Source organism: Mus musculus, chromosome 3 (genome assembly GCF_000001635.26).
Source record: "Mus musculus strain C57BL/6J chromosome 3, GRCm38.p6 C57BL/6J".
Lineage (NCBI taxonomy): Eukaryota > Metazoa > Chordata > Mammalia > Rodentia > Muridae > Mus > Mus musculus.
Window position 1 is genome coordinate 88,498,726 of NC_000069.6, and position 241,904 is coordinate 88,740,629.

The 241,904-nt window shown below is 47.7% G+C and overlaps 10 protein-coding genes, 3 long non-coding RNA genes, 2 other non-coding genes and 2 pseudogenes across 57 annotated transcripts in view; 8 read left to right on the forward strand and 9 right to left on the reverse strand.

Annotated features, from left to right (window-relative positions):
* Lmna (lamin A) overlaps positions 1–11,207 on the reverse strand; it is a 28,785-nt gene extending 17,578 nt beyond the window's left edge. For 2 of the 3 annotated variants that reach the window (NM_001002011.3, NM_001111102.2), the window contains exon 1: positions 4,023–4,627. In NM_001002011.3, coding sequence (NP_001002011.2) covers positions 4,023–4,378 — 356 coding nt within the window. In that variant the 5' untranslated portion in view covers positions 4,379–4,627. Of the gene's footprint in view, positions 1–4,022; positions 4,662–5,443; positions 5,519–11,155 lie in introns of those variants that run through there. The other variant, XM_006501073.1, reaches the window with a different exon arrangement.
* A 19,333-nt stretch (positions 11,208–30,540) lies between these two features.
* Gm38618 lies at positions 30,541–33,155 on the reverse strand. The gene is made up of 2 exons (XR_867447.3): positions 32,632–33,155; positions 30,541–31,668 (listed from the first exon to the last, which is right to left on the reverse strand). It is a non-coding gene; the product is annotated as a predicted gene, 38618 (long non-coding RNA).
* A 65-nt stretch (positions 33,156–33,220) lies between these two features.
* On the forward strand, positions 33,221–42,669 carry Mex3a (mex3 RNA binding family member A). Its single transcript, NM_001029890.3, has 2 exons — positions 33,221–34,123; positions 37,348–42,669. The coding sequence occupies exons 1-2, from the start codon at positions 33,670–33,672 to the stop codon at positions 38,454–38,456; spliced, it is 1,563 nt and encodes a 520-aa protein (NP_001025061.2). The 5' UTR covers positions 33,221–33,669; the 3' UTR covers positions 38,457–42,669.
* On the reverse strand, positions 37,576–37,657 carry Mir1905 (microRNA 1905). Its single transcript, NR_035434.1, has one exon. It is a non-coding gene; the product is annotated as a microRNA 1905 (primary transcript).
* A 634-nt stretch (positions 42,670–43,303) lies between the features above and the next one.
* On the reverse strand, positions 43,304–49,554 carry Rab25 (RAB25, member RAS oncogene family). Its single transcript, NM_016899.4, has 5 exons — positions 49,308–49,554; positions 46,336–46,531; positions 44,595–44,788; positions 43,976–44,056; positions 43,304–43,645 (listed from the first exon to the last, which is right to left on the reverse strand). Exons 1-5 carry the CDS (start codon positions 49,348–49,350, stop codon positions 43,518–43,520), a joined length of 642 nt encoding a protein of 213 aa, NP_058595.2. The 5' UTR covers positions 49,351–49,554; the 3' UTR covers positions 43,304–43,517.
* Positions 49,555–51,093: 1,539 nt separating this feature from the next.
* Positions 51,094–54,226, reverse strand: Lamtor2 (late endosomal/lysosomal adaptor, MAPK and MTOR activator 2). Of its 5 annotated transcripts, none has more exons than NR_155543.1 (4): positions 54,005–54,226; positions 53,630–53,792; positions 51,971–52,060; positions 51,094–51,279 (listed from the first exon to the last, which is right to left on the reverse strand). NR_155543.1 is itself a non-coding variant. In NM_031248.4 (4 exons), exons 1-4 carry the CDS (start codon positions 54,136–54,138, stop codon positions 51,223–51,225), a joined length of 378 nt encoding a protein of 125 aa, NP_112538.1. In that variant the 5' UTR covers positions 54,139–54,226; the 3' UTR covers positions 51,094–51,222. The 5 variants fall into 5 exon arrangements, 2 of the variants coding, with proteins under 2 accessions (NP_112538.1, NP_001349297.1); NM_031248.4 differs by having other exon boundaries at positions 54,071–54,226; NR_155541.1 differs by lacking the exon at positions 53,630–53,792 and having other exon boundaries at positions 54,071–54,226.
* Positions 54,227–54,951: 725 nt separating this feature from the next.
* Ubqln4 (ubiquilin 4) lies at positions 54,952–71,000 on the forward strand. Of its 3 annotated transcripts, none has more exons than NM_033526.2 (11): positions 54,991–55,187; positions 56,613–56,764; positions 57,065–57,267; positions 57,932–58,194; positions 60,893–61,051; positions 64,383–64,608; positions 65,645–65,784; positions 66,282–66,365; positions 66,488–66,603; positions 66,966–67,152; positions 69,356–71,000. In NM_033526.2, the coding sequence occupies exons 1-11, from the start codon at positions 55,080–55,082 to the stop codon at positions 69,506–69,508; spliced, it is 1,791 nt and encodes a 596-aa protein (NP_277068.1). In that variant the 5' UTR covers positions 54,991–55,079; the 3' UTR covers positions 69,509–71,000. The 3 variants fall into 3 exon arrangements, with proteins under 3 accessions (XP_006502459.1, NP_277068.1, XP_030108789.1); XM_030252929.1 differs by lacking the exon at positions 54,991–55,187 and adding an exon at positions 55,214–55,694 and having other exon boundaries at positions 69,356–70,994; XM_006502396.3 differs by lacking the exon at positions 60,893–61,051 and having other exon boundaries at positions 54,952–55,187.
* On the reverse strand, positions 77,512–78,478 carry Rtraf-ps (RNA transcription, translation and transport factor, pseudogene; annotated as a pseudogene).
* On the forward strand, positions 80,883–89,695 carry Ssr2 (signal sequence receptor, beta). Of its 5 annotated transcripts, none has more exons than NM_001356317.1 (6): positions 80,883–80,961; positions 81,155–81,309; positions 82,249–82,347; positions 85,052–85,160; positions 88,140–88,217; positions 89,156–89,695. In NM_001356317.1, exons 2-6 carry the CDS (start codon positions 81,155–81,157, stop codon positions 89,264–89,266), a joined length of 552 nt encoding a protein of 183 aa, NP_001343246.1. In that variant the 5' UTR covers positions 80,883–80,961; the 3' UTR covers positions 89,267–89,695. The 5 variants fall into 5 exon arrangements, with proteins under 5 accessions (NP_001343246.1, NP_001343247.1, NP_001343245.1 ...); NM_001356318.1 differs by having other exon boundaries at positions 85,058–85,160; NM_001356316.1 differs by having other exon boundaries at positions 82,249–82,313; positions 85,012–85,160.
* Positions 89,696–93,288: 3,593 nt separating this feature from the next.
* On the forward strand, positions 93,289–93,465 carry Gm52660 (annotated as a pseudogene).
* Positions 93,466–94,379: 914 nt separating this feature from the next.
* Positions 94,380–150,807, forward strand: Arhgef2 (rho/rac guanine nucleotide exchange factor (GEF) 2). Of its 15 annotated transcripts, none has more exons than XM_006501058.3 (27): positions 94,380–94,597; positions 107,302–107,588; positions 109,070–109,214; positions 115,782–115,899; positions 116,757–116,796; positions 117,836–117,929; positions 131,062–131,206; positions 133,186–133,253; positions 133,551–133,614; positions 134,188–134,317; positions 134,533–134,642; positions 134,775–134,921; positions 135,685–135,935; positions 136,258–136,383; positions 136,876–136,993; positions 137,130–137,378; positions 139,546–139,622; positions 140,598–140,767; positions 141,558–141,625; positions 143,701–143,901; positions 144,201–144,314; positions 144,424–144,491; positions 144,620–144,655; positions 144,837–144,887; positions 145,065–145,508; positions 147,452–147,635; positions 148,065–150,807. In XM_006501058.3, the coding sequence occupies exons 2-27, from the start codon at positions 107,323–107,325 to the stop codon at positions 148,136–148,138; spliced, it is 3,558 nt and encodes a 1,185-aa protein (XP_006501121.1). In that variant the 5' UTR covers positions 94,380–94,597; positions 107,302–107,322; the 3' UTR covers positions 148,139–150,807. The 15 variants fall into 15 exon arrangements, with proteins under 15 accessions (XP_006501121.1, XP_011238329.1, XP_006501122.1 ...); XM_006501059.3 differs by having other exon boundaries at positions 94,382–94,597; positions 133,551–133,608; XM_011240027.3 differs by lacking the exons at positions 147,452–147,635; positions 148,065–150,807 and adding an exon at positions 145,691–146,323.
* On the reverse strand, positions 96,400–108,672 carry Gm40090. 5 transcript variants are annotated; one of them, XR_003954655.1, is made up of 3 exons: positions 108,431–108,672; positions 107,283–107,421; positions 96,400–96,567 (listed from the first exon to the last, which is right to left on the reverse strand). It is a non-coding gene; the product is annotated as a predicted gene, 40090 (long non-coding RNA). The 5 variants fall into 5 exon arrangements; XR_003954657.1 differs by having other exon boundaries at positions 96,459–96,481; XR_003954654.1 differs by lacking the exon at positions 96,400–96,567 and adding an exon at positions 104,646–106,793.
* Positions 119,183–122,380, reverse strand: Gm20652. Its single transcript, XR_375820.2, has 2 exons — positions 122,306–122,380; positions 119,183–119,307 (listed from the first exon to the last, which is right to left on the reverse strand). It is a non-coding gene; the product is annotated as a predicted gene 20652 (long non-coding RNA).
* Positions 150,808–153,172: 2,365 nt separating the features above from the next.
* On the reverse strand, positions 153,173–154,417 carry Rxfp4 (relaxin family peptide receptor 4). The gene has a single exon (NM_181817.1). The coding sequence runs from the start codon at positions 154,415–154,417 to the stop codon at positions 153,173–153,175; it is 1,245 nt and encodes a 414-aa protein (NP_861538.1).
* A 32,285-nt stretch (positions 154,418–186,702) lies between these two features.
* Positions 186,703–214,208, forward strand: Khdc4 (KH domain containing 4, pre-mRNA splicing factor). 8 transcript variants are annotated; one of them, XM_017319752.2, is made up of 15 exons: positions 186,703–187,162; positions 187,619–187,841; positions 190,450–190,578; positions 190,899–190,978; positions 194,351–194,403; positions 194,696–194,859; positions 197,840–198,051; positions 200,124–200,184; positions 201,226–201,283; positions 201,536–201,789; positions 210,055–210,216; positions 211,105–211,217; positions 212,036–212,127; positions 212,905–213,082; positions 213,196–214,208. In XM_017319752.2, exons 1-15 carry the CDS (start codon positions 187,125–187,127, stop codon positions 213,263–213,265), a joined length of 1,887 nt encoding a protein of 628 aa, XP_017175241.1. In that variant the 5' UTR covers positions 186,703–187,124; the 3' UTR covers positions 213,266–214,208. The 8 variants fall into 8 exon arrangements, 2 of the variants coding, with proteins under 2 accessions (XP_017175241.1, NP_083090.2); XR_375591.2 differs by having other exon boundaries at positions 187,049–187,162; positions 201,637–201,789; positions 212,905–214,208; NR_151826.1 differs by having other exon boundaries at positions 187,062–187,162; positions 211,133–211,217; positions 212,905–214,208.
* On the forward strand, positions 195,205–195,332 carry Gm25820. The gene has a single exon (XR_003954776.1).
* Positions 214,209–218,116: 3,908 nt separating the features above from the next.
* Positions 218,117–232,323, forward strand: Rit1 (Ras-like without CAAX 1). Of its 6 annotated transcripts, none has more exons than XM_006501158.4 (6): positions 218,117–218,244; positions 218,601–218,745; positions 218,877–218,933; positions 227,270–227,343; positions 227,555–227,746; positions 230,387–231,341. In XM_006501158.4, the coding sequence occupies exons 1-6, from the start codon at positions 218,122–218,124 to the stop codon at positions 230,615–230,617; spliced, it is 822 nt and encodes a 273-aa protein (XP_006501221.1). In that variant the 5' UTR covers positions 218,117–218,121; the 3' UTR covers positions 230,618–231,341. The 6 variants fall into 6 exon arrangements, 5 of the variants coding, with proteins under 5 accessions (XP_006501221.1, NP_033095.1, NP_001156782.1 ...); NR_028056.1 differs by having other exon boundaries at positions 218,129–218,232; positions 218,848–218,933; positions 230,387–232,323; NM_009069.4 differs by having other exon boundaries at positions 218,129–218,232; positions 230,387–232,323.
* The last annotated feature ends 9,581 nt before the right edge of the window (positions 232,324–241,904 follow it).

A 241,904-nucleotide genomic window follows, 5' to 3' on the forward strand; every position in this document is an offset into this window, starting at 1 on the left:
AAAAATTTGTGTGTGTGCATGTGTGTATATGTGTGTAAAATGTATTGTGAGGTTGCCTATAGACATGTGAAAACCAAAAGAAGGTATCAGATTCCCTGGAACTGGAGTCACAGACAGTTTTAAATTGCCTGTGAGTGCTGGGAACTGAATAAAGTCCTCTGAAGAGCAGCAGTGCTCATAACTCCTGGACCATCTCTCTAGCACCAATTATCTGTTCTTAAAAGCGTAGGGTGGATCAGGCAGCAGTGCTGGCGCTCGCCTTTAAGCCCAGTATTTGGGAGGCAGAGGAAAGCGGATCTCTCTGAGTTGGAGGCCAGCCTGATCTACAGAGTGAGTTCCAAAACAGCCAACTACACAGAAAAGCCCAGTCTCAAAAGATAATAAATTAGCTAGGCAGTAGTTGCGCACACCTTTAATCCCAGCACTTGGGAGGCAGAGGCAGGCAGATTTCTGAGTTCGAGACCAGCCTGGTCTACAAAGTGAGTTCCAGGACAGCCAGAACTACAGAGAAATCCTGTCTCAAAAAACAAAAAAAAAAGTTAATTAATTAATGTATGCATAGGGATGGCATGGCATGGTGGCACGTGTCTTTATTTCCGCCACCCCTAAAGCACAGGCAGGCAGACGTTTGAGGCAAGCCTGATATACACAGTGGGTTCCAGGCCAGCCAGGGCTACAAAACAAGATCCTGTTTCAAAATAAAAAATTTGAGCCAGGCGTGGTGGCACACGCCGTTAATCCCAGCACTCAGGAGGCAAAGGCAGGCGGATTTCTGAGTTCGAGGCCAGCCTGGTCTACAAAGTGAGTTCCAGGACAGCCAGAGCTATACAGAGAAACCCTGTCTCGAAAAACAAACAAACAAACAAACAAATAAATGCAGGCAAAATACTTATACACATAAAAATGTTAAAGATCTGGAGAAAAATAAAAGATAGTTTATGGAGTGCCGGCAGATGCTTCCTTGGTGAGTAAAAGCCCTTGACACAAAGCCTGACAACTGAGTTCCACCCGTGTTGTGGAAGGAGAGGTCCGCCTCCTGCACGTTGCCCTCTGACCTCCATTTGTGTCATTCCTCACAAAGAAGAGTATTGAGTGTTCCACAAGAGTGGTGAGTTGGGTAGTAACTACAGTACTGCCTGTATCCTTTTGTTTTGTTTTGTTTTGTTTTGTTTTGTTTTGTTTTGTTTTGTTTGAGAAGAGGTCTTACTATAAATATAGCCTGGACTAACTCTGTAAGCTAGGCTAGCCTAACCAGAACTTCTGGTGATCCTCCTGCCTCTGCCTCCTGTGTGCTAGAATTACTATCAGAGGTTCCAAGGAAGAAGGTAAGAAGGTTTTATGGGTAACAGTGCGTGCTGCCAAGCCTGATGACATAGTTTGACCCCCAAGCCCCATATTAGATAGGAGAGAACCAAATTCCCCAAGTTGTGTCCTACCGTGCACACCGTGGCCCATGTGTGTGTACTCTCACACACACTTAAATAAACCTCAAGATAGGGGAGACGATAAAGGGACCCCAGGATGCTGTGGAGAGAGGATAGCCGATGCAGATATGCAGACAGTCTATACTCCCTGTCTCCTGTTGTCTCTTATAAAGCCACTAGGGTAGGAGGGGTGGCGTCTGAGTCATTCATGCAGCTGTCTAGCTGGAGGAAGGCTTGCCCAGCCCTAAGCCTGCGGTGAGCCTTCCCTCGCTTCCAACTGTCCCCTTCTCCCAGCTTAGATGTCTAAACCTCCTGAGAAGAGGAGGAAAGAGGGAAGGAGAGAGTTGTTTTGTCTCCTCCCCCCTCTTCCCCCCCCCCCAGACAGGGTTTCTCTGTGTACCCTGGAACTCACTCTGTAGACCAGGCTGGCCTCGAACTCAGAAATTCACCTGCCTCTGCCTCCCAAGTGCTGGGATTAAAGGCATGCACCACCACTGCCTGGCTTTGTCCCCCCTCTTCTCCACCTCCTCCTTGTAACTTACAATCCACCTTGAAAAGCAGAGGCCTGTGGGTGCAGTTGAGAGACCCAACTTGAGCTATGCCACAGATTGTCACAGGGTCTCACAGTTCTGTCTAACTCCAAGCCTGACCCTGAACTCTGAGCTCCAATTAAACATTAAACTGGTCACTTTTCCCTACCCGGCCCCTGGTGGGAGGGGCTACTGGACAATGCCTTTCATCCTCCCCAGACTTCCAGGGCATTTCTCCACCTCAGTCTGAGCTCAACAGCTATAGAAAGGGGTAGCAGCCGTGGTCTTCTATGATGGACACAGAAGGTCAGGCACTTAGCCTCTGCTCCACCCCACCAGCAGGGACCTAGGTGTGTATACCCACCCCCTTCCCGGAAGCCCAGCCTCCTCAGTTACCATCAGTGGAGAATAGAGGCAGGTGGCTAAATTTAAAAAGTCCACACATCACCCAGCCCCTACCCAACGTGTGTACACACCACCTGGTGTCCCAGGCTGGACAGCTGCACTGGGGGCAGGAGACTGGCATGGCTAGATGAACAAGAAGCTATAGATTCCACTGTCCCTGTCCCCACATCTACTATACAAGTTCTACACCAGGATCTGCAAGAGCTTTGGTGGCTGACTTAACTAGTTTAGATCACTAACTAGTTAACTCACTGGGACTCCTCTAACTTGCCTCATGTATTTCTTGATAAGGTGTTCATATCCCTAGTGGATGGATGAAAAGGCAGCTAATTCCTGTTAGCAGAAAGAAAAGCTGGACCCATCTGTGCACATGACCTCTGCTCACACTTGAGGCAATGGGCTTGCCATACTCACCACCTAGGGCTGGAATCTGGTAAGGAATAGAATGACCAACCACAGATACACAGTGGGTTTTGTCAGAAGATAATGCAAAAAGGAAAAAGAGGAAGAGAAGTCAAAGCTACCAGCCCCTTAGGTATCAGTGCGCACGTCCAATGTCCAAAGCTCTTTGTCTTGGGTCTACAACATAGAAGAAAAGACCACAGACACAGAGCGAAATGGAAGTACAGGGAGCAAGAGCCCAAACTTCCAGGCTTTGGAAAGCCTTTTTAGAAAGTAGGTGGAGCCAAGTAGGGTGGGGTAGGGTGGGGTAGGGATGGGTGCAATGGGAGTGGCCTGAGGCTCCCTAACGGCTGGATTTCAAAAATGTCATTGTATTCCAGAGGTTTAGTAAGATCAAGACATCAACAGTTCAGAGGATGGGCCAGAGTAAAGTCTGGCTTGACTAGAAAAATGAAAGTGGCTCGCTGGCTGAGCAAGGAAAGGACAGAGCTTCCAAAACCCTTAAGTCACCAAACAGAGAGGGCCCAGACTGGGGTGTCCCCGACTCAGGCATAACAGAATTTCCAGAGCCATTAGCTTCTGTGCCCGGTCTCCCTCCCCACCCTCCCTTGCATTCCTCGACCAGGGAGGCCAAGGGCTGTGGGAGCTGCGGGGGAGCAGATCTCCTGGTGTGCTTCTGGTGGGCCTGAGAGTCTAGGAAAAGCTCCAGACATTCTCAGCTCCTAGAAAGAACCAGGAGAAGGCCGTGCTTACACAGCCATGGGAGAAAGGGGCTATGCAGCCTTGGTAACTCCATTACAGTACCACTGGACAAATGTCAGTGTGGGCGCTATGTCTTAGTGGACATCATGTGTTCAGAGCCACGTTGGGCAAGATTGGCAAAGTGCCAAACCTACCAAGAAAGTTCTAATAAAACCCTTTCACCCATTCTGATGTGTCCCGGGCGGCGTTCGGGAGTTCCAAGACCTGGTAGAGCCTGTTCTACCTTCCTCAAGCCCATCCCCCAAGCTCCAAATGACTGAAAAATCCCACCTTGACAGCATAGGCCCTGTCACCAACGCTACTTGGTCTCAATGCCCCCACCACTCTTTATATCCCCCACCCTCTCACAGAGACCCCCTCCCTTCTATGTCCTATCATGTCTATTACCCTTGGCACTGCCAGTCACCCGCGGGAGGCAGTTCCGGGGAGGGAGGGGACTAGATGGCCAGTTACAGGCGACTGCTGCCTCCCTGGTGCCGGCCGGCCGGGCCTCACTCACCGAGCCTTCAGCTCCTTGAACTCCTCACGCACTTTGCTCAGCTCTAGCTGGAGGCGGGCGCGCTCCTTGGCCACAGAATCAAGGGTCTTGCGGGCATCCCCCAGCTCGGCCTCGTAGGCCGCCTTGATGCCGGACACCTCTCGGCTGACCACCTCTTCAGACTCAGTGATGCGAAGGCGCAGCCCCGCGTTCTCGGTCTCCAGGGAACGCACGCGATCGATGTACACGGCCAGGCGGTCATTGAGCTCCTGCAGGTCCTCCTTCTCCTGCAGCCGGGTGATCCGAGTGGGCGACAGTGGGGTAGAGCTGGCCTGCGCCCCACTGCGGGTGGCGCGCCGCTGTGACGGGGTCTCCATGGCCGGCAGGGTGACAGTGCTGCCCGCTGGGCAGGGGTCCCGAGAAGGGCGCGGGACTTGGACAGAAGGACAGAGGCTGCTCAGGGGGACAGCGAGCCGGCGAAGCTCGCTCCTGGCAGGCGTGGAGATCTGGGCTGGGCGCTGGCGCACCTCGGGATCTGGGTTGGCTGGTGTTGAGGCTGAGGCAGCGTTCCCGCGAACACTGAGTCACTGACAGCCAGGCAGAGGCTCTAATAGGCCCTCCTCTACAGGGGGTGGATCCACTGCTCTTAAAGGAGCCATCCTGTACCCAAAGGGGCGGGGGCAGGTATGGTGAGGAGGAGCCAGCATGCCAACCCTCACTCTGCAGAACACCCCTTTCTGGCCTGGGGCTTCACAATGTTGGTTCCTGCCTACTCAACTCTAAGCTTGCCTTTGGCCTTCTGGAGTAAAGAGCAGAGCCAAAGAATTTGAGTGGGTGGGCAAAGGGTAGTGGTGAGGGACCAGGGGAAGTAGGTGCAAAGTGAGGGAGAGGATCAGGCATCCCCAGAGAGCCAAGGAAGTTGGGGGGAGGGCTGAAGCTGCTGCCCATCAGTGACTCACCCCACTTCCACCACTGGCTCCCCTTTCCTCAGTAGTAATAGTGAGTCACCTCTCCCCCGCGCACAGAAGCGGCCAATCCAGGAGAGTGGAATGGCAAAGGAATGGCTGTGTTTTTAGGTAACTGAGGGATTACTTTATGCCCTCAAATTTGGGGGCAAAGATCAAGGACCTCGGGAAAAAACAAAAAACAAAACCCAAACCTATGCACTTCCCTTATATTTTTGGCTTTAAAACCAAACATTGGGTTTTAGATCTAAGAAATAAGCCTCAGTCCCCAAGAGAAGGCCAAGAATAGAAGCCAGAAGTTGGCCCCGCCCACTCCCCCCTCCCCTTTCATTTGGACCTAGACAGCTGGAAAAAGGGGCTGCTGAAATCCCTCGTTTCAGCCCCTTTCTTCAGCTCACTCCACCCAACCAAATCCAAGACTGTACTTATTTTTTTCCAGGACTGTACTTATTTTAATGGATAATTTAAAACAGATACCAGAGCTGTGCTGTGCGTGCATTCAGCACATGGCCAGGACACCAGGTTCCAGATTTTTGTGGCTTCGAGAAGGGCCTGAAAAGAGGAACGGGGTCAGAGGGTTGTTAATGCAGGGTCTCCATCCTGGTTCCATCTTAAACGGTGTGAGCAAGAACAGCAAAGCTACCCCCTCCTCAGCCACTGCATGCCTGTCTAGCCAGTTCTGGGTGGGCCCTGACTAGATGATCTCCCAATACAGTAACCTGGTCCCCTGGTTCCATGTCCCGGGGTCTCCAGCCTCCATCAAAGACTCCCGATCAGCTGTCTAATCCTCTCCTGTAACCCTAGCCTAAGCCTTACTGGCCCTGGCATCCCCTTCTGCCATGTTCCTTCCCCTTTTGCCATGTGCTTTCCCCTGTCCATTGCTGATTAGCTTGCAGTTCCTGCAGGTCCAGGCAGTGGGCTTGAGTTGGGACTCTTAAGAGATTTTGTTGTTGCTGCTGCTTTTTTTGTTTTTTTTTGTTTTTTTTTTTGTTGTTGTTGTTGGTGGTGGGGGGGGGGTTTGTTTTTTTGTTTTTTTGTTTTTTTCTTTTTTTGGTTTTTCGAGGCAGGGTTTCTCTGTATAGCTCTGGCTGTCCTGGAACTCACATTGTAGACCAGGCTGGCCTTGAACTCAGAAATCCACCTGCCTCTGCCTCCCGAGTGCTGGGATTAAAGGCGTGCGCCTGGCGCTTTGTTTTTTCAAGACAGAGTTTCTCTATGAACTTCTGGCTGTCCTAGAACTCATTTTGTACACCAGGCCAGCCTCGAACTCAAAGATCTGCCTGCCTCTGCCCCCAGAGTGCTGGAATCAAAGGCACGTGCCACTGCCACTGCGCTGGGTTCTGGGAGAGTTCTTATTTCTGTGAGGGTGACTCCAGTGTGGTGAGGACCCAGGATGCATCTAGGGGAGGGAACCTAGGACATGGCTTCCTTTCCCTGTAGTCCCTCGGGCTGTGTGGTTGCCATTCAACTTCCCAGACAAAACAACAGCAAAAACCATTTCTTCTGCTTCTCCCTCCCCTACTTCCTAACCAAGAAGCAGAGGCGGGTGGGTGAGCCAGTGGTGGAACGTGAGCAGTGGGGCTCATGCTGTTCCCTGTTCCCGCTGTCTCAGCCCTTCCTACCCACCCCCCAATCCCTCCCTGGCCTGGCTTCTCTTCCTGGCTTCAGTAGCAAAACCACATTTAACCCTTCTTATCCTACCCGCCCCCATTTTGTGGAAAAGGTACGAAGGAGGGCTTTCATCCCAAACTGTACTGAGCTCTTAGCAAAGTATCTGTGTCACCACTACAATCAAGATGGCTTTAGTCCTAAATCTGATCTTCAGAGGGAGTCCTTCCACCCTAATCCCTAATTCTGTGTCCCAAAGACCAGTGTCTGCCTTCCTCTGTGAAAGCACAAACCAATGCCAGGAGCTTCGCGAGCGAGCAGGAGAGGCCAGGCATGACAGAAGATGAGCAGCTCTCAACCATGCCTCTCCTTGTTGTGACATGAACTCTACACCTGCCTTCCCTGGTCAACTGTCACATGAGCAAAGTGGCAGACAAAGACCTGGGGACTGGGCTCCCAGGGCGTGGAGTTCTGCAAACCAAGCCACAGAGCCAGAGCCGAGCCGCACTCCCCTGCTTGGTGTCACAAGAGCCTCTTCCCACTGGCAGAGAAGGGTGGGGAGGGTCCAAACCGAGAAGAATGTATATTAAAGAGCAGCCTGGAACACAAAACTGGATAATGAGTTCCACATGGAACCCAGAAGTCTGGGGGCCGGAGCTTCTTGAAATCCAACATGGAGTCAGAGGGGTTGTTTGGTGCTTGCCGTCAGGACCAGAGGGCGCTGCTCTGTGTGCCTGGCCGCCTCTAACTCCTCCTCCTGGGAGTGCTATGAGGGAGGAACATGAGGGACTGAGCCTTGGGTATCTGTGTACACACCAAGTTCTATTCTGTGCCCTCTAAGGAAGAAATGCATCTGGCCTGTCAGTCTTGGGTGGGTTACCTCATGTCTTACGGGCTCAGTTTCCTCCACCTCTACGAGGAAGTTCTGACAGTAGGTAACACACACTGTGCAGAAAGTTCCCTGCTAAAGGCCAGCTCAGGGCTGAGACAGATGTGCCTCCAGCAGAGATGGAGAATGTACTTGTTCGAACAAATATTTATTGAGAACCTACTGTGTGCCATGTTTTTTTCTAGGCACTAGGGATACAATAATGAATAAAACACATACAAAATGAACTGGGGAGCCAAGTGTGGTGGTACATACCTTTAATCCCAGCACTTAAGAGGCAGAGGCAGGAGCTGGACTGGACTGGACTGGAAGTATAGCTCAGCAGTAGAGCACTGTGTAACATGGGAAAGGCCTGGGACTCATTCCTTAGCACCACACACATGTGCAAGACGTGTCTGCAGACACACACATATACATACATGTGCATTGACAGATACACGCACACATACATGTGCACAGACAGGTAAACAGACACGCATATACATATACATGTACATGGACTTGAACTTCTGATCCTCCTGCCTCTACTTCCCAAGTGTATGCTACCATGCCTGGCCTATACAATGTTGGAGATTGAACCCAGGGTTTGTGGTTTGTGCATGGGAGGCAAGTACTCAGCCAATGGAGCTACATCCTGGTGCCTGTTTTATAATTCTGAGATCTGCCTGCCTGCTGAGTGCTGGGATTAAAGGCATGTCCCAGCACACACAGCTCCTATAATTTGTTTTATAAGTGTGTGTGTGTGTGTGTGTGTGTGTGTGTGTGAGCACTATGCATATATGGGCACACATTTCACGCAGAAAGTCAAAGCATGACTTTGTGGAGTAGGTTCTCTTCTGCCCACATGTGTGTTCTGGGAACTGAGCTCAGGTCACCAAGCTTGTTGACCTGTGACCTTTACTTGTCATCTAGCTAGCCCCTCTATCATCTTTACACTTGTGTGTCCCAAGGCGGACCACAAACTGCATGGGTTGGAAATCTGCTCCCTATTCTTCATGTCAGTCGGCCATTGCCCTAATCAGACACCAAGGAGGCAGCAGGAAGTCAGCTCAGATACTCAGCCTTGTCTACACCCAGGACACGCTTTACCACCTCTGCCAGTGCCCGTGTGGGAGGTGCAGGGACTAGACCTGTGCCAGGGCAACTCTGTGCAGAGATCCAAACTGAGAAGCAGCAGAAGCTGTGGCCTGGCCCTGGGAAAGGTGTGAATGGAGGGGACAGGATGGGAGAAATGGGAGGTGGAGGTGAGACCTGATGCTGAGCCTAAGGGGAGGGCTCGAGCTGTTCAGCTCTGCAGGGCTTGCAGAGGAGAAGACGGAAAGCAAGTGTCAGGGCAGGAGTATGACATTCAGGAGGCAGAGGTGGGTGGTCATCTTGAGTTTGCAGCCAGCTAAGGGTATGTAGTGAAACCCTATCTCAAAACAAACAACCAACAATAATACAGAGACACTGGCCTTAGCAAGAGCTATGCCCAGATGGGTGGAATGGGCTCAGCAGAGGACCACAGGCATGCTAATAATAACTAATGTAGGGAGTGTTTATGGGTGCCTCCTACTCCTGGGTACCAGGTATTTGTGTGTCTTCAATGGCTCACAAAGCAGATACATCATTAGTTCTGTTTTGCAGTTAAGAATGAAGCTCAGGGTTCTAAGTTATCTGTGTGACATAGGACTTGCCAACCTTGGCACCATAGCTGTTTCCAGCCAGATAATTCACTCTCATGGGAGAGGCTGTGCTGAGTGAGATGTTTGCAGCATCTCAGAATCTTACTGACGGAAGCCAAGAGCACTTCTGTCCCTAGTTAGGACAATCAGAAAACATCTTCAGACACTGCCAATTATCCCTAGGGGAGGACCGCATCACCATCACCCATCTAAGAACCACTTGTCTAATGTATATGGTTAGTAGCAAAACTGGAATTCTAATACAGGTTCGTCGGGCTGTAAAGGCTGAGATGTTAGCATTTGGCTATCTATGATCCTGGGTAGGAGGAGAGAGAGGAGTCCGACCACTGGAGAGCCAGTTTTGCTCCCTCACAGGGTGGGAAGGGCTTAGGAATCCCTTCAGAGTGAGTTCCTGAGGGCTGGCCTTGAGTCATTCCTCCTTGGATCACAGGGTCTGTGACCAAACACTGCTGAGGTGAGGCCATCAGGTGTGCAGGGTCATAGTTATTGCCCCTACAGTGGGAGACCTCGCCCATTCTATTAGAGGCTGCACGTGGCAGGGACAGGGCCGGGGCCACGTGGAGGTGCATCTGATTAATCTTCACCGTGAGAAAGGCATTATTATCTATACTTGGTATGCCAGAAACCCCAAACTCTGAGAGGCTGAGAAAAATGGCCGGAAAAACAACAAAGTTCCCACTGGGTCTCAAGAGTGATGCAAACTCCTAGCCGACTGGGGTGGAGGTGGGCCGGGGCAAGGATGGTCCTTACAAGTGATTGACAACTATCTGTGAAGCCTGCAGACCTCTAATCTAAATGAAGTCTCATCAAAACTCTCCAATATACTATGCAACAGAGACAGAAACCTCACTAGTTGCCTGGACATTTGGAATCCCTTTCCAGTAATTCCTTGTACCTGTCTTAAGAGGTCCCTTAAGGAACATATCACTGAGGGATAAAGATTTTCCTGTCTTCAAAATGAGCTTCTGTCGCCCAGCACAGGTTTGAAATCCTGGTATCTGGGAGGTGAAAGCAGAAAGATCAACCCAAAGCCATCTGTGGTTGCATAAACTGAGGCCAACACAAACTAAGTACGACTATCTTTGTTGTTGTTGTTGTTGTTTTGTCTTTTCAGACAGGGTTTCTCTGTGTGTAGCCCTGGCTGTAGACCAGGCTGGCCTCGAACTCAGAGATCTGCCTGCCTCTGCCCCCCACCCCCCACCCCGAGTCGGAGTGCCAGATGCTTTTCCGACTTTTTTTTTTTTTTTTAAATACAACCTCCTGACAGGATGGTGGCTAACTCCTTTAATCCCAGTACTCTGGAGGCAGAAGCAGGCAGATCTCTGAGTTCGAGGCCAGCCTGGTCTACACAGGAAAAAAAAAAAAAAATGTCTCGAAAACAGAGAGAGAGGGGTTAGTGGGGTGGGGGAGACACAGAGACACACACACATACAAAGAAAACAACAAAAAAGTTGGCATCTGAGCGCCGAGGATCAAAAGACAGGATGGGGTGGGCCAGACCCCCAGATAGGCTCTGGTCCTATACCACAGGCTCCTAGCAGAGAGGGGCCAGCTGCTGCCCCTCCCCCAGGCTGTCTTTGCCCTTCCTATGAAATTGGAGGCAGCTGATCTCACTGCTCCAGCCAGGAGGGTAGGTGCAGCAGGAGGAGAGGGGCCAATCCATTCGCACTCATACTCACACCTGGACAGGGCTCTGGCTTGGCAACCCTTTCACAATCAAAACTTAGGAGCACAAGCAACTACCATTATCCCCATATTACAGATAAAAGAATGGGAGGCTTGGCCAGGTTAACTGATTTGCTCAAGGCCACATAGCTGACAGGTGACATAAGAAAGCCCTAAACACTAGACAGGAACCCAACCCAACAGCAAATTGTAGTGTGCGCAGGAACTGGCTCTATCTAGGAGGCGCTCTATCTCAGCGTTCTAAACCACCTTCCCCTCCCTCCACTTGGGTGCCTCGAGCTCCCTGGACTGTGTCAGCACTCACCACTCTACAATACACACCAGACTAGATCAAAATAAAGATCAGGCTCGGGGCTAAAGGCCTTCCTCAGCTCCAGCTTTCCTCTCCACCAGCTTGCGGGGAGAGAGGGGAGGGCAGGTGATGGTGGTGGAGGAGGGGTGGGCATCTGAACGGAAAGGGCAGGACGGGGGCGGGGCACGTGGTTGTCCTTCCTCCAGGGACTGGATCGGGGCGGGCATCCCGGCTGCTCCCCGACGGGCCGCTCCCTCTACAGCCTGCGGCTTCAGTACAGAAGGCGAGTGACGCACGCTATTGCGTGTGGGCGGCCGCATGTGAGCCTGTGTGTATCTGTGTGTGTGGTTGCTGGGGCCTCCCCGGCCTCCTAAATGGGGGTTTCCTTTCCCTGTTGCCAAGGCAACAAACAGAAGCGCCACAACTGCAGGATGCCAGCAAGAGAAAAGGGTCGGTTCACCGCAACCCCCAACATTTCCAGGAAGTCGAGTGGGGGCGGGGACAGGGAATCCTTGTCTAGGTGACCGAAATGTTTGTGAGGCCTGGAACGAGGGTGGACCATTGTTCTGTTCTGCTCAGGACTGAGGGGTTTCCTCTAAAAAGGAACGTTTATCACTAATCTTGGGATGGCTGATTAATTAGCTAAAGCACACAGTTTTATAGTAAGAGAGGTCCTTTTTACTTAGAAATCCAGCCCGAAGCCGTGGCATGGTGGCACATGCCGTTAATCACAGCACTTTGGAGGCAGAGTCTGATGGATTTCTGAGCTCAAGGCCAGCCTGGTCTACAGTTCCAGGACAGCCAGGGCTATACAGACAAAACTGAAAAGTAGAATTAAATAAATACAACGTGGAGCACACCCTCTAATCCAGCGCTCCCCAGGTCGAGGCCAGCCTGGACTAGTTAAACAGTGAGTCTATCTCAAAAAACAAACAAACAAAAAAACCAGACAGACAGACAACCAAAGCCTGGCATGGTGGCACATTCCAGCAGTTCGGAGGCTGAGGGAGTAAGGAAAAACTGAAGTTGAAGGCTGTACACAGCCCCATGTCCAGATGAAATCATCTTGGATTACATGTGTGAGATCCTGTTTTGTGGTTTTGATTTTAAGGTGTGTGTGCGCGTGGATGTGCATGTGTTTGGGGGTGGCTGGAGAGGTGGCTCAGCAGTTAAGAGCAATGGTCGCTCTTGCAGATGTCCTGGGTTTGATTCCCAGCACCCATGTGGTAACTCACAGCCATCCATTAGCTCTAGTTCTAGGAGATCTGAAGCCTTCATCTGGTCTCCACTTGTATCAGACACCCACGTGCAGGCAAACCACTCCTACACATAAAATACATCAATCTTTAAAAACGGAAAGACAACTGTGTGTGTGTGTGTGTGGTTTTTTTTTTTTTTTTGGTTTTTCAAAACAGGGTTTCTCTGTGTAGCCCTGGCTGTCCTGGAACTCACTTTGTAGACCAATCTGGCTTGAAACTCAGAAATCTGCCTGCCTCTGCCTCCCAAGTGCTGGGATTAAAGACGTGAGCCACCACTGCCCTGCAACTGTATATGGTCTTGAGTTTCACTCTGACAACTGACCGCATGGGCAGGCTTCTCTCAGAAGGCTAACTTAGAAGGGCCTGGGTGACCCCGAGGCTGATGTTTTACATTCTAAGTTTTGGGGTATCCTCTGCAACTGTGTCTAGCCCCCAGACTCCCTAGGTCTGCCTCCACTGCCCTCTCCTGGGGAAGTGAGAGAGGAAGTCTTTTGAGGATAAGGGAGTGCAAGGGAGATTTCATGAAGGAGTAGGGAAGAGGGGTTGCCAAGTGGGAGAGGGCACTAGGTCCCTGTGAGACCAGCTGGTGGAGTTGGGGGGATGGGGGCCGTTTGTTTGAGCAACAGTCACTCCTAGAAGCCAGCAAGCTTCAGCGTGGGAGGAGCCCAGGTGTCTTGCTGCAAATCCTTCCTTTCCTGACCTTCACTAGTGCAGTCGGCCAGATTGCCCTGTCCACCGTCCCTAAGCCAGCCCAATGCCTGCCCTGGAGGGATACCCACTGGCCATTTAAGTCTGGGAAGCTCAGAGTTCACAGGGTACCCTTAAGCACTTTGGCCTGAAGTGGCAGACAAAGAGAAAAAAGGAACTGCAGAAGTTCAGACCCTGACTGGAGAGGAGAGTCAGGTCATAGGTGAAAACAGGCCCCTCGCTAGATGTGACCCCCAGGCTCAGGGAGGTTTAGGGTGGCTTCTTTCCTGTGATTCCCTCAAGCCTACCTCAGAGGAGGTAAAATATGGCGCTGGCTTCCTAATGGGGGAATGCCTGGCTTATATGGGGCTCAGTGCCTCTTTTCTTTCCCAGGAGCTTACTGGAATGAAGGACATTTCGATGCAGGACACACACACCTCCTGTTGGAGGATAGAATCCCAAGACCCAGCAAGCACCAACACTGTCAAAGGATCCACAGTCAGAAGGAGGGAGAGAGAGAGAGAGAGAGAGAGAGAGAGAGAGAGAGAGAGAGAGAGAGAGATATGCAGGGGAAGAGAACCCTTTGACTTGGGCTAAGCCCTTACTCAGTCTCTGAGAGTGTCTGATGGGTCAGGAAGTAGAGGGTGAATCAGCGAGAGTTGAGCACAGGGAAGAGGGAAAGAATGGCCAGAGGAAGGAAAGAGAAGGCTGTGGGGAATTCTGCCGTGATGGAGGGCCTGGACCACATCTGCAGTGCAGGCCCAGACTTTGAAGTGGAGAGCTGGGTAGACAGAATTGAGGAGAGGGGCAACTACTCTGCCAGACTCCAGTACATCAGTCCCAGATCTTGGTGGGGCAAATATTTACCCGATGACAACAGTTGCTAGGCAGGCAGGAAGGAGGATGGAGGCCAATAGCTGGAGGCTCTTCCAGGCTCCGCCCCAACCCTCCTTTAAAAAAAAAAAAAAAAAAACAGGCTTGGAAGGTGAGCCTTAGACTTCGCTCTGGCCCTCACCTGAGTCCTGGAGGCTCAACTGGCCCTGTGCACCATATATCAACTGGCAACAGGCAGGAGAGCTAGCTGAACAAGGGGAAATTTTTAATTGCAGGCTTTCCCTGCGCTCCAGTTAGCTCTGGGGAACAGAAGCTGTGTAATGAGTGCCCCCTTCTCGAGGGGGGAGTGGGCTGCCAGGAGGCAGGGACTGAGTGAGGGAAGACACGCTGAGGGGAAGTCAGGATGATGTCTGGGCAGGAGGAGGGAGAGCGTGCCATTAGAGCCTTCTATGGGGTGGTGGGGGCGGGGGTCTGAGAAGTTCTGGCCCTGGGAAAGAGGGGAGAAAGAGGGGAGAAAGAGGGGAGGAAGGGTGTGTCCAATGGAGCCAGATGTAGTCCATGTGATGTGGCCTGTCGCTGGCATGGGTACAGCAGGGGCAGGATGTGCCATACAAGCTGGGAAGAATTAGTCAGATGCTGGGGGGGGGGGGCGGGCGGGCCGGGAGATGACTGACAGCTAATCTAGGAACCCCGAGGAAGCATCTAAGGACAGTCAGGCGGCTCAGGGTCTGCAGACCAGGCTGGACTAGGGGCAGGAGCCACCTTCCCGAACCTTCTTGAGAAAAGCACCATCTTCTCGCTCTCCTCAGGTGCCCCTCCCCATTTCCCCAGTTGAACTGGATGCTGAATAAATCCTCTTCCAGAGGCTGTGACACTAGGCTAGGCGCTAGCACGGGGTATGTTGAGAGCTATGGGGCCCAGGACCCAAAGGATCTGCTGCAGACTCTCTTCTCTGCATACTTCCTCAATGTGAGGCCCCTGTTCTGCAAAGCTTCTTGAAGCCACAGCCTGATCTCACCCTCCTCCGTACCTGGCCCTCTGCAGACAGGGCAGGAAGGGTTGGCAAGAAGATCTCGGGGGAAGGAAACTCCTGAGGCTAAGACATGGTTGTCTTTAAGGTTTGGAGATTTGGACAGAGTAACCCCAGGGGCAAAGTCCCCAACTCTACTTTCGATCCCCATGTGTCTACCCAGAAGCAGAGACAATATGGGTAATCTGCTGAGGAGAGACAAAAACTAGACCACAGGAGGGACTTTCCAGAAGTCCCTTTGCACAAGTCTACAAAGGGAGGGAAAAGAGAGGATCCCAGACACCAAAGCAGAACTTAGAAGTAGGTACAGACGAGTAGTTAGAATTAAGCCTGTGGAAATCCAGCATGGGTGGGGCTTGGTGGAGCGCTATGCTAAACCCAGCACCCAGAGACCGGCAGATCGCTGTAGCTCAGGGTCATGCAGCTTCAGGCCTTAAGCTCTGAGCCAGCTAAAGCTAGAGTCAGATCCTGGAGAGAGAAAGAGAAAGGGATGTGGAGAGAAGAGGAGGAGGAGGAGGAAGAGGCCGCTGAGGCAGCAACATGGCTGAAAGGCAAATCCAAGTTGGCAACCAAAAGGCCGTTGTTCTCCAAACTCCCATTGGAAAATTTGAAAAATACCCATAAAGATGTGACTCACTAACCCCTCCCCAGGGGTCCCCTTTCCTGGTTTCTATGATTTCTCTCCCAAGAGTTAAATTCACGGTTCATTTTCACAGGAACCAAAGTCTGAAGAGGGAGGGCACAGGGTTGCCTGTAGGCGTCTGAGAGGCGCCTGAAGAGGGGCTGAAGTGGAGGTGTGTCCTAGGCTGGCAGGCCAGGGTGTGGCAACGGGCCACCATGGGAGGCCTTGGGATTGCCAGGGAGTGAGTGGAACTATGGACTGGAGGGTGGACAGAGTTGAATGCCTCAGCCATACATAAGACAACTGGCTAAGCAAGCGGCCAACATGGCAAGCCCAGCACAGGACAAGCAGGAAGTCTGCACTCTTCAGTCTCCAGATAGGGTAGGGCTGGGCTGAAGCTTGGTGTCCTAATAGGTCAACAGTATATCCACAGCACCCTGCTGCCCTGTGTCTCCAGCCCAGGAGGGTCTCTCTTGCTCCTCAGAACCCACTCCCAACAGGTTGGGAGCAGAGAGTATCCCCAGACTTGCTCACCCCCAGAGAGGCTAAGGAAACGGGAGGCTTGGCCACTGCCCAGAACCCAGTGCCCTTCCCCTCTTTGAAATGCTCAGAGATCGACCCCATGGATTCTCAGGCCTCGGACTTTCCCCACCTCAGCGTCCTACATAAATTCATATTGTATTTGTGCTAGAGATGGCACTCAGGGCCTCAGGTGTGGCTTTTGTTTGGTTGCCCTGACTACCCAAGAGCTCACTATTCAGACCAGACTAGCTTTGAACTCACAGAGCTCTAGCTGACTCCACCTGCAGAATCCAGGTATCTGGGAGGTACGCGCCACCCTCCACACCTCATTTTTTTTTTTTTTTTGAGACTTAGACTCTGTTCCTCAAGATGGCCTTGAGCTTGCTCTGTAGTTAAAGACAATAGTGAACCCTGCCCTTCCTGCCCCTCCTCCCTCCTGCCTCTCCCTTTCAAGTGCTATGATCACAGTCACCATTCCTGACTTCAGATGGAGTGTATAGCCCAGGCTATTCCCAGACTTGTGGCAGTTCTTACTTCATCCTCCTAGAAGCTGGCATTACAGGCATGTGCTACTCCTCCTCCTGATCCAGCTGTCATCCTTTATGTGTCCCCATGACACCCTGACCCCACTCACTCAGCTCTCAGCCTCATCCTCACCATCTCTCTGGACCAAGGAGCCCCAAGCCATAGGTTCTTCCTCTAACCTTTTTCTCCACCTGAGTACCCCCTTTAGCTCCTTGATGCCTTTGGCCGTCCCTAGAAGATGTACCCTCCCTGCCGCGCAACCCTCGCTTCTGCCCTATTTCTTTTCCCTTGAGCGTCTGCTAAAGAAAAACTCATTCATGCTTCTACAAGACTTCAAACCAACAGTAGAGTCTCCCTGTATTTGGGATGAAGTCCAAATTCCTCGACCTGGCTTGCAAAGCCCTCTGTGATCCAAGCTCTGCCTGCACGACTAGACTCAACACTTGTGCTGTCAATGCCAACAATCCCAGCCTCTTCTGTTTTGATCTAAGCCGACATTCAGGACTGAGCACATGCTTTCCCGTAGACCGGTGGTTCTCGCCCTGTGTGTCTTGACCTCTTTGGGGGGGGGGGGTGTCAAGCAACCTTTTTACAGGGGTCAAATATCAGATATCCTGCATATCAGATATTTATATTACGATTCATAACAGCAGCAAAATTACAGGTATGGAGTAGCAATGAAAATAATTTTAAGGTTGGGGATCACCACAGCACAAGGAATGTTGAGAACTGCTGTAGCCCAACTCTTACCCATCATCCAGGTTCAGCTAAAAGTATCAGGAAGTCTAGGCTCAGAGTTTCCATTAAGCTTTGAGCACTTCTCGTCACAGGGCGGTAAGGCTACCTGTTGATGCCCCTTCCCCTATTAGGGTGCCTCCTTGAGGACTGGGGCTGGAAAGACCTGAGCCTCACTCCTGTCCCCAGAATCTGGCCTACTGTGTGTTGCATGGAAAGACCCCAACATATCTGAACTCAGCATCTTCAGGAAGCGGTCCCCTTGATGTGTCCTTTCAATGTGTCAGCATGTCCCCTTCCTTCTGCCACACACCCTGCTCTTCATCTTTTAGCTTCACCCCCATTTTGTCTGCCTTCACTGCTGCTCCCCTCCAGAGCTTTGTCTGTACACCCCACCTGGGTTTCCCTCCACACCCAATGCAGGTGTGCTCACAATAGCAGCAGTTACAAGAGCCGCTTCTGTGTCAGGGCTTGTTCTAGCTGCTTCCAATCCCCAGGAGGAGCCAAAATCCAAATCAAGCAAGAGGTTGGCCCAAGAATCTGGCTTATCTGATGACTCAGGACTGTGTTCTGTAGGCATACACCACCATTACAGCTCCATAGTCACGGTGGGTAAGGGAGATGGGATGTAATGCTAGGCCCTTAGCAAATGTTTATCCAGGGAATGAGCAATATAATTGCCTACTTTTATAGCAAGTCTTATTGCTGGCAAAACATCATCTCAGGGCAGCCTTGAGAAGTGAGCATAACACAGGGAGTATTCTCATTTTATAGAGGACTCTGAGTGAGTAGAGAGGGACCTGCTTGTGGCCAGGCAAGTAGTGATGAGCACTTGTCCCAACTGTAGGCAGGGGAGCTATGCCAGGCTTGGGGATCCTTCTAGACCATCCCATGTTTTCAACCTTCACTGATCGTCACAATTGCTTGAAGAGTGTTGGGGTGTGGGGATGAAATTCAGCTGATAGAGTAATGAAGCCCTGGCTTCAACTTCTGGCACCAAGTAAACTTTTTGTGGTGGTATATGTCTGTAACCCCAGCACTCACGAGGTGTGGGAAGATTAGGAGTTCAAAGTCATCTTCAGCTCCATAGAGGCCAACGTGGTGAGATCCTGTCTTTGGGAGGAAGAGGCTTTGAAGCGACCAAAGCAATGCTCAATGTAAAGTTCATGCTTACATGCTGGAGGCTCCATCCCTCACTGCACATGCATGCATGCATGCATGCACACACACATGCATGCACACACATACACACATACAAGCCCTCCAATGGTCAAGGGCTTGTATATTTTGGTTCAGTAATTAAGGTGAGGCTGGAGGACTTTACACAACATTCCTGTTTTTTGTTTGTTTGTTTGTTTGTTTTTAAAAAAGATTTATGCCGGACATGGTGATGCACACCTTTAATCCCAGCACTTGGGAGTCAGAGGCAGGCAGATTTCTGAGTTCCAGGCCAGCCTGGTCTACAGAGTGAGTTCCAGGACAGCCAGGGCTACACAGAGAAACCCTGTCTCAAAAAAAAAAAAAAAAAAAAAAAAAAAACAAAAGAAAAAAAAAGATTTATTTATTTTATGTATATGAGTATGCTGTCGCTGTACAGATGGTTGTGAGCCTTCATGTGGTTATTGGGAATTGAATTTAGAACCTCTGCTTGCTCTAGTCGGCCCTGCTCATCCTGGCCCAAAGATTTTATTATTACAAATATGTACACTTTTGCTGTCTTCAGACACGCCAGAAGTGGGTGTCAGATCTCATTACAGGTGGTTTTGAGCAGTCAGTCCTCTTACCCACTGAGCCATCTTGCCAGCCTGGTACACAACACTCAAGTTACCTGTCACTCTAAGATGAAAAGGTGGAGTGGGAAATTGTTAACAGCCCAGCTCCAGAACTTTCCCTGTGTGAGACCCTGTTGCAAATGATGTGCATTCACTTAGACCCCTACTCAGAAGGGACATCATCACCTCCATAGCTCAGGTGAGAAAAGGAACCACAGTAGGCTTAGTATCACACAACCAATCAAGAGCCTGGGCTTCGAATCTCACGCTCAACCTTCACCCCACAGCTATCAAACTCAAGAGACCGAGGTGGAACCGGACCAGAGCCTGGGCTCCTGAGCAGTCTGAGCCTGAGCAGTCAAGTCAGAGTGAATGTGAGTGAGTGAAATCAGAGAGTGGCCAGTCCAGGGGAAGGCCCTTGGCTCCAGCTCCAGGGCATCGTCGGTAGGACAGGCAGTGGGACCACCTCTCCTGGGGGCAGGCTTCTTCTTACCTCTATGTCTTCCTAAAGGGCCCTATCCAGGGGAGGAGGGCTGATTGTCACCTCTCACTGCTAATTGATGTAGCCTCCTAATTGCCCATCACAAGAAGTCCATTAGGCCCAATTAGGGAAGCCAGTATTAATTAGTGCTCACTTCCGCAGCCTCGGGGCACCCCTGAGGTCTGCAGGAACCTGCCACCCACTTCCCAGCCATCTCCAGGGAGGACTGACTACATAGAGCTCGGTGAAGTTCATATACCTTTGGACTCTAAAAGGATACTTGGTTCACCTTTGTACTCATGAAAGGAGTCTTCTGGCTCACTAGGGGAGACCTGCCCTCCATGACAGCCCTCCAGCTTTCAAGTACTTGCTCCCATCAAGAATCTAGTTCATAGCGGGCAGTGGTGGTGCACACCTTTAATCCTAGCACTTGGGAGGCAGAGGCAGTTGGATTTCTGAGTTTGAGGCCAGCCTGGTCTACAGAGTGAGTTCCGGGACAGCCAGGGCTACACAGAGAAACCCTGTCTTGAAAAACCAAAAAAAAAAAAAGAATCTAGTTCATTTCCCACTAACTTTCTATGACCTTGGCATTTTTGTTCTGTCTTTATAGGCCCCAGTTGCCATTAAATAAACAAACAAAAAACCAAGTAATGGGGCTGGAGAGATGGCTCAGCGGTTAAGAGCGCCAACTGCTCTTCCAAAGGTCCGGAGTTCAAATCCCAGCAGCCACATGGTGGCTCACAACCATCCATAAAGAAATCTGATGCCCTCTTCTGGAGTGTCTGAAGACAGCTACAGTGTACTTACATATAATAAATAAATAGATAGATAGATAGATAGATAGATAGATAGATAGATAGATAGATAGATAATTTTTAAAAAACAACTAATATCAAAACCATTTCAGAGGTAGAAGCAAAGGGATTGCTGTAAGTTTGAGACCAGCCTAGTCTACCTAATAGACCATCCAAGGCTATAGAGTGAGCCCCTAAACAAGGGGCCAGGTAGGATTGGTGACCTGAGATCCAACCAGAACCCATATGGGGGAAGAACAGCAACTGCACAGAGCTACCTTCTGGCATCCACACCTGCACTGGAGCATGCCCCTATCATGTACTAACACACAATAATGATAAAGTGAAACAAAGATTTAAACCAGGTTCATGCTTGTAATCCCAGCACTCAGGAGCCTGAGGCAAGAGGACCACGGGAAGGTTCACACACAGGCAGACAGACAGACAGGCACACACACACACACACACACACACACACACACACACACACACACACTGTGATGGTTTGTATGTGCTTGGCCCTGGGAGTGGCACCATTAGGGGATGTGTCCTTGGAGTAGGTGTGTCACTGTGGGTGTGGACTATAAGACCCTCACCCTAGCTGCATGGAAGTCAGCCTTCAGATGAAAGTGTAGAACTCTCAGCTCCTCCTGCACCATGCCTGCCTAGTTGCTGCCATACTGCCACCTTGATGATAATGGACTGGACCTCTGAACCTGAAAGCCAGCCGCAATTAAATGTTGTCCTTTATAAGACTTGCCTTGGTCATGGTGTCTGTTCACAGCAGTAAAACCCTAACCAAGAACCAAGACACACACACACACGGGAGACAGACAGAAAGCTCAGCAGATTAAGGCACAGGATGCCAAACCTTATGGCCTGAGTCTGACCCCTGGAACCCCCTGAGACCCACATGGTGGAAGGAGAGAACTGACTCCAACAGATTGTGCCCCGACCTCCACACATGCACTGAGGTATGTGTCCCTCCAAGCCACAGAACAAATCCAGGAGCTAATGCCACACTGTCTCCCAGCTGATATGTGTGTACCTACGGTTACCAGTTCTCCTGCAGGGGAAGAGAGACAGAGAGGCTCACCTTCTCTCCTTCAAGATCTGGGGTAGGATGGGGATACCCCATTTGTTCTGAAACAATGAGGCCTCTACTGCTGAACAAGAATGAAACTATTCTGATAACCACTCGGGGAGCCTGAGAACCCCCAGGTCCTGTTGAGTGCTGGGAGGTTGGTGAGCCTGCAGATAGGATGCCCCCTCTCCCTACCATTCACAGGGGATTTTGGATGGAGCAGAATTGATTGAGGTTTGCTGTCTTGGGATGGTTTACAGCAGTTTCTAGCCTATATCAGACCAAGAAGTTTGCCTCCATCAAGATCATTCTCATGTGTAGGCCAGAGAACAACTCTATGGGATTGATTTTCTCCTTCCAGCTCTATGTGGCTTTAGGGTTGGGACTCAGGCCTCCATTCCTGGCAAGTGCCTTTACCCTCTAAGCCGCCTTGCTGCCCCCTTTTGTTTTGTTTTAATGTGGATTGCTGTCTTGCCTGCATATGCCTATGCTACCTGTGTGAACGTTCTAAGCCATCAAATCTTGTGGGTACTGGGCATTGAACCTGGGTCTTTTGGAAGAGCTTTAGTGCTCTTAGCCGCTAAGCATCCCTCCAGCCCCTTCATTTACTTATTTCAATCTGATGTTAGAGATAGTTTGTTCAGTACATCTCCTTAAAGAAACTTTATTGACTTCGTATGTATGTTTTGCCTGCATTTATCTGTATGCACCACATTTGCCTGGCCACCTCTGAACCCTCTTGATTTTATTTGTTCTTCTTTAAGCTTTGTTTTTATGTGCATTGGAGTTCTGTCTGCGTGTCTATGTGACAATATCAGATCCTCTGGATCTAGAGTTACAAACAGTTGTGAGCTGCCATGTGGCTGCTGGGAATTGAACTACAGTTTGATTGTTTTTCAAGACAGGGTTTCTCTGTGTGGCTCTGGCTGTCCTGGAACTCACTCTGTAGACCAGGCTGGCTTGGAACTCACAAAGATCCCTCTGCCTCCTAAGTGCTGGGATCAAAGGTGTTCGCCACCGCCACCAAGCTCCTAATTTTTCTTTAAATAACAATTTCCAGTCTGGTTCTCTTATTTTGCAGGTCTGCCAAATGGGGTTCCCCAAAGGGACCCTGCCAGTGGGGCTGCGAGCTGTGGCGTCCCCTCCCTGTGCCCGTCCAGCTCTTGGCCATCCTCTCAACAGCCAAGCCTGTCCATCCTTGTCTGCTTTCTTTGGAACAATGTCCTGGACTCTAATCTTTACCATTCATGCCCCCACTGTGCAGTATGGCCAGCGTGATAGTTTCTCTCCTGTCCAGTGAGACTGTAATTCTATTTTTAATTAATTAGCTAATTAATTAGGTTTTTAAAGACAGCCCTGGCTGTCCTTGAACTTGCTCTGTAGACCAGACTGACCTCAAACTCAAGAGATCCACCTGCCTCTGTCTCCTGAGTGCTGGAATCAAAAATATTCATCGGCATGCCTGACTGGAGACAGTAATTCTTAAAGGTGGTGAACCAACCATGGGCGTGGAGTGCAGAGCGCTAGGCCTCTGCCCTGCCTCAGTTCCTCCAACCTTCAGTTCCTTTCCTAGTAACAAGCCTGGGACCAGGGTAGGGAAGGATGCAGGAGCCACAGGGTATCCGGTCCCCAGCACCAGGTCCCTCCACAGCCTTCCTTTCCTGTGGTGAGTCACTGTGCATGGGCACTAGAGACCCAGGAGTCCCCCACTTACCACAAACAATACTGCTGCCATGGAAACGGGGCCTCCCCTTTCCTCTTTCGATGACTGATTTCACCACATCATGTCCCACAAAGTGTCTGTTTCCTAGATCTCAGCTTTTGACTCACAGATTGACTTAAAGTGTCGTCTCTCATTTCATATCCCCAAGAGAGCTAACGATTCCCTTTGGGGCTCTCAAGGTCTGTGCCCTTTACTCCCCACGATGACATCTTTCTCTAGCACCACCCAGTCTCTTGGGCACCTCATTGCTGCTCTCAGGACTCCATCTTCCCAGAGCAAGCCGAGAACCTGCAGTGTGGGAAACAGCCTAAAGGAGTTGGCTGGGGAAAGACTGAGAAGCTGGCGCCATCTGCTGGCAGGGCTAGAGAAGTGCCACCTTCTTAGCCGGTCTCAGGGAGTCACCCCCAGTTGGTTCACTAGTCCATTCATTCACAGAACAGTGAGCATTCTCCTTGAAGAAGTGGGGATCTCTTCCTAAGGGGATGAGAGAAGGGAGGACAGAGACCCAGTCCCTTGCCCATTGAGGGTCTCCACCTCTCTCTCTCTCTCTCTCTGGCAGCTCATGCCTGTAGTGCCAGCGTTTAGAAAGCTGCAGCAGAAGGTTCCCTGTGAGTTTGACGCCAGCCTGGGCTACAGAATAAGATCCAGTCTCAACAAAAAAACAAAACAAATACCAACATTTATTAGGCACTTTATTTTATTTTATTTTTTGAGTCAAAGTCTTGCTATAGCCTTATCTGTCCTGGAACTCACCATGTAGACCAGATTAGATTACCCTGGAACTCACAGAGATCTGCCTGCCTCTGCCTCCTGAGTGCTAAGGTCAAAGGCGTGTGCCACCATGGCTCACTTATTAAACACTTTCTGGGCATTCAATATCATCAGTACTTTCCATGTTGCTTCTCAGTGGCCACAAAAATCCCCCATAGTAACTGCTATTATCTTTATTCCAGAGACACGGAACTCAGGCTCGGAGATCAGGGAAGGGTTCATCTGTAATGAACAGTATCCGACACCTATAAGCCTCCACTTGAACAGCCAGGCAGAGAGGAAGAAGGAAAAAAACAGTGGGCTGTGTGGACCAAGGAAGGGTAGGTGAGGAAGAAACCTTAGGAATTGAATGAGGCATTCTGAGGGAAGGGTGACTAACATCGCAGGGTCAGAGGTCAAAGGAGTCAAACGTACTTACCAGGGTAGGCAGGTAGGTAACAGAACTACAGAATCCCAAGTTGTTACTCAATACCTGCATGCCTAGCTTTGAACACCAGGACTTGAGCCAACCAACAGGTTTTAAGTAGTCTGTGAATGCTGCCAGAGATATGTACAGTCAACTACCTGGATGAGCGTCCAAGCGGTTTGACTTGGGCCAACTTCTGGAATTGTGTGCAGGAAGCAACCTGACATGTAACCCTCGGGCTTCCGGGGAAACTGCAGCTCAGGGACCAGAACAGAATGCAGGACCTAGAAATTATCCAGAGTCGGTCTCCAGCTGGAGCCACATCACTCGGGGTGCTGAGTTTGAGATTCATAGCTTGTGCGTGCTAGTGACAGCCCATTGCTCACTCTGTAGTCAGTCATGGGGAGAGGATTTATCTTGGGAACTGGCAATTGCTACAAAAGCAGGGCTCCTTTCCTTCCTGGTTGCTAAACACTTGTCCGAATACCACACTTCAGAACACCAGGGGCTGTCTCACATTCCTCTTGTCTTCGTTTCACAGAAGAGAAAACGAAGGTCCAGGGCTCCTGGCCAGCCACAGCTATGCAGTGAGGCCATCTCCAAAACAAAGAGTGCTTGCTGCTCCAACTTGAGGACCTGAGTTCAGGGTTCCAGCACACGTCAAAAGCACGCATGCCCTTAACTTCAGTGCCGTGTGAGCAGAAACAGGAAGATCACTGGCGCGTGCTGGCTGCCAGCCTAGCTCAGGGCCAGGAAGAACCCGTCTCAAGGAAATAAGGTGGTCATGGAGCAGGACAGCAGGACACTGGATGTCTTCTTCTGGCTCTCATGTTGTGCGTATGTGGACGAGAGTTCTCTCTCTCTCTCTCACACACACACACACACACACACAGCCAAAGGATAGATACTTGTTCAGGATCACACGACCTTTTATACTTCTTCTATTCCTTGACTCAACACATGTGTTAGCACCTGCTGTGTGCCAGACTTTAGAGTCACCCGGGTGATGTCCCATGACAGCTTTTACACTACTGTGCCATGGAGAGGTGCCAGAGTGCCTATATTCATTCCAGAGTAGAGGTCTGTAAGGGAAAGCCAGCCAGGCAGTTTGTTTAAGCACCTGTCAGGGCTAAGGGAAAGGGTGTGCTGAGTTCTCTTTTGAGTCATTAGCCAGAGGAGCACCATGAACGGTGAACGGCATTCGTATAGTCTCGGAGCTCCAGACTGGGTGCTGGAGAGCAGAGGAGCCTAGTGATGCTACATGCAGACAGCCCCCTCTCGGGGCTGAGGGCTGAGTGGGGGAAGGTGTGGTGGGAAGCAGCCCCTGGACAGCCAGAAGTTGGTATGTGACGGGATGTGCAAGGAAGGATGAATGCGTCCAGCTGCTGGTCAGCAAGTGTCTCACTACCAGATGCTGGGAAGGCAGAGCACGACACCCAATCCTTAAGGAGTTTTTAAGAACACTGGGGTCACAAATGGAAGCAGTTACTGTACAGAGTGGCAAAATGGTAAGGGACATCCAAAAGGGACAGGGGAGGTTTCCAGGAGCTGTCATCCAGGGCAAGTTCCATCCTGCTAAATGAACAAGCATTATCCAAGGAAATGGTGGCAAGGAGGAGAGGACCAGGTGGTCCAGCTGGACACGTGGACAGGGACCAGGCCACAAAGGACATTCTAACCACATGACAGGGAGCCGGATACATAAAAGGCCACAGAGAACATTCGAGCAGCATCTTAGGGTTTTTAAAAGATATTTTTGACAGGGTCTCATGTAGTCCAAACTGTTTTCAAGTTTGGTATATAGATGTAACTACCATGACACTCCCGATCCTCCTGCCTCCCCTTGTCAAATGCTGGGATCACAGGTTACCCTACCAGGCCTGGCAGAATTTTTTTCAATTTAAAATTATTTATTTTTGCCTGGATGTATGCCTGTGTGACACACGTGTGCCTGATGCCCACAGAGACCAGAAGAGGGCACTGGATCCTCTGAGCCAGCACCTGGGTGCTGGGAACTGAACCCAGCTCTTCTGGAAGAGCAGCCCGTCCTCCTAACCAGAGCCAGCCCTCCAGCCAGGCAGGGAGTATTGTGAGGTTTAATTGAGAGGCTTTGTTGAAGCACTGGGTGCAAGTTACAGGAAGGGCAGAAATCCCAGATGGCCCCGTTTTCAGGCTTGAGCAACCAGGTGAGTGGTGATGTCATTTACCGGAAGTAAGGGAAGCTGGGATGGTGAATCTTTTTGGAGTCAGAGCCACAATTAAAAAGCCAGGGTTCTTGAGTCCTGAGCTAGCGCCTGTTACTCCATATGTCTGCTGGAAGAAGGGTCAAGGATTTCAGACACAGAAAGGAGGATGTTGGGAAGGAAAGAACAAAAAGATAAAACAAGGTAATGGTACTCCAGCAGCTAGAGACAACTACCCTGCTGCTGCTGCTGCTGCTGCTGCTGCTGCTGCTTTCCTGGTACCCAGACACCACCCTTTCTCAGGCAGGTGTGGTGAGACACGCTAGCAATCTCAACATTTGGGAGGCCAGAACTGGAAGACCAGGATTTTGATGTCCTCTTTAGCAATATAGCAAGTTCAAGGCCAAGAATGGGGCTACAAGAGAACCTCTCAAAATAAAACAAGAGCTGGAGTGGTGGCATAGTCTCTAACCCCAGCAGTCAGATCTGAGCTGGAGGCCAGCCTGTTTGGTCTACATAGTGAGTTCCAGGCCAGCCAGGACTACACAGTAAGAGGCTGTCCCTAAAATAGGGAGCCCCCCACCCCTCCCAAAATAAAACAATCCCAACTCCTCCTGCCTCCATCCCCATTCCCCGCTTTATTGTCTTCATAGTGACTGTCACTAGCCTCAAGGACACCACCGACTTATTTATACTCCCTACCCCAATAGAACACTGGCTCCCCCCACCCCCCCCCAGTGCCTAGAGCAATGTGCACAACAAATCTTCAATCAATGGTCACCGGATGAAAACTTTTACATCTTTATTAGGTAATTATTATTTCCATGCAGACACAGCCAGCTGCACACAATGCTTGTATCCTTAACAATTTCCCTAAACAGTATCTCTAAGGGACTCAGGAAGGCACAGGACAGGAAGGCAGAGTATGCTGTTTGGGGAGGGGGGCTCTATTTTGGGTTTCCATTCTGAATCTGGAATAGACTGGTATCAAGATTTCCTGTCTTCCACGTGTTAGATGCCATGCCAAAAACCGGAGGGCCGGCTGGGTGCCTGAACTGTGCAGGGCTGAGCATGGAGCACCGGGTCCACAAGGAGTCAGACTTGAGCCCTGGCCCTCCAGACCAATGGGAGGCAAAGGAGTCCTGCGGCGCCACCTGGTGGCCACACGTACCCATTGCTCTCCAGAATGCCTAACTCGCAAGCCTCCCTAGTTACTTCCCACACAACCTCCAGAAACACTCCCAAGTCTCTCCCTTCCCACGAACCTTATTTCTTTTTTAATGATGCCAACGGACCCACCTCAGCCAGGAAGCCTCCCCAAACTACTCACCCCTTGGAAGTCTCCAAGCCCTTAATGTCACTGCCCACCTCTGGGGAACCAGGAGTGTCTCTCTCTCTCTCTCTCTCTCTCTCTCTCTCTCTCTCTCTCTCTCTCTGTGCAGTTTCCACTTAGCAGCTGTGTAACCTGGGAAAATTATTTAACATCACTGAGCCTCAGGTTTCTTATGTCAAGAACTGGTAGAAATTACATTTCCATGGAATTATGAAGATTGAATCATTCGAAAGGTCAGGTGAGATGGCTCAACAGATAAAGGTGCTTGCTGCCAAGCCGGAGGCCTTGAGTTCCCTAGAACCTTCATGATAGAGGGAGAGAACCTCTAGGCTAGACAGAGTTGGCTCAGCAGTTAAGAGCACCGACTGGACGGGCAGTGGTGGTGCACACCTTTAATCCCAGCGCTTGGGAGGCAGAGGCAGGTGGACAGCCAGGGCTATACAGAGACACCCCGTCTCAGGGAAAAATACAAAAAAAAAAAAAAAAAGAACACCAACTGTTCTTCCAGCGGACCTGGCTTCAATTCCCAGCTCCCACATGGCAGCTCACAACTGTCTTGTAATTTTAGTTCCAGAGCATCTGACAACCCTTACACAGATACACATCCCAAGTAAAATGTATGTAAAATAAACATATTATTAAAAAGGAGAATCTCAGATCTCGACTCAGGATATGGTACACACAAGCACTGAATACATGTAATGAAATAATACTGTATGGTTGGATATAAAGTCTGAAGATGTAAGAAGAGAGCCTTCAGAAATGGTAGGTCCTCCCTCACTCCCTCTCTGATATCCTCTTCCCTTTTCTGAAAAGGAAACAGGATGGTATCGAAGGCAGAAGAGTCATCGACCTGAGTCTCTGGACTGCGTGTCCCTGCGATCGAGGCTACCGGGCAGGGTTAAGCCTCACTTGGCTTCTACTCCTGCTCTGACCTCCTGCACATAATGTTCCACTTCGTGCACTCTCACACCCAATCTAGCGCTCGGCCCCAGGGAGGACCCATCCTCACAGGGACACTCTCGAGGGGCCATGCCTATTGCCTCCCTGTCCCAGGAGGGCAACGAATCCCCTCCCCCACCCAGCCAGAAACCAGAGCTGGCGCCACTGGGTGGGGAAATCTAAGGACCAACTGTCACAGCTCCAGTATCACGGCCTCCTGAATGCCTGGGCCCAGACCAGAGTCCCAGAGGGGCCTTGTTAGCCAGCTGTCCTGTGGGGCCCAGGCTCCAGCCCAGCCCCTCAGACTTGCTTCCCCTGGGGGGAGTCATGGATAGTGCAGCGGATCTGGCTGTGGGATCTGCTGTCTGTTTAGGTCTAAGCCTGGGGCTGCAAAGGGCTTGGAGGCCAGGCTGAGACACAAAGGGCCAGCCACCCACCCCTCCTGCCTTGGTGGCTCTCCAAGCCCCAAAGATGGTTTAGCCCCCACTTATTATCTTGGCCATGTGGGCCAGTACCCTGAGTCTCCATGAGAGCAGGGATCAGGTCTGGGATCCTTTCACAGGCTGCATACTCTTACCCAATATATTCTTATTAGCTGAACTAAGTTGAAGGCAGGCAAGAAGGCTCATGGATAAAGGACCTGGCCCCCAAGTCTGTGGACCCCTAGAATTTAATCCCTAGGATTGCCTCAAGTTGTCCTTTGCCTTTCACATGTGTGTTATGGCACATTTGCGTATGCATGTGCACACACACACACACACTCACTCACATGCATGTACACACAAAACACACTGAAAACTGTTCTAAACTCCAGCACACTTCAGCCTAAGAGGGAAAACTGGCTGCACATTCAGCAAGAAAAGCAGAGGCTAGACATCCAGCTGTACTTCCAACATGAGGTATTAAAAAAGGAAAATAGGCCAGGTGTGGTGGCACACACATGCAATACCAGTAGTTATGAGATGGAGACTGGAGTTCAAGGCCAGGCTCAGCTACTAGATTAATTACATAATGTGTTTCAGGCCAGCCTGGGTTATGGGAGACCCTACCAAGAAAAGAAAGAAAGAAAGAAAGAAAGAAAGAAAGAAAGAAAGGAAGAAAGAAGAAAGGAAGGAAGGAAGGAAGGAAAAAGAGAAAGAAAGAAAGAAAGAAAGAAAGAAAGAAAGAAAGAAAATGAAAAGGGAAAAAAGGCAAAAAAGGCGGCCGTCAAGATAAAGGGACTTGCTACCAAACCTGACCCTCTGAATTCAGTCCACAGGACTCACTCACGTGGTGGAAGACAGAACCTGTTCCCACAAGTTGTTCTCTGACCTTCATGTGGGAGTGCTGCAGCGGGTGCACACCCGTAATATATAAATGAAGTACAATTTAGTTAAAAAACAAAAAGGCGCCCGGCGATGGTGGCGGTGCACGCCTTTAATTCCAGTACTTGGGAGGCAGATTTCTGAGTTCGAGGTCAGCCTGGTCTATAGAGTGAGTTCCAGGACAGCCAGGGCTACACAGAGAAACTCTGTCTCGAAAAAACAAAAACAAAAACAAAAACAGAAAAAGAAAAAGAAAAAACCCAAAAAGGCCAGGGAAACCTCGTAAGCATGAGGGAGGCTGAACTGACAAGGAGAGACCGAGGCAGCCTGTGAGGGGCAGAGTAACAGGGGCAGGGGATGAAAAACCAAGGCCAACCTGCTTGATGGGACTTGGTGACAGCCTCTCATGTCTCCCTCCCTTCCCAGGGCACTGGAGTTAGGTGTATCCTTCTACTTTGGTAGTCACTGTGTGGACAGCTGAAAACAGGCACTCAAGAGTGCTTGGAGCAGACAGGGAAATGGGTCTCCCAATATGGACTTCCCCACATTCCTATCCTCAGGCCTGGGTCACCTTTCCTGCCCTGCACCCATGCATGCATAAACACACAAACACACAGAAGTATTCAGTGCCCACAGCCAATTCAACAACTCATCAGGGTCCTTGGATTCCTCAGCAGAAAACAGGAGTTGGGAGAGGAGAGGAGGGTAGGAGAGGGCAAGGAAGAGAGAGACAGGAACGAAGAGACACACACGCAGAGGCAGAGATGTACAGATAGAGAGACAGACAGACATCCTCAGAGTCCCAAGGGGACCAAAACACACCCTCCACACTCTTTGGCAGAATGGAGGGAGTGGCTTATCAGGCATCTGTCCTTAGCCCTAGGTGTGCAGGGACACCAGGGAAGGGAAGCAGAGCTGGGCCCATGTGCACAGCAGCCCAGACGGAGTGGCATTAGCCTGAACAAAGGAGGCCTGAGCCTCAGGAACAAGAGCCGTTCCCTCGCCCCCACAGCAACCGTGCATCCATCATCTCAGCACACGCCTGTTCTGTGGGTACACCTGAGTCCTTCACACACACCTTGCCCTCCAAGAGCTAGGCTCACATGGGCTCTCTTCTGCCTTGGAGGAGGTCTGGAGTCTCAGTGTGACTTTGAGTGGGGGGTGCTAAGATCCCCTGAGGACTGGTGTATCTTTGTTGTATGGGGTGGGGTGGGGGGGTGGGGGGAGATTCCAGTGGGGTGCCACCCTGCCCGCTCCACCTTCAGTCTGTCCCTTTCCCTTTCAGCAGCATCCTCTCTCCACTCATAGATTCTGCCCTTTGTTTTCCTCCCCGATCAAATCCCCAAGGCTTTTTTGGTCATTAACCTCCTGCCTTAATTGGTTTAGTGAGGAGGAAATCAGAGATGGGGCAAACTCTGGGGGGAATCTGGTTTCAGTGAGGACAGGAAAGCTGCAAACAGCTGTTAGCCCCACCGTCACCTGGTCTCCAGTAGAAACTTTCTCCAAAGAAACTCCCAGCGCCCAAGTCCAGGTTCCTGGGAGAGAGGTGAACAGGAGTCAGAAGCCTTCCTCCACTCCTGCTGGAAGGCGAGAGCATCCACTCCCATAAAGTCCTCCATGTGGGGCACCTCCTCCCCTACTCTAGCTAGCCAGGTCCCTCAGCTCAAAGTTCTCCTTCACCATCTATACCGAAGGGGGAGAGCCACAACTCTCATACCCACCGACCACTCAGCTCAGACTCCAGCCTTCCCAAATGCTGTGCAAACGCACTTTCCAAAAATCAGCTTATAAGGACCGGGCCTGAGCTCAGCCCTCCTGGCCTTTGGCCTCACTGTGCCTCCTGACATCCCCATTGTCAATCTACTGCCCTACCTTCATGCAAAACTTTTCCTCTAGACTAGCTCAGATTTCCCAAAGGAAACCCCTCGGGCAGGGGCGGGACTCCTACCCACCCAGCATACCCATCTACTGTGATCCAACTTGGGGAGGTGACTCCTTGAGCCTGACCACAAGACCTTTAGATCCCATCCCTCTCTTGAAAGAAAAACAAAAACAAAAACCAGAAGATACAGAGTAGGGGGGAAGTAAAAAAGAAAGAAAGAGAAAAGAATGCAGTACACTCTAACTCCCCTCTTAACAGTCAAATCTTAAAAGCTTATTTATGATCTCTTTCGCCATATTTCTAGGGTTAAAAGGGCTGAATTACTGGTTTATAAAGGAGGCAAAGGAAACAGCGAAATGACCGTCCTAAGGGACAAAAGATTTCCTCCACTATATTCGAGGCTCAGGTCTAAAAAAGTAAAAATAAAAAACCTGGGTTCTCAGGGGCCCCCAATCTCACTCCTGTTACTCAAGGTTCAAGGCTCCAAATTAAGCCATACGAAGCCTCTAGGACCCTTCTGGCTTCCCGGATCAGCCCCCACCCCCATCCTCTCCCTCCACGCCTCCTCATCCTCCCCGGGTCACTGCACGGACCACGGGGGCACGAACTAACTCACCTCCCAGTCGTGGCCTCTGAGATCCCGGAACTGGGGGGCTGGGGGAGGGGGAAGGGCTTGCTACCTCCGAGAAGAGAGGGAACCACATCCTCTACCGGGGGTCCCACCCCCAACCGAACGCCCCTTCCTGGCCCCCACACAGCGCAGAGACCTGCTCCTCCCACTGTAGCGGCCGCGGGCTTTGTCTGCTCCACCAGCTCTCTCCCAGAGGCCCGAGCCCGTGGACTCCGCGATCGCGCGCGGGAGGAGGGAGGGCACTGCAGCCACGAGGCCGCTCCGCCCCGGCCCTCATTACCATAAGAAAGAGGCCCGGGACCCGCGGGCAGAGGAGAAACGCCTTTCCACACCCGCTCCCTTCCCGCATACTGCCAGCTCCTAAAATTTCTCGGACCACAACTCCCAACCCACCCGAGGCTTTTCCCGTGACCAGTGGGCAGAGCCCGAGGGGCGCAATCCCCTTCTTGCCCGGGTTGAGGAATTCCTCCCCGCGCCCGAGGGCGGGAAACTACAACTCCCGGCATGCCCCGGGCGCCCCCGGCGCGCCCCCCTCCCGTCAGTTCCATGCTGCTCCATCCAGTTCATTTAAAACAAAAGAGTTTGAGCGCTGGAAGGGGCTGGGCTCTATTGGGGGCCACTGAGCGACGCTCCGGGACTGGGGCTCGGTGCGGGAACCTAAGGGGGCGTCTGCTCGGCGGAGGGTAGAGACTCTGGGTCCGAGGCGGAGGGGTGGGGGCTAGGGCCCGCAGCCCCCCACCCCACCCCGTCACCCCGGAGCGAGAGGAGATCTGCTTTCTTGGTTTTGCTTCTTTTCCCCCACCCCCACCCGGGGGCTGGGGCGAGGGGAGTCAGGTTACAGGGTGCTTGGGGAGGGGGGCTTAGGGGTGGGTCTATCTTTCTATCTCGCTTTCTTCCCCCCTCCCCAGCTCTTTGTTCCCCCTCCCCACACACCCCCTCCTCTCCTCTCCCCTCCCCTCCTCTCTCCTCTTCTCCCTTCCACCACCTCTCTCTCTCCCTCTCTCCCCCAGCTTTTGTTTCGCCATGCCTAGTCTAGTGGTATCTGGAATAATGGAAAGAAATGGGGGCTTTGGAGAACTAGGATGTTTCGGGGGAAGCGCTAAGGACCGAGGGCTGCTGGAAGACGAGCGCGCCCTTCAGCTGGCTCTTGATCAACTCTGCCTCCTGGGTTTGGGGGAGCCCCCCGCCCCCACGGCGGGCGAGGACGGGGGAGGTGGGGGGGGCGGCGCCCCCGCGCAGCCGGCCGCCCCCCCGCAGCCGGCCCCGCCGCCGCCGCCCGCGGCGGCCCCGGCCGCCCCGAGCGCGGCCCCCGCGGCGCAGACGCCCCAGCCCCCCACCGCCCCCAAAGGGGCGAACGACGCCAAGCTCTGCGCGCTCTACAAAGAGGCCGAGCTGCGACTGAAGGGCAGCAGCAACACCACGGAGTGCGTTCCCGTGCCCACCTCCGAGCACGTGGCCGAGATCGTGGGCAGGCAAGGTAAGCGGGCGTCTGGACACTGCGAGGGTTGGAGTGGGGGCTTGCTGTCCCCGGCACGGAAAGTTCATCGCTTCCTTCTTTGCGCGCCTCTGGCTCTGTCCCTTCCCGACAAAGGGGGCCCCGCCCCCTGCCCAGATTCCAAGTGCCACAAAGTTCCCTGCTACCCCTAGTCGGGACGACTCTCGGGACCCTTCCTCCCCTGGGGCTCCGCCCGTAGACAAAGAAATATCCTGGAACTGGGAGAGGAAAGGGGAGGGGGAGCTGCCTCCCAATCCCAGGGTCTGTGCGGAGGGGGTGTCGGCTCCTGGCTGGAAGGACTGACGGAATGTGCAATTACTTGGGAGCCCCTACTCTAGTTTCTGCTTGTATACTGGGGAGGGGGCACTCCTGGGACCTTCTGCTGTTGGAGTTGGGGACTCTGAGGGAGACCTAGTCCACGAAGCCCGACTGAAGAGCTGCCTCTTTGTTGGGCTGAGTGTAGGAATGAAAGGGGGTGTGGCCCAGGGGAGGGTCCCAGTCTGGGGAGAGGTGATGAGGGAGCCCTTGGCAAAGAGGGGTCCCTTGGTCGCTTACACACCGAAGTTGGAGGGCCCCTGTGTTTGGGGAGGGGAATTTCTGAGGAAGTACCAGTCTTGGCGTGGGCCTCTCCTCCTCCGTCTTGCTTTTGTTCTGGGCTGGCCACGGCCTGGAGCTAGGGGTCTGCAGAGAAGTCTCTGAGTGAATTCATGGGACAGGCCAGGAAGGGCATGTCGGTGAAGGGGGACAGGACAGAAACCTCCACTTGGAATATGGGGGGGGGGTGCGTGTCTGGGTGTGCTGGGAGGGGTGTTGAATTAAGCCAATGGAGTATGTTACCACACCCTCCCAGCCCAGCATCCCTGGATGGGTGGGAGTGTTGGTAAGGACCCAAATTGAACAACCTGGATCTTAGGGACCCTTCCCCTCCTAGCTTCTTGTGGGGGGGGGGCGGGATTTGGATATGGCAAAGGGGCTGGGCTGGGAGGTGGAGTGGGGGGAGGAGCTGTCCCACGGTGGGGAACAATGGAGGGGCTGCATTCCGCGGGAGTAAAGAAGAAGGCCAGTTCCTGGCAGTGGAGGGGAGGCAGGCTGGGGCCCCTACCACATATTCCACTTCATCCATCCCAGTGTTGGGGCTGGAGGATTTGGAGTGGAGGAGGGGAACTTGCCCCTCCCCTGCACAGCGCCCCCTCCCTCAATCTCTTGGGGGTTTCTGGTTTAGAAAGTTGGATTTCCCCTCCTTGTCAAACCCTGGAGATTCAGAGCCTGGTGTTGGGTGGGGATATTAATAACTTTACTTGGGTGAGGTCGTGGAAGGCACCAGGATTTAATGGGGTCCTTTACTCTTCTGCTTCCTTCACAAATGTGTCTAACCATCATAAAAGTAGAGCTTGTCCTAGTAGAATATTGTCAGAGAACAGAAGTTCTCCCTTCCCCATTCTGTAAGCAGATGGAAGTCCTTTCACCTCCCTCGTGCTGCTGCTCCCTCTCTGACTTTGACCTCTACTTCTACGGAAGCTTCTTCAGGGTTGCAGAACCCAAGATGCTGAGGCTGATACGTTCTGTACAGCCCGGCCTCAGGCTTTCTCCCTTGGGTTTGTCCTTCCAAACTCCAGATCTCCCAAAGACACCTAACTCCCTATGAAGTTAGTTTTTGGATTCAAAACTTAGGAGCCAGAACCTAGGTGCCCATCGGGGTGGCACATAATAAACAGAGGTGGCAGAAAGTATTGTTCTTCTATCCTCCAAGCCTCAGGAACCAAGCCACCATCCAGATATTAAAGCAGCAAGGCTGTGGGCTTGGCAACAAGTAGGACTTCTTATCTGCCAACAGGTCTGAAAAGAAATGGGGGTTACATTTTTCCTTCCTACTATATGTTAGGTACATTCCTAACCCACTGAGTCCCACCAATTCATTAGGGTTAGAAAAGACACTTTGGGAATGGAGGAAGGAGGAGAAAGAACAAGCAAGCTCACCAGAGGCCTGCAATTGGGGCAGTTACAGGAGCAGCCTTATGGCTTTGGATGGGTACATGAGGAAGGGCACGCAGCACTGAGATGTGCCTGAGGAACTCAGGGATTCTGCCTGTGAGAGTGGGGCAAAGGTGTGGGTGTGTACTAATGTACAGTCTGTGCGCTGGGCTAAAGTGAGATGGAGAGAGCCTGTGGACATGTGAAGAGGTGTTCTGCTCCACCCTACAGTATTGCTTGGATGAAGGCACTCTCATTGCCTTAGGCCCCAAGGCCCCTGAACTCTGAAGGAGGGCTAAGACACAGAGGCTCTGTAAAGCCAGGCAAGTCCACCCAGCCTGAGGTCTGCAGACTTTTCTGACGGGCATTCCTGCTTTCCCCCTCCTCTTCTCTTTGTCTCGCTTTTCTTTCTCTTCCTGCCTCTCCCAGCCTCCCAGCTCTAACCTGATCCTCCTTCAAAGCAGGAGCTGGGGTCCAGAAATGCTCAGTTCCCCTCTCCTCAACCTCCAGGACATCTCAGTCCTGCCCTGGGCGTCAGGCAGGGAGGACAAGAGGACAAGAGGACAAGAGGACAGGCCTTAGGTCCTCTGGATGATACTGTCTTCCTACTTCTCCCTGAGATTCTGACCCCTTGAGCCCCACCCCCACCCCCCACACTGAATCAGGGGCTGCTAATGCTTTATGGTGTGGAGAAGCACAGAGATTATGTGGTCTCCCCACCTCCCTCCTGCTGCCCCTGGTTTAGTGTTTCTCTGATTTTGGTCTCTACTTCTAGGGATGCTAGGAGGGCCTGGGGAGGTCGCAGCACACAGTAGCCAATGTCCCTGGGTGAGCTAGAGGACAGACTCTTTTAATGAATGGAAGTCACATGAGTAGACTGGGTTAATGAGTGCATTGGAGCTTTGAGCAAAGACCATGAGCAGTCACTGAGAGGAAGGTGAGATGGAGGGAGTGGACGTGCCGGCAGGTGCTAAGGGAAGAGTTTGTGAGGTTTTGAGTTAGCCGCTTCTTCTCTCAAAGGCTCTGAAGGAGGGGGGTCTCAGAGGAGTGTATCTGGAAGGCCCCAAATGGAACACAGGACAAACTAGTGCATTCAATTGGTCAAATTGGGGGGTAGGTTGTATTTGTGGTCTTGAAGGTGTCACTGGATCAACTGAAGGATTTTCGGGAAGCTGGGATTCTGGGGGAAGGTACAAACTCCTTTGTCCTGTAAAATTTTTCCCCACTCTGTCCAGGCTGCAAGATTAAGGCTCTGAGGGCCAAAACCAACACCTACATCAAGACACCTGTGCGAGGTGAGGAGCCAGTGTTCATGGTGACTGGGAGGCGGGAAGACGTGGCCACAGCCCGGCGGGAGATCATCTCTGCAGCTGAGCACTTCTCCATGATAAGAGCCTCACGCAACAAGTCTGGCGCCGCCTTTGGCGTGGCCCCTGCTCTGCCAGGCCAAGTGACCATCCGTGTACGAGTACCCTACCGCGTGGTGGGACTGGTGGTGGGCCCCAAGGGAGCGACCATCAAACGCATCCAGCAGCAGACCAACACGTACATCATCACTCCCAGCCGGGACCGCGACCCCGTGTTTGAGATAACCGGCGCACCGGGCAACGTGGAGCGTGCGCGGGAGGAGATCGAGACGCACATCGCTGTGCGCACCGGCAAGATTCTTGAATACAACAGCGACGGCGACTTCCTGGCTGGCAGCCCTGACGCTGCCTTGGACAGCCGCTACTCAGACGCCTGGCGGGTGCATGCTCCAGGCTGTAAGCCGCTCTCCACCTTCAGGCAGAACAGCCTGGGCTGCATAGGCGAATGCGGCGTGGACTCGGCCTTTGAGGCCCCGCGCCTAAGCGAGCAGGGCGGGGACTTTGGCTACAGCGGATATCTGTTTCCGGGCTACGGTGTGGGCAAGCAGGACGTGTACTATGGCGTGGCAGAGACAAGCCCCCCGCTGTGGGCGGGTCAGGAGAATGCCACGCCCACCTCGGTGCTCTTCTCCTCTGCCTCCTCCTCCTCCTCTTCAGCCAAGGCACGCGCGGGCCCCCCAGGCGCGCATCGCTCTCCTGCCACCTCTGCGGGGCCAGAGCAGCTGACCGGGCTCCCTCGGAGGCCACCCGGAGAGCCACTGCAGGGTTTCTCTAAACTGGGGACAGGCGGGCTGCGGAGCCCCGGCAGCGGGCGGGACTGCATGGTGTGCTTTGAGAGTGAAGTGACAGCAGCCCTGGTGCCCTGTGGACACAACCTTTTCTGCATGGAGTGTGCAGTACGCATCTGCGAGAGGACGGACCCAGAGTGTCCTGTCTGCCACATCACCGCCACACAAGCCATCCGAATATTTTCCTAAGCTCCATGTCCCTGGTCTCCTGGGCCCGCTCCCTCGGGTGCTGCCCTGGACCTGTAGGGCTTTTTGAAAAATCAGTGACTACAGGGCAAGGTGCTTGGAAATATTCACTCGCTGGGGTGGGGACAAGGAGGCCTGAGTGGCTGGGGGCGGGGCCATTTTCAGAGCCTCTGGTTACCCTTTGGGAGGGGCCATAAGTTTTACTAGAGTTACAACTCTGATACCTCAACACACCCTTAAATCTGGAAGCAGCTAAGAGAAGCTTTTGTTTAGCCAGAAGTGGCCACCAGGACACACATCCTGACCTTTCCCTTCTCCCTATCCACATGTCATTTTGCCCCTTCTCTGGAGGGGTAAGAACAGGGAGACTTGCCATCTGTAGTTAGAGGTGCTCTTCCTGATTCGCTAGCCCTCTGGTCCTGACCTCCCATCTCCTAACATGACCCTTTAGCCCACACACACACACACACACACACACACACACACACTCACTCACTCACTCATATCCTGAGTTCCCAACAGTATAGGGAGATGGGGGCCTATTAAAGATCTGCATAGATCTTCCAGGGTGATGGAGGATGTCGATAAAGGGCTCACAACTTACCCATCTTACAAAGCTGGGCTAGAGATCTGGAAAGGGGCTTCTCTTCCCCCTTCAATTGTTTGCTTGGCTTTTCCCCCAATTTTTTTTTGTTTGTTTGTTTCTGGATCTGCCCTTTGGTTTCTGTTGTTGTTGTTGTTGTTTTCCCTATTCTGTCCCCCTCTCCCTCAGCCCCCAGCCACATGTTTCTTTCCATCCTCTTACCTCTTCTAGCCCAGCTTTGGGGATATCATTTTCTTGGGAGAGAAGTCTGGAGAGTGTTTTGATAGCCCCCACCTCCAGTTCCTCTTCATGTAGAGGACAGCCCTTTTCCCCCACTCCTCCAAAGAATCAGTTTGAGACGGGAAACTAGTAATGGGGTACATGAAAGGTTGGAACCCTGCCTTTATCATCTATGGGCATTATACTTAGGGAGCATCTTATCCTGGGTCTTCTGCCCAAGGCAAGGGAAAGCCAAAAGTAGGAAAAGTCCTGGGGCAAGAGAGATGTGTCTGGACGGGCTCCCCTCCCCCTCACCTGCAGTGGCCTACCCCCGACCTCTCTCTGCACCTAGCTGAACCATTATTGAGTCCTTATTAGCCACAAATCATGAATTCTCTGTCTTACCCACTGGCTGAGGAGAGAGGCCAGATCTTTGGTGAGGGGTCAGGCCAGGGCAAAGCAGGATTGGGGTGCGGTGGAGCCTGTTACAGGAATCAGGTATTGTGATAGGTCTAGCACCCCTTCACTACTCCTCTTGCTCACTTGTGTCTGTCAGCAGCCTCCTACTCTCCCGGGTTCCGCTGGTCGGGCCAGGAGAGGATGGGTGACCAGGAGGCCCAGGAGATGCTTGTATATAATTGGGTGGGATATTCTGAGCTCTAGCTCAGGAGTCCCACTCTTCCTGGATGGGGAAAGGATGTGGGATGAGGGCAGAGGGAGGTCTCTCTCTCTCCTGCCTCTTGTGAATTAACTTGCCTCTCCTCAGCCTTCCCCTCCAGACCACCAGCCTGGGAGGGGAGAGGAAGGAGGTCACAGCCCAGAAAACTGGCCTGTGGCAGCTTCCCTCCTTTCCATCAATGTGAGCCATCTTGAGATGTCTGTACAATAGAAACCAAACCAAATGGGCACCCTGGGTTGCCCAGGGGCAGGGGATGGGAGGGGGGTGGGAAGAAGGGATGTCTGTCTGTCAGTCCCCTCCCCCTCTCCACTCCTTACCCACAAAGGCAAAAGACTGTTACACTAGGGGCTCCACAGATCCAATCCCACCCTTGCTGAGTGAGCCTTTCCTAGAAACAAGCGCAAAAGTGAGCGAGCAGCAAAACAAAGCAATGGGGGAGTGAGATGGGCGACCAACAGAGGAGAGGAAACAAAAATAGCAAAAAAAGAAAAAAAAGCAGTTCTTTATAATTTAATATTCTATTTTAATAAAGGCATTTATTACCGTATAAATGTAGCAAAGAACCTGGGCTAATATGAAAAAAAGACTTTTTATTAGGTAATTTATTATATGAAAAGGATATTTTATTTTATGATAAAGTGATCCTTAAAAAAAAAAACTTTAGAAGGTTTAGAATATATGTAGGGAGAGAAGAAAAAAAATACATTTGTATTCAGAGTTAAATCTTAAAAAAAGTTTTTAATATATGTTCGGGTTTATGTTCTTTTTTTTCCCCCACTTCTTTTTGGGGAGAAATGTCATTTGCTTTTCTTGGGGGAGCATCCTGGGGTGGATGGTGGAGAGGGGATAGGGAGTTGGTCCCTTCTGGGGCCCCCACCAGTAGATTGGATTTCATTCTGTGGGCTCCCCTCCCCCTCCCCCTCAGGGGAGCCGGCAGAGCCAAACAAAGGAAGGGATTAACCAGAAAGGAAGCAGCTTTGGGACTAAGGACTGAGGGTCCTGGAGTGTCCCTCCTTCCCCTACCCTGTGCCAGGGGCAGTCAGGAGGGAAAACCAGAACTGAGGCCTAGTTGGCCGACTGAAACCCTCAGAGGTGTGAGATTTAAGAGAAATAGATTTTTTTTAACCAAAAAATTAAAAAAAAAAATGAGAAAGAAAAACCGAGGGGTTTAAAAGAAGAGAATACTACAAAATAATTCAAATTTATTTCATATAATCCTAGAGAAAGAAAAAGAATTACTAGTTACTTAGTAGACGATACTCAAGATAGCTTAAAGTTTAGTAGCATTGTGGGCCCCTGAGCCCGGTAGAATGTATAAAAGTATGGGGGAAGAAAAAGAATAGAGGCCAGTGGCTGAGCTGCCCTATCCCTGGGGACAGGGCTAGAGCAGGCTGCTAGCTGAGATTGGGAGCTTCCAGTCTGCTGGGGTTGATTCTGAGAATCCTTGGGTTTAAGTGTGGGATAAGTACAGGAGAGGCTCTGTCCCAGGGTCTTTGCAAGGGTACACACTGGTCATCCGAAGCTCAGTGCAGCTCGGCTGAGCCTGGCCATCTGTTAGGAAGCCCCTACTCCTAATGTCCAACCCTCCCAGGCCACCCTGAGGAAGTCCTTGAAGTCACCTCGGTCCATCTTGCTACCAGTGGGTTCAAGAGCCAGGTGGAGCTATTCTGTGAATGAGCCAGCAACTGCTGATCAGCTTAGCCTCCAGCACCCATGCAGTATGAGAGCGGCATTGCAGTTTCTAGCGCTGTTTCCCTTCACATCTGTAGTGGGGATTTTGTTCATTTGTTGTTTTTTGACACAGGGTCTGTAGCTCAGTCTGGCCTTAAACTAGCAGCCATCTTGCTGCCTTTAGTTGCTGGGCCTACAAGGTTCGCACCACTACTCCTGGCTTCATGGAGTCTCAAAGAAGTTAACATTCCACGAAAGACTTCCGACTCAGGAAGTAGAGTGCAAGTATTGTCCTTATGAGCCTGGGAGAACTCCCCCACCCCATCCCACCCCCAAGAACAGATAAAAGTGCAGGAACTTGGGTGGCCTCTGTGCAACCCTTGTGTCACAGCTCCCAGCTGTGTTCAGATAAGAATCACCCATTAGGGCCACATCACATCATCTTCCCCACAGAAATCCGGAAGCCTGGCTTTGCATGTGAGAAATAGGCATTTTTAAGCACTTGCCTTCTTTCCATCAGCCCCAGCTAGCAATCAGATCGGGAATGGGAGAGGCCTCTTGGCTTTAGCTTAAGCAAGCGGGACACCAGTGATTGACATTGCCACTTCTTGACCCTAGAGCCCAAACACTTCTCCCTCTCCGCAGTTTACTCTTCTCACCCCATCTAGAGACTAGAAGTCCCCCTGCCCTTTTTGCCCTAGGACCCTCAGTAGTTGGAGATGGTAGCATCTGGGAATGGGGAGGATTTCCCTAGCATGCTCGAGGGTGAGTGCTCAGAGGGTCGAGTGGTTGGGTGGAGACAGCCCTGGGGCAGGGAAGATGGTCTCTCCACTGTAGAAAGTAGAGTAGGATCGTGGTCAGACTTAATTTGAGGCATCCAGTGACTCATACAAATCACCAAGGAAGATTTCAAATGCAAAGTAAAGGTGGGAAATAAAACAGACCCATGAATTAATCAAGTCAAAGTGATGTTGCACACAATGCAGAGAAACCAAGAAGGGGGAGGGTTAATGTATTAAATGTGCTATTGAGAAGTTAATTTTATTAAAAGTATTATTACTTAAGGCTCTTGTCTTTCACTGTGTGCCAGCTGGATCTTGGGTAGTGATTGCTGTGGGGTGGTGGTGTTCTGGGGTGGGAAGTGGATATCTCCAGGGTTGCCTGCCATCATCCCTTACTTGGATGGCTATATCTTGGCATTCTGGAAAAAGACGTTGACCCCCACCCCCTACTTTTCCAATTTCAGTTCCAACTGTTTAGGAACAGGAAAAAGACTAGATGGGATGTCTACCTCTCAGTCTTAGGAACCCCTCCTCAGTACACATACCAGGCTGGTACCTTCCCCACTGCCCCTGGCATTGGAGTGACCTCAGTTCTTGGCACCAGGGCTTTAGGTACCAGATGGAGCCGGAGGATGGTTTCTTTTGTTTTGCCTTCCAAATACCCCTCCCCTCCACACAATCTTCATCCCCCACCTGCCCAAGGGGTTGGCAGAGGGATGGGTAGGCAACTCCTGCCCCCTTGGCACCGTCCCCAGACCCCATGAAACTCCAGAAGCAGGCGGGGGGGGGGGGAGGAGTGGATATTGTAGGGGTGACAGAAAGGAGTGGAGAAGGGGATCAGGGACTCAGAGGAGGAGTCAAAGTTGGAAGGGTGGCACAGACAGCCCAACAAGAGACAGATGGAAGGCAGCAGGGTGGCCAGGCACAATACAAAACAGCTTTATTTTCCGGCCCTCGCCTGTAAGGGGTCCAGGTGATGGAGAGGAATATGGTGGGCAGATCACATGGTAGGGCATGATGACCCTGCGTGCTAGTGATCAGGGACTCCAGGGTAGGGAGAAGTCCTGCAGTAAGGGAGGTGGAGATATCTGAAAGCTGAAGGCAGGACACAGGGCTGGCCATAGCTGAAGTCAGAGGCTGATGCAACAGGCCCTCTTTTCCCCAGGGCCAGGATCCTGTCCAGCTTGGGCATTGCCCAGGGTGATGGCACTGGTCCGGGTGCTGTTCTGCTTCTGCTTGGACACCTTTGCAAAGATCTCTAAGGACAGAGGGAAATAATCAGGCCAGAAGTTTAATGTCCCGCCCCCTAGTGACACACTGTTTGGAGCACAGGTGGCCACCCTGAGGAAGTGTTTTTGCTGGAACAAAGTAGTCTTGATACCTGGGTCTTGTCTATCTTCCTGGGTAAACAAGGAACCCAGACTCAGTCCCCTAAAACATGAGGCCCTCCGGTTGCTTCCCTCAGCCCTAGGATGAGTGGAGAGATGGGAGGTGGGACCAGTGGCTCGGAGCAGGCTAGAGGCCACAGTGAGTTAGGACAGGGTCCCACCCAGAATGGAGTAAGTACCCAATGGGCAGGCTCTCTCACCTTTGAGGACAGTCTGGAAGGCTAGCTCAACATTGGTGGAGTCGAGGGCTGACGTCTCCAGGAACAGCAGGCCATTGTTTTCTGCCAGGAAGGGAAGCACATGTTAGTTATGGATCTTCAGCAACAAGCAGTAAGAACATTTATTTACTGCTTTCTAGGTCTCTTTTCTATATGCCAAACCCTTGGTAGATAGTAGCTTATTTAATCCTTCATACAATCTATAAAGTAGGTTCATTTAGGAAAGCTGAACCTAGAAATGCAGGGAGAAGGAAGAAGGAACTTGCACCAATGGCCTACATCTAGTAACTGGCCAAGAGGAGGCCAGAAGCTGTTCCCTAACCCACTGCATAGAAGTGCTTGCTCTCAAACCCAGGGGACATCTGGGGAGATGACCACCAGGAGTCTGCAAGGGTCTCTGAGTATTTCAGGGTGGGGCTATTGTAGAACCAACTGTGAACAGCTGCTAATGAAGACAGTCTCACACCAAGGAGTCTGGGGAGACACATGGGTTCCCAAAGGGGCTAGAAGCAGTGAACCACATGAGGGAAGACAGACCATCCATGGCCCTAAGTGTATGAGCAGGGGAGGGGGAGTCAGACAGAGTGGGAGGGGCCCTCACCAGCAAACATGCAGGCCTCCTCAGTAGGGACCTCTCGGGCCTGGCTGAGGTCACTTTTGTTCCCCACGAGCATGACAACAATCGTGGCTTCGGCATGGTCATACAGCTCCTTTAGCCAGCGCTCCACCACAGCGTAGGTCTGGTGCTTGGTCAGGTCAAATACCAGGAGTGCCCCCACGGCCCCACGATAGTACCTGTATGGGGTGCAGGGAGGGATGGACAGAGACTAGAGAGGGCTGTCAGGCTCAGCCCTGGAGCACAGTCACCAAGCTAAATGCCTGACATCAGTATGTACGAAATCAGGCAGGACCCCCACCGCCACCCCTTCAGGGCACTCAAGGCTCCCAAGTACGGCAGGGAAACTGGTCTCAGAGCCTTTGAAGCTTTACCTCCCTGCTCCAACCTCCCACCAGCTCCTCAAAAACACTCCTTTTTCTTGGTCCTTTGCCTGACTTCAGCCCTGCCCATCTACCAATGCCCCTGTGGATGCTGATCAGGTATGTCCCTTGCTGTCTTTCCCACATAGATCACATAGTAGCCTCATCTGCTGGCATCGTTCCAAAGGTGAGCCAAATGCCTGCCTCTTGGACCAGTACCTGGCTTAAATTCCTGCAGATATTTAGCCTCTTTCTAGAGCCTCGGAGTTCAAAGGTTTAAGACCAATGGTATCTAATGATTCTTTGTTTTGAGACAAGAACTTGATATAGCCCAGGTTGGCCTCAAAACTCAAGGCAATCCTCTGTTTCAGCTGGTATTACAGGCATGAACCACCATCCCTGGCTTATTCCTAGTTTAAGAACAAGTCAACCAAGTCTTAGAAGAGTGGAGGATGGGCATGGCCCTGTAGTGTACATAGCAATAACCCCTGCTTCCTGCTTCCTGTCTCTTGCGGTTCTATCTTCCACCAAACATGATAGACCACATTTCAGACCGCTGAACCTGATACTGGTCAGGAGTCACTTTGCATATGGCCACAAGGCCTAATTTTCTGAGGCTTTATAAACTATAAAATACTCCAAGTTAGAGATGTGCCTAGTACATGTGCCTAGTACATGAATTCAATTCCAAGTACAATACATATATATATATAACCCATCAATCAATCAATCAGCCAATACAATTTTAAAAAATAGTGACTGTGAATGGTGGAACATTCCTTTGATGTTCTCCATTAAAGTACTACCTCCAGGACTCAGGAGGCAGAGGCAGTGGATCTGTGTGAGTTCCAGGCTAGCCTGGTCTACATAGCAAGTTCCAGACCAGCCAGGACTACACACTGAATTCTAGTTCTACATGTGAGCTCAGGATAACCTGGTCTACAAAACATACTCCAAAGTCCAGCTCGCCCTGGGCACTTGTGATTAGACATGTTGCCAAGAGTAGAGCACTGTGCTGAAGTGAGGGGGCGCTCTCAGTCCACGCACCAATTTAAACAAGGATGGATAGGATTACAGCGCATCCATTCTTCCTGTATTACTCAAAGAGCTCCACAGAATGCCAGGTAGAAAGTGCTTTGTATCTTCCTGGGCACATGAGAGGCTTAGTAAGTGGGGCCATGGCTTGTGTTAGTGGTCGTTACATCCTATCTGTCCCTGTTGGTCAGTCACAGCACTTGTTTCCTCGTGATTTCCACCCCAGGGAACACACGGCAGAGTCTCCTGCCTCCCATCCTCCCACACCTAGTCCAGAGGAGAGTCCTGGTTTCCCAGGTTCCTCACAATGCCCCCAGGCCTAGGCTCACGCAGAGGTGATGGCTCTGTATCTCTCCAGGCCGGCCGTGTCCCAGATCTGTGCCTTGACAGCAGCGGTGCCCAGCATTACAGTGCGGGTGGAGAACTCAACCCCGATGGTGGTGCGACTGTCGTGGCTGAACTCATTGCGGGTGAACCGGGACAGCAGATTGGTCTTGCCCACGCCTGACTCGCCGATCAGCACCACTGAGGGAGTGGAGAGAGGAGGGCTGAGCCAGGACAGAGCAGCTCTGAGCCTACCTGAGCTCGACAGTCTGTCCCACCAGAAAGAGGAACTGAGATCAGAAAAGCAAGAAAAGAGTTGTCTCTTCTGGCAGAGACACTGAGGGGATTGGCCACAGTACATAGGACATCTGTCTAGGGCCGGGGAACAGAAGGGCCAGCAGTGTTCGAGACAGGGGCTGCTGAGGCAGCAGGGTACCGCAGTTAAGAGCAACAGCTGTGGGCTGCTGGCAGAGGACATGTGGAAAGGTTACTGAGACAGGTCACGTGAGAAAGGATAAAAGCACGGAAGGCCTGGAGTGCACATTTCTGGACTAGGGAGTATGGGAAGGATGCAGATGTCTGTAAGTGAATTGGAAGGATGAGGAAGAAGGGCTTGGGTATTTGGTGTGTTTCCATGGAAGACTGAGGTTAAGGTTGGCTGGTGACACTTCTGTGGGTGAGAGGCAGGTGCTGGAGTGCACCTTTTTGCATGCATGTGTGTTACTGCCTCTCCTTTGTGAGGAGAAGCATTCCCATTCATCCATCCGCTACCCTGTCCTCAGGCAAGGTTTTAATGCTAGGCAGGTAGCTGTCCCTACTGGCTTTGAGGCCTTTTAATTTTGTTTTAAGATTTATCTATTTTATGTAAGTGAGCATGTGGCTTCTACATGTGTTTGTATACCACATGCATGCCTGGTGGAGTGTCAGGTCACCTGGAACTGGAGTTAAAGATGAGTGTAACCACCATGTGGGTACTTACCCACAGAGCCACCTCTCCAGCCCCTTTAGTGACTTCTTTTTGGCAAACAACTTAAGTCTCTCTCTACATCTTAGTGTCCTCCTCTGTAAAATGCCAGTGGCTAACATTTACAGAGTGTTTCCATCACATCAGCCATTATCCAAAAAACTTTATGTAACCCCACAACAATGCCTGAGGTAAATGCCTTTATTGTTCCCATTTTTGTTTATATTATTATTATTAGACTTTTAAAAAGATTTATTTATTATTATATTATATGTAAGTACACTGTAGTTATCTTCAAACACACCAGAAGAGGGTACCATATCTCATTACAGATGGTTGTGAGCCACCATGTGGTTGCTGGGATTTGAACTCAGGACCTTTGGATGGAAGAGCAGTCAGTGCTCTTAACCACTGAGCCATCTCTTCAGCCCATATTATTATTATTATTATTATTATTATTATTTTGTTTTTTCAAGACAGGGTTTCTCTGTATAGTCCTGGCTGTCCCGGGACTCAGTCTGTAGACCAGGCTGGCCTCGAACTCAGAGATCCACCTGCTTCTGCCTCGTCAGTGCTGGGATTAAAGGCCTGCACTACCACCGCCCAGCCACCATGCCCATTTTTATAGACAAGGAAGGCACCCAGCTAGTAGGTCTATCACACTGCTCTAAACATAGATGTGCTGCTCACCTCTACCTTCGGGGAAGGATCTGCCCCGCCCCCTCATTGCAGGGAGGAAAGCAGTAGCAGTGACAGCTCACAGGTGAGCCCTCACGGACATGGGGATGTCAAACCTCTCTGGACAGCTCCATGTGGTACCCCAGGGACAGTGTTCCAAGGCTACTCCAAAGCTCCCTGTTCCCTGAGTAGCTCTGAGCTCTCTCTCATGGCAGGCAGGTGACTATCCTCTGCCTAGTCCTGCTTCCTCCTGCTTATCTTCACATGTGGTGGCTTATAATCATTACAGAATACCCGACACTTCTCAGAAGTGGCACTGGGACCCCATCTGAGCTAACTGGTAAGTGGCAGAGAGGCCATGCAACCACTCACGGTGATAGCTCACACCAGGGCTGTAAGATGAGTGTGTGAGAGTGGCACCCAGTAGGGCCTCAACAAACGGGAGTTACTATACCATGGCCACAGCCCCACCAGATTCCTTGGGAAAATGCCAGGAGTACAGGCTCCCCAGCTTGGGCCAGGGTGGGGCTGAGGTTGGGAGAGGCTGTGGGTGTGGTGCAAAGGAAAGGAGAGTGCCACCAGGCCACCTAGCCTTCAAGAAGGAGAGCTAGAGACCCACAGAGAGACCAAACACCAGGAGCTGAGGGAAAGCAAGCAGGCAGGATGCATGTGCACTGTCAGAAACAGCCCAGCAAACCCTGTGCCTAGTATCTGGGTCCAAAGATTGTGTGGTACAAGAGGCCATGCATGGCACAGGCTGCAGCCCAGGAGTCCTGTGGAATCCATTAGATGGCTGGAGAGTCAATGCATTGTCCGGGTGTATCAACTACCTAAGTATCAACTTCCCTATGTGTCAACTACCTAGATCAACAATGACTGCGGGGGGGGGGGGGTGGGGGGTGGGGGGTGGGGGGGGGGGCGCACCCCTTCCTACGCATCTGCTGGTAGAGATGACTTTCTTCCTCTTAAATAGGCTTGCTTCTCCCTCTACTCTGAAAGTCCTTTCTGAAGTCCGACTTCCATCTCTTGGGCTTCACTGACATTCCCAGGGATTTGAGCATCTATTAGAGACTGGGCAGGGAAGAATAATTTGGCAATAGGGAGAAATTATCCACATCTTTATAGAGAGCATACAACTCCAGAACATCTGTACCTGTAACCAGACATGCCTACTCCTCATGGCCTTTCTCTCGGAGAAGGAATGCTGAGCTTGGGGACGGGTGGGGGGAGAATGTCCAAGGTAGAGATAAAAATAAAAGGGAGACCCTGTGTCCTCTGGAAATAGCCTCTCTCCCACCCTCTCTGGAGTCTCCCTTTTCGAGAACCCCAACTTACCCTTAAAGACAAAGTTATAATCTTCATCTGTTCGATTCCCCATCTTGGCTCAGCATGGAGAGTGAAGACGTTTGCAGGTGCAGAGGTCACGAGTCTGTTTATTGTTTAAATGGCCTCAACTCTCAGCTTTTAAGAGACCTGCACCTGGCTCCTCTCTCATTGGGGGAAAAGGACAAGAGGGCTCAGTTGAGGCCAGGAAGAGCCCCAGAGGCTCAGCTCTGGCACGTTTAGCTACTCTGTGGGAGCTGAGAGGACGGAAGCTGAGAACAGGAAGAGCTAGCCAGCTCCGCTGGGCACCTGGGGCACAGGTGGGTGGAGCGATGATGACGTCAGACAGGTTAAACAGGTTAGGTGTCTGCTCTTGGCCCACACTCCCCCAAATAAGAGGGCCTGGTCACAGAGGTAACAGTGGGTGAGGCTGCGGCGAGCCCGAGTGTACATTGCTGGGTTTTGGGGGTTCTAAGAAGGAGAGCTGCCACTGGGCTGAAGTAGACACGGGGTGGGGCAGAAACGTACCGGCCTCCAGCTTTCCCATCTCAGGTTTTGGTAAGGACACATACCGGGGGGCATCAGGGGAAGGGCTATCAGGGCAAGAAATGCAAGCTGGGCACAGCATCTCCCCACAATGCAGAGTTTTGGGAGCTGTACCAGCACGCAGCATCCGGCCCCTCCTTAACAGCCCCAGGCCAGGGAGGGGCAGCATTTCTCACACAGGTGGAGCTGGGACGCCACCTGCCCAGATGGGTCCCTTCCTAACATACAATAAACAGATTTACTACCTTCGTGGACGGATCTCAGAGACAAGGGCAGAAAGAGCTGGATGCGGTGAATATGGGTGCAGGATCTGAGATGAAGACCTTGAGGCCTTCTGGGGGTCAATCTTCTGACTGCCATGCTTGTATGTGGGACACACCTATCCACGCGTCATGTACGCAAACAGTAAATAAGTAAAGGCAATGCAGAGGAGTCTGCTGTGCTCACACACGATTTTTTTTTTTTTAAATTAAAACAAATGCTGCAGAGAGGATCATGAAAAGGTAGGGAAAGGAGCAGGAGCACTCCTTAAATTAGAAAGGGTGACCTCTATTTTCTGTGTCCAGCAAGAACAGGCATTTGCTCCTTTAGATCAGTCCCAGGTGCTGCAAAACGGGCGGGTGAGATTCTGCTCTGAGGGTTGAGTGAGCTCAGCAGCTAAGGGCACCGCTGCTCTTGCAGAAGACCCTGGTTAGGTTCTCAGCATAGCTCTCTCACAGCCACCTGCTAACTCTGGTTTCAGGGATATCTGATGCCCTTTACAGGCACAAGTGCAGACACACAAACAGTCAAAACACTCATGTACATAAAATAACCTAAACAATTTTTTCACACGGGTGTAGTGGCACATACCTTTAATCCCAGCACTTGGGAGGCAGAGGCAGACGGATTTCTGAGTTGGAGGCCAGCCTGGTCTACAAAGTGAATTCCAGGACAGCCAGGGTTATACAGAGAAATCCTGTCTCACAAAAACCAAAAAACAAATTGTTTAAAGAAAAGCAATTCTGGGAGGATGGGAAGGGAGCTTTTTGCAATGTAAATAGAATAAACATATAAATTAATGGAAAAAAAAAGCAATTAGGAGTATGATGAGACACAGCACTGGAGAAGCCAAGGGCACTGGGCAGCCCTGCCAAGAACCACTGAGAGATTTGGTGATGGGGAATGAGAGAGCCCACCTTTGCAGGAGAGGGGAATCCTCCCGAGGAAACCACTCCACACTTTCCTCCCAAGAAAGCAGGTGAGACACAGGTAAGAGTTGAAAATTTATTCAGAAAAAAGCAACCCCCCCTTCCTGTACCTCGCCCGATATGGCGTTTCTAGGGCCCCGCCCCTCCCTCCAGATCATCATCCCTTTTCTACTCCAGCCTCCATCACGCTGTTATGATGCTGCTACTTGGGTGAGGGGTTCCTCCAGGTACTGCACCAGGGCCTGGGCCTGCAAGGAGGCAGGAGCACAGTCAGTCCATGCATCGCTTATGCTTAGACGGATCCCTGAACCACGCTGGCTCCCCACGCCACACTTAGCAGCCAACTCCCCCCCCAGCCCACCCCCACTGCTCTTTAGCCCATCCTAGACATGGAGTGAGGAGCTATGAGAACTCCAGAGAGGGGAGGGACATGTAAGGAACACAGTGAACAGGAACTAAGGCTGGATCAGTGCTGGGATGATGATATTGCGCCCTATGTAAAGATCATCTTTGTATTATTATTCAAATGCCGATTTCTGTGCCAGCAGAGTTTAATGCAGACTGGACTTTGGTTCATTTGGTTTCATTTGGCTACATATTTTGTAAACACTCTCGCTCACCTTTTGATCAGCTTATTAAAAAGCAAAGGCAGGAAGTAGGAGGTGGGACTTCCAGGAAGAGATAGGAATTCTGGGAGAGGAGTTGCCAGCTGGACAAAGATGAGGAAGCAGGTACCAGGACATGACTAAGATGGACAGGTAATGGGTCATGGACATAGGCCAAGCCAATATGGTTGGGTTAGAATAGTTGAGAATCTGCCCAGCTATAGTGCCCAAAGCTCATAATAAACCTAATTAAAGTCTCCATGTCCTTTATTCAGAGCAAGGGCATGCATAGATGTTACAGCCCAGAAAGTTTATAACAGAGGAATATACTCACCTTAGCCTTGAGCATTCCGAAGCCTACGGTCTCCTTGGCATACATACATAGCAGAAGGTTGGCCACCCTCGTAATGGCTACACGGCCCTCCTGGTGGGAAGGACATGATACTTTGGGGCATTCTGCTTGACATCCTTAGTTCCTGCCTTCCCCAGGGTTCCTCTGGTCCTAGTGACATTGTCTCCCAAGCTTAGCAGAGCAGGAAGTTCAGCTAGGAGCTCTGCCCAGCATTTAAGACATGGGGGTCTGAAACTGGATTCCAGCCTCAGCTGAGCCATGTGCTAACCAAGCTATCCTGGGAAACCAAGTCTTCCAGAACTTGGGGTTCTCTTCTCTAATGCCGAGAACTGTCTCAGCAGGTCAGGACCAGGAACCCAACTCGTATGCTGCTCTGGCAGTAGGCTTGAGTTCGAATCCCAACACCAACACTGTGCTCACAATCATCTATAACAGCAGTTCAGGGGCTCCAATGCCTTCTTTCAGCCTCCTTGGGGGCATCATGCATGCACATGGGGCACATATATACCACCTGGGCAAAGCAACTCATACATACAGAATAAAACAAACCTTAAAAAGGTAAAAACAACTCCCCCCCACACACACACAACCCAACTTATGTCTCTTCTTTTCCTATGGTGTAACTTTTCAAAATGGGGATCAATTAGGGTGGGTCAACATTTGAAAATAACAATAAAAATGTCATGGCACATCTATGTGAGAGAAGTGATGTTTCACAGAACTTGCTCCAGTGTGTATACTAGCCTCTGACTCAAAAATAAAAACTGTGTTTCTTGGAATGGGTTCTAGAATCCCAAACACTCTAGGCAACTGCTCTACCACTGAGCTCCACATCTGTCCCTTAAAAAGCATTTCTTAGAGCTTAGCTAGGCTGCAGTGACACCAGCCCTGGACTCAGTACCCAGTGTGAATGAGAGTGGGTGTAAAGAATGGGCTGCCAGCATGACAGTGAAGAGCTTCCCAAGGGGCCTTCCCCACTGCAAACACCTTTTTCAGTTCTGCACACTGCCACTCTTCAGAGGACTTTAGCCCTTTCTCCCGACAACCTTTTCCCATTCTGTGATGCTCCATCTTTACTGATCTTTGTCCAAGCCTCACTCCGCCCTCGGCCCTTTGCAATTGCTGTTGTCAGAAATACTTGCAAAGTCTGCTCGGTGGTGGTGTACACCTTTAGTCCCAGGACTTGGGAGGCAGAAGCTAGCAGATTTCAGAGTTCAGCCTGATTCTATAGAGTGAGTTCCAGGACAGCCAGGACTACACAGAGAAGCCCTGTCTCGAAAAACAAAAAAAGAAAAAGAAAGAAAGAAAACAAATACTCGAAGAGAGCCTGCCTCAGTCTCTCGTGTACTGAACTAGAGGCATAAGCCACCATAGCAAGCACTGTTAGAAATATTTCCCCAAATGATTGCTGTATGGCTTAATTCTCTTCCCCTTTCCTATCGTCCTTCGGATCTTTTAACAAATGTCTCCTTTTCACTGAGATGGACCCTCACATAGGCCAGCACCGTACTCTCACTTCCTTTTTTAATATCTATGTTTTATTTGGCAAGGTGCGATGGTGCACACCTGCAATCTCAGGGTTGAGGTGGCAGAAGCAGGATAATCATTGCAAGTTCGAAGTCAGCCTACTTTACTCCATACCATGCAGTCCATCAGGATAAATTTGAGACTGTCTTCATTAAACGCTTGGTTCCCGTTCCTATCATACGCGGCCCAGATGTTACTGGCGATGGCCGCAGTGACCCGGGCATCTGTGTCCCCATAACCGGAGTAGGCCAGCAGCGATCCCTCATTATTCAGCAGCCTGGCAAGAATGGGAAGGATATCAACAAACTCAGGAAGAGTGAAAGGTCTGAGTTCCTATCCCAATTCCAGCTACTGGCGCTTTTAGGAAGCAAGAATCCAGGAACACGCTAATCAACTGTCCATTTCCCTTTCCGAGGAAGCCCTCAAGCAGGGTTTCCGAAGCTGCAGCTTGCAACATTAGCCACCTCCCGGCGTAGGGCTCTTCCCTACCCCTACTGCAGACAGCCGCGCGCCGCCCCATTCCAGCGCTCGCTGCTTGGGTTCTTGTTCACTCACAGGGTGCTCTGGACTCCTCCAGTGTTGGCTTGGCTTAGCACCTGCGTCAAAGCCTTGGGACGCAGCATGCCTGCGTCTCTTAACCCTGACCTGCACCAACACACCCCTACAGTCGCAGCCTCTTGCTCTCCCTCAGTCGCTTCCGGTGGCCCAGGAGCCCAGCTACGAGGCGCCTGGGAGTTGTAGTCACCGGGCCCATCTACTGAGGCTCTGGCCCAATTCCCGCCCCGCGCGAGGGCCTCTGGGAATCGTAGTTTCATGTGATCGCTCAAGGAATTCTGGGAACCATAGTTCAGCGTTCCAGTGGGACCATGTGGTTGTGGAGTTGGGGGGGGGGAGAGCGGGAGCGCAAGGACAGTGGCAACGGTGGAAATACTTTTAACATCTTCCACGCGAAGGACGCCTTCGTGCCTACTGGTCAATCGCAATCTAATAATAAATCTATCTGTTAGGCACATCCTTGACCATTTTTTAAAGCAATATTGTACGCTAGTCACAATTCTGTGGGGTCTTGCTCTTTTACTCCCAAGGCTCAGAGAAGCCACGTAGGCAAACTCCAGGTCTCTGAAACCGTCCTTAATGGCTCCCTCGGGGCGGTTCCCCGGAGGCCACGACTGCTCGAATCCGCAGAGGTCTTAAGGACGTCCTGAACCAGGAACGAACCCAGGCCTCTCAAGAAAACCAAGTGACCCCAGGGAACGGAGATAAGACGGCGACAACGAAAGTCCTTTGTCCGAACAGGAGGGAGCCGCAGGCGGCCCTGAATCTCCCGCCCTCCGCGCTGTCCGGCCCGGGCCAGCTGCGCACCCTGCTCGGGCCTGGGCCGCCCCAGCTGCAGTGCTCCCCCAGGCCGCCCGGGGCGCTGTGGCTGCGGCTGTCCGGAGTGGGCGGCGGAGCCTTGGGGAGGGGCGGGAGGGGGAGTTGGAGGCCCCGGAGTCGGGCCGGGCCGGGCGGGCCGGGAGGAGGAGGAGGAGGAGCCGGACGGGCTGGCGGGCGGCCGGGCGGCGGCATGGCGGAGCCGAGTGGGGCTGAGACGAGGCCCCAGATTCGGGTCACCGTCAAGACCCCCAAGGACAAGGAGGAGATCGTGATCTGCGATCAAGCCTCGGTCAAGGAGGTAGTATCTGGCTGGGAGGAGACAGGAGGGCGGGAGCAGCGCACCGAGGGGGTCAGAGCAGAGAGGGAGACCTCGGGGTCGGCCTGGCGCCGGGGACGGGCCCCCGGCCGGGGCGGAATCCAGGGGCATACAGGCGGGAGAAGCGGGTAGGGGGCGCCCTGCCAGGGCTAGTCCGGGGAGCGTGGCGCGGGTAGGGGCCGGTTTGGCCGCGCTACCCGGGCTGGGGGCGTGGTGGGGGAGCTTGAGGAAGGGACACCTTGCTTGCGGGCTCCATTTGGAGCCTAGGCTTGAGGAGAGTGTGCTCCAGGGTCACTGGTAGAGGTTCCAGGCGCTAAGGCACCGTGCGGCCCGAGCGAGCTGCGGCTATGCTCTCCCGGGAGTGTCGCGTGGTGGTGGTGCCCTCTCTCTCTCTCTCTCCCTCTCTCTCTCTCTCCACAGAGCCTCCTTGTCGCAAATCGAAACGGTTGTGTAGTTCAGTTTTCTGCTCTACAGGATTTGCTGAGCGCAGTAGGTGCTCAACAAAATAATATAGAATGAGTGAGGGAGTATTGCCTGTGTTCCCCACTGCTTGAAGCTGCTCCAGAATTGCACATAGGCGGGGCTTAGAATAGGCCATCTGGTTGGAAGAGAGGGATCTTTTGCTTAGCAAGTGCACTGTTTATAGTTAGAATATGTGTTGTGTTGTGTTGTGTTTTGGAGGAGCTGATAGAATCTAGAAAATTTAACTCGCCCCAGTGTAGCCGTTGGTACCACTGCTGCTCTCTCATTAGAGAATTTTAAGTCCCCTGGGAAAAGCTGAATTATAAAACAGCTCTTATTGAGAATGTGTCTGATGAAGACATTGATGTCCAGACCTGAGTTCCTATATCCCCGGATACATTACCTCTTCTCTGATCCTTATCTTTAAATTCCCAGCCCTGGGGAGGTAGAAGCAGGTGGATCTATCTGAGTTCGAGGTCTACATAGAAAGTTCCAGGACAGCAAGAGCTACATGCAGAGACCCTGTCTCTTAATTAATTAATTAATTAATTAAATTTAATTAATTTAATTAAGTAGAGATGGTAACTAACACACTAGATTCCTCAATAGATCTCAATAATACTCTAGATTATCTGTTATAGTGATGAGGAAGCTGGGACTGAAAAGCAGAGAGAAGGCTGAAGAGAGACAGCCTGAGCCCAAGGCTAGTTGAAGGATTTAGGATGGGGAGGGCTGCCCATGCCTCTGTGAGGTATCACTTTCAGAGAATTGGGTGGTGGGACAGAAGCTGCTGTTGTGGATAGCAGCAGGGGCTTTCCAGGGTTGGGATACTGTGTCATGGAACTAATTGAATGGATTCTTGTAGCTAGAGGGGCAGAACTGAGGGTCAAGTCTTGCAGCGGGGCGCAGTTGGCCTCTGCAGTGATCTCTGCCTCTTGACCACAGTTCAAGGAGGAGATCTCCCGGAGGTTTAAGGCTCAGCAGGATCAGCTGGTCCTGATCTTCGCAGGCAAGATCCTCAAGGATGGGGACACCCTGAGCCAGCACGGCATCAAGGATGGGCTCACAGTCCACCTAGTCATCAAAACCCCTCAGAAGTAAGTACAGACAGGAGCTGCCCTTGCTCCTGATTGTGACCTCACCTCCCATTCTTTCTCACCTGTTCAGCAGCCAGGCCTGGCACAGATGGATAAGGTCTTACCTCTGGGGGAGCCTGTCAGTACTCCCAGGTTGCCTTAGAGACTGTTGATAACTGATACCATCCCTCTCCCCAGCATCCTGCTAGCCTGGGGTAAGGGTGGAACAAGGCTGCTTAGGAGGTGGCTTGAGCTGTCAGTCCAAGGCCACCTTGTCACTTGTGCACACTCCAGCCAGGTTTCCCTACTCTTTGTCCTCAGGGCTCAAGATCCAGTGACTGCTGCTGCTTCTCCTCCATCCACTCCTGACTCTGCCTCTGCACCCTCCACCACGCCTGCCTCACCTGCCGCCGCCCCTGTCCAGCCCTGCAGCTCTGGCAATACAACTTCAGATGCTGGCAGTGGAGGGGGGCCCTCTCCAGTGGCTGCAGAGGGGCCCTCAAGTGCTACTGCATCGATCCTCTGTAAGCCTTTAGCGGGGGAGAGCATAATTTTGTATTGGCCAGGGGAGTGGGGTGCACAAAGATAAAGAAGAAGAATGGTCCCTGATCCCTAGTCCTAGTCCCATGACCGTAGTCACTCTTCCAGATGTTGGAACTTAAGCCAAGCTGGGGTGGGGAATGAATGATCGGTTTATGATGGTTTTTTTTTTTTTTTTTAAAGATTTATTTATTTATTATATGTAAGTACACTGTAGCTGTCTTCAGACACTCCAGAAGAGGGAGTCAGATCTCCTTACAGATGGTTGTGAGCCACCATGTGGTTGCTGGGATTTGAACTCTGGACCTTTGGAAGAGCAGTCGGGTGCTCGTACCCACTGAGCCATCTCACCAGCCCTTATGATGGTTTCCATGATTTCAGAGATGGACTCAAGTTCAGGAACAAAAGGAAAGATGGCGTTGGGGGAGGGGAGTCCTGGGTAAAGAGGGGAATGGAGAAAGGTGGGTCTACTTCTGTTCAATGCTATGCTTAGCTTGCCCCCTGCCTTTATAGAGGTCTCTTTCCTGGAGTTGTGGGAGTGACTGAAGAGGGAGGGACATGTCAGAAGCAATTAGGGTCTATCTTGGAAAGTCTGCTGGATCTTGGAAGGGTCTGAGAGGGAGACTCTGACCCTGCTCCTTCCCACAGCTGGCTTCGGAGGCATCCTGGGACTGGGCAGCCTGGGCCTGGGCTCCGCCAACTTTATGGAGCTGCAGCAACAGATGCAGAGACAGCTCATGTCCAATCCTGAGATGCTGTCGCAGATCATGGAGAACCCCTTGGTCCAGGATATGATGTCAAACCCTGATCTGATGCGCCACATGATCATGGCTAATCCCCAGATGCAGCAGCTGATGGAGAGGAACCCCGAGATCAGCCACATGCTCAACAACCCAGAGCTCATGAGGCAGGTGGGTCTGGGAGAAGACTGGGGAGGGCGGACGCTGGTGTTGGCTGTTCTGAACTTCCGGTTTGCTCCTTCTTCTTGTTCATTGAGTTGAGCTGGTGTGCTTTGAACACTTGATATGGTTATGAACAGACATGGGTCAGGAACTCCTTGACCCTAAGCCAAGTGGGACAGATGTGCAGGCAGTGCTGGACATAATGATGCCTTAGGAACATAGTAAGGGCTCCAACCCTGCTCTGGGGCTTATAGAAGGTCTCCTACAAGTGTCACTAAGCTAAGACCCAAAGGAAGACTGTATATGAACCAAGGAAAGAAAAAAATAATGTTCGAGGCCAAGAACCCTCAGTAGGAAGGTCCAGACAGTGTTTGGGAACACAGCAGCTGAACATGCCTGGTGGAGGACACCAGTGGAAATCATAGTCTTGTCTTGTCTTGTCTTTTCTTGTCTTTTCTTTTCTTTTCTTTTCTTTTTCTTTATTTTTTAGACAGTGTGTAGTTGGAGTTTTCTACTTTGTGGGTTCTTCTTTTCCTTATTGCCACCCTCCACCCCTGGCTCCATTCCCCCTACACCCCAGTTTTATCCCCTAACACTAGATAGGAGAGAAAAAAGAATAGAGGGGAGAAAGAGATAGAGATCCCTAAATTTATTTAACTTTTCTTTCTTCTTGTTTCTTCTTTGCTTGTAGCTGGTTTTTGCTACCTTATGGTTTCTTCCTCACACACCCCCCACCCCCATTTCACCCCCTATCACTAGAGAAAGGATAGAGAAGAAAGATCTATGAATCTAATTTTTTTTTCTTCTTTTGTGTTGTTTGACCACAACTACTAATAAACCGCAAACAACCCTCCTGAATGGTCAATACCCACCCACCCACCCACCTCTTGGGGCCCTAGCATTTATCTACCCTCTAAAAACTTCCCAAAATCCCAAATGTCACACAGTGGCAGAAACTCTCTGCAGCTGGCAAAATCTTACACCTCAGCAAGAGCACGAGGCAAATCACAGGCAACTGCTGAGAAGCAGCCCCACAGCTCCATAGGCCCCCGCCTGGGGTTAAAACGAAACATATTCTTATAATATTTGTGGGGGTTTTGTTGTTCTTGTTTTTGTTGGTAGTGGTAGTTTTAGTTTTTTTGAGACAGAGTTTCTTTGTGTGTCCCTGGTTTGTCCTGGAACTCTCTGTGTAGACCAGGTTGACCTTGAACCCAGAGATCCACCTGCTAGTCCTCCCAAGGGCTAGGACTAAAGGTGTGCATCACCACCACCTGGCTATTCTGTGTTTTAAAAAGAAACCAGAATTCCAGTGTCTCTATGTAGCTCTGGCCGTCCTGGAACTCTCTTTATAGATGAGGCTGACCTTAACTCGTAGAGATCTACCTCTACCTCCTGAGTGATGGGACTAAAGGTATTTGCCAGAAGGCAAGCTAGGTGGTCTTGTCATCGGGGTTATGGAGACCTGAGTCTGACAGCAGGTCCTTAGAGCGAGCCATCAGCTCTAAAGCAGACAGCCCTCAGCCTCAGTGTTCTGACAGCTCGGCTTGGCTGAAGACCCAGAAGGAGGGAGTAGAGGATGTCCAGGCTGAACCCTTTCTCTACCCAGTTTGATTTACCAGGACTAACAGTGTGGTTTGCTGAGACTGGCCTAGAAACCTGTTTGTATGGTTTTCTCCCAGGTATTAGGGGGCAACCGGTCCATGATCCTCTCTGATTCCATTTTCATACTTACAGAAGGTAGATGGGAATATTTACCTGGGGTGGTTATTGTGAGAAGGGTATGACTTTAATTCTAGGTCACTTAGCTGCTCTCAGTGTCAAGCTTTAGGGGTGTCATAAACCTAGTAAACTGTTCTTTTTTGGGGGGTGGGGCGGTTCAAGACAGGGTTTCTCTGTGTAGCCCTGGCTGTCCTGGAACTCACTTTGTAGACCAGGCTGGCCTCGAACTCAGAAATCCGCCTGCCTCTGCCTCCCGAGTGCTGGGATTAAAGTTGTGCGCCACCACGCCCGGCTTTTGTAAACTGTTCTTTATTCCTCTTCCTAGGACTTCTCTCTTCCATCCTAATCTGTTCTAAGACACCTTACTAGACTGATATACCTAGCCTTTCAGGACTCTGATCAAGAGGTCATTTCCTATCCAATAATTTATCATCTAGTGAGTATTTATTGAGTCTCACTATGGAAGAGGTACAGTTCCAGGTGCTTGGGGGCGTTGTACCCTGTGCCTCTTCACACCCCCATCTTCCTATGCTCTCTGACACCTCTGAGGTCCTCTGAGCCTGAGAAATGGAAATTGTTTTTTTTTTAAAGAATTATTTATTTTATGTATATGAGTACACAGTAGCTGCATTTAGACACACCAGATCTGTAAGATCCTGTTACAGATGGTTGTGAGCCACCATGTGGGTGCTGGGAATTGAACTCAGTACCTCTGGAAGAGTAGTCAGTTCTCTTAACCACGGAGCCATCTCTCTAGCCCAGAAATTGCTGCCTAACTCCATCTGGGAACACTGTTCCTCGGTTCAAAAAGCCACAGGGAGGCAAGGATCAAGCCGAGATTACGACAGAGAGGGGATCTGGTTTGCGGCGCTCCCTGCCACACTGAGTGGTTCCTGTGCTCCTTTGTGCAGACTCCTCCTCAGGTCCCTTTTCCTAGCTTGGCGTTCCTCTGGTTCCAGGGCCCATCTCATATTTTTCCCTTCACCAGACAATGGAGCTTGCTCGTAACCCAGCCATGATGCAAGAAATGATGCGGAACCAGGACCGGGCCCTCAGCAACCTGGAAAGTGTCCCGGGAGGGTATAATGCCCTCCGCCGCATGTACACGGACATCCAGGAGCCCATGTTCACTGCTGCTCGGGAACAGGTGGGGCCAGGAGGCAAGCAACAGGAGGGCTGGCTGGGTCAGGACTCCCTACTCCCAATCTAGGCTGCCCAGTGCTCTCTGCACTTACCCAGTCTCCTATTGGGTGGGCCTTGGCGTGAAGCCATTTCCAGTAGTGCAGAGCCAGGGACAGCCAACTTGATGGGGGCAGAATATAACAGAGGACCTTAGGGAAGTAGGTAAGATGGTGTCCAAGGAACATAGTAGCATTGTTCTTGATAAACTCTTGCACCAGAGGCTCAAAGGCCAGGGAGCTAACCTGGGGTCAAAAGCTAGAGTGTGTGTGTGTGTGTGTGTGTGTGTGTGTGTGTGTATATATACACACACACACACCAGTATAGCATATATCTCAGATATATCTCTAGCTCACTTGCATCCGAATCTCTTGGGGGGGACTTATCAATAATAGGGTTCCAGACCCTTCTTAGGGCTGCTGGTTGGTTAGTCTCTTCAGGCTTTTGTTTTGTTTGTTTTTGAGACAGTTCTCACTATGTAGCCCTGGCTGGCCTGGAACGCTCCATGTAAATCAGGTTGGTCTCAGAGATCCTCCCTCCTCTGCTTTGAGTAAATGCTCAGTGAGCCCTGTTTAAGACAAGGTGTCACTATATAGCCCAGGTCATCCCAGAACATGAAATACAAGTTGGCTTCCCAATTGTTGGGATGTGGCACCATGGTCAGGATTATGTACTTAAAAAACAACAAAACCAGTTATTTATTTTTATTTTATAGATATACAGATAGATATAGATAGATATTTTGTCTCCATATCTGCGCACCATATGCATGCAGTGCCTGTGGAGGCCAGAGGAGAGGTTCAGATCCACTGAAACTGGAGTTACAGATGGTTCTGAGCCACCGTATGTATGAATGCTGACAAAGTCAGATCCGTAGGAAGAGTAACCGTCACTCTTAACCACTGAGCCATCTCTCCAGCCCCATGGATTGCACACTTTGAAAAATGCTTTATAAGTGGAGAATATTGTTCCCTGGTGGAGCACTTGCCTAGTGTGTGTGAGGCCCAGGGACAACTTCTAGCACCACCAAAGAGAACAAACCAGCTTTATGAACGTGGGGTGTACTGTCTCATATCTGTAGTCCTGGTATCTAGGAGGATCTGCAGTTCAAGGTCAGCCTGAGCTACATGAAATTCTGTCTCAAATTAATAAAGCCGCTCGGCTGGTAGATTCCTTGTCTAACATGCACAAGGCCCCGGGTTTGAGCCCCTGTAATGCTAAACCTGGGTATAGCTGTGTGCTCTGTAATCCCAGAGGCCATGGTCATGGCTACCTTGAGAAACGTGATACTGTCTCCAAAACCAAACCAAAATTGAATAGTTGAGAAAGACAACAAGCACTCCAGCTAATTCTAAGCACAGTAAAACATAAAAAAACCCTGGTTTTGCTAAAAGAACAAAGCATTTGGCATCCACAGACCTGGGCCCATATACCCTCTTGGCCATTTTCTACCAATGTGTTTTTGAGTATCTTCTCCTGAGTCACTCTCTCACTTTCACAATAGAGATCCTCCATTATAGCTGTAGTTCTCACAGTTTTGGTCTTAGGACCCAAGTATACTCTAAAAGTTCATAGAGGCTGAGCTGAGCTGAGAGCATACACCTGTCATGGCAGCTCTCAGAGACAGAGGTAGAAGAGGTTTGAGCTAGTCTGGTCTTCGAGGCAGGTTCTAGGTGAGACACTGCCCCACCCCACACTGCACTCCTGTAATCCTGTAGACATAGAAGCAGGAGGATTAAAAGTGCAAGGCTAGCCTGGGCTACATAAAACTATAAAAAACAAATATACAAAAGTTATAGAGGGCCCTAAAGTTTGTTTTTGTGGGTTGGACCCATCAGTATTTACTGTCAGAAATTAAAGCTGAAATCTGGGCGAGGTGAGAAAGAGAGAACAGATTTAGAAGAAAGCGTGGTCTTGCCACAGATATTGTTAATTCTGACACCGTAAGACAGTGTGGGCTTGTCAGGTCTGTGTTCATTCTGATGACTGTCCCCTGCTACATACACAGCTTTCATAAGAGAGTAAATCAGTAAGAGCAAATTGACATTTTATAGAGATATGAAAACTTTCTAATCTTTCAGGGGGTCATAGGACCACATTTTTGAGAACTGCTGCATTAGAAGGATATTAGAATAACTATGTCAGGCAGGCATAGAGTAGGTACTCAATAAATGGCCAGAGTAGTCAACTCTGGTAGTTCAAGGAAGGAGATTTAATCTGAGGGCCACCAGGAAGTTCAGAGCCGGCCAGGAACTGGAAGGGGTGGACACACTAGGCTGACTACAGGAATGTAAAGATTCAAGCTGTGGTTTCTGAGGCCATCTGGTTATCGAAATGGGCATTTGTTGGAGCCAAGGATCCACAGCTCAGAGTAGGTGATTGGTTAGCTGAGACCCTGTGACCCACTTTGAATAACAGAATGGGTGGGCGGGGCCAAGCCGCTCAGCTGTCTCCCTTTTGCTTCAAGTCTTAATAAAGCCTGTAAAACTGAGCAAGTGAGGGGGGCTCCAGAGCTGCTTGGCTCACATGGCCCCCTGGGCATACAGGTCCCTGGGCAGAGCTCTGGCCTGGTTGTTAGAGGGATGGAGAGAAAAGGTTTAGTGTTATCTTTGGGCAGCATGCCATCTGATGAGGTACAGTCCTGAGTGGTCTTTGGGAGTGTGGGAGACAGACTAAGGGATCCCTCCAAAGGGCAAGGAATGGAGAAAGCCTAAAGGGAATCCTTAGCCAGAGCTGTGCTCCCCTGGGGTACCATCCTGACATTCCTGGATGGCTCAGGTGCCTCTCTGGGGACCTTGGAAGTAAGGAAGAGAGTTCTAGGGCTTAGGATTAGGCCCAGGTGGCAGGGAAAGAGGGAACTCTGGGACAGCTCCGGGTCAAGTGAGAGCCTGCACCCCTAGAGCTCTTCCTGAGAACCTACTAGTGTCAGAGCTGTGGTGACTCTGACATCGCCTCTGCCTTTTAACAACTCCAAGAGCTGAAATACCTCATCCCCGAAGGAAAAGATGTATGTGAGCATCTGTGGGTTACAGCAGAGAGCAGAAGCCCACACTGAGCACAAGCTAAGGAGAAGGCAGGTTTCCTGAGGACGTTGGCCGCCGGTCACTAGCATCAGTCAGCGGTCCTCTGCAGGGTCGGTGAGGGTGGAGCTAGTCCTGGAGAACAGGGAATATGATGTTTGATGCCCTGTCTCTCCTTTCCCTGGGGAGGGGAGGCTCTTAGGAGTGAGCAGAGAGGGAGCCTCTCCCTTGTTCCTCATTTGTTACAGTCCTTAACCCAAAACCTTTCCCTCCTCCCAGTTTGGCAACAATCCCTTCTCTTCCCTGGCCGGGAACTCCGACAACTCATCCTCCCAACCTCTTCGGACTGAGAATCGAGAGCCCCTCCCTAACCCCTGGAGCCCCTCGCCCCCCACCTCCCAGGCCCCCGGGTCCGGTGGGGAGGGCACCGGAGGATCGGGGACCAGCCAGGTGCACCCGACAGTCTCGAACCCCTTTGGGATCAATGCGGCTAGCCTGGGGTCAGGTATGTCCTAGGGTGGAAGGAGCTTAGTGGGGTCACACCAGGGCAGCTCTTCTGCCCCAGGACTGAATGGGGTCCACACTGCTTCAGTGTTTTTGAAAACAGGTGAGACTGAATTAAAGTTAGAGAAGGGCTCAGCAGCCTGGGGTAATGGCCCTCCCTTTACAGGAGGAAGATTTGTCTGACCACATCCCGTATCCCTGGCTCATGAATAAACCAGGCCACACCTCCCAGCTCCATGAACATGTCTGATACCATCCAGTGTAAATGGGTCAGAGTGGGAGATGAGGATTGGGGGAGGGGCTGCAGAAGAATCGGGACCCATCCAGAGATGGCAGCTGTGATGTCAGAGGAGAAAGATGTTCAGGGTAAACACACGCTGCTAAGCCCCAGGGAATTCTCTGCATTGTGACAGCACAATGTGACAGGCTCTGGTTCCCTGACTTCCCTGCACTCTGGGAGCTACTTTAATTGGGCAAGTCCTTTCCCCTTAACGTGCTTCAGTTCCCTTATTTCCTGAGGGAGGACTTGCTCTTGATAGGTCGCTTAAACGCTGTTTCTAAGTGTTGGGGGATCTGGACCGTCTCCAGGAGAGGGGAGAACCAAACAGCAGCTCCACATCTCCTGTCCAGGCTTCAGCTGCAACATTGCAGTACCCGAGTGAGGTGGGGTTGCGAAGCAGGCATCTGCTGCTAAGGCAGGTCTAAAAGCCATTGCTTTCCACGGCGCTTAGCTCTTTCCAGCTCACACTGTGTCTGAGCTCACTGCAGGCACAGTCCGAGGGACATAACTCAGACTTGGTTTCTAGCCAGTTAGCCCTTAGCCAAATTGATGGGACAAGTCCAGGATAAATCAATGTAAGCTGACCTCAGAGCGAGGAGCACTTGGCCCCATGTCATGGTGCTTGGATGCCTATCTGACCGTGACCTCTTCTCTGTTTTCTGACCACTCAGTGTCTGAAGTAAGGTAGATGGAGTGAGGTGTCTGGTTTCCATTTGGACCCCTTTCTTCCTGTTTTGTCTCTGCCTCTTTGTTCCAGGGATGTTCAACAGCCCAGAAATGCAGGCGCTCCTCCAGCAGATTTCTGAAAACCCCCAGCTGATGCAGAATGTCATCTCAGCCCCTTACATGCGCACCATGATGCAGACGCTTGCCCAGAACCCTGACTTTGCTGCTCAGGTATGAAACTGCTGAAGAAAGTGCTTGCTTCTGGGGAAAGGGCTGCTACGGGGGGCAGTTCCGCACTGGTGCTGAAGCACTCAGGGGCCAGGCTGCCTAAGCTCCTACCCCCAGTTCTGCTCCTTCACAGCTATGTGAACTAAGCAAGTTGTTTAACCTCCCCCTCTCTGCAAACGGTGGCAGCCACAGCACCTTTCCTGCTGGGATGGAGGATTGCAGGAGCATGGCATGGCACATGGGACACCCTGTAGACTTGAAGTGGTAGCTCGGGTGACTGTCAGACGCAGGCTGACTCCTGCTGCGTTTTCTGGCCCTGCACACGGGCCCATTTTTTTTTCTGTCACTGACCCACACGGGCTTCTGTGGAGCACTTTGAGATTTCTCGAAGTGCTGGTCATATTCGCTGCAGTAGTGGGAGTGCTGAGGAGGGTCTGCGGCTGTCGGGGGGCTTCCCAGTGTCGGATGACCCAGGCCTCCCTACCCCTTCACGTTTGCAGATGATGGTGAATGTGCCGCTGTTCGCAGGGAATCCACAGCTTCAGGAGCAGCTCCGCCTGCAGCTCCCCGTGTTTCTGCAGCAGGTGAGTGAGGTTCACAGAGGGGGAAGCCTGGCGGCCAGAGTTATGGTGACCAACAGGCGCCAGCTGTACTTACTGGCTCTTTCCTGCTTCTCCTGTTGCCTTCTCTGCTTGTTTCCCAACAGATGCAAAACCCAGAGTCTCTCTCCATCCTCACCAATCCCCGGGCCATGCAGGCCCTGCTGCAGATCCAGCAGGGACTACAGACCCTCCAGACTGAAGCCCCTGGGCTGGTACCCAGGTAAGGAGTGTTGGTGGCTATTAAGGTTTTCTTTTTCTTTCTTACATCCGCGCACAAAGATGGGGACACACACACACACACGCCGTTGTACGTTGGGCTGGGTCTGCTTTTCCATTTTGTTCTGACTTTCATTGTGGATCTCACATTTCCATTCCTTTTCCTTTTTTTCTTTTTCTTTCTTTTCTTTTTTCTTTTTTTCTTTCAGACCCAGTCTCCCTTTTATAGCCCAGGCTAGCCTCAATCTTGTGGTCCTCTTATCTCAACCTCCCAAATGCCCAGATTACAAGCACTGCCCTCCACATCCATTTCCCACCATGTTCTGCACTGCCATCTTCTAACTCTTGTTCTTTTCCTGCCTCCAGCCTTGGCTCCTTTGGGACACCCCGGACCTCGGTACCTCTGGCAGGCAGCAACTCTGGATCTTCGGCAGAGGCCCCCACTTCTTCCCCGGGCGTGCCAGCCACATCTCCTCCCAGTGCGGGTTCCAATGCCCAGCAACAACTCATGCAGCAGATGATCCAACTTTTGTCCGGAAGTGGGAACTCACAGGTACCCAGGGCAGTAGCATCCTGAGCAGCATCAGGAGCAGGGGCAGTACAGGCAGCAGCACAGGCCTCACGGGAGGCAGACTGGGCTGGAGGGCCTGGTCCGCCACGCATTAGCTTTGGGCAAGTGTCCTCAAGTGAGGTTTCTGCAGATTCTTTTTGCTTAAAATTTTTTTTCAAGACATAGTTTCTCTGTGTAGCCCTGGCTGTCCTGGAACTCCCTCTGCTGGCTTTGAACTCACAGATCCTCCTGCCTCTTTCTCCTGCGTGCTGGGATTGAAGACATGTGCCACCACAGCTAAGTGGTCTGTATAGCTTTAAAGTAGGGTAAGAGTAGTGGCAGTGCTCAGCACATGCCTGGCACCATGCAGTCACAGTATCAGTATGGCACTGATGGGGAAAGCCAAGGGCAAAGAGGTCAGGTAACTGGCGGCTCACTCACACAGCTAGTGGATGGTGAAAAGGAAAGGCCAGGACTTTAGGCAGGCACAGAGGTGGCTTGGCATCTCTGACCTCTGCCTCTGTGACTCTTCTGGAAACTTCTGGACTATTCTACAAACACTTGTGTAAATTCTGGGAGGGCTGAGCCAGGTTGATCGCTGAGGCTCATCCAGTACAAAATGTGTAACAGAGAAATGTCAGTGAGCACTAGGAAGGGCTCTGACACTGTAGGGCCTGTGAGGCCCTCACACTTCCCTGTATTCCTAGCCAGGTGGGCAGTGAGCCCTGCCCTTCCTCTTGCTCCTTGTGACCTCTTGCTCATGATCCAGCCTGGTGTTTCCCAGACACCCCACAGGAAAGCGCTCCTAGGAGATATTTGTAGGAGTGTGTGGGAACGAGAAGGCTTGTGTTCTGTTAATAATTCTATTCCTGGTGGGTTAAAAAAAAATTGCACATGTTCTTTCTTTCCTGGGCCTCTCCTCTGACCTTTCCTTTGGCAGTATGTGTGAAGACTGTCGGGCGGGGTATGTTTAGCAGACATCCTGTCTGACCTTTGCACTGCTCTGCTCTGAGCTGTATGTTTGTGCTTGCATGTGTGCATGCTACATATTCAGCCCAGCATTAGAATTTTAACTTTTTGTATTTCTTAGTTTTTTGAGACAGGTTTTTCTATGTAATAGCCCTGGAACTCAAATTTGTAGACCTGGCTAGCCTTGAAGTCAGAGATCTACCTGCTTCTGCCTCCTGAGTGTTGAGACTAAAGGTGTGTGGCACCATGCCCAGCCTCTCAGTTTTTTGTTTTTGGTTGTTTTTTTGTTTTGTTTTGTTTTGTTTTTTGTCTTTTTTTGGTTTGGTTTTTTTGGGGGGGTTGGTTTTTTTTGGGGGGGGGTTTTTGAGACAGGGTTTCTCTGTGTAGCCCTGGCTGTCCTGGAACTCACTCTGTAGACCAGGCTGGCCTCGAACTCAGAAATCCGCCTGCCTCTGCTGCCTCTGCCTCCCAAGTGCTGGGATTAAAGGTGTATGCCACCACTGCCCGGCACCTCTCAGATTTTTAATTTTTATTTTATATCTACCAGTGTTTTGCCTGCATGTATGTCTGGGTACGGAGTGTGTGTCTGGTGCCCACAGAAGCCAGAAGAGGTACCAGATCACTAGAAACTAAAGTTACAGACAGTTGTGAGCCTCCATGTAGATGCTAGGAATCAAACCTGGGGCCTCTGGAAGAGTAACCAGTGCTCTTAACTGAATCTCTATCCCAGCATTGATCTTTGAATCATCTGTTAACATCTGGAAAGCATTTAGGAACAAGCTGATGCAGGTCTACCAGGGACTTGGAAAGTTTAACAAAAATATGGTCTGTCTTATTGTTACAGTTATTTACGAACTTGGGAAGTAGGCTCTCTGTCCTTCAATTACAGTTCACTTTCCTTACACTAAGCAGGAGGCCCCGAGGGGAGGGGGGATGGATGGGCCAGCAGGATGACACATAAGTGGATTCAAGGGCCAGCCTTGGTTATGGGGAATTAGGGACCTACTGATACTATGTAAACACTCAAATTCAAACTGTTCCTGTAGGAGGCAGGCACAGTATTCATGCCTGTAATTCCAGCACTCAGGAGGCTGAGGCAGGAGAATTGCAAATTCTAGCCCAGCTTGGGCTACATAACAAAACATTCTCAAAGAAGGAAGGAAGGGAAGAAGGAAGGGAGGGAGGGGCTAGCCCGAGAATGGGTCTATGCCCACTTGCCAAGTCCTGCCTCCTCTAGGTGCCGATGCCAGAAGTGAGATTTCAACAGCAGCTGGAACAACTCAACTCCATGGGCTTTATTAACCGTGAGGCCAACCTACAGGCCCTGATCGCCACAGGAGGGGACATCAATGCCGCTATTGAGAGACTCCTGGGCTCCCAGCTCTCCTGATCCCTTGGCTGGTGCCTCCTGCCTTCCCCACCTCTCAGCGCCAGCCTCTGGCTCCTCTGTGAAGCCCTATCTTCCATGGCCTGTCTTCTTTGACCCCTACGAACAGAGCAGCAAGAACCGCAGGGTGACTTCCAACTTCCAAGGCCTCTGCCCAACCCAAAGCTCTCCAAGGATTTTGATTCGTTTACTGTCTCATGAAATCTCTCCCGGTCCTCTTGGAGCAGAGCTATCTAGTGTGCACAGTGTGCCAGTTTGGCCACATCTCCTTGCCCACAAGTACCTTGGCAACATACATTCTTCTCCAGGGGACTGAGAGGAGGACCCCGCCTGGCGTACCGGAAGTCTTCCGTTGGTACCACTAGAGTTTAGCTAGCCTTACATTACTCCTACCCTCCTCTCCCTCCCTCACCTCAGCCCAACCAGTTTGAATCTCACTCTTTGGCCAGGTCCTGGTGAAACTGTTTTTTTTTTCTCTACCCCTATACTGTTTCATATAGCCTGTCCTTCTGTCCAAAGGCAGCAGTGAGTCAGCAGTCTGGGTAGGGTTATCAAGATCAAACCAGACCAGTGGACACTGGTGCTCTAGAGCCACAGCTGAGAGCTCTCGGAAGCAGGGACCCGGGGAGACAGCCTGGGCAGGAGGCTTGGAAGTTGGAGTTGACAGAGTCTAGAAAGACCAATAGATTTCATGGTGGAGAAGCCAGGCTCAGGCCTGACAGAAGAAAGTCTGATGGACTTGGAACTGAAGATAGAAGTTCAGCAAAGCTGAACAGTGTGACCCATGAGAAATCAAATTGGCTCCATTGTTTCCAGACATATTTGCGCTCACGTTCCAATGAACCCAGTCTTCAGGCTCCAGTATTTTGAGCCCCACTCTCCAGAAGATCTGGTGGGGTTTCTCAGCATTGTAGAAAATCTATATGTGTGCGTACATGCAAGTTGGGGAGGTGTGTGTTCTTTGTTGATTTCTGGTTCACAACTTTGTCAACAGAGATAAGTGGGTACAAGGGCCAATCTTGTGGAAGACTATAGCATTGAGGGAGCCGGGTCCCTGGGCCTCTGGGTATTGGGTAACCAGAAAGCAGATTGAGTAATTCTCTGAGCAATAATGGCTCTGACTGGTACCCTGGCCACCATTGCTTCCTTGGTGAAAGAATAGTGAGGTTTCTCTTCCAGAGCTCCTGCCTTTCAGTTATTTGCTGGTTCCCTCTAGGCCAGAAACTTGTATTTGAGGAGAGGTGGGATGGCAGATGCCTTTGGTATGGAACTGGGCTTTGCTTAACGAGTACCAGAGGAAGCTCTCGCCACATTTTCTCTGCTGTGTGGTCCAGGTACTTGGAGGACCCCTGGCTGAGAGACAGGTAAGGAAAGGCATCCTGCCGTAGGTGGGGGACAGTCCCAGACAGTTCAGACATGCCTTCCCTTCCCCCCTTATACCCAACACCCACTCTGGCCTTTGTAAATAAATAATGTGATTTTTGTTGTGAGATTATATTGGTGGTTTGTTTGTTGTTTTTTCCTGAGGGAGGAACCGTGCTGAAGACAGACCACTGTCTGTCTTGAGTTAGGTTCGGTGTTCTGAGAGGGTGTCACTGAAGACCAAGCTGGCCTAGAACTTGCACAACCCTCAGCCTCAGTGGCTGAGTGATGGGATTGAAGGCTGAATGCCAAGCTTGCCTCATCTTTTTGGCAGTGGAGCTATCCGTGGTGTCTGGTGATGTAAGAATGAACCATGCTTGGGAGAATGAGAGACTGGTCCAGGCCGGTCCTCCATGCAAATCCCAGTGCCAGAGAAAAGAGAAGAAAATGGAAACATGAAGGAGCGGGAAGTCTGGCTTAAAACTTAGCACTTAAAGGCTGCTGGTAGCCATAAAATTTTTGCAGCCTACTTTAATAAACCTTCAACCTCCTCTAGCTCCCCACCCAGCAGAGGTAGTAGAAGAGAAAAGTGATTAGGATATGGGAGAAATGGACCTGTTCAGCAGTAGCTCAATCTTCTTTGTCAGCAGTTCAGTTCCCGTAGCAAACCCCAAATACAACTTAGCTACAGACCGGACCTCTAGGCAGCCAGACAACAGGCACAAACCAGCAGCTTCAGTCCTGTTCTCTCGGCAAGCAGACACCACACATGAACCAGCAGCTGTAGTTCAATCCTGAAGAAACCGCAAGACTCGCCAATCCAGGCTACTGAAGCCACAAGAAGTTCATAAGCAGTTCTTGGTTGAGCTTCTCTGAATGGCAGTGTTAACCACAAGTGGAGCTCAACTACACCATACAAGTCAAACCAATCCATGTGTGTCATTAGCAAAGATTAGCAAGTCAAAGTAAACCAAAGTTCCTCCCACTGTCTGGGGGGGTCATTTTTACACTCCTTCATCAAGCGTCCTTTCACGCGTCTGCTATATCCAAACATCCTCTTACCCATGTCTGTTTCAGGAAAACAGCCGTTAGCGTTAGCGTGTTTGCTTTAGCAAGACATCCCTTCACCCGTGTGCCCCAGCCAAATATATTATTTAACATAACTAGAAGTTTCCAGGTCAGCTGCCTTTTAAAAAATATTGCAGTTCTTTTTGTTTATTGTGTATGTGTGTGTGAATACACAAGTGTGCTGTGGAACACATATGAAAGACTGACAACTTGGGAGTTGGTTCTTTGCTTTAATCATGGTATCCTTGGATACACGTGGTGTATCCAAGATTGAAACTTGAGTCACTAGGCTTGGTGGCAAAACACCTTTACCTACTGTGCCATCTTGCTGGCCCTAAATGCTGCCTTTGACTTGGAAAATGTCACTAATTGGGAAGTCATCACTGAGACTGAGCTGCATGCGTGAGTACTTCAGAGCTGGCAGCTAAAAGGGGATAACGTTAGAGCTTAAGAAGTAGGAGCCTTAGCTGGGCATGGTGGCGCACGCCTTTAATCCCAGCACTTGGGAGGCAGAGGCAGGTGGATTTCTGAAACAAAAAACAAAAACAAAACAAAACAAAAAACCCAACCAAACAAACAGGCAATAACATCCCAGCAATGGGAAGGCAGAGACAGGAGGCTTTCTGAATTAGTTCAAGGCTACTTTGGTCTATGTAGTATGATTCAGGACATCCAAGGATACACAGTGAGACCCCGTGTCAAAAAAATAAAAACAACAGAATCACATGGTGATGGCATCCTGTCAGGATTTGGATAAAAGATAAAACTGAAACAGCTCCCAAAGGCCAATGCCAGGACAGTGTGAGCACCAAAAGGGTAGTTTTGCTATAGTCCCTAAGTATGAAGGTGCTTTTTTTTGTTGTTGGTTTTTTGGGGGTTTTTTTTTGTTCTTTGTTTTGTTTTGTTTTTGTTTTTTGAGACAGGGTTTCTCTGTGTGTAGCCCTGGCTGTCCTGGAACTCACTTTGTAGACCAGGCTGGCCTTGAACTTAGAAATCTGCCTGCCTCTGCCTCCCAAATGCTGGGATTAAAGGCTTGCGCCACCACGCCTGGCAATATATTTAATAACAAGGTGCAAGCCAAACCTGGGCAGGTTCTGAGCTGTTGTAACTTGATGAGGCTGTTAATACCCAGACAAAGGCCCATTACTTGCCATCTGATCTTGCCCTGGCTCACTCTGGTCCATGTTTGTCCTCATGACTGTCCTTTCATCATGACCTCATGGTAAATACTCCTTGGTTCCTCCCATGGCCTCACACTCTTCTGGTCTCTTCTCTCTCTGGTCTCTTTGGGACCACCCCCCCACTGGAATCCGAAGTCCCACCCTATTCTCTTCTGCCCAGCTAATTAGCTGATCAGCTCTCTTATTAACCAAACAGGGGTGATGAAAAACAGTTTTTACATAACATAAAGACCAATGAAGGCTGACCACACCACCCTCCTAACAGAAATGGGACATCTATCTGAGCATCTAAATGAAATCAGCATCTAAATGCACAGTGCCCAAGCCCATTGCCAACCAGAGTCTTGAGGGTTGCATAGGCTTCAACATAACAATGAGCACATCTGTTGTCTCTAAGGTCTGTTAGGGATTTTCTGGCTTTTAGAGTCTTGGTTGGGAAGTTGTAATTCTGATAGGTCTGCCTTTTTTTTATTTTATGTATGTGAGTACACTGTCGCTATTTTTTCAGACACACCAGAAGAGGGCATCAGATTCCACTACAGATGGTTGTGAGCTACCCATGGTTGCTAGGAATTGAACTTAGTACCTCTGGAAGGGCAGTCAGTGCTCTTAACCATTGAGCCATCTCTACAGCCCCTATTTGGCCTTTTTCTCTTTTAGCTTTTTTTTTTAATTATTTATTTTATGTATGTGAGCACACAGTCGCTCTCTTCAGATATACTAGAAGATATCAGATCCCATTAGAGATGGTTGTGAGCCACCATGTGGTTGCTGGGAGTTGAACTCAGGACCTCTGGAAGAACAGTCAGTGTTCTTAACTGCTAAGCCATCTCTCCAGCCCCTCTTTTAGCTTTTAATATTCTTTTTTGTTCTGTACATTTAGTGCTTTGATTATTATGTGGTGGAAGGATTTTATTTTCTGGTCCAATCCATTTGGCATTCTATAAGTTTCTATACATTGATAGCCATCTCTTTTGTGAGGAGCCCTAGAAGAGCACTATTCTTCCAGAGGACCTGAGTTCAATTCCCAGCACTCACATGGTAAAGAGGTCAGCTCCGGAACTTTGGAAAATTCCATCAGACCCCTCCCCTCCTGGAGGAGAAAGGTCTTAGAGTACACAGGCACCCCTCCCCTCAGGAAGGGAGAGGCTAATTACATTCCTCAGACCACAGGGGGAGACCAACCTGCAGAAGAGGCAAGCCCAGAGCACATAGACAGACAAATTCTTCAGGGCAGACCGACCACTAGCCACTTGCCAATAAGGGAAGCCCTTGCTACTTCATTCCCTAAGGACCAATCAATCAGTTTAAAAGTCACAATGTTCTGCCAATCACATTGTGCCTACTGGCTGTTGCTTTATTCTACCCCTGAAAACTGTATAAAAACTGGCCAAACAAACTGCCCAAGGTCACTGCCTCTCCTTCAGGTCTGTGACAATCCCAGCACACTGGAACAATAAATTCCTCTTTCTTTACATCGATTGATTCCAGCTCCTGGTGACTCACTCAGAGGGTCCTCAGTAATTAAGATTCATCAGAGTCTTACAATGGCAGCTCACAACTGTCTCTAACTCCAATATCTGGCACTCTCGCACAGACATAAATGCCAGCAAAACACCAATAAAATAAAATGTGGACAAGTGAAACTGTGTCACCAGACAAAAGCTGGGCAGGTTGAGTGTATTCAGAACCCTTGGTAGAATGGTAGGCATTTCTCCGACCTGGTTCCTGTCCTGGAACTCTTGACCACAACACCCTACATGCATATTGTGACCACTAGTCCCATAGCACAGAACACAAAGTTCTTCATGCTTGTGAGGTATGAGATGGGTCTTCCTGAGCGACCTGGACACTCTTTCCTGCAAAAGATATTCAATCTCTGGTCCACCCTGATTAAATCATTTTCCACAATGAACAATAAATAGTTTGGACAAATAAGGACTATCTCTCCCATCAAGAACTGTCATGGTGGGGAAGCCTTTGTCATACAGAGCTGTGCCACCAGAGTGTTGTCCCCACCCCACCCCCACCTCTAGCCTTTCCCACCCCCATGCTCATTGCTGGCCCACAAGGCTCCTTAGTCTGACAATGCATGGTTCCCACTGGCGACTAGACACCTGGGAGTTTGGGAACCCCTGCCTCTTCGGCCTCAAACTGCCTTGTCACCCAGGCTGGGGCCCCCATCTTAGGCTGCATTTTGGCACTCTAGCACCCCACAGCAGTAAGGATGAGATGTAGCCTAGTGTCCTCCCATTTAGAGGTGTTTGCACACTCCAGCAGCCAGAAGGAACACAGACCCACCCACACCTGTACTCAGGAGTTTGAATACAGTCTGCACCACAGAGAAAAATGCTTTTGCCTTTTGGTTTGGTTTGGTTTGGTTTGGTTTGGTTTGGTTTGGTTTGGTTTGGTTTGGTTTGGTTTGGTTTGGTTTGGTTTGGTTTATTGAGATAGGGTTTCTCTGTGTAGCCTGGAACTATCCTAGAACTCTTTGTAGACTATGCTGGTCTCAAACTCAGAAATCCACCTGCTTCTGCCTCCTGAGTGCTGGGCTGGGATTAAAGGCATCCACCATCATGCCTGGCTGAAAAATGCTTTAAACAACAACCACAACAACAACAACAACAAAAAGGGCTGGAGAGATGGCTCAGTGGTTAAGAGCACTGACTGCTCTTCCAAGGGTCGTGAGTTCAAATCCCAGCAACCACATGATGGCTCACAACCATCCAATGAGAGATAGCTACAGTGTACTTTACATATAATAAATATATGTTTAAAAAAAAAAAGATGTTTGCCACAACTTTGTGGAGAAAGTTCTTTAAAAAAAAAAAAATTGAAAGGTGGGGCCTGGAGAGATGGCTTAGAAGTTAACAGCTCTTTTTTTTTTTTTTTTTTTTTTTTTTGGTTTTTTGAGACAGGGTTTCTCCGTATAGCCCTGGCTGTCCTGGAACTCACTTTGTAGACCAGGCTGGCCTCAAACTCAGAGATCCACCTGCCTCTGCCTCCCGAGTGCTGGGATTAAAGGCGTGCGCCACCACGCCCGGCTGAAGTTAACAGCTCTTATTGGTCTTTTTTGTGGAGAAAGTTCTTTAAAAAAAAAAAAAAAATTGAAAGGTGAGGCCTGGAGAGATGGCTTAGAAGTTAACAGCTCTTATTGGTCTTCCGTAGGACCTGGGTTTGGCTTCTAGCATCCACATCAGGTAGTTCATGATTCCTTGTAACTCCAGCCTAGCTTCTTCAGATACTCACACAGAGACTAACATACATCACAATAAATAAATAAATAAATAAATAAATAAATAAATAAATAAATAAATAAATAATAAAACCTAAATCTTAAGGAAAAGTAAAATCCAGAGCAGGTGTGGTGACTCGTGAGGACAATCCTGTTCTGAGACCCCGTGATCGGGATCTAAAGTCCTGTCTCCCCTCTCTTCCTGCCCAGCTACAGCCTGATCAGCTTTTTTTTTTTTTAAAGATTTTTTTAATTTATTATATGTAAGTACACTGTAGCTGTCTTCAGAAACTCCAGAAGAGGGCATCAGATCTTGTTACAGATGGTTGTGAGCCACCATGTGGTTGCTGGGATTTGAACTCCAGACCTTCGGAAGAGCAGTCAAGTGTTCTTACCCACTGAGCCATCTCACCAGCCACCCTGATCAACTCTTTATTAACAAAGCAGAGGTGAAGGTAGACAGGAGATGTTCCAATAATCACAAGGACAGTTTCCTTTCCGCTAAGGATCTCTGAGCTCTGTTGAGGTTTGGTCTGTTGCTATGTACTGCAATGCTAAATTCTGTACCTTTGTCGAGACCTATGAGTGAATTATCACATTTACCAGCTTTTGTTGTGCAAACCTTGCTACTTAATTTAAAACAGTTCCTGTTGGTCTCCTGGTATGTACTGTAATGCAAAATACTGGCAGTTGTTGCCCTTGCCTCCGGGAGGAGGAGATCCTCACTTAGACCAAGTGATGTAACTTTGCCCACCAAGTCATCCCTGACTGGTCAGTAAAGATGGCTACAGCCTATAGCTGGGCAGAAGAGAGATAGGCAGGGTTTTGGCTCCCTGGCTTGGGGTCTGAGGCCAAAGACCAGGAGGAGAGAGGAGAAGTGGGAGAGAAGAGAAGCCACCATGCGGTAGGTTAATCATGAAAACATGGCCATGAGCGCTGACCAATTGGAGGAAAAAAATCCCAGGCAGAACATAGCAAGTTCTGGATGATTGATAAGGAAGAAATACTAATAACTTCTAGGGTAGATCTCTGCCCAGCTCTAGTGCTTTAAAGGCTTATCTTAAATATAAAGGTTTGGCTGGGCAGTGGTGGCGCACGCTTTTAATCCCAGCGCTTGGGAGGCAGAAGCAGGTGGAATTCTTTTTTTTTTTTTTTTTTTTAGCCTTTTACTTCCCCAACTTTATTAAAGAAAAAGCAGCGGTGGTAAATCTCTAGAACATGGTCAATCTCCTGGGGTTCTCCCTTCCAAGTGTGACATCTGATTTCCAAGCACATGCTGGTGTAATGGTTCCCATCACTAGGCAGGTGAGAAGCTGACATCCTCATGTGCTCATCTCCCAACTTTCCCCAGTCTGTGGTCTGTCTTTGGATCAGCAATGATGGCCTGGACGGCTACTATGGCTTCATTAATTTTTGTCTGTAGCTCTCTGAGCTCTTCTATGTGCAGCAACCGCAGGATCTGAGCAGCTTCATTAAGAACTGCATCGCCTGTGTCAAAGCCAAGAATATGTTTCCCTAAAGCAACAGGTAAGCCCTCTTTTGTTTGATTTGCTTTAGCAACTGCATCCTGTGTTAGACGTTCCTGAACCAAAATGCGAATTGCCTTAAGCATTACCAAGTAGTCATCATGATGCTGAATCTGAAGGAGGTTAGCCAGAGCCATGACACCCGCCTTAAAATCAGGATTATTTACATCCAAGTTGATCAGTGGCTCTGCATTTTTAGCTGCATTGTCAGTATTTTTCCTGTTATCAGGTACTAAGTCCTTGTATTTTTCAGCGTTATCTCCATATTCAAGTCTAACAGCTAAACCAAGAAGCCAGTCAATTGCTTCTTGCTGATCCTGAATCTTGAAAGGACAGTTAACATCTTTGAGATACTTTTCAAAGAACTTGGGCCAGTCACTGCTGTGGATGTTTCTCAAGTTACCTCTGTCTTCAATCTTGTAGTGTCTGATTTTCTGGTCTTCAAGCCAAACGTTAAAGTTTCTAAATTCTGTTTCATCTTTGCATTTGAAGCCTGAGGGGTTGTGGTAATCCAGGGCCGTGAGCTTGCGTCGGAACATGGTCCCCGCTGCTCGCGCTGGCCGCCCGGGCCACCGCTGGGACAGGAGAAGCAAGGTGAGGCAGCAGGTGGAATTCTGAGTTCGAGGCCAGCCTGGTCTATAGAGTGAGTTCCAGGACAGCCAGGACTGCACAGAGAAACCATATCTCAAAAACAAAACAAAACAAAACAAAACAAAACAAAAAACAAAACAAAAAAAAATAGAATCTCTTCTTTGTATTTTTTCAGGAGTAATTTGTAATCCACAATAAGGCAAAATTCTTTTCTTTTCTTTTTTCTTTCTTTTTTTTTGGAAAGGAAGAAAGGAAAAAAAGAAGAAGAGTTTAGATACTTGAAAGGCATAGGCAGGTAGATCTTTGTATATTTGAGGCCAGCCTGGTCTCCAGGGCAAGTTCCAGACAGCCAAGGCTACACAGAAAAACCAAAAATAAGAAGTTTGGGTCTTCAAAGAAAAAGATCACCATTCCAACTGAAGAGTCTGGACAAAGCACACTTTATTCTGTTTGGTTTGTGTCTTAGTTAGGGTTTTACTGCTGTGACCAGACACGATGACCAAGGCAAGTCTTATAAAAAAACAACATTTAATTGGGGCTGGCTTACAGGTTCAGAGGTTCAGTCCATTATCATCAAGGTGGGAGCATGGCAGTATCCAGGCAGGCCTGGCACAGGAGGAGCTGAGAGTTCTATGTCTTCATCCAAAGGCTTCGAGTGGAAGACTGACTTCCAGGGAACTAGGGTGAGGATCTTATACCCACACCCACAGTGACACACCCATTCCAACCAGGTCATACCTATTCCAACAAGGCCACACCTTCAGATGGTGCCACTCCCTGGTCCAAGGATATACAAACCATCACAGTTTGGTTTTTGTTTTTTTGAGAGACAGGGCTTCACCCTGTATTCTTGACCAAGAGACCGAGCTCAAAAGAGCGAACACGTGGAAGCAGGAAGTGCAATTGGATTTTTTCCTAGCTCAGGTGATAGCTGTCTTTTCTGACCTCCTCGAGCACTGGGCATACACATGGTGCACATATGTACATGCAGGCAAAACACTCAAACACATAATAATAAAGTATTCTAAAAAAAAAGTAAATAGTTGTAAGAAGTCAATCAAGCCAGGCAGCCATGGCGCACACCTTTAATCCCAGCACCAGAAGGCAGAAGCAAGTGGATCTCAGAGTTCAAGACCAGCCTGATCTACATAGAGTTCAGGTATATAAAGAACCCCCTCCCCACAAAAAATGGGGGGTAGGTCAATCAAAGGGTTAGGCATTGTTAGCATTTTGTTTAAGCTCCACCCCACAGTTACCTGGCAACAGCCAGGTGTGCCTGACTCACTATAAAAGGGGCTGCTTGCCCCTCCTCTCTCTCTCTCTTTCTCTCTCTCTCTGTCTCTGTCTCTCTCTTTCTCTCTCTCTCTCTCCACTCTTTCTTTCCATGAGCTGATGGCCAGCCTCTACTTCTCCCTCTCTCTCTCTCTCTCCTAACTCTCAGCTCCTCTTCCCATGCCCTGAATAAACTATTCTATACTATACTGTCCTGTGGCTAGTCCCTGGGGGTGGGGGGAAGGGATGCCTCAGCATGAGCCCGCGGTGGCATTCCCTAACCCCACACCTTACCACACATCCACCAAACACATTTCCTCTCCTTATCTTTTTATAAACACAACAGGCATGGTGACACATGCCTTTAATCCTAGTTTCACTTAGACAATAGAAGCCAAGGGATCTCTTGTGAGTTCTAGGCCAGTCTCAAAAAAAGAAGAAAAAAAAGAAGCATAGGGTGTCTGTCCCAGGAGAGCCAGGCGCAGTGGGAGAAGGTTCTCTCATCACCCCACCAGCATCTATAGTAGTGCCAGAGCACAGAGCAGGTGCAGAGTAAACCCATCCTGGATGTAAGAGTGCTACAGAAGGGATGTGGAAGAACTCTCCTGCACATGTGCTATAAGCATGTTTACATGTTCATGTGTTTATGCACATGTGTGTGTGCACATGTAGAGTTCAGAGGAGAACTTGTCGGTGCCCTATTAAATGGGTCCAAGGATTCAAACTCAGGTGGGCAGGCATGGTGGCAAGTGCCTTTACCTGCCGAGGGGTCTCTCTGGCCCTGTTTACTAGTTGTCTGAAGTCTCTATAAAGTGCTAATTACATAAGGCAGTGACTAGCAGCTTGGAAATCTAAGAATTCAAGGAAAGGCTATATCAGCTACTTCAGCCTTAAAACAAAGTCGGCGACTCTTTGAACTTTGAAATTGTGCCTATGCAGCTTATTTCGTTTTAGTTTAAACAGAGGGGTTTTCCATGGGGTAAGCATTAATGAGAAGAAATTGGAGGACACACAGGAAAGAGTCAAGGACTCTAGGTAACTCAACTCCTTTGGGGTATCAGCCGCCATAAAGGGGAAGGTGGGGCTTGTTTCAGAACTACAACATCCATAAGGCACAGGAAGGGACATCAGGGTTTCCGGTCAGATCCGTTTCCGGTCTTTCGGAGGCTGACGTTGTTTTCCGGTTGTCTGTGGCCCAGGGAGGCGTTTGGGGTGCTCACGGTGAGTCTGGGAGACGCAAGAGCGCTGGGGTCCCCGCTGACCCCGCCTGGCCGGCAGCGCGGTACACACTGCTGTGGCTTGGGCTCGCGGCTGCGGACCTGGCGGCGGGGCTGGAGTGTGGCGCCGCACAGGCTGCCTGGCTGGCAGTGTTTCCCATGCTTGGGTCGATTGCTCACTTTGCTTTTTTCCAAAGATGAGGCTGCTGGCGGTTGTGGTGTTGGCTCTGTTAGCCGTCAGTCAAGCAGAAGAAGGAGCCAGGCTTTTGGCCTCCAAATCATTGCTCAACAGATACGCTGTGGAAGGGAGGGACCTGACCCTGCAGTATAACATCTACAACGTCGGCTCCAGGTAACGGCCTAGAGTTCGCCAGCTTCCTTCTGAATTCCGAGTTTCCACGTGGGCATAGAGAACGTTTTGTTGGGGAGTGAATTCTCTTTTGGAGTCCTCCAGTATCGAGTGCAGTGTGTGAGTGAGTGAATGAATGAATGAATGAATATACTAGAGGGCTTACCTTTGTCGGGTGCTTTTTGAAGGTGAAGACATCCTTAGGTGAATTACAAGAAACCACTTTGGGGTCTCAGAAGGCTTTCAAAGGCAGGGATAAATTCAGCTTGTGAAAAAGGAAATGCAGACACAGAGTGTACATCTGTCCTCTTACCTCGGGTGCGGACTCCCAGCTTTCTTCTTTCACTTACAATCACTTTTTTTGTTGTTTGTTGTTTTTCAAGGCCGAGTTTCTTAACTGGCTGTCGAAGAGTCCACTCTTAGACCAGGCTGGCCTCAAACTCACAGACATCTGTCTGTCTCTCACACTGCTTCCCGAGTGCTGGGATTAAAGGCATGGGCCACCACTGCTGGCTCCTATGAGCACTTTTTTGTTGTTCTTTCCTTTTATATATTTTTCCATTTATATCTTACTTCCCCTGTCTAGAATTAGAGCAAGATTACCTTTGGCAATTCACTTCTGAGCAACAGAATCCAGGCCTTGATCTGGATTCTTCAAAACAGGCCCAACTTACTATGGGGGTTTCTTTTGACCAGCAGGTGGATTTTCCAGTCAGTTCCCTTAGTTTTATGTCCCTCACTCTTATTTACTATATGTAAGTACACTATAGCTGTCTTCAGACACTCCAGAAGAGGGCATCAGATTTCATTACAGATGGTTGTGAGCTACCATGTGGTTGCTGGGATTTGAACTCAGGACCTTCGGCAGAGCAGTCGGAGCTCTTAACTGCTGAGCCATCTCGCCAGCCCTGTCCCTCACTCTTTATTTCCTCTGCTTTCCAGCGCTGCATTAGATGTGGAATTATCTGACGATTCCTTCCCTCCAGAAGACTTCGGCATTGTCTCCGGTATGCTCAATGTCAAATGGGACCGGATTGCCCCGTATCCTTTTTTTTAATGGGTGGTGAGGGCTGGGGGAGGAACATTGCCTGGAAAACATCAAGGGGGCTGCAAACAGACTGGATGTGTGGTCTGTTTCTTGTCATATATCTGGGGAGGATGAAGTATCAGCTGAGTGAGTGTGCCTTCTTCCTTCAGGCTGTAAGGCTGTCTGTATCTCCCAAGCTCCATTAGGGAGATGCAGGCATATAAAGGTATCTGTGGCTATGAATGGATATTGAATGTGCTTTTTTTCTTTGCACTGCTGGAGACAGACCTGGGTATTCACACACATTGGGTAAGAAGTGCTCTATACCTCAGGTGCTCTCAAAGCAGATTCAGTGGGGTGTCACCATGGAGACCCCGGGTAACACGTTAGCATCTTCTCTTAGTGTCTGCTTTCTGACTTGAAAGTTATTATTATTTATTCTTATTTTATTTTTATTATTATTACTATTATTGTTGTTGTTTTGGTTTTTCAAGGCAGGATTTTCCTGCATAATCCAGGCTGTCCTGAAACTTGCTGTGTAGACCAGGCTGTCCTCAAAACTCACAGAGATCCACCTGCATGTGCCTCCCAAGTACTGGGATCAAAGGTGTGCGCCACCACTGCACTGTGACAGTTATTTTTTTTTTTTTAAAGATTTATTTATTATTATATGTAAGTACACTGAAGCTGTCTTCAGACACACCAGAAGAGGGAGTCAGATCTTGTTGGGGATGGTTGTGAGCCACCTTGTGGTTGCTGGGATCCGAACTCTGGACCTTCGGAAGAGCAGTCGGGTGCTCTTACCCACTGAGCCATCTCACCAGCCCGTGACAGTTATTTTTAACTGTTGAATTACATAATTAGTTCTCCCCTCTCTGCTTTGTGTATTAAAGTATATTTAGATTTTCTGTGTGTGTGTGTGTGTAGGCAAGAAGACATCAGATGCCTTGGAGCTGTGATTACAGGAAGTTCTGTCCTATGTACTCGGAACCAAACTCCAAGGAATAGGAAGTGTTCCTAACCCTCTGGGCTTTCCCTTCAGCTACCTGTTTCTCTGTATAGCCCTGGCTGTCCTAGAACTCACTCTATAGACCAGGCTGGCCTCGAACTCAGAAATCTGCCTGCCTCTGCCTCCCAAGTGCTGGGATTAAAGGCGTGCTCCACCACTGCCTGGCTACATTTTTCCTATGAGGGTAAATAGTCTCTTTGTATTTGTGTTTGCTGCTTCTGTTTTTATCCTGTGTACTATACTTTTAAGAAGTTCTGTCATGGACTGGGGTGATTTTTTTTCTGTGGGGAAGAGCACTTGTGTTCTTACAGGAGGGAGACACAAGGCTGGTTCCCAACACTCTTGTCAGACAGCTCACAACCATCTGTAACTCCTCTCCAAGGACTCCAGGTCCTTTTCCAACATGCCTAGGCACTGACATACATGTGCGCGTGCACATAAACTCATGGAACACACACCCAAATATAAATAAAGCCGGGCAGTGGTGGCGCACGCCTTTAATCCCAGCACTTGGGAGGCAGAGGCAGGTGGATTTCTGAGTTCGAGGCCAGCCTGGTCTACAAAGTGAGTTCCAGGATAGCCAGGGCTATACAGAGAAACCCTGCCTCGAAAAACCCAAAAATAAACAAACAAACCAAATATAAATAAGTAAAATCTTTCCAGGCATGATGGTGCACATGTTTAATCCTAGCACTCTAGATCAAGAACCAACCTGGTCTGCCAGCCAGCTATATACAGTGAGACCCCATCTCAAAAACAGAAAATATGCACAGGTGGTGCATGCCTTTAATCCCAACATCTGGGATTACCTGTGTCTCAACACACACACGCACACGCACAGAAACAAACCAACAAAAGGAAAAACAACCAGTGAAAGATTTTCTAAGTTGTTTAAAGGCATGTGTATTTTATTACTTTTATGGAGGGGTCTCTACCCCATTCTTTTCAGCTCCGGAATAAACACGAAGAAACTTGGTATTTTATTTACAGTCTGCTGGCACTGTACTGAGCAGATTCTGAACTTTTTTTTAACCTGGCTAGGAAATTAATAACGAGATGCCCAATCACTTGCCAGCTGAGGCTTGCTCGGCTTCTCTTGCCTTGTGCTCCTGGCTCATCCTGCCTCGTGGTGACATTCACTAGTCTCTCCTTCCTCTCGTGGGCCCTACCTGAGCCCCCCTTACTCCATCTCCAGTCCCACCTTCCTCTCTCTCCTCCTCAGTCACAGGCTTTAGCCTTTTGTTAGCCCATTAGGGATTTTGGGGAGCATTCTCACAGAACACAGTTTAACACAATGCTCCAAGACCAGGTTGCAGTCAGGGCTGGAGCCCAGAACTCAGCTTCGGAATATACAGCGCAGAAAGCTAGCCCCGACATGTTTGTGTATCTCTAGAAAGATGGCTCAGCAGTTAAGAGCACTTGTTGCTCTTTCAGAGGACCCAGGTCTACTCCCATCATATTATATATATTATTAGTGTATTATGCCATATGCTAAATTTCAAAGAGTGCACATGGTCGGCATGAACAGGATGGAAAGGTTGTTACTGCTTTGTTTCATTGTGTTTCTGAGACAGGGTTTCTGTGTAGCCCTGAGTGTTCTGAAACTCACAGAACCTGCCCACCTTTGCCTCCTGGGCACAGGGATTAAATGACTACACCACCACACTAGGCTTCCGGCATCTCTTCTTCATCCTTAACCCTTGGGCCAGCGCTAGCAATGTCTCCCACACAGTTGTCCTGCGTCCTCTCAAAGCTGGCTACTTCAACTTCACTTCTGCCACGATTACTTACCTGGCCCAGGAGGATGGACCTGTTGTGGTAAGTTCTCCAAACCCGAGCTGGGTGGGGCTCTAGTTCCCTTAAAAATACCCTTGTTTCTTCTTAGAATGTATGGGTTGATTTTTATGTATGTGATTTTGTGTGTGTGTGTGTGTGTGTGTGTGTGTGTGTGTATGTTGGTTATCCATAGAAGCCAGTAGGCAGCAGATCCCCTGGCTGTCTCTCCTTACAAACTCTTGCAAAAATTTCCACCTTAGCTGCTAAGACAGGTTAACTATATACCTGGACTGGGCCTATGGAAGGCAAAAGACACTGTCAAATTTTTTATTAGATATTTTCTTCATTTATATTTCAAATGCTATCTGGAAAGTCCCCTATACCCTCTCCCTGCCCTCCTCCCCAACTCACCCACTCCCACTTCCTGGCCCTGGCATTCCCCTGTACTGGGGCATATGACCTTCACAAGACCAAAGGCCTCTCCTCCCAATGATGGCCGAAGAGGCCATCTTCTGCTACATACGCAGCTAGAGACAGGAGCTCTGGGGGTACTGGTTAGTTGATACTGTAGTTCTTCCTATAGGGTTGCAGACCCCTTCAGCTCCTTGGTTACTTTCTCTAGCTCCTCCATTGGGGACCCTGTGTTCCATCCAATAGCTGACTGTGAGCATCCACTTCTATATTTGCCAGGCACTGACGTAGCCTCACAAGAGACAGCTATATCAGGGTCCTGTCAGCAAAATTTTGCTGGCATATGCAATAGTGTCTGGGTTTGGTGGCTGATTATGGGATAGATCCCTAGGTGGGGCAGTCTCTGGATGGTCCATCCTTCCATCTCAGCTTGAAACTTTGTCTCTGTAACTCTTTCCATGGGTATTTTGTTCCCCATTCTAAGGAGGGACGAAGTTTCCACACTTCGATCTTCCTTCTTCTTGAGTTTTATGTGTTTTGCAAATTGAATCTTGGGTATTCTAAGTTTCTGGGCTAATACCCACTTATCAGTGAGTACGTATCATGTGAGTTCTTTTGTGATTGGGTTACCTCACTCAGGATTATATCCTCCAGATCCATCCATTTACCTAAGAATTTCATAAATTCATTGTTTTTAATTGCTGAGTAGTACTCCACTGTATAAATGTACCACATTTTCTGTATCCATTCTTCTGTTGAGGGACATCTGGGTTCTTTCCAGCTTCTGGCTATTATAAATAAGGCTGCTATGAACATAGTGGAGCCTGTGTTCCTATTACAAGTTGGAACATCGTCTGGGTATATGCCCAGGAGAGGTATTGCTGGATCCTCCAGTAGTACTATGTCCAATTTTCTGAGGAACCGCCAGACTGATTTCCAGAGTGGTAGTACAATCTTGCAATCCCACCAACAATGGAGGAGTGTTCCTCTTTTTCCACATCCTCGCCAGCATCTGCTGTCACCTGAATTTTTGATCTTAGCCATTCTGACTGGTGTGAGGTGGAATCTCAGGGTTGTTTTGATTTGCATTTCCCTGATGATTAAGGATGCTGAACATTTTTTCATGTGCTTCTCAGCCACTTGGTATTCCTCAGTTGAGAATTCTTTGTTTACCTCTGTGCTAAATATTTTTTAATGGGGTTATTTGAATTTCTGGAGTCTAGCTTCTTGAGTTCTTTGTATATATTGGATATTAGTCCCCTATTGGATTTAGGATTGGTAAAAATCCTTCCTCAACCTGTTGGTGGCCTTTTTGTCTCATTGACAGTGTCCTTTGCCTCACTGGTCCTAAGGAAGTCTGGGTCCAATCATAACGTTTCAGAACCGGTAGCTGCACCAGGGATTAAAGGCATGCACCACCACGGCCTGGCTGAATCATTTTTTTTTTTTTTAAGCTTAGTTTGAGACAGATTCTCCTGTAGCCCAGGCTGGCCTATCTCAAACTCTCAATATATGAATGAGGCCGGTCTTGAACTCCTGATCTTCCGGCCTCAGTCACCCACGTGCTGGGATTGCGAGTATGAGCTCCTGTGCCCAGCATTACCTGGTACTTGGTGGGTTAACAGACACAAAAATCAAAGGCTCACCTGCCATCTGAGAACAGAGTTGTTTGCATTGAGCTCCAAACTCTTGGCCCCTCTTGAAAGCAAAGGAATGTGAAGCTCTCCCAGCCCTGCTCTGCTAAAGTGCATTGGGTGGGGCTTTAACATAGTCAGGGCGCTTCTTAGTCCTTCAGCTGAGCCTTGGTCAGCCCTGTGAAGTAGAAAAGGGGGTTTTCTCTTGAGGAATAAGTAAATGACTGCGGAGGACTTGTAGCTTCTTTATGCACCTTGTCTTATAGACAGGAGTGGCCTATGTCTGGTGGGTTGAGTTTTGGGTTGAGTTACGTAGCTGGCCTGAGCTGTTTAACAGACACGCACTGTGTGGTGAGTCCCACTGTGTGAGACTTCAGCTCTCCTGGCTCCTGATCTACTTTACAGAATGCTAAAGGGAGTCATCTCTCTGATTTTTAAATGCTTGTTTATTTATTTTTGTTTTTTAAGATACGGTTTCTCTGTGTAGCCCTGTCTGTCCTAAAACTCAGTCTGTAGACCAGGCTGGCCTCTAATTTAGAGACCTGTCTGCCTCTGCCTCCCATGTGCTGAGATTAAGGATATGTGTCCCCTTGCTTCATCTATCTAATTTAAAAGCTTAAGTTTTTTATTTTTTGTTTTTTTTTCTTTTTAGATTTATTTGTGGATATGACAGCTTTGCCTACTTGTATGTGTGTGTACTACATGTGTGCCTAGTGCCTGAAGGAATCAGAAGGGATTAGATTCCCTGGAACTGGAGTTGTGGGTGTTGGGGAGCCATCCCTCTGCTTTTTTCTCTTCTTTTCCTAATACTGATGTTCAGAGCCCAGGCCTCAGCTGGGCTGCAGCTCTGTCCTTTAAGCACTGTTGCCTGTGTGTTGGTGACTGCCTCTGATGCTGAGAGATGTGTCAGCTGAAACAGCCAGGTCTCGGACAAGGTGACTTTGAAGCTTGCCTTAATAGCTTTTTTCTTTTCCAGATTGGCTCCACCAGCGCCCCTGGACAGGGAGGAATCCTCGCTCAGCGGGAGTTTGACAGGAGATTCTCCCCCCATTTTGTAAGCATTTCTAGTATTTGCCATCGCCACAAACCTGGACTTTCCCTCTGCTCAGCCTTTAGTAGAAAGATGCCTGACTTAGAGTTCTGTGTCACTTGGAGGCCTTAATAGATTCAGTGGAGGTCGCCAAGTTTTGGGATAGTTGAGTGTTACACAGCACCAGCCCAGCTGGAGCTTGGAGAGAATTTTTCAGAGCTGACTATACACTGAATGAGAGAATTTAATTCACCCAGAGCTCCAAATGAGACACAGTCCATCCCATCAGATGGCCTGGGGGGCTGAGGCTGTAGCTCTGTTTGTCTGCCCTGCGTGCTCTGGGCCTTGGGTTCTATCCCAGCACTTCCTGGGAAATGAAGGCAGAAATATGAGGGGGTTCATCAGCAACCATTTAGTCAGTTTACAACCTGCTTGGCTGCAGAGATGCAGGAGCAACAAAATTCCCCTGATGGTCCCTAAGGGCCTCAGTAAGGCGTGGAAGGGGATGCTCTGGTCAGTCGGGCCTTACACTGGACCCTGGCGGGGCTTAATCAGCACCGCCTGTCCAGACTGTAAGTCCAGAGAGGATTAGCCAGGCAAAGAGGAGCTGAGGGAGGAGAGACTGAGAACAGCTCAGATTGACTCAAGGCCTGGTGTGAGCCAGGAATGACAAGTGTTTAACAAAGATGGAAGGTGAAGTATGAAGCCAAGGTGGAGACATCCCCCCTTAGGGCATCCCCCTTCTCAAACACTATCTAGAATTTGGGTGAAATGAGGCTTGGCTGCACAGCTTGAAAAGGAGACTAGTCGTAGAGAGCCATTTTGTCTGAGGGAGAGGCTGGCAAAGTCCTGCTTACATCCTGGGCCCTGCTGCTCCCTTCTCTTCCAGACCATTCCCTTCTTCCTTTTCCCTCCTGCATCTGTACCCAGACTCCTAAGCAAGACCTTGTTTTCCTCCACAGCTGGACTGGGCAGCCTTTGGGGTCATGACCTTGCCCTCCATAGGCATCCCCCTGCTCCTGTGGTATTCCAGCAAGAGGAAGTACGATACTCCCAAACCCAAGAAGAACTGAATGCAGTTTCCTCGGCCCTTCTCTCCCAAGAAACCAGGTTTTTTCTAGACTCCAGAGGGTGTCAAAAGTGTTCTCTTGGCCCTTGGCCCGTGGCTATTTTGTCCTGAATCTTACCCCGAACTCAACCAGAATGCGAGGGGCAGGCCTGGAAGTTGGAGAGGGCCTCCCCGTTGTCACTGAAGCCATATAGACAGGACAGCCCTTAGCCACAGCTTCAGGGCTTGAGGGTCCCACCAAGGTGCTGTTGGTATATTATTAGCAATGTGAACTCTTTGGGGTCCAGGAGGGGCCCTTTGGATACTGTCTGACACCCCCATCCCCTGGCAGCTCCTCTCAAGAGGGTAGAGGATTATGGGGGCTACACAGGCCCTGCCTGGATTAGGGGCACTTACCAAATGAATTTTCTAATAAAAACAAATGCCATACCGATGTGTTTGTCTTGCGTCAACAGACAAGTAAGTTTGCAGCCCAGGTTTGGAAGCTCCAGCTCCAGGGCAGCCAGGGGGCTTTCTTGGCATTGAAGTATGGGCTATTCCCAGAGGTGTGCCTGATTCCTTTTTTTGTTTTTTGTTTTTTTTTTTGAGACAGGGTTTCTCTGTATAGCTCTGGCTGTCCTGGAACTCACTTTGTAGACCGGGCTGGCCTCGAACTCAGAAATCTGCCTGCCTCTGCCTCCCGAGTGCTGGGATTAAAGGTGTGCGCCACCATACCCGGCCTGATTCCTTTTAACCCCTGTGCTCATGGCTCTCCATGGCTGGAGATGGTCCTGATCAATTTACTGGCCTTTCTAGCCCACTAGTCTAACTCAGTGGTTCTCCACCTGGGGGCCGAAGGACCCTTTCACAGGGGTCAAATATCAGATATTTACAATTCATAACAGTGGCAAAATTGCAGTTAGGAAGTAGCAATGAAAATAACCTATGGTTGGGGTCACCACCACATGAGGAACTGTATTAAAGGGTCGCGCACTAGGAAGGTTGAGAGCCACTGCTCTAAGTGGTGGTTTCTAGGGCTAGAAGAGATGGTTCAGGGTGGTTAAGAGCACTAGCTGTTCTGTTGGACTTGGGTTCTATTCCCAGCATGGTGGTTCATAACCGCTAACTCTAGTTCCAAGGGATCCAATGGACTCTTCTGGACTCTGCTAGAGCTAGGTGCTTGTTTGATACACAGAGATACATGCAGAAAAAAAAAAACCTCATATACATAACATTTTTGGTGTTTTTTTTTTGTTTTTTTTTTTTTTTTTTGGTTGGTTAGTTGGTTTTTTCAAGACAGGGTTTCTCTGTGTAGCCCTGGCTGTCCTGGAACTCACTTTGTGGACCAGGCTGGCCTCGAACTCAGAAATCCACCTGCCTCTGCCTCCCAAGTGCTGGGATTAAAGGCGTGCGCCACCACATAACATTTTTTGAAATTAAGTTTTAAAAAACTAAATGGCAGCTCTGGGGCTGGAGAGATGGCTCAACAGCAAAGGCACATACTGCTCTTGCAGAAGACCCAAATTCAGAACTAGCATCTATGTCAGGTGGCCTTTAACTCAAGCAATTGTGGCTCTAGCACCCTTTTATGGCACCTGCACATATACCTATAAATAAAAGTTATTAAAGGGGGCTGGTGGATGGCTCAGTGGGTAAGAACACTGACTGCTCTTCCGAAGGTCCTGAGTTTAAATCCCAGCAACCACATGGTGGCCCACGACCACCCATAATGAGATCTGACACTCTCTTCTGGGGTGTCTGAAGACAGCAAAAGTGTACTTATTTATAATAATAAAATCTTTGGGCTGGGGCGATCAGGGACTGAGCGAGTTGTGCCAGCTGGAGCAAGCAGAGGTCCTAAATTCAATTCCCAACAACCACATGAAGGTTCACAACCATCTGTACAGCTACAGTGTACTCATATACATAAAATAAATCCTTTTGTTTGTTTGTTTTTCTGAGACAGGGTTTCTCTGTGTAGCTCTGGCTGTCCTGTAACTCACTATATAGACCAGGCTGGCCTCAAACTCAGAAATCCGCCTGCCTCTGCCTCCCAAGTGCTGGGATTAAAGGCATGTGCCACCACTGCCCAGCAATAAATCTTTTTTTTTTTAAATAGTTATTAAAGGAAATGGCTTCTCTTGAGTTTGAATTTATTTGTGTATGTGTGTGGTGAGATGGAGTCTCCTTATTGCTGTCTTGAAACTCCCTCTGTGGACCAGGCTGGCCTCAGACTTACAGAGATCCCCCTGCCTCTGCCTCCTGAGTGCTGAGAATAAAGGCCTGAGCCAAATGCCCAGCAATGATTTCTTTTCAGGCCAGGGAGAAGTGCTGGGTTTCCTGCTGCTGGACCCTCTAGTAGCAGCTTTGGCTTTTACAGAGTCAGTTTACAGTGGCTTCTCCGCTGTAAACTGACTCTGTCCAACACAGGAATGCCGTGGTCTGAGAAAGGCCTCCCAGGCAGGAGGGGAACCCAACAAACACTGGCTTTGTTTCTGCTAACAAGTTTCCCCTTTCCATTCCGCTCCTCAGCTCCCCTGCCTAACCGGTTTAACCTTTCCTTTCCCCAGCCTTGGGAGCCTCTGGGTCCCTGAAAGATGAAAAGGACTTGGAGACAACGGGAAGCTCCCAATGGGGTGGCCCTTAGGCAACTCACATCCTTCCTTCAGGCCCTGCAGCTTGGACATGCCAGCGCCAGCCAGGTCAGAAAGCAAGAAAGATGATGGCTCTTGTTCCTCATGTTCTGGTGGGAACCTGGGAATGCTCAGACCGGGTGAGCAGGTGTAGGGGTATGCCAAGTGGGGAGAGCATTTGATAGGGAGGCTCTTGTCTGGTACTGAACCCTTCCCTTTCAGAGTGGGAAGCCCTGTTTCCCGTGTGTGCTTTCTCCTGGAGTTACAGAGTTAAGTCACAGGAGGAGGGCTTTCCTGCCCTCCACAGGATGGACTGGGGCAGGTGACATCAAGCTGTTTCTTTCTGGGTGTTCACTCTGGGTGGTCTCTTCTAGAAGGCAGGGGCACTCTCGCTCCTTTTCCTTGTACAAATCATCGGTGTTTGAACTGGCACTGTCGGGAGAGGAGATGAAACAGGAGCTCACAGATGATATGTGTGGTGAAGGCAGTGGATGTCATGGGTCCTTTGAAAAGAGGCCAGACTAGATACTTCATCTCTCAAGAGATCAGCTGCCTTGGAGTCAGGGTGGAATTTGAGCCTCCCTTCAGCAGTGGCTGGGGAGAATGTAAGCACTCCTGAAGTCTGTCGACAGGCTTAGCTGAAATAGTTGGCTTCAGCACTGCCCTTGTCACCTTGAGGCTATCAGATAGGATGACTGCCAACACACACACACACACACACACACACACACCCTCAAAGGTGTGAAACCTGAATCAGGTTGTATGCCGATCTGTGAGAAGAGAAGGACGATGAGCATCCCCCTCATTACCCTGAAGATTGGGTGTCCAAATGGGGGCTCCACCCTAAAAGGCTAGCTAGCAACCCTGGAGACAGCAGGTACTAGGTCTCTTCTACCTTCTGCAGACAGCCCTCGAGTACCCCCACAGCATCCCATCTCCGTTCAGATTGGTACCAGAGGGAGCCAGCTGCTTCCACTGCCGCCGCTAACTTCACATCTAGGCCTCCAGACCTGAAGAAAGTGGGGAGTAAGGAGAGCAGGGGGCAGCTCAGTGGAGAGACTGGAAGTTAATCTCCCCCAGAGCACAGCTGGAGCATGGAGGGTAACACTGACCACACAGCGGGGATCCCAGCCCCTAGGTGGCCACTCAGCGTTGGCCTCTGTCTTGGAGCTTGCATCCTCATCCAGATTGTTCAATGTGGATTTCCACGGCCTCCTCCCCACTGAGAGGGCACAAGCATCTCTCCTGTATTCTTAGGGAAAAGCAAACCACTGTCCCTCTCACATTTGGTTGGAGTAGGGAAGGATGCATCGTTCCTTCTGGATGCCTCCCCCTTACCCACAGCAAGGACCTCAGAGCAAAGGCTAGCTGATCAGAAGACAACTAATTTGTTTGCTTTATTCAATAGGTCACAATCGCTTCTCGGCCTTTTGGCTAAGATCAAGTGTAGTATTCAATAGGTCACAAAGGACAATGTAAATGGGCTTATCCAAAGATCACCAGCAGATGGCAGTCTAGCATATTTATTTTTACTTAGTGTTTTTGAGACAAGTCTCAAAACTTGTCTCTCTATAGATAAGACTAGTCTGAACTCACTAGATACCCCAAGTCTGGCTTGTCCCAGAGTGCTATGTGCCACCACACTGACCCACATCATACTTAATAAGTGACTACTACATAGCCATATTTCCCGTTTGCAAATGAGGGATGAAGGAAGCACTTAGTAGCTTGTCCAAGGCTCTGTAAATCACTCGTTGTCAGAGACAGCAAATCTCCCAGCGAGCCCTTTCCAGTAGCCGCAGGCTCCTTAAGAGAGTTTTGCTCCCTGTCACCTCCACAAGTGCCAAGCTGTGCCAAGCTGCCCTCTGCCCTAGCGGAAGAGGGTTGAGTCCACACCCCCTCAGTTGTTACCAAGGAAAGGGTGGAAGAGCTGGTCAAATATCCTGCTGCCTGGTCTCCAAAACAAGCCATGCTATGCGTTGGCATGTTGGCTGAGTTGCTGGTCACCCTGGTGCTGTCAGAGCTAGGGCCCTCCTTACCTGTAGCTGCCTGTAATCTCCCTTCCTGTGCAATTGCAGCACAAATAAATACAACCTCTCCTCCCACGCTACTGTAACCTGCCTCTTAAAGGGACCAAAGCACAGTTTTTAAGCCTAACATGAGAGAGAATAGAGGACCCTGCTGACCTGGGGGAAGACCTCAATGTTAAGTAGGACTCCAGCTGTGACCCTTGCCCTGGGCTGATGTTCCCCTTTCCCTCCCCAGCTTCTCCTTGTCCCATTAGAGGGAAGCTAAAAGTTCCCAGTGGTCAGAGTCCAACATCCTCTCCTCTCAAGGGAACGCCAGTCTGGTTCCCCACACCTGCTTCCACGAGAGACTGAGTCCCGTGGCCACCCTTTGTCCAGGGAATGCTTGTAACAGGGCAGTGGCACCAAAAGGGTTAAAGGTCTGGCCACAGAACTGTCTAGGGTGTTTGAAGTAGGGTGGGGAAGGGAAGGGCTTGAACAGTTGAAGAGGCAGCTGGTCAGTACTGGAATGAGTGCCCCATGGCCCCTATGCAAACTTCTGGACCATGAACAGTTCCTGTAGAGGGACCGAGAGAGAGGCACCCCCACCGAGGTGCCTGGATAGACCTTTAGAGGGGCTGCCTGAAGCAGGACTTGCGCCCATATTGAAGTCACCAGCTGAGGGCCAGAACAGGTTTCCCACCCTCGGGACCTCTGGTGAGTCTCTTCTTCACTTTCCGGGGTCCTTGCTTGATGAATGCACATTCCTCAGGAAGCAGGGATGTCCTGTTAGGAGCTGCTCAGCACCCAGGAAGTAGCAAGAGAAGTTACAGGTTCCGCACCAGCATCTTACTTTCACTTCCCATTTCTGCTTAGGGGGCAGCAGCGTATGTGTGTGTATAGATGCTATATTTTTGTGTGCACATATGTGTATACCCATGCACGTATGCAAATAGGAAAGAGTCACAATAACAGCCAATGATCAATGAACACAACGTATGTATCAAATGTTGATGAATTATTTTCATGTTTTCTTTTTTTTAATCTTTAGAATCTTATAGGGTTAATATACTCAACCCTTGTCTTGAGTACAAAGTATAAAGAATTTAGATGACTAACCTATGTCAATTAAGATGTAAGTTGTAGGACTAGGTTTCAAAGTCAAGTTCATTTGGCATCCAACTCTGTCGCGTTGTCATTAAGAACAAAAGCAAAACAAAAACCCCACTATCATTTTTATCCTACGGTGTTGGGACTGGAACCCAGCACCTCTATGAGACTCAAAACAATCTCAGGACCAATCATTTGTTCCTAAAGCCAAGCTCTTCCAGAGTCTAGACTGTCCCACTGTCCTATTAGGGTTTATCCACCCTACCAGCTACTTTAGCATTTCCTGGTATCTGCCAGCTTAATTTCCTTTGTCACCCTGGCCAAAGTCTCCTTAGATGTCCCTCTGAACCTCAGAGCTCCTCTTGCCCCACCCTTTTGGCACAGATACTACAGTGCCTGCTGAGAACCTGGTGGGGAGACGAGGATTGGCTGCGTTTGACAGGTCTTTGCTTTCTTATCCTACGTTTTGCTTCCTGGACTAGGACCCAGGGCTCCTGTAGAGAAGCATATAGTCACAAGCCCAGGGGTGGGGTATGGTGGGGAGGAAGGCAGAATCCTTAAATTCAAACAAACAAAGCCGAGGCTCACCTTTGGAAACAGCAAAATTCCAGACTGGTGCATGAGCCTCGAGTGCCACAGAGGAGAGGGGCGGGGTGGTGTTGAGATGCCTGCCTGGTGACTTAGCCGAGTGTGTGGTTGGATTAGGGTCTGGGGATGCTTGGCTACCTTCCCAGCTTGGAACTTCTGGAATTTCCTAACAGTAAAGGCAATAACTGCTCTATGGGCCACCGCTGCAGGGAAATGCATGTTCAGACTCGTCACAGAAACTGATCTCGGTAAATGGGTTTTGGCCACACAAGCATCTGGCTATCTTTGCATTGATGTATTATCCTTCTGGGTTCTTGTCTCTGTCTTAGTGTATGTTACAGTTTATAGTACTGGTTGCTGGATGAATGGATCTTCTCTACCCTTCCCCCCACCTCCTCCTCCTCCTCCTCTTTCCTTTTTATTACCCTGAATGTTGACTGCTTTCAACTGTGACCAGGGTGTGGTGGTACACAGCTAATTCTCTTTTTGTTTAAGATTTTATTTATTTTATGTATGTGAGTACACTGTCTCTGTCTTCATGTGCACCAGAAGAGGGCATTGGATCCCATTACAGGTGGTTGTGAGCCACCAAGTGGTTGCTGGGAATTGAATTCAGAACCTCTGGAAAAGCGGTCAGTGCTCTTACCACTGAGCCATCTCTCCAGCCTCTTCTTTTTTTTAAAAAAAAGATTTATTTATTTATTATATGTAAGTACACTTGTAGCTGTCTTTAGACACTCCAGAAGAGGGTGTCAGATCTTGTTACAGATGGTTGTGAGCCACCATGTGGTTGCTGGGATTTGAACTCAGGACCTTTGGAAGAGCAGTCAGTGTTCTTAACCGCTGAGCCATCTTCTAGCCCTCCAGCCTCTTCTTTTTGCATTTTGGGAATTCTACTGTCCTCTTCTCCAGCATTGGCAGAAAAGTCAGAGAGATGCAGAACACCAGGCAGTCAGTCAAGGCAGGCTGACTGGGAAGACAGAACGTTCCTGCCATAGATGAGTGGGCCCATGGACAGGATCAGAGAGGAAGAGTACTGGGGTCTTCCTGACGCTAAAACCAGCTCTGTTCTAACCCTACTTCTCACTGTTGGGCTCATGGTTGTCTTAAGTCTTCTGTTGCTATGATAAACACCAGCTATAAGCACCCTGAGGGAGAAAGGGTTCATCTTACAGCTTACAGTGAGTACATCTTGTAGAGGAGTCAGGGCAGGAACTTGGATGCAGGAACTGAAGCAAGGGCCATGACAAACCCAGCTTGCTCATTCTGCTTTTCACTTGTGGGCCAGACTCACACTAACTAATCATTTATCAGGAAAATGCCCCACAGGCCAGTCAGGCTCGTGGAGACATTTTCTCAATTGAGGTTCCCTCTGGCATTTGTCAAGTTGACAAAAAGTAGGCCAATGGTTTGCCTTTCTCTTTTATGTTTATTTAGTGTGTGTGTGTGAGAGAGAGAGAGAGAGAGAGAGAGAGAGAGAGAGAGAGACAGACAGAGACAGAGACAGAGACAGAGACAGAGACATCAGTTCTGTCCTGCCATGTGGGTCCCAAGACTAAATTCAGATCCTCTGGCCTGGTAACCAGCAGACCTTCCCTGCTGAGGAGAGGTTAAATTTTGAACCATTAAAAATTTTCTGGCCGGGCATGGTGGCGCACACCTTTAATCCCAGCACTCGGGAGGCAGAGGCAGGCTGATTTCTGAGTTTGAGGCCAGCCTGGTCTACAAAGTGAGTTCCAGGACAGCCAGGGCTATACAGAGAAACCCTGTTTCCAAAAAAAAAAAAAATTTTTTTTTTCTGTAGAGCCAGAATTTTTCTGTGACTGACCAGATGTCTGTGGCCTACATTTTTCTGTGTAGCTCAATCTACCCTCAAATTCACAGAGATTTACCTACCTCTGCCTTCCTAATCCTGAGATTGAAGACATGCCTCAACCCCCTGACCTTCCTTAGTCTTTTGTTGTTGTTGTTTGTTTGTTTGTTTGTTTTTTTTTTTTGAGACAGGGCTTCTCTGTGTAGTCCTGGCTGTCCTGGAACTCACTCTGTAGACCAGGCTGGCCTCGAACTCAGAAATCTGCCTGCCTCTGCCTCCCAAGTGCTGGGATTAAAGGCGTGAGCCACCACCTCCTGGCCCTTCCTCAGTCTTTTTATTACCTGGATTTTCTAGGTTTTCTCCATTGTTGTGCCTCCTCCCTAGAGATTCAGAACCCCAGAGCCAGACACAGGAAACGAAGTTCCAGGCTTCAGGGGCTAGGGATGTAGCTCAGTGTGGAGAGTTCTGGACTAGCCTATCAAAACCCTGAATTTAGATCCCAGCACCACATACACCAGGCCTGGCACACAGCTGCACAGCTGCAGTCCCAGCTCTCACACAGCTGCACACCTGCAGTCCCAGCTCTCACACAGCTGCACGCCTGCAGTCCCAGCTCTCTCACAGCTGCACACATGCAGTCCCAGCTCTCACACAGCTGCACAGCTGCAGTCCCAGCTCTCACACAGCTGCACGCCTGCAGTCCCAGCTCTCACACAGCTGCACGCCTGCAGTCACAGCTCTCACACAGCTGCATGCCTGCAGTCACAGCTCTCACACAGCTGCACGCCTGCAGTCACAGCTCTCACACAGCTGCATGCCTGCAGTCACAGCTCTCACACAGCTGCACGCTTCCAGTTACAGCTCTCAGGACGTCTAGGCAGGAGGTGTGCAAATGCAAGATCATCTTCAGACCAGTCTGAGGCCAGTCAAGGCCACAAAGGGAGACCTGTCTCAAACAAACAAGTTGGTTTCTGAAGAATTTACTGTAATCCTTGCTGGTGACAGCTACTAATAGGTCCTCTCCTGGGACTGTCAGCTAGCAGAACCAGGGCCTGCCTCACAACACTTTATTCAGATTTTTAAGTTTTTATTTGTCTGGTTTTGTTCTTCTGGTTTTTTGTTTGTTTGTTTTTAGATAGGGTCTTACTTTGTAGTCCTGGCTGTCCTGGAACTCATAGAAATCTATCTTCCTCTGGGTCCCAAGTGCTGGGATCAAAGGCAAGTACTACCAGGCCTACCCAACATTTATTTATTTATTTACTTATTTATGTGTATGGATGTTTTGTCTGCATCTACCTATGTGAGCCACCTGTATGCCTTGTGCCTGAGCCATTCAGAAGAGAATGTCATATCCCCTGGAATTAGAGTTGTAAATGGTTGCGAGCCACCATGTGGGTGCTGGGAAGCAAACCTGGGTTCTCTGTAAGAGCCGCCAGTGCCCTTCACCACTCCAGCCCCTCCTCAGGCTTTAAAAAAAAAAGGCTGTTATAACTGATTTGTGTGAGTGTGACCCTGAACTCAAGTCTTGGTGACAAGCATCTTTAGCCACTGGGTGACCTCTGCAGCCATTTGTTATTATTTTCACTTTAAATGTATACTTAGTCATTTATTGGGGGCACATGATAAGGTGCATGTGAATGTCAGGGATGATTTTCCTAAGCCTTGTGGAGCCTGGGGATGGACTGTTGGCTGTGAGCAATCTAATCACTGAGCCACCTGGCCCTGATTGCTTGGTTCTGAAGTCAGGTGGGAGGTGAGTGACTTCACATGCTCTCTTCAGGAGCTGCTGTTTTGGTTTCAGAAAATACAAGTTTCACAGTGTGATGGGTCAGCTTTGCAGTCCCATCACCTCCAGTCAAGTGCGTATGTGTAGCTTTGAGCAAGCAACCGAAGCTCTGGCATGCTGACAAATCCAGGGGTGAAAGAGAGAGGAAAATGTCTGGTTGCTGGACACCCCCAAGTGGACTTCTCTGTGGGCTCTGGGTGATATTTAGGAAGTGGGTATGTTGGGGTTATCAATGTCTTATCCCCAAAACTTGTTACAGAATGCCTGATTGGTACATAGCAGATCGTAAAAGCTGTTTCTTTTCTTTTTCTTTTCTTTTTTTTTTTTTTTGGTCTTTTTGAGACAGGGTTTCTCTGTATAGCCCTGGATGTCCTGGAACTCACTTTGTAAACCAGGCTGGCCTCAAACTCAGAAATCTGCCTGCCTCTGCCTCCCGAGTGCTGGTATTAAAGGCATACGCCACCACGCCCGGCTAAAAGCTTTTTCAATAAAGACAAAGGAAAAAATATTTTAGGCTTGTGAGCCATATGGTCTCTGTCATAACAATCAACTCTGCTGACAATATGCAAATGAGTGAACATGTTAAAAAAAACCCTATGAGTATTGAAATTTGAATTTTATGGACATTATATATATTACATATAAATATATAGATAGAGAGAATGAGAGAGAGAGAGTCCTGTATATACCACATTGGTCACCTATATAATTCAGTGTAGCTGAGAATGATCCTAAACTTTTGTTCGTGTGTGTGTGTGTGTGTGTGTGTGTGTACATATGTGCTCCTGTGTGTCTGTCTTTATATGTGTGTATGGAGGTCAGAGGTCAACCCAAATGCTGTTCCTCAGGCTCTGTGCACTTTTTATTTTTATTGCTTGTTTGGTTTTTGTTTTTGTTTTTGTTTTGAGGTTTTATTTTTATTTTGTGTGTATGAGTGCTTTCCTGCATATATGTCAGTGTACCATGTACATGCCTGGTGCCTGCAGAGGCCAAAATATCTCCTGGATATTAGAGTTACAGACAGTTGTGAACTAGGAACCGAACTAGGTCCTTTGCAAGAGGAGTGAATTCTCTTAGACACTGAGTTAGCTCTGCAGCCCCTCTGTCTGTCTTTTGGAGACACTCATCACTGTGTAGCCCAGGCTGACCCTGACAGGGAGCTAGTGACAATCCTCTCTTCTTAGCCTGTCAAGTGCTGGGGTTACAAGCACACACCTGCAGGCCCAACTTCAATCTCTCTCTTTTTTTTTTAAAGATTTATTTTATGTATATGAGTTCACTGTAGCTGTACTGATGGTTGTGAACCATCGTGTGGTTACTGGGAATGAAGGTTGCTTGCTCTGGTCTCGGATCTGCTCTCTCTGGCCCTGCACGCTCCAGTCTAAAGATTTATTATTATATCTAAGTAGACTGTAGGTGTCTTCAGACACACCAGAGGAGGGCATCAGATCTTCTTACAGATGGTTGTGAGCCACCATGTGGTTGCTGGGAATTGAACTCAGGACCTCTGGAAGAGCAGTCAGTGCTCTTAACAACTGAGCCATCTCTCCAGCCTCAATGACTTCTTTTTAATTTTTTTTCCAACCATTTAAAAAATACGAGGTGGGGCTGAGGGCAGCTGGGCGGTGTTTCAGTGGCTGGAATATTTGCCGATGGTGCAGAGGTTCAGATTCCAGGTGCTCACAGGGTAGTTTGCATCTATCTACAATTCTAGTTCCCTGGGATTCAGTGCTCTCTTCTGGCCTCCATACTCACTACACACACATATGGCACATTCACATATGCAGAAGAAACAGTCATATGCATAAAATAAAAATAAATATGCAGGGCTTGGTGGCACACGCCTTTAATCCCAGCACTGGGGAGGCAGAGGCAGGCAGATCTCTGAGTTCGAGGCTAGCCTGGTCTACAAAGTGAGTTCCAGGACAGCCAGGGCTACACAGAGAAACCCTGTCTCAAAGAAAAAAGAGAGAGAGAGAGAGGGAGAGAGAGAAGAGCAGTGAGGTGCCCCGGCAGGTCTTGGTGCCAAGCTACTTGACCTGAGCGCCCTCCCACATGGTGGCAGAGAGAATCAGTTCCCAAAACCATCCTCTGATCTCCACATGTGTGCTGTGTCACACACCCCCTTGCATGGTCTCTTCCTCTCTCATACGTACATAGACACAAAATAATCAAAATGCAATTTAAAAATAAAGACAGGGCCATTGAGTTAACTTAATAGAAGTGGAGACACTTGCTGCAAAGCCGACATCTGGGTTTACTCCCCACGACCCTCAAGACAGGAGGAGAAATGACTCCTATGACCTGTCCTCTGATCTCTATGTGTGCTTCATGGCACGTGTGTACACACACACACACACACACACACACACACACACACAATGTTAAAAATAAAGCAGGCCAGCAAGAGGCACCTGAGGAACAAGCCTGGAGACTGACACCCGGACCCCACGGGGAGGTGGGAGCGAGAACTAGTTCAACAGTGTGCTCTTCTGACTCCACACCTCCAACAACAACAACAACAACAACAACAATAATAATAATAGTGATAATAATAATACTGACAAATATAGTAGCTCATAGCCATTCATTCATTGGGTCCCCAATGGAGGAGTTAAAGAAAGGACCCAAGGGGCTGGCGAGATGGCTCAGCGGTTAAGAGCACCAACTGCTCTTCTGAAGGTCCTGAGTTCAAATCTCAGCAACCACATGGTGGCTTACAATCATCCGTAATGAGATCTGATACCCTCTTCTGGTGTGTCTGAAGACAGCTACAGTGTACTTACATATAACTTACATATAAATAAATCTTAAAAAAAAGAAAAAAAAGAAAGGACCCAAGGAGCTGAAGGGGTTTGCAGCCCCATAGAAGGAACAACAATATGAACCCGACCAGTACCACCAGAGCTCCTAGGGACTAAACCACTAACCAAAGTGTACACATGGAGGGACCCATGGCTCCAGCTGCATATGTAGCAGAGGATGACCTAGTTGGTCATCAATGGGAAGAGAGGCCCTTGTTCCGGTGAAGGCTCTATGCCCCAGTGTAGGGGAATGCCAGGGCCAGGAAGCAGGAGTAGGTGGGATGGTGAACAGGGGGCAGGGGGGATGGGATAGGGGGTTTTCGGAGGGAAAACCAGGACAGGGGATAACATTTGAAATGTAAATAAAGAAAATATCTAATAATAAATAAAATACTACTACTACTACTACTACTAATAATAATAATGAAAGAAATAAAAATATGCCCAGAGGAGCTGGAGAGATACCTCAGTAATTAAGAGCATGGCTGTTCTTCCAGAGGGCTTGAGTTCAATTCCCAGCACCCACATGGTAGCTCACAGCCATCTGTCACTACAGTCTCATGGGGTCTGATGTGGTCTTCTCAGGTTCAGATGTACATGCTGGCAAAACACCATTTACATAGGACACATTTTTTCTTTTTTTTTCTTTTTCTTTCTTTTTTTTTTTCTTTTTTGAGACAGGGTTTCTCTGTATAGCCCTGGATGTCCTGGAACTCACTCTGTAGACCAGGCTGGCGTTGAACTCAGAAATCTGCCTGCCTCTGCCTCCCGAGTGCTGGGATTAAAGGAATGAGCCACCATGCCTGGCATGACACATTTTTTAAAAGACATCAGCACTCAGGAGGCAAGGGCAGGTAGATCTCTGTGAGTTCGAGGTCATCCCGGCCTATGTAGCAAGTTCCAGCACACCCTGTGCTATAGAGAGAGAGACACTGTCTCAGAAAACACGGGGCTGGGTGACTGTGGTTGAGAGCACTGGGTGCTCTTACTGGAAGCCCAGACTTGATTCTCAGCACCCACATGGTGGTGGCTTATAACCATATATAACTCTAGACTTAGGGTGATCTGATCTTCTAGTCTCTGAAGGGAACATGTAGGCAGGCAGAATACCCAAACATAGAAAATAAACAACAACAACAACAACAACAAACAACAACAGGGTCTGGAGAGATGGCTCAGTGGTTAAGAGCACAGACTTGTTCTTCTAAAGGTCCTGAGTTCAAATCCCAGCAACCACATGATGGTTCAAGATCTGTAACAAGATCTGATGCCCTCTTCTGGAGTGTCTGAAGTTTATTTATTTACAGCGTACTTACATAAATAAATAAATAAATAAATCTTAAAAAAAAATAATAAAACAGCAACAACTAGTTGGGAGATGATGGCACATGCCTTTAATCCCAGCACTCAGGAGGCAGAGACAATTGGATCTCTGTGAGTTCAAGGCTAGACAGGGCTACACAGTAAAAAAAAAAAAAAAAGAAAAATTACAAAAACAAACAAATAGTTGCAGTAGTTCAGAGGCTGAGGCAGGTGAGTTTCCATGAATTCTTGAAATACTTGGGTTACATAGCGAGGTCCTGTCTCAAAACCCAAAATCTAGGATTGTAGCTGAATGGTCCAACATTTTCCTGGCATGTGTGAGCCCCTGGGTTTGACATCCAGCACTGTAGATGTTAACAAGGCAGATATGGCCTTGACACCTAAGGTTTGCCGTGATCTATCCTAAAGGACCCCTCCCGCCTCCTCCCTTCCAGGGCTCTGAGCATTAGACAGGCTGTTCTTTTCTCTTCTTCCTGATAACTTTGCACACAGCGGTGTTAGTGTCTGACTGTGACTTTTTATTTTCTCTTTTTGTCTCAAGATAAAACTGCAGGTCACCTTACACAATGCCTATTTCTGCTTCTGTCTTTCTAGGTCTTCACTCCAGGAAGCCCTAAATAACATAACAGTGGCAACAATAGAATGTGTTCCTAGCATGGGAGTTATGTTAATTGCTTGATGCATGTTGCTCTCATTCATTCTCTCTCTCTGAGAACGGGTCTCTCTATGTAGCCCTGGCTTCCCGGTAACTCTCTACACAGACCAAGATGGCCTCTGCCTCGAGTGTGTGTGTGTGTGTGTGGGGGGGAGAGGTGAGCACCTCTGTGCCCAGCTATCGTCAGTATCTTAGCATCCTTGATATTCTCGTAGGATAAGTAGATAGGTGTCTTTTTTTGGGAGGTGGGGGTGGTTCAAGACAGGCTGTGTAGTTCCGGCTGTCTTGGAACTTGTTCTATAGACCAGGCTGGCCTCAAATTCACAGAGATCTCTCAGATGGCCTAGTGCTGGGATTAAAGGCATGTGTCCCCTCTCCCCCCACCCCCACCCCCCGTTAAACCCTAAGTGTCTTTTTTTTTTGTTGGTTTGTTTTTGTTTTTGTCTTTTTAAAAAGATTTATTTATTATATGTAAGTACACTATAGCCATCTTCTGACACTCCAGAAGAGGGCATCAGATCTCATTACAGTTGATTGTGAGCCATCATGTGGTTGCTGGGACTTGAACTCAGGACCTTCAGAAAAGCATTCAGTGCTCTTACCCGCTGAGCCATTATTCCAGCCCCCCCCCCCAAGTGTCTTAATCATGATTCTATTTCTGTGAAGAGACAGCATGATTGAGGCAACTTATAAAAGAAGGCATAAACGGGGTGCGGGAGCAGTAGCTGAGAGTTTATGTTTGATTCACAGGCAGGAGACCGAGAGAGGAGGTGGGGAGACACTGGAGCTGGTGAAGGTTTTGGAAACCTTAAACCTACGCCCAGTGACACACCTCTCCAACAAGACCCCACCCATTATTCTTTCCCAAACTGGGGACCAAACACTCAAAATATGAGAGTCTATAGAGGCTCTTTTCATTGAAACCACCACAGTGAGGAATGCCATTCTTGTATTTTCTAAGACAAAAGTGAGAAGAGAAAGAGGAGGAGGAGGCAGTAACAGAAGCCCAAGACCATTCCTGCTTAGGAAGGTTGTACTTGTAAACCCAATTAAACCACAGTTACACCTGAAAGAAGCATGGGGTTGGCTTTGAGCGACAGCGCCCCCTGCTGCATACATTTAAAGTTCTCCCCCTAGTTGTTAGTCATTGGTCAGCAGCTTAGTCAATGAAGTCACCAGAGAGGTGGAGACAGTCCAGGGCAGTAAGGGGTCAGGAAGATAAATCAAGGGACAGCTTAGTGTTTTTTCCTGCCCTGTTACTTCATTTCAAGCGCCTGTTTTAGAATCTCCTATGTGTGTCACCGGAAACAGAGATGTGACCTCATTGTCTACTTCCTTGTTTCTTCAGCCATTTCCTGAGGAAAGCGGTCTGGGGAAGGTGGGAGGGAGCAATGGAGAGAACAAAGAGAGAGCCAACTCCTGGAAGGTGTCCTCTGACCTCCTTAAGTACGCTGAGCCACACATGCATAAATAATAATAAAGGAGCCACTTGTTTGAGCACCGTTCCACAGCACATGCGTGGAGGTCAGAGGACATTCGGGAGTCTGTTCCCTGCGTCCACTGTAGGATCCAGGCATTGAACTCAGGGAGTCAGGCTTGCAGACAAGTGCCTTTACCCACCAAGCCACTTCACCAGGCCCACATAAGGACCTTTTCCCATTACATTACCAACCTAGTAGCTTTTCTCTTCTCTTGGCCTGACTCTAGCCCCACTCAAAGTCAGCCTGCATCTCCTGTTTTGCTTTCTGGAGACTCCCAGTTAGTAATGTGTGCTGGCCCACTGGTAGACAAAAGTTTTTTTTGTTTTTGTCTTTGTTTTTATTTTTGCTGTGTTGTTGGTTTTGGGTCTGTTTTTTTGTTTGTTTGTTGTCTGTCCTGGAACTTACTATGTAGATCAGGCTCTTCTTGAAGGCCCAGAGGTTTGCCTCTGCCTCCTGAGGGCTGGATCTAAACTTGTGCACTGCCTTACTCTTCCTGGCCAAAGATTTGATAAAATTTCTCTTGCAGCATTTGACAGTTATGTGTGCATGCGCGCACACACACACACACACACACAACTATAAGGACAGACTCAGTATCTGCAGTATCTGCTTTTCTTAGCATGGCTGTTTTCAATATAGATGCTCCATGAGGGATATTAATGAGCAAACAAGAACTTCTCTTTATAGTTTTCATTCTGAAACAAGGTTTCACTGTGTCCTTTAGCTTTCAACTTGCTTTAGTGCGCACAGTGGCCTTGAACTCTGGATTTTCCCGTCTGCCTCCTAAGTGCTGAGACTGCAGACATGTGCCGCCTCTGCCAGCCAGGCTCTCTTCACTGGAAAGAACAGTGTATTAAGAGCTAGAAAAGCCAAGTTCTAGACTTGACCTTGCATGCAGCGGACCTCATGATCCTGAGGCAGGCATTCTTTGCCTCTGCCTCTGTCTCAGCAAAGGGAGGGGTAGGAGATGCTTAGCAGCCTGGCTGTGGAGATGTCCCCACTCCAGGATCTTTTCTTTCTTTCTGTAGTTCTGGCTAGCCCGGAACTTGCTACGTAGACCAGGCTAGTCTCAAACTCACGAAGATCAGACTGCCTGTTTTTAGAGTGCTGGGATTAAAAGTGTGTGCCACCCACACCCAGCTTCTTTATTTCTTTAAAAGACAGGGGCCTCAGGCTGGAGAGATGGTTCATCGGTTAAGAGCACTGGCAGCTCTCCTAGAGGTCGTGAGTTCAATTCCCAGCAACCACATGATGGTTCACAGCCATTTGGAATGGAATCTGATTCCCTCTTCTAGCAAGCATGAAAACAGAACACTTGGCTGGCAGTGGTGGCGCACGCCTTTAATCCCAGCACTTGGAAGGCAGAGAAACAAACAAAGAAAAGAAAAAAAGAAAACAATATTAATATACATAAAATAAATAAATAAAACTAAAAAAAGGAAGTAAAAGACACAGCCTCTTTCTTAATACAAGCTAATATGAAATTCAACATCCAAGCCAGCCTAGCCTGACCCCACTCAGGGCCATCCCCATGAACCTCTTGAAGGATGAGAATTACAGGCCTGTAGCACCATGGCCTCCAGGGTTCTAGAATTTTGCTCACCTCTTTCTTTCTTTCTTTCTTTCTTTCTTTCTTTCTTTCTTTCTTTCTTTCTTTCTTTCTAAGATTTATTTATTATTATACATAAGTACACTGTAGCTGTCTTCAGACACTCCAGAAGAGGGCATCAGATCTTATTATGGGTGGTTGTGAGCCACCATGTGGTTGCTGGGATTTGAACTCAGGTCCTCTGGAAGAGCAGTCAGTGTTCTTACCCACCAAGCCATCTCACCAGCCCTCACCTCTTTCTTCTTGATTCAGGGCTGTCTCCGAGTACCTTCCATGAACAGATCGGTCCCAGGGGAGCCCTTCATAGGTGAAGACCCAGTGCCTCATGGTCTCCCTCAGTGCTGCCCAGCTGCTGTGGAATCCAGAGAACAGCTGGAGGAAGTGGAGGGGAGGGAGGAAAACCAGGAAGACAACAAGGATGGCTTCCACACATCACTCCTTAGAAGGTCCGGGGCTTTCCGTGCCCGCAGTTACACTACTGACTCCTTCAAAAGACACAGTTGGGGGCCTGGCAAGGAGTTCCAGGATCCAATAAGCAGGTGAGTCCCCAGGGCACCTTCTGACCCTCCCTTGCTCATCTGTAGACCTTGGGAAGAGTGTTCAGAAAGGCACATCCTGGTGTCATTGCCCCACCCCCACCCTGCCACCAATCTCTCTGGAGAGACTCGGATCTCTGAGGAATGAACGGAGTGGAAAGCTCTCCTGGAGAATCACAGCCCAGCCTGTGAACAAGCTTGGGAAATATGGAGCTTCTAAAACAGGGGTCTCCACAGTGGCACTCATTCCCACGGATGGCACCACCAGCAGGTGGGCTCGGGAGGAGAACTGGGTGGGCACCATCTGAGTTCCATAGCCCCACACAACGGAGCAAAAACGACGACGACGACAACTTGGAGATCATATAATCTAGCCTCTTCATTCTACAGCCAGAAAATAGGTCCAGAGAACGTTTAAGAGGCTTCTTAATGTAAGTGGGTACTGTTCCCCAGGTGTCTGCCACGCTGCTGGCTTCAGACTGAGGCGGACCTGTCTCTTGGACAAAGCTGCAGCCAGAAACAGCAGGGGTTTATGTTTACTAGTTTGTCAGTTGGTTTTTGTTTTTTGAGACAGAGCTTCAGGTAGCCCAGGCTAGTCTCTCTCACGTACTGAGATGATAGAGATAGGCCACCCTGCTTGGCTGGGGACAGCTGCCCTCCCTCAGAGGTCTGCATATTCTTAGCAGGTTTGGGGAGAAGGACCCACGTCTTCCCTATCTCCTGGAAAATCCCTGACCACTTCCCCCAAATAGAGGAAGTTAAAAAGAGAAGGTCGGGGGAGGGGATTGTTCACATGAGTCCGAAGTGAGTCCAGCCCTCCCTCCCCCCCCCCCCCCCCATCCTACCAGCAAGGGTAGTCTCTTGACCAGGGCACGGTCTTCTTAGACATGCCCTTATCTCTGGTGAGTGGTTCAGCATTCTTCAGCTGTTGGGCATGAGCATGGACGGAGCAGGGCAGCGGCGGCGGGGAGTGGGGGTGGGGGTGGTCCTGGGACTTTGTCCCAACGATGGTTTTGTGGGAACTGGGTGAACAGCAATATCTTCCCACAAGGCTAGCTTGAGTGTCTTTTGTGACGTCTGCCTACAGTTTGAGTGTCTTTTGTGACGCCTGCCTAGATTCTCTGGGTGTCTCATTGTCACCACATTAATTCTGTGCCTCGGGTGCAGAGGGATGGAGCGCTGGCTTTCCCGTCGCTGAGATAAAGATGTTGTCACCTGACACCAAACCAGGAGACTTCAGCTTGCCCTGCCCCTCCGTCCTTTCTGGAGGGTAGTACCGCCTTTGTACCAGCAGGGGCCGCTCTTGTCCGAAGTCAACTGTGCTGAGACCGAGCCATAGTTTGGGTCTGAGTTGTGTGAGCCTAGGCTAACAGGAAGGGCTGGGCTGGGGGGCAAACAACAGGGCTGGGCTGAGGAACTGTTCGTTCCTGGTGCCCATCACTGACTACTGGCTATAAGGGTTGTGGTGGCAATGTATGTTTCAGGAGGAGACTGCAGTCATCGGAATGCCCAGGCTCCCAGGAAGCCCCCTTTCTACAGAGCCTCGAGGAATTGGGCACCCCTCTGGGAGCTCAGCAGCAGGAGCAGCAGCAGGGGCAGGAGCAGCAGCGTGGCCAACCCTTTCACCGGGTATGACAGATAGACCCCAGCTCCCCCTCCTGATCCTTCCCTGCCAGCAACCACTCTGTACTCTTCTGTTCCATCAGCTCTCTGTGCCCGGACCTAGCTCGGGCTCCATCTGCGCCCATCTGAATCTATCTTCTGTGGCCCTCTGTCTGCTTCCCTGTCTATATGCGCTGTCCCGGTCGCTTGGAAGCCTGCCTCTGTCTCTTTCTGTAACACTGTTTCTTCATTTCTATGTCTGTCTCTCTGTATTGATGCGGGTATCTCTGTCCCCTCCCTCTTTAAAGTCCTCTATCTCTCTGGAGGCTATGACCACTTCTTTCTGTGGGCCCTACAGTTCCCAGAGTTAGAACTGGACTTATCTGTGGGAATAAACTAGGCATCTGGTACCCTGAAAGACTCAGTAACTCTCTAACCAGAGTTTAATAGGAATAGCAATTGAGAAAGAATACAGAGCCTAGAGTGTAGGTGATTGCTGTGGTCACTGTATATCAAGGGTGAAGCCCTGTGCTTAATCCCCAGCAATAAAGGAGGGCCCTGGGAAGAGGGAGGTAGAGAGGACCCAGCCATTGCTCAGCTTTCTGGATGAGGAATATAACTGGGGAGAGCTGTCCCAGGATCTAAGGACCACCTAAGACACACAGGCTTGAGAGAACCCCCTGGCTTTGTAAGCTAGTGTCCTTCATGCTCTCAGCCCCAAGCCTCACGGATGAAGATTCCCCCCCCCCCCCAAACGCCCCTGCAGCTGGCAGATAACATGCCAGGCATGTAACGTGACTTTGGAAAATAGCTTTTCTTTTCTTTTTTATTTTTTTTGGTTTTTCAAGTCAGGGTTTCTCTGTATAGCCCTGGCTGTCCTGGAACTCACTCTGTAGACCAGGCTGGCCTCGAACTCAGAAATCCACCTGCCTCTGCCTCCCAAGTGCTGGGATCAAAGGCGTGCGCCACCACACCCGGCTAATAGTTTTTCTCTTCTGATTCTCTTCCTCTTTTGCCCAGACCCCCTTTCCCCTCATATGACTTAGCCCGTTTTAGTATTGTGATTTCGTCTCTCGTTCCCCTGAGGCTCCCCTGTTTATTGTGTCCTTTCTCCCATTCATCTGATCTATAAGACCTTTCCTTAATAGTCTCTGGGCCTTAGTGTTTGGGGTTCTTGTTTTTCCTTTTTGTGGTACTCCTCCAGAGCCTGCAGACCAAAAGTCTGACTCACTAGGGCTAGGCAGGGGCTGCAGACAGGCAGACAGATATTTATAAGCACAATCTCTTTCCACAATTGACCTTTTCACACTGTAAAGGAATTTACAGTGTGTGTGTGTGTGTGTGTGTGTGTGTGTCCATGCATGCATGCGTTCATACACAGGTGCATGCAGCCAACTCCTGGCTGGTTGCTGGCATCTGAATTTCTGGCCCTCTCACTTGCAAAGCAAGCACTTTCGTGACCACCCAGCCACCTCTGCAGCTCTGACCTCCTAAACTACAACTTGCCCTTTGCTCTCCAGCTCACGGCAGCTACGAATACTCTTCTATTTTCCCTTTGCTTTTGAGTTTATTTTATTTTATCCCAGATAGGTCTACTTATGTAGCCCAGGCTGACCCCCTTCATTCCTCCTGCCTTTGCCTCTTTAGCTCTGGGATTGCAGGCACACACTGTACTTTTTCTGCTTTGCTTTTGTTTATAAAGACTGTGTAGCCTTAGCTGGTCTGAAACTTGAAGTGTGGACCAGGCTTACCTCCAATTTGTGCTGCTTGTCCTGATTCTTAAGTATAGAGATCATATGCATGAACAACCACCTCTAACTCTGGCTTTTTTTTTTTTAATATGAGATTTATAAGTAACAAAACCAAAACCAAAACAAACAAAAATACTTCCCAAGACTTACAACATCATCAATATCTTCATCCCTGCTGACTGGCTGACATGTTCTTCCTCTCCTTCCTTCCTCCTTTTCTTCTCTCTCTCTCTCTCTCTCTCCCCCTCTTTCCTTTTTAAAAATGTGTCTATTGAGACCGGATGGCACAGACTGGCCTGGAACTTCTTATAGAACAGGTTGGTCTATAAAGGATTTCCAGACTGCCTTTGCTTCCCAGTGCTGGGATTAAGGTGTGCCACCAACCTCAGACTAACTTTTTTCTTTTTCCTTTTTTTCTCCTTTTTTTCTTTTTCGTTTTTAATATCCATCTAATTATGTGCCTGCACATACGCACATGTGCCACTGTGTCTCTGTGGAAGTGGGAGGATAGCTTTCAGGTGTTGGCTTTCTCCATCCATTATACAGGCTTTGGTCAGCGCAGGCTTTATTCACGGATGTCTCTTTGGGGCTCCCCTTTTCTTCATTTCCTTCCTGCTATAGGTAACATCATGATGAATTTTATCATTCCCCTTTATAAAATTTGTTTTTTTAAACAGAAATGTATATTTTACTGACAACATAATATGTTTTTAATGGCTGAATTTTATTTATTTATTTATTTATTTATTTATTTTGGTTTTTCGAGACAGGGTTTCTGTGTGTTACCCTGGCTGTCCTGGAACTGGCTATGTAGACCAGGCTGGCCTCAAACTTAGAAATCCACCTGCCTCTGCCTCCCAAGTGCTGGGATTAAAGGCGTGTGCCACCACTGCCCGGCTTATGGCTGAATTTTAAAGCAATGATGATATTTTATAAAATGTTTTAGATTCTTCTTTTTCTTTGTTCTGTTTGAGACAGAGTCTAGGCTGACTTCAAGCTTGTGATCTTCCTGCCTAAACTTCCTCTGTACTAAAGTTACATGGGTGTATCCTCACCCCAACAACATAGCTTACAAGCAACTCTTATTTAATCTCTGTGTTGTTGCAAATTGTTACAGCCATTCATTCATATTTTATTTATACTTCCTTTTTGAGACAAGAGTCTTATGTAGCCCAGGCTAGAGTGGAAGTCTCTATGTGGTGGACGATGACCCTGAACTCCTGATCTCCCAGTCTCTATCTCTTAAGTGCTGAAATTATAGGCATACAGCACCTTGCTGGTTCCCTGTGGTCCTAGGGATGGAAGCCAGGGCTTTGGTGATGCCGAGCAGGCACTCTACTGACTCAACTACATCCCTACATCTTTAACCCTATACTTTTCCCCTGTAAGTTTATTATTATGGGCAGCATACCAAGGCTCACTCATGGAGGACAGAGCATAACTTTGTGAGCTTCCTTTCCCTCCACCATCCCATGGGTTACAGGGATGAGACCCAGGTGCAATCTTGACACACGACACATCACCTGCACCAGCCCTTGCTGTGTTGGTTATTTTTTGTTTTTCTAGAGTATTTTTTTCCCCTGCAGCCCTCACTGTTCTGGAACTCACTCTGTAGACCAGGCTGGCCTCAGATTCACAGAGATTCACCTGCCTCTACCTCCCAAGTGCTGGAAATAAAGGTGTGTACCACTGCTGCCTGGCCACTTTGTTTTTTAATTGTTTATTTTATTTTAATCTTTTCTTTTTCTTTTTTTTCCTTCTTTTTATTTTTTTAATTTTTTTTTTTTTGGTTTTCCGAGACAGGGTTTCTCTGTGTAGCTCTGGCTGTCCTAGAACTCACTTTGTAGACCAGGCTGGCCTCAAACTCAGAAATCCACCTGCCTCTGCCTCCCAAGTACTGGGAATAAAGGCATGTGTCACCACTGCCTGGCTTATTTTAATCTTTCATATTCTTTTTTTTTTTTTTTGAGACAGATTCTCTATATTATGTATCTCTGGCTGGCTTGGAACTCCTTATGTTAGACCAGGTTGGCCTCAAATTCACAGAGATCTGCTTGTCTCAGCCTCTGAGTGCTGGGATCAGAAGCATTCACTGCCACACTCGGCTCAATTTTGTTGCCTTTGAGACAGGGTTTCTCTGTGTAGCCTTGGCAGTCCTGGGATATTTTTTATGAACTAGGCTAGTCTTGAACTTGGAGATTTGACTGCATCTGCCTCCTGAGTGCTGGGACTGAAGGCGTGCACTGCCACGACCCAGTGTACCTGGTCTTTTTTTTTTTTTTTTTTTTTTTTTTTTTTAATGGTATACATATGTTGTGGGTATATGCAACTAAGTACCATGTTTGAGAAGGGCAGAGGAGGGGCTTGGATTCCTGGACCTGGAGTTACAGGTGATTGTGAGCTGTCTGCCAACATGGGTTCTAGGAATAGAACTCCAGTCCCCTGCAAGAGCAGTGATCACTCAGAAAGGCAAAGCCATCTCTTTCCAGCCCTAACCTTTGTTGTTTTCTCTCTCTCTCTCTCTCTCTCTCTCTCTCCTAAATATCTCCAGTCCATAGATGAACAGTGATAATAATGTCTGGGCAGATGGGTTACCTACTGGTGAAGTGTCTGCTTGGACACAGAACTGATAAGATAATCAGCACAATTTTTAGCTCACCCCAGCTAAAATTCTCAGTAGCAACTGACACATTGTATGGGTATATAAATGTTTTCTTTTAAAAGCATTTTCAACTTATTTATGTGTGTGCCTGCATGTATGTCTGTGTCCCACATGTGTGTCTGGTGCCTGTGGAGTCAGAAGAGGGTATTGGATCACCTGGGACTGGAATTATAGTTGTGAGACATCCTGTTGGTGCTGGAACTCAAACCTGGGTCCTCAAGGAGCAGCCTGTGCTCTTAACACTGAGTTTCTTTCCAGCTCCTTGGTTCTGGCTGTCTCTCTCTCTCTCTCTCTCTCTCTCTCTCTCTTTCTTTCTTTTTCTTTCTTCCTTTCTTTTTTTCTTTCTTTTCTCATTCTTCCTTCCTTCCTTTTTTTCTTTGAATTATTTATTTATTTTATGTATATGAGTACACTGTAGCTGTCTTCAGACACACCAGAAGAGGGCATCAGATCCCATTACAGATGGTTGTGAGCCACCATGCTGTTGCTGGGAATTGAACTCAGGACCTCTGGAAGAGCAGTCAGTGCTCTTAACTGCTGAGCCATCTCTCCAGCCCCATAGCCCCTTGGTTTTCAGAATAAGGATACCCACTTTGAATGGACTAAGGTAGAATCTCTCTGTGTGGTTTGAGTTCCCTGTCCCGCTAGCTAGGGATATAGAACTTTTTTGTGCCCGGTTTGCTTGCCCGTTTGTTGACTGGACTGCTTATTTTCCTGTTTCCCCCTTCTGTTCTAGACATTAGTCCCCGTCACTTGTATGTCTAGATTTTCTCTCGCTTGTAGCTCTAATTGTTCTCTCGTCTCCTCACTCTAATTGTTTCCCTTGCTGTGCTGAAGCTTTTAAACTTCATGTAATTCCACTTGACGATTGTTGTCTTATTTCCTGCCATTTGGAATCCTTTACAGAAAGAAAATCCTTTGCCCAGGGCTGGGGATGTGGCTCAGCTGCTGTCCTGGGTCATCCATTGCACCTATGGCTAGGAAGATGTTTCAGCCATTTATACTACTTGCTGCTCTTGCAGAGGACCAGTATCATCTGGTCTCTTTGGGAACCTGCACACGTGTTGTACATATACACACTCAAGCATTCATGCATACACAAAACCCAAAATAACAAAAAGCAAACAAGCTAGATCTGGTGGTGTACACACACACACACACACACACACACACACACACACACTGCATGGGGGCAGGTGGTGGGGAGACAGAGACAGAAGGACAGAAAAATAGAGACAGAGAAGGAGGGCAAGAGATGGCTCAGTGTTTAAGGACTCCTGATGACCTGAGTTTGATATTATGACACATATTGTGGAAGGAAAGAATTAGCTCCTGAAAGTTGCCCTTTGACCTCTACAGGTGTGCTGTGGCATGAGCACACACACACACACACACACACACACACACACACAAATAAAATCTAATTTAAAATTAGAAAAAAAAAAGGAAAAGCAAGTATGATGTATGAAAACATCACATTGTGGCCCTTACATATATTCTATTATTCTGAGTTGATTTAAAAAACAATACCCTACATCCCGATTTACAAATGGGATGCAGTAGCACAGGCTGACTGCAAACCAAGCACTTGGAAGGTAGAGCCAGGAGGATAGGTGCAATCCTTTAATTCCAGCACCCAGGAGGCAGAGCCAGATGAATCTCTAAGTTCGAGGCCAGCCTGGTCTACAGAACAAGTTCTAAGACAGCCAGGGCTATACAGAGAAACCCTGTCTCAAAAACACAAAGCCAAAACCAAAACAAGTCAAGATCGTCCTCAGCTCCATGGTGATATCAAGGCCAGCCTGAGCTACCTAAGACCCTTCTCAAGCATAAGTTGAAAAGAAAGAGGTTGGCAGGTGGGCTCAGCAGGTAATAATGCTTGCTGTGCAGAACACAGCCTGAGTTTGATCCCTGATTCCCATGCTGGAAGGAGAAAAAGCCACTCCTGAAAGTTGTCCTCTGACCTCCACACCCAACAGAAACACAAAATAACAATGGAAAATATATACGGTGGTATTTTCTTTCCAGGTTAATGGATTAAGCTGCTGGATACTATCTTAACTCTTTCTAGAGAAATAGCCCAGATGAGGGGTAGTGGAGAATCTTGGGAGGCCTGGTGGAGACACATTTGCGGATGTGGGCAAAGCAAGGGCTTCATGTGAGAACTCCACACAATTCCAGGGTCAGAGTTTCTGCTATCCATCTGCTGCCTCTTCGGTTCCCTCGGTCACTGGCATGCTGTCCAAGGCTGTGTCCATGAGTGATATCAATCTCCTTTCGGACTGCTCAGATCCAAATGGTGAGTGAAAGCCGAGAATGGCGGTCCCTTTCGCCATTCCTGTCATCAGCTGTGCCAGAGTTAGCTGTTTGGAGTTCAGACGACTGACATCATACACTCCTGGGGCTCAAGAGAGGGATCTTGTTTGTTTGTTAAAGAGCTTGCTTTTGAGACAGGGCTTCTCTGTGTCACCCTGGCTGTCCTAGAACTTGCTCTGCAGATCTGCCTGCCTCTGCCTCTGCCTCCACCACCTGGCTAACGTGAAGGATCTTATTCAGGACACCAGCATCTCTGAGACTGTCCTGCCAGTGGCGGAGGACACGGATAGAAGGGGTCTTTCCAGGCTTCTCCATCACTAGAGATGGAGGATGGTTACTTAAGGCACATCTTTGTCCTGAAGATGACCTAAGCAGGGACGGGCAAGATGGCTCTCTGGGCTTATTGGGTAAAGGTGCCACAAGTCTGACAACCTGAGTTCAATCTCGGGTACCCACAGGGTGGAAGGAGAGGCTCTTCCTGATCGCCACATGCCTGCCCTTCCTCTGATGTGCACACAAACAAATAACTGAATAAAGATTAGAAGATGGAGTATAGGTAGCTCAGTGCTGAGCCTCGGCCCTCTCTGTTTACCAGAACAGGAAGGAACCATGATTGGTCCCAGCTAGCTCTTCACTTTAGCTTGCTCACAAGTTGTTCAGCTGTGCTCTCCCCAGACCCCGCCCTCTGTCCTTGCTCCCCAGTGGCTGCCCTCAGGAATGGCGTCACATGCACCTGCAGCCTGGGAACCTGATCCAGGTGGAGGGGGCTGGGAAGGCGGCCTTAGGTGCCTTTGTCTGGCTTTTTACTAGACTCCTCTCTTTTCCTTGTATGCCTTGCAGGTAACTCACCTCAGTCCTATGTCACAGACCTCAGCAAATGGTGAGTTTGGGGGATCCTGAAAGCCCACAACAGGCCTGGATGGAGGAGTGATGGGTGTGGGCTTTGTAGCCCGATGACTCCCTGCTTCTTCAAACACTGTGGTTCCCCCCCCCCCATGCTTCTGAGGAGAGGCCATTTTCCTGAGTTGCCGCCTTGTTGTGCAGTAGCCTGAAGAGATGGGGCAGAAAAGGAGTAGCCAAACCCTACAGAATCTGCCGGATAGCAGAGAGAGATTTGCTTGCTGTTGTCAGAGACATATGGGGGAGCTGGCCATTCTGCTGTTGGATGGACAGGGGTGCCACGGGTGGGCTTTGGATGGCAGATAACCGGCTGATGGAAAATGAGTCTAAGGAGAGCTATTTGAGGGCTGTGGAATTCTCAGCAGAGGGGACAGGGCCCGAAATGGAGCTTAGAAATGGAGCCGGATGCGGGACATTTCAATAACTATGCAAATAAGCATGCAAAATCAGCACCTGTTCATCTGGCTTGTGTGGCTGAAACCTTATTCGCTTAGGGCAGCCCTCACACTCAGTGTCTGTGTGGGCAAAACACGGGCCCTTTAAGAACCGGGCTCTGATTTGTGATCCTAAAATTCTCTAGCTGACACAACCTCCTGGCTCCAGTTGGGATTAGCTCATGGGATGGGCTGATGAAATCCCAGGAAATTCGGTTCTTTGTTGGCTCTAGGCCCAGGGGCTTGTTTCCAAACAGCAAAGGGTCTACACAGGGCTCTTGTTCTGAGAGGGGGAAATGCCCCCTGGAGGGCCCTCTTTCCAACCACTCTTGATGGAGAACAGTTTGAGAGGAACCCGGCCTTCCCATCTTCAGCTGGAGAGGAAGCGGGAGGCTGCCTTGATCTGGGAGGAGTCTGGAGTTTTCTCATAAGTAGAGGGGCCTGGAAAACTTGAGCATCTTGATCCAGAAGAGCCCCAGAGGTGGGGATTATTTCCACTCTCCTATCTCCGTGGACACCTGCCATCCCTTCGGTCTGTTTTCTTTTCCAGCTTCCCTTCCTTATCTCTTCCCTGTCTCTCTGCAGTGGTAAACAGCTGGAAGAGGACTCGGGGACCTGGGCAGGCTCCTCCCTGCGACGGACCTTCAGCTTCCTCTTGGGCATGACCGGCAGGGACAAGGTAGGAGTCAGCCTGGGAAACAGAGGCATAGAGCCACTATCCTTCTCTTCCTCCCTGCCCACCCCTCCCCAAAGCTCCTGTTAGAGACTCAGGCCCTCACTGTAAGATGTACCTTCAAAGCTCTGAGTGTCCCAGTAAATCAGCCTTTCTCTGTTCCCCTCCTCTCCAGCTTAGCAGATAGCTGCTGCAGACAGCTGGAAGAGGGAAGGGGGCAGGAGCTGAGAAACGACCCAGGGATGCCTCATTTAAGGCCACCCATAGCTAAAAGGTGGGCAACAGAAATCTTGCCCATTGGACATAAGAATGATAATTACAGCAGTGCCTTTCCCTTATTCAGAGGGTGTTAGACTTTTCCAAGTGCTTTTACACTCGTAATTTTATGGGTGGATACAGCAACTGAGGGGTTGAAAGAGGACCACAGGCAGAGTGGGAGCTTCAAGGTGTGTGATTAGTGTATGTAGCACATGTGTGGCCATGTGCCTTCGGATGCCAGGAAGTGAAGGTGTCCCAATCTCTCCTCTGTCATTACCACTTGGCCCTGGGAAGCAGGGAGCTTTGGCTGCAGCCTCAACCTTCCATTTTCTTTCTTTTTAGACTCTTTGCTGTTTTGAAACAAGGTCTCCCTCTGTAGCTCAGACTCCCCTGGAACTCACTATGATGTAACCCAGCTAGCGGCCTCAGCTGTGCCTCTCCTCCTGGCTCAGCCTCCAGAGTGCTGAAAGTCCAGATTCTACCAATGAGACATCACACTTGGCCTTATTCATTCATTTGATTGTTTGTTTGTTTGTTGTTTTTGAGATATGGTTTCACATAGCTCAGGCTACCCTTAAATTATGGAGTTGAAGATGACCTTGAACTCTTGATTCTTCTGTTTCTATCTCAAGTGCTAGGATTCCTGGCATGCACCACCACACCTAGCAATGGTGGCCTCTTCTCTCCTTCTCTCCCTCCCTTCTTCTCTCCCTCCCCCCTTCCTGATTTCCTCCCTTCCTCCCTCCCTTCTTTCCTGATTTCTTCCCTCCCTCCCTCCCTCCCTCCCTCCCTCCCTCCCTCCCTCCCTTCCCTTCCCTTCTTCCCTTCTCCCCTTCTTTCTTCTTCTGGCAATGACTTCCCAGCCTGGTTGACCATCCTGCCCCAAGCATTCTGAGCACTGGGGCTGCAGGCTCCACTTACTGCAACACAAAAAGCCACTCTCCTTTCCCTCTGGTATGCATGTGGTTTCCACCCTAAGGTTACCTCTGAGCACCGAGAGAAACCTGGAGGAGACACCATTCTATTCATCTGGCAGAATCATGGGGACTCCTGAGTCAGGTTGTTGCAAGTGCAAAGGCAGGGCCCTTCTGGAGGCCAGACTCCGAAGGCCGGCAGGATTCCTTCCCTATAGGTGGGCAGGGAAGGGAAAGGTGTAAGCAGATCCATTGCTGGGACTCTTTGCAGAGAGGGAGTTGGAGCTGATGGAGACATGTGGCATACACATCACAATCTTAAAACCCCTGGATATGGGGGAGGCAGACAGGGTCAGGAATCAGACTGCTAGAAGACAAAGCAAGCAGGAAGCCCTTAGGAGCCAAGTCTCCCTCCCCGCAGGACACAGGCTCTGTCACACTGCATTTGCTCACCCTTGGCCTAGCAGCCCTGCAGGAGATTGAGTAACCTGAAGAAGGGGAACCTGGGTAGAGGCTCCGGAGCATGGAGAGGGAACAAGAAGAGCGAGCCGAGCGTAGGTCAGCATATTGTCCTGCTCCTTGGCCTGTGTTCACAGGGCCTCTAGGCCCGACTGTCTCTGTATCTCTCCCTCTGTCTTCTCTATACCCTTACTTGAATGTGTGTGCCTACATCATGTTCCCTTTCTCCCTGTTCCCAGCTTGGGTACCAGTGCTGCACACTGCTAGGGATGGAGAGGAGGAGGGAGCTTGGTTCTCCCTGCTTGACTGACATCCTATAGGTGGCCAAACTCCTAGTGCTCATCTTGTACTTCTTAGAATAGCTCCGGCAGAGATAAGGGATGGTGATACATTAATCACCATTTCACAGACAAGATAACCTAGAGGCTGGGCTACTTAGAGGTGTAGCAATCATGTTAAGTGGCGGGTGTCTCTCTCAGTAAACCCCAAAGCCTTTCTTCACAGCTCTTGCTAGGAAGCCACTGTGGTCATGTACACCTTAGACATTCCCAAGTCAAGTTCAAGGCTCAAGTTAATGAGAAGAAGGCTGATTTGTGGACTGTTGTGTGCCTGGATCTAGACAGCTAGGAACACTCTTGGTTCCTCCGATGGCCCTTTGGAAACCAGACCCTTCCCCTCTAGTTGTCTATGGCAATGGTACCTCCCCCCACCCCCCCTTTTCAAGTTGAATGAGCCAAAGAAAGTACTGGCTACTTTTAGATACTGGCAGAGGTTTTTAAATTTTTTTTATATATTAAAAACAATTTCTCAAAGATGTCACTGGTAGGATTACGGGGGTGGGGGCTAGAATGAAGGGGTTTGGGGAAAGGGAAGACCCCCAGAAGAAAGGAGAATGTTCATTGTTCCAGAGGCTCCAGAGAACAGAAATGGAGTCAAGCTGAAGACATAGAGCACTCAATACAGTTTTAAAGGTTTGGTTTTGCAGGGCAGACAAGGGAGAGGTGAGCAGGTGGAGCAGACAGCGAGCTGAGGCTGGGGAAACACAGTAAAAGGCTAGAGGAGGAGGTCACCCTCTTCTTCCATAGACCTTCCACATGGGCTTTACGTACTGACCAGACCCTCAAAAGAGTCTGGGGGAAACCTAGATTTACTAGTTACTCAAGAGTTTGGCTTATAACAATTTCTAGTTCAGGCCTTAGAGAAAATTGAGGTCTCTGCCCCCCCCCCCCCCAAACCAGGCAGCTCATTCTGACCTCTAGCTGATTGTTAGTACATTTCTCAGCTTTGGCTGGTCACTCAAGCGGGGCAAGTCTGGAGGCTCAGAGCCAATAGGAACATGGCAGGTCCTGAGGCCTTCCTAGGATTCCTTCAGAGAAAACAGAATTGGTCTGGGAAAGTCCTTTCTGCCTCATCTGGCCAGCCTGAACTGGACATTGTTTCTTTTTCCCTGGCCTTTACTATATAAGGACCCTGAACAGGAGAATGGGCACAAAAGGTGAGGGAGTTCCTAGGCAGGAGATAGGTCAGAGGAGCAGAGTGGGAGGGGAGCAGAGCCGGGGTGAGGAGCTGAGGAGCCCAACCAGCACAGCGGGTGGATGAGGCAGCCGAGCCCAAATTAGAGACTGAGGCTAAAATTGGCACTCTAGGAGTGCAGGGCTGGGCTGGAAACCTGCAGCCCTAACACCACCCTCCCTGCCCCGCTACCGAGAAGAACAGAGCAGAAGCTGGTGACAGTGGCTGGGCCTCATCTCCCTCCCTCTTTCTTTTTTCTTTCTTTCTTTTTTTTTTCGGTGTTTTGAGACAGGGTTTCTCTGTGTAGCCCTGGCTGTCCTGGAACTCACTCTGTAGACCAGGCTGGCCTTGAACTCAGAAATCTCCCTGCCTCTGTGCAACACCACGCCTAGCCATCTCCCTCCCTCATTACCACACACTTTTGGGACTAGATTAGGTAGTACCCTAAATTTTTACAAAACTTTGCCCCAGGGTGCTCAGGTTTTTACAGAGAAATCGGAGACCTTGATAGGTGGAAACGGAGCAGACTGGAGAATTTCCCCAGTGGCAGGAAACTCAGGTTGACTCAAAGGGTCCAGAGAAATGAAAACCCACCCACACTCCTCAGCAAGCTCAAACGTTTCCAGACAGGGCCAAGTTGTTTCTATAGTCTCCTGTGGCAGAGAAAACTGGTGTCAGGACACAAGGAAGGATTTCCTCAGCTAGCCTCAGGAAAGGTGGAGCCTTCTCACCTTCACTGCCAAAGTAATTGGCAGAGGTGGGGCTGAGAAGGATGGTCAGAGTGTGGTCCACAAGGCCCAGAGGGGTGAGAAGCTGGGCGGGGGGTGGGGGGGGGTGAGGGGAAAACCCTCTCTTGTGGACTCCTAGCTTTTGGAAAGGAGTCCCCTTCTTCACTCTTTTGGGGGAGTGAAGCCTGTTAACGATGAAGCTTCTAGTTCCCCTTTCATTGCCCCCTCCCTCTTGTCATACCAGTCCAACATTGTAAAAGCGGTCTGTGTACTCAAGCCTGTTTGATGAGTGAGCCCTTATGGCTAGGTCTCCCAGTTACCGATAAGGTGATAGAATCCCCTTAGGGTCTTTAAAGAGTGAAGTTACCCGGAATGGGCGCCGGTGTTTTTCAAGGACAGCCGAGCTAAGGGAGGTCGCTGAGGTCAGAGAGTGTTCCTAAGCGCTAAAGGGAAAAGGGATCCTCGAACCTGTCCCAAGGACCCCTGTCCAGCAGACTGCAGCGATACTAACCCCGGCGTCCCGTCCGGTGCGCGGGTACCCCGCCCTGCCTCCGCTCCGCCTCTCCCCTTCCTGAGCTCGGGTGGGGGAGGAGACTAGGGTTTGAGGAACTGGTGCTGGGTGCAGGGGCGAGGGGACTCAGACTTCCTGTCCCCGAGGCCGACGCGTGCGGCCGGACCCCTCCCCCGCCGTTGCTGGACACCCGGGGCCGCCGCGTCCTCCCGCGGCTCACGCTGGATTATGTCTCGGATCGAATCCCTCACTCGCGCGCGGATCGACCGGAGCAAGGAGCAGGCAACCAAGGTGGGCTGGCTCTGCGACCGGGCGCCCTGCCGACCTCTGGGCCTCCGCCCCGCGTCCCGCGTCCCCCCGCCCGCTCTGGGGCGCCCGAGTCCGCGCGCAGCGGCCGGACGGGGTGGGTGGGGCTGCGAGCGCGTGAGGAGGGGGCTGGAGGACCGCAACGTGACCCGCGTCTCCAGCACCCGCGCAGCTTCTGTGCGGGGATCTAGGAGAGCTGAGCTGGGTTACCAGTGGTTCGGCGGGACCGAGTGTTTTGGGCCGCTCGGAAGAAAGTTGCTCCGGTAAGGGATCGAGCGGGAAAGAGGGGCGAGCGTGTCGGGTTCCTAGGGACGACGCTCTTGGGCACCCCTTTCCGCACCCCAGTTCCGGGGGTTGCTTGCGGCCGTGCCCGCTAGCGCCGGCTCGGTCGTTCCCCCTTTGTCCCCACCAGCGGGTGGAGGGGGCCGGAGGGGGTGTTTTCCAAGCTCCCTCCCCCACCTTCCCGCCCCTCCAAGACAAAAGTCAGCTCCTCCTCTTCTTGCGGATGGACTTTCCAGCTGTGATTCAGTTCTTGCCTGGGGTAGGCGGGTGGCTAGGGGTCAAGACAGCAAGCGGCCGCCCATTTTCTCCGCCAGGCCAAACCGATCCATCAGGTGAAGCAAGCTGCCTTTGTGTCGCTGGGATGCCTTCTCACATCCTGAGCGTCTCGGTGCCAGGACCCAGAGTAGTTCCCACCCTTATCTGTTTCATCAGCTTCCAGGCTCCTGGTTCTCCAGCCGCCTCGGTTAACCCAGTTCCCCCACTCCCCTCAGCCATATTTCGATTATCGCCTCGGCTTGGGGGCCCTTCACCTGTCATCTGGAGTCTGGCTGTGTAATTATCAGCACACTCTGCAATACGACCTCTCCAGCACGCCTTTACAAGTGTCCTTTATTCCTGTCTTTGTATTCAGACGCCCTCCCAAATGCCATGACTTTCCTCACCTCAGCTCACAGGAAGTGGTGAAGCCGAGGAGGACTTGTAGATGAATAAGTGAAGCCAGGGGGGCCTGGTTCAGGCGGACGGCGCCTCCCTGTACCTCAGGACACTCACATTATAAGGCTCTCTCGGAAAGCAAAGGCAGGAAGGGCTTTAATCTTAATCCCTGTCCTTAGCGAGAGCGTAATGACCCTCCCGCAGCCAGCCAACCAAGCAGATCATTTTCAGGCTGGAAAGCCACTCTGCGAATGGAAAGCTGCCCTCTCCCTTCCTCCAAGGTTCCAGGCTTTAGCTACTTGCTTTACTGCTACACTGGGAGAAGGTCGGTAGGGGTGGAGAGCCTCGGGGGCGGGAAGCTCAGTTTGAGGCTTTTTGTAGGGTTTCGGGATGGGAGTCTGCTCACCGGAAGAAAGCTAGCAGGGCTCTGAGCAGCTCCAGGGTGAGGTGACTGAGTGTGAATTGTGGGGTGGCAGACAGGCTCTTAACAAACCCTAGCGACAGGCCAGGCCCCAGCTCCCAGAGTCTGTTTATTTTTTCAACCGTTTGAGCGAGACCCTGGAGTAAAGCCAGGGTGGGTGGGGGGAACTTTTTGAAAGCACGGAAATTTGGTTCCACCCTAAAAAGGAAAGCCACTGGGGGGGGGGGGGCAGGAGAGGCAGACCTGTGGGGCTGTACGAAGACATCCTCAGGGGGCCTTTCTCCAATCCAGACACCTGGCATCTCATCCCCTGTTTTTCTTTTTTTCTTTTTCCATAACACAGTAACTGGAAATCCAGACTCCTGGCTTTTTTATCTTTTGACTATGCTATGGAGAAGGGATCAGGGAATCTGACTGGTTTCCCAGAGACCAGTGAGTGGTTCTGAGAGGGTAGAGAGACCAGGGGAAGGAGGGAGGTTGTCAGTTTGAGCTGGTCGGAAGGGGAGGGACACCTCCGGAAAGCTGTGGTTACTGAAGTGGGGGAGTTGGTTCCTAGCCACGAACCCTGGATCTCCCCCCCCCCCCCCAGCGCACCAGCTGTCTCCTTTCTTTTTATACTGTGCTGGGAAGTCGAGGGGCCCACTGGAAATGAGATTATTTGAGGAACGTGGTCTTCCCCGATACCTACGAGGGAGGGAGAAAGGTCAACCCTGAGATCCGCTGCCCTCCCCCACCTCTTTCCTTACTTTGAGATATCTTCTCAGAGGGAAGAATTCAAGTGTAACCTGCCCCTTTCTCCTTCCCGGCATAGGATCGGCATAGGATCGCTCCTTCCGCCCCTCCACGCTTGCTTCCCTTTTCTCTGCATTGTTTCTGTTCTTCCAGGCTGTCTTCTGTTCTCCGCCCCCTCAGTTCTCTCTGCCCTACTTCCTACCTCCTCAAGCCTCAAAGCTGCTCTTTCCATCTTTAGGCCCCCTTATCTCTCCACCCTACTTTCCTGAGCCCTAACCGTCTTGGCCCACAGAACAAAGCCAGGAGCACCATGGGTCTTCCTGAACCCTGTATGTGATGGGGAGCGGGGAGAGCGGGCTGCCTTTGTTCTGAGTTCCAGAGAGGTGGCTGGCTTTGTTTGCAGGGCCAGGAGGGCAGGGCTGGGGGGGAGCCCTGGAGGGAAAGAAGAATCCTGACAGTTTGGGAGACTGGAGGAGTTGGGTCCTCGAGGAAGCTGAAGTCTGGAGGCCATCCAAAAAGCTTGTAGGGGTCATGGGTGTTCAGCAAAGCACTTGGTGAGGAGAAAGCGGCAAAGCTGGGCCCAGGGAGCTAAGACTTAGAGAGGTCACCTAGGGACTGCAAGATAGCTGGCAGCACCTAAAACACCCAGGGGCACCAGAGGAGGTGAAGGAGGGTCTGGTTTCTGGTACCAAAACTGTGACCTTCTATCAGGGAGGGCACAGATCAAACTGTGATTCCCAAGTATTGTCCCATGCTTCTTGTATTGGGGGTGTGTCTCTCCGTCATAGATGCTCAGGGGTGATCTTTGAAAATTCGTGCTTACCAAGCTGAGTGGACATAAGGAAGTAGTTCCCATTTTAAAGTTTAGCCTCTGTGTTGATGTAGGATGTAGGTTTTGAGTGAATTAATTGGTCGTGGTGGTTTCTGGAGCTGGTGGAGAAATGGCTGAGAAGTGCTGGCTGGACCCTTCTGGGTTTGTTTGTGTCTCCTTAGGGAGGTGGGGGCAGGGCTGCAGGCTGCAGCTACCCCCTCCCAACTCAGCTGGCCTGCCTTGTGCCAGGAGGGCAGGGAGTCTGGCACAGCTATTGTTTGCCTGCACAAATGCCCGTCTGTCTGCGTTTTTCTTGCCTTCTCTCTCTTGGCCCGACAGGTGTGGCTGGGTGGGGAGCAGGCTGGGGTCCAGGGAAACTGGGTCTCAGAGTCTCTATCTAGCTGGATTTTATTGCTTATGACTTAAGTGCCCTTCTCCCACATCACCAGGATGCTGCCCAGTCCCCTGTCCAGTGGTTTACCATCCTTCATTAAGCAGAGGTTTTCTAAGTGCCTTTGTGTATTCCGTGATGGCCTTCTCTTTTGTTTCTGTCTGGGGCTTTACTGTCTGCATCTGGCTACCTTCTCTCAGCGTCCAGTCTCCCCGTTTCCTTCTCTGGAGTGTTTGAAGGAGCAGGGCCTCGAATAGACCATCCAAAGTCGTCCTCCTGGACTCGCATCAGGAATCTTCTCTCTCCTCGCTCTCCAGCTCATAGATTTCCCCTTGTGGGATTGAAACCAAGTTTGCAAGCTCTGCACTGCTCAACAACAGCCCTTCTTCCCCTTCACAACCAGTGACCCTGAGTCTCAGCTGTCCAGGGTGGAGCCACGGGCATTTAGTCCCAGTGGGCTCCTTCAAGAGTCTGAAGGAAGAGGCTGAGGCCACTCTCTCACAGTCAGTGGTGATTGTGAACACCACACAGATCTCCCAGAGGCCCTGGTGTGGAGAGAGGAGGGAGGTGAGAACTGGGAGAGCAGCACTGACTCACCCTGAGGAGCCCGGGAAGCCAGAGCCTGGGTTTGCCTTTCTGTGAATCATTGTTTTCTCTTAGCCTAGGGCACAAGATGGGGAGAACTTGTCTCCCCACAGTGGCCAAGACTTGGTGTGAAAATGGAAGGAGGTTTTGAGTTAACATTCTGACCCCCCCCAGGGGAGGACTCAGTCAGAGGGAGTAGGAGATCTGGCTTGGGAGTGCTCCAGGAAGAGGGAAAGGAAGGACTGGAAAGGGCACAGAAGTTCCTATGGTTCTCACAGGCAGTAAAGGGTGTCCCTAGAGCAGGGGTACTACAGGAGACCCTGTCTTTCCTTCCTTTTCTTCTTTCTTTTTTTTTTTTTTAAGATTTATTTATTTTACATATGTGAGTACAATGTCACTGTCTTCAGACACACCAGATGAGGGCATCAGATCTCATTACAGATGGTTGTGAGCCAGCCACCATATGGTTGCTGGGACTTGAACTCAGGACCTCTGGAAGAGCAGTCAGTGCTCTCGACCGCTGAGCCATCTCTCCAGCCCCATTCCTTGCTTTTTTACCTCCCTTCCCCAGCACACACTGGGTGCCCGCTGTACATGGGTGAGGCTTTTGGGTTTCAGGAGGAAAGTTACCTTGAACTCCTGATCCTTCTGCCCCTCATCTCGCCAAGTGCTGGCGCTACAGGAGCGTGCCAAAACACCTAAGCTTGTTCCGTTTGATAGTCAGGTAACCCCACGTGTAACATTAGCCTGGACAGTGCCCGTGAGCAGGCAAGACTTCCGAGATCTTTGAAGAAGAAGCAAGAAGACATCCAGAGCTGGACAGCAGAGGGTTGGGTCAAGCAGAAAGGGCCCTGAGCCCTAAGGTGGATGTTTGGACTGAGGAATGACTGGTCTTTCTTGCCCCTGTGGTGCTAGGATTAAATCCAGTGCTTCATATCTATTAGACCCTTGAACCCTGAGCAACATCCCCTGCCCTTTTTAGACATATTCTTTTAAGATAGTGTCTTGCTAAGTAGCCCAGGTTGGCTTTGAACTGACCATGCTCCTACCTCAGCCTTCCCAGTGTCTGGGCTTCCTGGGGTGTACACCATCCCTAGCTACGATTGCTTCTTCTCCTGGACATACTGTGACATGGAGGAGGTGAAGAGCTGTTCTGCGTGCTGTGTGTAAACGGGAGACAGTGAATCAATCCAGCCAAACCCCCACCCCCCAGTAAGCAGTTCCCATGTTAGTCCATTCTCCACAGCTTGAGCCCTGGGGCGGGCTCAGTCCAGCTATCTCTGGGACAATAGTGCTAGGCCGTGCCAGGGCCGGATCGCTGGTGCTGGGATGTGCTGTTGCTGCTGCGGCTGCTGCCCTCTGCTTGCCCACCTAGAGCAGGGGTCACTTGGAGAGAGGGTGAGTTTTGGTTAGGTGGAAGGCAAGGACTAGAGAAGCTGGGTCTGTGTGGGCAGTGGTGCAAGGAGGGAAAGGGCTATCAGAGCCCTTTCTGGTCCCAGTCTCTTGGCCACTCCCAACAGAATTGTCCAGGCAGGTAGTACAGAGAGCTGTGCGGTAGGAACCTATCACAGCTTTAGAATATGTCTGCAGGCACACTGTTCTTTCTGGAGTGGCCCTTGCCAGGCGCGGTGTTCTGGTGTCTGCTAGTCTCCTTTTACTTACTTGTTTGTTTTTATTTAAATTTGTCATAAATATTCATACTCTAGATTGGTGTCCTAGAGAAGCGTGGGAGGGCAGAGAGGTGAAGAGAGAGAGAGAGGGAGAGAGAGAGAGCATGTGGCAAGAGATATTTAGGCTTGGCCTTTGAAGTCCAAGGAGGTGAATTTGAGGTGACTTTGATCTTAAAAAACAAAAACAAAAACAAACAATTAAAGAGTTCCCACAAGGCAGCTGGAGTGCCAAGCAGTGGGAGACTTTCCTATTGATTCAGGTAGGTAGGAGCCACTAGAGCAGGGAATGCTGAAATGGCCCATACTAGAGTCTGCAGGAGGAGTGTCCCTCAGAGGAGGAGCCAGCCGCAGGGACAGGGAGGGAGGACCATCCCTTAGAGAAGTAGATGCATGGCTGAGAGAGACGGTGCAGTGTATGGAGGAGTGTCTGCAGCAAGAGCGGGGACAGGAGAGAGGACCAAGATAAGGAGAGAAGAGAGCAGGCCAGATAAAAAGAAGAGCCCTGACTTGCACGCCTGCAAGTCCTGAACTTTGGTGACTGAGGCAGGAGGATTACCTTTAGTTCAAGGCTAGACAGGGCTTCATAGTGAGACCCTGACTCAAAACAAAATAAATCAAAAAGTTACCAAATGAAACCCCAACAGTATAGTTAGGGGAGAAAGGAAAAATGTATGGCGGAGGTGGTAAAGTGAAGGGGGGACATAAGGAGGTGATCTCTGTCTAGACCACTGGGCTCCATCATCCTCAGGCCACCCCAAGGCCCAGGGCTCTCTGGTCCATTGCTCTTTGGCCACCCCAAGGCCCAGGGCTCTGTGGTCCACTGCTCTCCAGCCCCTGGACAGTTGACTCAGCACCTTTCTGCTTCCCCTTTTCCCATCCTCCCCTCTAACTGCCAGCATGGTTAGTGGCGTAGGCAGGACTGCTCATCCAGGCCCAGGCTGAATGCTTTTCACTGAATTGTGACTTTTTGTCCTAGGGTCCCAGCCAGTGTCCTCAACTTGGGGCTCCTACTCTCAGCCCCAGTCACCTGAATGATGTCCTTGTCTCCTAACATTTTTTCCCCCTTAGAGATAAGGTTTCTCTGTGCAGCTCTGGCTTTCCTCTCCTGGAACTTACTATGTAGACCAGGCTGCCCTCGAAGTCTGAGATTTGCGAGACTCTGCCACCCAAATGCTAGTTTTTTTTTTTTTTAAAGATTTATTTATTGTTATATGTAAGTACACTGTAGCTGTTTTCAGACAGACCAGAGAACAGAGAAGGGTGTCAGATCTCATTACAGATGGTTGTGAGCCACCATGTGGTTGCTGGGATTTGAACTCAGGACCTTTGGAAAAGCAGTCAGTGCTCCTAACCGCCGAGCCGTCTCTCCAGCCCCAAATGCTAGGTTTAAAGACGAGCTTCACTCCTGCCTGGCTTGTCCTCTAACATCTTTAATTAATTAACTTAACTAATTACTTTAGATACAGGGTCTCACTGTGACATTCTGACTGGCTTGGAATTTGCTACGTAGGCTAGTGTGGCCTCAGACTCAGAGATCGGCCTGCCTCTCCTCCCCAGTGCTGGGATTAAAGCCGTGCCCCACTGTTCCATTTATCCTGCCTTTTCTGACTTATTGGTTCCGTGCCATGGTTTGGACGTGGGTGTCAGTTTGTTCTTCTGCCGTGTGGGACCTGGGAATCGACCAGGGTCATCGGGTGCCTTTGCTTTTCTTTTAAGCTGTCTTCTAACCTGTTTGTTTTGTGTTGTGTTTTGTTTTTGATCGTAGTGGTGGTGTTTTGAGATAGGGCCTCATATCACTATATAGCCAAGGATGTCCTTGAACTCCCAAGCTTCCTGCCTCCACCTCAGTGCTGTTTGTGCATGAGTGTGTGCGCATGCACATACACGTTGTTGTTGTTGTTGTTGTTTTGAGACAGTTGTTCAGTAGCCCAGGCTTGCTGCAATAGTCTTAGTCTTCCTGTCTTAGTCAGGAGTTAACAGGCATGGGCTACCACAGCTGACATTGTCTTTTCACCTTTTCTGGCTCTTGGAGCTTGGGGAGGAACAGTAAAGAAGTCAAGGACTCTGACAGAAGCTGGAGGAGGTAGGGGAAGCTTAAAGGCAAAGGTAAACATAGACCTCGGGGTAAGAAGGTACTCAAGAGTGCTGCAGGCCTAGCGCTGTGATCTGGAGTTCACAGGGTTTCTTGGGTACTGAGCCCCCACCTCTGTACGTACACACACACACACACACACACACACACACACACACACTCTGCTAGTGAGGGATCTCTTTTGGGCTTTGACTGAGTGTAAGTAGAAGAGTTAGAGGGTTCGGATCCTGGCCTCTGAGTTGATGGTGTCTGAAGAGGCATCCTGGCCCCCACCCCCAGCCAATCTAATAGGGGAATCTCCTGCTTTGCCATCCCTGCTCCCCCATGACTGCTCTGAAGACAGCAGCTCCAACACCCGTTGTCATGGTTATGAGAGGAGCTAACTCCCATAGATTGGAAAGCGCTGGTGAGCTGGCACCCTCTGCTTCACTGGTCCTCCCCTCTCTCTGCGCATCTTCCCCCGGCACAGAGAAATCGTACAGCAGCCCGGGGGCGAGCAGAGCTAAGGCTGGAAGGTGGAGTGAGGACGCAGAGCTCTAGAGCTAGGGAGATGAGTGGGAACAGGAGGCAGCCCAGTCGCCGGGGTCAGGTAGGTCAGAGGCCTCGAAGCCTCAGGGACTGACTACCCAGGGCCTGGTCATGCCTGGACAGCCACCTCGGACACCCGTGCATAGTGGGTTATGCTTTAGCAATTGCTGTCACTTCAGCCTCTCTAGGCAGGCATTTCTCCCATGCCTCTGCTGTTTATCTGGACGCCAGGTACCTGACTGAGTGTCTTCTGACCTCACTTCTGTCTCTCAATCTTTCCACAGACCCGGGAAAAGGAGAAGATGAAGGAAGCTAAAGATGCCCGCTATACCAACGGCCACCTCTTCACCACCATCTCCGTCTCCGGCATGACCATGTGCTATGCCTGTAACAAGAGCATCACAGCCAAGGAAGCCCTCATTTGTCCTAGTAAGTTTTTGGTCCCAAAGGTGACCTAGCCTCAGTTGCCATCGACCTCTAGTTCTCCCGTCCGTCTGTCCTTCCCACCCTGGATCCTTTAAAGGACTCTATTTTCCGGATCCCAGCCGGGCTCAAGTGTCATGCTCAGGTGCTTGGTCTCCTGCCACCCTTGCCCACACTGGGTGGTGGCTATTGGAATGTGGCGTAAGCTGGTTGGTCTCTTGGGTGTGGGGTGACAGAGGCTGTTGTTACTCTCCATGCAGCTGTCGCTGGCTTGGGTATCCCCCTCGCCTCTTGAACAGCTGCTGACAGTTCGGAGAACTGCCTGGAGAATGAGCAGGAATGTGTGTTATAATGCAGGGTGGGAGAGGAGTAGGGAGCGGAGGGAAGCTGCCAGCCTGCAGCTGCCTCTGCCCATCTCCCTGGACAGCTTAGACGCGAGGACTCCTTGCCCCTGCCTTTCTGTTGCATGTGAGGGAAAAGAAGTCTGCAGATTCAAGGACAGGCTGGGATTATCCATTTCTTTATCCCTGATAAAGAAATTCAGCAGAGACCTGAATGATGGAGGGAAGGGCTCAAAACTCCTAATCTTGCCCATGTCTAACCTTTATCCTGCCCCAGGAAGGAGACAGAGGAATTCCGACCTCCTTAGGATACCATTGCAGAGGGCTCTAGCTCCGCCCTGCCCCACCCCCACCCCCACCCCCATCCCCATGCCTTCCCTGGAGTAGACTCGAGTGTTGTACCTTGATACTGACCAACACAACTCCACTCTAGCCTCCTAATCCCTTTGGGATGTTGGAAAGGAATCCCAGATAGAACCAGGGAGGCCTACCCCCCTCAAAAAGAACCAGAGAGGCCTGCCCCCCCCACTTCTTTACCACTTGATCTAGAGCCAAAAGGATGAGGAGGTAACCCCAATCTAGATCCCTCTAGAGACCTGGCAAAATACTCAATCCGGAAGCTTGTTGCCAGGGGAACTGGGGAGGTGGGTAGCACTATTTTGAGAGCAGGTGGAAAGCGGGGGCTCGATTCAGAGACACTAGGTGTTGTGGGTAGGGGAAGGGAGCTCCAGGGGGTGGGCACTGCCACAGCCTGGCTTCTGTCGGCCCCTTCTGCCCCACCCTGTGTGCCTTGTATTTGTGGAAGTGAGCGTGGTGTTGGGCATTGTCTGCCTGAGTTAGCAGAGTTTCCTGTGGTGTTTGGGGGTGGGGTGGGGGGAGCTGTAGAGCTGAGGGCCTGTCAGGAAGGGAACAGCCATGGTCCCGAGTGCAGGCTCAGCTAGTTCAGCTACTCCTTTTTCCTTTCCTACTTGATGGAGAGGTGGGGTGGGGGATGGGGGGAAGCAGATGGAGTGTGGGAGCTGTAGTTTGCCTTACTGGGGAACAGAACTTCCCAGGCCTACAAGAGAAAAGGCCCCCAGAATGGAGTTAATGCAGAAGGCTGCCAAGATGGGAAAGGGAAGGGCCACTGGTCCAGACTTTGAAGCAGTAGGCAGGAGCCTCTGGCATATCCATGGAGGAGTATGGATTTTAGATCTGAGCACATCTAAGTGTAGCTGGGTGACCTAGGTAAGCAAGCAGCGTTCAGAGCAGATTCTTCATCTGTGAAGTGAGTGGGGAGCTTTCCTCGGAGACCACTGTGAGTTCTGGCTCTCTGTCAGCTTCTGGTCTTGGGAGCCCCCGTGATCATCTGCAGTGTCATCTCCTTTGTGCTCTTTGCTCTTCCCAAGCAGCAGACACACCTTTCTTCCCTCTGGTCCTCCGGGCTGTAGTATTTCCCAACCTCCTGGATGGTCCACACCAGACCCCTCTCACTTCAGTACCTGCTTGAAGGAAGGGGGGAGGACACACATGTGATAATGACCAACAACTCTGGGAGAGTGTCTACAAGCTATATGGCCTGGGGAGTTGGGTGTTTACATGTGGGTGTGTCACCCCTAGTACCACCCCAGCCCTCCCTTACCCTCTCTACCCCCACCCTGCCAGCATGTAACGTGACCATCCACAACCGCTGTAAAGACACCCTGGCCAACTGTACCAAGGTCAAGCAGAAGGTGAGCTAGATGGCAGGGTGGGCAGAGGGCTTGCGGGGAGGGCATCGCCATCCCTGCGGGCCTTTCCACACATCCCTCACCCTCTGTCCCTCTCCTTGCCGTGGGGCATCCCAGACCCTCGGCCTGTGTAAACACAGCCCTGCCACACTAGTTTACCTATATCCCGATGTCCTTAACTGCGGGGTCAACTTTCTCCCAAGAGGGCGGATGCCAGGATCTGGCTTGTTCTGGGTGTGTGGCAGGGCAGTCTTTGGGTGACAGCTGTTTGTGGTGTCTCTCTTCTGCTCTGTGTCACAGCAACAGAAAGCTGCACTGCTGAGGAACAACACTGCTTTGCAGTCTGTCTCCCTTCGAAGTAAGAGTGAGTTCACAGGGCCACCAAGCCACTGAGCCCACGGGCTCTGCTGCCCCCCTGAGGTCACACCCAGACACACAAAGCTCCTTTTGGAAGTGCCTTGGGAGGGAGTGCCATAAAGGATGGTCCTTATTCTGGGGCTTAGTATGTAGACAGGCTAGTCCACATAGGGATGAGGGACAAGGATGGCAGGTTACTCGAGCCTTGCCACATGCTGTTACCTATACTTCATTTGGGGACTGAGTGTCCACTGTCAGTTCAGGAAAGCGTGATGCCCAGGTTCCTTCTCCCCAGCTTGGATCACTGCAGACAGGTCTCACATTTCCAGCCTTCAGTTTGCTTATAGGCTTGGCTGGGTTGGGGTGGGGGTGGGAAGAACATATAAGAACAGGCTCTTAATTCATGGTGGTGGCTTGCACAGTGGACAGTAGCATTACCTTGATGGGCCTTGCCAATTTTCTTTGCCTCTTAGGGAGCTGAGGACAGGCCAGACAGTTCCCCATGGCTCCCCGTGAGGAGCCTGGGAGAGCAAAGAGCCAGGGAATTAAGCTTTCTCCTGCTTGGCCTCCTTCCTTACAGCGACCACCAGAGAGCGGCCAACGTCTGCCATTTACCCTTCCGACAGCTTCCGGCAGTCCCTCCTGGGTTCTCGGCGGGGCCTCTCCTCCTTATCTTTGGCCAAAAGTGTTTCCACTACCAACATTGCTGGGTGAGCTTCTGTTTGGGGCAGAGGGGGCCTGGCAGGAGAGAGTATAGCCCATGAGAGCGCTGTGTCTTCCCCTGAGTTCAGAGCTGGAGACAGATACGAGAAAGATAAGTTCCAGCACAGAATAGCTATCCCTAGGAGCCCAAGCTTGGGTCCCAACCTGGGAAGGGACCTCCTGCCCGAGTTGGGGTGATGCAGATGGCCTCCACTTCCTTCAGACATTTCAATGATGAGTCTCCTCTGGGGCTGCGTCAGATCCTCTCCCAGTCCACAGACTCCCTCAACATGCGGAACCGAACCCTGTCCGTGGAATCCCTTATTGATGAAGGTGAGCAGACCCGGCCCTGGGGAGAATCGTGTTGGCAAGACGGTGGTGTGAGAAGCCTGGGATGGGAAGGAAGAGGATGTAGGGATGGGAGAGCTAGGCTCTGAGGTGCCAGCGGCACTGATGCACACGCAGGTGTAGAAGTGTTCTACAATGAGCTGATGAGCGACTTTGAGATGGATGAGAAGGACTTTGAGGCGGATTCTTGGAGCCTTGCCGTGGACAGCAGCTTCCTGCAGCAGCACAAAAAGGAAGTGATGAAGAAGCAAGATGTCATCTATGGTATGCTAAGGCCACTTTGGTTCCCCTGCACCTGTCTTTTAATCCAGGCTTTGCTTACCTGAGTCTTCTCCCTGCCACCTACCTGTTGGGACACCCTCATCCCATCCTTGGCCTCCATGTCCCCAGCTAGTACCAACTTGTTCCCTGTACACCTACTTCTTGGTGCCGTTGGCAATTTTGTTTTTTTTGTTTTGTTTTGTTTTGTTTTTGTTTTCGGTTTTTCGAGACAGGGTTTCTCTGTGTAGCCCTGGCTGTCCTGGAACTCACTTTGTAGACCAGGCTAGCCTCGAACTCAGAAATCCGCCTGCCTCTGCCTTCCAAGTGCTGGGATTAAAAGCGTGCGCCACCACCGCCCAGCACTGTTGACAATTTTGTAATTTTATATTTAAGAGATTAGAGTCTCAGCATGTAGGCCAGGCTGGTCTCAAACTCTCGGTCCTCCTGCCTCAGCCTCCGGAGTTCTGAGATTTTGAGTACATACCACTGCACCCAGCTCCCAATGCTCTACTCATATCTCTTGCTCAAGTCAGTCCTCGGTCTTCATCCTGCCTCTCCCATGGCCAACACTGTTCCGGGAACTGGGAAGCCTACACCTCTAACACACAGAACTCTTGCCCTGAAAGAGTGTACTGCTTGAAATGACAAGGAAGTGGTCTGAGACGACAGCCACACAAGCGTTAACTTGGAAGAGATCCACATAAGAATCCCATGAGTTGTGCCCGAGGTAGAGTACGGCAGGAACAAATGTCCCTTTGTCCCGTAGAGCTGATCCAGACAGAGCTGCACCACGTGAGAACCTTGAAGATTATGACCCGCCTCTTTCGCACTGGGATGCTGGAAGAGTTGCAGATGGAGCCAGAAGTGGTCCAGGGCCTGTTCCCCTGCGTGGATGAACTCAGTGACATTCACACACGTTTCCTTAATCAGCTTCTGGAACGGCGGCGCCAGGCTCTATGTCCAGGCAGCACCCGGAACTTTGTCATCCATCGTTTGGGTGACTTGCTCATCAGTCAGGTAGGAGAAGACACACTTGAGCCCGTTCATGAATGCGTGTGAGCGTGTGGAGGTCAGGAGGCAGTCCTGGGAGTTGGTTCTTCCCCATCATGTGAGTCCCAGGATTTGAATTCAGGTTGCAAGGCTTGCTAGTAAGGGCCATCTTACTGGCCTAGGACTAAACAGTTCTTAGCTCTAGCCAAACTCTGGTGATCAGAAGGGAAGCCAAGCAGGGGACAACTGGAGAGGAGGAAGCAGCCTAACTGAAGGCCAGAGGTGTGCTGAGGGCTGAGGTGCGGCTCTGTAGGAAATGCTCACCTAGTCTTGCTCTCCCGACTTCCAGTTCTCAGGTTCCAATGCTGAGCAGATGCGCAAGACCTACTCAGAGTTCTGCAGCCGCCACACCAAGGCCTTAAAGCTCTATAAGGAGCTGTATGCTCGAGACAAACGCTTCCAACAGTTCATCCGGGTGAGCAAGGACCTCCAAGGCCAAGCCCAGCCTTCTCACGGCTCAAACCCAAACTCTCCCATCCCCAGGGTAGCGTATGGGAGCTGTGTGCTTATACAGGGCAGCCCCTCGAGACTCTTGTGGACTGCGCTCCTAGATCTCTTGTTTGTTGAGACATGGCCTCTCTATGCTGCCCTGGCTGTCATGGAACTCACTATATAGATGTGGCTGGCCTCAAAACTCAAAACCTGCCTTCCTGTACTGCTATTAAAGGCATGTGACACTACACCCAGCTTACTCTTAGATCAACGGCCACCCCTTACTGGGCAAGAGGATGTTGGTCTAGTTTTCATACCATCATTGGTTTGCTCGTCACCACAGATCTGTGGCATTCTCTTACTCATTTCCCAGAAGCTGTGCCTAGGCCAACATGGGGCGGATGCCAGGGTGGGCCAGCTTCAGAGCCTGGGCTCCAGCCTTTCTGTCCCCTTAGTCTTTCATCTTCCCTTACAGAAAATGACCCGCTCAGCTGTGTTGAAGCGGCATGGAGTTCAGGAATGCATTCTCCTGGTGACTCAGCGGATCACCAAATACCCTGTGCTCATCAACAGAATCCTGCAGAATTCCCACGGTGAGGAAGAGCATGGGGGCGGGGCCTGCCTGGGGATATCCAGGGGCCTCAGAAGGGTTGGTGGGGAGCGGTGAGCAGTCTCGGGTAGACTTGGGTTTGGGTGGCATTGGTTGAACTCTCTCTCATGCTGGACCAGGGGTTGAAGAAGAGTACCAAGACTTGGCGTCAGCCCTAGGACTAGTGAAGGAGTTGTTGTCCAATGTGGACCAGGATGTGCACGAGCTGGAGAAAGAGGCCCGCCTGCAGGAGATTTACAACCGAATGGATCCCCGGGCTCAGACCCCCGTACCTGGCAAGGGCCCCTTCGGCCGAGATGAACTTTTACGGAGAAAACTTATCCATGAAGGCTGCCTGCTCTGGAAGACAGCCACAGGCCGCTTCAAAGGTCAGTGGTGCTCCCAGTGGACATCAGAGTTAGATATTCTGTGTGAGCTGCAGTCACCCTTAGGGACTATTTTTACAGCCTTTGGCCTTGCAAGGGGAAGAGTCAGAGGCAAAACCCATTGCTGCAGAGGTGCAAACTCCGGCCAGAATCCCAACAAAAATGCATCTTGGAGACCCAGAGTGAGAATTGAACACCGGGAAGGACTGAGAGGCTGGAGAAGAGCGACTGGGCTTCAGGGCTGTGTTGGGGTGGGGGGCAGGGGGTGTCAGAGTGCACTATCCCAGGCTCACCTTTCAGAATTTATCTGCAGTTAAAGTCCTTGCCCCTAAATCAGGACAGGAAAATAGCACCTCTAAACCTCAGTGTTAGCGGTGAAGGATGGGGGGTAGGGGGGTACCTGAAGCCAGAGCTCAATCGGAATCGCATCTATGCTGTGAAATTCCTACCCCTAGGGCCTGAGTCCTGTAAGTCCTTACTAGGCTCTCTCCTCCATCCCTCTCTCTCCTTCCCATCCCTCCCACGCAGCAGCTAAGAATATAAAGCATTGAGGGGTAAAAATAGCAAGGCTGGAGAGCTCGGTTTCTCAGCGATTAGCGAAAGCCCTCCCCTTCTGTGTCCACAGTTTAGTAAAAATCCCCACAGGCAAAGGGTGGCTGTGTGTTCTTGACTGTGGCATTCAGGTCTTAAAGAATTGGTCTTTGGTTCCTCCCTTCCTCTAAGTGCAGGAACCATGACAGCCTGAGAGCCCGGAGGGTGGAGCAAGAGAGAGCAGCTGAAGCAGGGCTGGCTGGGGTGGGAGACGAGATTAGTCAGAGGTCAGGTTGACGGTGGCCTTCGGTCTGCTCTCCTTCAAGGAAACTTACTTTGTCCTCTCTCTCTCACAAAAAGACAGGAGTATGTCAGAATATCTAAAAAGGTGCTTGCACTAGTCAGGTGCCAGACACAGAACTTAAAGGCAAAGAACACAACCTGCCTTGTTCTGGAAATCCTACGACTTAGAAAAATCTTGGATCAACCGAGTCCGGCTTGTACTTGCTTGTACTTCAGCCACCCAAGAGCTGAGGCTGAAGACCCTAGTCTAGGAAGCCCGAGTTGAGCTGGAGAGAGAGATGGCTCAGTGGTTAGGAGTACTTGCTTTTTTTTGCAGAGGCTCTGGGTTCAGTTCTCAGCACCCACGTGGCAGCTTACAGTTTACAGCCGTGTAACTCCAGTTCCAGGGGATCCAGTGCCCTCTTTCAGCATCTGTGGGGATTACATGCCTGTGGCACGCATGCAGTCAAAAACACGTATACATACAAAATAAACTTCAAAGAATCAGAATTGGCTGATTTAGATTTTTTTTTATTATTGTTGGTTTTGTTTATTTTTTTCTTTTTTCTTTTTTTTTTTTTAAAGATTTACTTATTTATTATATGTAAGTACACTATAGCTGTCTTCAGACACTCCAGAAGAGGGCGTCAGATCTTGTTACAGATGGTTGTGAGCCACCATGTGGTTGCTGGGATTTGAACTCTGGACCTTCGGAAGAACAGTCGAGTGCTCTTACCCACTGAGCCATCTCACCAGCCCTCTTTTTTCTTTTTTACTTATTCTTTTTAGACAATATTTTGCTATGTAGACCTTGGCAGGCCTAGAACTTGATTTGTAAACCAGTCTGCCTTTATCTTGTGAGTGCTGGGACCACCACACTTGACTAAACTAGATGATTAAAATACAAAAAAAAAAAAAAAAAAAAAAAATCTGAAGCAGGTGAGGCAAGAGTTCCTTTGTGCTCCTTGCTGGCCCAGGCGGCTGTTTTGTCTGGTAGCATGGGCAACTCTCTCTTCCCCTCTATTTTCGTGTTGTATGAATGAGGAGGTTGAACCAGGCAGTGGTAGCCACACTTGGGAGGCAGAGGCAGGCAGATCTCTGAGTTGGAGGCCAGCTTGGTCTACAGATTGAGTTCCAGGACAGCCAGGAAAACTTGTCTTGAAACAATGAAAAAGAAAAAAGAATGGTGAGGTTGGAGGTCAGGAAAAGATGAAGGATGCAGTGGGAGGGAAGAGAGACCTGTGGGGGAGACAGGGGGACGGAGTCTGAGAAGATGCGCCTGGTCCTCGGAAGAGGGGGCAAACAGTTGCTTTGAGCCTGTGGTTCTGACCATTTTCCCACTCGGTGTCTTGGCCAGATGTCCTGTTGCTGCTGATGACAGATGTGCTCGTGTTTCTCCAGGAAAAGGACCAGAAATACATTTTCACGTCTCTGGTGAGCCTTCTTCTGCTCTTTTTTTTTTTTTTTTTTTTTTAAAAGATTGATTTATTTATGTATATGAGTACACACTGTAGTTGTACAGATAGTTGTGAACGTTCATATGGTTGTTGGGAATTGAATTTAGGACCTCTGCTCCCTCTGGTTGGCCGGGCGGTTTGTGAACCACCATGTGGTTTCTGGGATTTGAACTCAGGACCTTTGAAAGCACAGTCAGTCCTCTTACCCGCTGAGCCATCTCACCAGCCCCTCTTCTGTTCTCTTATCCCTTGCTTTTCTTACCAAGCCCAAGAAAGTCTTACTGAGTCAAATGCCTATTATAGCTCTTAATTCTATATCATAAAAAGTAAGATAGCGGGCTGGTGAGATGGCTCAGTGGTTAAGAGCGCTGACTGCTCTTCCAAAGGTCCAGAATTCAAATCTCAGCAACCACATGGTGGCTCACAACCATCCGTAACGAGATCTGACGCCCTCTTCTGGTGTGTCTGAAGACAACTACAGTGTACTTACATAAAATAAATAAATAAATAAATAAATCTTAAAAAAAAAAAAAAAAAAAGTAAGATAGCCAGGGCTATACAGAGAAACTCTACCTCGAAAAACCAAACCAAACCAACAACAACAACAACAACAACAACAACAACAACAACAAAAGTAAAGCAGGCACAGGCTTATATCTCCAGTGCTGAGAAAGCAGATTCTGAGGGTTAGAACTCTGAGGCTGTTTGGGGCTTTGTAGTGAGTTCAACACCAGTTTAGGTTACATAGAGAGACCCAGGAGAGACAGAGACAGAAAAGAGAGAGAGACTGTGCATCGAGGGACTCGTGCACATCTAAATGGTCCTGGCTGGTTCCGATGCTTGGGCTCTTGCCTGTATTGCATCACCGTCAATCCTTCTGGTTTTCTAGGACGGAAAACCCAGATATTAACGGTTAGGATTCCTCAGCCTAATTCTTCCTTTCCCCTCACAGGACAAGCCCTCAGTGGTGTCCTTGCAGAACCTCATCGTAAGAGACATAGCCAACCAGGCGAAAGGGATGTTTCTGATTAGTTCTGGACCGCCTGAGATGTATGAGGTGCATGCAGCGTCCCGAGACGACCGGACTACCTGGATCCGTGTCATCCAGCAGAGTGTGCGCCTGTGAGTGTGTACCTGTGTGTACATATGGCTTCAGGTCCTAGTCGGCATATTTCCTGGGAACTGAGCTCATCAGGAGAGGTTGGGGCAGAAGCTGGGGATAGACTAGATGAGTCAAGACAGAAAGTTCACATGAAAAGTTCTAATTTATATCCAGATAACCCGGCTACCCCTCCAGGATGGTGGTGGCAGACCTGTCAGCCGTGACACAGTGCCAGCCACACATATATCACTGGCAAATAGGACCAGCTTGAGCTGAGGTCCTTTCTCAAAAACTACAACAGGCCTGGCAGCGCATGCCTTTAATTTCAGCACGTGGGAGGCAGAGGCAGGTGGATCTCTTGAGTTTGAAGCCAGCCTAGGCTACAGACTAGGTAGTCAGGACTACAGGAGAAACCCTGTCTGGAAAACCCAAACCAAAACAAAAACCTCCAGCACAGTTAGTTAGTGCTGTAACTCAAATGTCAGAGCTCCTGCCTAGTGTTCTGGACACCTGGGTCCCTCCCTGGCACCACCTAAGTCAGCAGCAATCCGCAGAAGAGCAGAAGTCAAAAACAAGGACAAAGAAGTTGACAAAATGGCTCTCCTGGCAGAGCGATCAGAGCTAGAGATGGACGCAGGCTTCTCATAACCTTTATAAGCCTGAATGGTAAGTGTGAGATGAGGATTAGTGCAAAGAGTGACGAAGGCCACTGAAGGGATGAGAGGAGGGTCCTGTAGAACATGTGCAGAGGAGAGAAGCTGATCGATCGCTGGTGTCTTCCACACACCCAACCTGCCTGTTGCTCTGTAGGTGCCCGTCCAGGGAGGACTTTCCTCTGATCGAGACAGAGGATAAGGCGTATCTCCGGAGGATCAAGAGTAAGTTCCCATCCAGGGAGTGGGTTGATTTACACCATATCCTCGCAAAATACCGTGCTGCTCTCAGAAAGATGAGAGGTGCTGAAGAGGTGGCTCACCTCTTGTTTGTACCAAATTTCAACCAGGTTGAAAGCGCTGGTTTCTCCTTCGGAAGGCTCAGGTGTGATTCTCAGCACCAACTTGGTGACTCACAATTGTCTGTAACTCCAGTGTAGTGGCTCTCTAATGGCCTTGGTCACCTCAGTCACCCCAGGCACATGCGTGATGCCCACACCTACGTGCAGGCAAAACTCTCATAATGAAAGCTTCAGGTGGGCTGATAGAGGTCTATCCCAAAATAAATTGTTAAATGAAAAAAGCCAGGTTTAAAACAATGTGAAGTGTATGCTACCATTTTGTAAGTTTAGGGTAAATAGGTGTGTGTGTGTGTGTGTGTGTGTGTGTGTGTGTGTGTGTGTGTGTTTAAAATAGAGTAGTATCTCTATGTCCCAAGGGCATCTAATGCCCTCTTGTGGCCTCTGAGGGCATTGCCTGCATATGTTTCACAGATGTACATGGTACATAGACATACATACATGTGGGCAAAACACCCATATGATTCAAAATAAAGGTTAACTCTGGGCTTGGTGGCCCACGATTTTAATCCCAGCACTTGAGAGGCAGAGGCAGAAGGACCTCTGTGAGTTCAAGGCCAACATGATCTGCAAATCTAGTTTCAGGACAGCCAGTGCTGCTACACATAGAGAAACCCTGTCTCAAAAAACAAACAAATATTTTCTTTAAAAAAGATTTTATTTATTTATTTATTATATGTAAGTACACTGTAGCTGTCTTCAGATCTCATTAAGGATGGTTGTGAGCCACCATGTGGTTGCTGGGATTTGAACTCAGGACCTCTGGAAGAGTGTCAGTGCTCTTAACCGCTGAGCCATCTCACCAGCCCCCAAACAAATATTTTTTAAAGGTTAAATAATTTTAAATAAATTAGTTTTTTAATGAGAGCAGACTGCAGTGGTGTACACTTGTAATGCCAGCATTTGGGACCCATAGTGATAGGATCAGGCATTCAAGGCTGTCTTAATTCCTTTTATATTGCTGTGATAAGACACCGTGACCAAAGCCACTCAAAGAAGGAAGGACTTCATTTGGGTTTACAGTTTCAGGGGGTTAGGGTTCATAATAGTGGGAACAGCAGGTGGCAGACGGGACCCTGGAACAGCTGAGAAAGTCTGAGTTGTTTGAGACCCCCAAAGCCCGCCCCCAGTGACATACTTCCTCCAGCAAGGCCCCACCTCCTAGTCCTCCCCAGCCACCCACTAGGTACTAAGTATTCAAATGCCTGTGCCTTATGGAAAACATCTTGTTCCAAATACCACAGAGGATAGCTAGCCTCAACTATGTAAGGAGTTTGAAGCCAGCCTCAGCTACACAAGACTTTGTCTCAAAAACAAAAACAAAAAAAAGAGTCCAAAGGCCATAATAGCTGTGTCTGACTGCAAGTTACTCCGCTCACTCAAGTGAGCAGCCCTGTAAGTGCTCTAATGGAAGGAACACGGAGAGAATGAGGTGGCTAACCCAAACCCTTATTCATCCTTTTTTTTTTTTTTAAGATTTATTTACTTTTAGTTTATCTACTTTGGTGTTTTGCCTGCATGTGTGTTTCAAGGTGCCAGATCCCCTGGAATTGGAGCTATATGGACACTTGTGAGCAACCATGTGGTTGCTGGAAATTGAACCGAGGTTCTCTGGAAAAGCAGCCAATGTTCTTAACCACTGAGCCAAAACTCCAGCCCCTGTTCATAGATTTTTAGAAACAAAAGTAATGTTTGATTTACACCACACACACAAGATTTTTTGTTTTGGGGAATGCTTCAAGCCCAAAATTAAGTTCTGTCCCTCTGCTGACCCTGGGTATCCCTCTGCTACCCTGGGCTACCCCTCTGCTGACCCTGAGCTATCCCTCTGCTGACCCTGGGCTACCTCTCTGCTGACCCTGGCCTGCCCCTCTGCTGACCATGGCCGGCCCTTCACAAGCTCTTTGGGTCCTTCCACACTCAACCTGTTCCTATCCGCAGCGAAACTGCAGCAGAAAAACCAGGCGCTAGTGGAGCTGCTACAGAAGAATGTTGAGCTGTTTGCCGAGATGGTCCACTTCCAGGCCTTAAAGGCTGGCTTCGTTGGAATGCCCCCACCCGCCCTGCCCAGGGGCCTTTTCCGTCTTGAGTCCTTTGAGTCCCTCCGAGGCGAGCGCCTGCTAAAGGATGCCCTCCGTGAAGGTGAGGGCTGCTGAAGAGTCTAGGCTGTTCACTCAGCACCACAACCCATAAAGGAGTTGGGTTTGTTCTGGTCTAACTCCTGGGAAGGAAAGGGGCCGAGATCTGAGCTTGCTGTCGGATGCGTCTCCCTCGGGCAGGCTGAGATGACTCTTGAACATTTTTGATGTCCCTTGGATGCCACATGGCTGACTGAAGCCCCACTACCCAAATGTGAACCCCCTAAATACTTGGATGGTGTGTGTTGGGTGGACCCCCACTGGTTTTGTCTCCTGTCCCCACCTCCTCCTCTTTCCCTTCAGTGGAAGGCCTGAAAGACCTGCTGTTGGGCCCATGTGTGGACCTGCCTATGACATCCCGAGAACCAGCCTTACCCTTGGACTCTGACAGCGGTAGCTGTCCTGGGGTCACTGCCAGTGAGTACGGGGCATGAAAGCAAGAGGGGAGTGGCTTAATCAGGGAGGGAAGGGGTCCCGGAGCCCCCGAAGAAGTATATTCTGCTCCTCCTTCTCTTTTCTGCAACAGATGGAGAGGCCAGAACCTTCAATGGCTCCATTGAACTCTGTAGAGCAGACTCGGATTCCAGCCAGAAGGTGGGTTCTTGGAGAGCCAGGGAGTGGCCAAAGAAAGGGCACAGCTGGCTGGCCTGTGGATAGACAGCTGCTGAGGAAGGCCCCCAGGTCTGTGCCTGCTGACTCCCCATTCTTGTTTATTTCTGTAGGATCGGAATGGAAATCAGTTGAGATCACCACAGGAGGTGAGATGGGAATTCTGTGGTAGAGGAGGTAGAGGGAAGCTGGCTCTCTGCGAAATTGTAGCCAGTTTGGATGATACTTTTAAGTCTGTCTCTAGACATTGTTTCCACACCCGGTTGTTAACTTCCGGTACTTACCTCATCCTAAACCTTGGTACTACTTCATCCTCTCCTCTGTCCTCAGGAGGTGTTACAGCCATTGATCAATCTTTATGGACTTCTACATGGCCTGCAGGTCAGTGGGGAAGAAAGGGAGGAGCCACCCAGAGGTGTCCATGCAGATAGATAGATGGCAGCCCTCCTAACAGGCTTAAGTGCTCCCTCGAGTTAAGCTCTCTGGGACCCGGGGATTGAGAGAAAGGTGGAGAGAAATGGTTTCTGAAGCACCTTTTGGCTTCATCCCATCCCCCAGGCTGTTGTGGTCCAGCAGGAAAGACTGATGGAAGCCCTGTTCCCTGAGGGCCCTGAACGGTGGGAAAAGCTATCCCGAGCCAACTCTCGGGATGGTGAAGCTGGCCGGGCTGCGGTTGCTTCTGTAACTCCTGAGAAGCAGGCCACGGAGCTGGCACTACTGCAGAGGCAACACACCCTGTTGCAGGAAGAGCTGCGGCGCTGCCAGCGGCTCGGGGAAGAGCGGGCAACTGAAGCTGGCAGCCTGGAGGCCAGGCTCCGAGAGAGCGAGCAAGCCCGGGCCCTGCTGGAGCGGGAGGCTGAAGAGATCCGCCGGCAGCTTGCAGCCTTGGGCCAAAACGAGCCACTCCCGGCAGAAGCGCCCTGGGCTCGCAGGCCTCTGGACCCACGGCGCCGCAGCCTTCCAGCGGGCGACGCTTTATACTTGAGCTTCAATCCCCCCCAGGTAAGGCCGCCTGGAGTAGTTGTAGAAGCCTACAGAACCTGAAGGACATTTAGCTGTCAGGGATTGGAGCCCAAGTGACAGCAGGCAACAGATTTGTGTCAGTTGTTAAAAGGCTTGCCACGTAAACACGAGAGCCTGAGTTTGATCCCGCAGAAGCCTCATCATATGGTTCATGTTCACAGCCCTAGGCCGGGGAGGCAGATGCAGGTTCACCTCGCAGCTCATTGGCCAACCAGCCTAGCCTCTTTGGTGAGCTCCAATAGGAGACCTTGTGTCATAAAGCAAGGTAGATGACTTTTTTTTTCTTTTTCTTTTTCTTTTTCTTTTTTTTTAGCAGGGGGAGGGCTTCTCCATGTAGTCTTGACTGCCCTGGAACTTACTCTAGACTCAGACTCACAGAGTAGGCAAACTTTGCCTCCACCTCCTGTGTGCTAGAATTAAAGGGGTGGTGCACCACCACCTCCAAGCTCAAAACATGACATCTGGGGCTGGAGAGATGGCTCAGAGGTTAAGAGCATTGGCTGCTCTTCCAGAGGACCTGAGTTCAATTCCTAGCACCCACATGGCAGCTCACAACTGTATATAATGCCTGTTCTAGAGTTTCCAACATCCTCATACATTCATGGAGGCAAAACAACAGTTCATATAACATTTAAAAGAAAAAAGAAGTAAAAGAAATAGCCAGGCTGCCTCTAACCACGACCATCTTTCAGGGTGGAGAGATGGCTCCTAAGAGAGGGATTCAAGGGATCTGACACACATACAGGCAGGAAAAACTCAATGCCCATAAAGTAAAAGTGAATTAGTCTTTAAAAGAAAATAAAAAAAGTAATGACGGGTGAAACCCAACAGGAGCCACACTGTTGCTAAGGAGCCACTTTGTTATATGTTGTTACTAAGTCTCCAACCCTTACAAAAGTAAGTTTGTTTCCTAAACCTAATGTATCCTGCACACCATGTTTTTCAAGCTATGCTGAACTTGTAACCCCATAATGGTGTCCCACCCCTTGTGCCTTGCTAAACTCCTGAACAAGGTGCCGACTGCCCTTCCACGAGATGTATTCTTGCACTTACCTATCTGGCAGGCAGCCGAGAGCCCCGAATGCCCAACTCTTTGGTCCAGATGTTCATACCAATCTAAACAGTTGTTTTCTTTTTTCCTTTTTCTTTCTTTCTTTCTTTCTTTCTTTCTTTCTTTCTTTCTTTCTTTCTCTCTCTCTTTCTCTTTTTAAAGATTTATTTATTTTGTTTGAGTACACTATAGCTGTCTTCAGACACACCAGAAGAGGGCATTATTGATGGTTGTGAGCCACCATGTGGTTGCTGGGAATTGAACTCAGGACCTCTGGATGCTCTTAATCTCTGAGCCATCTCTCCAGCCCTAAACAGTCGTTCTCTATCAACCCAAACCTTTTCCCACAAAAAGGACTTCAAAAGGCAGTGAGGGGCTGCTCTCTAAAACCCTGACTTAGCGGGAGGCAGTCATCTGGCCAGACCCTTGTGCACTTCTATATACAGCTTGCTTTCTTTAATCAGACACTTGGGGAAATTGTTTTAACGTGACCTCTGGCTTCTTTATACATGAGTGCACACACATACAGACAAAAAGTACTAGTTGAATTGCAAAGAAACTTAAGGCTAAGTTTAGTGGCAGGGGCCTGTGCAAATCTCCAGCACTTCCAACAAACAAACATTTCTGCTATTAGTCTATGTGGGGCATTATGAGTGTGGAGTTATTGCGTATGAAGGCCAACTGAAGGACCAACTGAGCCCAGCAGATACAGTGTTTAAGGATATCAGAGTGGTGACCTCAGTGGGTGGTGGATCTACTGAGAGGGAGTCATTGGTGAACCCCAGGAGACAAGGTGTGTTAAGGCCTGAGGGTCTCACTGCCGGTGCCTGCACACGGCCCATCCCCTGGACTGGTGGTTTTCCTTCCATAGCCCAGTCGAGGCCATGACCGCCTGGATTTGCCTGTGACTGTTCGTTCCCTCCACCGACCCTTTGATGACCGAGAGGCGCAAGAACTTGGTAGCCCCGAGGATCGACTACAGGACAGCAGTGACCCTGATACTGGTAGTGAGGAGGAAGTCAGTAGCCGCCTGTCTCCACCTCACAGTCCTCGAGGTGAGACCCTCGAGTGGTTGTGGGGTCTGGGTCCAAGCCCTTAGGACGGTGACTTCTAAATGTCCTCTAAGTTTGGGAATTCTGGGAGAGGCTAGGAGGGTTTCCTCCTCTGTGAGTAGACAAACTGGGGGTGGGGTGGGGTAGAACTCTTGAGAAGCAGTGGTTTCCTATTGGTTGACGACTCCCCACCTTTACAAGTAGTAGAAATCCATTTGAAAGCAAAACAGCTGAAAGCCGTCCTCACCTTTATAGTAAAGGAAACTAGAAGGAATGAGTTTCCTGTTCTAATGGTGACTTAATTGCCTGAGGGTCATCCGGCCATGGTGGCCCCACCTTCACCCTTAGGGGCCTTTGTGTGAATCTGTGCTACTACTCATGGGAGAGCCTGCCTGCTCACTCATCACCTCTACCCTCTCTGTCACCTTCCAGACTTCACCCGAATGCAGGACATTCCTGAAGAGACAGAAAGCCGAGATGGGGAGCCCACAGCTTCAGAGAGCTAAGGGGACACTTCCCCCACCCCCGCCTGGTGCCCCACTGAAGAACATTAGTAAAGGGGGCAAACCTTGAAAGAACTGCTGATTGTCCTTACCAGTTCCTGAGACCCCTGGATACCTAGGGGCCATGGGGACTTGGGGACATAGAGGCCACTGCACTCCTGGTGTCCTCCAACAGCCACACCGCAGATGCCAACTTTTCATGCCTTCTCCCCCTACTTAGGAAAAATTATTTATTTATTGTTTAATGGTTACAGGGGGCGGGCAGGGAGTAATTTAAAGGGCCAGGGACATGGGAACCAAGCCATAAGTATTGGAGAGCCTCTCCTCTAATACCACTGGGATATGTTTGGCCTTAGCCACACAGCCTAACACCCACCCCAGTGACACCCATCTGTGGCCACAGCCTACTGCCCCTTTAAGGAGGGCTGTGGGTAGGACCATGTCCCTTCCCCCACTCCCCCTAGCCTCTTTCTGCTCTTCGTTCTCATCATCCTCCATGGAAATCTGGCTCCTTGGAGTTGATGGAGCAGAGGCTAGGGCGGCCATAATGTATGGGGGAGGGGAAGGAAGAACCTACAGGGACCAGAATGTTTGGTTTTTAGTTTTTGTTTTTTTGTTTTTGTACCAAAGCCAACCACACCTGTTTTATATTTTTAAAAGAAGATTGTAGGCACTTCTAGCTCCATATCTTTGAACTTGAGGAATTAGGGAGACAGTGACTTATTTCATTGACCGTCAGGGGGCTCCTATTCAGAACTCTTCCTCAGCCATTTGGAAGAAGCTCTAAGGTGGGTTGGGAAACCTCTACGAACCCTCACCTCATCTCCCACAGCGGCAACGTTTGAAACGTAAGCAAGAATTGAGGGAGGGGGATTTTTTTTTCAATGCAACCCTAATGTCCACCAGCGATAGCCATTTGTCTGCAAATTTAATTGTTAAAAAACAAAACAAAGCAAACAGTAACAACAAAGAAAAGAGAAAGAGAGAGAGAGAGAGAGAGAGAGAGAGAGAGCTCAAGCAGGGAAAAGACCTAAAGCGCATGAGGTGCTGACTCAGTGCCCGATCCAAGGACTGCGGTGCATGCAGCCAGGCAGTGACCACGGTTTCTGAAAAGGGGCTGTCACTACCTCACTGAAGAGGGCATGAATGGATGCAGCTGCTCAAACTCTTATTAAAAATCTTAAAATTGCAAGGCTGGAAATGAAGCGCCGTTCAGCCTCCAGCGGCTGTTAATGATGCACACATTAGAAAACTCGTTTGCATCTTATTCATCTGCCATGCTTGGATAGCACATCTGGTTCTTGCCACCCCTCTGTTCCCCTCCCTGCCCCTCCCATTTTCATGCCCACCCTGGCTTAGGTCTCTGAGCAGCAGCCTGTACCGCTCTGTCTCTTGGAGAGGCCGTAAGTGGTTTCAGTTCTTGGTTTTGGCTTATTCCACTTCCTGTTTCTAGGCCCTACGCTTAGGCCACGGGGCAGGGACAGGGAATGCCCATCCCCACAACCTGAGAAGCGGGGTGTGAAGAAGGGTCTCAGGACCCCACCGAAAAGGGGAATTGAAGTTGCGTGGGCTGCAGCAGGCCTTGTGGGAAGCATCCTTGCCCTCCAGCAGCTTCTGGCCCTCAGGAGGCACTTTCTCTCTAAATCATGGGATTCTTCGGCTATAGGAATTGTTTTATAAATTTATTTACTTTAGTATTTATTATCTTTGAGACAAGGTCTTGCAGTGAAGCCCAGGCTGGCCTTGGATTCAAGGCAATCCTCTTGCTTCGGCCTCCCAAATGCTGCAATTACAGGCGCAAGCCAGTATGCCCAGCCCACTGTGTTTTTCTTTTACATAATGGGTGCAAAAAAGTTGCCAGGCCAAAAAACCAGCCCCCACTTCCTCTGCCTGACAAATGCCTCAGATTCAAGCCCCCCGATGCTCAGCAGCTGTGCTGGAGGCAGCGCTAAGCACCGGGGCCCAAGCATGCGAAGGTCAGGTGGACGAGACTATTACAGAGTCTGGAGAAGAGCAGGACAGTTTCCCAGCCTTCCCCAGAGGGGCCGGGAGGAAAACCTAGAACCTGAGATGGATCTTCAGAGTAGGAGTTGGGAGAGCCTGGGCTCCTTCCATTGCCTTATTACCATAGCCGCAGTCCAGCATCAGCCAGAGCCTTTCCCTTCCTCCTGTCATCATCTGTCCCTTCCTTGTCCCCCTCCCTGATCCCACTTTCTGAACCTAAAGTCTTCATTTTTGCCCCCACCGTCCTCCCTCCCACCCCCGCTGCCATTTCAAAGCCCTGTGACTGCTCTGAGAACCAGGGTCCTGCTAGCTTTTTGCTTAAACCACATAGCTCCCTTAGAGGAGGCTCTAGACCTGGGCATGCCGCGCTCCACTTTCCACCCCCTTTTCTCCATGCTGCCCCCTCCAAGTCAGGGCTACACACCGTTCCTTGAGTTGGTTTTGTCAATATTTACCCCCTGGGCACTGTAAAGCAGATGCCCCCAGAAAAGGCAATATCCGGACCCAGCGGGACCTGAGGGGGCAGGAGGAAGGATGCTCAGGCGCGGGAGGATTACCCACCTTCCTGGATGGCTGGGAGTAGAACTGGCATTTTGGAGCCAGTTTAAACATCATAAAGAGGAAATGAAACATCGAGAGGCTAATTAAATCTTGTTCCCGTCCTTTAATATGTTGTGAGTTGGGTGATTCTTAAATGCTCAGCGTCTGTGAACCAGGCTGGCGCCCCGAAGTATTGCAGTGTCTTTACAGCTGCTGCTCTTCCGGGGCCTTGAGTGGCTAGTCACAACCTGGCTACAAAGCATCCCCAAAGCCTGGTCCTGAAGGGAGGGATGGAGTAGGAGCTCCATAGGCAACTTAGCTCATTATGGTTGTAAATGACTATGGAAACCAAAGGGATACCTTCTGCTCAGGAGACAATTGCAAAGGGAGGCCCCTGTAGTTAGTGTCTGTCTCTTAGCAGAGTGTGATGTTGGTTTCAACTTTTATTGCCCTTCACCTGGTTTTTTGAGACCCAAGTGGAGCATGCCAATTTGCCTAGACTGCCAGTGGGTCTCAGGGCTCCTGCCTTTCTCCCCAGCTCCACTTGGATCCAGTGGTTTTATATTGGGTGCTAGAGCTTGAACTCAGGCATCAGCACACGTGCTCCAAGTGCTTTTCCCCCAGCTATGCACTGTATTTGTTTTTGCTGTTGTCTCTAATTTCTGGTAGCGTTAGGGTGTGTGGTGACGTCAGAGCACGCGGGTGGAGGTTAAGGGACAGCTTTGCATGCTTGGGTCTCGGTACACCTTTATGTGGCTTTGGCAATCTAACTCAGGTTGCTGGGCTTACGGGCCATGTGTTTTCCCTGCTGCGCCATCTTGCTGGTTCTTACTTTATTATGTGTGTGTGTTCTCACAAATGTGCGCGCGCGCGTGAGGGTGAGCAATCAGATCATGAGACTTACATTATATTCCATAAACAAGTCCATGTAAGATACCACTGAGACCTCAGTGGCTCACCTGTACCTGTCTGCCAGCTGCCCATGTTTTCTGTCGTCTTTCCATTTTCCATGGAAGGTGTCAGTACCGGGAACCCTGCCTATGGCACTGCTGGATCCTTTTATTTTGGAGACTGAACCTTTTATTCCATTTAAGAAGAGATCTTGAGCCAGGCGTGGTGGAGCACGCCTTTAATCCCAGCTCTTGGGAGGCAGAGGCAGGCGGATTTCTGAATTCGAAGTCAGCTTGGTCTACAAAGTGAGCTCCAGGACAGCCAGGGCTACACAGAGAAACCCTGTCTCAGAAAAAAACAAGAAAACCCAAATAAACATCGTGTGGAGGGTTTAGAAAACTGCTTCCCCGGGTAAAGACCCTTGCCCGAAAGCCTGATGGCCTAAGCTGACTCCCAGAATCTTAAGAGGGGGGAAAGAGAAAGCAGACCCCAAGCTGTCCTGATCGCCACATGCATGTGGAACATGTCTCCTCGTCTGAACACACTTGAATAAAGTGTAATTTTTTTAAAAATCAAAGCAAGGTGCGTTGGCACATGCCTGTAGTTCCAGCACATGGGAGGCAGAAGCAGGTGAGTGTCTGAGTTCAAGGGACAGCCTGGTCTACAGAGTGAATTCCAGGACAGTTAGGGTTAGGTCGTAAGACCGTCTCAATAAAAACAAAGACGAGGAAATGAAAAAACCTTATGTTTGCTTCTGACACACGTACAAGTGTGAACACAAATGTACATGCAAGCATGCATACATACATACATAAGTACAGGAAAGAAGGAAGAATAGGCTAAAATGATCTGAAAAGCTCAACTTGTTGGCACATGCCTATAATTCGAGCATCTGGGATCAAGATTAAAGATTCCAAGCGACCCTCAGCTTTACAGTGTGAGACCAGCCTGGGTATGATGAAACCCTGCCTCCAATTTTAGAAGGGGAGAACTGACTTCTAGAATAATTTGCGTGGGGGGAAGATTCCAGCCCACATGCTCTGGCGCTTGGCTGAAGTGCAGTTGTACTCAGTGAGACTAGCTTCTGGTTTCTGACCCTCAGCCTACAAAACTTTTCTGTATCTCTTGACTCCCCACCCCCACGCCCAGACCCTTGTGATTGTTACCCAATCCTTGATTGAAAGGGACAGATCTATTCACTATTCTCAAAGGCTATACACTCAGGGTCTGCATCTTGTGGCAGCAAAACGACAGACAAACGTTGAAGGGGAGGCTTCTACATCATTCCTAATGGGTACCTCTAAGATGACAAAAAGCTTATTGGCCAGAGAATACATTTTTGGGTTTGGTACCAAAGAGGCATAACGGGTGCCCTATTCTAAAGTGACAGGGAGAACCGACACCTGACCTGTTAGTCTAAACCGGGTGATGGACGTTAGTTATCCTGTGAAGTACTTGCATGAAAGGTCAAGACAGTCTCTGACCGATCTGGTTTATTCTCAGTTCCTCTTTGCCATCTCCAGAGATAAGCTTTGCCACATCCACCTCCTGTTTGGACTCCAGCTTCTCCGTTCTGTCACACCCAGAGTTGGTGATCAAAGATCAGACTTCTCCTGGGGACACAGCAGCCTGACTGAGAGAGCAGCTGCTCCTCCCTAGAATCTGTGGGCTCTGCCCCTGATAGGTCTCAGAAAGGAGAGTGTTCAGGCTGCATCCTTCATCCAGGTGTTCCATTGTGTTTGTGTGTGTCCTAGAAGAGCCACTCTCCTGGGTGCTGGCTACCGTTCTCCCGCCTACCTCCTTGAGGGCCATTTGTTCCATGCAGGCCTTCCTTTGAGGCCACAGTCTTGACCAGAGAGCTCTGAAGGAGCTGACAAGAACCTGCTGGGGCTCCCGCCGCAGGAGACAATAGATCACAGGGTTGAGGCAGCTGTTGCTGTGGGCCAAGCAGGTGGTGATGGGAAGGATGTAAGTATGAAAGGTGTAGAAAGTACTGTCCCAGGGCACCAGGTCAAACCTTACCAGAATTTCCCAGAGAGTGACTACATGGTTGGGAACCCAGCAGAGGGCGAAGGAAGCCACCAGGACACGGACAGAGCGGGCTACCACTCGGCTGTCCTGCCATTGTCGTGGCCTGCATCTTTGCTGCCGCTCTAGAAAGGCCAACAGCAGCAGGTAACTGGTGGTAATGACTCCCAAGGGCACGATGAAGGCCAGAACTACCCTCTGTAGCTGGTAAGCTCCCAGCCAGTATCTGCTGGGGAAACGCAGAAGACAGAGGCACACGCCCCACAACTCAACTTCAGCCCCAAAGATTGCTGTGGGCACAGTCACCAGGGCAGCTGCCACCCACACTGCCAGGGTGACCACACGGGCCCAAAAGACTGAGAGGTGACTACCTGGTCCCACAGCCATGGCTACCACCCAGTATCGCGCGATACTCAGTGCTGTGATTAGGAAGGTGCTGGCATAGATGCTGAGGACGGTGGTGGTCAGGACTACCTTGCAGAGGGCACTTCCGAAAGGCCAGTGGAAGTCCATTGCTGACTCGGTTGCCCAGAAAGGGAGAGTAAGGGCCAGCCCCAAGTCTGCTAGAGCCAGGCTGAAGACAAAGGTATCAGAAGACAGGCCGGGCACACGCTGACCACAGTTACCTAGAACCCACAGTACGGCCAAATTTCCCAGCAAGCCAATGATACCTACAAGTCCATAGGCCAGTGCAACCATGATCCTCAGAACAAGGAACTGGACAGGCATGGCAGCACCGTCAGTGCTCAGCACGCTGTCTCCAGAGCCATTGACCCAGAAGAGGGTGGGCAGAGAGGCAGAAGAATTGGATGTGGCCATCGCAAGACCGCGGAGGTTGCTAGAGCACAGCAGAGCAGAGGAACCAGGGAGTGCCCGCCTTCCGGCCTGGCAAGCAACCACCCGCCGCCGCTGTTGTCTCAGGAGAGCTCTTAGAAGAGCCCTTGGAATCTGGGTGTTGGTCTAGAGCTTCGGGTTGTAAGAGCCCCTGCCCATGCTCACACCTAAGAGGGACAGGTGTGGGTAGAACAGCCTGCTTCTTCCCAGTTGGACAACCGTGGTGGGTGGGGCAGTGCAAGGGAGGGCTATGTTCACACTGTCAACATGCATGTAATAGGGAAGGAAAGGGAAACAGTAGAGATGTGGAGCCAAACCAGAAGACGCTTTTTCTCTCTCCCCGGAGTGCAGAGAGCTCTCTGAGAAAAGGAGAGGTGTGAGGAGAGGTTAGGGAAGGAATATGGCATTAGAAAACCAGACTGGGAGTCAGAAAAAGAGAGAGGAACACACATCACTCAGAGTCCCACAGTTGCTGTGCCTTTCCTGTGTCTCTCTGATTGGGGCCCTGTGCTGCTTTGCTTAAAATGTTAATGGGGGCAGGCCAGAGATCGGGGCTGTTTGGGGAAAGGGGCCTGCTGCCAAGCCTGGTGATTTGAATTCAGTCTACAGGATCTGCATAGGAGAAGGATAGACATGCCACTCACAAGCTGCCCTTTGACCTCCACACTCATCTCACACACACACACACACACACACACACACACACACACACACAATTCTCCCCCCAAAAGTGTTAAGAAAATATACAATTCAGCGAGATGCCAAAGAGCTGTGGTCACTGCTACCTGCATGGCTGAGGCAGCTGGATCACCTGATCACCAAGGCCAAACTTGGCAGTACAACAAGGTATAATCTATATATAAATAAATACGCCCGTGGAGATGGCTGTCCCTGGAACCTGCCTACATAAAGGTAGGAGAGGACAGGCATCCCGGGGTTGTCTTCTGACTTTTATACATGCACAGTAGTATGTACCCCCCAGCACTACTAAATCTTCAAAATAAGATTAGATGGTGACAGGCTTAATGGTTTGCTGGCACACCCAGCCTGGTCTGTCTACTGAATTCCAGGCCAGACAAGGTTAGGTTCTGAAACCCTGTCTCAAAACCAAACCAAACAAGTTTGGGACTAGATATCAAGTACCTGCTTGTCGGCCCTGACAATGTGCACTGGGTGGTCAGGATCCACAAGGTGGGAGGAGAGAACAGATTCCTGAAAGTTGTCCTGACATTTGCCTGCATTCAGTAGCATACTGAACATCCATGCTCACACAGGCAAATACTATTTAAATAGTTTTAAATTGGGGCTAGAGATACCTAAGGAGTTAGTATCTTGCAGATGACCTGCGTGTGGTACCCAGCACCCATCTAGTATCTCACCGTCATCTATCACTCCAGTTCTAAAGAATTTGACCCCCTCTTTTGGTCTCCACTGGCTCGAATGTGCTACATGTCCATACGTGCAGACATACATATAAATAAAAATTCCTTACAGAAGTTAAATCAGATGAAGATAGTCCGTTGTTCAGGGAGCTAGCGTGAGTCCATACCTTGTTCTTTGCATGATGACTGTCATTTCAAGGGGAAGTTTGGAGCATTGGTCATGGAAGGAAGCAGGACAATGAACAGCTGTTATCATGCCAAGGGAACACTGCCAACTAAAACACAGGTCAGAATTCAGTGCAGTACCATGTGACCTTGATGCTAAGAAGGGGAAAGAAATGAGACGGAGGAAGTTGCAGTTCCCTGTATACCCCTTCTGGGCACATTGGACTTGTGAGGCCATAGGTGGATGACCACGGCCACACCTTCAGGTCTGCTCTACATCCCTGAACAGTCCTGCCAACCTGTCCCACCCCCACTGCCACTCCATTTTTCTGGTGTACTCAGAGCCCCGTCATATCCACATTCCTCCATATCCCAAGCCTCACTGTAGAGTTCTGGAACCTGAGAAAAGCCTTTACCACACCTCATCCTGTCTCCCCATGAGCTCAGTCTCAGCTGAAGACCGTCTCTAATGGCATCATCTCCTTTCTCTCCTCACATCTCTCTCCACGGCAGGAGCTTTGGGAGAGAGCATGGACTGGGGAGGTAAGAGTGAGATTTTTTTTTCAAGGATTCTGAGAGCAGTTCGGCACTCTTCTGCTGGTTAAGGAAGTATCTGGTACTCGGTTGTCTTGGGGTGCTGGGGGTGGGGTCAGAGAGGCATTTCAGAGAAGCTCTAGCCCATATGAGAACCCCAGACGTGAGAGAGTTGCTTTCTGGGAAACAGAATGTTGGGGTTTTGAGCAAGAGAGAGGTGGGATGAGGTTGGCAGAAGGCACTCAGCTGCAACCCAAGGGCTACCTGTGTTATAGCTGTGAAGAGAAAGGTGTCCTAGCAGTCAGGAGTCAAGGAATAATAGCACAAAGTCACTCGGCACAACAAACCCCACACAATAGATTTATTGGGAAAGACACCTCAGCTAGGGAGAGAAGCTACAGAGAACTGAGCAGAAGACACGTGTTATACAGCTTTTCTTGTGGGGCAGAGTTTTCCAGGGTGGGGGTTGGTGAGATTTCACAGCCTGAGCTTGTGCCCGGAGGGGTCTTCCTGACGTCATAGTCTGAGTCCGACTCATGTCAAGTATTCATTTCTTACGGCCATGCTGTTTTGGCCAGAATTGTATAGCCAGCTTAGGCACTCCAGCGACCCGGCTGCCGGTGTAGATCAGCAGAACACTGCTCCCTTGCTTGCTGCAATCCTCCAACCCCATCACTTGCACACAGAATAAAACCAAAACCATGCAGCTTAGGTTGGAGAGGGAGTTTACTGAGGAGATAAGATGCATGCATGAGGGTCCCCATTCAGAGGCCTAGAGCTTATGCAGGCAGAGCTGTGCTCAGCAGAGAGCACCTGTAACCCTGGGACTCCCAGGAAGATGGGAGCAGCATGAGTCACTTTTCTGTAGCAGGACTTGGGCTACGTTGTGAGTTTTTCTTTCTTCCACCCTTCTCCATCCCTTTTCTTGCAGCATTAGATAGAAGAGAAAAGGGGACAGAGAGGAAAGGAAAGAGATTCCTGGGTAAATTCAGGGGTCGGGAAGGGGCGATGTTATTGTTAGGCCACTCCCTTCTTAGGAGCATTGAGTTCCTTGAGGCAAGTTTGATCTTTGCCATCAGGATATCTAATTTCTTTTTCTTGCTTCTTCTTTGCACACAACCACTTAACAAATGGAGACTGACAACAATTCACAGCAACCAACAACCCATGCTCCCTCTTGGGGCCCTAGCATTTATACACCCTCTGAAAAGTCCCCAGCATCCCAATTGTCACACAGTCACAAAAACTATCTGTAACTGGGAAAGTCACACTCCTGTTAGAGCACGGGGCAAGCCAAGGTCAGCTGCTGTGCTCAATCTGAAGCAGCCCCGTGTCCCCACACCTAGGATCAAAACAGAAGCACATTCCTAGTTCTGTGGTTTTTTTGTTTTTTGTTTTTGTTTGTTTGTTTGTTTTTTCGAGACATGGTTTCTCTGTATAGCCCTGGCTGTCCTGGAGCTCACTTTGTAGACCAGGCTGGCCTCAAACTCAGAAATCCGCCTGCCTCTGCCTCCCGAGTGCTGGGATTAAAGGCATGCGCCACCATGCCCGGCCGTCATGTGGTTTTTAAAGAAACCAAAATTCTCACTACACTTTTCTGTTGCTCTGAGAAAATGCCATGGCCAAGGCAACTTAATTAAGGAAGTTTCTTTCGGCTTATGGTTCCTGAAGGCTAGAGTCCACCATGGTGGGGAAGAATGGAGGCAGGGCAGCAGGCACAGTAACAAGAGCTTGGCACTAAGAGAGCAGGAAGTGAGGCAAGACCAGAAACACTCTACGCCTGTCACCTGGAGACATTCTTCTAACAAGGCTCCACCTGTCAAAGGTTTCCAACCTCCCCAAACAGCACAGTTAGGGTCACTAACTGAACTCCCAGTGTTTAAATATCTGAGCCTACGGGCAAATACTTATTTAAACCACTACATAGTTGGACCTGGGAAACTCATGGGTCACCTATGGGTGAACAAGAAGACCATCTTAAGGTGGCTAGTGAAGACTATCACCCAACATTCTCCATTGAACTCTGCACAAATGCATAAGTGCACACAAACACACACATCATATATTCAAAAACACTTAAACAATTTTGATGTATTGGATTTATTTTCTCTTGATTAGAAAAATGAAGAGGGCGGGGCTGGAGAGATGGTTTAACATTTAAGAGTGATTGCTGCATCTTCCATAGAACCCAAGTTCAGTCCCTAACACCCACAGAAAGAGGGCTCACAGCTACCTGTAACTCCAGCTGTGGGGGAGTTACAACACTGTCTTCTGGCCTCTACAGGCACCAACACACATGTGATATATACACATATCTACACAAATTTTTTATTCATCTTTCTTTTTTGTTTTTGGTTGGTTGGTTTTGGTTTTGCTTGTTTGTTTGTTTATTGAGACAGGGTTTCTCTGTATAGTCTTGACTGTCCTGGAACCTGGTCTAGACCAGGCTGGCCTCAAATTTATAGAGATCTGCCTGCCTCTGCCTCCCAAGAGCTGGAATTAAAGGTGTGTGCTACCACTGCCTGACTGATTTTTTGTTTGTTTGCTTCTTTGAAAAAGGGTTTCTCTGTGTAGCCCTGAATATCCTGGAATTCACTCTCTAGACCAGGTTGGCCTTAAACTCAGAGATCTGCCTGCCTCCACCTCTGCCGCCTCTGCCTCCCAAGTGCTGGAATCAAAGGCACGTGTGTGCAACCAATGCCTGGTTGCACTTGCTGTTCTTACAGAGGACCCAGGATAGTTCCTAGCACACACATTATGCCACATGATGCTCTCTAATTCCAGTTTTAGGGGATCTGACACCTTGTTCTGGCCTCTGAGGGCACCAGGCACATGCATACAAGACATTCATACACATAAGATAAATCTTTTAAATAAAATAAGAGCTGGGCTGGGCGGTGGTGGCACATGCCTTTAATCCTAGCACTTGAGGGACAGAGGCAGGTGGATTTCTGAGTTCGAGGCCAGCCTGGTCTACAGAGTGAGTCCCAGGACAGCCAGGGCTACACAGAGAAATCCTGTCTCAAAAAAACAAAACAAAACAAAACAAACAAACAAACAAACAAACAAAAAGAGCTGGGCATGTTGGGGGCATATGCCTTTAATCCCAGCACTTGGTAGGTAGGTGCAGAACAATCCCTGTGAGTTTAAGGCCAATATGGTTTATAGTGAATTTTGCCATTCAGGACTGCCTAGTGAGACCCTGCCACAAAACAACAACAATAACAACAATAACCAAATACTCTTTAGCTTTTAAATTTGTTTTATGTGTATGGGTGTTTGACTACATGTATGATTCTGCACCACATGCATGTTCGTTGCTTACAGAGTCTAGAAGAGGGTGTCATATTCCCTGAGAGCCTAATCCAGTTCCATAATCTCATCAACCCAGTCCGGCAGTGTTTTAGGGCTTCTGTTGCTGTGATAAGACACCATTATAGCAGTAAATATTTAACAGTTACACTCTGTGTTCCCAGTGGGCCCACCCAAGAGCTCTGGATTCCCGAATGAAAGACACACACTCCAGCTTATTATTAATATGCATTAACAGCCCAACAGCTGGGTTTCTCCCTAATTCCACATGGCTAAAATACTTTACCTTCCGATAACCCTGAGTTTATCACTTTCTAAAATCTATATTTTACCCCAGATCCAATCAGGGGAGTGGCCCCTGAGACTGCTTGTTCCAGTTTATTCTGTCTTCTTCAGTTCTCTCTCTCTCTCTCTCTCTCTCTCTCTCTCTCTCTCTCTCTCTCTCCACCTGCCTGCACTGTATCTCTCTCCTGGCATGGCGTTTTTGTCCCTTCTTCTTACAGTCATTTCTTGGATGCAAAATCTAAAGTCTGTCTGTCTTCCTGCCCAGCCATTGGCTGCCAGTAACTTTATTCACCAATTAGAACCAACTGGGAGCAGGGACCCTCAGCTTTTGAACTCACAGATTCTCCTGTGATTTGGGGAGCTGAATTAACTCAAACAACATTAGAACCAACCCCCAACATCTGACCCTTTTTGTCCAATAAAAAGGCTCTTTTCTCTCAGACATAAATTGAGCACAGCCATAGTGATGATGTAAATTATAAACTATGATATGCAATTAACATCCACTCCGTTTTATTTGTGTATTTAAGTAAAATACTCTACCATCTATCCTGAATTAAAGAGTTTACAATTGTATACTGTGGGGTGGTGGACTGTGAGAGGAAGCCTGGTAAAGTTGAGCTAGGGCTTGAAGCCCCGGAGACCCAGAAGGGATAGTAGGGGCTTCACCTGCTCCTGATTCCAGGCCCTTTTCATGTAGTCACAGTCCCCTATAGAGAAAACTGTGGTCATCAGTCACATGGGACCAGCACCCACAAGTTCCTTCTCCTGAAGTGTAGATGAGGCATCTCAGGCCAAGCCAATAGGAATCACCTGCTTTCAGACCCACCCCACCCCAAAACTGTATAAGATCCTATCCAGAAGGAATAAAGGTGTGTGAGAATTACTCTGTCATCTGAAAGCATCTGTCAAAGGAACAGTGCCCGGGAAGAGAATGCTCTCCCAAAGCCGTCACCTCCAGAACCCTCCCTGCACTCTCCATGCTTGCTCACAAGCCAGCCCTCTGTTGGCTCAGCTCAGCTTGGCTCTGCACAGCCAGTGCAGCATCTCAGAGCAACAGAGGCTCCTGGGGCAGCAGCACCAAAGCATGGACAGCAGCAGCAACAGCAGCAGCAGAAGAAGTACTTCCCCCTCCCTGCTTGTGCCCTTTCCACGTTGCTTGAACCCTCCCACTTGGCAGGGCCAGAGGTCTCCACAGATAGCCTCTGGTACACAGATTGACAACTGTTGACCACGTGGGGCACAAACAGGCTGCAACTGCACAAACAGATACTGAGGGACGACGAGCGTTTTCCTACCCCCAAATCTGGAGACAAGCACTCATAAAAAAAGATAGATGTCTGACTACCTCACTCCGACCTAGGAGAATTCAACTGGCTGAACCTTCATACCCTGATTGAGAACTACTGTCCAATAAAAGTTGACTGGTTCATGTAAAAAAAAAAAAAAAGGAAGAAAAAAAAAGAAAGAAAAGAAAAGAAAAAGATAGTTGCCTTTCACCTGCTCAATCAAGGAGCAAAATTTCATCCTTAACTGATCTGTGCACCCTGCACATTCCATACAAATATCTTAACAGTATTAAAATTTTGGTTGTGAGATTCATATATTACAGAATGTACAGCTTTGACAAGATTCATCCTCAGAGATGCTGAACTGACATGCTGTTCCAGCCCCCTGCTTCCTGATGCTGTCCAGAGACTTGCTTCCAGAACAGCTCCAGGAATCGCTACTGATTCCAGATGATCTCGAGCCAGATAGTAAACTCATGGTTATATTAGATTCTGATTTAATTATAATAAGGTGTTTTCAATGTTATTCAATTAGAAATAGTTGGGTCGGGTGGTGGTGGCACATGCCTTTAATCTCCGTACTCGGGAAGCAGAGGCAGGCAGGCGAATTTCTGAGTTCTAGGCCAGCCTGGTCTACAAAGTACAAAGTGAGTTCAGGACAGCCAGCGCTACACAGAGAAACCCTGTCTCAAAAAAAAAAAGAAAAGAAAAGAAAAGAAGAGAAATAGTTAGGAAGTAGTCAAAGTTTGACAGTTCAGATATACCTTGTATAGAGAGATAGTCTTCAAATGTCAGAAGTCCATAGAATCTGACATTTAATCATTTTATTGTCGTTAGAAATTTTGAATAGAGACATGTCTGTTCCTGACAGTATCCTCTTCTCTCTTCAGGAAAGATATTGAGCATCTTTACCTCTAGACACGGTTTCTTATCCTGCCAAGGTAGCCACTGGGCAGAAATTGCCTGTATCATCTGCAGACAAAATACTGTCCACAAGGAACACGCAGATGTGGGCTAGTCATCTGCTTAGCTCTGCCAAGACAGGGTAAGCTAGTCCTTCATATTCCTACTTCACTTCAGGGTCTGCCAGATGGCTCTGGACCAAAAAGCTGAAAACAGGTGCTCCAGTGTTTTGAGAAATAGGGGACTGTCCAGGTAGTCAGTGGAGTACAATTTGTTTAAGTTTTGAAAGCCATGTTTTTTTGTTTGTTTGTTTTGGTTTTTTGTTTGTTTTTTGAGACAGGGTTTCTCTGTATAGCCCTGGCTGTCCTGGAACTCACTCTGTAGACTAGGCTGGCCTCGAACTCAGAAGTCTGCCTGCCTCTGCCTCCCAAGTGCTGGGATTAAAGGTGTGCGCCACCACCACCCGGCCGGAAGCTATGGTTTTATGCTTCCTATATACTCAAGTAATATTTAATTTGTTCTTGAATTTCTGATGGGGTTGAAGACTAGTTATAGTATCATAAGCAAACTTAAGTTGTTTAGCATTAAGAGGGGTGATATAGAGTTGAAAGCATGGTTTACAGATGGTGATACAGGCTAAAATCAAAAAGTAATTTAGGTATAGAATTTTAAACTTTTTAGTTAGGGTATGATGGCAGACTACTTTATCTAATTGACAAATATGATGGACTGGATGTTAATTGTACATGGTTATGCTCAACTTATGCCTGAGAGAAGAGGTTTTTGTTGTTGTTGTTGTTTGTTTTTTGTTTGTTTTTTAATTTGGACAGAAAAGGTGAGGAGTTGGGAATTGGTTCTAATGCTTTGATTTAATCAGGAATCTTCTTGTCCAAATGCTGAAGGTCCTTGTCCCCAATAGGTTTTAAATGGATTAATAAAGATGCCAGTGGGCTGGAGAGATAGCTCAGTGGTTAAGACCACTAACTGCTCTTCCAGAGGTCCTGAGTTCAATTCCCAGCAACCACATGGTGGGTGGCTCATAACCATCCATAATGGGATCTGATTCCCTCTTCTGGTGTGTCTGAAGAGAGCAATGATATATATATGTGCTCTTAACCACTGATATATATATATCAATGATATATAAATATATATTTATTATACATATACATATGTATAATAAATCTTAGAAAAAAAAAAGAAAAAGATGCCAGTGGTCAATGGCTGGCCAAAGGGTTATGGGGTGGGACCTTTAGATTTGCATGGGCTAGGAACTGGGAAAAAGGAGAGAGAAAAATCGTCATGACTCAGGGGAGAAGGATGGGACATAGGAACTGCAGGAGAAAAAGCCAATCAGCCATGTGAGAATTCAGATGGGTGGCCACTAGCCACTTCCCCAATTGGGCCTGGGGTAGCTGGGGAGGATTTAGGGGTGCCCAGCCTTTGGGGTGTGTGTGTGTGTGTGTGTGTGTGTGTGTGTGTGTATGTGTGTGTGTGTGTGTTCCATTCTTGAATCCAGATAGCTGGGCAGGTACATGCGTGTGACCCATGGGAGCCAAACCAGTGTAGCTAAACTCTCCTCAACAAAATCTGCTAGAGCATCAAAACATATATATTTACTAGGGATAAATATGGCAAAAGATATTTAATAGTATTGTGCTTAAAACTACAAAAGCTGAGAGACTTCAGAGATGGCTCCTACAGAGGACCTCGGTTTGATGCCCAGCATCCACATCAGATGTCTCATAACTGCCTGTATCTTCAATTCCAGGGGATCTCTGGCCTCTGAAGGCACTTGCTCCTGTAGAGAGTACAAACACTTACGCAGGCACACATACTTACAGAACAAACAGCAATAACAAAAATGACTAGAAAACAGAGCTGAAGGCCAGGAAACTGAAGCACAAAGATCAGAGTTCAAGGACAGTCTAGGCTACAAATTAAATTTAATTTAATTTAAAAAATTTTTAAAGTTTTTCTTTTTCTTTTTTTAAAGGTTTTTATTTTATATATGAGTACACTGTCACTGTCTTCAGACACACCAGATGAGGGCATCGATTTTCATTACAGATGGTTGTGAGCCACCATCTGGGAATTGAACTCAGGACCTCTGGAAGAGCAGTCAGTGCTCTTAACCACTGAGCTACCTCTTTGGCCCTTAAATTAAATAAATAAAAAAAAGAGCCAGATGCCAGTCTGGCCTCAAACTCTGAGCTCCACCTGCATAGGCCTCCTGAGTGCTGGGATTAAAGGTGTATGCTGCTGTTACTGCTCAGAGAACTGTTTGTTTTCCTGTGACAGGGCCACAGGGAGAAGTTCTGACTGGCCAGGAACTCACTATGTAGACCAGGCTGGTTTAGAACTCACACAGATCTATCTGACTCAGTCCTCTGTACTTGGCAAGTGATGGCCATCATGGGTGCATAGATCCCAGTCTGAGCCAAATGAGACCCTTCATCAAAAAAGGGAGGCAAGTGAGAGATGGCTCAGAGATTAAAATAACTTGTTGTTCTTGCAGAGGATCTGAGTTCAATGCCCAGCATCCACAAGCAGATCATATCCATTCGTAACTCCAGTTCCAGAGGAGCTGAAACCCTCTTCTGAATTCCTTGAGCACCAGGCACACATGTAGGCAAAACATTTGGGTTTTGTTTGTTTGTTTGTTTTTTGTTTTTGTTTTTTGTTTTTCGAGACAGGGTTTCTCTGTGTAGCCCTGGCTGTCCTGGAACTCATTTTGTAGACCAGGTTGGCCTCGAACTCAGAAATCTGCCTGCCTCTGCCTCCCAAGTGCTGGGATTAAAGGCGTGCGCCGCCATGCCCGGTCAGGGAAAACATTTGTGCACATAAATAATATTTTTTAAAAAATGTGCTGAGGATGTAGCTCAGTTGGCAGAACGCTTGGCTATTTCATGAAGCCCTGGGTTCACTCTTCAGCACCACGCAAACCTGTTGTGGAGGTGACTGTCAGGAATCCCAGTACTCAGGGGGTGAAGGCAAGACCAGAAGTTCAAGTTCATTGTCAATTACATGTGGAGTTTGAGCCCCCTTGGCCACCATGTGCAACCCTGGCTCCTGCCTCAAAATCAAAACAAAATAACAACAGAAAGGTCAATGAGATGGTTCAACATGTAAAGTGCCTGCAACTGGGCATGACTGACTGACTGTCTCAGGCTTCAGTCGTCTTTGAGGAGGAAGCTGTGGTTACTTCCTGTACACACTGTCAGCATCGCCACTACCAGGGAATTCCTCTGAGCCTGACCTGAGGAGGCTTTGCCACTCCTGTGGGTTTGAGGTGCTGCAGTTCACACCGCTGTACTCATGTCAGTAACACATGTCCACTCAGCACTTCAGCTACACTCCACAGTGAGGCGTGCTTCCTATTGTTCTAGACCAGGTTTCAGTTTCCAGCATGCACATGACAGCTCACAAACCATCTGTACCTCCAGCTCCAGGGAATCTGGTGCCCTCCTCTGACTTCCAAGGACCAGGCTTGCATGTGGTACACAGATGTAAAAGTAGGAAAACACTAATAGATAAAACAAAATAACTTTCTTTTTGTTTGTGTTTCAAGACAGGGTTTCTCTGTATAGCCCTGGCTATCCTGGAACTCACTCTGTAGACCAGGCTGGCCTTGAACTCAGAAATCCGCCTGCCTCTGCCTCCCAAGTGCTGGGATTAAAGGCGTGTGCCACTACTGCCCAGTTAACTTTTTTTTATATAATTTATTTTTATGTGTATTTGTGTTCTGTCTGCGTGGATTCATGGAGTTACAGTTGTGAGCTGCCATATGGGTGCTGGGAGTTGAACCTGGTTCTTTATGAAGAGCAGTCGATACTCTAAAGTGCTGAGTCATGTATGCCTCCAACCCCCCCCCCCCACCACCACCACCGTGACGCTGTGGATATAGGGGAATAGGGGAGAGGGAGAGAGCCCACATCTGGCCAGAGTTCCTGTGCTCTGGGCAGGCGGACTCGGGAGGACTGCTAGAAGCTTTCCACTGGGCCCCGGCCCCGCCCCGGGTGGGCATCTGGCTGTTTGAAGCCACTGACCCCACTTGGCGGGGGTGGGGGTGGGGGTGGACAAGGGGCAGCCCCTGGTACCAGGTTCTCAGTCTCCGGCATCCCACACTGGATACGGCAGAGGAGATGAAAACAGAATAGGGGCTCCAGGCAACACTCTCAGCCCCAGAGATAAGGAAAGAGAGGGCAGAAGGAGAGAGGTTCCCACACAGGTGAGAGTCCTTAGTCCAGTCCGTGCTGGAGCACAGGAAGGCCTTCTGTTGGGCGGGAGGTTAGATACAGCTCATTAGGAGAAAGCCTATCCCATGGACCTGAGAAAGCCTATCCCATCGTCCAAGCACAGCGGGCTTTGATGAACAGAGACAATCTTATGGTTTTGGAGCTTTATTGTAGAAAGGCAGGGAGAAAGGAGAGAAGGTAGAAAGAGAGAGACCGGCCATGGCCAAGAGGAGAGAAGGGGGAAAAGGAGAGAGAGTGAAGAAAGGCTAGAGTAAGAGGGAGAGTAAGGTAAGTAAAAGCTTAAGAGAGCTAGGACAGAAAGAGTAAGAGAGTGAGGAGGGGCCAAGCAGCCCCTCTTATAGTGGGCTGTGTTATCTTGCTGTTTCTAGGTAACTGAGAGGAATCTAGACTCAGAAGCTTGGGACTTTGTCTATGTGACTACTAGCCACATGCTTCTCTTGTGAGGGCTGTGGGGGCGGTAGCTTCGACAGGAGCCAGGGGTCCAGGAGACATGAGGAAACGCCTTCTGTCTCATGTAGGTAAATTATCACCACGGGGTCCTACTGGGGTTCCAGACCTCAGCTCAACTGGAGACTAAGCTGTCTGTGCATAGCCCATTGCCCCACCACCACTACCTTTTTTTTTTTTTTTGGTTTTTCATGACAGGGTTTCTCTGTGTAGACCTTGTTGTCCTGAAACTCACTCTCTAGATAAGGCTGGCCTCAAACTCAGAGATCCATCTGCCTCTGCCTCTTTTTTTTTTTTTTTTTTTTCGAGACAGGGTTTCTCTGTGTAGCCCTGGCTGTCCTGGAGCTCACTCTGTAGACCAGGCTGGCCTCAAACTCAGAAATCCACCTGCCTCTGCCTCCCAAGTGCTGGGATTAAAGGCGTGTGCCACCACTGCCCGGCCTGCCTCTGCCTCTTGATTAAAGATATGTGCTACACCACCTGGCTTAAACTAATAACTTTTAAAAATTAAGAAAAAGAAGTAACAAGAAGATGATCCACATCATTAGCCAGCATGAAAATATATACCAAGACCATGAGATAATGGTGCAGTCCTATTAGAATGTCTAAATTAAAAGACTGACCACAGGAGCAGATGCAGAGACCCACAGCCAACCATTAGGTGGACCTTGAGGAACTGTTGGGAGCCGCCCCCACATTCGCCGTTACAAGATGGCGCTGACAGCTGTGTTCTAAGTGGTAAACAAATAATCTGCGCATGTGCCGAGGGTGGTTCTCCACTCCATGTGCTCTGCCTTCCCCGTGACGTCAACTCGGCCGATGGGCTGCAGCCAATCAGGGAGTGACACGTCCTAGGCGAAGGATAATTCTCCTTAATAGGGACGGGGTTTCGTTTTCTCGCTCTCTTGCTTCTTACACTCTTGCTCCTGAAGATGTAAGCAATAAAGTTTTGCCGCAGAAGATTCTGGTTTGCCGTGTTCTTCCTGGCCGGGCGTGAGAACGCGTCTAATAACAATTGGTGCCGAAAACCCGGGACGAGAAAAAACTCGGGACTGGCGCAAGGAAGATCCCTCATTCCAGAACCAGAACTGCGGGTCGCGGTAATAAAGGTTCCCGTAAAGCAGACTGTTAAGAAGGATTCAACTGTATGAATTCAGAACTTTTCAGCTGGGGAACGAGAGTACCAGTGAGTACAGCTTTACGAGGTAAGTCTGGTCTTGAACTTTCTAAGGAAATTCAAGACAGTCTATCAGAAGTAAAGTGGAATATGTTTGGCCTTGAATTTTTTCTGGTGTTAGGAGCCCTTTTGTTCCTTTTCACATGTTATCAAGTGATTAAGATAGGGCTGAAAATTCTAGAGGAAATTCAGGACAAGCTATCAGAAGTAAAGTGGGGAGAGAGAGTAGGAACAAAGAGGAAATATGGTACACAAAATAAGTATACAGGCCTTTCCAAGGGTCTTGAACCCGAGGAAAAGTTAAGGTTAGGTAGGAATACCTGGAGAGAGATTAGAAGAAAAAGAGGAAAAAGGGAAAAGAAGAAAGATCAATTAGCGGAGGTCTCTAGGAAAAGGAGCCTGTGCTCATCGCTGGATGGGCTCGGGGAGCCAGCTCTTGGTAGCTCTGAATCAGATGATGAATTCTCCTCTGAAGAAACAGACTGGGAGGAAGAAGCAGCTCATTATGAGAAAAAAGGGTACCAGCCAGGTAAAGTGCTAGCTAATCAGTTAAGGAAGCCAAAAGCGGCTGGCGAAGGCCAGTTTGCTGATTGGCCTCAGGGCAGTCGGCTTCAAGGTCCGCCCTATGCGGAGTCCCCGCCCTGCGTAGTGCGTCAGCCCTGCGCAGAGAGACAGTGCGCAGAGAGGCAGTGCGCAGACTCATTCATTCCCAGAGAGGAACAAAGGAAAATACAACAGGCATTTCCAGTCTTTGAAGGAGCCGAGGGTGGGCGTGTCCACGCTCCGGTAGAATACTTACAGATTAAAGAGCTTGCCGAGTCGGTCCGTAAATATGGAACCAATGCTAATTTTACCTTGGTGCAGTTAGACAGGCTTGCCGGCATGGCACTAACTCCTGCCGACTGGCAAACGGTTGTAAAAGCCGCTCTCCCTAGTATGGGCAAATATATGGAATGGAGAGCTCTTTGGCATGAAACTGCACAAGCGCAGGCCCGAGCAAACGCAGCTGCTTTGACTCCAGAGCAGAGAGATTGGACTTTTGACTTGTTAACGGGTCAGGGAGCTTATTCTGCTGATCAAACAAACTACCATTGGGGAGCTTATGCCCAGATTTCTTCCACGGCTATTAGGGCCTGGAAGGCGCTCTCCCGAGCAGGTGAAACCACTGGTCAATTAACAAAAGTTGTCCAGGGACCTCAGGAATCCTTCTCAGATTTTGTGGCCAGAATGACAGAGGCAGCAGAGCGTATTTTTGGAGATTCAGAGCAAGCCGCGCCTCTGGTAGAACAGCTAATCTATGAGCAAGCCACAAAGGAGTGCCGAGCGGCCATAGCCCCAAGAAAGAACAAAGGCTTACAAGACTGGCTCAGGGTCTGTCGAGAGCTTGGGGGACCTCTCACCAATGCAGGCTTAGCGGCCGCCATCCTTCAATCTCAGAACCGCTCCATGGGCAGAAATGATCAGAGGACATGTTTTAATTGCGGAAAGCCTGGGCATTTTAAGAAAGATTGCAGAGCTCCAGATAAACAGGGAGGGACTCTCACTCTTTGCTCTAAGTGTGGCAAGGGTTATCATAGAGCTGACCAGTGTCGCTCTGTGAGGGATATAAAGGGCAGAATTCTTCCCCCACCTGATAGTCAATCAGCTTATGTGCCAAAAAACGGGTCATCGGGCCCTCGGTCCCAGGGCCCTCAAAGATATGGGAACCGGTTTGTCAGGACCCAGGAAGCAGTCAGAGAGGCGACCCAGGAAGACCCACAAGGGTGGACCTGCGTGCCGTCTCCGACTTCCTATTAATGCCTCAAATGAGTATTCAGCCGGTGCCAGTGGAGCCTATACCATCCTTGCCCCCGGGAACCATGGGCCTTATTCTCGGCCGGGGTTCACTCACCTTGCAGGGCTTAGTAGTCCACCCTGGAGTTATGGATTGTCAACATTCCCCTGAAATACAGGTCCTGTGCTCAAGCCCTAAAGGCGTTTTTTCTATTAGTAAAGGAGATAGGATAGCTCAGCTGCTGCTCCTCCCTGATAATACCAGGGAGAAATTTGCAGGACCTGAGATAAAGAAAATGGGCTCCTCAGGAAATGATTCTGCCTATTTGGTTGTATCTTTAAATGATAGACCTAAGCTCCGCCTTAAGATTAACGGAAAAGAGTTTGAAGGCATCCTTGATACCGGAGCAGATAAAAGTATAATCTCTACACATTGGTGGCCCAAAGCATGGCCCACCACAGAGTCATCTCATTCATTACAGGGCCTAGGATATCAATCATGTCCCACTATAAGCTCCATTGCCTTGACGTGGGAATCCTCTGAAGGACAGCAAGGGAAATTCATACCTTATGTGCTCCCACTCCCGGTTAACCTCTGGGGAAGGGATATTATGCAGCATTTGGGCCTTATTTTGTCCAATGAAAACGCCCCATCGGGAGGGTATTCAACTAAAGCAAAAAATATCATGGCAAAGATGGGTTATAAAGAAGGAAAAGGGTTAGGACATCAAGAACAGGGAAGGATAGAGCCCATCTCACCTAATGGAAACCAAGACAGACAGGGTCTGGGTTTTCCTTAGCGGCCATTGGGGCAGCACGACCCATACCATGGAAAACAGGGGACCCAGTGTGGGTTCCTCAATGGCACCTATCCTCTGAAAAACTGGAAGCTGTGATTCAACTGGTAGAGGAACAATTAAAACTAGGCCATATTGAGCCATCTACCTCACCTTGGAATACTCCAATTTTTGTAATTAAGAAAAAGTCAGGAAAGTGGAGACTGCTCCATGACCTCAGAGCCATTAATGAGCAAATGAACTTATTTGGCCCAGTACAGAGGGGTCTCCCTGTACTTTCCGCCTTACCACGTGGCTGGAATTTAATTATTATAGATATTAAAGATTGTTTCTTTTCTATACCTTTGTGTCCAAGAGATAGGCCCAGATTTGCCTTTACCATCCCCTCTATTAATCACATGGAACCTGATAAGAGGTATCAATGGAAGGTCTTACCACAGGGAATGTCCAATAGTCCTACTATGTGCCAACTTTATGTGCAAGAAGCTCTTTTGCCAGTGAGGGAACAATTCCCCTCTTTAATTTTGCTCCTTTACATGGATGACATCCTCCTGTGCCATAAAGACCTTACCATGCTACAAAAGGCATATCCTTTTCTACTTAAAACTTTAAGTCAGTGGGGTTTACAGATAGCCACAGAAAAGGTCCAAATTTCTGATACAGGACAATTCTTGGGCTCTGTGGTGTCCCCAGATAAGATTGTGCCCCAAAAGGTAGAGATAAGAAGAGATCACCTCCATACCTTAAATGATTTTCAAAAGCTGTTGGGAGATATTAATTGGCTTAGACCTTTTTTAAAGATTCCTTCCGCTGAGTTAAGGCCTTTGTTTGGTATTTTAGAAGGAGATCCTCATATCTCCTCCCCTAGGGCTCTTACTCTAGCTGCTAACCAGGCCTTACAAAAAGTGGAAAAAGCCTTACAGAATGCACAATTACAACGTATTGAGGATTCGCAGCCTTTCAGTTTGTGTGTCTTTAAGACAGCACAATTGCCAACTGCAGTTTTGTGGCAGAATGGGCCATTGTTGTGGATCCATCCAAACGTATCCCCAGCTAAAATAATAGATTGGTATCCTGATGCAATTGCACAGCTTGCCCTTAAAGGTCTAAAAGCAGCAATCACCCACTTTGGGCAAAGTCCATATCTTTTAATTGTACCTTATACCGCTGCACAGGTTCAAACCTTGGCAGCCACATCTAATGATTGGGCAGTTTTAGTTACCTCCTTTTCAGGAAAAATAGATAACCATTATCCAAAGCATCCAATCTTACAGTTTGCCCAAAATCAATCTGTTGTGTTTCCACAAATAACAGTAAGAAACCCACTTAAAAAGGGGATTGTGGTATATACTGATGGATCAAAAACTGGCATAGGTGCCTATGTGGCTAATGGTAAAGTGGTATCCAAACAATATAATGAAAATTCACCTCAAGTGGTAGAATGTTTAGTGGTTTTAGAAGTTTTAAAAACCTTTTTAGAACCCCTTAATATTGTGTCAGATTCCTGTTATGTGGTTAATGCAGTAAATCTTTTAGAAGTGGCTGGAGTGATTAAGCCTTCCAGTAGAGTTGCCAATATTTTTCAGCAGATACAATTAGTTTTGTTATCTAGAAGATTTCCTGTTTATATTACTCATGTTAGAGCCCATTCAGGCCTACCTGGCCCCATGGCTCTGGGAAATGATTTGGCAGATAAGGCCACTAAAGTGGTGGCTGCTGCCCTATCATCCCCGGTAGAGGCTGCAAGAAATTTTCATAACAATTTTCATGTGACGGCTGAAACATTACGCAGTCGTTTCTCCTTGACAAGAAAAGAAGCCCGTGACATTGTTACTCAATGTCAAAGCTGCTGTGAGTTCTTGCCAGTTCCTCATGTGGGAATTAACCCACGCGGTATTCGACCTCTACAGGTCTGGCAAATGGATGTTACACATGTTTCTTCCTTTGGAAAACTTCAATATCTCCATGTGTCCATTGACACATGTTCTGGCATCATGTTTGCTTCTCCGTTAACCGGAGAAAAAGCCTCACATGTGATTCAACATTGTCTTGAGGCATGGAGTGCTTGGGGGAAACCCAGACTCCTTAAGACTGATAATGGACCAGCTTATACGTCTCAAAAATTCCAACAGTTCTGCCGTCAGATGGACGTGACCCACCTGACTGGACTTCCATACAACCCTCAAGGACAGAGTATTGTTGAGCGTGCGCATCGCACCCTCAAAACCTATCTTATAAAACAGAAGAGGGGAATTGAAGAGATTTTACCCCGAGCACCAAGAGTGTCTGTGTCTATGGCACTCTTTACACTCAATTTTTTAAATATTGATGCTCATGGCCATACTGCGGCTGAACGTCATTGTACAGAGCCAGATAGGCCCAATGAGATGGTTAAATGGAAAAATGTCCTTGATAATAAATGGTATGGCCCGGATCCTATTTTGATAAGATCCAGGGGAGCTATCTGTGTTTTCCCACAGAATGAAGACAACCCATTTTGGATACCAGAAAGACTCACCCGAAAAATCCAGACTGACCAAGGGAATACTGATGTCCCTCGTCTTGGTGATGTCCAGGGCGTCAATAATAAAGAGAGAGCAGCGTTGGGGGATAATGTCGATATTTCCACTCCCAATGACGGTGATGTATAATGCTCAAGTATTCTCCTGCTTTTTTACCACTAACTAGGAACTGGGTTTGGCCTTGATTCAGACAGCCTTGGCTCTGTCTGGACAGGTCCAGATGACTGACACCATTAACACTTTGTCAGCCTCAGTGACTACAGTCATAGATAAACAGGCCTCAGCTAATGTCAAGATACAGGGAGGTCTCATGCTGGTTAATCAACTCATAGATCTTGTCCAGATACAACTAGATGTATTATGACAAATAACTCAGCTGGGATGTGAACAAAAGTTTCCGGGATTGTGTGTTATTTCCATTCAGTATGTTAAATTTACTAGGGCAGCTAATTTGTCAAAAAGTCTTTTTCAGTATATGTTACAGAATTGGACGGCTGAATTTGAACAGATCCCTTCGGGAATTGAGACTTCAGGTCAATTCCACGCGCTTGGACCTGTCGCTGACCAAAGGATTACCCAATTGGATCTCCTCAGCATTTTCCTTCTTTAAAAAATGGGTGGGATTAATATTATTTGGAGATACACTTTGCTGTGGATTAGTGTTGCTTCTTTGATTGGTCTGTAAGCTTAAGGCCCAAACTAGGAGAGACAAGGTGGTTATTGCCCAGGCGCTTGCAGGACTAGAACATGGAGCTTCCCCTGATATATCTATGCTTAGGCAATAGGTCGCTGGCCACTCAGCTCTTATATCCCATGAGGCTAGTCTCATTGCACGGGATAGAGTGAGTGTGCTTCAGCAGCCCGAGAGAGTTGCACGGCTAAGCACTGCAGTAGAAAGGCTCTGCGGCATATATGAGCCTATTCTAGGGAGACATGTCATCTTTCAAGAAGGTTGAGTGTCCAAGTGTCCTTCTCTCCAGGCAAAACGACACGGGAGCAGGTCAGGGTTGCTCTGGGTAAAAGCCTGTGAGCCTAAGAGCTAATCCTGTACATGGCTCCTTTACCTACACACTGGGGATTTGACCTCTATCTCCACTCTCATTAATATGGGTGGCCTATTTGCTCTTATTAAAAGGAAAGGGGGAGATGTTGGGAGCCGCCCCCACATTCGCCGTTACAAGATGGCGCTGACAGCTGTGTTCTAAGTGGTAAACAAATAATCTGCGCATGTGCCGAGGGTGGTTCTCCACTCCATGTGCTCTGCCTTCCCCGTGACGTCAACTCGGCCGATGGGCTGCAGCCAATCAGGGAGTGACACGTCCTAGGCGAAGGATAATTCTCCTTAATAGGGACGGGGTTTCGTTTTCTCGCTCTCTTGCTTCTTACACTCTTGCTCCTGAAGATGTAAGCAATAAAGTTTTGCCGCAGAAGATTCTGGTTTGCCGTGTTCTTCCTGGCCGGGCGTGAGAACGCGTCTAATAACAAGGAACCCCACAGAAAACGGGGAGGAAGGATTGTGGGAGTCAGAGAGAGGTCAAGGACATAGGAGAACATTGCCCACAGAATCACTAAGCAGGGCTGGCTCGCAAAGACAGAAGTGACAGTCCCAGAGCCTTCAGGGGTCTGTTCTAAGTCCTCGGCATGCATGCTGTGGTTGTTTAGCTTGGGATTTTTGTGACTCCTGACAGCAGGAGTGGGGTGTCTCTGACTCTTTCATCTGCTTTTAGGACTCCTTTCCTCCTCCTGAGTTGCCACATCCAGTCTTGATAAGAGGCTCTGTGCCTAATCTTACTGTAACTTCTTAAGCAGTGTTCGGTTGAAATCCCTGTGAGATCTGTTCTTTTCTGAAGGGAAACAAAGGAGCATTGGATCTGGGGGAGGGAGGTGCGGAGAGGGAAGACTTGAAGGAGTGAAGGTAGGGGAGGCTGCTCTGCTGTCAGGGTGTATTGTGTGAGAGAATAAACAAACAAATAGGAATGAATAAATACATACATAAATAAATACAATAAATCAACAGACAAATAAATAAAGACTAACTATACATACCAAGCCTGAGGAATAAGCCTTAAGATTTAGGCTTATCCTTAAAGTTTTAAGGCTTCTAGAGCTTTGATACACCAGTCACTTTGTAAAGTAGCCTGAAATTTGTTTTTGTTTTTGGAGATGGGGTTTCTTTATGTATGCCTGGTCATCCTGTAATTCTCTCTGTAGACCTGACTGGCCTCAAACTCAGAGATTCACCTGCTTTTGCTGCCTGAGTGTTTGGATTAAAGGTGTGCATCACAGACCAGCTAGTCTGGCACTTTTGAGCACCTACTGACTGTATATTCCAGGCATTCTACTTAATCTACCTAAGAGACAAGAAAATGGTATTTGCTCTCCTAAAGATTTGTGCATGAAGCCGGGAAGTGGTGGCACACACCTTTAATCCCAGCACTCGGGAGGCATAGGCAGGTGGATTTCTGAGTTCGAGGCCAGCCTGGTCTACAGAGTGAGTTCCAGGACATCTAGGACTACACAGAGAAACCCTGTCTCGAAAAACAAACAAAACAAAACAAAACAAACAAACAACAAAAAGATTTGTACATGAGTTTGACATGGTGGCTTATGCCTGTAATTCCAGTATTCCAGGAGCCAAGATAGTAACTTCTAGAAGTTTGAGGCCAGCCTGAGCTACAGAGTGAGGACTTGTCTGACAAATATTCAGTTTTATTCGAGGTAGCTAAAAATTGAAAATAATTCAAATGGTGGACCCAGTCATCCATCAAGAAGTGAGTAGAACAATCACTTGTGGCATCTTTATTCACTAGAATGCTACTCAGCCTTGCAAAACCACTGGTGTGTGTGACAGGAAGAGCAGAGCAAAGGCCTGGGAACTGCCAGGTCAATGTTGCTACCTTCCCTGTCAGTTTCACTGAAACACCTAACTGCAAAGTTAGAGCACCAAGGCTGCTCCAGCCACACTCTACCCAAGTCCTACACGTCAGCCCGAACCCTGGCTATTAGAACCTCTGAAGCCGGGCAGTGGTGCTGCATGCTGTTAATCCCAGCACTCAGGGGGCAGAGGCAGGCAGATCTTTTGAGTTTGAAGCCAAACTTTTGGTCTACAGAGTGAGTTACAGGACAGCCAGGGTTACATAGAGAATCACACACACACACACACACACACACACACACACACGAACACAAACATAAAAAACAAAACAAACCCCAAACCCCTGGAATGGTATGATCCTGTTGCTGAATGCATTTTCTTGAGCCACGTACATTTTAGGGCGTCCCAGGCTGTGACTTGGGAGAACCCTAGCTTTCCTGTCCTAAGTAGGTTTTCGTTTCAGATGCCAGGTGTTTATCTTCCTGAGACAGAGTGCTACAGCTGACTCCTGACTTCTGTTGTATTTTTGACAGGAGACTTTGCTTTGTTGTCCAGAGTGGCCTCCTGAGCCTCCTACCACAGCCACACCAGTGTTCGGATTACAAGTATGCTACCATGCCTACTTTTCACCCCCTTATTATTCTTAATTAAACGAGAGAAGATAGAATGAACTCTCTGAATCAGTGAGCTATAGAGCCCACCTTCCGTCTGTGGACAGCCTGCTGCTCTGCCTGCAGGGATGAAGCACAGATGTGGTGGTGATACTGAACGATGCAAAACAGTTTTCTGACTCAAGGCCTTTGGTTTCTGTGACTTGGTGTTGCTAGAGATTAAAGGTAGGGCCTTGAGCACTCTACTGTTGATCTATAAGCCCAGCCTTCTTTAGTCTTCATTGTGAGTATTGTAAGTTGCCCAGGCAGGTCTTGAGGACGAAACCTAAAATTTGAGGGTCTGGAGAGATGACTCGTATTTTTTGTTTGTTTGCTTGTTGGTTTTTTTGTTTGTTTGTTTGTTTTTTTAATTTTTAATTTATTTTATTTATATGAGTACACTGATGTTGTCTTCAGACACACCAGAAGAGGGCATCAGATCCCATTATAGATGGTTGTGAGCCACCATGTGGTTGCTGGGAATTGAAATCAAGGCCTCCAGAAAGGCGGTCAGTGCTCCTAACCGCTGAGCCATCTCTCCAGCTCTGTTTTTTGTTTTCTAAACAAAATCTCATTTGTTTGATTTTACCAAAAAATAGACTTGGGACCCAGATGCTAAGGTGAAAGCCTGCTAGCTCAAAGGAGAGAAAGCACCTAGCTGACCTTTCTCCTCAGCCTATGTCCCATCAGGAAATCCCCCTCTATCTCCATCTCAAACAAAGCTCCTTCAAACTCAGCCTCCCTCAATTCTACTTCCTGTGTGTCTCTCCATCTGTCCTCCTGACTCCCTCTTACTCTCTCTGTTTTTTTCTTAATTATCCTATGTCCACTTCCAATCAACTGGTTGTTTGCTCTGCCTCTTGGTCAATGGTTGACTTTATTTAATCCCGTTTGCAATATTCAAGCAGAAAGCTCCTGGTTAAAGGCATGTGTTAAGACTGAGCCACACTACAATTAGGAACAGGTTTTTCCAGTAAATAACACCATCTCAGGGTACACAGTGTGATCAAATAATCCTGCAACATTTCCCCCTTTTTGTCTAAATAAGAAAAGAAAGGTTTTAACTCTAACACAGTGGACCTGTTTACAACAATGAAACTATTTCCACCAAGCTTTCCACAATGTCCAGTGTGGTTGTATTTGGCAGTTTTAGGATTGAATATGTTTGGGTCTAGACTTCTGTAAAATGTTTCTGTCAATTTCATATGAACTCAGCAATTTGAATGTCCTGAGCAGTTTGTCGTCCGAAGCTGATCTTGGGTGGTGTTCTTCAGCTTATTGTCAATCCTGGCTGGGTAGAGCACAGCAGTCAACCCAAAGGTGTCCTCTGTTTGCACAGAGCTGGTGGCAGAAGAGGCAAAGGGCTGTGGCCCCAGTGGTTAGCGATACCACAATCCAGGTGGCTTTGTTGCAGGGCCTCATCATCTTCTTGAAGACCTACAGGGTTACTGTGAGGAATGGTCACTGTTTATTGTAGAAAATGTAAATATTTAAAATACCATATTCAGCAGATCTCGAAGGGTTTGAGGACCACAATTAAGTACAGCTGAGGTACAGAAACTTTGTGCCTAGCTACCTGCTTCAGACACTAACACCTACAGGAAGCTAGATAAAGCTTATTTCTAGAATTAGTTAGTACCGTGTATGACTACTAGCATCATGATAGAAAGTTTCATATACATAATAATCTTATAGTTTTTGGGATAATATTTATACCTTAAGTAAAGTTTTAGAGTCAAATGAAAATCAAAAGACTACGAGATTAATGGTAATAGGATAATTCCTTTTGTTTGTTTGTTTGTTTGTTTGTTTGTTGTCCTCTGTCCCATACCAGGTGACTCTTCTGATCTGAAACAAGGATTCGGGATTTTCCTTTAACAAGCATGTGTTGGTTTAGAGAAGGTGAAAGCCATGTTCCAATCCCAAAGTCAGCTTTAATTTTTAATTGAAACGGGACCACGTAAAGACCTTTTGTCACTTCTGTCTGTAGAGGGCAGCAGAGACAAACATTTGGGAATTGGCCAGTGGGAGACCAGCCACTTGGCAGGAAGAATGAAGGCAGGGCGGTTGTGGCCCGGCTGACCCGCCCCCCCTCCTTCCAGCCGAATTTTGTGGTTGTCCGGTGGGAAAGGGCCTGCCTTTGGGGGTCCCGGCTCCTGAGCCTGGATTTCAGGCCTGTCAGCTGGACGTGGGTGATACCACTTGGCCAATTTACTTTTTTTCTTAGGACTTTTTCTCCTGATAATCCGTCCTTTTTTTCAGGTGTTTCGCGTGTCCAGTGCCCTCGGCTTCCTTAGTTGGACGCTTTTACTCTCCTGGGAAAATAAAACCAAAAGACACCCCAACACTAACTGGGGTGGGGTGGGGGTTACCCTTTCCTGGCAGGTTATATTTTTCCTAGGGTAAAATGGTTTTGTTGTTTTGTTTTGACTACAGAAAAAGTATTATCTTTCATTTGAAATTTTAAAAATTCTTTTGAAAATTTGAAACTAAATATACCTTAATATGTGTGGATAAATATACCTATATTCCCCTATCTCTTTATGTAGAAATTCAGGTTTAAGTGTATTTATTCTTAGATCACGAAGGATATTCACATTGAATTTTAGCCTGCCTTTTGCCAGCAGCTTTTAATTTTAAATTACTGTAATTTTTATGTGCCTGTCTTTGCTTCCCTAGCGTTGGGAATAAAGGTGTGAACCTTTGCCTGGCTATGCATTCCTTATAATAGTTATTCTCATAGGGTTGTCCTGGTTTAATCTGGTTCTCCATTTTCCTTATTTTTTAGTGTTAGAGGTAAACTTTCATGTTGTTTGAATGTGCAATCTATCATTCTTACAGATACATTCTGAATTTGTTCCTTGGCAAATTTTAGTATTTTAGTCTTAATTAAACATGATGCCAATTTGTCCACTATCTCATTATTTCCTGACTTGTTTTTGTTTTTTTGTTTTATGAGACAGGGTTTCTCTGTGTAGCCCTGGCTGTCCTGGAACTCACTCTGTAGACCAGGCTGTCCTGAAACTCAGAGATCTGCCTGCCTCTGCCTCCGGAGTGCTGGGATTAAAGGTGTGCGCCACCATGCCCGGCTATTTCCTGACGTTTTGTCTCTTGCCAGTATGAGCTACATAAAATTTGATGTCTTTGCCAAGTTTTGCTTTGTCCACTCATGTCTCCCATAACCAGCTATCCCTGCCATTTATCTGCCAGCAAGTGGGTTTCTATTTTGATGACCATAGAGCTAAAGCATTGCACATGCACCATGAATTGATGATGAAGATTTCCTTTTGCTTTCATAGTTGTTTGTCTCATAGCCAACGGTGCTACACTAATTTTGTGGTTCCTTCCTCAGTATTGGTCGCCCCTACCCCCACGCCAACCCCACTCCCAAAAAATAGGTTGCTATTTCTATTGGTGTGGGTTCCATCAGTAAACCATGTGTTAGGCAAATGTTGTGATCTTTCCACTGGACCCCACAGTTCAATAGGTACCTCTTTTTTTTTCCGAGACAGGGCTTCTCTGTATAGTCCTGGCTGTCCTGGAACTCACTTTGTAGACCAGGCTGGCCTCAAACTCAGAAATCCGCCTGCCTCTGCCTCCCAAGTGATGGGATTAAAGGCGTGCACCACCATGCCTGGTGGTACCTCTTTTTAATTCCTTGTTGATCTACATTTCTTTTTTTTTTTTTTTAAGAATTATTTATTATATGTAAGTACACTGTAGCTGTCTTCAGACATCCCAGAGGAGGGCAACAGATCTCATTTTGGGTGGTTGTGAGCCATCATGTGGTTGCTGGGATTTGAACTCATGACCTTCGGAAGAGCAGTCGGGGCTCTTAACCACTGAGCCATCTCTACAGCCCCTGATCTGCATTTCATTAGTCTAATGCTGGCCTTTGCCATGTCTTCTGCATAACACAAGGCTTGGACCTTCTTTTTGGATTATCTCTAGAAAAAACATTGTTTCTAGGAATGCTTTCCCTACAACCCCTTTTCAAATGACCTTGCTTACCACTATTAAAACACCTGCCATTTTGATTTTTCTTAATACCTCTAGAAATTACTTCTATCAAATTAGCACCATAAACATGAGATCCAATATCAGCTGTATCTCTAATCCATTCCTCTATTGGTGCTGATCTTGCCTTTAAAGGTCTAATCACCTGTCTGCATTCTGAATTAGCATTTTCTCTTCTCTTCTCTTCTCTTCTCTTCTCTTCTCTTCTCTTCTTTTCTTTTCTTTTCTTTCTCTTCTTTTTTCCTCTTTCTTTCTTTCTTTCTTTCTTTCTTTCTTTCTTTCTTTCTTTCTTTCTTTTTTGGCTTTTTGAGACAGGGTTTCTCTGTATAGCTCTGGCCATCCTGGAACTCTGTAGACCAGGCTGGCCTCGAAATCAGAAATCTGCCTGCTTCTGCCTCCCTAGTGCTGAGATTAAAGGTGTGCACCACCACTGCCTGGCCCTGAATTAGCATTTTCAATAGCCAAAGATTTGATTAGTACTTGTTTGACTTCTGAATCTGACACTATTCTATTTATAGCTGAAGTCATTCTTTGCAAAAAAAAATTATTGAAGGCTTCTTTTAGGCCTTGTATAATTTTAGTTAATGATTCAGACCTCTTTCCTGATTCTTCAATCTTGTCCCAAGCATTTAAAACTGTTAAAAGGTGCAGGGGCGGGCGGGCGGGGGGGGGGGAGGGTATAGGGGACTATCGGAGAGGAAACTAGGAAAGGGGATAGCATTTGAAATGCAAATGAAGGAAATATCTAATTTAAAAAAACTGCTAAAAGGCATAGCACTAAGGTGTGATTATCGCATTCAAGCTGCCTATGTAACTCAGGATATTGACTTTCACCTAGCAACTGATCTTGAGAAATATTGGTACCTCTAATCTTATTTCATTGTTCTATGGCCCTAGCTTCTTCTTTCTACCATGTCTGCCATTGTAGCTGAGAACTAGCTCCCAATATTGCTGTTGCCAAATCTTTCCAGTCTTGAGGGTAATTCTGTTCTGAACTGCCCATGAATTTAATATCTACTTTACATAGTGTGAATGCAAACCATATGAAAAGCAGACTCTCAAGTCTATAGGACTCCATTGGATTGCTTCATAACCTTGGTGGCTCCTGTCATCTGCTGGTAGGTCTTGTATCGTAACTGGATAAATTAGGGTTGGTTTTCTATAACCTCGCGCTGAACCTCAGTTTCATCATGAGTGGCACAGTAGGTTCTTGTCTAAATTGTTTTGTCTGTGTCTAAGTATTTTTACTTATTTTAATCTATAAGTCTTTCTAAAGCTTGTATCTTACCAATCTTCTTTTCATATTTGGCACATTATTAAACCATTTTTCATATTTGGCACAAACCCATTATGTCTATTGAGGATAAAATATGAATTACTAGACTGAAAGTAACCATAATCGGTATTATGTCAACCTCAAGTCATTTATCTTTACATTTTCTGCTTCATTTTTCAAGCCATCTAAAGGGGCACTATACGGGGTCCTAACACCCTGTATTTTATTTCCCATCCTTAACATGGGAAAGTTCTTTCTTATTAATATTACTTAACTCTCTTCTTGAGGACTTCCCAGGTGTCATATCAAATCTGATGGCTTTTCAGTTTCTTCCCAGCTGGCATGATTCCTCTGTGTAGTCATGCCACACATTTGAGCACCATTTTTTTGTTTTTAACAAAATCTCAACTGTTCAATTTTACCAATGAAGACACAGGAGGGGCTGGAGAGATGGCTCAGCGGTTAAGAGCACTGACTGCTCTTCCAGAGGTCCTGAGTTCAAATCCCAGCAACCACATGGTGGCTCACAACCATCTGTAATGAAATTTGATGCCCTCTTCTGGGGTGTCTAAAGAAAGCTACATTGTACTTCCATAAATAAATAAATTAAAAAAAAAAAAAAAAAAAAAAGAAGACACAGGAACCAGATGCCAGGGTGAAAGCCTACTAGCTCAGAGAGGCAGAGAGAGTACCCAGATGGCCTTCCTCTTCAGCTGTTGTCCCATCAGGAATTCCCTCTCTCTAGCTGTCTCAAACAACCTCCTTCAAACTCAGTGCCCCTCCCTCTACTTCCTGTGTGTCTGTCAGTCCTTTTACTGTTTTTTTTTTTTTTTTTTTTTTAGTAAACCTATGTTTACTTCTTGTCAATTGGTTGCTTTTTCCACCTTTTGACCTGTGGTTGACTTTATTTAATCCTGTTTACAATATTAAAGCAGAAGGCTTTTGGATTAAAGATGAGTGCTAAGACTGAGCCACACCACAACTAAAAACAAGGTTTTTTTCCAGTAAATAACACAATCTCAGTGTTCACAGTGTGGTCAATATCCTACAACATTTACTTCTTAAGAAGGAGTATCTTGAGCCGGGCGTGGGGGTGCATGTCTTTAATCCCAGCACTCTGGAGGCAGAAGCAGGCAGATTTCGAGGCCAGCCTGGTCTACAAAGTGAGTTCCAGGACAGCTAGGGCTATACAGAGAAACCCTATCTCGAAAAACAACAACAACAACAACAACAAAAGAAGTAGTGCACTTCAGTTTATGGAGCTAGAAGTTTGAGACCAGCTTGGTTAGAGACATCTGGTTACAAAGCAACAACAGTAGCTGGGCATTGTTTTTTTGTTTTTGTTTTTTGTTTGTTTGGTTTTTTAGAGACAGGGTTTCTCTAAAAAACTCAGAAATCCACCTGCCGAGTGCTGGTAAAGCCAATTTTAAGACAGGCAACTGACATATGAAGTTGTGTTGTTCTTGTTCAGCTGTTGGTGAGAATTTCTGGGTGTAGCTTCTGACATTCCCAGGAGACACAATGTCATAGCAAACTCCCTACCCTCTCTTTGGGAATATCTTTTTTTTTTAATTTTTTTAAGATTTATTTATTTATTATATGTAAGTACACTGTAGCTGTCTTCAGCCACTCCAGAAGAGGGAGTGGCTGATCTTGTTACAGATGGTTGTGAACCACCATGTGGTTGCTGGGATTTGAACTCTGGACCTTCGGAAGAGCAGTCGGGTGCTCTTACCCACTGAGCCATCTCACCAGGCCCGATGTGAATATCTATCTATCTTGTAGATATATCCAGTCTGGGCTTCTTAACTCTTTTTTTTTTTTTTTTTTTTAAAGATTTATTGGTTATATGTTAGTACACTGTAGCTGTCTGTCTTCAGACACTCCAGAAGAGGGAGTCAGATCTCATTACGGATGGTTGTGAGCCACCATGTGGTTGCTGGGATTTGAACTCGGGACCTTTGGAAGAGCAGCCGGGTGCTCTTACCCACTGAGCCATCTCACCAGCCCAGCTTCCTAACTCTTAATTTTGATTGATTGTGGTGTTCTGTTATCATCTCTATTTCAAAGAGTTTCCTTGCCGGGTATGGTGGCGCATGCCTTTAATCCCAACACTCGGGAGGCAGAGGCGGGTGGATTTCTGAGTTCGAGGCCAGCCTGGTCTACAGAGCGAGTTCCAGGCAGCCAGGACTACACAGAGAAACCCTGTCTCGAAAAAACAAAAACAAAAACAAAAACAACAACAACAAAAGAAGAGTTAAAAAGAGTTTCCTTGGGGGCTGGTGAGATGGCTCAGCAGGTAAGAGCACCCGACTGCTCTTCCAAAGGTCCTTAGTTCAAATCCCAGCAACCACATGGTGGCTCACAACCATCTGTAACAAGATCTGATTCCCTCTTCTGGTGTGTCTGAAGACAGCTACAGTGTACTTACATATAATAAATAAATAAATCTTTAAAAAAAAAAAAGAGTTTCCTTGATTTGGGGTGAGGACTACACTCTGGGTGATAGGATAGGTATTTTATTGGTGTTAGGAACTAAACTGGTTTAGTAAAGTGGCCTGTAGAGGAATTTTAATTCAGCACATGGCTACTCTGACAAGAGATTGCCTAGAGTACCTTCTAGGTCTGTGTGGTCCAGCTGTAATACAGACACACCTTTAATCCTAGGAGACAGACGCAAGCAGATCTCTGAGTTCAAGGACATCCACATATAGAGCAAGTTGAGGTAAAGAAAAACTTAGGTCCATTAAGGAAAAGCTTTAAGCCCAGAACTCAGGAGGCAGAAGCATTCTGATCTCAGAATTCTAGTTCAGTTCCATTCAATCAGTTCATGGAATTCAGAGGCAGTTTTACCAGGAGAGTTTTACATAGTCAGGTTGAAGAGAGAACAAGATAGACCCTGGTAAAGACAACCAAAATAGATAATGAGAAGAAGCCAGAAGATTAGAATAGATTGCCAGGGTTAGTTTAAAGCCTATCAGAGCAATTCACAAAGAAGTAGAAAGAAATCAGTCAACTAGGAGAGAAGTTTTAAGCCAGCCAGCCAGCCAAGTTGAACCAGGTAGCCAGAGTTCAGAAAGAACTAGAAAGGGAACACTTATTCAACAGTAAGTCTCAGAGGCTGAAATCATGCTAGGCCTAGATAAGATTGTACAGAGGCTAAAAGTTTTCAGGACCAGGCCTAGGTTAGCAGATCGAGGCAGTATGTCTCAGAGATGACAAGTATATCAGGTGAATAAAAGATACTTAGGTTTACAGTGGTGGTTGTAGGTTCACGTCCTTTCACATAGTATCAGCAAGACCTCTTAGAGAGAGAGAGAAAGACAGAGAGACAGAGAGGGAGAAGAGGAGGAGGAGGAGGAAGAGAAAGAGGGGAGGAGAGAGAGAAGAAAAGAGGAGGGGGAGGAGGAAGAGGGGAGGAGAGGAGAGAGAGAGGCAAAGGAAGGAAAGAAAGAATGTAGAATCAAAGTTGCTTTGCCATGCTGATTTTAGTCGAGCACATGACTCAACTATTCAAGCCTGGTGTTCTTCAGGCAAGTCTGTTTCCTCAAGACTTATTTACTTTGTGTGGTGTTGGCAACTGAACTTTGGACTTAACTCTGCTCCACACTGGTTCGTCCTGCAATTCTTTCCCAAGTCAAAAAAGCCAAAGACTCTTTGGAGTCTAGCCCTAAAAGATCAAGGGAGCACCTCTCACACTAGTGTGGTTGACACCACAGAGCAGTGTCTTCATCCCTACCACAAATGTATATTTATTTATTATGTGCCCAAACTCTCTATTATTTAGCTTTTAAGTGAATTTTTTTTTTTTTAAAGATTTATTTATTATTATATGTAAGTACACTGTAGCTGTCTTCAGACACTCCAGAAGAGGGCGCCAGATCTTGTTACGGATGGTTATGAGCCACCATGTGGTTGCTGGGATTTGAACTCTGGACCTTCGGAAGAGCAGTCGGGTGCTCTTACCCACTGAGCCATCTCACCAGCCCCAAGTGAATTTTATTCTATGAATTATGTCGGAATGTAAGTATTTCTATAAGCTAGCATTCTGGGTTTGTTTGCTTTCTGTTGGAAGAATACTTGCATAAACGTTAAGGATCTGTTTTTCAGATTCACCCAAAACTCCTTAGAATTCAAAGCTTTTCAGTATATTGAAGAGGCAGTCAAGTGTAAACACACAGCCCTCAGAGAAGGGGATTTCATAACTTTTGATTTTTAATCTCCATTATGACAGTTCTTAGATCAGAGAGCAACTTTCCTTGTGTGCTCCAGGGATCTAACTTACATCGTTGTTTGTCTACTAGCACCTTCGTCTGCAGGGCTATCTCTCAGTCCCTGGCTTCGTTTTTTTTAAAAGCTCCACCTCGCTGAGCAGTTTTTCTCCAACTTTACTTGTTTTATAACAAGTTGTCCAAGTGCTTACGAGTTTGCCAAAACCAATGTTTTTGCTCATGGCCACCAGAACAGCCCCCCCCCCCCCATGCAGCGGGCTGACTGGAGCTTCCTATCCCTAAGGGTGGGTGGGTGGGGGACCCAAAACAAAACAAAAAGAGAAAGAAAGAAAAGGAAGTTGTGCAAATGACTTTGGAAAGAATCATTTCCTTTTTTCATAAGCTGAATCGAGAAGTGCGCTGAAGTCGCCGGCAGGGTTCTCCTCCGCTACAGGCTGGGACTCCACGTGAGCAAAGAGAACGCGGAGAAAGTCGGCTTCATTTTCTGACTTGTCTTCCAGGCAACTCGCTTGCCCACAATAAAAATGGATTCTCCTAGCCCGCAACTCGCTTTTAAACCAGGCCCAACAACCATTTTTATTAAGGGCAAGAGAGCAAGCCGGAGAGTCGACAGGCAGGCACTCCTGTCACTGAGACGCCAGACGCTTTAAATCACCGAGGGTCCAATCGGAATCAAGAGTCCTCACCGGACCCGCCTTACCTCACGGCCGGAAAAGGCCGTGCGTCAGCGCGTTGGGCGGAAGTGGCGGGAGGGCGGTGGTGGGTAGTTGGCGGGTGGTTGACTGGAGCAGGCCGCCATGTCCGCAGGGAGCGCGACACATCCTGCCGCTGGCGGGTAAGGGCTTCGCGGGCCAGGCTGGGGGCAGCGAGCACGGGCCCGGGGCAGGGAGACCGGCGAGGCTGCGTGTGGGCCGGACGGGCCGTCTAGTAGGACGCGTCCGGATGCCGAGGCCGGGGTTCTGGAGAGAATGTTGAGCTGGCCTCGGGCGCCCGGAAAGAGGCCGGCCGCGGTGCGAGAGGGAAGGGAGGGAACTCGGAGCCTTTTAGAAGGACGAGCCAAGGAGAAGGCGAACGCAGAGCGTTCCCGGCCGAGCCGAGTCTCCGGATGGAAGTGACTGGAAAGGAAATGTTTCGTAAGGGGATCGGAATAAGGGGAGTGGGACTGAGCTTTAGATAGGAATCTCGGGCACGTCTCGGGACCATGGCAGGCGACGCGGGATGGAGTGTACGAAGGGGGAGACTACACAAAGGAAGGCCGTGGGCCTCAGGATTTCCCTTTTCCTACCTGTAGGCGCCGCAGCAAATGGGATCAGCCAGCGCCAGCTCCGCTTCTCTTCCTGCCGCCAACGGCCCCAGGTGGAGAAGTCGCTGGCAGCGGGGCGAGCCCCGGGGGCGCCACCACCGCCGCCGCTCCTTCAGGAGCCTTGGATGCCGCCGCTGCCGTGGCTGCCAAGATCAATGCTATGCTCATGGCCAAAGGGAAGCTGAAACCATCTCAGAATGCGGCCGAGAAGGTATTGCGAGCGCTAGACGCTCTGCGCTTCGGGATTTTCTTTTTCCTCCCCTTTCTTCACCTTTCAGTTGCTTGGTCATTGGGGTTAATGAAGATGAAACCGGTTAGAGTGAAGATCACGTTTGGGAGTATTTAGATGATACCTTGTTAAATTGTTCCTGCAAGGCAATGAATGGGCTTTGGTTTTTTTGTTTCAGGCAGAGACTCTGTATATTTAGACCAGGCTGGCCTGCTTGCAGAGATGCCTCTTGCCTCTGACCCCCCAAGTGCTGTGCCCCATCATTGCATCCTGAAGTCAGGCAGTTTTAATTGATGTAGTTCCCTTGTTTTGTTTTTCGAGACAAGTCCACGTAGTCTTGGCTGTCCTGGAACCGTGGTTTAGCCTCGAACTAATGGGGAGATATCCGTCTCTGCCATCTACGTAGGATAAGGACATGCGCAGCCACCACCTGGCTGGTCTTGTTACTTTTATGGACTAGTTTTTGTGCTTAGAAACTTAAACTCAGTTTTTTTTTATGGATATTTGAGGCAATATGTTTTTGATCCATGAAGTTCTGGTATATCAAGTCAGTGTTTTAAAAATACTCATTTGTATGTATGTCTCTCAAGTGTCATAGGATTTGGGGCTTGGCAATGTGAGGGATTGAACTAAGGTCATCTTGCTTGGCAGTAAGTACCTTTATGCTCTGAGCATCTTGTTGACCCTCAGTGAGTGTGTTGGTATGACACACACAGTGTTTGTCATCAGGAAATGACATAGCCGTGGTGAATGTGGGAGGTCGGAGGATAGCCTTGGTATCAGTCTTCACCTTCCACCTTGTTTGAGTCCCGAGTCCGGGTCTCTGTTTGCCGCTGTGTTTATATTAGGCCAGGGATTCCTCATCACTGTCTTCCATCATGCTGTTGGGGCATTGATATGACATGCCTGATGCGTGCTTTTTGGAAATTAAAACTCACATCCTCATGCTTGTGTGGTGATCACTCAAGAGCCAAAATATTTTTTAAAAAAATATGTCTTGTAGCTGGGCAGTGGTGGGACATGCCTTTAATTCCAGTGTTCAGGAGGCAGAGGCAAGTGAATTTCTCCCTGTCTCCAAAAAGGAGATGAAAAAAAAGCAGCAAAAAAAGTTATCTCTCATTAGATCTAAAATATATATTTTAATGACTAAACACAATGAAATATGAGCTAAAAGTGGAGAAATAAGTTGTGTTTTGATCTCAGACAAGTTGAGAGTATTATTTGGTTATTTTCATCTATTTACAGTGTAATTAAATCTTTAAACTGAAGCTTTGCTTTGCCATAAAGTGTAACAAAATGTTAAGTTTGTAAAAAGTTGAGGTGCTAGAGAGATGGCTCTGACTGCTCTTCCAGAGGTCCTGAGTTCAAATCCCAGCAACCACATGGTGGCTCACAGCCATCTGTAATGAGATCTGACACCCTCTTCTGGTGTGTCTGAAGACAGGTACAGTGTATTCACATAAAATAAATAAACCTTTAAAAAAAGAAAAAGTTGCATAAATACAGCCTCCTAGTGCTTGAATGAGGTGTATGGGTTGTTGTCTTCTTTTTACAATTTTACTCCATAAGTAGTCAACAAAGTGATCTGTGAAACATCATAACTCTGACCGTCAATTTATCTTCTTGTCTGTAGTTTGTATAATACTATAAAATTTTATTAGGTGGCTGAAGCATACTGATTGTTGTTGTTTTTTTGTTTTTGTTTTGAGGCAGTCTATCCAGAACGTGCTCTCTGTCCTGGAAGGCTACCAGGCTGACCTTGAACTTAGAGAGACCCTCTTTTCTCTGCCTCTCATACTTACCCCACAGTGTGCCTCCTATGCTTCTGCCTCCCAGTGCTATAATTAAAACTAATGGGAACTTTTAGACTTAAGTCTCTATCAGGTAATTTTACTATGTCTGTGGGCTTTTGCCTACATGTATATGTGTTCACCATGTATCTGTCTAGTGTCTGATTCCCTGAAACTGAAGGTCACAGATGATTGTGAGCTACCATGTAGGTACGGGGAACTAAACCTATGTCCTCTGGAAGAGCAGTGAGGGGTTTCCCCTATCCCTGTTTTTTCTGTATATCCATAGCTGTTCATAAACGATTTGTAGACCAGGCTGGCCTCAGAGATCCACCTGCCTCTTATCTCCCAAGTGCTTCGATTAAAGGTGTGTAACACCATACCTGGCTGACTGTCTCTAGCAACTCCTTGACATTTTTTAAAAATATTTTTTAAAAGTGTGTGCATGTCTCTGCATATCATGTATGTATGTATGTACACAGGTGCCATAGGACTACTCTGTGGAGTCTCTTCTCTACTTTATGTGGTTTTGGTCATTTGGGGTTTTTTGTTTCTTGACTGAACTTTGGCTGATAGATTGTGCATAGCAAGTGCCTTTACTGACTGAACTTGCCAGTCCTCTGATGCCATTTAAGTGAAGTTTTATTCCTTTTTTTATATCATTTGTGAAGAAAATCCAGCTAAAAACATTTTGTTGGTAGGCAAAGAAAAAATGGAAGGTAGGTGGCACTTGAGATAACTGTGAATCAGACAACTAAAATTATTATAAAGATTTTTAAATTGTTTTGTCTATTTTGTAGCTTCAGGCCCCTGGCAAAAGCCTAACTAGCAATAAAAGCAAAGATGACCTGGTGGTGGCTGAAGTAGAAATCAATGACGTGCCTCTGACATGCAGAAACCTGCTGACACGAGGACAGACACAAGATGAGGTGTGTGGGAATCGGGCACTTTGGGGAGGGTGGGAAGACAGTTAAGAAAGATGCTTCTGCACACAGGATTCCTGATTGGGGCTGGGTTTAACTGCAGAGGACAGTAACGAAACAGATGTGGAGGACTTCCCTCTCTGCGTTTGATACCATCAAAATTTCAGATAGAGGTCAATTTATACTTGGTGAAATGAATGGGAGAAGTAGTCTTCTGTTGAAATATCTTATACCACATTGTATTTTACATTTTAAAATTTCATAGTTAAATGTACTTGTGCCTTAGTCTTGTTTACCTTTTAATAGAATTTTGTGTCTTCTTTTAGATCAGTCGGCTTAGTGGGGCTGCTGTGTCAACTCGGGGACGGTTCATGACGACTGAGGAGAAGGCCAAAGTGGGACCTGGGTGTGTATCCTGTGGTTTGGGGACGGACAGGATGCCCGTGTCTTGTTTGCTTTTCTTAGGTAACCTGTGCTAAGAGTGTTTGGTTAGTAGCTTGAAGAGGAATGCTGTTAGATTTCATTTCACTTTTTTTTTTTAAATGATAAAAACTATGAAAGTTTATAATATGGTTAATACTTAAACATTTTTCCCCCCTCTTTCGAGACAGGGTTTCTCTGTGTAGCCCTGGCTGTTCTGGAACTCACTCTGTAGACCATGCTGGCCTTGAACTCAGAGATCCACCTGTCTCTGCCTCCCGAGTGCCGGGATTAAAGGCGTGCACCACCGCGCCCGGCGGAGTAGCTGAACTGTTAAGCTTCAGGTTTCACTGAGAGACTTTGCCTCAAAAAACAAAACAAAACAAGACATAAAACCTAAGAGTGGTCATTCTAGTCTAGAGATGGGTCAGTGGTTAAGAGTCCTTGCTGCTCTTGAAGATGACCTGATTTTAATGCCTAGTGCCACACTGTGATTTATAACTGTCTGTAACTCCAGTATAGGTGTTCATGGGCCCAAGTTTGCATATGGCCTACAGACATATGTGAATGGAAAAGGCTTATTATACACACATCTTTTTTAAAACAAACTTGAGGCATAACCACTGGCTTTCTTTATATCTTGTACACAGGAACAGAATCACACACACAGCCACACATACCTATCTCTTAACTATAGAAATAGTCTTTAAGTCTTAGTCATGGTAGTGAGCACCTTATGCATGCGAGACAGATGCAGGTAAATTTCTCTATGAAGCCTTGTCTGTGTAATGAGGTCCAGGCCAGTCAGTGCTATCTAGTGAGACCCACAAAAGGATTGTACTGTGTTTTAAGACCTACTCTCAGCCGGGCGTGGTGGCCCACGCCTTTAATCCCAGCACTCTGTAGGCAGAGACTGGTGGATTTCTGAGTTCAAGGCTAGCCTGGTCTACAAAGTGAGTTCTAGGACAGCCAGGGCTATACAGAGAAACCCTGTGGGGGTTGGGGGGACCTACTCCCATCTCCCATTGGAAACTGAACCTAGTGGTCTACATACTAACCATAGGCTCAAACCACTGAGCTAAATTCCCAGACCTTTCACATTTATTTCTTGGCTCTGTTACAGTTATAGGCTATGGTTACCTAGTTAATCTCAGTTTTAAGTTTCCCTTTTATTAATTAGTATATAAGATCTCTTTATACTGTCAGTTTTAAGACAGGGTCTCTTTGAAACTCTGACTGTCCTCCAACTTGGTTCATAGCTGACTTTGAACTCCTTTTCAGGATCCATTTCAAAAGTGCTGGAAAGAAAGGGAGAGGGGAAGGAGTATGTGTGTTAGTTCTCACATGTAAGGAGGCCACAAGTTGACATTGGGTGTTTTCTGTTACTTATCTTTTTGAGATACATGTTCTCATGGAACCTCCAAGGCACCATTCTGATTAGACTGGCTGACCTGTGAGCCCCCAGAATCTACACCAGGCGCCCCTCCAGGGCTTAGCTTTCATGGTGTTTACATTTAGTTCCTCATGTTTGTGTGACAGGCTTTTGTCGCTCTGACATATCACTACCTCCCTACTCTCTTCCTTAATGTGTGTAGGTGTGTTTATGTGCACAAGCCTTTTTTTTTTTTATAAAGATTTATTTATTTTGTTTATATGAGTACACCGTCGCTGTCTCAGACATACCAGAAGACAGCATCGGATCCCATCACAGATGGTTGTGAGCCACCATGTGGTTGCTAGGAATTGAACTCAGGATCTCTGGAAGAGCAGTCAGTGTTCTTAACCACTGAGCCATCTCTCCAGCCCTAGAGTATCTTTCTTTATCTTATATTTTTAGGTAGTATCTCTCTCTGCCTGTCTCTATTTCCCAACCTGGAATCATAGCACAGGTACTCAATTCCCAATTTTTGTTTTTGTTTTTGTTTTTGTTTTTGTTTTGTTTTGTTTTTGTTTTTTTGGTTTTTCGAGACAGGTTTTCTCTGTGTAGCCCTGGCTGTCCTGGAACTCACTTTTGTAGACGGAGGCTGGCCTCGAACTCAGAAATCCGCCTGCCTCTGCCTCCCAAATGCTGGGATTAAAGGCGTGAGCCACCAAGCCTGGCATTGCCCAGCTTTTTTTGTGGGTGCTGGGAATTTGAATTCAGGCTCACTTGCTTTCACAGCAAGCACTTCTACCTACCATGTTTACCATTTTACCAGGCTCTTTTTAAAAAAATTATTTATTTATTTATTATATGTAAGTACACTGTAGCTGTCTTCAGAAGAGGGGGTCAGATTTAATTACAGATGGTTGTGAGCCACCATGTGGTTGCTGGGATTTGAACTCAGGACCTCTGGAAGAGCAGTCAGAGCTCTTAACCACTGAGCCATCTCTCCAGCCCCTTTACCAGGCTTCTTAAGTATTTTTTTAAAATAGAGTTCACTTTGTTTTTTTTTTTTTGTTTTTTTTTGTTTTTTTTTTAAAGATTTATTTATTTATTATATGTAAGTACACTGTAGCTGTCTTCAGATACTCCAGAAGAGGGCGTCAGATCTCATTACAGATGGTTGTGAGCCACCATGTGGTTGCTGGGATTTGAAGTCCGGACCTTCGGAAGAGCAGTCGGGTGCTCTTACCCACTGAGCCATCTCACCAGCCCCCTAGAGTTCACTTTGTTGCCCTTTTGGCCTCAAACTGATGGTGATCTTTTCACCTCAGCCTTTCGAGTGCTAGGGTTATAGTTTGTTTGTTTGTTTGTGTTTGTTTTTTGTTTTGTTTGTTTTTTGGGGTTTTATCGAGACAGGGTTTCTCTGTGTAGCTCTGGCTGTTCTGGAACTCACTTTGTAGAGCAGGCTGGCCTCAAACTCAGAAATCCGCCTGCCTCTGCCTCCCAAGTGCTGGGATTAAAGGCATGTGCCACCACTGCCAGGCTAGGGTTATAGTTTTGAACCACCAGACCTGGCTCTTAATTTGTATTTTGTATGTATGTATGTACCTACTTGCTTGTCTTTGTGTATCACTGTGTCTGATGTCCACATGTGTGTAAGTCTCCATAGTGACCAAATAGGATGGACCGTTTCTCTTTAACCAAAGTCATAGGAAGTTTTGAACAGTCTGCTAAGACTGCTAGGAATTGAGTTTGGGCTGTCCTAGAACATAGTATGTAGACCAGGTTGGTCACAAAGTTGAGATCCTTCTGCCTTTGGCCCCTGAGTGCTGGAATTTAAGTGTGTGTAGTACCATGCCTGGTTCCAGTAGACATTTTTAAAGGCAGGTTCTCTATGGGCTTTAGGGAATCAAATTCAGGTCTTTTCTTTCTTTTACCAACTAGTCTTATCCCCCCAGCTCGAGGATTAATCTTTCATATTTCTTTTTACAGAGACCGTCCATTGTATCTTCATGTTCAGGGACAGACACGGGAATTAGTAGACAGTGAGTAATTTTTGGCTTGTGTGACTTGTTGCAAAGCAGAATACAAAACTGACATTATCCTTACTGTCCTTGATTAACTGCTGCTTATGAACTTTATGGGGATGGGAGCTGCATATTTGTGAAATGTAGAAATTGAATTGAGGTTTATATAATGGTACATTGAGCATTAGTCCATTCCTTCTTTGGTATGGTTACTTATACAGTAGTATATATACAATGTAACTACTCTAGTGACAGAGCTGTGCTTCCATCCCTTGTGTGGTATCTTACCTTCTGTGTAATTTTTCCCTAGGAGCTGTAAACCGAATCAAAGAAATAATCACCAATGGAGTGGTGAAGGCTGCCACAGGGACAAGTCCAACTTTCAATGGTGCAACAGTCACTGTCTATCACCAGCCAGCTCCCATTGCTCAGTTATCACCTGCTATTAACCAGAAGCCTTCCTTCCAGTCCGGAGTAGGTTTTGGCAAGAGATTGCTCTAAAGATGACTTTGCACAATAATACATAGGAAGAAAAACAATTCTGAAGTTCCAACCTGAGAATTACCTGCTTATCTATCTATCTATCTATCTATCTCTATATTTTTTTGAGGCCAGGTCTTTGTTCTATAGTTATGACTATCTGGGATTTGGAATTAAAAGTGTATAAGCTATAAGTAGTCTATAATATTATGGGCCAATGCCATCTAAATGTTTATCTTAATATTTATAGGATTTTAAAATGGAGGGGTTAGCTAGATTAAAGGGCATACATATTGTATAGTGGGAAGACAGTCATAATTTGCATTTGAAAGCTTGGTAACTGGAGGATCAAGAAGGCTGAGTCTGATGAAGCAAGACTTTGCTGATACACTCCTCCTAGACAAAGGGGTGGAGAGAGCAGCCCGTACTGGAGAAAACCACAGGGCTCACTGTGCTACCCAACATTTTCCAGCACACTTTGCTAGTTTTCATTTAATTTAGCATAAATTGAAGAAAAGTGGTTATGCTTAACACTATTCTGGTTTGGTGGGTGTGTGTGTTTGTGTGTGTTGTTGTTGTTCACATATCTTACTGACAATAAATATTTTGTAGGTAAGATAGGTACATGCACATGAAGAATTTTAGGTTTTGTGGTGCTGATTTGGTAGAGCAAGGCTTAGAATATGCTAGGCAAGTGCTCTTACCCTAAATGCCTTAAGTTCTTCTCATGTACCTCAGACTAGCCTCAATAACTTTTACTTTGGGTGTTCCTACCTCTACTTCATGAGTGCTAGAATATGTATGTGCTACCGTGGTTTGTTTTTTTTTATGCAGTGCAGGGGTCAAGCCCGGGTCTTATGCATGTTGGGCTACTGCTCTGCTGCCTGATATAACCCCAGCTCCACATTAAGTGTTCATTATAATATAAGACTTCATTATGATAGGGTCTTAGAGCAAGACTGGTATGTGGTGGCATGCCTTTAATCCAGCACTTGGGGAAAGAGGCAAGTGGATCTCTCAGTTCTTCTAAATGAGTTCCAGGACAGCCAGGAAAACAAAATAGGGCTTTAGGGGCTCCTGGCTAGACTACTCTGTGTGTAACAAAGGAACCAGAAACTTCTGATGCCCCTCTTCCACCTTACAGTCAGGAGTCAGCACCACTTGCTACCATGTTGTGTTTATGCAAGGCAAGTACTCTACCAGTTAAGCCCCACTCTTATCCATGAGAAATTCCCCACTGGCCATATGGCAGAGGCCTTCTTCTAATTAGCACTCTGTGGCCAAAAGCAACTTGAGCAGGAAAAGGTAAATCTCAGCTCTCAGGTTATAATCCATCCTGACTAGAAGACAAGATCAGGAAGCAGGAGCTCGAAGTGGAAATCAGTGGAGGACTGCTGCCTCCTGGCTTGCTCTCTCTAGCTTGCTCGGCTGTCTCTCCCTTCCTGCCGCCTTTCTCTCTTCCTTCCTTTTTTATTTTTTTAAAAATATATCTAAAGTGTTCACTGGGATGGTTCCCCCTTACCCTGAATCAGATGCTTTTAGTTCTGCTTCCCACTGGAGGAGCATTCTGTGGGCTTTGCTTTCCCTTCTGTGGGCTGACAGGATAGTAGAGTAGCCAACACACAAGAACTGCTGTTTGTGCACAGTGAAAAGCCATCTGAATTTGATAGCATTATGAGCACTTTCTACCATAAAGTAGGGATTGTTTCTTCTTCTGGAAAGAGATGAGGGAGAACCTGGGTGAGAGGCATGTTCTTTTTTTTTTTTTTTTTAAAGATTTATTTATTATATGTATGTACACTGTAGCTGTCTTCAGACACTCCAGAAGAGGGAGTCAGATCTCGTTACGGATGGTTGTGAGCCACCATGTGGTTGCTGGGATTTGAACTCCAGGCCTTTGGAAGAGCAGTCGGGTGCTCTTACCCACTGAGCCATCTCCAGCCCGAGAGGCATGTTCTTAAAAGGAGGTTGTCAGCACTGGAAAAGCTCAGCTCCCTGCCCCTAGTGCCCCCTATACATGGTCTCACTATGTAGCCCTGGTTATCTTGGACCTTACTATGGAGACAAGATTGGTCTCAACAATCTGAGACTTGGGCTGCCCTGATGGCTCACTGGTTAAGAGCACTGACTGCTCTTTGAAGTTCCTGAATTCAAATCCCAGCAACCACAAGGTGGCATACAACCATCCACAATGAGATCTGATGTCCTCTTCTGGGGTGTCTGAGGACAGCTACAGTGTACTTACATAAAATAAATAAATAAATCTTTAAAAAAAAAAAATCTGAGATCCACTTGACTTCTCTAGAGTTGTGGTAAAAGCATGTGCCACCACACTGGCCTTGGCCACTTAGGTTTTTTGTTTTGGCCTACCTGCCTGTGTTTGGATGGTCTTGGCCAATTAACAATCAAGAAAATGTCTTATGGACACACTTATAAGCCAGTCTGATAGAGGCAGTTCTTAGAAGTGAAATTTCCTCTTGCCAGATAAGTCCAGTTAACAATATTAGCACTTGCCGGGCGGTGGTGGCGCACGCCTTTAATCCCAGCACTCCGGAGGCAGAGGCAGGCGGTTTTCTGAGTTCGAGGCCAGCCTGTTCTACAGAGTGAGTTCCAGGACAGACAGGGCTATACAGAGAAACTGTCTTGAAAAAAAACAAAAAAGGAAAAAGAAAAAAAAATTAGCACTTATGAGTCTACCCTTGGCCAACGTGGCATAGAAGATACCACTGTTAGACCTCCTTTGGTTGAGATTATAGAGCCAACTTAGGCTTTATAGTGAATTTCAGAATAGCTGAGCTATAGCAATACCATGTCTCCAAAGCAAATCTTGGAGATTATGGTAGAAATTTTCAAGGATCCATGTGGAAGTGTCCTAAGTGTGTAGAGGGTTTTGCTACTTTGTAGAATAATTTTTTTACAAGATTATTTCACATTGTTTTTCTCTTACTAATCAAAATACTCTGTTCCCTTACAGATGCATTATGTTCAAGATAAACTATTTGTGGGTCTAGAACATGCGGTGCCCACTTTTAATGTTAAAGAGAAAGTAGAAGGTCCAGGCTGCTCTTATTTGCAACACATTCAAATTGAAACTGGTGCCAAAGTCTTTCTACGAGGGAAAGGCTCAGGCTGCATTGAGCCAGCGTCAGGCCGAGAGGCTTTTGAACCCATGTATATTTATATCAGGTATGGCTAAAAGCAGAGGACATTGAAATCTGTCTTAGTAATTATAGGCTGGAATAGTTCATTGAAAAAAAAGTGAGAAAATATGTTAATAATGTGAAACCTGATGTGCTTAGCCTGTGATCCTTGCATGCAAATGTGGGACTGGAGAATCAGGGTTCCAAGGTCATTTATAGCTGGATTTCGCTACCTTGTGGGTTTTTCTTATTTCTACTCTTTATCTCCCCCCCCCCCTTATATCGCCTAACAGTAGATAGGAGAGAAACACAGGGAGAGAGAAGAGTTCTCTAAATCTAAAGTCTTTCCTTTTGTTTCTTTGGCACACTAGTAGCACACTAATCAACCTCTTCCTAAAGGACCAACAACCACCGCCCCCTGCCTGTCAGGGCTCTCGAATTTATTTACCCTCTGAAAAGTTCTCAGAGTTCTAAATCTCACAGTCACAGAAAATGTCGACAACTGGCAAAACCAAGCCTCTGCTAGAGCACGAGGCAAGTCAGTCAGTTGCTTCAGACTGTCCGAAGAAGCCCTGTATCCCCACACCTGGGATTAAACCAAAACACATTTTTATAATATTTCTGTGTTTTTTAAAGAGCCCATAATTCCAGAGTTGTCACTACAGTTGTCCTTGTGTTCATAATGATTATGAGGCCTGCATAGGTCTCTTGAGACTACCTGAAAAAAAAAAACAACCTAAAACCTACATGAGGAATTAAGAAACATAGGGAGGGTAATATGAGTTATAGGAGCTGGGGAGATGGTTTCCCAGCAGTGAGCATTTGCTATTATTTCAGAGGACATGAGTTGTATTTCCAACACTCAAATGGCATTAAACCAGTCTGTAACTCCAGACCCAGGCCATCCAACATCCACTTTTTCCCCCTTGGGCCCATTTAATACACAGTGGCAAAATACCTATGTACATAAAGTACAAATAAGGGGAAAGCATTTTAACAATGAAATTTTAAAGGCTGCATTAGAAGAGCTAGTTGTGGCTTTAGCATTCAAGTCTTTAGGTTGTTTTAGTCTATGATTATTAAGTGTGGTCCTGAGGTTTGAATCTAGGGATTCCATAAGTGAGGCAAGCACTCTTGCTGTTCTACCCCTCAGACCATGCCTATGACACTGATTTAAACCTGATGTTGCTGTGTTTGCTGGGGATGAAGGGGGTGGGGGTGGGGGAATAGTATTTTCAAGACAGGCTCTCTGGCTGGCCTCAAATTCAGAGATCCACCTGCATCTGTCTCCTGAGTGCTAGGCTAAAGGCATCTATCACCACACCTGGCTTATGGTATTTTGTTTGAGTTTTTGGACAGGGTCTCTTATAGACTATAGTGATCTTGAATTCATTGTGTAGTCCAGGGTGACCTTGAATTTCTGATCTTCTTGTCTCTACCCCCATGTGCTGAGATTACAAGTGGCACCAGCATTAGTTTCTCTCTACTTCCTCCTCTCTTTGTTTTATTTGTATGTGTTTAAATGTTTGCCACCACATATGTATGTAAACTGTGTGTGTATACTGTGTGTAGGAAGCGGCCAGAAGAGGACACTGAGTCACCTGTGACTGGAGTTAGGGGTGGTTTTAAGGTACCATCTAGGTGGTGGGAATCAAATCTTCCCCTGGAAGAGCAATAACTGCTCTTAATTGCTGAACCATTTCTCCAGTACTCCCATTGTCTCTTTATGTCAAAAGAAGCATTATCCAGAGAATTGGTGCTATGAAATATTTGTAGCAGTGGTATATTAGTTTTAACCTAAAAGACTTATGTTGCTAGTGGGGATTGGGTAGGGAATGACAAATCCCTTTTATCCTAGCAAATGGGGAGACAGGCAGGTGGATCTTTGTGTTTGAGGCCAGCCTAATTTACACATTTCTAGGATAGCCAGAGCTACATAGTGATTGATACCCTGTCTCAGCCACAAAAACAAAGCTGGCCTATCTTATGTTCCCATTTAAATGATTTCAGAGTGCTAGATTTGAACTGTAATGAATATACCAAAGTAAGTGTGTACATTAGCATAAAATAAGACTCTGACTTTGCTCTTTTGATTTTGTGGTTTATTCTTATTTGTAGTCATCCCAAACCTGAAGGCCTGGCTGCTGCCAAGAAGCTCTGCGAGAATCTCTTACAAACAGTGAGTTTGCTGGGGTTGAAACCAGGGTCTAGGTATACAGCCGTGTAATCTAGCAGTGACCTATAACTGGACTGGACTTTGACATGGCCTTTAAAAAGTAAATTAAGATATAGGCTGGGCAATGGTGGTACACGCCTTTAATCACAGCACTCCGGAGGCAGAGGCAGTCGGATCTCTGAGTTCGAAGCCAGCCTGGTCTACAGAATGAGTTCCAGGACAGCCAAGGCTACACAGAGAAAGCTTGTCTCAAAAACAAAACAAAGCAAAACAAAACAAAAAGATATGTTATAATTGTATTAGCTTCAGTGAGCTCTCTGCAACACATGATGTGAGAGAGTAGATCAACATTACATGCAGTAATGCTGACTGTGGCTAATTGCATATGAACTTGACATAATCTAGGGTCATCAGAGAGAGCAAGCCTCAGTTGAGAAAATGCCTCTCTAAGATTGGCTATAGGCAACCTTTAGTATATTTTCTATTATTATTACTAAATTATGTATATTCTGATCAAAGCTTCTCCCCTCCCCTCCCCTCCCTTCCCATGGATATCAGCCAGCCTTGGAATACCAAGTTTCAGGAACACTAGGGGCATCTACTACTGAGGCAGACAGTGGAGCCCAGATAGGGGAAAAGGGTCTAAAGGCAAGTAGTGTAGTCGGAGACAGACTGCTTTTCCTACATGAGGACCCAGCTGAACAAGTGATACACATATCCATCCATCCATGTGCTCTAGTTGGCAGTTCAGTCTCTGTGATGCATCCTGTAGGTTTCCTTGTAGTCTCTTTGGCCCCTTGCCTCCTTCCAGTCCTTCCCCTTTTCCACAGGATTCCCCAGCCTCGTCTTAATGTTGGGCTGTGGGTCTTGGAATGACTTTGTGCTCCAGATTGAGTAGTTTGGTTGTTTAGAATTGTGCTTCCTGCTGATGTGTAGAATTTACATACAGCTTAGTAGTCCCTTTAACTCATTGAATCAGGGTATCAGCAGAAATCTGTCACTTGGGACTGGTCTTTATTAACTGTGTTTTGCCCATTTTTCTAGGTTCATGCTGAGTATTCTAGATTTGTGAATCAAATTAATACTGCTGTACCATTACCAGGTGTGTATGGCTTGAAATGTTGATACTGATAATTACGTTACTGATAATTAAGGTACTGATAATTACGGTTAAGTGTGATCAGTGAGGCTAGACTACTTGTGCCAGGGAACTGGTGGTGGTCCTTTCAGCTTAGGGTAATTAGGAAAGCCATTCTTAACCGTGGTGTTTATCTTCCTAGGTGTTGTTTAATAATCAGGTAAAATGTTTCATTCTGCTGCAGCTGATTAAACGCTTTTTTTCTTCCCCCCTCAGGCTATACACAACCCTCTGCTATAAGTAGTATCCCTCCTCAACCACCATATTATCCATCCAATGGCTATCAGTCTGGTTACCCTGTTGTTCCCCCTCCTCAGCAGCCAGTTCAGCCTCCCTACGGAGTACCAAGCATAGTGCCACCAGCTGTTTCATTGGCACCTGGAGTCTTGCCAGCATTACCTACTGGGGTCCCACCTGTGCCAACACAGTATCCGATAACACAAGTGCAACCTCCAGCCAGCACTGGACAGGTAGGATGCCGGGATATGTAATATGCTATTGCTGAACTTAGGAAAAAACTGAGGGAAGGGTGCTTCCTAGACATTAGTCCTATTCTGTCTTTTTGCCCTGCTGCCTTCTGTGTCCTTATACTAACTCACTGAGGACATTGGGATAATATGTCCTCTCATTTCCACAGATTTTAATTGGTTTCACATGTCTTATCCCTAATTAGCTATATCAAGTGGGGACATTGGCAGACTTTCTATAAAGCACTCAATGACAAATGGTCTAGACTGTGGGGGTCTACAGCCTCTGTCATAGTACTCTTGTTGTTGTAAAAAAGCTGTAGAAAACACCTAATGAATGTGATTGTATTCTTTAATTATGATGTGAGTGGCAAGTTAGTGTTAGTTCCCTGTTCTTAGCTTTGTGGTCTAAGGTTCTCAAAGGCAAAGAGGACGGCATACAGCACACATCTCTTAGTCATTGGAACTGAACAGGTCTTCTCTTTTTAATGTATATTTGTGTGTATATGTATGTACACGTACACATATACATACATGTGTACATACATACATACACACACATGTATGCACCACATGTTTATCTGTGCTGTGGTAGGTATAAGAGGGGTCAGATCCCCTAAATATGGAGTTGATTTTAGTTGTAGTTTCTGGAAACTAAACATGGGGTCACTGAAAGAGCACCAAGTGCTCTGAACCATTGAGCCATCTCTAGCTCATGTTTATTTTTTATTATATGGATTGATGTGCGTATGTATGCCACCATGTAGGTGAGGAGGTCACAGAACAATGTACAAGAGTAGAAGTGGGTTCTTTCTCTCCTTCAGTCATATGAGCTCCAGACCAAGTTCCAGAGTCAAACTTAGGTCATCAGATGTGGTGACAAGTGCCTTTCCCCCTGGGGACACTTTATGATTTTGTTATTTGAAGTGTTCTTATATAATCCATGCTGACCTTAAATGCCTGAAATTCCTGTCTTCACCTCCCACGTGCTAGAATGACACATCTGACACTGCTCAGCTCTGAGCGCTCTATTCTCAGCAGTAAACATTTCAGGGACTGTCAAGTACCTATCAATGAAGTATGAAGACTTAAGTTTGCACCCAAATTTAAAAAAAATCTGGATGTAGGACTGGGCATGGTAGTCCATACCTTTAGTCCCAGCACTTGTAGCAAAGGCTACATAGTGAAACTCTGCCTCAAAAATTAAAAAATTAAAAAAAAAAAAAAGTAAATCTGGGTGTGGTGGCATGTGTTTATGGTATTAATGGTGGAAGACAGAGACAGGTTGATCCTGGGCCCTCTCGACAGTTTAGCTTGATTTGGGAGTTTCAGGTTAGCAAGAGACTGCATGCCAAAAAACACTACAAAAACCAAAACAAAACCAAACAGCTCGAGGCATGAGAGATGGCTTTCAGTTCTTGCAGAGGACCTGGTGTTGGTTCCCAGACCCATATTAATTAGGCTTCCACAGCCTCCTGTAATTCCAGTTCCAGGGTATTGTCAACCTCTTCTGATCTGTGTATCGGGCTCAAGGGTAGGATTTCCTATGTGCATACAGGATGCTGTAGGAGCTGTGACTATCCTGGGACTTTTTTTTTTTTTTTGTAGACCAAGTTGGTCTTAAACTCACGGAGATCAGTCTACTTCTGCCTCTGAGTCCTGGATTTAAAGCTTTGAGTGTGCCACTCCAAACAGTTGTAGAGTGCAGTCTGCAGAAACCAGGATTGTTAAACAAGCAGGCTTTCCTCTTCAGTGGGAGGAATATGCATGTTGCCTGTTTTCTATCCAGAAGGCTGTGAATGAAAGTGTTACTACCTAATACCTAATGCTATTTGATGGAGCCAGTCTTCACTTGAACCCCCCAAATCCTGAGCAATGCTCTTGAGTCAGTAGAACCCAAAGCTTTATTGTGATAATTGCCATCTGGAAATTTTTCTTCAAAGATTGATTGTGTTTAAATTTGTGACTTGTTGTAGACTGTTAAAGATAGTTAAGGCATGCAAGGTAAGAGACCTTACAAATGCTCAAACGTTTCACTGTGCTCAGAACTATGCTTACAGCCATCAAAATATAGCTGTTTTACTTTGACTTCTACAATCATGAGCTTAATTAAAAGCAAGAAACGAAGTCAGGGACAGTTAAGAGATGGTCCTCAAAAATCCTCAGAAATAATGTTTCATGTGACATTTTAACTGTTTATGGTTAATGCAAACTAACTATAGCTTTGTCAGTTGAACAGCACCAGCCTTAACAAAATGAGAAATTTTATATTTATTACTAAGATTTTATTTTTAAAATTCATATTTTTAGGAAATAAAATCTTTAATGATAAAAATGTAAATAGGCTTAAGATGAAAATTTTAAAAAAGAGTAAATTAAAATCTAAAAGTAATACATTTCTCAAATTCCTTTGGAGGCCAAAGGGGGTAAGCATTCAGTAGAAATTTTATTATTTGAACATTTTCTCCTAAAATAACTTTTTAGTACAGGCTAAAATCTGTTACACCAACCATGTAAGCTTTCCAACAAATTCTTCCTCCATGAAACTGTTAGGCCTTGACATTTTTTACACTTTTATTTCATTTACCCTATCATCTGGATATATACTTTAATGCTTGCATAGAAAGCTCAATCATTTTCTCCTTAAGGACCTATGATTATTTCTCAGGTACTTCTAAAAAACCTGTCACCTAGTAAAAAGATCTTTTTGAGCTCAAAATTAAAATGTCCTTAATTTTGAAACTCTCGAGTTTAGGGGCAGGGGAATTGAAGACAGGGTTTCTCTGTGTAGCCTGAGCTGTCCTGGAGTTCACTTTGTAGACCAGGCTGGCCTCGAACTCAGAGATCCCTGTACATATACCTCCCAAATGCTGGAATTAAATGCATTCACCACCACTGCCCAGTAAAAATCCCAGATCTTAATTTAATAAAGCCAGAAGTTTAAATCTTTAAAAATGAATGACCATTGTTAATGCTTTATGTTTTTCACTTTCGTCCTGGCCCTTCATCTGCCTGATAGATGATCAGATTCTGGTGAGGGAGGTGATCAGTAGACTTCAGCAAAGCCTCTTTGTTACAGCCACTCTGCTGTATAGTGTACCGGCATTATTTTAGTCCAAGCTTCTAGTGCATAATTAGTAATAAATGGATATTAGCTTGACATCTGAAACTATCTATGGCTGTCTATGTCCAGGATTTTTTTCTATTATCAGGTATATAGAAATTTGAATTAAGATTTACTAAAGTTGGGCTGGAGAAATGGCTCAGTGGTTAAGGGCACTGACTACTCTTCCAGAGGTCCTGAGTTCAATCACCAGCAACCACATGGTGGCTCACAGCCATATGTAATAGAATCTGATGCCCTCTTCTGGTACAGTGTATTCATAAATAAAAAGAAAATAATTTTAAAAAATTACTAAAGCCATACACAATGCCTTTATCTACGCATATTGGTGGGCTCCTATAAAGATATCAATATGTCATATAGGGAATTGTACGTTTTCCTTCTATGACTCATTACAACTAAAAATGATAATGGTCCAACTTGTACTAGCAAATAAATGATTTAATAAGCTTACAGTTGGGTGGTGGTGTGACACACTTTTAATCCCAGTGCTTGGGAGGCAGTGGCAGGCAGATCTCCAGTATGAGCGCAGCCTGGTCTACACAGTAAGTTCCAGGACAGGCAAGGCAACACAGAGAAACCTGTCTCCAGAAAACAGGAAGAAGTTTTTATAAAGTATTACTCAGTTTACTGAAATCATCTTACAGTCTACAGGATAAAGCTATTATTGAATACCATGAATACTTAATTGGCAAATTTTTAAATATTAAAAAGGTGTATGTGGCTGCACCCATGTATATCCCCACATACTGTGCTATATTTCATTATGCTAAGTTTACATCACACTGTAGAAGGAAATAGTGCATGTGTACACAGATAACACTAGAGAAGCCAGGAGATATGTAGCCTGTCTTCTGGAGTGCTGGGAAAGAGGGTAGTTTACAACCTGGTGAGCCTTTGTTAGCTGTCAGGTCTGACACATATCCCTCAGAATATTATGTTTGATTATCCCGGAGTTTTCTCTCTAAATCTTGAGCATTGCTTCTCAGCCCATAAAACCCATCATTATGAGACCTGTCACTTATACTTTACTGTAGCTTAAGTCACTTTTATGTTATCTCAGGGCTAAGCCAATCCACTAACACAGACATTGTATTTACCAAAGAGTTTCTATGGAAACATGTCTAAAACTTTATTGTACATATGGGTCTGAGTTAATCGTCGTCAGGAAACTTTTTCCCAAATTGTGCTGTGATTTGTATAGCTAAAAGAAACCACCCATGGGCAAATTCCACAAGGTTGGCCCAGAACCTGCTAAGTAGGGCTAGACCTACTAAGAGAGAACTGCCGAGCTCGTTCTTCCCTCACCCACATTGTCTCACTGCTGGCTGTGCCACTTGCAGCGATCCTCTCAGTCCCCACATTGCACTTTGAAGGATAATGCTTTTTCCACTTCTCCAAAGCATATTTCCCTAAAGGAGACATAGATGTTCAGTGAGGTCTAGGGACTAATCAATGGAAAGGGCCTGCCTGATGAATGAAATCTCAAGATGACCAGGACAGTATCCCAGAGTTCCCCAGACAATGGAAAAGTCCTAAAATAGACAAAAACAAACAAACAAACAAACAAACAAACCCTCGAGAAAGTATGCCTTGTAGAGGCATCAAGACTAGCTTGGTGGCACACACCTTTAATCCCAGCACTTGGGAAGCAGAGGCAGGTGGATCTCTGAGTTCTAGGCCAGCCTGGTCTACAGAGTGAGTTCCAGGACAGCCAGGGCTGCACAGAGAAACCCTGTCTCGAAAAACCAAAAAAAAAAAAAACAAAAACAAAAAAAACAAAAACACAGTATAAACAATAGCATTAAGTAAACATAGTTTGGTGGCAGAGTATTATACACCATACTTTCATGAATCAGATGACAATTAGATTTATGTATATCTCAAAACCACAATGCATATCCTATTAAAAATAAGGAAGGGGGAGATGTGGGAACACGGTCCAAGAATGGAGTGTGTAGATTTTCTGAGTGCTTCTGAGAATACTCCCAGTAAAGCAAGAATCTTGGACCTCAGATTCTTGAAAAATATGGAATTATTCTTGGATTATGCTTTCGTGCCCCTCCCAGGTATAGTGAATAGATAGGAGTGAATTTACATTATTTAGATTATTTATTAAATATAGGTTATTTATTAAAACTGGCTATTGTTACTTGTTTATATACATCTGTAGAATTTTTCCATGTGAGACTTCTCTGTCACATATGGCTTGCTCTTGTGATTAAACACTTTAATCATGTGACTTCTCTTTAACTCTCAAGGTATAAATTGTCAGATGCTCTGAATAAAGTTGGTTGTTGAATTAGACTTTAGTCCACCTCATTTTTTGACTCCATTCTCCCAGGTCCTCCCATCTCTAGAGCGGTAAACAAGGGATGGGGATAAAAAGCACACCTGTAATAGGAAACAGTATAATGTTGTTTTGCCATGGTGAGGATTGTCTTCGTGCTTTTGGATCAGTTATCTGGATAAAAGGTGGTATATATGAATATTTAATCACTGGAATGGGTGATATTTTGTAAGACTAATCATTCCAGACACAATAATGTGAATCATAGCATAATTAAGGACTCTTTTAAAAGTTCTAATAATGGAAACAATGGTTGTATAAAGATGCAAAAGGGAATACCTGATGGTATTGCTTACCAGGGTTGATATTAGTATACTTAGAATACGATGTTACCAGTGGTTTAGAAAAATAACCTCTGGCTGGGAGGTGTTGGCACATTGCTTTAATCCCAGCTCTTTGCAGGCAGAGCCAGCTACCCTGGTCTACAGAGTTTGTTCCAGGACAGCCAGGGCTACCCAGAGAAACCTAGTCTTCAAAAACAACAAAACAAAACAAAACAAAACAAAACAAAACAAAAGAACCTTTGGTTTTGTGTGGCACATGGCATTTAACAAAAACAATCTCTTGAACCATCTATTATGGGCTCTTAAAAGGAAATTTGTATGGCATAGGAGTCACTCATAAGCACTATGCACAAGTAACAGTGGTTAAGTCCACCTGCTCTTTAGACCAGTAAAGGGATTTTGCTATCTCTGTGTCTGTGTCCTGGAGTGTGGGATTGAAGGCTTGTACCTCCACTGCCTGGCTTTCATTCTTAGTCTCACACAGATGATTTCCCTGCCATCTATGATGCTTGCAGGTACCCTTAGACCCAGCCATCTTTTATTGTTTTTTAATAAGGTTAATTCATCTCATTAACTCTTACTTGAGGAAATGGGCCATATTGCTACTGTTATATTTTCTGTATTATTGATGAAGAAGCGAAGGTTATGAAAAGTTAACACTTTATAGGGAATATGATTTAAGACAAAATCTTACTTTAACTCCTGTTTGTAACAGTCTTAGAATCTAGTTTTATCAGGTAAAGACAAAGTTCAGTAGTAGTAGAGTGCATGGCCTTGTTTCTAATCCCAGTAAAATAAAATGATAGAATTTTAGGAAAATTTGGACTTCTAGCCCATCTGTACATTATCTACAAACCTCAGTTGTAAGAGAAAGGTAAAATTAGAAGAACATAGTAATGGATTAATGGTGGACCCTTGCGTGTGGTCTCCTTCTGATGAATCCATGCCTGAATAAACTCTATAGCCTTAAATCATTACCTAGCTATCTGCTTCTGGGCTATGAGCACTGAAGGTTGTACAGTTTATAACAAAAAAGGTCATTAGTGGCTGGGGAGATGACCCAGCAGTTAGGGGTTTTTGCAGTTATAAGGACCTTAGTTTGGATGACGCTTTTGGTGAGTGCCTTTCAATTACCTTCAGTAAGAAAAAGTAAAATTTCTGCACGTACCTGTAACCCCAGTTCCCTAGGAGGCAGAGATGCAAGGATCCTTTTGACTTCTGGCTAGGCCAGAAAATCATTTGCAAGTTCAAGGAGACAACCTGGTTCAAAGGAATAGTTGGAGAATGAGAGACACCCAGTGCCCTCCCTGGCCTCTAGGTGTGTGCACAGATACATTCCACACATACAAAATTTAAAGACTTAAAAATTACATTCTTTTAAAGATTATTTATTTTATTATTTTATGTATGTGAGTACACAGTAGCTGTACAGATAGCTGTGAGCCTTCATGTGGTTGTTGGGAATTGAATTTTAAACCTCTGCTCGCTCCACTCTTGCCCAAAGATTTATTTATTATTATAATACATAAGTACACTTGTGCCAGAAGAGAGCTTCAAATCTCATTACAGGTGGTTGTAAGCCACCATGTGGTTGCTGGGATTTGAACTCAGGACCTTTGGAAGAGCAGTCAGTTCTCTTACCTGCTGAGCCATATCGCCAGCCTCCAAAACTAAATTTTATTATAATCCCTCATCAATATTATTTTATATTTTTGAGAGGATCTTTATATAACCTTGGATGGCCTAGAACTTGCTATGTAGACCAGACCTTGAATTCACAAAGATCTGCTTGCTTCTGCCTCCTAAGTGCTAAAATTAAAGTGCGTGTATTATCAAGTACAACTATTTTTACTTTTTAAATTTTAACTCTTTTGAGATTATTTTGTGTGTATGAATGTTTTTCATGTATGTATATATTTATAAGTGTTGTGTGGGTGCCTGAAGATGTCAGAACAGGTTGTTGGCTCACCTTACAGGCCTTTCGAGCTACCATGTGGGTGCTGGGAACTAAACCAAGGTTCTCAGCATAGCAACAGCTGCTCTTAACTGCCAACCATCTCTCTAGCTCCAGGCTGTTTACTTTTTATTCTTAAGAAGGATCTAAAATCCTTAGCTTTGAGTTACATACAGCTCTTTGTGCTTGAAATGCAAAAGGCGTAGTGGATAATACTGTGTCATTCTTGCTGTACCGAGACTCTGGGTTTTTTAATATATATAAAGGGGGATATAATGATAGAATCTTAAAGGATGTGAAGATTTGCAAGTATCTATGTTTGTTAGTAATGTTAGGTTTTGAGGCTTTAGACCTTCCTGGTCAGTGAGTATTGTGTGTTCTCCCCGTATTCCCTACGCCAGGTCAGCCTGAGAATCAGGGCAGGAAATCTAATTGACAGTTGTGGAGAGTGGGAGCGTCAGAGCTGTGAAACACGCTCACTGTTGAGGTTTGTTCTTAGTGTTTCTTATTCATCCAAGTCTCATGCTTTATTCCTCCTTGGTTTCTTTGGTCCTAGAGCCCAATAAGTGCTCCTTTTATTCCTGCTGCTCCTGTCAAAACTGCCTTGCCTACTGGCCCCCAGCCCCAGCCCCAACTCCCAGCTCAGCCACAGTCACAGAAGAGGCGATTCACAGAGGAGCTGCCTGATGAACGGGACTCTGGACTGCTTGGATACCAGGTTAAATAAACACCACTCTTCCTTTTTATCTTACCCTTCTGTGTTCTCCCTTAAAATAAGAATTTGCATTCATATCAACTGTCTTATGAGATAGGGGTTTCCCTTCTGAAATCCAGTTATGTTAGGTTCTTATTCTTGAGGAATTAATTTAAAGCAAGAGTGAGTTTACTTGACCAGTTTTTTGTTTTTGAGGTCAGTGATACACAGTTTAGTCTCCCATGACCAACACTCAGGAATTGTATTAAGTTTTACACCTTTTTTTTTTTTTTAACGGAGATAATTGAAAGCCACTCTCCAAAAGCTGTCGATCTTCGAATTCATAATTTTTATTTAACCTGTGGCTTTCAATTTGCTGTTCTCTTTTGCCCCCTTAAAAAGATAAAGGACAATTTTTCTCCGCTCTACCCTGCTCTCGCACTTCAGGAGACACATGGGAAAAGGAGTGGTGACACCATGACATAGTAAAGGTGATCTGGAGGAGGTGCAGGGCAGTGTTAGAGTACATGCAGTGCTCAGGCCCTGGCTTTAGTCCCAGGTCAGAAAAGACTAGGATAATTCCAGAAAAGGCACTTTTGTGTTTTATCACAGTGTTCAAGACATCTTCAGAACTAAGCATTTTGCAATTAAGGTCACTAGGTTTCTAGAAGCCATTTGGATTTTGAGTAGTTGGTTAAACAATGAGTTACACCATCCCCTTTATTAAATTGTACAGAAACAAGAACCCCTTCTTGACTTCAGTTATTTTTCCCAAATCCCAAAGAACGTGTAATGCCTTTTAGTTGATGGCAGTTTGTCAGAAAGATGAGGCACTTGACAGTTACATTAAGGAGCTAAAGCCAATGCAGCAGTTGTAGATTTGCTAATGCTACTGTATTTTTCTGCTCATAGCATGGACCCATTCATATGACTAATTTAGGTACAGGCTTCTCCAGTCAGAATGAGATAGAAGGCGCAGGATCGAAGCCGGCAAGTTCCTCAGGCAAAGAGCGAGAGAGGGACAGGTAAGTTATTGGAACAGAACAGTTCATTGAAGACTGGGCAATATGATAGCAACCTCTTTCTCTGTCTCAAAAGGTGGTTATGTTCTGGGTTTTGGGCATTTTCCTAAATTAGGCAGTCATAGAAGTGTTAATGCAGTCGAGTCACTTACTGCTTCAGAATGGTAGAGCCTGGTGTGGTGGTAGATGCCCCTTCAGGAGATAAAGGTAGGAAGATCAAGAGTTCAAGACCAGCAAGTTTGAAGCCATCTTGGGCTACAGAAGACAGTCCCTCAAAAAAATAAAATGAGTTGTGTTGGATAGATAGATAGATGGTTCAGAGGTTAAGATGGACTCAATCGGGGGATCCAGGTTCAGTTCCCAGCGCCCTCATGTAAACTCACAAGCCCTGGTAACTTCAATCCCAGGGGATCCGCCACTCTTTTCTGGTCTCCATGGGAACTTGCCATGGGGTACACATATGTGTAGGCAAAATACCCATCAAAATAAAGTAAAATTTAAAAAGAAAAAGCACCCATATTCTGGGTAGAAATGTTTGAATCAGTTTGTAGTTTAGGGTGTAACACATGGACTCTCCTTTCCTGTTCATGACATCAGCCTTCATAAGTGGTAGTGAGGAGGCATCGAGCCTCTAACTGTTGAGGAGGGAACTGAATTCTTCTTTTAATAGTCTTAACTATATGATTAAAGAGGGGGAGGGCCAAGGCAAATGGCTGAGGTATTGGACTTTTGTTACTCATATCAGCGGCTACTATTGTTATTTTGACTGAGTAATTCAAAATACTGGACTTCTCTGAGAAGAACTGTTCTGCTTTTGACAGGCAGTTGATGCCTCCACCAGCCTTTCCAGTGACTGGAATAAAAACTGAGTCTGATGAAAGGAATGGGTCTGGGGCCTTAGCCGGAAGCCATGGTGAGTACAGTGCAGCTGGGGGTGGGATGACAAGTAGGGGTGGAAACGGTTAGTCTTCTATCCCGGTGGTCAACCAGATTAATCCAATTTCAGTCATCTACTGGCTAATAACAACACTTTTTTTTTATTTTATTTAATTTGTAAGGACAGTATATAGCTTTCCGTTTTTAGCCATTCTGTGTCAGGAATAGAGTTGCCTAATTTATATTTTATACATCCCAGTGGCATTAAAGTCCTAGGAAATACTAATGATTGGGAGGTAATTTCAAAATCTTGTGCTCATTTTGTCTAATTGGGGGTCATCAGATGTAGATTTAGGAAAAGTTACTTTTCCTATGTGTTGGGAGCTGAGCTCATCACCCCACAGCATCCCTGCACTCTGCATCCTGTGCATGGGCTCGCTGTATTCCGTGCCTCTAGTTGATAAAAGTGAACAGAAGAAGAAAAAACGTTTTTCTTTTCTTCTTTTCTTTTAGCTCTTTAAGAGGTGAAATGTTAGTCTCCAGAGACTCACTTGCTAACTTTCCTTTTTTCTTTTCTTTTTTTTTTCTTTTTTCTTTCTCTGTTTTCTTACATGGTTCTGGTGGATTGTCATTTGCTGGTGCTGGCTGTTTTTCGTGATATCATCAACGTTATGGGGTGACCATTGACCCTGTGGCTACAAAATGGTGTCCAACTAACCACTTATAATTAACATCTTTTTTTTTAATTAACGAATTTATGGTATTTTTTCTTGGTGGGGGATGGGGTCGGGGTTGTGGTTGTTCTCTCTTCTAGATTATCCAGCCAAGAAGATGAAAACGGCAGAGAAGGGATTTGGCTTAGTAGCTTACGCTGCAGACTCCTCTGATGAAGAGGAAGAACATGGAGGTCATAAAAATGCAAGTAGCTTTCCACAGGGCTGGAGTTTGGGCTATCAGTATCCTTCATCACAGCCACGAGCTAAGCAGCAGATGCCATTTTGGATGGCCCCATAGAAAATAGTGGACAGAGCTTTGACCCTCAGTGACTCTTCTTAGCAATAATGCATGCACTTGATTAAACAAGACTCTGGGACCTGTTCTGGGGGCCATCTTGGATCTTCGAAGATGTTAGGGACACAGTGTCCCCTGTCATAAAGGGACGCCATTCTTTTTAAAACCCTATTTCTGCAGTGGCATAACATCCGTTAAAATTCACTTAGAATCACAAATTTGCATCAAGCTTTTTAACAGTTGATGAAATGTGCTTGTCCAGTGAGATACCAGGACAGAGTCATTGCTACATATGTTTGACCTGATCTAGCCTTTTCCAAATGAATAGCCTCAACTCTGTTGTAAAGAAAGTTTTATTTGTATTTTACTACTATTGGGTCAATTTTGATAACTGGTTACAAACAAAAAGCCTTACTATTTATTAGTGGGAAATGGTTTTAAGACCCTTCCTTCCATACTTACATGTAATTCTAAGAGCTCCTCATCCCTCTTTCCATTTGGAGTCTTTGTTTGGAAAATGCTGTTTTACTAATTTAGAATGGTCAAATACAACTGGATCCTGAACAGGAAAATGCAGTTATTTTTGCATTCTTTCTTTACTGGGATGATCCAAAGCTGGCACCTTTAGGCACACTTGTTTCAGATAGCCATTGCTGTTGGCACTGCCCTTCTAAGCTCCCGGTTTCCAACTGGGTCAAAGAAAACGCGAAACACTCATCTGTCTCTCTCAGAACTGGCTGCAGCGAGAAGAGGGATGTGGTGCCACCGACAGGACGGTGACTGACTGGAATTGCAACTTGTCCTTTTTTCTTGGCATTGCGGGTTTTGCCAAAAGAACTTTTTTGTATCAAATATTCATGTGTGGAAGTGAAGGAATTGGTGGTGAGCCAGGAGCGTCTGAGATACTGTCATTTTTGCACATTTTTGAATACTTTGCGGGCTGGCTTTGTACAAACTTATTCTCTGGTTTCTTGTATGTTGTAAATAATTAGACCATAATTTCATTATAAATAAATGTATAAATATTCTGCTTGTCATTTCTCTTTTTCTTCCCTAGCCTGTTCATACACTAATATCAATAAACTCTTCAATTATTTATTTTTTTAATGTGCATTGTTGTTTTTTTGCATGTATGTGTGTGGGAGGGATCAGATCCCTTGGAGCTGGAGTAATGTATGTAGATATGAGTTGTTGTGTGGCAAATGGGAATTGAAGCTGGATCCTCTGACGTAGTGCTTTTCCCTTTGAGTCATCTCTCCACCCCCTTAATATGCTTTTGTATTCATTGCATAAACCCTGCCCAACAAGAACATAACAGGCTCCAGCATTTGCATATGCTCCTTGAGCTGATAACTCTGAAAAATATATCCTTAATATAAAAGGATTTACAATTATTATTAAGTTACATGTTTTCTATTTTTTATTTTTCCCCTTCAGTGGTTTACTTTGTTTTGTTTTTGAGATAGGGTCTCACTGTATGCTCTTCTAGCCTCCAAGGGGGCCATGCAATACATATAGTTACAAATACATCCAGAGAAAAATAAATTTTTTTTTTTTTGAGACAGGGTTTCTCTGTATAGCCCTGGCTGTCCTGGAACTCACTCTGTAGACCACGGCCAACCTCGAACTCAGAAATCCACCTGCCTCTGCCTCCTGAGTGCTGGGATTAAAGGCGTGCGCCGCCACACCCGGCCAGAGAAAAATAAATCTTAAAGAGATTAATGAATACACTTTTGTTCCACAATGTGTGTAGCTGTCGGAGGACATCCCTTCAGGAGTGAATTCTTTCCTTCCACTGTGCTTCAGTGAATAAACTAAGCTCTTCAGGGCTGCGTGATAAGTACCACTAATAGCCGAGCCACCTGGCTGGAATACTGTGTGAAACGGGCTAGCCTCATTCTCCTAGATATCTGCCTGCCTCTGAGTCCAGAATTCTGGGATTAAGGATACCCACCAGGTTTGACCTTCCACCTGGTATTTAGCTACTGTGTAGCTCAGCGTAGTTACAACCGCTGCCTAAAAGGTACTCGAATGTTTTGTTGTCTCTTGTGCTTTTGGCAATTGAACCCAGAACTCTGTCTATGCTAGATAAAATTCTACCACTGAGATACATCCTAGGCACTTCCTCCTTTGGATTTTTGGAGACAGTTTCCTGTAGCACTAGCTACCCTGGAACTCTGATATGTAGACCAGAATGACCTTGAGAGATGTTTCTGCCTCTGTCTCCAGAGTGTTGGTATTCTGGGCATATGATATGCTACTGTGTCTGGTTACTTAGTTCACTCTCTGTTGGTTTTTTATGTATATGAGTACACTGTCGCTGTCTTCAGACACACTAGGAGAGGGCATCAGATCCCTTTATAGATGGTTATGAGCCACCATGTGGTTGCTGGAAATTGAACTCAGAACCTCTTGGAGAGCAAGTGGTCAGTACTCTTAACCTCTAGGCCATCTCTCTAGCCCCTTGCTCTCTTTATAAATTATTTTGAAGGCTAGGCATGGAGGTAGATCTCTTAGGCTAGGTGTACAACATGTGATTTACAGGACAGCCAGTACTATGTCCTGTATGACCCTATGAGAGAGAGAAAAATTAGTATTTTGAGACAGCATTTTTTTTTGTCACCACTATTTCTGTGAAGAAACACTATGATCAAGGCAACTTTAATAAAGCATTTAATTGGGGGCCTTGTAGCTGGCCTTAGCTACTTTGTGGGTTCTTTTTCACACCCTTCATCCCCCCAGTTTCACCCCTAACACTAGATAGGAGAGAAATGGGGGAGAGGGCAGAGAGAAATTAGGAAAATCCCTGAATCTAATTTCCTGTTTCTTCTTTGACCACAGCTACTAAGAAACCCCAACCAACCTCCGTAAACCACCAGCAGCCACCCACGCAGACCATCAGGCACAGCATTTATATACTATAAATAAATAAATAAAGTTCTAGAATTCCAAAGGTCACACAATTAATTGCAGAAACTGCAGCTGGTAAAACCATGCCTCTGTTAGAGCACAAGGCATGAGTTCAATTCCCAGCAAACACGTAGTAGCTCATAACCATCTGTAATGGGATCAGCAAGTCAAAGCTGCTGCAGTTCAACCCCATATCCTCACACCTGGGATTAAAACAGCTGCCTGAGACCACACCCAGTTCTTCAAAACTTGTAGCAACACAGGAAAGCACTTATCCCAGAACTCAGGAGGTGGAGGATGGGGGAATTTTGTATTTAAGGCCTGCCCGGGTTACATGAGACTCAGACCCTAAAAACAAGATAAAATAATTGTACTTGAAGACTAAGGCAAGATTGCTATGGTTTCTAAGTCAGCCTGTGACTTAGAACCCTAAACCATCCTTTCTGTTCCCTCCTGGTCTCCCTTCAGCACTCTTATGCTGAGACAGAAAGATCAGGCACTGTAGACTAGCTTAAGCTGCTCACCTATATCCTGGCTCCAGCAGAAAAGGGAAGTGGAGGTTGCAAGAATAATGCAGGAACGTTTCACTCCATGTGATGTGCAGAGTGGATGAAGCCCAGTTATGCTAATTTGTTTTTTATGAGACTGGGTCCCACATTGTAGCCTTTACTAGCTTGGAAGTCAAAAGAGACCCTCTCTGTCTGTCTTGTCTAAAGCTGGTCACAAACAGATACACACCTGCCTCTGGAGTGCTGGAATTAAAGGCATAAGCTATCTGCTTTTTAAAAAGGTGTATTTATTCATATGTATGTTTTTGCTTATGTGTATATATGTGCACCATTTGTATTCCTGATGCCTGCAAATGGTCAGAAGAGGGTTGTGGATCCCCTGAAACTGGATGGTTGTGGGCCACTGTGTGGGTGCTAGCGACTGAATCCAGAAGCAAGAAGTGTTTTTTGTTTTTTTTTAAAGATTTATTTTGTTAATATATGTAAGTACACTGTAGCTGTCCTCAGACACTCCAGAAGAGGGAATCAGATCCTGTTGCGGATGGTTGTGAGCCACCATGTGGTTGCTGGGATTTGAACTCTGGACCTTCGGAAGAGCAGTCGGGTGCTCTTACCCACTGAGCCATCTCACCAGCCCCCGCAAGGAGTGTTTTTAACTACTGATAATCTCTCCTGAGCTCTGCTTTTAAGACAGGGTTTCATGTAACCCAATGTCGAATTTAGCTGGTATCCAAGGTGGCCCTTGTACTGCTTGGCACAGACACCTTCCAAATGCTTGGTTTATATGGATGTGCTTGCATCCTATCTGACTTGTATTTGTCTTAATAATTTTAAAATTTAAAATTCTAACTAGAGGGCTGGTGAGATGGCTCAGTGGTTAAGAGCGCCACCTGCTCTTCCGAAGGTCCCGAGTTCAAATCCCAGCAACCACATGGTGGCTCACAACCATCCGTAACGAAATCTGATGCCCTCTTCTGGAGTATCTGAGGACAGCTACAGTGTACTTATATATAATAAATAAATAAATCTTTAAAAAAAAAATTCTAACTAGAATAACTGGATACCGCGATCATCTGGTTTTGGTTTCAAGAGCTTTTGATGTAACAGCGTTTTTGGAAAATGAAGCGCTGCTTTGTAGCAAGTACCATACCTACCCTAATGTAATTCTGTATTTTGGAAAGATTGAGGGGGTGTGGGTTTGTTGTGCTGTACATCTGGTGACAGATATTTTCCCTCTACCAGCAGCAAATAGCCCTAAGTTAATCACTTTAAAAGTATCTGTTCGTGGCTGGAGAGATGGCTTAGGTGTTAAGAGCACTGCTCTTCCAAAGGTCCTGAGTTCAAATTCCAGCAACCACATGGTAGCTCACAACCATCTTAACAAGATCTGACATCCACTTCTGGAGTGTCTGAAGACAGCTACAGTGTACTTACATATAATAAATTAATAAATCTTTAAAAGTATCTGTTCGATTAATATAACATCCATTTTTGTAAGTGCAAGCCTTGAGATTCGTATGTGACCAGAGGGCTTAGCGAGTTAGAGTTAGGCGCGGGGCGGAGCAGAGTATCTGTCAGCTGTGGGGGCGGGGCTCAGGGTCATGCCCCGCCCACCGGCGCCATCTTCCAGGACCCGGGCGGGGCCCTGGGCTGTGGGGCGCAGCTGGGAAAGGAACGCGGGTTACCACCCGGCCTCAAAGCTGGTTTCAGAGGTACAGGCTCAGGTGAACAGGGCGGGGGGGTGACGGTGGCGGGAAAGGTGGTGAAGTGGGGGAGCCACGGCCACCGTGAAAGAACGTGACAGTGTCAGGCAGCGCTCTGCACTCATCCGGCTCCTTCCTACTGGCACGCTGCCTCAATCTGAAGTTTTAAGTTCTTTTTAGTTTTCTGGAAAAAGTAAGTTTGGACATCTATGATCTGTTTTAGGACTGAGACTGATTGTGAAGGGCGAGGATGTAGGGCTTCTTAGCGTTCTGCAATGAGCAGAGTAGGCCATGGTGTTTGGGGACGGAAGAAGGAGGCTCTCACTGTGGCCCACTGTTTCCATCCTGGATTGAATGTTCTGTGCCTTCTCCTCTAGGAGGCCTTTCCCAGGGGCCCAGGACTGCCCCGGAGGACAATGGAGTCCGGAGCTCGCCCCATTGGTAGCAGCTGTAGCAGCCCTGCAGCACTCTCCCGGGAATACAAACTAGTGATGCTGGGTGCCGGTGGAGTTGGGAAGAGTGGTAGGTAACCATTTCTGTTTGCCACACAACGTTTGAAAAGCAACCCAGATGGGTTACTGGCTCTTGTGCAAAATTGATAGCTAAAATACTTCCTGGTCACAGTGTCCTGAGTTGCATCTCTTGTTTTGAAGCCATGACAATGCAGTTCATCAGCCACCGATTCCCAGAAGACCATGACCCCACCATTGGTAAGTCAGCTCCTTGTTTATATTTCCAGATACAGCCTGGGAAAGTATCTCAATAGAGTTAGAGCTTAAAAAGTAATATTTATATCCTAAGCTTGTTTGTGTATGTAATTCATACTTACTTAGAGACCAGAATAAACATTTGAGTATTTATTTTAGACTTCATATGCACATTTATGCTATCTTTAGTCTTCAGATTACATTGGTAGACAAACTGTCTTTTTTATTTAAGGACATATAATGTATTGTTAGATTAAAGGAAAAGTTTAACGACCACTCAATGAAACCTTTTCTTGCTGTCACTGTTCAGGGTCTGACATGAGACTAACCCTGAAGGATGAGTCAGCTGGTTTGAACTTCCACAAAAGGAAGCAGAAAAACAAGTAGAGCCAGCCTGCTGAACTCTTAGAACCAATCTTCCACTTAGAGCTCTTCCTTTATTTCCTTATCCTTGCAGCTCATTATATAGTACTGTCTTCTCCTGTGTCTTTGTCATCTTTGGCTGTCATAGGTTGGTGGAATGCTAGTGGGGTAAATCTGTCTCCCTGACACCCCCACCTGGGGATGGAACCTGAGACTCTAGCCGAGCATACCATGCAAGGGCTCTGCCACATCCCCAGCCTTGTTTTCTCTTGTTTTAAGTTGTGTTATTGTCTTCCTTGATAACAGGTCAAAGCCTAAGCTAGCCTTGAACTCGTAACACTCCTTCTGCTTAGTCTGAGAGTAGAGGCATGAACCCCATGCCCAGTTCTGTAGTTCGTGGATTATATTGTTGTTATTAGCTGCTATCTGCTATAGACTGAAATGTTACAAAATCATAAGGAAGCAGTTTTGATTCTGAGTGATTATCTTAAAGAAATGTTGGGCTGAGGAGGGCACAAAGCTCTGCCATTAGCTGGGAGTGATGACAGACATCTGTAATGCCAGCACTTGGGAAGCAAAAGCAGGAGGAGTGTGCATTCAGCACCAGGCTTGGTGGCATAAAGGTTGGCCAAGAGTAATGGTAAGATCCTCTGTCAAAACACAAACAAAAGCCAGCTGATCTCTGCCTATGCTCATTTTATTCAGCACATACATCTGTGGGGTTGGGAAAACTAGAAATACTTCTAGTCTTTTGTTTTTGTTTTTGTTTTCAAAAACAGGGTTTCTCTCTGTAGCCCTGGCTGTCCTCAAACTCAGAAATCCGCCTGCCTCTGCCTCCCAAGTGCTGGGATTAAAGGCGTGCGCCACCACTGCCCGGCTACTTCTTGTCTTTTTAGCGAACTGCATGGGAGTTCTTCATTTCTGTGTTAGGGATCAAGCCCAGGACCGCACAGGCTGAGTCCATGCTATACCACTGCACTGCATCCCAGCTCTGCCATAGCAACCTTAGTACACTGTTGCAGAGACTCAGACTGTGCTATAGGAACTCCATGAATAAAATCAACCCAGGGCTTGGGATCAACTTCATTCCAGGCAGTAGCTCCAGGCTGCCCGTGTGCTCCCAGTGCAGAGGCCAGATTCAAAGTGTCAGCTTTAGTGTTTCCCCACTAGAGGGAAGTGATCTGTGCCAAGTGGCCAGGCGGGTCAGTATCTACTCTCTGCTTGTAAGGGTGAGTGTTTGTCACTCCTGCCCTCCTGCACTGCTGGCTCCTGGGTGTGGGAAGACTGGCTTTCTACACCCACCTAGTTATTCTGCCCTTGTTTATAGTGAGAACTAGCCACACCTAGAGATTGGCTGGAAAATGTCACATGGTCACCTCAGTTGGGCTCAGAGCCCAGACCTTGAGCTCAGGCCACAGAGTGTAGTGGCCCATGTCCTGACTTCAGTCCTTGGTAGAAGGGTAGATAAGTTATGTGCCTCCTTTGTTTTGGTTTCCTATACAGGTTTGTAGAACAATCAAAATAGGCAGAATTTTCTTTGGCCGTGTCCAATGTTGTCTGTTTTCTTGTGCTGTGATGTAATCCTGAGCAACTGCTCAGGGCTCATCTCTACCTCATTAACAGGCACCACTGATAGTCTTTTATGTTAGCATGGTAGCTAACATGCAGTAGAGTGAAGTTTAATGGTCGTCATACAGTTTGAGATGTGAGCTGCAAAAACAGTAACAAACTTGGACATATCTATGGATTTGCCACTGAAGAAGCCCATGCACCCTGGGACTTACTGTAATGGGAAAGTGAGGGCTCTGCGGCTGAGGAGCATGTACCAACCGATAACTCTTGAATAAGGATCTCACTCTGCTCAGGTCTCTCTTCACTGCAATCTGTTTAGATAACCTAACTATGACTTAGCATCTGTGGTAATGATGCTTGCCCCAATAGCCTGGTGACCTGAATTTATGCAAAACCAATGGAAAGATGGAAGGAGAGACTGGACTCTACAATGTTGTTTTCTTGGTCTCTGTATACATACTGTGGTACATGTGGGTATGTATACACACACACATACACAGAGTCAAACATATACACAATAATAGAAATAATCTGTAAATAAACAAAATAAAAACCAAGAGAACTCCAGAAGCAACCCCTCATTTCTTCTGTATATTTTTGGAAGTGACATTGAACATTGTTTTTCTTTGTGGTGCTTGGGTTGAGCTTTGGGGGTTGTGTAGACAAGCACTCAGCTATCAAACTATGTTCCCCAGCTTTCTTCTATTCTTCTGCCCTAAGAAGCTTTCGTTGGTTTGTCTGCTATGTTGTGGACTGAGCTGAAGGCTGTATATGTCTTCTGCAAACACTCTACTGCAGATCTGTATTCCTGCCTCATAAACTCCCTCTCTTCTTTAGGATTTATTTTTATCTTGTGGGTATGAATGTTTGCCTGTATGTTTGTTTATGCCCCACAGTGTGCCTGGTGTCTGCAGAAGCAGAAGGACATTGGGATCTTGGGAACTGGAGTTCTACAAAGCTGTGAGCTCTCATGTGGGTTTTGTGAGGCAAACCTGGCTCATCGGCAGGAACCCCAAATCAGTCCATCTTTTGCCCTGTTCTGCTGCTCTCTCGGAATCGTGAGATTCAGCAGTCAATGCGCATGTGTCTTGAGCACACAGTGGACAAACAAAATTACAACTACAGAAGTGACCACATGTGTATACTCACCTGTAAGCACAGACGGACATGTGACTGAAGTTAAAATCCAGTGTCGGTCCCAGCCACTAAGTTGATTTCAAAATTTAGCAATCTTGCCGGGCGCACGCCTTTAATCCCAGTACTCGGGAGGCAGAGGCAGGCGGATTTCTGAGTTTGAGGCCAGCCTGGTCTACAAAGTGAGTTCCAGGACAGCCAGGGCTACACAGAGAAACCCTGTCTCGAAAAACAAAACAAAAAAACCAACTTAGCAATCTTAACAGACAGTGGTCTGTAATTCAAGATGCATTGATTACATCGGCTTCTTTATCTCTGAAGAAGAGTCAGCAGCAGGGATTGATTTTTAAACATTAGGGACCAGTGAAATGGCTCAGACGGTAAAGGTCTCTGTCACCAAGTCTGCCCCGAGCTTGGCCCCATGAACTCATATGGTTACTGCAAGGAAACCAGTTCCTGTTCTCTTCTTGCCTCTGGAGCCTCCTGTGCCGTGGGCTGGCAAGTTTGTTCAACTTGAGTCCTGTCCTTCAGTCTCACATGGTAGAAAGAGGAGCAGCTCTTGAAAGTTGTCCTCTGAAGTCCATATGCACTGTGTGACATGTGTGTGCCCATGTATACACACAAACAATTTTAAAATGTGAAAAGGAAATATTTTGGGATATATGCAGCCAGTTTTTGGTTTTGGTTTTGGTTTCAAGATAAGGTTTCTTTGTGTTGCCCTAGCTGTCTTGGAACTTGCTCTGTAGACCAGGCTGGTCTCAAACTCACAGAGACCTGCCTGTCTCTGCCTCCCAGGGGGTAGGATTAAAGTTGTGCACCACCCTGTCTGGGAGTTGCTCCTTTTTTTTTTAAGGTTTATTTATTTTTATTTATATAAGTACACTGTAGTTGTCTTTAGACACACACCAGAAAAGGACATTAATCCCATTACAGATGGTTGTGAGCCACCATGTGGTTGCTGGGAATTGAACTCTGGAAGAGCAGTCAGTGCTCTTAACTGCTGAGCCATCTCTCCCGCTCCTAGACCTCATTTCTTTATGTTTTGGGGGTGGGTAGTATTTAGGGTAGGAGTGGAGTCAGGATCTTATGTAGCTGAGGACAGCTTTGAACTCTTGGTTGTGTTCCTCCACTCCCCATGTCCTAGGATCATTGGCATACACAACTCTAGCTGCCACTTGTAGCATGGCACATACCTGACGTCTTATCTGCTGAGGAAGGATGATTGTAAGTTCAAGGGCTAGATTTGCTTATTTAAGACTCTCTCAAAAATAAAAATTTCCTTGGGCTGCTGAGGCAGGAGGCTAACAAATTGAAGGACCATCTGTTCTCCAGATCAAATTAAAGACTAGCTTGATCAACTTAATGAGACCGCATAGTGTCTTGCCACAAGTTAAAGATTAGGAAGGGTTACAGTGTGAAACCCCGCAGCGAAAGGAAACAAAGTAAGAAAGAACTCTCTGTAGAGCTCACTGATAGAGCTTGTCTTTCAGAGGCCTTGGGTTTTCTCTTCAGAACATTAAAAGGAAAAAGTATCAGGAGGCAGATCTTAGTGAGTTCCAGGTCAGCCCAGTCTACATATCAAGTTGGCCATTCAGGGCTACATAGTGAGACCCTATCTCAAAAACAAAATATAAACAACAACAACAAAGTGAAATTAAAAATTTTTTAAAGGGCTAAGATATTTCCTGCTTGCAGGAGGTGGTGCTCGCCTTTAATCCCAGCACTTGGGAGGCAGTGGCAGAGGCAGGTGGATTTCTGAGTTTGAGGCCAGCCTGGTCTACAAAGTGAATTCCAGGACAGCCAGGGCTATACAGAGAAACTCTATCTCAAAAAACCAAAATATGCTCACAGTCAGCTAATGGATGGATCATAGGGCTCCCAATGGAGGAGCTAGAGAAAGTAGCCAAGGAGCTAAAGGGATCTGCAACCCTATAGGTGGAACAACATTATGAGCTAACCAGTACCCTGGAGCTCTTGACTCTAGCTGCATATATATCAAAAGATGGCCTAGTCGGCCATCACTGGAAAGAGAGGCCCATTGGACTTGCAAACTTTATATGCCCCAGTACAGGGGAATACCAGGGCCAAAAAGGGGGAGTGGGTGGGCAGGGGAGTGGGGGTGGGTGGATATGGGGGACTTTTGGTATAGCATTGGAAATGTAAATGAGTTAAATACCTAATAAAAAATGGAAAAAAAAACCAAAATAAATAAATAAATTATATATATATATATATATATATATATATATATATATATATATATATCCTGCTTGTACCACGTGCTAACACCCTGACTTTAGTCCTCAATATTACAGCTAACAGCAATGTGCAGAAAAGAACTTTGTTTGCAATGAAGGGGTTATAACATTTTCTAGGAAATAATAAACCTGTGAGGGATGCTTCACTGAATGTAGCACACTGGCTGTTCTTGTAAGGTCACAGATTTAGTTCCCAACAACAACATGGCAGCTTAGAACCATCTGTAACTTGAGTTTCAGAGGATCTGATGCCCCCTTCTGACCTCTAAGGCATCCAACAAGCACTTTCAGCCAAAACACTCATATGCATAAAATAAAAAACAAAACTTTTAAAAAAAAAGCAGGCATTGATGCCTAGTGACTCTACCCTTTAACCCAGTACTCTGGGCTGAGGTGTGGAAGATGCCCATGGCTTTTCAGTCCGGTAGCCCTGGGGTTTCATTCTGGCCCCATTGCTAATTAACTGTGGTTTGAAGAAGATATCCAGTGTTTTAGGATTGGCTGTTGGTTTGTTTTAAAGAGAGAGTCTCACCTGTGACTCTCAGCCTCACAGAAGTCTGCCTCCCTCTGTTCTCCTCACCCCATGGTGGCATTGAGGATGCGCTCCCGCACACCCGGCCTGCCTCTGTACCACCACCCCCGGCCTGCCGACGACGGTCGATTGCTGGAAAATGGAAAGAATAATAATACTCTATTGGATTATTGTGACTATTAAGTATTTACTGTGTATGATTTAGCCTTATCTCTTGTGTGTTCTTTAATAATTGATAATTGAGACTAAGGGTGTGTACCACTATGCCCAACAGTCAAAATATTTCGTTAGTATGTGTGTGATGTGTGTGTGTGGGGGGGGACTTATGCCACAGCACATGTGTGAAAATCAAAAGGAAAACTTTGTGGGTCCTGTCCTCTCCTACTTTTATGTGGGTTCTACTCAGAGCCATCTTTGATGGCCCCTGGCTTAATATTTTAAAAGAAATTCTTTCAGAATTCTTATGGTGCTTTTAATAAGAATGACCCCACAGGCTCATGTATTTGAATGCTTAGTCAACAGGGACTGAAACTGTTTGAAAGGATTAGAAGGATTAGTAGTTGTATCCTTGTTGGAGGAAGTGTGTTACTGAGGGTAGGCTCTGTGTGTGTGCTCTCCCTCTCCCTCTCCCTCTCCTTCTCCCTCTCCCTCTCTTTCTCTCACCCCTCCCCTCCCCCTCCCCTCCCCCTCCCACTCTCCCTCCCTCTCTCTGCCTATGTATAAGGTTGTAGCTCTCAGCTGTTGATCTACTGCTATGCATGCTGCTATGCTCCCCATCATGGTGGTAGTAAACTAACTGTTTGTAGCTAAGTCCCCAGCTAAATGCTTTCTTTCATAACAGTTCTTTGGTCATGGTGTCTTTTTACAGCAATAGCCTTCTCTTTTCTCTGCCTGCCTGCCTGCCTGCCTGCCTGCTTTCCTTCCTTCCTTCCTTCCTTCCTTCTTTTCTCCTTCCTTCCTTTTTTTTTTCTTTTTTTTTCTTTTTTCTTTCTTTTTTTTTTTTTTGTGGTTTTTCAAGACAGGATTTCTCTGTGTCGCCCTGGCTGTCCTGGAACTCACTCTGTAGACCAGGCTGGCCTCGAACTCAGAAATCCACCTGTCTCTCTCTCTCCTGAGTGCTGGGATTAAAGGCGTGCACCACCACTGCCCAGCTCGCTCGCTCTTTCTTTCTTTCTTTCTTTCTTTCTTTCTTTCTTTCTTTCTTTCTTTCTTTCTTTCCCTCCCTCCCTCCCTCCCTCCCTCCCTCCCTCCTCTCTCTCTCTCTCTCTTTCTTTCTTTCTTTCTTTCTTTCTTTCTTTCTTTCTGTTTTTAAGACAGCACCTTCCTTTGTAGCCCTAGCTGATCTAGAGCTCATCATGTTGACAAACATAACCTTGCATCCACAGAGATACTCTTGCCTCTGATTCTTAAATCCTCAGAGTTCACTTCTAGCCTAAATTTATAGCTGTGAATAAGATACATGACCGACCATGAATAAAGGAAAACCTATTATATACCCTAACCTATATATTTTAATGAATTTAATAACATCCTGAGAAAATTAGGCACATAAAAACAACTTAGGAGCCAATGAGATGGCTCAGCAGATAAAAGCATTTGCCCTGCTAGCCTGGTGACCTGATTTCCATCCTGAGAATGTATACAAAGGTATAAGGAAAGAGGCAACTCCACAGACTGACCCATGGCCTCCATATGCACCCATATGCACATCATGTACACACATCCACATCAGTGATAATAGTAAGACGGGCGTGGTGGCGCACGTCCACTAGGGAGGCAGAGGCAGGCGGATTTCTGAGTTCGAGGCCAGCCTGATCTACAGAGTGAGTTCCAGGACAGTCAGGACTACACAGAGAAACTCTGTCTCAAAAAACTCAAAATAATAATAATAATAATAATAATAATAATAATAAACAACTTTTAAAAAGAACTTTGGTGGACTTGAAAGCTAAAGCATTTGCTGTACAAGTCAGAAACAGAGTTCATTTCAGTGTTAAATCCAGAGAGCAAGCTGCCTGGTGAGACCCAGTGGCAACCCTGTGTGTCCACACACATGTGTACCCACACACATGAAAACAAACACAGGAATAGGATAGTGCCTGGGAGTATATATAGCTCAGTAGTAGTAGGAAACTCGCCTAACATTTGAACCTCAGGATTCGAGGTCTGGCTCTACCAAATACACAGACAAATAAAAGTTAGGTGGGACCAACTCTTCTGTGGGACAAGTTTTAAGGTCATGGCTTCTTCCTGCATGTGAGGGTTTGATTTATTTGTTTGTTGGTTTTTGGTTTTTTTTTTTGAGAGAGGGTTTCCCTGTGTAGCCCTGGCTGTCCTAGAACTCACTTTGTAGACTAGGCTGGCCTGGAACTCAGAAATCCCCCTCCCTCTGCTTCCCGAGTGCTGGGATTAAAGGCGTGCGCCACCACCGCCCAGCCATGCCTTGTGTTCTTATAACAGACCTTTCTTCCCTCTTATAGAAGATGCTTATAAGATCCGGATCCGCATTGATGATGAACCTGCCAATCTGGACATCCTGGACACAGCAGGACAGGTACTAAACCCAGAACCGTCTGAGCAGTGTCTCTAGGACAGGGAGCAGGCTTCTGTGGACAGTGTCACTAGCTTGTCTCTTAATTTTCCATGCTATGCCTCAGGACAGCAGGTAACTGGCATACATGCTGTTTCTTCACTCTAAAGCAGCCAGTGCGCGTGTGGAAGTCTGCGCTTCAGCGATGCATTCTGGATCTTTTGTTTCCTTCTAGGCAGAGTTTACAGCCATGCGGGATCAGTATATGAGGGCAGGAGAAGGATTCATCATCTGTTACTCCATCACGGATCGTCGAAGTTTCCACGAAGTTCGGGAGTTTAAACAACTGATTTACCGGGTCCGACGCACCGATGATACACCGGTGGTTCTTGTGGGGAACAAGTCTGACCTAAAGCAGCTGAGGCAGGTGAGGAAGGAATGTCTGCGTACTGTGGGTAGTCATTTTGCTTTTTGGTTTGAAGATTGCTTACCCCTAAAATAGAAAATGAACATTAGCATCTCTTGGCCTTGGACATGTCCCTCTATTAATTTCTTTTACTATAGGTAAAATTTAGGTTTTGGAAATCAGTACACAGGAGTTTAGACAGTTAATGAGCTATCTGTGGCACGTACCTGTAACCTTAGCATTTAAGAGGCTTAGCCATACATTTAAGGCCAGCCTGGGCTACATAGACCCTGGCATAGGTAGTTAATCAACAAACAAGCGAATAGCAATAGAACACTGATTAAGTAAAGAATCATGAGCTGTTCATTTCATCGATCTTCAGAAATCTTTGGATGTGGTTTAGTGGTAGCGCTCCTGCGTAGCATACACAGGGTCCTGGGTTCAATCCCCAGTACCACAAAATAAAAATTTTAAATTAAGCCGGGCATGGTGGTGCACGCCTTTGATCTCAGCACTCAGGAGGCAGAGGCAGGCGGATTTCTGAGTTCGAGGCCAGCCTGGTCTACAGAGTGAGTTCCAGGACAGCCAGGGCTATACAGAGAAACCCTGTCTCGAAAAGCAAAAAAAAAAACAAAAAAAAAATTTTTTTTAAATTAATAAAAGCTAGGGCTAATAAGAGATCTCAGATAGTAAAGCACTTGCTGTGTCCTGTAAACCCAGTGGCCTAAACTCAATCCTGAAATCCACATAAAGGTAAAACAAGAGAAGAGTTGCCCAGAGTTGCCCATTGACGGTGATGCATGTGCAGGGCCATGCAGGCCCCGCACACAGTGTACACGCACAATAAGTGAGTACTTTAAAAATAATAATAATTATAACTAGAGGGTTGGAGAGCTAAGGGAAGAGTTGATAGCAGTGGCTGTTCTTGCAGGGAACTTGTGCTCCCTACCCAGCACCTGCACGGTGGGGCTCAGAGCTGTCTGTACCCCGGATCCATGAGCACCGTCCATGCATGTGGTCTACAGACATACGTGCAGGCAAAACACCCATGCACATAAAATAATAGTAAGAAAAATTATATACAAAAAAAAAAAAGCTAAAGTAAAACTTCAGAAATAAGAGAAATGATTGAGGGTTTTTCCGATTTTATTTTTAAAACAAAACAAACAGGGTGTCACTAAGTTGTCTTGGCTGGCCTGAAGTGCTCTGTGTAGGCCAGGCTGGAATCGGACTGGCAAGTTCCATCCCTCTGCTCCCCAAGCGCTGGGATTAAAGGCTGCGCCACGCGGTGCCCTTCAGTCTAGCAGTGATTTGAATGGAGTGGTGAAGTGTGCACCCACGGCTGCTACCTGAGCAGAGTCTGGCAGACAGGTCTCCTGGGACGTAGGAAGCCTCTAGGAGTCCATATGTCAAACCCTCACTGCCTGGAGGAGAAAACAAGAAGCAGTCTCGCTATCCAGAAGCAGGGCAAGTATTGGACTTCCGTAGCCCAATGCCTCATGTTGGCTTCTGACAGGTCTGTGCTGGCTGGAGCAGGTGTCTTCTTCCCTTATGCTTTTCTTCTTTCTTTCTTTCTTTCTTTCTTTCTTTCTTTCTTTCTTTCTTTCTTTCTTTTTTAAAGATTTATTTATTCATTTTATGTAAGTACACTGTAGCTGTCTTCAGACACTCCAGAAGAGGGCGTCAGATCTTGTTGCGGATGGTTGTGAGCCACCATGTGGTTGCTGGGATTTGAACTCTGGACCTTCGGAAGAGCAGTTGGGTGCTCTTACCCACTGAGCCATCTCTCCAGCCCTATGCTTTTCTTTCTTAAGAGCAGTAGTGTAAAGAAAACTACCATTATCAATATTCATATTTACTTGATAATTATTACCTTGAAAGGCTAGACCCCAGTCCCATCACTAAAGTGATTGTAGGAGGCCTGGGTTCAGTCTGGTTTTCTGTTTTTTGCTTTTAAACCTAGGAATGGCGCTGTGTGCTTGCAGTCCCAGCACTGGGGTGGGACAGCAGATCCTTTGGATTTCCTGGCCAGCCTACCTGGCAAGCTCCAGGCCAATGACAGACCTTGTCTCAGAAAAGTAAAACTGCAGGCTGTGGGATAGTTCAGTTGGTAGTGTCTGCTCATCATTCAGGGAGCTGGACATGGTGATGCACAAGGCAGAGGCAGGTGTGACCGAGGCCAGCCTGGTCTACAGAGTGAGTTCCAGGACAGCCAGGGCTACACAGAGAAACCCTGTCTCAAAAAAAAAAAAAATTATGGAGGACTCCCTAGGCTCTATCCCTGCATAAACCAGGCTCATGGCACAAACCTATAATTCCATCATCGTGGGGTAGAAAGTTTAGAAGTTCAGAGATGTGCTTGGCTATAAGACTGTGTTTAAAGAAAACCTTGAGGATCAGATTGTGAAATCAAATCGCTAGAATTAAATCTGTATTTGAAACACTTGGCAACCCTAAAAAGAACAATCTTGAAGTACACTAGAAGTAGAATCATGTAGTGTGAAGTCATGTAGTACCCCCCTGTGTGTAGGGGCTGTGTATTCAACTGGCACCGTCCAGTGGGGGAGGGGCTGTGCTGCTAAGGATGTCCATTTATTCTGTGACAGTTGTCACTGCTGCCTGCTCTGCATGATGCATTTTCTCCTGTTTGTGCCTTTGAAGGTCTCCAAGGAAGAGGGATTGTCTCTGGCTCGAGAATTCAGTTGTCCCTTTTTTGAGACCTCAGCTGCCTACCGTTACTACATCGACGACGTTTTCCACGCCCTCGTCCGGGAGATCCGTAAGAAAGAGAAGGAGCTAGTACTGGCCATGGAGAAGAAGGCCAAACCCAAGAACAGCGTATGGAAGAGGCTGAAGTCACCGTTCAGGAGGAAGAAAGACTCGGTCACCTGAGTGAAGTGGGCTGTGCTCCTGTGAACTGCAGTGCTCCTTGTGCCTGCTGTGAACTGCAGTGCTCCCCAGTGCAGTCCTGTAATCTGCAGCAGGGAGCACGTCCTCTGCTCTCTGCTATGTGGTTATTCTAAACGTCACTGGCCAGGGGACTCGCCTACTGAGAGCTGTCATTGACTTACTGTCTAAAGCCCTGTGCTCCGTGACTCCCACGCATGAACTCATCAGGGCCGTGTCTACTCCTTAATTGTCACATTAGAATTTGGTCGGCCATTGTTTTGGTTATGTTGCTGATGTAAATTTGTGTAAATGGTTTCTACCCTGGAGAGTGTGTGTACCGTGTGCACTTGACTAAGGTCACAACAGAACGTTGTGTTGTATTCTCCCCACCACCCTTCAACCTGAACTTCCTGCTACTGTCTCACAGAAGGACATCTGCGTTGTGTAGCCACACTGTGCGTCCTGGAGACAGAGCAGAGATTGAGTAGGGAAACTGGCGTGAAAGGTGAGCAGGCGTCTGCGGAGCGGATTCCTGTGGTGGACCGTGGAGTGCAGAGGTTTAGGGAGATCCTGCCATTGCTCACACAAGAAGACAGAGCCGGAAACATGCAGGGTCAGACCAGTGTTCCTACAGTGAGCCCCAGAACTGCACATTTGACCCAAAGGCACTCAGGTGGTGAAAAGAGACAGAAGCGTATTTCTCTCTGAACATGCTTGGCTCCCCCCCCCCCCCAGTGTCTGCCTTTCTTTACCTGTGAGGCCTGGTTCTGGATCTGGGACCATTGCTGGATGACTTGAATCTTAGTGAAGTCCTTTGTTGGGCTATGGGCTAGCATGTGGCTCACTGCTGTAATGCTAGTATTTCAAAGTCTGAAGCAGGAGGACTCCCATGAGGTTGAGGTTACCCTGGCTTATGGAGCGACAGCCTGTCTCAGAGAAACAAGAGCACAAGTAAATGAACACAAATCCTTCCTTAGGACCACTGCACCACAGGCCTTGTCCAGTGTTCTATCCCCTCTGAAGAGTCAGGCGAGGCCTGATGGCTTTTAGGCCTTTCATTCAACCAATGTCATTGTCCAAACAGAAGAGACTCAGGAGTCTGAGTAAAATTGTGTTCCCTTGCCCTGAGCAGTCCTTAGACTCAGGGCTTGAAGGTCTGTGGTGTCTCTGTCCGATGGAGCAGTCTTAAAGCTTTAGTCAGCACAGGCCTAGCAAGGCCCTGACAGCCACATCGACTGAAGATTGTCAAGGCGATAGAAAACCACTGCCAGAAAGACCTGTAAGAAGGGATTTGTTCTATACGAGGCAACTGCAGTGAGTGCTTTTAAGGCTATCCCTGTCGCACGTTGGATCCTGGATAAGCTAGTCCCTTCGTTTGCGTTGAGAATTGGCATGCAGTGTGTGTGAGCCGAGGGCCTCCTCAGTGTTCCACAAGCTTCAGGTCATCAGGTCGGTCCAACTGAAGGCATGAAAATCAAGTGTTCCCTGGAGTTTTGAAGCGAAGATTCAGGGACAAGTTGAAAGGCACTGAAACTGTGTTGAAGCCAGATGAGTAATTATAAGTAACTGTAATCGGTAGGGAGACATGTTTTAACCTGGATATGTTAGAAAAGTATCACGTGCCACCTGGGAAGAAGTTCTTTTCTGGCAACTGTCACACTCACACATGAAGGCAATCCGTGCAGCACAATACAAGATGTTTAAACAAGGTGTCAGATTTTTTTTTTAACCTATGAGTGGATAGAAATGTCTAGAATCATCTTTTTTTAAAGTACACTCAGAGGGCATGGCTTCATCTTCATTTCTTTCTTTTTTTTTTTTTAAGAACAAAGGCTTTTTAAATTTAATTTTATTTATTTATTATATGTAAGTACACTGTAGCTGTCTTCAGACATTCTAGAAGAGGGCATCAGATTTCGTTATGGGTGGTTGTAAGCCACCATGTGGTTGCTGGAATTTGAACTCAGGACCTTTGGAAGAGCAGCCAACACTCTTAACCACTGAGCCATCTTGCCAGCCCTTCACCTTCATTTCTTTGTTTACGTATTAACACAGTGACTGCATTCCAATATTTTTTTTTTTAATATTTTGTGTGTGTGTGGGGGGAGATTGTCTGAAGTCTATCTCAGTGCTTACATACAGGGAACCAGACCCTCTAGCTAGTGTGATAGTGTCTGTCCCTTAGACCTGGGAGATGGCATCCAGGAAAGGTCAGAGGCTCTGAGGGAGGGTTCTAGGGACCTGTTGCCACCTCCATTCTGAACAGCAGGTTGCCTAGTGCTGGGAGAGAGTCATCCAAATCTTTCAGCAGCTCAGGCAGCTGGAACGGTAGGGGGCAGTTCATCTACTGACTCAGCTGGACACCTTGTCTGAAGGACAGAAGAGCATCATGGGAGAAGATCAGTGAACCGTTCATGTTCATGGAAGATGACAAGCTGCACTCTCTCACCAAGATCCTGAGGTGGAACAGCTAGTGTAGCCACCATTGATAAAGCTTATGAGGCTTTCGTGAGGGCCTTTCTAGGTCAGAGAAGTGAGATCCTAACCATTGGGGTGTTCCGTTGGGGTCTCAGCCAAGAACCTGGCTTCAGTCAAGATATCTCACACTTTCCCCCTATAGCAGCACCACAATCCAGCGAAAGGGCTCAGTGGGTAAAAGTGAGCAAGGTGAAGGTAAAGGCTCACCCTCTAACCTGAGGGTGATGTCAAGGATCTACCAGGAAGTTGTCATCTGTCTTCGCTGTGTCATGTGTCCTGATCCCACAAAATAAATAAATAAAAGGAGGTTCAAAGACAAAAAACACCAGCAGGGTGGAGGTGGCAGCACATGCCTTTAGTCCCAGCAGTCAGTGGGCATTCTCTAAGTATGAGGGCAGCCTGGTCTACAGAGAGAGTGCCAAGACAGTTAGGGCTACACAGAGAAACCCTGTCTAGAAACTGCCTTCTTCCCCTGAAGTGGAAACTTAAGGGTTCTTTGAAAAGTCAGTTGGATGGTGTTTTGCTGGGTCTAACATGGGAAGGTACATTTTGCTGAAGCAGACACAGGAGAGAGGATGTTCTACTAAAGCAAGCACGTGAAAGCACACGTGATGAAGGATTCTTTGTTGACTATACATACGTATTGGTTTGTCTTACACTGCATGGGTGAGATGCATTTGCCTGGATGCCATAGAAGGGCACAACAAAGGATTCTGGTGGTGTGCTGCAGTTTGTTGCTGCTTCCAAGGACTTGGGCTGATTGGATGCACATGCTGAGGAAAGAGCTGTGTTGAGGCAAGACACATAGGGGACACGTGATGCTTGGATGGAGGCTATGCTTGGCTAGTGGGTCTCCTGACTTCACTGATCTTGGCTTCCTTGAGAGAGGCACGGTGGAGAACTTCTGGCGTTCCTGTTGGTCCCTCCTGTTGACTCAAGCTGAGGCTGAGGCCTGGCTGTCTCTGCCAGGTCATGTCACCACTGTTGCTAACCCCACTCTACTGAACTGGACTGCTGGTGTATCTGTGAAGTGTATGCAGGAGGATCAAGCTGCCGCTGCCTGCTGACCTGTGAACTGAACTGCTGATTTCCAGACAACACAGATGGGGGTTGCTCCAATGAACCTTCCTAAACAGGTCCATTTCCCATGTATTCTTTCTTTTCCACTACCTCTGGTGGATAGTGTTAGAAGGAAGGTTAAAGCATTTAAGAACCACCATTAAAAATAGGATTTGAGTGCTGGGCGTGGTGGCACACACCTTTAATCCCAGCACTTGGGAGGCAGAGGCAGGCAGATCTCTGAGTTCAAGTCCAGCCTGGTCTACAAAGTGAGTTCCAGGACAGCCAGGGCTATACAGAGAAACCCTGTCTACAAAAACGAAAACAAAAAACCCAACAACAACAAAAAAGGATTTGAAAAAAATTAAAGTTGCATTCCCCCAAGCAGATATGGTAGAACACACCTTTAATTCTAGCATCCTGAAGGCAGAGGAAAGCAGATCTGTGTGAGTTTGAGGCCAGCCTGATCCACAATAGTAAGCTCGAAGCCAGCCAAGATCACATAAAACAAAAAGTTTGTTTTTAATTTTAAAGAGAAAGAGCCAGATGTAATGATGCACAAATATCATTCTAGCCATTGGAGGGTAGAGACAATAGAGACAAGAAGATAAAAGTCAGCCTCTCTGTAATGAATTCAAGACAAACTGAAAGTACAAAAATAGAGGTAACGGAAGAAGCAAATTGAAGAGAGATGACATCGAACCCAAGTTTGCATGTAAATACGCAATACACAATTTGTAGTGTTAGAACTTTGACAATTTCAATTTTTAAAAAAGATTTATTAAAAAAAAAAGATTTATGGGCTGGAAAGATGGCTCAGCGGTTAAGAGCACTGACTGCTCTTCCTAAGGTCCTGAGTTCAATTCCCAGCACGCACATGATGTCTCACAACCATCTGTAATGGGATCTGATGCCCTCTTCTGGGGTGTCTGAAGACAGCTACAGTGTAAACATATACATAAAATAAATAATTGTGTATATTTGTGTGCCTGTTAATTTGCATGCCCCACACTTTTGCCTGGTGGCTAAGAGCATTAGCCTCCCTGGAACTGGGATTACAGGTGAGTCACAATTATGAGTTCCCCTGATGTGAATGTCAGGAACTGAACCTGTTATTAGCGTTCTCACGCCCGGCCAGGAAGAACACAGCAAACCAGAATCTTCTGCGGCAAAACTTTATTGCTTACATCTTCAGGAGCAAGAGTGTAAGAAGCAAGAGAGCGAGAGAACGAAACCCCGTCCCTATTAAGGAGAATTATCCTTCGCCTAGGACGTGTCACTCCCTGATTGGCTGCAGCCCATCGGCCGAGTTGACGTCACGGGGAAGGCAGAGCACATGGAGTGGAGAACCACCCTCGGCACATGCGCAGATTATTTGTTTACCACTTAGAACACAGCTGTCAGCGCCATCTTGTAACGGCGAATGTGGGCGCGGCTCCCAACATGAACCTGGGTCCCCTGCAAGCGCAGAGCAGTTACACTTTTAACTACTTAGCTATCTCTCTAGTGCCTCCAGTCTCAGGTTAGAAAGAAGGACACATGTGCTAGAGAGATGGCTCAGTGGTTAGGGTACATTCTGCTCTTCCAGAGGACACCCACGGCTGCCTGTCACACCAGCTCCAGCAATGCCTCTAGCCACCATGGGCACCTGCACTCCACGATCATTCCATGTGCACACATGCATGCACACACACACACACACATACACACACACACACATGTGCAATTAAAAAATAATAAAATAGGAATTTTACTTATTTTTTGTTTCCTGGAACAGGCTCTTGATATGTAGCCTTGGCAAGGCTGATGCTTGTTGGTAGCCCAGGTTAGCTTCTGACTCAGTGGGCTTTACCTGGCTTCAGGAGGCGGGCACCACCACTCCCAGTGAACATCTTTTTGCTTTTTAACTTTCAGGAGTTAACTCTGACAATCACTTTAAAAGATGATTCAAGATTGGAAATGTTGGATTGTACTACTGTTAGATATGCTCAACTTGAAGATTTAAAATTGTTCCCTGAGTTTCATCAGCTTAACTGGTGCTGAAACGTAGGTGGTGTGGCCGTAAAGGAGGTCGCACAAAATGTTTGCTCTTTGATTAAGGATTCTTCAGTGTGCCCTCCAGATCTCACTGTACAAACTAATTTTATTTTCTTCCTAGTAATTATGAAGTAGGTGTCATTTGAATTAGGACCCAACATTAGCAAGCCTGTAGGACTCAGTCCTTCAGAGAACATTTCTCTGGTGGAGTGTGAATGATGCCTGTGCGTCTTGGTGAACTGTCTCTACCATGTCCCCTTGGGACAGGTGACTTGAATTGACTTGCTTCGTGTTCAGTAAGAGTTTGGGATCAAATCAAGCCTGGAGGAATTAACACAGCCTTTAGCTCTTAGCAAAATACAGTCAAACTGTACGTGACTAAAACCAGCTTCATAGTCCTGTAGTCCTTAATTGCTTCTTAACTGAAGGCTGCTGCTGAGTTGGGCAGGCAGAAAACATAGACTCTTTTATGAGAAGGCACTGCATGAGCCAGGAGTTCAAGACCGTTGTAGGCAACATGAGTTCCAGTCAGAAAGGAGAACTGGGGTGCTGGGGTGGCAGCCTCGTTGACAGAGCAGCTGCCTTCTGTGCAGGAGGCTCTGAATTCCGTACAGCCAGGCACAGTGTGGGTGCCCGAGTTTCCTGAGTAGGTGGTAGAGGCAGGAGGATCAGAAGTTCAAAATCATCCCCAGCTGTATAATGGATTTAAGGCTAGCCTAAGCAATATGAGACTGACTAAACAAACAAATATGGGCATGGCAATACACACCTGTAATCTGAACACTTGGAATCAGGAGTTCAAGGTCAGCCTGGACAACTTAGTGAGATCAGTCTAAATTTTGGTTTGGTTTGGTTTTTTTTTTTTTTTTTTTTTTTTTGGTTTTTCGAGACAGGGTTTTTCTCTGTATAGCCCTGGCTGTCCTGGAACTCACTTTGTAGACCAGGCTGGCCTTGAACTCACAGAGATCCATCTGCCTTGCCTCCTAAGACCCACCACCACTGGGGGGCGGGGGAACCAATATAAAGAAAATCACCAGACAGACGAGACAGAAAGGGCTTACTTCTTGGGATGTTCTGAAATTCCTAATACGTTTTTTTTTCTTTAAAAAAAGTTTTAAACATAAATCTATTGCAGGTATTATTATCATCCCCCTTCCTTTTTTTTTTTTTTTCAGCTGACCAAATTTTAAAATAAAGTTGCGTTGAGACAAAGTTACTGAAATTTTAGTTTTGTCTCGGAATCACTTTTTAAAAGTGTGTGTGTGATCCTCAGCGCATGTGATGGCATCATGAAGTCACCCAGTTTTCTGAACAAAAGCTGCTGGGATGGGGACACTCCACTTCCTGCCCTGGCTGGAGATTTAGTGCAATGTGTTCTGAGCCAGAACACATTTAATTAGCCCTAACACCTCCCACTGGACACCTGCCCTCAGAGGTTTGTGGAGGTGAAGGACAAGATCAGTGCCACGGACAGGGGCAGCATAAAAACTGCTCTCAGCCCCTTAGCTGCATCTGTGCTGGCTGGAAGGCTTCTCACGCACCTGCCCTGAAGGATGCCAAGAGACTGGGAATATGGCTCAGTTGGTCTGACCACAAGGGCCTGGTTTCTAAAACCCACATTTACAAAAATCTGTATGTGGTGACTCTTACTTGATGCTGGTACTGATGAGACAGAAACAGGCAGGTTCTAAGGGCTTGCTGGACAATTAACCTAGCCATCTTGTAGAGCTGTAGGCCAGTAAGAGACCCTGTGTGAAAACACACGGTTGGATGGTACTCAAAGCTGACCTCCGGACTCCTTGCACAAATAAATGTGTACACACAGAGAAGCACTTGGAGAGCCTCACCTAGACTCCCTGACCACACCCACTTTCACTTTTCTAGAAAATTTGTGGGGCACTGCCCATTACCATTACCACATGACCCTAAACAACTCCCAGTTTTGAGTTGGACCCAAATACTTCACACAAATTCTCTACCACTGAGTCACACCCCTACCTCACAATGTCCACTCCATTTTGTTGCATCAGTGTCAGGGATCAAACCCAGGGCTTCACAAATGCTAGGCATGTGCTATACCAGGGAGTTCTGTGCCTGGCCCTCGGCCAAACTTCTTTTGAGACGTGGACTTAGAATAAGAAAGGAAATATGAAGCTTTTTATGTTTGCTCTGAACCAGCTTCTGGGAGGATACTGTGTCCATTGCCTTTGTGCCGTTATTGAGCCCCTGCTGCATGCAAGTATTGACAGCGGGGATTAGAAGGGAACACACCAAGCTGGGCATGGTGGTGCACGCCTTTAATCCCAGCACCTGGGAGGCAGAGGCAGGCAGATCTCTGAGTTCGAGGCCAGCCTGGTCTACAGAGTGAGTTCCAGGACTGCCAGGGCTACACAGAGAAACCCTGTCTTGAAGAAAAAAAAGAAGAAGAAGAAGAAGAAGAAGAAGAAGAAGAAGAGAAGAAGAAGAAGAAGAAGAAGAAGAAGAAGAACAAGAAGAAGAAGAAGAAGAAGAAGAACAACAACAACAACAACAACAACACACCATTCTCGAAGCTTTGCTTCTGTGCTGTGGAGTGAAAAATTCTGATTCTGAAACGCAAAATGTGATGAGAGATTCAGATAAATGTGATGAGAGATTCGGATCCACCCTGGGAGTAGGGGCATGGGGAGAGAGCCGACTGTCAGCCACTCAGTAATTGGTCACTAAGTGCTAGGCTGGAAATGTCTGAGAGGACACTTGACGGAAGTGCGTCTACACAACGGCAGTCACCTGGGATGTTCTTGAGGACACTGGCGTGGAGAGTCTGAGTACAATCTCACTTTCATTAATTCCCATTCACTTAAAAAAAAAGATTTATTTTTATTTATATGAGTATACTGTAGCGGTCTTCAGACACACCAGAAGAGGGCATCAGATCCCATTACAGATGGTTGTGAGCCACCATGTGGTTGTTGGGAATTGAACTCAGAACCTCTTGGAGAGCAAGTGGTCAGTGCTCTTAACCTCTGAGCCATCTCTCCATGCCCCCCCCAACCTTCACCTTTTTAATTTTTGAATTACACTTACTTATCCATCATTTCAGGTGTGGGACTGGCATGGCATATAGAAGTCAGGAGTCAACATGTGGGAGTCAGTTGTCTGCTTCCACCATGAGGTTCCAGGGATTTGGTCACTCTTCAGCCTTGGCAGCAAGCAGCTATACAAAGTCATCTCACTCTTGCGCGCGCTGGACTTGACCAGCTGCAACAGGATCCTTCTGCACACGTTTATTGGGAGAGCTTGATTGCAGAGGCGAAGAGACCCCGAGCCCAGAACTGGTGCTGCTTTTATAGGCCTAGGAGAGGCGTGTCTCACACCCGGATTGGTTATGCACTATGCCTCATTTGCATGTTCCTCATCTGATTGGCTACTCTCTCTCTCTGTACCTCACAGAGCCTCATTATCATACCTCATTTGCATGTCTCACATCTGATTGGTTATACTCTCAAAGCCTCATTATCATGCCCGGGCCAGGCAGTGTCTTTGCAAAAAACTTTACTGCATATGTACACATTGGTTGTTTGTCCAAACTTATGCGTGGTGGCCAGCAGTAGCCAACTGCCACTCTGCAACTGCCACTCTGTAACTGCCACTCTGTAACTGCCACTCTGCAACGGCTTCCCACATCTCACCATTAGGGTTTGTTTGTATCTTAAATCTCCACCATTAAAATGGTTGAAAAATACAAGGCCAGCTTGGTGATAAAGGCACTTCCTGCCAAGCCTGACAACTTGAGTTAGGTTTCTGCTATGTGGTAGGGACAACCAGCTCCCTGGAGCTGGAGAGATGCGTCAGAGGTTAGGAGGCTACTCTTTCAGAGGAACCAAATTCAGTATCCTTTCCGCACATTGCTGTTCACCACCCTCTGAACTCCAATTCCAGGGGTCCAGTGCCCTCTTCTGGCTTCCTCGGGCACTGCACATACACAGTGCACAGATGCAGACAAAATACATAGAAGAACCAACTTCCAAAAGTTGTCCATGAATCTCCCCATGTGTATGTTGGCACACAGATGACAGCACTTTACCTGTGCTGGGACTGCAAATACAGAGGCAATCAATTTTATAAGTCTTTGTGCTCAAAATTGTTTTTAGAAAAATAGCTGCCAGGCCATGGGACAGAAGAAGCCAGCAGCCCCGGCACTCAGGAAGGACAGGGGTTCAAAGCAGAGGCTGGCTTTGCTGCAATGAGACTCCCATCTCCAAAACAGGAGAGTGGAGTAGGGGAAGAGCTGTTTGCATGTCAGAAGCCACTGTTCTTGAGGCTTTGACTGACGCAGTAGCTGCTTGCCTCTGTCAGTCACAAGCGTCAGCACGCCACTGAGACCAGGTCGGGGCTTTCCTAGGAAGGCTTTGGCAAGGAATGGGCAAGAAAAGTATCCCGAGGGGGGAGGCAGGAGGTCCAGGAAGAAACAAGGTTGTGTCCCGCAATCATGCATGCCCACCCCGGGGACACACTGTTCCTCTCCAGCACCAGTGCTTACTTCCCCAAGGACTCGACATCTCCTCAGGGCAGTCCTTCAGCCACAATGACCCCTCCTCTCTTTCAAAATTGATTCAGAAATCCCTATGACAGAGATTGGTCCAGCCCAGGACTATAAGGAAAATTGATATTAACCTTGAAGAAATTACTTAGGGGATGTCACCTTGTTTGAGGAGAGGAGAAATCACTCTGGGAGTTAGTTGTTGGTTTTGTGAGATGGGTCTTATTTCTTGTTCTGTAGCTCAGGCTAGCTGAGAGCTCACCTGCACTGTGCTCCAGGTCCCCAGCTTTCACCCATGAGCTGTCTCTCATGTTGGGGTGGACTTTGATGATGCAGCTGTCTTTCAGTCATTTCTGCTCTTGTTAAGTTATCCCTTACCCATATCTCCTTAGGTAATCCCAGAATAAAATTCTTTGATTCACCAACCTGGACTTTGGTAGTGGTATAGTAGGCTCCTTATTTGGGTGAGTATGTTGTGTATCTCCCAGGAAAAGTCTGTCACACTATACCCAGTCCTCTTTATGTAATTGGATGCCATGTTTGTGAGAGATGAGTCTCACTTCTCATTCTGTATCTCAGGCTAGCCGAGGACAGCTCATAGCATCCCCTTGCCTATTTCTCCCAAGTGTATGACTGTATCATGAGAGTGCCTGGTGCCCACAAAGGTCAAAAGAGGATGTTGGATCTTCTGAAACTGGGATATGGGTGGTTGAACCCAGATCCTCTGCAAGAGCAACAACTGATCTTAACTGCTGAGCCATCTCTCTAGCGCCAACACCCAGTCCTTAAAAAAAAAAATAGTTGGTGGGTTGGAGAGATGGCGCAGAGCCTAAGAGCACTGGCTGTCCTTTCAGAGGTACCGAGTTCAAGTCTCAGCAACCATGTGGTGGCTTGTAACTATAATGAGATCTGGTGCCCTCTTCTGGCCTGCAGGCCTACACACAGGCAGAACACTGTATAGATAATAGGTAATAAAATCTTTTTTTAAAAATTAATATTTAGAAAAAAATTAGCATGGTGACACACACCTTTAATTCCAGTACTCAGGAGGCAGAAGCAGAAGCAGGAGGATTTCTATGAGTTGGAGGTCAGCCTATTCTGCATAGAGAGTCCCAGGACAGCCAGGGCTATATAATGAGAACATAATCTATAAATTAATTAATTAATAGAAAATAAAATAAGAACAAAAGGAGG

Bases quoted from the DNA above. Each gene is read 5' to 3' on its own strand.
- Rit1 (XM_006501158.4), top strand. From the start codon at position 218,122: ATGCCCCGCCCACCGGCGCCATCTTCCAGGACCCGGGCGGGGCCCTGG. The intron at 218,746-218,876 runs GTAGGTAACCAT...CTTGTTTTGAAG, and splicing joins CGGTGGAGTTGGGAAGAGTG to CCATGACAATGCAGTTCATC. The intron at 218,934-227,269 runs GTAAGTCAGCTC...TCCCTCTTATAG, and splicing joins AGACCATGACCCCACCATTG to AAGATGCTTATAAGATCCGG.
- Mex3a (NM_001029890.3), top strand. From the start codon at position 33,670: ATGCCTAGTCTAGTGGTATCTGGAATAATGGAAAGAAATGGGGGCTTT. The intron at 34,124-37,347 runs GTAAGCGGGCGT...CACTCTGTCCAG, and splicing joins CGAGATCGTGGGCAGGCAAG to GCTGCAAGATTAAGGCTCTG.
- Arhgef2 (XM_006501058.3), top strand. From the start codon at position 107,323: ATGAACAGATCGGTCCCAGGGGAGCCCTTCATAGGTGAAGACCCAGTG. The intron at 135,936-136,257 runs GTAGGAGAAGAC...CCCGACTTCCAG, and splicing joins GTGACTTGCTCATCAGTCAG to TTCTCAGGTTCCAATGCTGA. The intron at 144,656-144,836 runs GTGAGATGGGAA...CTCTGTCCTCAG, and splicing joins AGTTGAGATCACCACAGGAG to GAGGTGTTACAGCCATTGAT.
- Lamtor2 (NM_031248.4), bottom strand. From the start codon at position 54,138: ATGCTGCGTCCCAAGGCTTTGACGCAGGTGCTAAGCCAAGCCAACACT. The intron at 53,793-54,070 runs GTGAGTGAACAA...CATTCTTGCCAG, and splicing joins GGAGGAGTCCAGAGCACCCT to GCTGCTGAATAATGAGGGAT. The intron at 52,061-53,629 runs GTATGGAGTAAA...CCTTCCCACCAG, and splicing joins TTATCCTGATGGACTGCATG to GAGGGCCGTGTAGCCATTAC.
- Rxfp4 (NM_181817.1), bottom strand. From the start codon at position 154,417: ATGGCCACATCCAATTCTTCTGCCTCTCTGCCCACCCTCTTCTGGGTC.
- Khdc4 (XM_017319752.2), top strand. From the start codon at position 187,125: ATGTCCGCAGGGAGCGCGACACATCCTGCCGCTGGCGG. The intron at 187,842-190,449 runs GTATTGCGAGCG...TCTATTTTGTAG, and splicing joins CTCAGAATGCGGCCGAGAAG to CTTCAGGCCCCTGGCAAAAG. The intron at 212,128-212,904 runs GTGAGTACAGTG...TCTCTCTTCTAG, and splicing joins GGCCTTAGCCGGAAGCCATG to ATTATCCAGCCAAGAAGATG.
- Ubqln4 (NM_033526.2), top strand. From the start codon at position 55,080: ATGGCGGAGCCGAGTGGGGCTGAGACGAGGCCCCAGATTCGGGTCACC. The intron at 65,785-66,281 runs GTATGAAACTGC...TCACGTTTGCAG, and splicing joins ACCCTGACTTTGCTGCTCAG to ATGATGGTGAATGTGCCGCT. The intron at 66,604-66,965 runs GTAAGGAGTGTT...TCCTGCCTCCAG, and splicing joins GCCCCTGGGCTGGTACCCAG to CCTTGGCTCCTTTGGGACAC.
- Rab25 (NM_016899.4), bottom strand. From the start codon at position 49,350: ATGGGGAATCGAACAGATGAAGATTATAACTTTGTCTTTAAGG. The intron at 46,532-49,307 runs GTAAGTTGGGGT...CCACTCCCTCAG, and splicing joins TTATAACTTTGTCTTTAAGG to TGGTGCTGATCGGCGAGTCA. The intron at 44,789-46,335 runs GTGAGCCTAGGC...CACCCCATACAG, and splicing joins TACAGAGCCATCACCTCTGC to GTACTATCGTGGGGCCGTGG.
- Ssr2 (NM_001356316.1), top strand. From the start codon at position 81,155: ATGAGGCTGCTGGCGGTTGTGGTGTTGGCTCTGTTAGCCGTCAGTCAA. The intron at 82,314-85,011 runs GTATGCTCAATG...CCACCACACTAG, and splicing joins AGACTTCGGCATTGTCTCCG to GCTTCCGGCATCTCTTCTTC. The intron at 85,161-88,139 runs GTAAGTTCTCCA...TTTCTTTTCCAG, and splicing joins AGGAGGATGGACCTGTTGTG to ATTGGCTCCACCAGCGCCCC.